This window comes from Megascapheus bottae, chromosome 4 (assembly GCF_031878675.1).
Source record: "Megascapheus bottae isolate mThoBot1 chromosome 4, mThoBot2.hap1, whole genome shotgun sequence".
In the NCBI taxonomy this organism is placed as follows: Eukaryota; Metazoa; Chordata; class Mammalia; order Rodentia; family Geomyidae; genus Megascapheus; species Megascapheus bottae.
Window position 1 is genome coordinate 22,158,317 of NC_143512.1, and position 288,358 is coordinate 22,446,674.

The window sequence follows — 288,358 nt, forward strand, 5'->3', positions numbered from 1 at the left end:
TTCCCAACAAATTTGAACAGAGTATAGGGCAATTGCTAAAATGTATTTGTCACAAATGTTTCTATTAAAAATAATTTTAAATATCCTTTTTAAATTTATAAATCACCGTGGATGAGAGCTGTGTAAGCCCCATTGTCAAGTATTTTGAATGTTTATGCAAGAGACAGAAGAGATAGCTTGGAGAGGTTTGGAAGGGAGGAAATACCCCTGCAAACCTTGCCTCTGAGGCCTTCCTTATTCCAGAAAAGCGGGGTCCAGAGAAGCCACTAAATATATTAAGAAAAACAAAAAGGCAAATTAGCAGCTTGATGTCTGCCCACAGGGAGCCATTGATGCATGTAAGTATAAATTATAGCAAGACAAGTCTAGACAGAGAAAGTCTTAACATTTATGCCAATTTCCCTCTCCATTTTAGTCTCAGAGGGTATGGAGAGGCCCCAAAAAGATTCTCTTCTATAAGGAGAAAAGCGAAGATGCAGTATCATTGAAAGGTGAGTAGATGAGAAGCACATGAGCTTCCCAAAGCAATTGTTGTAATTTGTCAATACTAATTATACCAGTGGAAATAAGAGCACAGAAGAGGTCCAGACCATGCCTTCTCAGCCAATGCATGAATACATGGAAGTATCAAAAGTCAGGGAAAAGTAGAAGAGAAGCTTGAAGCTGATCGAATACATATAGAAGGCACAGTTAATCTGACAGTTATTTTGATCTGGTATTTGTTCTCTGTCATAAAGTATATGTGCTTTGAATACAACATAGATTCATTTCAGCAGAAATTACAAAGCTGAATATGTGATTGATATTATCCATTGTATACCTCTCTAACATTGTACTTTAAATGTCATTAAAATATTAAAACATCTTCTTGTTATTATAGTTGTTTGTGCCAGTCCTAGAGCTTGAATTCAGGACCTGGGCCTGAGTGGTTTTTGTTCAAGGCTAATACTCTGCCACTTCAGCCGAAGCTCCACTTGTGGTCTTTTGGTGGTTAATTGGAGATGGAATCTCACAAACTTTCCTGAACAATATGGCCTCAAAACCTGCTCCTCAGATCGTAGCCTCCTGAGTAGTCTAGGAATACAGAAATGATGTCCTTGTTTGTTACACATTTTTAGTTCATAGGCCAGATATTTGTTGCCCCCAAAAGACTATTTTCCAAATGCTTTTCAAACTGTTCTTGAAATTGTGTACATAGAAGTTGGAATCTAAAAAAACATTATTTGTATATATTAAATGGTATGTATTAAGGTTTTCATCATGATAATGAGTTAAAATTGCATTTAGGCTACCCAAAATAAATGAGACTGACCTGCCGAGAATCTTGAGTCATGTCACATACCATTGGTATTTTTGTAGAACTGAGGCTCTCAGTTAAAGATGGCACATTCATAATCATTTCAGAGTAACATGATCTAGTACATTGCTCAGTATCTTACTTACATAGTGAATCAAACTCAATCAACTGGCACAGAATATATTACACATGTAACACTGAGTTTAAATTCTGGGGTTCCTAGCAAACAATGCAAGTATGAAGCATGTTCTCAAGTGATAAAATCACAATTCATGCTATTATTTCTTAAATGAGTCAGAAATAATCAGCAGCATTTCTCACTTGTCAGTAGGTGGGTCAAAATGCCACCCATATGCAGAAATGCCAAAGGTCCTGTTGTCACCAATTACAAATTGGTTATATATTATTTTGTCTACTGCTTCTAAATGCTATGACAGTTTTCCCTGTTTTAAAGTGTTCCCTTATCACATTTGCAATTGTTTTATTACTCAAAAAGCCATCTGAGTCATTTTTATGTCTAAAAGTTTATTTCATCAAGTGTCCACACTGACTCTGGTAAGTAAACAATGTTCAGTTTTAGTGATATACTGTTATTTTTTTCAAATGATCATGAAAATTTTAAAATAACCCTTGGTATAACTTAGTCAATTACAAATACAGATACATTAGAGAATCTGAACTAAACACAATAAACATATTCCACAGAGAATTAGTAATATTTTTAGAATATTTCTCCCTCACACCACAATGACAAGAAAAAGATTGAAAAAGGAACATTTTTTTTCCTCCAGATCTGGCTTTTTTTGGTGATAAATTGGAGATAAGAATCTCGGGTCTCGTGAACTTTACTGCGTGGGCTGGCTTCAAATCAAGTTCCTCAGATCTCAGCCTCCTGAGTAGCGAGGATTCTAGCTATGAACCACGAGTGACTAGCTGAGAACATGATTTTTTTTTCTTTGTTTGTTTTGTTTGTTGATTTTTGTGGTTCATGGGGCTTGAACTCGGCCTGGGCTCTATCCCTGAGCTCTTCAGCTCCAGGATACCACCCTACCCTTGAGCCAAGCCCCACTTCCCGTTTTCTAGAGGTTAATTAGAGATAAGAATCTCAGGGCCTTTTGTGCCTAGGCTGGCCTTGAGCCTTGATCCTCAGATCTCAGCCTCCTGAGTAACTAGGATTACAGGCGTGAGCCACCACACCGGCAACAAGTTTGTTTTGTTTGTTTGTTTGTTTTTGACAGTTCCACATTTTATTTACACTTTAAGATTACCTTTAATCTCAAAATCACATATCCATACACTTAGATCCTTTTTGTGGATTTAAACATAAATGCATGGTTTATTAAACAAAGACTGTAAACAAATAATTGTCATGTCTTTTATATGTAACACACAGGAACAGCTTTTAACAGAAATTCATCGATCCCCCCAACATCTTTTTATTATAAATACAGGTATCAAAACAATCATGAACATATTTTTGATACTACACTAGTAGTCAGCACCCACACCGTTTCAAAAATTACCACAATTTGTGACAATATTCACTGTACCTGCTACTTTAACCAATTTCAACTGCAGCTTTTTCACTAAGTAAGATGGATAAAGCATGCCACTTCAGTTTTTCCTTCTGGAGGTTTTATGTGTCAGAAGCACAATCATTTTCCACTGTCATCTGACTCTTCTTGACATGCTTTCATCTTGAAAAACTGAGTTCTAATTCGAGTACTCCAGGTTCATGTTTAAATGACAGTGCCTTAAAAAGAGAAATAAAAATTCTGCTTCACTTTTCCTCCTGTTACCTGAAGTATAATGGGTGTACATATATTAAATATATGCTTACAAGTGTCCATGTCATGTTTACTTAACATGTAGGTATTCTGCATTGTGATATTTAATCTAGACATTAATATGAGTAGAATGTTATTGATTTAAGATAAATTTAAGATTCACTAAAATTAATTGTTGTATGTTTGTCCTTCAGGTGGTTGTGGAAGCTTCATATTTTCCTTGGGCATCATTAGACGTCGTAGCTGTTGAAGAACAACTTTGATGCTATATGAATTTTGCTATTTTTGCTAACACTGGTATGCTCCGTGCATCCACCATTCCACTGGAATTGTTTATTCCCTTCATATTAATTTTTGTTACAAATCTAACTGACAGAGGAGCCTCTGGATATTTAGGTCCACATTCTACATTTATGCTATATATTCTGTTTTCGTAATTTGTCCTTGGTGGCCCAATAATCATGCCTGTCCACCTTGTAAGTGTCATATCTTCATCATCTTCAAGACCCCAGCTAAATGTACCATCGCCTACTCCTTTTTGTCCTTCTTCAAGTTCTTCCAATAAGCGAAAATTATGAGGAACTTTAACTCCTGTGGAGACCGCCATCTTCTCCTTCAGCCCAACGCCAACAAGTTTGTTTTTAATATAGGCTCAGCCATAGGTTGTAGGTTTCAACTACAGGCTCGTTAATCTTTAGGAAGGTAAATCTATTTTTTTTCCTTTTTTATTGTAATTAACAGAAGGGTTACATTATATTGACCAGATTAGTATACCATCTATGTGATCTAATTTAGTAATGTAATTCCTATTGGTACAAATAGTCTCTGCACCAGGAATTTAGAAGACTTAAATTTTTCTCCATGAATCCACCCATGAACCCTACTGCACGAGCCATCTGAACTGCCCAGGTTTGCACCTGTGATACATATTCTGATAAAATCTGACAAAATAACAGAACACTCATCTCCCAATGGGAGGAATACCAAAATAGTTTAAAATATTCAATAAGATCATGGCCATAATCAGGGGTCTTTTTATATCATTTATATTTTAAAATATCTCTGTTCCCAAGGGAACCACACAGTTTCATATGGCTAGAACAAAAGGAAATAGTGAAATGCTTTAGCCATCATGATGTTAAATCTTTCATTTTAAGACCTCAGTTTATGAATGTTTTATTTATTAATGCATACTCCAAAGAAGTAATCTACATATGTATTTGTGAATTCATAGCAATATGGTTTATTCTTTTGATCAAAGCAGTCTTGTGCCTTATTTATCAACATTTAAACTCCTATACTGAACAGTAAAGCAATTTATAATGAAAAGTATATTTCTCCAAAACAAGAGATGCATTGGCAGTACTTGACAGCATGTTTATAACCCTTTAGAAAACAACTCAGTTCTGCATACTTTCATTTTTTCTCATTTGCTTCTAATAACAAGGTGTTAAATTTTTATCTCAGTGAAGAGACAATGCTGGATGATCCTAATTCACAAATTATAAAGTGCATGGTAAGGTGTAAAACAATGCCTAATTCCCATTGAGGCTATTACAAAAGGTTCTATAATACAAGTTTCACTCTGGTTGCACAAGATCAAAATTTATTTAGATCTAGCTGATAGAACAAAATAGAAATTATTTATTGGTCATTAGTGAAGTTTAAGACATAAGTGGATAATTGAGTTAAGGAATAAATAAACTTTTGCACTTCAAAAAAAATTAGAGGTCTTAACACCAGGAGATCATTTTCTAAATTCTAAGTCTCATATTTGATCACAAATGTGATCTTCTTCCACAAGTTTCAGATTACCTTTGTCAACAACATATTCACCATAACAACCAGCAAGTTCACCACAACATACTTACTCAAAGTTTTACACAAAATACCCACAAACAAATTCCATCAGGCTTCATCGTGATGTCTCAAAAGTAAAACAATACAATATCCTTCAACTGTGGAGTGAAAGAGGAACAAAGAATGATATGTACAGATGCTAGAATATCATTCTAAATTAATATAATAGATCATGATATATCACAAAATAAAAATGTACCAATTGCATTTCATTAAATGAAAAATTGTGCCTACAAACAAAAGTATAAATAATACAACCTACCATCTAGCAAGAGGTCACCAGGTATGGAATGAGGAAAATTCTCAAATACAAAAATACCCCAAGAAACTATAGAGGGTATTGTAGTTGTTACATACTGATTGTGGTGATAGCTAAAAGATATTGATATATTTTACAATCCACATAACTATAAATCGTGTGATGAATTTTGCTTTATGTAAAGTAAGCCAAAATTTTGAAACAAAAAATAGAAATAAGAGGAAATATAATATGGGAGTTATTATCTCAAAACAATAATCTCAGGGAATCAAATTTAAAAATTCAAAGAAATAAAAATACTAAAGTTTCTTATTCAAAAGACTTTCCTTAAGTAAAAATGGCAAACTATATAGTTTAAAAGCATATGGAAACAAGAGCATCATCTTATGTGACTGTGGTTCCTAATTCACTGTGTTATTTTTCTTCTCTTGTTTTCCCTTATGGTTAATCTTGTATTGTTACTGTATCTGACTTTGTTACCTGGTATATTGTATATTTGAAATAGGAATGGAAAGGAAGTAAAACAAGATGATTGGGAGAAAATAGGGGAGGGAAATGGGGACAAAAACATGAGAAGGGCTATCAGTGTATGCGAAATAATGCACCTACTACCGCATGTAACTGTAATCCATCTATACATAATCCTGACCAAAAAAAAAAAGCATATACCATGTACCTGACAATTAGATCCAGGACTACTATTGCTAAGGTCAATTCTAGTAAAACTATAGTGGACTTTAAAGAAAAAAAATCCTGTTATAATTTTTTTTTTTTGCCAGTCCTGGGCTTGGGCTCAGGGCCTGAGCACTGTCCTTGGACTTTCTCAAGGCTAGCACTCTACCACGTGAGCCTCAGCACCACTTCTGGCTTTTTGCTATGTATGTGGTACCAAGGAATCGAACCCAGGTCTGCGTGCATGCTAGGCAAGCACTCTACCACTAGGCCAAACTCCTGGCCCCAATCCTGTTATAATTTTTTAAGAACTGTCATCACAAGAGAAAGAGGAAATTGGATAATTATCAGATTTTGATATCAACACAACATTCTGAAAAAGAATATAATACTATATCTGACAAATTTCAATGAAAAAATTTGTATATCAAATTTTTATACCAAACTGTATTAATTTGCATATCAAAAAGAATCTTACAGCCAGAAAAAAATGACTTTAGAAATATAAACCCAATATTACTATTACTACTGAAGAAATTAAAAAAAATTGCCAGTCTGAGGCTTGAGCTCTGAGCCTGAGCACTGTTCTTGGAATTTCTCAAGACTAGTGCTCTACCACTTGAGCCATAGCATCATTTCTCTATGTATGTGGTACTCAGGAATCGATCCTGGGTCTTCGATCATGCTAGGGAAGCACTCTACCACTAGGTCAAACTCCTGGCCCCAAGAAATGTTTTACATAAATAATTCTAGCTATGAAGATAATTAATAAAACTATCAACACAAGCACCGACAATGAACACTGTATCTACAGCTATTTTTGGAACTAACACTATATGAGAGTTAAAAATAAAAGCAAAGGATATTGAATTGTTTTGTATGCCTAGATCATATACATAAATTATACTAAAATATGGACAAGGAATAGAGATTTTCTATGCAGAAATCACTGATAATTGTATTCTATAACCATATTGATAATGGTTATATTAGCGTTATTATTCTAAGATCAGTGTATGTGTAACACAAGACAACTAAAGCAAGAACAATTCTAACATTTCAGATGTCTTGAAGAGAGAGTAAAATAAAAAGCCAGGTAGTACTTAAATGGAACTCAAAATATAAGCATAAACTCAAAAAGCATTTTATCTATCTATCTATCTATCTATCTATCTATCTATCTATCTATCTATTTATCTATCTATCTATCTTGATAGGTGTATATATGTGTGCTGTCAGTGCTGTCAGTGTATTCAGATTTACTTTTACGCCTATAAGGAATGTAATATTTTTTTGGTCATGACTACCACTCTAACACTTGAGCCACACATCTACTGCTGGCTCTTTGATGATTATTTTAAGAAAATGTGCTCGCAGACTTTCCGATCCAGACTGGCTGTGATCTCCAGTCTTCAGGTCTCAGCATCTTGAGTAGCTAAGATTACAGGCATGAACCACTAGTGACCAGTTAGATTTTCATATTAACATATATTTTTCCACTGCAAGGAACTGATATTTATTAGATCTCTTTCTAAGACTGAATTTGGAAATATACACAATAAGCTTGGAACATCTTGTCAAACCCGATGGAAAGTATGCAATCAGAAACTACTAAGAACTAAATCCTTTATGAGTCAATGCAAGAATTGAACTGGCCAAAATCTGAGCTCTAGTAACAGAGTATTAGTGGATTAAAAGACACTCATGAGTTCATAAATGTAGGTAAAACAGACAAATTTCCAGAAGATAGCAGTAGATAATTGTCTTGAAATTGAAAACAATTAGGCATTGAAACTGGTTTCCTTATATGTTACATGCTCCAGCAAGCAACTGCATAGTTAATGAAGAAAAGCAACTCTTAATAAAACTTTTCTAATTAATAAATGGAAATAAAATACCATAATTAAAATATCATTTTATAACTACTAATGAATTAATTAACCAAGCCACATTGAATATTGATATTTAAGGCCATTAAGCATTGATTGATACAAGCATTGTTTGTTGTTAACATGAGACATATGGACAGAAAAAGGGAGTAACAAAAATGACACACATTCTTTTTTTTTTGAATTTTTTTATTGTAATTAGTAAAAGGGTTATATGTTATTTGCCAGATACAAGGTGCATTAATTCACATACATTGATACCCTTTCACATGAAAAATGATACACATTCTGAAAAAATTCACCACCACCAAGAGAGGTTTGCCAATAGGATATAATCTTAATCATATCCTTAGCTTTATGTATGTAATATAATAATAAATATAAGTAAGGATATGGTTTAAATCCTATAAATATATATATATATATTACATGAGGTTCAACTTACTAGTTGTTATATGAATGCAATTTTAAAATCAACCCAAATTATAATTATTATCTGCAATTTTTAAATTGGTAATGACTCATGTTTAAGATAGGCATTGTGACATACATCTGTCATTCGAGATGTCTAGGAAAAGTAAAAAATGTTATAAAAATGTGGAAGTCTGCCTTGGAAAACTTGAAACACTATAAGAAAAACTGATTAAGGCAAAAAAAACTAGAAACTCAGTACAAACTCAGTATCTCCAAAAACAATTTAACAAACATCAATTTAAAAATACAACAACTAAAAATATACTTGAAAAAAATCAGATCCTGGAGGGCCAACATTAAAGACATTAAAAATGTAAGAAGAATGACACTGCTATTAATTTTTTTCATAGCATTTAGAGAAAGCAAACATCCTCAGGGAAAGACTAAAGATCACCACAATTAAATAGTGACCTCAATTTAGTGGCTGTACCTAATGGTAAAGCAGATTAGTAAGATGCTGGAAACAGATCATTCAGTAAGTGAATGTTGGAATCAATTTGGTGTTCAGGTAGAAAAATAATTTTCATGTGCTTAACAATATCACACTGTATTATAAAAGACATTGAGACTTCTTACCCAGCTTGCACCAACTTTTCAAGCACAAAATTTTCTCATGATGCTGCAAGTTGTCAAGACCCACAGAGGTTAAAGGAGTTGCTTTTATCAAGTTTATTCAGCTTTAAACTGCTGCTTTTCAAAAAGCAACAGTGATAAGTTCTACATGAGAAGTTTAACATTACTTACCAACAATCACTAACAGTACCTACAAGGACAGTATATTATTACTAAGTATATTAGTAAGTATATGTTAGTAAGAGGATATTTTATTACTATAATATATTATTAACCAGATAAAAGTAACTCAGCCTTCATCACTAAGAATCCTGAAAACTTTACTATGTGCATTTAAAAGAATAGCCACTCTGATTTCGTAGTTGAAGGATATCGTCTTTCCCAACAGCTTAAAAACCCACCTGCCAAGACCAATCTCATCATCCTGAGCTATCCAATCTATTGGCGAAAAAGCAAGTACCAACCTAGTGATATGACATTAATATCTCTTTACAAGAATAATATTGTACCATTTATGAGGAAATAGAAAGATTTGAGCAAATTTATATAAAGTAAGCCCGACCCAAAGAAACATAAATTGCATGGTTTCCGCAATTTGTGATAGCTACAAGGTGTTTATAAATCTACAAGTAAACACACTGACTGGTAACAGGAAAAAAAAAACACTGGGACACAGTAAATCATATATTTCTCTTGGCATTCAGACACAGTGAGACAAAGGGACAATATTCCTCAGGGTTTCCAGCTTCACGAAGAGCTTCAATCAGACATAAGAGTCTCACCAATTTTCCTATCCAAGCTGGCTTCAAATTACAATCTTCAGATCTCAGTCTCTGAGTAGCTAGGATAACAAGTGTGAGCCACCTGGTAGATTTCTATTATAGTTCTATAATTATGACATCAACAACCTCTAGGATAAGAAAACAACCACACATTGGACATCACCTAGTATCTAGTATCTGTATATTAAAGATATACTACATTAAATTATTTATAGAAGTTTTATAAAACATCATATTATGATCTAGTTTCCTAGCAAGATGCCTCTGAACTGTCTGAAAACTTCTGCTACATAATTTTTCCTTCATCTACCACTAAACAGGACGGCTAAATTTGGGAGAGCCACTTGGTGCTATGAGAGCTGAGTACCTCTTCAAAGCTATCCATAATAAGTGGTAACATTGCTTTGTCAAACTTCTCCCACCTGTACTCCCTAGTCTACACACATTCAATTTAGAAATAATATTAATAATGAGTCACAAAATCATTTTCTTTCTATTTTCCCCCTCTCTTTTGCCTTCTTTCCTTAGTGACTGCTTAATATTCTCATTCCTTAGAGAACAATGATCAATTAAATCACCTCCCTGGAGTGCCTCCTGAGCTGCAAAACTACAGTGCTGAGAATAGATAGACACATACAACACAATCTCTATCCTTAAGGAGATTACAGCTTATTAAGGGAGAAAGATAACTGAAGAAATCATATTACTATAATTCAATACATATGGTGTTTAAAGATAAGCTCAGGTGTTATGGAAACAGAGAGGAGAAACAATTAACAACTCTGAGGGTGGGAAACATGGTAATGAAAGGTTACAAGAAGAAATGAAATCTGATCTTGCAGAATGAGTAGGAATTAGCAGGTGAAGAAGTGGTACAGGTGCAAAAGTAATATAAGTAATTGCCTAGAAGCATGATGCCCCAGGTTTTGTTCGGCTTACAAGTTCAGTATTACTGGCACATAAAATGAGCTTCAGCTTTGGACACAGAATGTGCCTGTGGGATGATTAAGTAAAAATCTTTATCGGGAAGCCTGAGGAAAAAGTCAAAACTAAATCTAACGGAGTTACCAATAGTATAATAAGATGAAGAAAAATTAAACCAAGTAAGAAGGAGAGTTAATTAAAATAGATCCATCAGCAGGGGGCATGTGGCTAACATCTACAATCCTTTCTACTCAGGAAGCTGAGAATACAGGTTTGAAACTAGCCTGAGCAGACAAAACCTGGAGATTCATATTTCAATTAACCACCATGCACGCGCGCGCACACACACACACACACACACACACACACACACACACACACACACAAAGGAAGGATGGCTTCAGTGGTAAATTGTCAGCTATGAATGAATAAAGCTAAGCAAGAGCAATAGTGTTAGTCCCCAAGTTTAAGCTTAGTTTAAGCCCTGATCTCATTTCAGCTAAAAACAAAAAATTAGATAAGTTCTGATGGTTCATGTCTGTTATCCTAGCTACTAAGTAGGCTGAGATCTGGAGGATCATCTTTAAGTACATTCTGCTCAGGAGAAGAGTTCCATTGACATTATCTCCAAAATAACAAACAAAATCAAGGCTGCAAGTGGCTTAAGTGGTAGAGTGTTCTAGGAAGAAGAACTAATTACAAAAGTGAGTGTGCTTGGCATTTTGAGTAAAATGGGTCCAGTACTCATGAAGGAATACTAATCAGGAGATGGGAAAGAAGGCATATCAGATCAGTGACTGGGGCCAGATCAAGAAGGGACAAGTGAGCATCCCAGCAACCCGTGGACTACAGTTTTGACTCTGACTAATTTTAGAAGCCATTAGAAATTCACAATGGTATACTAATGTGTGTGTGTTTTATTTAGCAGACATACTCAGTCTAAAATTAGCCAGTTGAATTTCATGATGATTCAGGAGGCTGTATATTAAGGAAACAATGATGGTAAGTTCAAACAGTAATAAGAAATGGCATTCACAGGGCTGTCTATGGTTCAGAATGTAAAAAAGAATGAAAATAAAACTCAAACTGTAGAGTAACATCTCAATCTGTCAAAAAAGGAAAGTGGAAACAGTAAGAATAATATTAAGGTAATATGCATTGTTTAAAGTTTAGAAGGAAGTCATGTTGTGGTATTATCTAAAGTAGCAAAATGGTAGACAGACAGACAGATGATTTTCTGGATTGAACTATTTTACAGTTGTTGTTCTTTGCCAGAGCAGCTTCAGTGGAGCGGTAAGAACAAGTCAAATTGCAAAGGTTGAAAGGGATGAGAGAGCACTATTACTGTTCAAAACTCAGCAAAAGAAAATGAAAAGACTTACACTTGCTAGTTATTTGGATTAAGGAATATATTCAATTATTCATGTGCATGTACTTTTGACTCAAGAAGGAAGTCTTGTAATCTCTTCTAAGATTTTAAAAAAAGTTACTGGAATGGGTCAGTTCCACTTTCAATCATTAAGATTTAAACATGAAATTTACTCATAACCTAGATCCAAAAAAAAAAGAAAAGAGGAAAGTTTTAGGATGATATTTCAAGCATATCCGCTCAAAAGCAAAGTGTTTTCCAACAATTCATTAAGGTAACAATGAAAGCTTTCCATGGGAAGATGATATAGGAATTGAATCTGTGACATTTTTTAAATTGTCATAATATCTAGTTTAATAACCTTACATGATAAAAGCTTCGAGTTTTTCTTTTTCTTTTCTTTTTTTTTCTTTTTCTTCTTTTTTTTTTTTTTGACAGTCTTGAGCTTGGGCTCAGGACCTGAGCACTGTCCTTGGGCTTTCTCAAGGCTAGAGCTCTACCACTTCAGCCATAGCACCACTTGTGGCTTTTTTCTATGTAAGTGGTACCGAGAAATTAAACCCAGGTCTTCGTACATGCTAGACAAGCACTCTACCACTAGGCCAAACTCCTGACCTAAGGTTCAAATTTTTCTAAACCAACAGAAAACTTAAACTCCATAGAATCAAAGTGTGTGCCTTACTTTTGCATATTTTGATAAGGATTTTGACAATACAGTTTTATTAAATTATAGGGTCTCAAGACTATAATATTTTAAACTGTTAACCAAGTCCAAAATGTAGGAAAAGATTGTGCAATTTCCTCCTGTGCTTGAATTTATCGATTAATTTACATTTTAAAAACATCCTTCCACAAACAGTAATAGTTATAACTATTAAACAGAAAGAAATTTAAGAAATATAAAGCTTAACAACTTCAATTATAAATGAAGATACTAGATAGCAAAGCCAGGATGATAGTCAGGCTAAGCTTATATAAATCTTGATAGAAATAAGATGAAAATGTCAAGTTACATATTTCAGAACTTTTCTTTCCATTGACATATTATGTAACTCTTTCACATATTCCCTAAAAACATACCAGGATATTACTGCAAAATTAAATATATATTTTTTTATTTTTATTGGCTATTACCTATATATGTATTCTTTCCTAAGTCTGTAAATGAATGACTTTGCTCAATATTCACAAAAAATCTAATAGAGTAACACATGGATAACCCCACTATACATCATAACGAAGTGAATAACTGACTTTGAGCTAAAGGAGAAAAACTGGAATAGTATACCAAGTTCAAACTTCTCCACTCATTTCTTAGGATAGGCTAATTATTTCTCAACATTCATTTAAAAAAAGGTAATTGAAAAATGTCTATTGGTAACATACTACATTGTCAGTTAAACCAAATGTATACTATATACACATTCAAGACTTATCAAAATTTATATACCTTCACCTGTAATACAGAACAAAATGAATAAAAGTGTGGTTGCTTTGTTTGTTTTGTAAGTAGAAGCACAGAGGAGAAAGCAATTTCAGCTTTGGGGGAAAGTATGGACTTGAAAATTGCCAATTCTATTTTATAGTCTCTTGAGATTTGCTTTGAACCAGTCTGTTACCAGGAAAAAGCCCAGTAGGTACAAAAATAGATCATTTTGATATTATGATATATATTTTCTTCAACTCAGCTTTTTTTTCATAGTGGACTCAATGCAGGTCTTTCCAGATTTACTTAGCACCTAAGTAAGTTTTTAATATCCTTATACAAAGGCTAAAGCGCAATTCAGTATGTGAATCAGGAGTCCCCAAATGATGTTAATATATTAAATCATTTTTACAGAAAGTTATTAGAGGCTTTAAAGGCTCCATAAAGTAATCCATTTGCATTAATTGTCCACTTAAGTGGCAACCTATAAATTCATGAGTTATCTTCTTGCTGATAAATCATATAACTTACTAAGTACTAATCTCTTAAATAACCCTAGTCTTGTAAGTAAAGTCCAAACAAGGGTCAGAGTAAGGAAAACAACTCCTGTGAAATACATCCTGGCTTCTCAAGAATCTTTCTCTCTTCCATACATTATTATGCCACGTTTCTAATATGATTTGCTGAAGATTAGCAAATATGTTTATAATTATCATTTAATGTCTAATATTTTTTACCAGTCTTGGTGCTTGAATTCAGGGCCTGAGCACTGTCCTTGGGCTTTTTCGGGGACTAGTGTTCTACCACTTGAGCCATAGCACCACTTCTAGCATTTTTGTGTTTTCTATGTATGTGGTATCAAGGAAGCAAACCCAGGTCCTTATGCATGCTAGGCAAGAACTCTTACCACTAGGCCAAACTCTAAACCCCTAATGTGTAATATTTTAGCTATTTTGAAATAAACTAAATTTAACCAAATATAGGTTCATTTTTAAATGACCAATTTGTAAAATAAATTGAATTTGTGTCCCAGACACCACTGGCTCAAGCCTATAATCCTAGATCTGAAGATCATGGTTTGAAGCAAGCCTGAGAAAGAAAGTCCATTAGGCTTTTATCACCAATTTACCACCAAAAAGCCAGAAGTATAGCTGGAGCTCGAGCAGTAGAGCTAGCCTTGATCAAAAAGAAACAGCACTCAGTCCCTGAGTTCAAGCACCCCACCACCCCCCAAAAATAAAAAGTGTTTGTGTAAAAGATCATGGGAAAGCCAGTATTTTCTTTTATTTTCTCTATTTTATTACAAGAAAATGTTAGCATATTGAGATAATTTGGAATATCTGATTGATACACAGCATTGCTCTGTATTATTCTAAATTATCTAGGATTTCCTGATTCTAAGCTCTGTTACTTATAATTGATACAGCATAACAACTCAGTGTCACTGCTGTTAGTACAACAGATGTGAAGTGTATGTGTCTACTGTGAAAAAAGCACTAAGCTGCTCTTTCGTTTCAACAGTAGCTCATTTGTATTCACTTCAATGCATTCTAACTAGGCTGCCACTTTAATTTTTTGATTGCTTTCCATGGTGTTAGACAAAGAGAATCTTACATCTCAAACCAGGGATTTAAGTTCTTAATACTAAGAAAGTACAATGGAGAGTTTTTACCATCTACTCCTTAGTGAAACTTCCTCCGTTTTTTTTTTTTTTTCACATATAGAGGGCTTGAACTATCTCTCTATATCACTCTGAGTTAAGCTCCCTTCTTCATTTGCATGCTGCTATCAAGACGTGTATAAAGACCAGACTCTCAAGTATATTTCAGTTTAAATATTATCACTCTTTTAATGTTAATGAATTATCTTTTTAAAAAATCACTTTGCATCACTGTTCTAAAATCTTAAAGTCAGTATCATGTATCATTTAAAAAATACCACATAAATATCTAGCAAGATATTTGCTTGCCAATGTCTGCTTTCCAATAATTAAATAGGGAGATCATCAAGTGTTGGAGAGCTGCTAAATACATATTAGTACCACACTGAATTTTTTTATCTTTAATTCTAATTAGAAAAGAATTGCAATTTCAATTGCGGAGTGGATAATTCGCTTTCCATGTGGCTCAGTGTTACTTAATGCTATTCCTATCTACCTCTAATATCATCTCAAGTACTCTAGGAAGCCAAGTAGCACACTGAGAAGCAGTTTCAAATTACCTAGAATTTCCTAAATCCAAACTCTATTCTTTCTAATGGATGCAGAATAAAAGTTCAGTGTCACTGTAGTTATGTACAATCTTATCTAAGCTCTCTAACACCCCCCCCCCCTTGTTTCATCTCTATTGTGATCTCACAAAGTGTTATTAGCCTGTTTGTCTGGAAACTCTGCTTCCCAAATCTAGCATATACCACTAATCTTCACTTCAGGCCTGATTGCTATCTTTACATAACAAGAAAAATAATAGTAGTAAGACTCACAACGGGAGGCTTATATCACGTAGCTCTTTTTTTTTTTTTAGTGTGGTGCTCCAATCAGTTTTCACAAATAAAAAGATTATGAAAAGTTTTGCCTTCTTTGATGTAATGTCCTGAAAATTAACACTCTAACAAAATATTTTCCCTCTCAGTCCATATTATTAACCATACCAATTGGAAACAAGACTCCTGTTTTCAGTTGTGAAATACCCAAATTACTAATTCTAGCCTCTACACACCCTTACTTTGGATATGATTCACAATTATGGTTAAGCTATAAACGTCCCACATAGTACATTTTCTACTATAGAATATTCAGGCAATTCATACTTCTTTGGAACTAGAGGAAGGGGAGTGTGATCCTGTAAAGAAGTGCTAACAGTCAAATTTAGATATTTTTCACTCTCTTTATTGTTTTCCTCATCTCAATTACCTTTACACTATGTTTAAAAGCCATCAAATTCAATATCACTGACAACTAGAAAACCACAATGTCAACATAAAAATCAGTGTTCGGAGATCATGGTACTATAAGTGCTAGTTCTTTTCACACAACTGATATTTGATATTTCCTATGTAATACAGATAACCAAGGGCAAGGGATGTAGCACAGGGTTAGAGTGTTCACTGAGCATTCATAAAGACCTACATTCAAATCCTAGCACTGAAAAAAAAAGTGTGACATAATTATAGCAAGCAGCTAATAAAAGCAAGCAGCTTATCAGCCATTTTTTTCTGCTTTAAAAACTTTACCATGATTTTCCTGTACACTTAACATGACTCCTCTGATAACTCACCAAATCACTCCAAACATGAAACAAAAGACACAGTCTGATAAATTGCTAACTGTCACATTCCTTATGGCCAAGACTTCAGAGACCTAAAACTCCTCAGCAAGTCACAAAAAAAGCTCTAATGCCCCAGTAACAGGAGTTATCCTAGAGAGCCATTAAACACAGTCACATTGGCAACTGGACTTTACATAACAAAACAAGCCTTTTATATATAAAAAAGTTATTTAAATATATCCTTTTAAATTAGTCACTGCAGCCTGAGTTTCACAGAGGTGATGATTTAAACTGAAAATAAAAGTATTATTATTTGAAATGAATCAAATGTAAACACTTTTAACAAAAACAAAAAGTTTCAAGAAGAAGCAGTTAGATTATACATAAGCTATCCTTGTGGTAAACTTCTACAGAGGCTCATCATATTTATCCAAGTATGTCTTTAAGGTCTTATTTGTGAAAGGCTGTTATAACAATGAAAAGAACTTCAGATTCATTTGGCTTTTGAGATTATCACTCTATTTAACCTTGAAAGCTTTTGCATTTTCCGTGACTTTGTTTGCTTTCAGGAATTTATCTTCACTTTAACTTTAATCCGTTTTATATCTCTTCATTCATCTTTGATCTACAAGGTTCAACTTCTTATTTTTTTTCTAATCCTGAATGTTTACAGTGTAGTAGAGTGGGGGTGGGGAGTGTCTATATGAAAGTGCACTATACTCTGATCAGCTTTAGAAGCTGTGCATTCACACCCACATTGGTGACCACATGTGATGAACTAAGGATCATTTTAGCTTTTTGATTGAAAATCTAGTATCTAAGATACCACATTGTTTCACGCTAAGATTTCAACTGAAATTTTAACACTGATCCTGTCAGTTACAGTATCCTCTGGATGACCACATTTTTGTTCCAAAGGCCTCAACTGTCTGAATATAACATCTACAAAAGTGGAAACACTTTGACAAATGAACCATGAAACTAGGATTGCAGTGGCTGTCTTATTCTTTTGTATACAGTAGTAATGTTTAGGTCAGTTCTACACACTCACTCAGGGATCATTTTTACATCAAGTATTGCAAACAGATACCAAAATCAATGAGCTTTCCAACAGCTTGAAAATAATTGCATATATTAGTGGCTTCAAAATCAAGAAACAAATAAGAAATGTTCAATGTTAAGTATAATTCAACTTACACATAAATAGAATATAATCTAAATATCAAAGGCAAAACAAATTAAGCTATTGAAATAAAATATCTTAACATTGTGCAGCAAAATAAATTTAATATGATAATTCAAATAGTTGCACTAGAATTACAATTTGTTTGACATAATAATGAGAAGGGGTTAACAAAGCATATCCAGAACGTATATTGTGTCTACTAGAAATTTTTATACACATGACAGCAAAACATTAACTACAAACTGTTGAAATTTGGTAAAGCAAGAAAAATATCTTTATAAGGACTAGCTGTAGGCTAGAAATTACTTTCTCGTAGATGTTAAATCATACACAGTAGGATTTTCTAAAAATCTTGCCCAAAGAAAAAAAATGCCAAGGGACTTGAGTTTTATTGTATTAGTCTTGTTTCTGACTCATTTCAGAAAACAACACGGTAGAACAAGTATAATACAAAGTAATTAAAGATGGTTTAAACCATCCTGGCCTTACCATATGTATCATAGTGGTTTTTATTTTTTGTGTGTGTCCATTTGAACTTGGAAAGTTAAATCATGTTGCAGACACACAGAAAATCTGTCCCCATATAGTTTGTGATTTCTTCATGCTAATTGAACAACTCAGAATGTATAAAAATGTTTGTCATGCACATTTTTCTCTCTGAGAGAAATAAAAACAGAGAATTTTCAGCAGAAAGTCATGGGTATATAAGGATCCGATTTATAAACTACCTCATTCTATTACAGTTCCCACACTTTGGTGAAGACCCAATATAAACTAGGGCTTGAAATCAAGCACCTCACTGTTACAAGCTAGCCTGCTTTTTCACAGTAACAATTCCATGGAGAGATGCTGCTCTCACTTCCCAACAGATTTGAGAAACTGAAATGTAACCGCTTCTCTTCAGTAATTTCCTATCAAATGTGTAAGATGCATCTTGACAGTGAGACATAGTTTCTCATTTAGCCCTTCAACAAGACTGAAATTTTCCTTCTCCTTGACAAGATATTTTACTTAAATACAACCAAAGTTACTCTCTGTGACTTCATTTCCTTTTCTAAATATTTCCCCAATGAAAAACAAAATAAGCCATCAACAAAGGAAGACACTGGTTTTTTTTTAACCATATGGGATTTGATAAAGAATGAAGTTTCTTTTTAACTGGCTACCTGTTACCCTGTGAAAGATGTACTGTGGGTCCCACACATGGAGGCTAATTTTCCTGGTAGTCACATACCTAGACATTGGAGAACAAGCTACAAAAAATAGGGAATAATTTAAAACCATGAAGTGACTCTGGATTACTGAAACAATGCATGGGAAGCCTGCCTGAAGGACAGGTTTTCATTGCCCACAGAAGAAATGAAAATAATTTCAGAAAGTTGGAATTACGATGAGAAACGATAACAAGAAGTTTAAAAACTTCACATACCTCTTGTGCCATAAGAACCAGAGAATTCATTCCACTTGCACTGTTAGTAGGAAGTCCAACCCACTGAGTCAGTCAGAAATGGAATCAGAGAAAAACTTCATCCTGAACAGGAATGTGTCTTTGTCACAAAACCAGTGATTCTATTTCTCTTATCTACTAACAGTACTTTACTTCAGTAAAATACTAGGTTAGATAATAAATAATAGCAAAGACATTAATCTTTAAGACTTTTAATAAGCTTGAGTTAGTTATAAGTAATTGCAATGTGGCCTTAAATCTTGCAAAATTTCCCAAGATAATTATTCTAGAATAAAACAAAATATGAGATTCATCAGAGTTTACATGTATAAAAGAAGAATTTAAGTTCATCATGTTTAGGGTAAATTTTACTACTTGGGATTAAGATGTGGCCTCAACTGAAAGAATAAAAGATCATATTCATGATTCTGTTTACTGTTCAGTTTTATTTATAAACGATATCAACACTTTCAAACTGTAAAAGCAAGGGACATGAGAAAAGGCAGCTCATCGTCCCATATTCTTGTCAACTTTTAAATTTTCTTTACCTCAGGTGAAATGGGACAAGATTAAAGGAGATTTCCATTTTAAACCATTTCCAGTAATATTGTGGGTATCTTCAAACTTTATACCCTATTATACATATCCCAAAACATAATAACTTTTTGGGAATTTTCCTTCAGTAAAATATAATAAAAATTTGTTTAGATTTTGGGATAGGGGCCAAGTTTTTTGGGGGGTAGACATTTCCAGAACTCTAGATTTGCTCATTGTTGAATATGTTAAATTATTTTTGTCCACTTATGATAACTATAACCTTTAATACTCAGAGCTGAACTGCAGACATCGGCTTCCATCTATCATGATGTGTTCAGAATCTTCATGGGATGGGATAGTTGTGTTCCGTGTAGAGCAAAGGAAGAATTTTTTGTATAATAAATGCTGCTAGAATTTTCATGACAACTCCTAGATGTATAGTACAAACTTTTCAATGGACTTTATTCTTTCCTCAGGTCTAAAAGATTTTCCATGCCTAGTCAACTGAATGTTTTTAGCCCAGCAAATAGAAATATGTGAAGACAATATTGTTTATTTTGATTGTATGTTTCAAATAGATGTTGTACATGTGAGAAATTGGTTTTGTTTTTAGAGAGATCGTGGTACAATATCAAGAGTAGGATCTGTTGAGTGATTTCTGGACCCTTGTTAAGAGTCAAAGCTGTTTCACATGAACTTCTCCACATTTAACAATGGGAAATGATTTCAGGTCTCTGGCCTCTCTGGACAGCTAGTGATTTCACTGTGGTTTGAAACTGCTTAAAACTTTCAAACTCTTAGACCCTCACCTGTTGCAATGTTTGTCTTTTCTTTTTAAAATCTTCTTTCAATAATTATCATTATTTGCCCATGAGTTCCAAGAAAATAAAACACATTTATATCTTATCTAATCAACTGTGACATTCACCAATATTCTGTCTTTTTTTTCTGAGTTGTTCATCTTTTATAATGGTTTTTTCTGCAACCATCTTACCACCTGAGACCATTTCTGGAAATACAAAGAAACCTGGAAATAATATATATATATATATATATCTCATATCAAGAATTAACCCTCAATTTTGGCCAATTTTAATCAATTTATATTTCTAGTTTATTTTCCCCACTTGCGTACCTATACTTGCCTTTCATTTATGAATCTGTACTTTTATTGGATGTAATATAACTTTCTCATTTTTAATATATCTGGTTGTTTCTCACAGGAGACAAAGTCTTCTATTTTATAACATTTTAAAGACAAAGAGTTTGTACCTTCTTGGTGGAATTCATATTACAATAAATCACACCGTGGAATTTGGGATTTCATATGGTGAGTCTGTATTCTTTTCATTAGCCTTCTATAGCATAATTATAGTAATTGAAATTTCTCATTTAATCTGACTTTTTTACATCCTAATTTTTTTTAAATCTTACCTCTTACTTTTGAGCTTTTTGAGGACAAGAAACATATTTTATTCAGCTGATATCTAACACAGTGCCTCTCAGATATTTTCTTAAGCATTTCCCAGTTAACTGAATTTTAGATAAATGGAATCATAAAAAGTTAATGGCAAGTTTTGATTTCTAATAAATGTGCTTTTCTATATGTTACTAAAGTAATACTACCTTATAAATCTGTTTTATTTCGAATTATCTTGTAACCCACTTAATAATTGCAAACCAGCTGGGAAATATCAAACTTAAACACAAATATATGAAGAAAAGAATAGAAATTTACCTATAAAATGCAAACCAATCTTGATAACATATGTTAGAAATGCCTGAGCAGGATGAAAAGTGAAGAAACATAACTTGTATTTCTTGAAATTGGAATCCCAGCCAACACATGTTGCAGCTTTGATCAAGTACTATACATACAAGTATATAATTAGGAATAAGAATTCAGGAAGTCAAGGTAACCTTACAGATGCTTTATTATAAAAAATAATAAATAGCTCAAGAATACCAACTTATTTAATATGATCAGTGTTCAATTGCCCTTTTAATTTCTTTCAATTCTTCCAGTCTCTCTCTCTCTATATATATATATATCCATTTTGCCAGGAGTTTGGCCTAGCTTTACAAGGATGATAATTTGGCAAAGGTTTAGAGAACAAAGGACAAAATTATGACTTCACTTTGGTCAGAACTTTTCTGTAATGGAAAATGATGATGGAAAACTGGTCAAAGCTCCTTGAAACCCATTTGTTGAAAACTTGACTCATTTTCAGCAGACACCTGAGAAGAAACTAGTTAACAGCTTGACAGATTCCAGGCCATCTATCCTGGCACTATTTTAAATTGCTACAAGGGATGGTGGATTAGTGTAAATAAGGTCGGGAAAAGGGGAAGGGTGGGAATAATAATTGCTTGTTAGAATAATAGTGAGATATGCAATAGATTTTTAAAAAAACTGCTAAAAAAATTGTGGCACTTCCAAAATACACATTAAGATAAATACTGAATTTGTGTATCTAGGAAAACTGTGATTTTTTTTCATTATAAGTGAATAATAAATGCCTAGACATCTATGGTTTGGTTTTGTTAATAAAATTAAGTCTCAGGAATCTATTAAAGAATAGACTAAAACCAGGCACAGTGGCTCTGGCCTATAATCCTAGCTACTCAGGAGGCTTACATCTGAGGGGCATGGTTCAAATCCATCTGGGGCACTGAAGTCTGTGAGACTCTTATCTTCAGTTAACCACCAGAAAACCAGAAATGGTGCTAAGCTCAATGGGTATGGTGGTAACCTTGAGCTGAAGAGCTCATGGACAATGCCCAGGCCCAGAGTTCAAGTCCTACTACCAACCAGAAAAAGAAAAATAGATTAGTCCCAACTTTTACAGTATCACATGGGCTTTAACAGAGCATGAGGACACAGGGAAAAGATTCTGAATGTCAGACTGAGATAAAGTAGTATAGAGTAGATAGGATTGTGGCAGCAGTGCAGTCCTGGGACCACATGTAACCATTATTACACCACCTATCTCAGTCTTCTCAGTAGCCATACAGACTATTCATGGCCACTCACATCTGTCATTGTAATGTGAAGACACCCATCCATGGACAGACACTGTATAATCAGTGGGCATGGCTATGTTTCAATAAAATTTACTTGTAAAAACAAGCAAATTATGTATCATCTGCCATCATGCTGCAGTATATACTAGTATCTTGGTTCAGGAAGAAAGGGACAATTTTTTTTGCATGTTCTTTGTACTTCTAGGAACCATAAAAATCCCTTTTTTCACATCTCATATTAGTCTTCTGCCTTGTTTCCTCTTTTGTCTATTTTCTGGATACCAGGTTTAATTTTCTCAAGGGACTTTGACTTTTGTAAAGCCTCACTGTAAAGGAAAGTGTCAAGAAGCAAGTTTTGCTTTACAGAAAATGTGAAGAAAAGGCTTAATGGGAATAACAACAATAATCTCTTCTGATGAAGTGGGGTGAGAAAAACGCGGAAATTATAGTTCCAGTATGGCAAATGCTTAGGAAGGTTCCTGGCACATAAATTTCAGCTATTGCTAAATTTTGGCTATTACTTTTATATTTATACTGTTTGGCCCACCTTGGACAAGATTAGTAAAACATGGCTTCAGTTTTTATTAAATTTCAAAACCCTGTTCTTGTGTACTAGAAATTTGGTGTATTAGTTTTCACAGGACAGTCTTAACTTCCTTTGTTTTGAAGAAATATACATCATTGAACTCTGACAATATTAACACTTACCAATTTTATATGCAGAAAATACTGATAATTTCAGGCACAGAGGGATAATGCTCATTATATCTTCTAAGATAAGGCTTTTCCTATTTTTTAATTTGTCTGAATTTTTGCTCTTTGTTTTGTGGCTTTACCATAAATATTATATTTACGTTGTATACTAAAGTATCTTTACATATAGTTCATTTACAGAAATTAAAATACATAAACTTAAGAGTAAATTGAGATTATGAGAATTAAATTTTAAATATGACTCTGAACTCAAATTATCTAAACCCAAGAAATAAATTTAACAATTTTCAATGTAAAATAATCTTTAAGCTATAAGGCATATAGAATCTGAACTATTGTAAGGATATATAGAGAGAAGTCTCATATCTTTGTTCTGGGTCAAGGCAACATTAAGAGGTGAAGACAAATAAGAAAAATAAAAAACAAATAAAACTAGAGAGAAGACAGATGGTGTTACAGAAAGAGATCCAGTGGAGTGTGGTATCTTGGGAACTAAGTGAAGAAAGAGTTCTCAAGAAATAGGAATTGTCAACTGTGTAAAACGCTGCTAATAGGTCAGGAACAATGAGGACTGAGAATTGGATTTAGTGCCTCAGGGTTTTTGTTGACCTTGATGAAAGCAACAGTGGCAGGGTGTGGAGTGGCAATAGTCTGAGAAGAGTGAACATAAGAGAGATACGAAGAGAGAAATTGGGGACTGCAAGTGCAGATAACTTTTTTAAGAACTTTGTTGTAAAAAGAAGCAGTGAAACCAGTCTGGAGTAGAAGCAGCCTTAAGAGATAGAATTTTTGAAAGATGGACTGCAGCTAGGCTGTTTGCACAATGTGTTAATAATTAGTTACTTGCAGCTCAAATAAAATTATATTCTTCCTTCATATCTCTTTAGAGACTAAAGATGATGGCACTATTTTTAAATCTATTCTTGAGCAAAAAATATAATTAATTTCGGTTTCCTCTCTGTGGATAATATGAAACATTTATTTAACCTTGATAACAATTTTTACACACATTCTATTCATGAGTGCTTTCTGTCAGTTCACCTTAAAGATGGTGCAATGTTGACCTTGGAAAACGTGAATGGTGCCTTCCTCCTTCTCTGACTTCCTGCCAAAAGAAGACATACCAAATTGAATTGCCAAATTGTTTTTCTCATACAGCCCTCTTGCTTAAAATAGGCCACTCACTACAATAAAAATGTCCATCACTATATTGTCAATACAAATGACAATAAATGTTGGTGAGGCTATAAGGGCAAAAAGGAACCTTATAAACTATTGTTTGTGGGAATGTATGTAGATTAGTGCAACCACTGTGGAAGGCAGTATGAAGACTCTTCAAAAACTAAAAATGGAACTGCTTTTTTATTCAGTAATACCACTTTGGGGCATGTATTCAAAAGATCACATGCTGATACAATAAAGCTATCTACACAACCATGTTCACTATCCAAATTACATATCCAAATTATATAAATAGCCAAGATAAACAAGAGCTTTATCTTGTGTGATTGTTGTTCTTAATGTGCTATGTTATTTCTTTTCTCTTTAATTGCTCTTTGGTTAATCTCATCCATTTGACTTTGTTCTTTTAAAATAGGAAAGGGAAGGGGGAAAACAAGATGATTGAGATGGGGTGAGGGGAGGGAAATGGGCACAAAAATGTAAGAAGGGATACCAATGTGTGAGAATTAATGCACCTACTATCTGGTGAATGTAACTGTAACTTCTCTATACATTACCTTGATAATGAAAAAATTAAAATAAAAAAATTAAATAATAAATAGCCAAGATATCAATTAGAAATAAATAATTATATAGTTATACAATTATGTTGGGTAAAGTCATGCTCAGAGAACAAAGGATGCATATTTTCGTATATAGGGTTAGACCTGAAATGTAAACATACATGAAAACAAATACAAGGCCAGATGCATATATACAGGATCACATTGAAATATAATATACACAGACGTGGGTTCCCATAGCATAATTTTTGAATGCCTTAATACTATGCTCATACAAAGCTGAAAGATGGTGCAATTAAAGGGAAATAAAACATGAATGGTGAAGAGGATTGGTGGATGAATACAATCATAACACTCAATGTACATCTGCGAAAACAAGTTATATAAAATGAGGTTGGAATGAATGGAGGAGGAAGAATAGCAGGAGTAATAGTGACCAAGATTCATTGTACCATCAATTGTCATGGTGAATTGAAAGCTCTTTGTGCAACTATTTGAAGATAATAAAAATACAAATTTTTATAGAAAGAAAGAGATTATGTTAGGTTCTTATTGTTCCACAGTGTAACTTTCTCCTCTGCATGTCCTGTTTTCTCTCCGTTTCCTTCCACAGGTGTGAGCCCAAGAGCAGTGCTCCAGATACTTCTGCATGCTAATCTGCAATGCATAGTTTGTGTCCTTGGGAACCCAATTTGCAACCTCTATCTTTAAACACAGCAGGAATCAGGTGTTCAAATGAGATTGTCAGCAATTTGTCTTTATTTTTCAGCTCTACATTAAACTTATTCTTAGCAAACTTCTCTGTTATTCAAAGAATATTTTTCAGGACATTTCACTAAGCTCTTTTTCTCTACAATCAACTCCATGAAAATAAATTTGACTAATGATACTTTCATTGTAAAGCTTTTGGTAAGCAATTACTAGAAATAAAGTAGCCTGATGTGCCACTTGATGAATTGTCAAGAGCAAAGTCTAAAGGCCTAAAAAAGTAGAGAACACATACTATTAAAACATTATTCAAAAGAAATAAAAAGTCAGGGGCCAGGAGTTTGGCCTAGTGGTTAAAGTGCTTGCCTAGCATGCATGAAGACCCGGGTTCGGGTACCACATACATAGATAAAAGCCAGAAGTGGTGCTGAGGCTCAAGTGGTAGAGCTCTAGCCCTGAGAAAGTCCAAGGACAGTGCTCAGGCCCTGAGCTCAAGCCCAGGACTGGCAAAAAAAAAAAAAAAAAAGAAAGAAATAAAAAGTCACTTGGTTCCTCACAATAAAAAAAAAAAAAAAAAAAAAAAAAAAAAAAAAAAAAAAAACTGGGTATTTTGCCAAGAATGGTGGCTCACACTTGTAATCCTAACTACTCAGGACACCAGTCTAGGCATTAAAGACCATGGGACTCTTATCTCTAATTAATCACTAGAAAACTAGAAGTGGCACTGTGGCTCAAGGGGATGGGCTGTAGCCTTGAGCTGAAGAGCTCAAGTAGAGCTGAAGAGCTCAGGTACAGCGTCCAGGTCCAGAGTCCAAACCCCACAATAAACAAAAAAAAAAAAAACAAAAGAATGGATATTTGAACTTGGAAATAATTCAGTATAATTTCTGACTTAAAAAGGTAAAATAATTCATAGTAATGTTTAAAAAAGTAAGGTGTCCAGAAGCAACTTAATATTCCTGATATATCATATATGATTAATATGTCGTTTGACTTGAGTGAAACAAACCACACAATTTGAGCTGTGGAAACTGGATAAAACAAACAAACAAACATACACACACACACATATATTTATGTATGAAACAAAACTATTTTAAGGTTCAGTTTTTCTAACTGGCTGTAGGAATAAACTAAATTTAAATGCTACATGGGGAATCTTAGTAATATCAAAATTATGACACCAAACATGATATTAAAAGATTCTAAATATTCAGAAATTGAATAAATTTTCTCACAAAAGTTTTCAATTGTTTAGTAATGATGAAATATTGCTTAACTACTCTATATATGTATGTCTATGTATATAACACAAAACATGATATTAAAAGATGTATGAGTATATATATATAAGGCATAAATCACTCTATTTTTTTTAGAATTCACCAGTTAGAATATTGTTTTATTGACTTAGAGGAAGAAAACTAAAATCTGGAATTCATCAACAGCTTTTCAATGCATTCCTCCTAGTACAGTAATTGAATTTTTGTAAACTGTTAAGACAAATATGATCTTGGTAAATTTCAATCTCCCAAATAAAATAGTCACAGCTGATCCTCTAAGTACAGTGAATGGGAAAATAGAGACAGCACAGGCATATTATTTATTAATCTATATAGGAAAAGAAAGAGGAAAAGAATACCAAAAATGTCTTTTCAACCTCTTTTTATGCTACTTATGTGCAGGTGTGTAGATAGTCCGATCGAATTGATTAGATTTTACCAGGGATGTAGCCTTGTGAATAATAAAAAGACTAGATTAAGTAGTGAGGATGTTAGTGGGGAGAAAAATACTGGGAATATCTACAAGGTGATAAGTATGATAAAGACAATGAAATGTAAGTATTGAAAATAGAGGAAAATATTAGATACTATGAGATAATGAAGAAGTGGCATATTCAATGAATCGTATTCAAATATAATCAAATAATTATTAGAGCCTTTTATGTACAAATATAAAATAGATCAAATGGTAGAAAAACTGCATCCCCCGATGTTATACAATATACTTAAAAACATGGCAAAATGTCTTTATAAACAGATTAGGTAAGGTATTTCAATTTTGATTGTAATTGCAGAAGTACAATGAAAATTTGGAGTGTGAAAAGAAGTGATATTGAGGATATTCAAAGTATAAGGTTCACGATCCTAAAACTTTGTTTTATCTGAGATTCCTGGACTTTTGAAGGCAAGTAGACAAAGATATAAAACACATCATTTGTAATGGTATTTTATAAGAAAGGTAAGTAGTTATAATTTTAGGATATTTTTGAAGCTGTCTCTCTTAGAAAGTTAATGATGGATTGTCTAGCCAAAGGCTGTAGTACTCTGCTTCTCGCTTAACTCTTATTTGAAGTAGAAGTCACATAAGAAAACATAGGCTTGAGAAGTTCAGGGAATCCTGGAACTTCTTTGTAGAGTTCAGACTGGCAACGAGGTAAGCCTGTGTGAATGATGCAGAGTTGGTAGAACATTTTTTAAGGTCATGATGATCTGAAGAGTGGCAATGGATATTAATGTTATCATGGAAGGGCTTCCTTGGGTCTTTTGTGCCATTAATTCAAACTTCAAATATCTTGGAAGAAAATACAGTAATCTAATCTTTTTAAAAACACAATATTTATAGGAGAATAGGGGAATATATAGAAAAAAATGCAAAATAGTTTAAGAAAAAATATCTGCAAATGAGAAAGAATATTGAAATGATTTTTTCCTGACACAAGGAAGGACTACTTTTTTGTACATGTCGAAGGGCTGCAACTCAAAGCCTAGGCTCTGTCCCCTGTTCATTTGCTTAAAGGAGAGAGCTCTAACACTTCAGATCCTTGCTGGTGATTAATTTGAGATAATAGTTTCGCATACTTTCCTTCCAAAGCTGGCTTCAAACTAAGATCCTCAGCTCTCAGTCTACTGAGCAGTTAGGGATTACAAGCCTCAGATCCCAGTGCTCTGTGAGAACTACTTTTTTAAGACTTCTGAGAGTTTGGGTAATTTTAAAATTCAAACCTCTGATAGAAAGTGCCTGACACTAGAGATAAAGATAGGTTCATCAAATGTATTCTTAATGTGAATTCTTCTTCATTACAAAATTAAAGCAGTCTTTTAAGTTTGTTTTTTTTTTCCTCAGATAGAATGAGTATATAAGCATTGAGGTTAACATAATATTAGCTAATATTTAAACAAAATCATTTCACTGCTTTATTCCATGTAGTCTGATAAACTATACAGAAATTTTACCCACTTTAGAACAAGAGTATTTAGCATGTCTTTGTAGTGTGTCTCAAACTAGTTAAATTATATGAGAAATTATGTAAGAGATAGATGTTCATTATTATAGGATAAGTCCTTAACATCTCTTAAGTTATGAAAGGTATCTGATCTCCAGAAAAATAAAGAAAACAATACTCCTCTAATTTTCAATGTAAAATAGGTTTATTTACACATTGTATATAATAGAGATATACTATATAAATGTATTTTAAATGCATACAATTGTATTAAAAGAGGGCAATAATTCATGTTATCTGTACTGTGAGTGACTATATTTACATTGTGAATAAAAGGGAAGTTATCACTGAAATACATATTTTCTCAACATTAGTTGAACACCACCTTTTTGCTATGGATTATGAATATTTAGATAAACAAGCCACTTTCAGTCTTCCCTTTATGAGTTCAAAATCTTGGATATGTAAATAGATAAAAGATAAATCAATGTGTCAATACTGTGTATTTGATTCCTATTTTAATAATGGACAGAGCCAGTTTGATGTCCCAGAGGTCACAGACTCCTGTAGATGAAAATGACTTGCTTGAGACTCTCTAAAGCTAAGAGAAAAAAAGATACTAGAATTGTCTGAACTACATGATCAAAAAACAACCATATCAAGTCATATGCAAGATGATTTCCAAAAACAGTAACAGCAATGTTTTTAATAACTTAGTTTTATCAAGTGCTTGTCAAGCGTTGCTATTTGCTAAACTGCTTTCTCAACTGGAATTATGGAAAGTGGGATATATAAGCATTTCGCCTAAATGCTATCAGAGCCTAGGTAGGTCTTCACATGAAAAATGTTGGGAATGTAATCAACAAGACATTAGAGTAGATTCTGAAGATAGAAAGAACAGTAAAAGAGAAAGGGAATGGAGCACATTGTAGCCTATAAAAACTAGTGAAAGGCTTCTACATGGATGCAGCAGTATCAAAAGAGGAGAATGAAATTTAGAAGGGTAGCTATGTTTTTAGAAACACGCATTTGGTTTTTAGTTTCTGACAGTGAGTTTCTACAGCCTTGTAATTCCCTGAGCAACAGATTTCATAAGAGAAAATTTTATCTGATCTATGGTCTTTGGCTCCACATGTTGAAACAAATTGCTCAACTATGATATTTCCTAAATATTAGGAGTATCTGACTCAAGGCCTAATTCTTTTAGAATTTTCATTCTGAAATATCATTTATTCCTATGCAAAGCTCAAGGATAGCTTCAAGATGAGAGGTTGCTACAAAAAAAATGGTTAGAGAACTGGAATTATAGTCCCTTTTTGAAACAAGAGCAGGAAAGAGTCTGAAGGTTGGGCTTATCACCAATACATAATGACATAATCCATGATTATATCTTTGATATTGATATGCATAATAAGGCTACATTAAACAGCCACAAGGACCGAGTTAAGATGTTTTTGACTAGCTAAACACCTGGGGGCATCATGGGAAGCTTAGTTTCTCTCTCTCCCCACATACTTTGATCTATGCATATCTTCATCTTGGCACTCTTCCATGTCTTTTCTGACATGCTCTTTAGTAATAGAATAAAAAAAATGGCTTCCATGAATTTTGTGAGCAACTCTAAAACTTACCACAACTGGAATAAAGGAACCATGGAAATTCTGGTTTACAGCCAATGGATTTGAAGTAGAGATCATAATCTGGGACTTGCAACTGACACATCAGAGCCAGGAAAGTTTTATGGAACTGAGCCCTTAACTTATGAGTTTAGTTGGAATTACTGGACACTCAGTTGGTGTCCTTCAGAGAATTCTCTGGAAAAGAAGAGAATGTGGAAGAATCCATATTATTTGAGTCACAAGTGTTTTTTAGAAAAGTAAATGGATAATTGCCAATTTTGAGGGTTTTTTTACTATACTAGTTTTCCATGACTATACTTAATAGCACTCAAAGGAATTCTTTTTCAGTATTTAACATATCGCCTGAGATAAAAGAATTCAAAGAAAACAGCCTTAGGCTAGATTGAAATACACTTTATTGAATACTTTCAAAAGGTTACTGTGTTCACTGTAGTTAAAAGCAGAGAAGAACCTGTAGATACAGCATTGGTGAGTTGAACCGATCCCAGAATGTAAAATATATGCAATTCATAGGGGAAAAAAAGCTGAGCTTTTTGTTCAACTACTGAAAAACCATTGACAAGTCTTAAGCAGAGAAGTACCATGGTGTTGTCTGCAACATAACTAATGGGTCTAAATATGTTCAGTGGTGAATTCTACTAAACATTTAAGGAAGAATCTATACCAAAAATGTAGGCCTTCCTAAAGAGAAAACAATGGCTAATGGTAACCGTCATCATAGAATGATAAACATAGATATGAGCAGAGGTGCATTATATAAATATGTATTAGAAGAAAGAAAATTTTGTATTTGAAATTTTATTTTATTATAGAGGTGATATAAAGAGGCATTCATTACATAAGTAAGGTAATCAATGCATTTCTTCTCATACATTGTTACTTCCTCCCTCATTTTTCTCCCGTTTTCCCACCTCCCCAGATCCCCTCTCCCCCAACTTGTAAAGTTCATTTCCAACATAGTGTCATGTGAGGATGGCTGTTGCATTGGTTCACCCTTTCTCCTTTGTCTAATCATTTTGTTACTCCCTTCCCCTTCCCCAAATCAGACAGATGTATATACAAGACACAGGATACTGAAACCTTTCAAAAATATATAAACCAGTGACAACAGGAGATAAACCAAAGAGGGGGAAATGAAGGAAAAAAGAAATAACTCCACACTGTACATTAAAAAAAGAAAAACCAAAAAATATTTTGTTTCCATATTGTGGAGTTCATTTCAGTTGGCCTTATTTTATCTGGCCATATATACATGGCTATTGAGCTACTGTAATCTTTTGCTAGGACTATTCCAGGCACGTATTAATTAATACAAATGAAGGAAACCATGGAGCCTATGTTTCTTAGGTTTAGCTTACTTAATATGATTTTTTCCAAGTCAAGAAAGGAAAATTATAAAGCAGTATCTCATAAATAGATTCAAAAATCTTAAATAAATTAACAAATTGATCACAATTACATAAGAAACAAATTGCATATTACCACCAATTAAGATCTCATTATTTTTTACAATTAATATACACTAATAAAGTGACTTTAAAAAGCCTTGTAATTAAAAGATGCAAAGAACTTTAAAACTCAAAACAAAAAATGATATTTAAATTTTTTGAAATAGGCAAAAGGTCCATTCAGTAACACAACAAATAAAGCATAAAATGGTGATAAACTTATCAAATTATTTCAGTATTATATTCCATCAGTTAATAGCATATGAGAAATTTAGATGTGAGTATACATCCATTAAAATAGCATTCAAAAGACAGGCACTATGTGAAACAACAGATCTGTCATAACATGTGAGTGGCAATGCAAAATAGTACAACCAAAATAAAAGAATTTGTAGTTCCTTAAAAAACTAATTTTATTTTTAGCCAAGTACATCATACTTGCCTGTCAGGAGGCTGAGATCTGATGATCAAAGTTTGAAGCCAGCAGGAAAATCTGTGAGACTCATTTCCAGTCAGCAACCAAAAACCTAGAAGTAAGACTTGTGGTTCAAGTGGTAGAGTGCTGGTATAGAGCATATGAGCTCAGGGATAGAACCTAGTTCCTGAGTTCAAACCCCAGAACCGGCACACATAAAAAATACAAATTATTAGCAGAGAATAGAGGAATGACACTCCTTGGTGTTTATCAGCATCGGTTGAAAATATATGTTCACACAGAAAACTGCACAGAATTTTTATAAAATCATTTTTATAATTTCCCAAATTTGAAATCAATCAAGAAGTTGCACTTACCAAGTGAATGGATAAACACTGGGGTCCATTGTTAATAGCAAAACATTCTTCATGAACACATGTCACACAAAAAGACAATGAAAATCAGTCATCTTGTAAGAAAGAGCAGTAAAAAACACATGTGAAATGTTTCTGTACGTGATGTTTTGTAAGAGATAAAAGTTACAAATATAAGATTGTACCTTCCAGTATTCAGAAGGAGATATGAAGAGATGAATACACAGAACACAGTCATATTCTATTATATTAAAACTATTTAATAAGATCCTGTAATAGAGGATATATGCCATTGTACATGTATATTATACCATACGATGATAAGCATGGAATATACCCAGATACCACCTATCAATCTTAATGTAATATATTCATACTCTCTCACCAGCTATAAAAATGTAGTTTACTAATGTGTGAAATTAGGAGCAGAGAAACATGTGTGGCATTAGGGAGGAAAATTGGAATTCTTTATTTTCTCCTCAATTTTACTGGAAATCTGAAATTGCTTTAAAAATAAACCTATTTATTTAAAAATCTGGCTACTCTGAATAAAAGAAAGAAAGAAATGAAAGTGGTCTAGAGTAGGTTAGATATGAATTTAAAAAAAAGAAGAATCACAAGAAGAACTATAGTCGGTCTGTGAATTTTTGTTTATTTACATAAGTATAAGGAGGAAGGGAAACGTGTCTACAAATGTTATTTAGTTTTGAATTGTGTAGGAAACTAGCAAAATTTCAAAGTTCAAATTTTGAAGAAAGGTACTTGGAGAAGCCATAGACTGACTTCACAGCAGCAAAGGATTTATACAATATCTACCTAAGTAGGGTTACGCATGTATATCATTTCAGCTACTCAATAGGTAGAGATCAGGAGGATTGTTAAAGGCCAATACACCAAACATAAAATTATCAAAATAAATAATACATGCATAAATGATTTCAGGGAAAAAAATGCTGTATGCTCAGCATGTACCTGTAATCCCAGCTACATGGGAAAGAAGTCCTGGCAGATGGACATTGAAGGCCAGACCCAGGAAGATCATAATACACTTTCTGAATAATAACCAAAGCAAAAATTATAAGAAAATAAATGAGAGAGAACAGGAGCATCTGTTCAATTATTAAAGCACCTACTACGTAGTAAGCATAAGGCTTTGCGCTCAAAATCCCAATGCTATCTAAAATAAATGCCTACTCAATTACATAATGCATTGCAGAAATTAATATAATAGAGTAATATTTTCACATTTTAGATTTCTTTTTCATTTTCATCCCTAGGCTTAAGCCATAATTTCATCATTTTTAACAAGTTTAACTCCATACAACTTAAAATATAAGATTATACATGCAAAACAACATTCAAATTTTAAAAGCAATGGAGTTGTTTTTACAGAATTAAATGCTTAAAGTTTTTCTTTTAAAGGAAACCCTATATCAATAGATGCTGCATTACATGAAAGCAAGATATCTTCTCACTGTAGGTCACCAATCCCTAAGGAAGGATGCAAGCATATAAAAATGTTTTATTCTCCAATTCTCTCCAATGTAATCAGAAAACTAACAGTAAAAATGCCCTAGAAGTCTGCATTCACAAGGCATCACATTAGGAGAAAATAAAGCAACTAAGAGCCATATAATTTTGGACTTTATAGTTCTGTAACACCTTAAATTTCATCTGGAATAAGAGCATATCACAGAACACTGTTGTAATATCCAGTGGAAACATTATCACAGCTTGATTATGTAGTAATATGATGCATTTCTCATGCTCATTTCATTAAAATAGCATCACATTCTCAAAACTCTTCAATAGACCATCTCCAGAGAGATTAGCCCAAAATGATCGTCATATTCAAATGTAATTCCTTCTTGGGTTGCTTTTTATATATTGTTGTTTTCAAGTTCCCTAATGATGGTTTATGTGGCTGGAAAACACATGGGTCATTCCAGCCTCTTGTTGGGATCAGTTAATTCCTTCACCTCAATCAGCTATCCATCTTTACAGCAAACAGCAGAACAGGACACACATTTCTATAAAATGGTAATTTATGACTCTATGAAGTGTATAACAACAATAGAAATAGTAAAGAATGTATTTGATACAAAGAGGTTTATGTGTTTGTCTGTTCCATGGCTTCCCTACCAATACCAAGATTTGAACTAAGGGCCTCACACTTTTGCTTGATTAACTGGTATTCTGCCAGCCTAGATTTTTGCTGGCACATTTTTTGTAATGGAGTCTTACATACTCTTTTCCTTGGGCTGGCTTTCAACCTCCATCTTCTGAATGTCAATACTCCTGAGCAGTTGAAATTAAAGATGTGAGAAAAGGTCTCACTATTACACAAAGAAGTTAGCCATTATCGATAATTATTTTTCTTTTTCTTTGTTTTACTTTAATTTTATTGTCAGGGTGATGTACAGAGAGAAAGGTTACAGTTACATACATAAAATGCTGAGTACATTGTCGAACATTGTTACGGCTTCTCACGTTTTTTTCTCCCACTTTCCCTCTCCCCCAAACAGCCCCCCCCTTCAAGTTGTATCACTGTTGCATTTATTCACCCTTTGCCTTTGTCTCTCCATTTTGTTGTTCCTCACCCCTTCTCTAATTCAAACAAGCATATATACAATACACCAGATACCAAAATCAAATACAGTGACAACAGGGGATTTATCATTATTCTTTTCTTTTCCCATGATTATATTTCTCTAACTTCCCACCATCCTCCCAGTCTTGAAGACATCACCCTTGAAAAGATTTTGGGCTTGTCCAGCATTATTTAGTTGAATGTAGCTCTTCCTCCTTCTTTACTTGTCACTAAGTCTCAGAGAACTAGAAATAATGACCGTGACATGCCAGAACCAAAGTTTGTATTCATTGACAGGAGTTTGGGAGAAAATGATTGAAGAAAAATAGATATGGCCAAAGGAAAGACAGAATAAAAATTATGGGTTTTTTTAAATTTTATTTTATTGTCTGGGCGATGTATAGAGGAGTACAGTTACATTTGTAGGGCAGTGAGTACATTACTTCTCGAACATTGTTACCCCTTTCCCATGTTTTTCTCCCACCCTCCCTGCTATGATTTATTTTCAAGGAGGGGAAAAAGAGATATTTAAAATTATCCTTAACTTTTCGTTCCTAAATTATATACATATCATCCAGTGAATCTTCATTGTGTTTCATTTAACATTCTTAAGACCATGATTATTTCAGGCAGAATACACAGAAAAGCTAAAACCCTAAAAATCATTTAGCCCCCTCATTTTTAAAGTAATTCATCATAAATATTTTATGTCAAACTAGAATTTTTTCACTTTTGAAAAACCATTTTATTACTTATTAGTTGTAAAAGATGTTCCATTTTGACATGTGCACATGTGGACACATGGGCCCTTTTCAGTGGCCTTTGGCATGCTTCCTCCTTCCCCCTTCCTTTGCCTAAACTAATCTCAATAAGCCTCATTCTATTTTCACAAATGTACATAAAATATCTTGATCACATTTTCCCTCCTTTATCCCCTTTGTTTCCTCTGCACTCCAAATAGTATCCATACTCCAGATAAGACTTATTTTCCATGTGCCTGTCATTTATGTTTGTTCAGTGTATGCCAGTAGTTCAAAATCATACATATGTTACATTATTTTAATCCGTTTGACCACTCATTTACTTTCACCTTTCTTATTCCCACTACCCTATTTTTTTTACCAACTTTTTGAATTTTGTTATCTTCATTTACAGGTGCACTGTATTTCAGTATTACTTCAATCTCTAACATTTCCCCTTCTGATTCCCTCAAAGAGTCCTGTAATTAAAAACATGTATGTGTCTGGTATGTTTACCTTTTAAACCTAGCATGCATATATAACAGAAAGCATGTGACCTTTGTCCTCCCAAAGCTAGCTTACTTCCTGTATAAAATATTCTCCAGTTTCCTTTATTTTCACTATCTCCTTGTACAAATGTATGAGCATCTCTCTACACAATGATAGGTGACAGAGGAAGCTTCTAGATTTTCCTTCTTTTGAGAGGATTACAGCTGGTTAATATTAATCTGATTTTTATAAATGGGAAGGAGCGTTTAGAATGAGTTAACTAACTAAATGAGCTAAAAATCTCTGGTTTTCCCTGCAGCTTTATGGATAAAGGTAAATAGGACTAGTAATATAAAACCAGTTATACACAGTTTAAAAGCAGTTAAACACTATGTTTAAACACAATATGGGGTGTTTTCTCATTTTTTAATGCAGATCTCTTCTATCCTAATATAAATGTCAAAACAGCCCAAAATGTACAATTGAGGTGCAAATTTAATTGATTTACATGGCAAGTATAAGGCAATGTCACATAATGAGTCATATAAGGCCTATACTAAATCAGAAATAACACTACCTCTCATATTTCATTTATACCCAAGTCTGCAGTATCCAGAAACAACAAATGGATATGAGAACAGTTATTAAAAGCATTAAGTTATCTGGTGTCTTCATCTCTTTCAAGTTCCATATACCAAGAACTGATTGGTCTTAAAAAATATGTCTAACACATAGCATCAGAATGTTAAGTAAGTGGGGTCAAGTTACAGTATCTGCTTCAGTTTATTTTAAGATTAGGTGCTAATGTCCTTCCCAATTTGTTTAAGCCTCTCTCTCTCAGGTATGCAATCTGGTTTTGTTTTATTAATTTCAAGTTACCATTGTCTAACTATAATCTCATTAATTTATATGGCGGTATTTATGCAATATTTCTTAATTCAAGAGATCAGTATGAATCCTAGCAGATCTTTCAAATCATAGCCTTACTATAGTGTAAGAGTTCAGCAAAAACATTAATTTTCTTCACTAAACAGCTCTCTCAATTTCTACTAGAAATTGGATGGCCAGATTTGAAACTGGATTGTCGCTAAACCCTGATGGTTATTTGAAACATTCATTATAAACCTATGATGTATTTTGCCACCCAAGAATCTTGTTAATTTTATTAAATTATAGAGTTGTAAACTATAGTATTATAAAGTTTTGCAACGGTATAAATGGAGATATCCCTACTATTAGAATTTTAGGGCTATAATCTAGATATGTACTAGATGAGAGAATTCCATGAAGTTGACTACCTGTTAGATACTAATGCAAAGGACCAGATTACCTGATTTACTCTTTGTTCAACTAATCTAGATGATAATTATGTACAGGGAAAGAAGGTACTGATAAGCTGAAGGGTTCTCTGTAGTTGAGCATCCAGTAGGAGAAAAAAAAAAGATCAGGAATGCCGTGAAAATTACCACATCTCTTACAAGGTAGAAACTTAGAACAAATAAGTTTTGCCCACACTTAACAGGTCATATGTTACTTTACTTCCAAAATTAATTTTGTTTAAAAAAGATAACATTAAGTCACATAAAAGATTGTTTTTGCAGAAATTCTTTCTGAAATTGTCTTAAAACTATTTGAACTACATTCACTGGCTTACTTTACTTTTTACTTATCCCTGAGAGGTCACAGATCACAATCGTACCCTGACTGTATCACTATATAAACAAAAGACACCATCTTCAAAATAAAGGTTTAAAAATTAACAGCACTTATTTATACAATTAAAATCATATGATGAAAAGTTCATAAGAACTGTACTATTGCCAGTGAATTACTCTTTTTTCCATTTTTTGCATTTCTTAAATTATCCCAAAGGCTTTTCCTAGGAATTAATTTCTCTCTTCAATCAAATGTTTTGATATAGAACAAGAGTCAGAATTTAACTTTCTCTAAAATATTAATGAGTTACTAAAAATTTTAAGATTTATTTCAGTGGCAGCAGCTATAATACTGGTTCCAGAGCTTGGATTTGGGCCAAGGTGCTGTATCTGACCTTTTGCCTGAGCCATAGGGCCACTTTCAGCTCTTTTGAGCTGTTGATTGGAGATAAGAGTCTCATGGAGTTTTCTGCCCAGGCTAACATCGAACCACAATCCTCAGAACTTGGCCTTCTGAGTAGCTATTGTTATAGGAATGAGCCACCAACCAGCTCCTGGCTTCATTTTCTTTTTGAGGCAGCTTAGTGGTAGTTTGAAGTTTCTAAGAACAAATCCAGTGACAACTTATCATTCAAAAGAAATCATGTAAGAAAAGCAGAATTAAATGCAGATGAGCACATACTCATCTCATGTTCAAAGAAATGTTCTGCAAGATTTGCTTGTTTTCTTAAATATTAAGCAATTCATGGTCAAAGACCATGCTTCAAAGTTATTTCATTATAATGATCAGTTCTATAATGCCTTTGCCCCCTCTACTGGTGACTTTAGGATTCGCCTTATTGAGAGCAATTTATTCAACTCTATGCAAAGGTTTCATCTTGTAAATTTGAATTTTTATTAGAATATTGACATTTACACACATTACACTTTTAAATCTGTGATTTCATAATCCAAAATATTAATGGAAGCTTATACCTCTTCACACTGCTGAGAAAATAGAAGTATATAGAATTTATTTTACAAGAATAACACTATGTCTGGCAATTATGTCTGACACATTAACAAGTTAATAAGAATTTAAAATTTTTGGCACCAAGCCACAAAACAACTCAAAAGTAAGGCCATCATTAGGCATCACCAATTCTTAACTCCTGATGAAATCAGCTGTTAGTGATCATTTATACAAAGCACAGAAATGAGTCCTAATCTAGGAGTGAAAAATCCACAAAGAATACCAGAAATTGTTTTACTTCATTATGTCAAAACAAAATCAAACACACACACACACACACACACACACACACACACACACACATTTGACATGTCACACATTTGACTTTGATTTTCAGAAATCTGAAATTTCTTTTTTTAATATTTTTATTGTATTTAATAAAAGGGTTACATGATGTTTGCCAGATAGAAGGTGCATTAATTCACATACATTGATACCCTTCCACATGTCTTGGTCCCCATTACCCTCCCCCCAACCCCCCTCTTGGTTTTCCCCCCTTCCCTGTTCAATTTCAAGTAACCAAATACAAATGTATCCAATATATCAGATAACAAAGTGAGATATTGTGACAATATGAGATAACAAAGGAACAGCAAAAGAGATGAGAGATAACATAGCCTCAACTCTTTAAAAAAATCTTGTTTTTGAAAGACTTTATTAACTCTGATGTTTACATCATATTTCAAATGCCATGTTTAACAAACAAGTATTCAAGAAAGAAATCTCTATATGCAATCTAATCTACAAAATCTAATCTACAAAATCTAATGATCAGTCATTACTTTTTTTTAACTATATATCATTTGGTACCAATCATTTAAAAAAAAAGCAAGCAATATTTATTCTTTCCTAATTCAAAACTTCCTTTTTTTCCTACTATTTACAGATTTATTAAAACATTTTAAGAAAAAGTGTGAGTATTTAATGATAAGCTTGGTTTCCACTTCTGGCTGGACAGCGCTAAGCAGAGCTGGCTCCTGCCTATGATAGGCAGGAGCAAAGAGCTGGCCAAACTAACGCAATGGCTGAGTTGCTGCTGTGTCCTGTTTGCATGAGAATCCACCATTTCTACGCAGTTTCCTTCCAGAGTGATTAGACACATTTTAAGGTACTTATATTACATTCATAATTCCGTCAGAAAAAAATAAAACTACTCCAGATTTTATGTAAATAAATAATTTTGCTTTTAATAATACAAATTCTGTTGTTAAGGGCACAAAGAGCAATCAACAGTGCATGAAGTCACCTAGAGCTGGATTGCACTGGAGGAAATGTAATCTCTTCAAGTTGAAAAAAGATATTGTAGAGCATTGCATGCCAAGTGTTGCGCATGTTACAAATCATTTAAAAAGAAAATTTTGTGTGGCCCAGTTGGAACTATAATGACATTTAACAGTAAATAAAATACCACTTAACAAAGACCACTAGCTCTTACAAGGTCTTTACAATTTCCTATCTGAAATCAATCTGGGTACTAGACACAACACCAAATATACAGTCAAGATTTTAAGATTATTAATATCTCCAGAAAACTTGATTTTCCACTATTGTACTTCCAAAAGATTGAAAATTCTAAAAGTAAGCTGTTTAGTGATGCCACAATGTATATTTTAAAGGAAACTCTGGAGCATAATGATGTAAAGCTGCCAAATGAACACTACTGGGATTGTGTGCGTTTTCATTGAACTATCATTGATAACTGAAAACCTTTTGTGCAAATATTGAGTATATTAATGGAATATATTTTGTTAGTGTTCATTGCAAACAGTGACTATGGAAACATATCCTGTGGAATACATCTTCCAGATGTCTGATGTGTGAATATTTCATGGAATATAATTTAAAGAATAACTGTAAAACTATTAAATCTATTGAGAACAGCAATCTTTTAGCAAAGTAATAATGAAGTTGCTTGAAAAAGAGTTCTAAAGCACTTAGCAAAAAATTTCAGGCTCTTCAAAATCAGCCTTACAACAATAGTTTTTATTCCTTCAGTGCTGTATCTTTTCTCATACAGTAATTATACACTTAGCTGCTATTATCAACAATAATTCTCTCCCTACCATTGTCTGGTGGTTTAAGGCTGTTAATCCAGGCAGAAATAGAAAGAAAATTGTGGTTGGAGGCCCAGTCAGACAAAAAAAGCATGCAATGAGAACTTACCTAAAAAAAAAAATGAGCTTATATATCCAGAAACTCAGCTATAAGCAGACATAGGCAGATGACAGCCTCAAGTAAGGTGGGGGGAAGATGAAGCACAATAATCGATCTGAAAAATAACTAAAACCAAAAGGGCTGGAGATACGGTTTGAATGGTGGAATGATTGCCTAGTAAACACAAATTCCTGAATTCAAACCCAGTAACTACCAAATTAAGATAAGCCTTCATCATCATCATCATCATCATCATCATCATCATCAAGTCATGTGAATTCTATATAAGGATTTTTCCTGTGGCGATGTAAATTATTTTCTTTTTTCTTAAGGACACTCAGACATAAAAGAACACGGATTTACGTTTTTTTGTTTCCATTAGTTTAAATTCTGGAGACATACAACATCACACCGATCTTGTGTGCAATGGCCTCAGCAGGAAACTCCCTTGGGAAGTGGGCAGGAACCATGTGAGTTACTTTTCCCCAGATTCCTTGGAGGATTTGGTTTGTTTTCTCAGGTCTGACTCCAAGGGCCACTGCATTATTTTTGCATGGTATACATAAGCACGTCCCTTCGGGCATGAACACCTTCACTTGTAGGGAGGGCCATGTACCGTCTTGGGTTCTGAGGATCCCACTGAGAACAAGCATAAAACATCTCTTGGACCCAGTGCCCATTTTGCCTTTTAGAATGCCTAATCCCAGCACATCTGTACAGGCTCCAAGATGGCGGAGAGAAGTATCTTACTTTTCTTGATTGGATTATTTGCCTAATAAACCTCCAAATTAATTCCTTATATGTCCATGATATTCTTTTTTTTTTTTTTTTTTTTTTTTTTTTTGCCAGTCCTGGGCTTGAGCTCAGGGCCTGAGCACTGTCCTTGGATTTTCTCAAGGCTAGAGCTCTACCACTTGAGCCTCAGCACCACTTCCGGCTTTTTCTATATATGTGGTACCAAGGAATCGAACCTGGGTCTTTGTGCATGCTAGGCAAGCACTTTAACCACTAGGCCAAATTCCAGGCCCCTGTCCATGATATTCTTAACAGGAGGTTCCAATAGCCCCAATCGTTATGTGCACAGGACCATATATAATGAAGCAGATTAACCTGAACTCCAAGAACTGGAAAGAAGAGGCTCTTACTATATCCTATATGCAGTTATTTTTATTCTTTTCTTCTTTCGTTTTCAGTTTCCTGTATCCTTTGTCTTATATATAAATTTATCAGATCTGTGGAAAGGGAATAAGAGAAACAGCAAGACATAGGATGAACGAATGGAACAATGATACTCACTTGACACTATGTGTAAAAAGAACTATACAACTTGTGGGGGAGGGTAAAGAGGAAGAAAATGAGGGAGGGAGAAACAATGTTTAAAAAGAAACCTATTCACAGGATAGCAGCCCCTCAATGGAGAAGAGATGCTCTTGAAACTCCAGCCCTTCAACAGAATGACCTGATTGGAGACCACCCCCTAAAACAATGCCCTGGGGTCAGTAGGAAGTAGCCAATAAGACAACTATCAACACTTTTTCCTTGTCTCCCCTCTTGGTCCAATGTTTTTATGTATCCGAAAGACCCTATCTATAGGATCCGCCTCTTCCCTCTAGGCTCAATCTTTTTATATATCTAAAGATGGAATATGAAGGAGTGAGTCCTGTCTTATTGCCCAAGGTCAAGCAAAGCTCTAGAAGCATGCTCACGTGCTTGTTCCCAGACAACCTTGGTCCCCAGGGGACAATGACCCCCACACCCAAGGTGGAGCATTTCACTGTGGGCCTGGCCAAAGACACCACCCTGGGCCCCCAGGAGACCCATTTTTTACTTTTCTTCCTTGTTAAGCCCTATATAAACTTACCCCCAAATTCGGTCCCTAGCACAACCTCCAATCCGGCGGGAAGGCTTGTACCCCTGGCTGTTCCTCAATAAACAGTCCTTGCCTGTTGAGGATCCAGTCCAGCCTATTCCAGCAGCTGATGAGCAAAAGTGGGTGCAGCATCTCTATGCTCTGGAATCTGAAGTGCCATTATGTATCATTTCTGGATCCACCAAAACCCCATAGGATAGGTATGAGGCATTGAAAGTCATGTAAAATGAAGGTAGCCTCACTAGAATTGGGCCTCCAGCGGTAGGGCACCAAGCGAGCAAATACCAAGCCCGGTTTTCAAATCCCAGTACTATTCACAAAAAAAGAAAAACAAATCAAAACACCAGCCTAGTCCTTGTACTATAGAAGGCACTATATTACACATCCTTACTAAAGGTCAGCTGAATTTATTTTTTATCCAAGTACATTCCATGTGTATATGCACCCAAAATAATTCCATAATTTCCAAAATTCAAATCACTGTCTTATTCCTTTTTATTCTTTGCCATATACAGTAAATCCAACAAAACATAACTATAAAAATAATGGCTGTTATTGTTCATTCAGAAAATTTAAGCATTTGAGGGTGTTGTGCTCCATTTTTTTCCCCAGAAGTGAAATAGTTTAAGTGTCCTCAGAAAGAGACAATAAAGTTCAGGGGATTCAGTTTTATTTTCTCTCATATTTCTCTCCATAAAAGAAAAATATGCTTCAATATTTATCAGGCTAAAAATAATGGATGTGCATATATTGCTTTACATACATTTCTGCTTAAAAAAAAACACTCAGGATTAAGCACTGCAAAACGCCAAGAACATAGACTTAATTATGCAGAAAAAAGATGCTTAAACTGCAGTGCGCATTCAATAGACAAAATCCAAAGAAAGCAGTCCTTCCTGAAACATTTACAAATCAATTCATTATATTGATTTGGAGTGAGTTCTGCTGTAATTTAAAACATAGATTGCCACAGGACAAACGATAAAAATCCTATTTCTAAGGCACTTTCACTCAGCTGTGTACTTGCCTTGAGAATTTTCAAGAAAACATAATTGCCTAACTTTTATAACCACTATTATATGTAAATAATGGGCTTTATTGGAGCAATGATTAAGAATTTAATCATAACTAAATGTCAGAAGTATTCTATAATTTATCTGTTTGAGTTAACTAATAACTACAATAAGCCATTGATATCTTATTAAGAGTAGGCAATGTGTTCCTGTTTAAAAAATGATTTATCCCACATACAATTTCCATCTCATTTCCTAGTTCTAATGTAATCCATGAAAAAAAATGTAAGGCTTCCTTCTATCTTGTTTGTCTTTCAGGGATAGAGCATTCCTATGGGGAATCTGTTTTTATGCCTAAGAGTCTTTGTGTCCTCTTCAACTCTCCTGGTGATTTTCTGGTTTATCTTTATACAATTTAAATAACTATTATTTTTTTACCTACAGTTTCAAAATGTAAAAACAATAATAGCTTCAAATACATAGGATATTTCTTAAAACTGATGAACTCAGAGAGGCTTCAGAAAGACTGACCAAAATTTAATGACATACCAAAGAAATGTAGGCATGAGGTAAACCACTTAGAGAAATAGCTAAAATATATGCTTCTTGGAGAAGCTAGTATATTTGTCAGTCTTCATCATGATAAAATGCAAGTAGAGAATTCAGGAGTCGGATAGGGCTAAGTAAATAAAATAATTGAGACTGAATTGTCCCTATGTCAGAGAAACAGCAAGCAAAATATAGCAAGGTCTGTAATGTCTCCCTTTGAATAAAATCTTTTATACCTCAGTTCTTCACCCCAAGAACAATCTCATGAAGTTATATGATCTCTATATTCTAATTTTAATTGTTCTAAGTTGTCAGTAAACTAAATAATGACACTAATAATAGTAATTACCTAATCTGTTGTTTTTTGTTTTTCTAAATTTTTAATCTGTTATTTGATATCTAGGCAATGTGTTAACATAAGAACAGATGAATATGATGTTTAAAACATATAAACATGTTAATTATACCATATAAAAGCTGTATGTATTCGAACGTGTCCTGCTTTATTGATTTAGAAATTAAAAAGACAGGATTAATGTCTCAGTTTTATGGCATTTTCTAAAAGTATACAAGGAGTAAACTTAGCAAGGTAATTCAGGAGAATATGAAATAAAATGATCCAAACAAAGGCACGTGAAAATAAGGAAAACAGATGAAATGGAGGTAAATAGAAATAACATAATAAGATAATTCAAAAATTCCACAGAGAGTTATTAACATCCAAGTAACAAGAAGCTTATTACCCTAGTACTTCATCTTCAAGTCTTTATGATTTCTAGTAAAAATGATCAAATAAATCATGAAAACAATCAATTGAATACTTACATGAAAATAATACTTACTTTCTTGTGTAAGTTTCTTTAAAATAAAAAAAGAAAATTATAACAATAAGATGGCTTATGAACCCAATTGCAGAAAGAAAACTTTTTTAATTCATTTAAAGTTAAAACACTTCCTAAATTTGTTACCCTATTCAAGCAGTAGAGTTCTGTTTCAAAATACCTTCTCTGAACTTGGCCACATATTTTCAGATTAACTCACTTTCAACAATAGAAATAAATTATTTTGCTGTGATATATTTTCTACAGATTTTAACAGGAAACAAATGACTTAATCTTTCTAATTGGAAATTTTCAGATATATTTATTTCTGGTTATAAAATAAGCAAGAAAAAAATATGGCCAATTTTCTATTCCAGTTATTTGATCCCACATTTAAAACAAAATTTAGTCTCTACATCCATCATGATTCCTAAAGTTTTTTTTTAAAGTAAATTCAGTTAGAGAGAAATACAACTTTTAATCTGAACTTTTCCCATTAATTGCATTGCTCATGTTAGCTATCAAAACACAGCCTTTGCTAACATCGCCACCTGCTGTAGACTCCCATGCATTTTCCAGAATCTAGAACTAGGAAGAAGAAAAAAAAATAGAATAGAATGGGCAAATTGGTCTGGAAAATAAGACTCAACACAGATGTTAAAGACAATTTGTATATAAACCACTGATAAAGATTTTCCTGACAGCAAATAAATTGTACTTTGGTGCACTAGGTGACTAATAAGGCCTTTGGGCCTTTCAGTTATTTATTTACATTTGATTTATATATATTTTCTTTAAAAGAGCCTGGGGTTTGGCCTAGTGGTAGAGTGCTTGCCTAGCACGCACCAAGACCCGGGTTCTATTCTTCGGTGGTACCAGATACAGTGAAAAAAGTCAGAAGTGGTGCTGAGGCTCACACGGTAGAGCTCTAGCTTTGAGAAAGTCCAAGGACAGTGCTCAGGCCCTGAGCCCAAGCCCAGAACTGGCAAAAAAAAAAGTCTAAAAAGCATTAAACAATTTTTTTAGTGATAATAGGCGTTGAACTCAGTCCCTTGCTCCTTGCAAGACAGGTATTCCACTACTAAGCCATGTATTCAGCCCTTTGTTGCACTCATTTTCTTTTTTTCTTTTTTTTAAATTTTGTTGTCTGGATAATGTACAGAAGGGTTACAGTTACATTTGTCACATAGTAGGTACATTACTTCTTGCACATTGATACCCCTTTTCATGTTTTTGTGCCCATTTCTCTCCTTCCACCCACTCCCAATCATCTCATTTCCCCCCTTTCCCTTTCCTATTTCAAATAAACAAATAATCATATATACAAGATGCCAGGTAACAAAGTCAGATATAGTAACAATATGAGATTAACCAAAGGGAAACAACGGAGAAGGGAAATAACATAGTACTTTAAGAACAACAATCACACAAGATAAAGCTCTTCCACAAGTGAGAAAAAGAGAAGACAACATAGTTCTCATTTTGTTTTCTATGCTACTAGTCCTGTGGCTTGAACTTATTGCCTACATGCCGTCCTTGACCTTTTATGCTCAAGACTACTGCTCTACTATTAGAACCATAGTTCCATTTCTGGTGTGTGTGTGTGTGTGTGTGTGTGTGTGTGTGTGTGTGTGTGTGTGTGTGTGTGTGTGTGTGTGATGCTCAAGGCTACTGCTCTACTATTAGAGCCATACTTCCATTTCTGGCTTGTATGTGTGTGCTAATTTGCAGAGAAGAATCCATAGACGTTCCTGTCTGGACTGGCTTCAAACTAAGATCTTCCCACCTCAGCCTCTGGAGTAGGTAGGATTGCAAATGTAAGGCACCAGGCTGGGCTTTGCATTTATTATTGTTTAGAAAGTATCTTCCTCTCCCTGCCTAAACATATGCTTGGCCACACTCTATTTTAGGCTTACTTTTGTAGTCATGGTGATTCACAAAGGCCACCGGTGCCATTGAGATAGAATATATCAGAACTTGGCCTGCGTCTGCTGGCCTGAAATCTCAGTCCATTCACTTGACCTCAGCTTCCCACACAACTGTAGTAACAGGTACATGTGCTTAGCTTGAGAAGGAGTGTTATACATAAGCCAGAGCTTGCAGTCCTCCCAATCTCAGCCACCAATGTAGATTGCAAGTAAGTGGGAACCACCAGCATCTTAATGTATAACTATTTTCTATGTCACAAAAAAGAGTTAGAGCTGCAGTGCAACAAATAAATGAATGAAAAGAACACCAATAAAATTCTCCCACAGGGAATTAAAGGATTCTCTTTTAGTTGAGGAGACTGTGATTGATAAAAGGAAAATATAAACATACATTCAAAGCATTACAAACAAATGTAGGAAAAATGGTTAATCTAGTTGAAGGATGTTTGAAAACCAGTGGTTCTAACCCCTAGACCTTTCTTAGGCTTACAGAAACTTTCAAATAAAACGCTGGAGCCTGTATAATACACAGATTATTTTTACCTGCTATACTAGTACAGCTCAATGACATAGGATTCTAAAGAATATCTCATATTTGAATAAGGTTAATCTGTATTTTTAAAGTGTAAAAAAATAATTGAAATGGGCTGGGAGTCTGGCCTAGTGGTAGAGTGCTGCATAGCACACACAATTCTGCAGTACTACATACATAGGAAAAAGACAGGGCTCTAGCCTTGAGAAAGCCCAAAGACAGTACTCAGGCTCTGAATTCAAGCCCCAGAACTGGCATAAAAAAGAAAATAGAAATTATTTTATGTTTGTTTTTGCTAGTACCACAATTTAAGCTCAGGACCTTGTGCTTGTTTAGCTTGTTGTCTCTGATGGTGTTTTTCCATTTGAGCCAGGCCTCCATTCCTATTTTTGCTGTTTGCAGAGATGGAGTCTTTCAGACTTTTCTTTCTGGATTGACCACAAAACTGTCATTTGACAGATCTCAATCTCCTGAATAGGTGAATAGGTGGGTTTATATGTATAAACCACTGGCATCTGACTTTAAAATGCTTTCATTAAAGAATAAAGCTTTCTAAATAGTGCTACAATGATCATCCTTGTGCTAGTGGATTTAGTATGTCCTTTTTTCTGGACAATTGGGTAAATGCCAAGTAGTAGAATTGCTGGGTCATAGGGGAGCTCTATGTTTAGTCTTTTGAGGGACTGCCATACTGCTTTCCACAGTGGTTGAATGAGTTTGCACTCCCACCAACAGTGTTGTAATGATCCCTCCTGGCCACATCCCCTCCAACATCTGTTACTAGTTTTCTTGATCCTGGCCATTCTAACTGGAGTGAGGTGGAATCTTAGAGTTGTTTCGGTTTGCATTTCTTTTATGGCCAGAGATGTTGAGCATTTCTTCATGTCTCTATAGGCCATTTTTATTTCTTCTTCAGAGAAGACTCTCTTTAAGTCTTTGGCCCATCTTTTAATGGGATGGTTGTTACTTTGGAGATTAGTTTGGAGTGATTCAATTTTTTGAGTTGTTGATATATTTTAGATATGAGGCCTTTGTCCATCGTTTGGTTGGTGAAGATCTTCTACCATTCTGTAGGCTTCCTAATTAATTTACTAGCTATGTCCTTTGCCATACAAAAGCTCTGCAGTTTAATACAGCCCCACTATCCAGCCTTTCTCTGATTTGTTGTGATTCTTGGTCCTTATTAAGAAAGTTTCAACCTGTGCCAAAGAGGCCTAGTATATCTCCTATTCCTTCTTGTAAAGTTTTCAGTGTGTCAGCTTTTACCTCCAGGTCTTTGATCCCTTTGCAGTTAATTCTAGTGCAGAGTGACAAAGAAGAATCCAACTTTAGTTTGCTCCATGTGCTTAACCAGTTGTGCCAGCACCACTTGTTGAAGAGGCTGTCTTTCTTCCATTCTATTTTTTGGCTCCCTTGTCAAAGATTAGGTGGCCATAGGTCTGTGGTTTAATATCTGAGTCCTCAGTTCTATTCCATTGGTCTTCAGGCCTGTTCTTGTGCCACTACCAAGCTGTTTTGATAATTATAGCTCTGTAATAGAGTCTAAAGTTTGGTATTGAAATTCCTTGTGCACTGTTCTTTCTGCTAAGAAGTTTTTTTTTTTTGCTATACGGAGTATTTTATTATTCCATATGAAATTTTGGATTGCCTCTTCTATTTCTGTAAAGAATGACATTGGGATATTGATGGGTATTGCATTGAATTTGTAGATAGCCGTTGGCAAGATTGTCATTTTCATGATGTTGATTCTTCCAATCCAGGAGCATGGGAGGTTTTTTCATTTCCTCAGTTCTGCTTTAATTTCCTTTTTCAGGGTTTTAAAGTTTTCATCAAAAAGGTCCTTTACATTCTTAGTTAAGTTAATTCCTAGGTACTTTATTTTCTTTGAGGCTATTGCAAAAGGAGTTGCTTTCCTGATTGTTGCCTCATTCCTCTCACTGCTGGCATAGAGGAAGGCAGTTGATTTTTGAGGGTTACTTTTATACCCTGCTACCTTTCCAAAACTTTGAATCAGCTCAAGAAACTTGGGAGTAGAGTCTATAGGATTCTTTAAATACAGAATCATGTCACCTGCAAAGAGGGAAAGTTTTACTTCCTCTTTCCCTCTTTGGATCCACTTTATGCTTGCTTCTTGCCTTATTGCACTGGCTAGGAATTCTAATACTATGTTAAAGAGGAGTGGAGAGAGTTGGCATCCTTGTCTTGTTCCTGATTTTAGATAGAATGGCTTTAGCTTTTCACCATTAAGTATAATACTAGCTGTGGGTTTGTCATACTCAGCCTTTATTATACTGAGGAATGTTCCATGGATTCCTAGTTTCTCCAGAACTTTTAGCATAAAGGAGTGTTGGATCTTGTCAAATGCCTTTTCTGCATCTATTGAGACAATCATGTGATTTTTGTCTTTGCTCCTGTTGATGTGTTGAATTATATTAATTGATTTGGGTATGTTGAACCAGGTTTGCCTCCCTGTGGTGAATCCTGTTTGATCATAGTGTACAATTTTTTTTGATGAGTTGTAGTAGATGGTTGGCCAGTATTTTGTTGAGAAGTTTTGCATCGATGTTCATCAAATAAATAGGTCTACAGTTCTCTTTCTTTGCTGAATCTCTGCCCTCAGTTGATGAGTAGATCAACAAGATGTGGTATTTGTACACAATGGAATTATATGAGGCTATCAGAAAGAATGACATCACCCCATTTGTTAGGAAATGGAAAGACTTAGAAAAAATCATAGTAAGTGAAGTAAGCCAGACTCAAAGGAACATAGGCTCAATGGTTTCCCATTTGTCATAATCAGTAGAAACCTTGGGCTCTCCTATCAGAGATTTGCAATAGAACAAAATCTAGATACATAAGGCCATATAGTGTGACGCTAAATGAGAGGACCTCTAGGATATAGAAACAAAAGCCATATAATGAGTGATTGTTGTCCTTAATGTACTATGTTATCTCTCATCTCTTTTGCTGTCCCTTGGTAATCTCATATTGTTCCAATATTTCACTTTGTTATCTGATATATTGGATATATTTGTATTTGGTTATTTGAAATTGGATAGGGAAGGGGGGAAAACAAGATGAGGGGTGGGGGTGAGGGGAAGGGAAATGGGGACCAAGACATGAGAAAGGGTATCAATGTAGGTGAATTAATGCACCGCCTATCTGGCAAATATAATTTAACCCTTCTATTAATCATAATAAAAAATATATGGAAAAAAAGAATAAACCTTTCTCTGCTTCCCTTCATCTTTGAGAACAATGATTTACAGCAACCTTGGATCACATGGAGGTAGTTATTTGTGTACTGGAAACACTGAAATAACACAAGAACATGGATATGAGGGTATGAATATACCCAATTTCCTCCTCTTTTCCAATAAAGTCGTTTCCAAAGTGATATTTTAGTTGCCTCTTAACTTTTATCAAAGTCATTCAGATTCCCCATCAAATAGCAAAAGGACACACAAGAAAAGCATTACTAAGAATTTTAAAAGGGTTTGTGAAAAAATCTTAGGAAGTTTACATTATTATTAAAGAAAATTTCTTTTAAATATCCTTTTTTTTCTTTTTTGGTGGCAATGAGTTTTAGAACTCCAATTCTTGCAATTCACCACTTGAACCGCACTCCAAGCAAACCATTTTCCTTTAGTTAATTTTTCAGAGTCCCAAGGTTTTTCCCAGACTGACTTTCTATCTCTGCCTTTCCAGTAGTGGTGATTATAGGAGTAAGCCATAGCACCTGGTACACAGAGGTCTTTATGTTTCTAATGAGAAGTCCGATGCTTGTGTAATATACTTTTAATACATTCCTATTATATACACATTCCTATTATGTGTGTGTGTGTGTGTGTGTGTGTGTGTGTGTGTGTGTGTATAGAGTTCTTAGTGACTTAGTTTGACTACCTAAGCCAAATAAGCTAGCCTAAGTAACATATGATATTTTGGGAATTTCCACTCCATCTTGCAGACTCATCACAGCTAGAATTGCTTCTTGATCACAAAAGAAAGAACAATGATGTAAAGGGTGCTACACATTAACCTAGACAAACTTGTACCAAAAGAAAGTTTATAGGATTATTACAGAAATCGGGGGTTGGACTGATAGAGGAACTCAAATACATTTTCATTATCAAAATGCTAATTGGTGAGAAAGTAAATATTTCATTAGGAAGTTCATTTACTTATTGCTAATGAGCTTATATTTTCAATAAGCCCTTTCAGTTTTCAAGCAACCATACTGTTAATAACTTAAGGATCTTTACACATAATAATTACTACTTTAAGTTTTTAAGAACTGCCAACATATTTCTCAAAAGACTGACTTCTGAAAGTATATTTCAAAGGCATTATTTAGTAGGAGAACTTCACTAAAACTAGTGTAAGACTTCAAAATAACAACTGAGAAAAAGTTCCTGACAAATTTTAGATTCCCCTTGCACATTTTGAAAAGAACCTCATACCAAGCATTGCACCAAGACCGGGTGTATTGGTTCACAAGTGTAATCCTTGCTCTCAGGGAGTCCAAGATCAGAAAGATAGAAATTCAAGGTCAACCTGGGCAAAAAGTTACTGAGATCCCATCTCAACTGAAAAGTCAAGTGTAGTGACATTCACCTTGTCCCAGATGTGGGGAAGGTTGTAGGTATGATGAACACAGTCTGACATTGGCTCAGACAAAAACACGAGACACAACTTGAAAATTTAACTAAAGGAAAAGTGGACTGGAGGCACAGTTCAAGTGGTAGCGCATCTTCCTAGCAAGGGCAAGGAAAGCCTAATACTGCCAAATAGAAAAGTATTTAATGATAATTACTTACATGCACGTCAACGTCAGACCTCATGGTTCACCAAAAGGTACATATGAATGATGTAGAGTTCAGGGGTACATATGAATGATGTAGAACCATGACCTCTAACTTAAAAAAAGAGGGGGGGCACAAATTCACAGTAGGAGCAGCAGGATGAATAGCTTCATAAAGTTTCCATAAACCTTAGCATGAAGTGAAACTGTTGAAAACCCAGGTCATTTTGAAGAGTATATGAATTCACTGCTCAATAAGAAGGTTCTTTCTCTAAATCCCTTATTCCGTTGCTACAATTTCATATCATCTTTTAAGAATTAAGTTTTGAACCAGGAGTTGCTACACCCACTCCAGTGGAGTCTGTGCAGCATGGAGCAGAAAGAGCTTGAATGGCTGCCAGTCCTGAGGTTCGCACCAATGGTGATCAGGCCTCCTGGAGGTCCCTGGCAGAGACCGGGACATATGTGTGGAATGCTCATAATGCTGGGTGCTGGGATTCTTTTATCACTCTTTTCATTTCTGATAGTTGATGGTATGGCAGTAATATTCTGTGCCAACTACTGGCCTAAACAAGTGATTGAGCGACTAGCTGTTCCAGGAACTAAAAGTGCATGCCCGACTACTTTGGCGCAAGACACACCCACAGCAGCCTTGATGACCTCAATGCATTCTATTAATAATAAGACAGAATTAGAAACTAAAATGGAAAACATGATCTTTGAATTAGTAATAAATGTTAGTTTGCCTGAATATGCCTTTAATGCGTTTGCATTACTTGTGTAAATGTTGCAAGTACATAATGAATCATATGGGAAAGGATTAGAAGGGCTAGAGCACCGTGGTGTGCTCTAACTGAACAGCAACAATGGACTCTTAGGTTTAAGGTTTTACAATTCCTGGCACAGGGTAATAATTACTGACTCAGAAACAAAATCATAGGAAGAACTAGAATGGAACAGATGGTAAACAAAACTAATATTGATTAATGCCAAGGCGGATGACGCCTAACCACAATGTCTGACATATTAACCATAGCTCCTTAGAAGGGAGGGAGAAGTTTCTTTTCTACTCAGAAAAATGTACCCTGTAACCATTCTTAAACATGATTGTAATCTTTTGACCTTATGCCAACTGAAAGAAAATGCTCCTACTTTGACTGTATATAATCTCACATTCAACAAGTAAAGCTTCTCAGCAGACTTCAAACCTCCATTGCGTTTGTGTCTGTCTGTCATCGCCGAATCCATTCCTGACCTGTGAATCCTGCACTTCCGCTGAGTCGGTCTGCGGCAAGGAGTTTGGTCTAGTGGTACAGTGATTGCCTAGCATGAAAAAAGCCATGGGTCCAATTCCTCAGTACCATATACTCAGAAAAAGCCAGAAGTGGTGCTAACTTTTAGAAAGCCCAAGGACAGGGTGCCAAGCCCTGAGTTTAAGCCCCAGTACTGGCAAAAAAAAAAAAAAAAGAATTACCTTATATTTAATTAACAAGTTTGAGAATTTTTATTCTCCAAGTCTTATTTTGTTGTTGATAATGACAATATGCAATTGGAAGAGTTTAGATTATGAACAAATAAATATGCACTCTATCCCTATAAAAATACCTAACACAATAAATCATACATACAACATCTAGAACGATTAACAGCCACACAAGGAATGCATCTTGAATATAGATTTAGCATGTTTCTCTTACACCTTTTGAGAATGAATGTAATGTAACTGCACTGTAGTCCGGGCATAGAGATTGGGTTTAGCATATACAAGGTCCTGGGTTCAATGTCCAGCACACAATTTTTTTTGCCAATCCTGGGCCTTGAACTCCAGGCCTGGGCACTGTCCTTGGGCTTTCTGAAGGCTAGAGCTCTACCACTTGAGCCAGAGCACCATTTCTGGCTTTTTCTATGTTTGTGGTATCGAGGAATTGAACCTGGGTCTTTGTGCATGCTAGGGAAGCACTCTGCCACTAGGCTAAACTTCTAGCCCAGCACACAATTTTTTTAAAAAGGATAAATATGTAGGTTAATATAAGTAACTTTTGTGACATAACATCTATAAAAATATAACAACTTCATGCAAGGACTAATTGCAGGAAGCATATCTTCCACTGAATAATGATGTGTTATTTAAATAAGGGAATTTCACTTCAGCATTTGAAATCATTCATAAGCTGGCAAAAGAAAAATCCAAACTTGAAACTTTCAAGCAAGAATTATAAAATATAATGCAAACAACTGTATTTGAAGCTCTAAATTCAAAGAAGTAAAAGTGAAAATACCCTACCTGTAAATATTAGAGAAAAGTGGCAAAAATCTATTTTTAAGAGAAAAGAGGCATAATTTCCAAGGAGATTATTTGATGCATTAGAACTAACTTGCTGAAATTAAATCAGAATTTAATTGTGGGCTCATTATGAGAAAATACATCTTGAATTTTTATTCCAATTTGAAATAAGAAAATCCAGAAACAGCTGTACATTTTTATATATAATGAGTCTCAAAAACAAGTCATCAGAAGGATGGATATTTGGTTCTATTAATATATCACAAAATATTACTGCAGAGAATTAAAAAGATAAATATCCATTTCTGCAAATTGTCAAAACAAGTTTCCTTCTTCCTGTAAATTATTTTTATAAAACCAATACAATTAAACAATATGTCTACATTTTAATTTTTAAGAGGCTTCTTGATCTTTCTTCCATAATACATCAGTTGCTTTTCTAACAATATCCATAAGCCCATGGGGACATCAATGCAAATTTCCAGGTTTCAATAATAGCTAAAGTATTAAATAACTAATCCAATATGATACTCTTCCAAAGTAGAGTGCCTGGCCAATATACCTCTTCAGAGAGATATTGTAATTGCTTCACTCCACTTTCAATAAGCGATCTATAATGAAAGTTGCTTTTTAGACTTAACCTAGAGCTGTGCCCTGTGGGAAAAGATAGAGTCTTTGTAAAATGTGTTACCGTTTACTAATAAGAATGCAGAAGCTGCACAACTGATGAACCAGCAAATCTGCTCTGACTTATTTAGTCTTTGCTGAATGAATTTGAATATCATCAAAATACATTATCCTTACCCATAACCTGCTTTCTATGATTCACTCTCTCCTCACACTCACTTCAAAAGGAACTTTAAGCACTTCAATATTTTATGTACTTGTGCTGGTGCTATGGCATTACATAAAATAAAATAAAGTCTAAAAAAATGCAGCTTTCAATAAGAAAGGGTTCAAGTGAGGATTTAAAACTCAGAGAACAAAAGAGGAAACTTATATAACAGTTGATGCCAATATATAAAACACAATTTCTCAGTTAGGATTAGTGCAGTTACCTTTCTTAAATATTTTCCAGTTGTCTTAAGAACCATGGACAGTTGAAATGAATTCTTCCTTTTACCAAGAGTTTGGTTATCTCATCTTTAATACCCATGTTAAATGAGCCCTCCCTCTCCTTCCTAAACCACACATTACTTGTGTTGAACATACCTTAAGTATGTGAAAAGGACACAGCTATTTCCCCTGACATTACAAGAAATATTGATTTCAAATATGGTTTTACTGAGATGGGAACACAGGAATTTAGTCTTGAAAATTAAGTAGAAACAACAAGGGATAAACCATAAGGGGGAAAAAAACCCAAAAAGCAAAGAAATAATTTCATCTAGTACAATAAAAACTAGGCACAATGATAAGCCTTTTGTTTTCATATTCTGGAGTTCATTTCACTTAATCTCAACCTGTACAACCATATGTACATAGCTTTTGGAGGGAGAGTGGGAGAAAAGCATGGGAAAGATTTACAAAATTCAAAAACTAATATAGTTACCGCCTTATGAATGTAATTGTAACCCCTCTATTTGTGACCCTAACGATAAAATAAAATTTAAAAAGCAAAAGAAAATTAAGTAGAAAATAAGAAGAGGCTATATATGGGTAGTTGAAAGGAGTGAGCTTTATTTTTTTAACAGAAGTTGTTCACATGTCATAGCCTCTGTAATTATGTCCTTATGGCTCCCTAAAAGCAAGCACACTAAAGAGCCACAGAGTTTTGCACAACGGGGCTCAGGTAACTAAGAGTGTGCAAGACAAATGCATGTCTACAAGAATGATACATTAGGGCCAGGAATTTGGCCTAGTGGTTAAAGTGCTTGCCTAGCATGCACGAAGACCCGGGTTCGATTCTTTGGTACCACATATATAGAAAAAGCTGGAAGTGGTAGAGCTCTAGCCTTGAGAAAGTCCAAGGACAGTGCTCAGGCCCTGAGCTCAAGCCCAGGACTGGCAAAAAAAAAAAAAAAAAAAAAAAAGAATGATACATTAGAACTTTTTAAAATGGTTCTGACTCTTTGCTCGCAGAATCCTATTATTATGCATAATATACAATCTTATCTTTATCTTAGACACTGTGTACGTGTGTAAGGTATAAGTAAATAAGCATATATTATACATGATCAGAACAAATTCAATTTTAATATTTCAATAAAAGAGAAAGAAAAGACCTCATTTTATACTATCCTGAAGTTAGTGCACAATAGTTAGGATTTAGAGAAATGGCTAAGTATTGGATTTTAAAAGCTCATTCTTGATTCTAGGAAGTAAAAAAGAAAAGGATGAAACCTGAGATGGGTAAAGTGGTTATAAATCCCCTGTATTACATAAGGAGAAAAGACACCAAATGAAGAATGTGGTCAACTGGATTGCCAAGGACAATACGAGGCTGTTTATAAGAAGAAAAAGCTATAAACTATAAATCAGGTGTACTTATATTATTCATTGCATGTTGCCCCTATACAATTCTGTAAAGATAACTCCAATTATACAGTCTTCTACTGCTGACATAAAAGTATTTATACTATACAATTATCCTACTTGAGATCATTAAAACTCAACGATTGAATTATGCTTTGATAGCATGACAATTTTTTTTAATTATTACTTTTGTGTAGTTGCTGGAGCTTGGACACAGAGGCTTGGTGCAGTCCCTGACCTGTTAAACTTAAGCCTAGCACGGTGTTGTTTTTCTTTTATCCCTTTTCCTTTTTTGTAGTCAATTGGAGGTAAGAGTCTCATAGACTTTCCTACCTAGGCTAGTTTTACACAAGCTTCCTAAGGAGCTCGGATTACAAACATGAGCCACCTTGCCTGACATGACAATGATTTTAAGACAGATGGGTTATCAATATCCTGGCTAAAGCACTCTAGTTTTTTTTTCTTTTAAATAAAATTACTATTTTGATCATAGGAAATAGAAAAATGGAAGCGAAAGGAAAGGAAGATAAAGGTGAGGACAAAGGTTAGTAGCTAACATAATTCTAAGACCAATGTCAGTTTTACCAAGAACCATGTTGGTGACAGGACAAAGATAGGAATGCTTCTGTTTTCCCTATATATTTTAGATTATACAGGCTAATGATTCTTAAATAAATCTTCACCCAAATGTATAAACTTTCTGTGTTGAGAAACAAGACCAAATAAGACATATAACTTTGTTGAGTTATGCTGTACCCAAGGTAGTTAATAATTGGATTTAACAAACTATCAATGCTTTAGATAACTGAACTCCAGTAACTTTTATCCTTTGGAAATGGGATATATTGGTAATGAAGTTAAGTCACTCCTTCAAGTGCTATTCAGCAAAAACATTTTTAAGACTTCCTTCCCCATTTTTGAATTTATGAATGAATGAGTCATTATCCATAGCTTACTTCACATCAAAGTCTTACTTAAGAAATATCGGATTGGTACTCCTGTTGCCAGAAAAATTCCATGTGCCTGGACAAAATATAATACTATATGAGATATCCCTAGTGGCAGTTTTTAACAGATAACAGTTCCTTACTCTGACATTCCAAGTGTGTGACACAACCTTCAATAACATCACTCCTTTTCTAAATCACTCTAGCCTTCCCACGATTTTGTCAGTTAGATTTATGTTGGAACTGGCTAAACCATGTAATGGCAATAAGTGTATTTTCAAGGATGTTTCTTTCATGAGAATTTAAGATACATAAGGCATTTTAAACCCAACATTAAAAGTCATCACATAATGTTGAAAATTGTGCTTTAACATTAAAAACTGTGTGAATGCTTTTTTGGGGGTGTCAGTGGTATTTCTAATAGTAAAGACGAGATAGTCCTATAACTTTTGGATTGGACAATTCTGTTCAAAGAATTAAAAACAACATTCTGCAGTTTCAAAAGTGTTTACTAATCATTCTAAATTTCATTCCCTATTTTAATGTATTCTGAAAATATCATAGCAATCAGCCATCTATTATTGTTGTAATAGTAGCTAAGGAGGCAATGGAAAACCTCTGAGATACTGAAATTACTCAAGTTGAAGACAGCTTAAACAACACTGGTGGGCACTTTGCTTAGACATAAGAGGTAAGGTGACCTCGGACCACAGTAAAGTGACTCTAGTTTCTTTTTTTATTCCAAATTTTCAGATTTACGTCTGAACTAACCTTCTCTAAGGACAAAAATAGAATATATTCACCTCCTCCAGTAAATTAACTGTCATATGAGCACCTAGCAAGTGGCTTTAAATACAGCATTAAATTACCCTTCCTCCACAGAGAAAGAATAGACTGATTCATAGAACAGGTAACAAACCTAAGGCTCTCAATCATGTCTGAAGGAATTTACGTGCACTGCAGACATTCGCTCTAGGTAGAAGGTCATTGCTTCACAGCCAGGGAAATAATCCCTGCCAGCCTTCTTGCAAAGTGCCTGAGGCATCACTCCTGAGAGGCATAACTTGTCTTCTTTCAAGGCTAGAGGTCAGAGCCATGATCACAGCTCCGTCAAATTTAAAGGAGAAAAGTAGCTAGGGTCAAAAATATCCTAAGGAAAAAAAATAGAATACTAAAACTCAAAAAATGTATTGCATTCCTCTGGGCTTTGGCCTGATGATGGAAAAACCTGTTGCAGAATATTAAATTTAGAATCTTTTTTTTTCATCCGAAAGCTTCAAAATAACTAGACTAAAACTGAATACAGAATCTGATGGATGTCACGCTGCAATCATTTCTGAGGACATTTTCAAATGCTACACATCTATTTAAATGCTCATCAACCTAGACATTCTAAAAAAGAAAAAAAATCAAGTTTAAGTGACTTATACATGAAATGTGAACAGCAGCTCAGTGATTAAATTACCGCATCAATTAACTTGAGTACACAAAAAGAATGCTGTTCTTTCAAGTAATGTTAATTCTGCCTCTGATCAGACAAACTCCTCCTCAGATCATGGTTGTTGCTTCATAAAACCTAACTCACACAGCACAAGGGGAGAGACGATTTGTAAATAAGAATAAAGTGCTGTTTGGGAACTAAATGCATAAACTAAATTGATGTTTGTGTAAAAAATGCAGTGATTTCCATATACTTTCAGGAGTGAAAAATCCTGAAAATTGTTTTTGAAAATTCTAAGACAGATGAAACTACCAATAAAGTCAACAGAAGTGGTTTGTTCCCCATAAAAAGTCATAAATGAGTGCATTTAAATAAGATTAAAGGCATTTCTGGATGTACATATTACAAAGGGTAAAAATGTTTTATTTTGGTCATCTCTGCCAAATGCGATTACATGCTGTCATTTTCAGGAAAGGAGAAATGTATTTGCAAGTGCATACTGAGCACAGCAGGCCTTAAATCAGACAAGTTGGGGACTGCTGACAGAGCGATGTCAGCTCTGGGCCTACCAGGACCCTTGAATATCAAATTTTTATGGTACGTTTTTCTGACATATCTCACACTTACTGCACTTTGTAACACCTCTTTGGAATCAAGAGTAGTAACTTACTTTTTATTTCTAAATTTGTTCCTGCTCTTCCAAGTTCTATTCAGAAAGAAAAGGCCTGTGACAAAAATGTCTTCTTTTGCCCTGTTCTCAACCGTTCAAATCACAATTCAGACGCTGTCTTCTCACTGTTTCCTTTGTTGCTCAGATTGTGTTAGGGTGAGGTGGCAAACTAATCCTGAAATCTTTAGTGGCTTAAACCATAAATATTTGTTGCTCCATTTGAGCAGTGTGTGTGTGTGTGTATGTGTGTGTGTGTGTGTGTGTGTGTATGTGTGTGTGTGTGTGTGTGTGTGTGTGTGTGTGTTGGTTGTACTCACAAGGTCCAGTAAAGATCTAGCAGTGCTCACTGGTGCTCTGCACTCTCTCTGCCAGTCCTGTCTCTTCACCCTTCCAGATTGCCTAGTAAGGATTTCCAGAACTATTTACTATTTATTTACTGAGTTAGCTAAAAAAGAAAACCCACCATTTCTGTTCGCAGGGTAGCAGCTAGATTAATCTAATTACAAATTGGATTCCTTGCCTAACCTAACAATACAGTACTCCTAGACAATCCAGGAGAGAAGAATCCAGAGTTCCTTTTCTGAATGTGTATACAAAGTTCCCACAAATAGGCTTTATCATAATGCAGGAGATTACTTGTCACTTACTTTGCATCATCAGACATAGAGATCTATGAGGGCAACAAACAGATATATGCAAATTCTATATATATGAAATAAAGGAACTCAGATGAATTTTCTTTTTTAATGTTGTTTGAGAAGGTAGGGTAGCGATAGAGAAAAGTATGAGACTTAATATGAGGGAAAAATATCATTTCCTGGACAGCCAATAAGAAACATTGTCTTATTTGTTAAGTGAAATGTTCAGGTTCTGGTAAAACAACATGGGCTCAGTGTAGTTGGCCTTCCTACATAGTAGTGGACATTCTCATTAGAAAATAAATTTTAAAAATAGCAAAGCCAAAAATGATATACCCAGAATAATGGCTCATTCTTGTAATCTTAGGAGGCACAGGTGAAAAGATGATGAGATTCAAGTCAAAACATGAATGAGACTCCTTTTAATAAACCAAGCTGTGTGTGATATCACATGAACATTATTGGGGGGAATAAGAGAAAGATTAAAGTCTAAATAAGAGGATTGTAGTCCAAGATCACTCTCCGAGAAAGCAGAAGTTCCTATCTAAAATGTAAGTAAAACAAAGGATGGAAACATGGCTCAAGTGGTGGAGCATTTGCCTAGTAAGTGCCAATCCCTGAGTTCAAAACCACAGCACCAAAAATTAAAACCCTGAATAAGAAAATAATAGCAGAGGAGTTACAATAAACGGAGTGATCAGGCAAGGTCTCAAAATGACAGTTGAGCAGACACACGAATGTCAAGAAGAAACCCATAATTAGAAAAATCTGGAATATTTCAAAAATAAGAAATACAGCAAAGGTTGTAAGACTGGGGCAAATTCAGTATATTGAAGAATAAAAATATGCATGTAACATAATCAAATTGGAATCTTTCATGTTCATAGTTGCATGTGAACCTATCTCACACCAAACACCACATGCATTGTTCAAGATACCATTAGTTATTTTAAAAATTACCTCTTAGTTGTGTATATTTAATGCATAAATCCTATTACATTTTATTTTGTCATCTGTCAATTTTTATTTGTTGCATTATATATAAAAGTGAATCAATGATTACTATAACGATTACTGTGTTTTAAAAATTTGATTCCTGATATTGAAAAGAATTTAACCCATTATAAACAGAATAAAATACATAAAGTATTAATTTTAAGTCAAAAAGAAGATGCAACAAAAATAAGGGATATGTCCAGATAATGTAAGTATAATTACCAACTAAAATTATCTACAAATATATGCTTTATACATTATACTGAAAGATGTGTTTCTCTCTGGCAGAAAATACTTATCTTTACAAAATTTACAAGCTACAATTGAAATTATTTTATCTTAAGATAGTGCTGTGCAAAAAAAAAAGTTTAGTTTGTAAGTTTAGTTTCTTAAACTTTCCTCTCATACACATGTGGCATCTCTATTTAAAAAATAAACTGTCAGCTGGGTGTGATGGCTCACACCTCTAATTCTAGCTATTCAGGAGACTGAGATCTGAGGATTGAGGTTCAAAGACAGCTGGGGCACTAAAGTCCCTGAGACTCTTATCGCCAATTAATCACCAGAAAACCAGAAGCGGTGCTGTAACTCAAGGGGTAGGGTGGTAGCCTTGAGCTGAAGAACTCAGGGACAACGTCCAGGCCCAAAGTTCAAGTCTCAGGACAAACAAAAAAAATTTTAAATGAACAAATAAGCTGTGATTTATATATCCTTTTTTAAAAAAAGAAATAGTATATGCATCATTTGAAAGACAAGGAGGAAACAGTAACTTTCAAGATCACCCAAATGTAAAACACAGAGATGCATGTGGTGATAGGGGTTTGGAAATACAAAAAAGCCATTTTGTGATCTGATTCCTTGGTCAGAAACATAAAACAACGGTTTATGGTTTGAATTTCACATTATTCTTCTCAAGGGCAATCAATCCAAATGTCATGCATTGATTTGCAATCACATTGTTCTTATAAAATTAACAGAATATATTGTGTTCCAGAATGACTGATAATAGGTATTTATTTATTTGATGAGGGTTAATTATTCTCCCAAACAGTATATAGGAAACTAACTGCTACCTGAGAGGGATTATGAACTGGGAGGAGGGGGAAATTCATTTTGTAGTTGTTTTTCCTAGAATCAATTCCTGAGATAAACATGCATTGCCAATACGTTGTCTAGGAGGAAATGATGGAGAAGTGAAGAAAGGAAGTGATGACAGGTAAGTGAGGGGGGCCGAAATGGATGATAACCAAATATCTACGTTGGATAAGAAAAACTTGACCACATTTGGAAGTTAGTATAAAATAGTTGCCTCTGAAGACAACAGCAGAGAATTCTAGACTCACATGCGAGTTTCATCACTAGTTTCGAGGCTGTATCCAAGCAGCATTAATTATGTGGCTTAGATGATCACCTAAGGAAAGTAAGGTGAGGCAAGGACCTCAGGAATTAAAACAAAAACAAAAATAATTAAGATTTTGGCATTTAGAATACACTACAGTAATAAGTGCATGAGTATATTAGTGGGAAACTGATAATTCTACAGAAATAACGTACATGATCCAATAGGCTTGGGCTCTGGAAAGATGATAGGACTTTGGATTAAGTTTATAAGCAAGTTAGGTCAGTGGGTAGGCCAGTTTAGTTAGATCAGAAAAACAGCTTATACAATAAATTCTTGAAACAAATCACTAAAAATATATGTAGGATCCGTTTAAGAAGAGGATCCCTAGCTAAATCATTTTTTTCTTTTTAGGCCATTATGTTTCTAAATGTGAGAATAAAAAAATGAATAAAGTATTTCTTTTTTATTATACCTGTGGACACCATTGGTTTCATGGAATATAAACTTATTTTCTTTTCCAGATATTTTTATTATAATTAATAAAGGTGTTGCAGTAATATTTGCCACATAGGAGATGCATTTCTTCACACACATAGATAGCCCTTCTCATGTTTTTAGCCCCATTTCCCTCCCTCCACCCCCCTTCCCTTTCCTATTTCAGATAAACAAATAAACATATATACAATATACCTAACAACAAGGTAATATTACTGTAATAATATGAGAACAACCAAAGGACAACAAAAGAGATGAGAAATAACGTAGTACATTAAGAACAACAATCATACATTATATAGCTCATGTTTCCGTATCCTGGAGATCCTTTCATTTAGCCTCATTGTATATGGCCTTATGTATCTAGGTTCTGAGTTAAGAGAGTTGGACTCTCTTCTGGGACACACACACACACACCTTACAGTACATGCAACGTCACCAGGAGAAGGATCTGAATACTGACAACACCTCCTAGCTGTGTGTTCTTCAGACCGCATAACTTTTGTGGACTTTGGAGAGTGAATTCATAGCCAATGAAATAACAGCAACAATCATTGCGCCGTGGGTGCCAACCCTGACCTAAGAACTTTACATACATTAAAAACACTCCCCGAACAAGGAGTTTTGTGTGAGGAGCTGGACACATACTTTTTAAAGGATTATTCTGAAAAAAAAAAAGTAGACAAGATGTCCCGCTCGGTGAATTATAGTAGACACCGCGGTCAGTACCTTGCTTAAAGGTCCCATTCCGCCGCTGTGGCCCAGTCTACATCCCCGGTGTACAGAACCCTACGGAATCACTCTGAAATTTCCACTGCCTTGGATTGGATTGGCTGAGGGGCAAACTGGTTCTGAGTGACAAATACTGACATCCAGAGATGCCTTTCCCGTGGCCTCTACTTGATCTCGAAGGAAGCATACCCCCCTGTTCCTCCCCCCCCCCCAGCAAACCAGGTTAGCCCGTGCGTCACCCCCACCACGCCCCAGCCCAAACCTTCCGTCCCCGAACCTCTGTAAGTTTTTCTAAATCAAACTACATTTCCCATAAAGCCTAGCGAGGACTCCAGCCATTCGCCGGAAGTCAGGGAGGTTATTTCCGGCGCTGGCTGGTTGGGGGAGGGGGGAGAAAGTGACATTTGGATATTGCCAGTCGTTCTACCGTGTCCTGATTGCCTATTCAGCTGTGGTCACTCTTGGGTTAGTAACCATAGCGGCCAGTTCCTCGGTACCCCAGAAGTCGCCTGGAGGTGGTGATCAGGTCCTGGGACCCCCCCCCCCACCTTCGAGGTCCTGCGATGTGGCCGGGTTGGCGGGCGCTGGCTCGGCCGCGTCGGCTCCCGGCCGCTGGGCCTCCGGGCCCGCCTGGACTCTGCGCCTTGGGGTTGGGGCTCTAGAACCGCTGATCGGAGCGGGGATTTCACCTTCCACGAAGGAATCTCCCCGGAGGACCCGAAAACGGAACCACCCGAGGCTCCGGAGCGTTTGGAGAGCCCCTGCCAAGGGTGGTGTTTGAAAATGGATTAAATTGTTGAGTTGCCCGGGAGTGGAATTTCTTCACCGGTCGCTGGTGACTTAAGTGACAGGAGTGATAGGAGTCCATGCGACTCTCCACTAGAGCCATGAGACTTGGGATATAAGTCTTGGGCCCTTGGTTGCTTTTCTTTGGTTCAGTTTAAAAAAAAAAATGTTAAGACCTTTTGAAACCTAAGGGCACGAACTTTTTAGGAAGCCTTATATTATCCTGCTCTAAATCCTTCCATGAGACCTGTCAGAAAAGGACAGTAGTAACTCAAGTAGTAGAGTTGGTTAGAAGAATGTCTCCGTTTTTCTAGAATGAATGACGCTACTATTTCCAGGTTGCTTTTCTAATGAAAAAAGCAAAGGAGGAAAGGGTGAATTTTTTTACTTCCTTCCTTCCTGGAGAATCTGTGTGTGTAACAATGCCTTGTTGGTAGTGAATAACATTTTATTTTTCAAAGACAGTGTTGCAATCACCTGGTGACCTGTGGAGAGGGGAGAAATGAGTAGAACATAGGACAATGCAATGTTACCCAAAGCAAATCTCACTGAAGAAACTGTATAATACAAATCCATGGAAACTAACTTTAGTATAATAATCATTTGGAAGACTGAAGCAGTGCTTCAAAATAAAACCCTGAAAAGTTACAGGTTTTGTTATTAATATTTTAGTGGTATTTAAAAACTAGTGTGAAAGAAAATCTAGAGTAAACTAAGCAAAATAAAAATTGTTTTCTAATATAGAGATAATTTCTAATTTTTAAGCAGATCAGAAATATTCTAAGAAATGTGGAGAAGCACTAAGAAAGTCTGTAGTCTATTTTCCCCCAAAATGTTGTTTGTCCTGTACTCAGAACTCAAAAGATAACAGCAATGAAGAATGGTTTATAACCCTATAAGAAGTATGAATCCATTACTTTCTTTTTCAACTGAAATGTCAGTGACAAGGCAGACAGAGTTAATGATTGAAAAAGCTTTAGTAGTTCAAGGACAAAAAAACAACCAACAAAACCTATGTCCAATAATAGATTAAACAATGCTGCAGTTCAGGGCAACAAGGTTGTAGATGTCAAGAATAGTGCTGAGTCATATGAATTCACAATTGGTATGAAGAAACATCTTGACCTAGCTTACTGCACACTAAGAATAAAAACCAGTACCATGTAGACGGTAGAACTAACTGTATAACACAATATATTAGGTTTTATCTGAAACTTTGAACACTTTTGACTAATTTAAAACTGTAATATAATTTCTTATATCTGATAGTACAGAATCAAAAAATAGCACTTGTCATCTGCTGACAACTCCTACCTTTAATTTTGTCCTCTTTGACCTTCTTCCTATCATATGTCTCCTGAACCCGGTTTATATCGGCTAGCACTCCTCTTTAAAATATTGCTTAGTCTCCTTTCTAGCTTTTTCGTCTATACTACCAAACCTATATACTATGTTGTGCCTGTCTATGGTCATGTAATTTGAATAATAGTTCTCAAGTGATGGTAATTTTAAAAATACAGTTGATCAACTTTTGATCAATTTTTTATTCCAATATCACTACCTTTTGAAGAGTATATGTTTTTATTCCAGTACCACTACTTAGATAATGGTTGGCATTCCTCTGTTGACCCAAAAGAACAACTGTAATATTTTCTTTTTCTAAAAGGAACAAATGTCTTCTGTAAAAAGTAGTCCAAAACAGGAAATAATCTCCCAGCTACACAACTCAGCTGCAGAAGGAGATGTTGGCAAGCTAACAGAAATTCTCCATCGTTCTCCATCTCTTCTCAATGAAACATCAGAAAATGGCTGGACTGCTTTAATGTACGCTGCAAGGAATGGTCACCCAGATGTTGTCCAACTTCTGCTTGAGAAAAGGTAAACATCTTCATATGTTAGGCTTTACCTCATAAAGGATTTGTGGTTTAATTTTCATGTTACCTATTTATTTAATTTTTTTTACTTCTCACTCTTTCTTTTTAGTACTCAATATATCATGCATTCTAGAAAAATGCTTTTATGTTACATAGCCAGTCTTTCAGACAAGTTCTTTCTACTTTTTTTTTTTTTTCCAGAGGCTGGTGTTGAATTCTTGTCTCCACTTTCCAAGTATCTGTTACAAGCATATACCACCATACCTAGCTCAAATCTTTCTTGTAGCTATATTAATGTTATAATTTATAAGTTGATTATACACAGTAAAAGATACCATAATTTCTAGCTAAACACTATTGCTTGCTTGCTTGCTTGCTTGATTTCTTTCTTTCTTTCTTTCTTTCTTTCTTTCTTTCTTTCTTTCTTTCTTTCTTTCTTTCTTTTTTGCCATTTCTCGGGTGTGAATGCTGGTCTGATTGCTGTCCATGAGCTTCTTTGTGGCCAAGGCTAGAGCTCTACCACTTGAGCCATATCTCCACTTTTGCCATTGTCTGAATAGTATATTGGATATGACTTTCCTGCCTGGGCTGACTTTGAATATGATACTCAGATCTCAGCCTCCTCAGGAGGTAGGTTTACAGGTGTGAACCACCAGTGCTGAGACTATTTTTCATTCTGAAGATTGAACTTATGACCTGAAGTGTAGCAAGCAAGGGCTCTATGTGTGAGCTATATGCCTAAGCTTTCTTTATTGAGAATTTAAACATTTATACTTAATTATAAATCAGTTTATGAATAGGTTTAATATTTTTGTCCAAAACTTATAGCTGCCAAGAATTCTATAGAATTTTGATATCTGTTTATGACATATAAAACTACTGATTGGGCTGGGAGCATGAACTAGTGGTAGAATGCTTGCCTAGCATGCATGAAGCCCTAGGTTCGAGTCCTTGGTACTACATACAAAGAGAAAGCCAAAAGTGGTGCCGAGGCTCAAGTGATAGAGGACTAGCTTTGAGAAAGCCCAAGGACAGTGCCCAGACCCTGAGTTCAAGCCCCAGGACAGACAAAATAAATAAATAAATATTTTAAAAAATAAATAAAAACTACTGATTTACATTGTACAAATAACTATCCAGAATTCTTAAATATGTACTATTTCTAATCTTTCTACCCTTTATACCTGTGATTATTATATGATTATTTTAGCCTTAGTAACAAACCATATACTAAACAAAATACAAAGAAGTAACTCTAGAGTGACAGTGGTATTATCTGGAAATACTTTGTTGAAAATAAATTTTGAAAATTGAATTCTTTTTATTTTTCTCTTTGATATTTTCCTCCATCTGTAGGTGTGACAGATCAATTGTCAATAAATCAAGGCAAACTGCACTGGATATCGCTACATTTTGGGGTTATAAGCATATAGCTAACTTACTAGCAAATGCTAAAGGTGGGAAGAAGCCTTGGTTCCTAACCAATGAGGTGGAAGAAGGTGAAAATTATTTTAGCAAAACCTTACTGGACCGGAAAAGTGACAAAAGAAATAATACTGACTGGCTCAGAGCTAAAGAAAGTCATCCAGCCACAGTTTATATCCTTTTCTCAGAATTAAATCCTTTGGTTACTCTAGGTGGCAATAAAGAAAGTTTCCAACAGCCAGAAGTCAGGCTTTGTCAGCTGAATTACACAGATATAAAGGATTACTTGGCCCAGCCTGAGAAGATCACCTTGATTTTTCTTGGAGTAGAACTTGAAATGAAAAAAAAGTTAAATAATTATAATGGAGAAGTCTCAAGAGAAGAGGATGATGGGTTGGTTGCCTGGTTCGCCCTAGATATAGATTCCATGGCTGCTGAAGAATTTAAACAAAGACATGAAAATTGTTATTTTCTTCATCCTCCAATGCCAGCTCTTCTTCAGTTGAAAGAAAAAGAAGCTGGTAAGAAAACCTGTTTTGATAATAATCTGTTTTTTTTTTAAGAACTGATTTGCTATTTGCACTTTCCAGATAACAGGCCTTTCTAGAAAGCAGTGAAGGTAGGCTATGTTTGCTAGGAATGTCCTAAAGTTTTTGTCTAAGAAGGAGCCTCATCAAGGAAGAAGTGGTCAAGCAGGTTGAATTTCAGTAAGATGAAGACTTGGTTTTGATATAATGAAGCTTTTGATAGATTCAACAGAAGGAATATCCGTGGAGGGAAGTACCAGTAGCCAGATCAAGTTTATTGAAGAATTAATGAGAGATTAAGAAGAGGATCACTTAAGCAGTGTGTCTGTCTTTCCTTAGGTCATGATGCCAAGTTCTTCTAGAGACAACTAGGTAGTTCTTTTCCTTATACTCCACATCTATGAAGAAATAACCAAACTTAAAAAAAATTAGGATGAAAAAAATCTTACAGATGAGCTAATTGCATTTTGATCTCTTGTTTCAGTATCAAGGAAACTAAGACCTGCAACCGGCCTACTATATAAATTTATAGGCACTTCTCTGTGCATCAGTTGGCTTCTAGAAAATAAGAATGACAACAGTACTTCCCTTCCTCATGGAATTACTCTGAACATTAAATAAAATAAGTAACTGATAAAGTTTATAGATGATATTTGGCACATACTAAGTAGTTAATGAATATTCATTTTTTTCTAAATGTAATGATCCTGAAATAATGTAAGTAATAGCAGGCAATTATTTAAGACTGTCTGGTTCATTAAATTTCAATGTTATAATTGTTCTTATCAATGTTTTATTTATTTCACTTTGTTTTTGTCATTTATTTTCATTTTGTTTGTTTCATAATTTCATAATCCAAGTAATGTATTTGGCGAGCTCAGAAATTTCAACAATAGTATTCAAATATTTCTAGTTTCATTGCTTACTATATTTCAGTACCAGTGTAAAATGTTATAGCCAAAGTCTATTTTTTCCTAAGATTTATTATATTAGTTATATAAAAAAAAGGCTAACCACGATACAGGAAATGTATCCTCCACTTGAAAACAGGACATGTTCTTCAATGGCATGGACCAAGAGTAGTTTAATGACCAAGATAGACAGGCATCTATAATTTCCCAATCACATATCCTTTAAGATTCGAATCTAAGTTAAGAACACTCTTAACTATATTTATTTCCTACCAGAGTTTGGGATCAAACATAAGATCTCATGTATACAAAGCAGGAGCTCAACCCCTGAACTGCATTTTCAGTCAAACTATAATATATTTTTTTGTAAAACGTACTACGTTAAAGTTGTATTGTAAATGTGCTAGGATATTATATAAGGATCTAAAACAAAAGCTACACCTTAGCCTTGTGTAAAATATATATTAGTCTGTCTTAAAAGAGAATTATATTTTATTCAAATTAAAATTAAACCTGATTTTTATCATCTAAAAGGTGACCAAAGTATACATCATAAAAACAAATCCACAAACCATGGTTTATGCAGTTATTCAGAAAGCAATGTATGGTGTTTATAATAGCTCAAGAACATCATATAAATATTAATTTTCTTTTACAATTTGTCACAGAATGAAAACATTTTATGTTTCTTTCACAAGGAGTTGTAGCTCAAGCGAGATCTGTTCTTGCTTGGCATAGTCGTTACAAGTTCTGCCCCACATGTGGAGGTGCAACTAAGATTGAAGAAGGTGGCTATAAAAGAGTGTGCTTGAAGGAAGACTGTCCTAGTCTCCAAGGCATTCATAATACCTCATACCCAAGAGTTGGTAAGTCATGTATGTGTGAAAGCAGTGACCCAAGGATTCTCTAAGTCAGCAATTTAGACAGAAGTAACTTGTCTGTGCTCCCCAGTGTCTGCATCATTGACTGTAAAAACTTGGTGACTGGGTGCCGAGGCTCAAGGGGTCCCTACTAAGATTTAGCTTTGTCATTTACAGATTGGACACTTTGTGGGAAAGAAGGTAAGGTTGTGTTCTGCTGGAATGATCAACAGGAGTGCTTACATGTGGGCCCTCCAACATGTTGATTTTAGGTATCTGAGAGTTCCCCAGATTAAGTCTCTCAAGAGAACAAGAGAAAGGCTGGCCTTCTCTGTCCTAACCTTAAAAGTCCTAACAAATCACTTCCACTGATTATTTTCATTATATCTGATGTATTGGCATTCCGGATTCAGAGGGGAATGATTCCAATTCTTGATAAGAAGTGGCCGGTTCACACTGGCCATACATAGTGGCTACTCTGGTCCTCTTAGGAATTTACAGAAAAGGGAAACTATACTCATCTTGAGGTTTTGATTCCTTCACACCAAATTCTTATATTCTTCTGCAATCATTTAATTGAGTTATAATTAGAAAACTATTCAACAGAGAGAAGAAAATCCAGCTAATCTGGTTCCTTATGGAGAGAGAGAATGCCTCTATCAATTCAGGGCCTGTTTATGGCTTTACCAAAGAATTATATCCTGGAACTGGCTTCTCATCCCTACCAATAACTGCAAATGCCTTCTTTCATTCTACTTACTGCTTTGTTTATAAGTTTGGATATCAGATATCCATCCCTTTAAAGCCACGAAAAAGAATATCTTGATTCAACAAACCCAAGGAGGCCTCTAGGAAGTGAAATGATGGCCTACTGGCATCTAGCTTTGTTTGCAGGATAATTTTTACATTTGTTTCTTGTTTCTCAATCATAATCTATTCTGGAGAAGTTGCTGGAGTAATAGCTTCTAGAAAAGTGAACTGTAATTTTAAGTTTTACTGCTGTAATGGCCTAAATCGAATCACTAGCTTGTAAAAAATATTTTACTAAGGATTGAAGAGGAGTACAATTGGAATTTACCCCATATCAATGTGTTACCACTCAAGCTTTTTTCTCCCTAAAAAATAAGAATATGGCAGGGTGTGGTGGCTCACACCTGTAATCCTAGCTACTCAGGAGACTGAGATCTGAGTATCACGGTTCAATGCCAGCTTGGGCACCTAAAGTCAGTGAGACTCTTATCTACAATTAATTACTAGAAAACCAGAAGTAGCTCTGCAGTTGCAGGGGTAGGCTAGTAGCCTAGAGATAAAGAGCTCAGGGACAACTCTAACGCCCAGAGTTCAAGCCCCATGACTGACAAAAAATAAATAAAAATAAGAATATGCCTTGCATATCCTAAAATAGAATAAACATTACTAAAATTGCAGGAATGAAGGTGAAAGAATCAGTATTCTGTGTGTTTTCCCTTAGATACTTTATCATCAGCCACTTTGGAACAGAAAGGATCAATCTTTTGCAAAACATTAAGAATCTTGTTCCTAAAAAAGCTATACTTTTTATGTATCCTACAGTTTCTTTGCACAGTGACTCTCAATTATTTCTTCTTGCCATTCATATATCTGATTGTTTTGAACAGATCCAGTAGTTATTATGCAAGTTGTTCATCCAGATGGGACCAAATGTCTTCTAGGCAGGCAGAAAAGATTTCCCCCAGGAATGTTTACTTGTCTTGCTGGATTTATTGAACCTGGTAAGCCTTTTCTGAATAGTTTTTATAAAATTTAAAATGTTTTAAATATCACTTAAAGATGCCCAGATATGTTTTAATTTTCATGCTTTTACTAATAGTGTTCATTAATCAAAAATTCAGTATTTGCTTTGTCATGCAGGTATCTGAATGATTTTGGTCTTCTCTGGACTTACTTGTCAAAGAGATCATATGTAATTGTGCTAGTAGCCCTGTATCCTATATTTACAGTTCTTAGGCCCTACATGACTTTTCCACCAGCACTCAGTGTCACCTAAGATAATTAATTGTTTTGTTTTCTACACTTACCAAAAATCCAGTTTGGTAAAGGTAGTTCATTTCTATGCCCCAAAGCCCTTGTATAATAGAAGCTTAGTATTTATAAAACAAAGAGTGGTCATACATTAATCGATAACTGTTTAATCTCAAGTTTTACTGTTAATCTGAAATGCTACGTAATATCAGTAGTAAACATGCAAAGCCAGTGTATGTTTAGAAGCCCTTACATTTTTTAATTATATGATACTCATGAATTTTAGAATGTAGTTACTATACAACAGTTTTACAGATGAAGACATCAAAGCACAGGTAATAAATAACTTACCAAAAAATAATAGCAAAGAGATTCAGGCTAGATATCATTTTACTTCTGAGTCTGGTCACTATGCTTTTTTTAAAATAGTTTTAGGTTTTTAATTGCTAGGTAATATTCCATGCATCAATATTATACTATTCATTCATATCTTCAGATAATCAGGTTATTTCATGGTTCTCGACTATTACAAAAAGTTCATGCTTCTATTTATATATATATTTGCAAGAGTTATCTAGACTCTATACATAAATATCATGAGTAACACATATGATATAACACATTAACCTTCCCTAGATATTGACTGAGTTTCATTCCCAAGTGTTTCTACCAATTGAAATGTATTGCCAACACTGGGAAATGTTCTATTATTCCACATCACCACCAATTTAGGATCGTCAGACTTTTAAATTTGTTATTTTAGGAGTATCAAGTAGAATACCAATGTAGTTTTCATTATGATTGCTCTACTGATGGAGCACTATTTTGAAATGTGTACTATACACTTAAAATTCCTTTTCTTTGCTAGTTCTTCTCGGGGCTTGAACTCAGGGCCTCGGAACTCTCCTAGGGCTTTGGTGATCAAGGCTAGTACTCTACCACTTGAGCCATAGCTCTATCTGCAGCTTTTTGATAACTAAGTAAAGATAGGAGTCTCAGAGTGTCACAGACTTTCCTGCCAAGGATGGCTTTGGACCATCATCCTTGGATCACAGCTCCTGAACAACTACAATCACAGGCATGAGACACCAGAACCTGGCTGATTTTAGTAGTTTTCAAGTATATGTTATATGCTAATCTTTTAATATATTGATAGTATTTTATGCTTGTGTATATGACCTCAATAAATATTTTCTTGTGATAAGTTTTTAATTTTTTGAGGAACTAGATTAATCTATGTAAAGTAGAACACTATATTAAATACATATTTTGCTAAGGATTCCTATATTTAACAAAATATTTCTAAACATCTAGGTTAATCTTATTTACAATATTTACTTCTAATATAAGAGAATTGCTTAGAAAGAAATCTTTCAGTAACCTGGAAAGTATTCTCTACAGTAATTGTTTGGCAATATAATTTTCAAAAACAAGCTTCAACCAGGCAATGGAAACAATCCAGATGCCCTACTGCAGATGAATGGATACAGAAAATGTGATATATATACATATATATATGTATACACAATTGAATTCTACATAGCCAACAGACAAGATAAAATAATGGCATTTGCAGGGAAGTGGATGAATCTAGAGCGAATCATGTTGAGTGAGACAAGTCAAGACCAAAGGAACAAAAGGCGCATGGTATCCTTAATATGTGGCTATTAGATCCAAACAGTACAAGAGCGAGGACTCACTATTAGCATACCCAAAACTATGGACATGGTATTGGAAATATAAACACAACTACATAGACATAAAAATCTATGACTCTATAGACATAATGTTTTATTATATAGAATAATATGTATCTATGACATACAAACCCTCAGCCTAATTTAAATTATGTTCTAAAATCTAAGTGCCAGTGATTGTATATAGAGATTCCCTTCTTGAATACTCATTTGTTAAATATGTCATGTGAAATATGTTGTAAAAACCAATGTTAATAAATTCTACAATAGAAAAAGCTTCAGTATGCTAATTGGAAAAATATTTGTAAAAATTATGATAATAATTTAACAAGTTATATGGATATGAAATAGTATCTAAAAATTTACATAATATTTGCAGTCAGGGACAGATAGCTTTTTTTGCCAGTCCTGGGCTTGAGCTCAGGGCCTGAGCACTATCCTTGGGCCTTCTCAAAGCTAGAGCTCTATCACTTGAGCCTCAGCACCACTTCTGGCTTTTTTTTTTTTAATGCATGTGGTACCGAGGAATCAAACCCGGGTCTTCGTGCATGCTAGGCAAGCACTCTACCACTAGTCCAAACGCCCGACCTGTGCTGTAGATCTTATAAAAGTATTTTTTTGAAACGTAACAGACCTTTAAAAAAAGGTGGAAAAAGTGAAAGTTTTGTTGGCACGTGTAGTCTGTATACAGTTATGTACTTATAAAAGTGATGATTTTTCATTTGTATTAGGGTTCTTTTTATTTGAGTGTCCTTCCAAAGTGATTTCCAAATTCTTAAACTGTAGCACAAAATATCCCAAGCCTGTTGATCAGCATCTTGTTCTTTCGCTCTGTTTCATTAGGCGAGACAATAGAAGATGGTGTGAGGAGAGAAGTGGAAGAGGAAAGCGGAGTCAAAGTTGGCCATGTTCAGTATGTCTCTTGTCAACCATGGCCAATGCCCTCTTCCTTAATGATCGGTTGTTTAGCTGTTGCAGTATCTACAGAAATTAAAGTTGACAAGAATGAAATAGAGGATGCCCGCTGGTTCACTAGAGAACAGGTAAAGTTCAATTTAATTTCCTTCTTCTATTGATTGTTCCCTGACAGTATTGGTTTGGGCATGTAGCAAGGAAGCATATTTTCAGCAAGTTGGATGAATGGCTACAGCTCCCTCATTATGAATGGTTTACAATGTAATTGATAATGCCATTTAGGGAAAGTGCATGTTCCCTGATGCATCCTATTTTAGCTCATTCTGTGAGATTTTTCTAATAATGATTATTTTATACCATTTTAAGCTTCAGATTCCATTTCTTCAAATTAATGATCATTTAAAGTTAAGAGATAAATATTTATTGTGAGACACTTTATATTTCAGCATTAAACTATCAGTTACAAACGTTGCAGTCTTTATTTTGAACTGTTCCTCAGGACAAGAATGGCATAAATCCATTGCAAACATTCAATCACAAGAACATTTCAGATAGTGTTCCTGGGCCTGGTGTGGTGACTCACACTTGTAGTTACACCTCCTTGGAAGATAGAAATGAAGAAGATAGAATTCATGGCCAGCCTATGGGGAAAAATAAAGAAAACAAAACAAGCTTCCATTTCAACCAGTAAGCCAGGCCTTATGTAGGTAGTAAGGTCAGAGTTTAAGGTCAGCCCAAAGCTCAAACAAGGCCCACTGAAAAATAACTGAGCTCAAGAGGTAAGAGTACTTACTGTGTAACAAGCACAAGGCCCTGAATTTAAACCTTAGTCTTGCAAATAGTAAAATAAAACGCTAAAATAATATAGTGAACAATAAATTATTTTTCATGTTTTACATAATATGATCCAAAGCATTGATATGTATAAGAAATGAATACATGATTATAGCAAAGACCTGAAATCCTGTCTGAGTTTGTCTACATAAAATTACTTTTATTTTATGATAAAACTCCTAAAGGAGTTTTAATACAAAGCTGGTCAATTGTAGTATAGAACTTCAAAAGGAATTTTAATTTAAAATGGAAATGAAATTGTTTCAAAATTTTAGGGAAGGAAATAAACCTGCCTCAAAAATTGACTTTAGTTTGAAGTTGAGTGTGGTAAATAGCATTTTGCCTTTCTGGGGTCCCATTTTCATTGCTTTTCTGGATTTGAAAAAAAAATCAAAACAATAATTTAGTAAAGCTATACTAAATTATAGATGTTACTGATGTCAATTTCTGCTCTTGTTACTTTAAAAATCATCACAAGATGTGATATTTATACACAATGGAATTCTATGTTGCTGTCAGAAAGAATGACATCACCCCATTTGTAAGGAAATGGAAAGACTTAGAAAAAATCTTAATAGTAAGTGAAGTAAGCCAGACTCAAAAGAATGTATGCTCAGTGGTTTCCCCCATTTGTCATAATCAATAAAAACCTTGGGCTCTCCTAGCCGAGATTTACAATAGAACAAAATCTAGATACGTAAGGCCATATAGTATGATACTAAATGAAAGGACCTCCAGGATAGAGAAACAAAAGCCATATAATGAGTGATTATTGTCCTTAATGTACTATGTTACCTCTCCTCTCTTTTGCTGTCCTTGGTTATCTCATATTGTTACAGTATTTCACCTGATTATCAGATATATTGTATATATGTATATTTGGTTATTTGAAGTGGGATAGGGAAGGGAGGAAAACAAGATGAGGGGCGGGAATGTGGGGAGGGAAATGGGGACCAAGACATGACAAAGGGTATCAATGTATGTGAAGTAATGCACCTTTTATCTGGTGAATGTAATATAACCCTTCTATTAATTACAATAAAAACATATGAAAAAAATCATCACATGTTGGATGAATTATATAGTCATGGAGCCAGTTAAATATGATAGTGTTGAGATCCTAATCCATTTTATTTTATTATGATGTATTTTAGGTTGTGGATATTCTTACAAAAGGCAAGCAGCAAAGATTCTTTGTGCCACCAAGCCGAACAATTGCGCACCAGTTAATCAAACACTGGATTGGAATGAATCCTAATCTCTAAATCAAAGAACTAGGCTTTGAGTGTAGTTTACTTTTGAATAACAAGTACTTCTCAAGTAGGACTACAAATAATCAGTGATCTTTACTGTCATAACACAGAATATTGTGAAACAATAGTTTTGAAATATTAAATTTTGATTAGTATTTAACTACTTGATTTTTGTTTATCTTCCCACTTACTATTGTTCTATCAGAGATATTAGATACTAAATGTTGTTACTTGTCTAATCCGTTTTAGCAGTTTACTAGGAAACTTGAAATGACGTACTCATGGAAAGGGAACTAAAATAAGAGGACACTTGTGTCCTTAAACCTAAAACAACTATTGAATGCACTTGTTTATGCATTACTTGCCTTTCATAAGACAAATCAAGATTCTCTACTTTTTCATGGAAATTAAACATATTTGAAAGGAATTCTTTAAGGTCAGACAGTAAACGAATCTGAGTTTGTCAGTTGTTGTCACCCACTCCTATAATCGCTCCTACTCAGGAAACTGAGATCTGCAAAAAGGGATGATCAAGCCAAAAGGAGCACAGGCTCTGAGTTCAAGGTCTAGTACTAAGAGAGAATGAGAATTAAGTTAAGATGTTAAGATTTTAAGTTAAATGTTTTAGTTTTATTTCTTATTGCTGTATTGACAGATTTTATGATAATTACCATCGATGCTTATAATACTTAGAACATCTTAGTTTCTTTTTATTTTTTTGCCAGTCCTGGGGCCTGAACTCAGGGCCTGGACATTGTGCTTGAGCTTTCCTCAAGGTTAGCGCTCTACCACTTGACCTACAGCACCACTTCCTGCTTTTTTCTATGTATGTGGTTCCAAGAAATTAAATCCAGGTCTTCATGCATGCTAGGCAAGCACTCTGCCACTAGGCCACGCTCCTGTCCCAAAACATCTTAGTCTTGACCTTATTTCAGTATGTTCTAAGAAGAACATACTTTATTTTAGAACTGAACTGCTAAGTATAACTTAAAACTGACTTAGTAAAATTCTAGAGACACTAACCGAACACTTTAACATAGAATGTATGTATTAAAATGTTTGGAAATTATTTAAAAGGTAGTTTACAAATAGCTACATTTTTATAATTAGGATTTTTATTATTCTCTATTACAGGTGAATAAAACAGTTGAATTAAAAAAACTGTGTTACAGTTGAATAAAAGGGATAATGTATGTAACTTTCAGACCATTTTTATATGTAGGAAGAAATTCTGAAAAAAAAGTTTAATAAGTTGATGAAGGAAATTATTGTGAAAGGATATACAGTGTAACACAAGATTTTACCTGTAATAGGAAATAGCAGCTATTACCAAAAATATATATACAGTAAATCCAAAGAAGGATTAGTAAGGACTTAGTATACCAAAATTTTAAATTAAAATTTTAGATACAGTCTTGAAAAATTTCTTTAAATTATATAAGGTAACATTCTCAGATAAAATTATTTTACCAGTAGTTTTATAATAAATAATAAAAGCTTGGTAGTATCAAAATTCTAAACCAAATTAATTCTTACACAGGACATTTATGTACATAATAAACTTATAGCTACATTGCTATATTGAAAATTATGTGCCTTCATCATGAAATATAGTGACTTTTGGCTTAATTTTACTCCCAATGTACTTCAATACTTTCAGATACTAATATTGCATTGTAAAATTCCAGACTTCCTTAATGTTAGGATACTAATGTAAAATATAAAGTGCCAGTAAATACAGGTATAAATTTTATTTCAGATATTTAATGCTATTGTACTTGGGAAAAATATCACTAGCTAAATTATTGTTTTGATAATAATTCCTAAATTGCTAACCTCTAAGAGGTGAATAACTAAATATAATTGAAAAACCATTTTTTAAATGGTAAAGGTATAAGTGACAAGAATGTATTCTAATCAAATTATGTAACAACACAATAAATTATCTATTTTCTGATTTGTGTGTTTTGTATTTTGTAATGGTTTGACAAATTTCTTTTTACAAATAAAAAGTAAAATTAGGTCATTATCTTCCATTTAACTTTGATGTATTTTTTTCTTTTTTTATTGTGATTAATAGAAGGGTTACATTACATTCACCAGATAAAAGGTGCATAACTTCACAAACATTGATACCCTTTCTCATGACATGATCCCCATTTCCCTCCCACCCTCCCCCTGCTCATCTTGATTTTTCCCCCTTCCCTGTCTCCTTTTGTAGTTAGAAAACTTTGAAGTTTGAACAGGAATATGACTCAGGGCTATACAGAAGAACCTAGATTTGACTACTACTACTGCAACAAAACTTACTTAAATTTTAAATTTGTATTTTGAGATAAAATACACATATACAGCACATGCACGTATGGTCACATATACATGGATAATCAGGCATTTTAATCTTTTGGTTTAAAGTTACATATCTAGAATAATGCTAGATGTTTTATGTAATTGGCTCATATTACACGTCTATACATTTTGAAATGTTTACTGTTCATATAATTAAAAGCCCACATATTTCAGTTATTTGCAGAAGGGAGTTAGTCTATCAGAAATCCAGTGAAGAAGTAGAGTGAAAATGGGAAAGATTGGGGCAGTAGAGCATGGGACTCAGCTAGAAGGAGAAAGCACACATTTTCATGGTACCAGGGTGGATGAGATAGGCTGTATTTTGAGAAAGCAGGCATAGTCGGGATGCTAAATGCCCACCTGTTCTAGAAAGTCATTGAGTAGGTGCTACTCAATTGGTCTGAAATCTAATACTGAAAACAGTCTTTCTTTTCCTACACTATTTTTTCCTTTGTCCTCAGTTTCAGGCCCTTCAAGGTAGAAGTCAAAACAGCTTCTAAAATAGAGAGTTTGTCATCATATGTAATAGATTTTTAAATGACTCAGTATATTTTCTTATGGTGGAAATGGCCAAAGGAAGGTCATTCAAGTAATAAAGATGGTATTGGAAAAATATGAGTGATAAGCACACTGAAATGATCTACTTGCTTGGAATTTTTTTCCCGTCATTGAAAGTAAGCATAAATAACAGAGATACAGGATAGATTTCTCATTCCATTTTTACTGAAGAATACCTGCTCCTTAGTAGCAGTTTTCATTTTTCTTTATTCCCTTTAGAATGCTGCTTTTCACTTTTTTATTGCTAAGCAGACAAACCATAGCATCAGCCAATGGTTTCCAGAGTAATAAGGATAGCTGTACAATTTTTAATTTTAAAAGATCCTTTTGGCTATTGGAAACACTTCTTTCTACCTAGAATTCTGATAGAAAAAAACTGCAGCATGAAGAATGAAAATATGTCCTTGCTTTCCCTTCCAGAACTCAAGGGAACTATCAGTCCACCTCCCTGTTTTACCCCAGATAGACTAAGAGCAATCTTCTTACTACTTGTCTGTGAGATGGCTTCATATTTAGTAATGAGGATATTCTGCCAAGGAGTAGGAATTCAAAATGGCTCTCTTCCCTATTTAAGAATACAGACAAATTGATGTTATTTCGCTTACTTGCAATTTAACCCATTTCATTATAGTCTCAGATTATAGTCCATTGGAACATTGTGCTATTATGAACACCTCAGCAGAACACCTATTATTATTAGTGATGGTAAAGTAGTTTTCAGAGTAGCCAGAAGTTTTATTGCAATTATTTTTGCTTTGTTTTTACTAATTGTGTTTATGAAACAAGTTTAAATATTACCAAGCAGATGGAGATGCCAAAGAAAAGATGCCCTTGTATTGTGAACAAATTGAAGACTCTGAGACTATTGGTATGACATCCACTCTGCATCATGGTATAAAAATCACTGATGTGACTAGAGTGTACCCATAAATAGAAAGCCAGTAGGAATCTGTGATATGTGGCATGGGAAGGAAAAAGTGGGTGTTTGTGTTTGCGTACCTCAAAAGTTTTCATGACTCTGGTAGTAGAATCCTAATTTATTTTGTTTAACTGTCTAGGTTTTCCATACTAATTTCCTACTGTCATTCCCAGTCATTTCATACATGCTTCCAAATACTAAACATGTTTTCTTATCTTATGATGGTAAATTTATCAACTATACCTTTGAGGATTACACAGTAAAACAATGTCTACATTCTGTCTTTGTGCTGTATCTAAATATCAACTCGTAGATTGTAAAAAAAGTATTTTATGTGTATTTCCAATATATCTAAAAATATTTATGGCAATATTTACACGCCCCCTAGGAAACAAATCTGGTTGGTGTGTTCTCGTGATAAGCTGTGCACAGTAGTTTATATAAACAATGTGGAACATCATTTGATCCTTAACACTGTAAACTACACAATTTACAGTTGTGTAGGAGAGGGAGGACCTTCCTCAAGGGCACATGTTTATATAAATAGTACAAAAGTTTGAAAGTAAGTATTTCACTCCAAATCCTTTCCTCTTTTCACTTAACTATCTGCAAGAAGTGTTTGTGTTCACTTCTTGGCATTTCTTTTTTTTTGTACTTTTGGTACTGAAGTTCCCATTTAAGGCTCAGTGCTTTCTCGGCAAAGCAATTGACTCTGAAGCCACAGTTTTCTCCCTCTTGCTTCAGGTTATTTTTCTAATATTATCTCACTTCTCTTTTTAAATATTTATTTATTTATTTTTGCCGGCCCTGGGATTTGAATTCAGGGCGTTGGCACTGTCCCTGAGCTTTTTCACTCAAGGCTAGTGCTCTGCCATTTGAGTCACAGCTCCACTTCTGGCATCTGAAGTGATTAGTTGGAGAGAGAGTCTCATTGACTTTCCTGCCCAAGCTGACTTTGAATTATGATGTTCAGGTCTCCGACTCCAGAGTAGCTAGGATTAAGATCTCACTTTTTGTCCGTCCTCACACTCGCTTGCTTCCTATGCTTTCTCACACAGCTGCCATGACAAGACATAGACCACTATGCTCTACTTGTTTTGTTGGAATGAGGTCTCACTTTCTGCCCAGGCTAACCTCAGTGATTTTCCAGAGTTCTCCCTCCCAAGTAGCTGAGATCAGAGTGAAAGAAGTTTCTTAACACTGAATAAAGCACTTTCAATCCCAGTTTCCTCTTTCAGACATACATTTGGTCATTTTTTTCATCTCGGCACACTTTACACATTTCTACTGAATCCTCCACTTACTATTCGGTTTACAAATTTCTATCTCCCAGTTATCCATTAGACATACCTACTTGGATATCTCTAAGCATCCCAAATAATGCACATCTAAAATTACCTTTCGCCCACCTCCAAAGTATTTCTCTGCTTCTAAAGCCATATATTAATAGTCTGGCTCAGCAAGGCAGTTTGAGCATTATCTTTAACTTGCCTATTTTATTTCTCAAATCACCCAAGGATAGGACCTAGTTTTATCTCTTTCATTGATTTAAATGCTCCTGGGATTTGAATGAAGGATGTCATCCTTCCTAAGCAGGCATCTTCTCGCGTAGTGCACACATTCACATGTATTTTGCATTTGTCTATTTTTTTCCATATAAGACCTTCCAAATTTTGCCTGTAGCTTTGGCTTTTGTCTGCCTCCCGAGTAACTGAGGTTAAAGGTGTGAGCAACTGAGCTAGATGGCTTTCCTTCTTTTACTTTGGGGTATTTGAAATCTCTGTACTTCACTCACCTGCCCTCCTTCTCCGTCTTCTCCCTTCCCTCCCTTCACTGCCCTTATCCTACCATTCATCTGGTTTCTATATCTTCTTTCATTTTCCTCTCATGTCATTTTTTTACTCTCCATCTATTCCTCACAATGCAGCCAAGGATATCTTACTGAGGAAAATTTTATCTAGTATTTTCCTTATCTAAAATACCAAAAAGACATCTCTGAAAAAAAAAAAAAAACTTCCACTGCGGCATAGCAGCCAACCTTTTCAATTTTCCCATTCTTACTTGTCACTTCCATTTATCTCAATCCCATATATACATGTAGCAAAATCTATGTTCTTGCAGAAAACCATAGAAAATCTATATTTTCATTGTGAATTCACTAACAACATCCCCTAAAGGTAACCTGGAGAAATGTGGTTATTGGTTTATGCCTGTAAGCCCAGTACTTGTGGACTGAGACTGGAGAATTTAGTTTGAGAACAGAAGGCTGTCTTTTAAAACATATATAATGTGGCAACCTGAATAATAACTAAGATCATATGTTACTAGTATAAATAAAAATATCATTTTGCTTATTTAAAGATTCTAAACTGTAGTTTTAAACCATAATTTTGAATTATATTTTCACTTACATTTTTTCTACAAGTTCAAAAGCCTGAATGAGAGCCTATCATATCTAACCCAGCTTACAAATGAGCTCACTGAATTTAAAGGTCATCATGGGTTATGAAAACAGAACCAAAGTCTTCCTAATTAAAGTCATCATTAAGTGTCTACTATGTCATATACTATACTCCTTCCCTGTCTGCCACACAAATGAAATATATTTGACCCAATCCATATAGACAGCCAAACTAGATTATAAGAATTTTTGTTTTGTTGGGGTTACTTTTGCTTTCTTTGTGCCTTGTAAAATTCATATGTAACTCTATCGAAGTTTATAAACCACAAAACACACTAATGTATCATCAGTCACTAAAACTCCTTTGAAAAATAAGTTTATTTTTAGTAATAACTAAGACAGTTAATAATAGAATGATTAAAGGATGATTGACCATTCCTGACACTGCATTAGACTAATACACTAATTAGATTTTGTATTAGAGAGCCCAAATAAATACAAAGTAGAACAAGACAAGGAGCTCAAATTTTGCTTCATTTTCTTACCTTTCTAATAGATACTTGCATTCTTCCTGTTTCCTTCAGATCTGAGAAATTTATGAAGGCCTCGCCCAGGTGAGTTGATTGTGTGTGTGTGTGTGTGTGTGTGTGTGTGTGTGTGTGTGTGTGTATGTGTGTGCATTACTTCACCCTTTTAGAGACATATTCTGCATTTTATACTTCATTCTCCTAAATTAATTGCTTGGCAAAGAACAAAGACCAAAGGGGAAAGTATTTGAATTCTGTATATGAAGACAATTTAGCAATGAATTTCCTTCCAATCACAAACTTTCCAGCTGTGTTACTTACTGTGTTAACAAATAATATAGAGACATCCAAAAAATATTGTAAATACCCAATGTGTTCAGGCTTCTTTTATTTACACTAAGAAAGACATCATATGCTCATTTGAATAGCCATTATCCGTATCCTAATTTGGTTGTTTCAGATAAATTGTGCATTTGGAAAGCAAGGAAAATGCAATTGACAAGCGAGGCTCCTAAGCATAATTGAAATTCATTCTGAATGCAAGAAGGGTCAGCTTCATTTCTGAGCAGTAGACTTTGTTTTGAATTCCGATACTCCACTTGGTTTCCAGTGCAGTGTCTAATCACCAAAGTAATTTCTTCATCTACTTTCATTGAATTTGCCTTCATTTTGTACTTAATATTAAGTAAATGTTTACATTTAATTTTTGAATTATATTAGTTACCAAAACATTGTTAACTAAGGTAAAGAAAAAAAGATATGGACATTAATATTGTTTTTTTTATTACAATTCCAATTACTCTGTGATTTAGATCAATTTCATAAGCAAAATGTCCTGGCCAATTTCTGAATATAATAATCCCCAATCAAATATTTTAAAATAATTTTGGTTTGCTTCATTATTGTCTTCATACATTTCCTTATAATGTATTTCAATCATATCCCACCACATCACCTCCTTTGTGTGTCATCCTTCCTAATAGGTCTACTGTCCAAACATTTACCCTTTTATAATGATGCCACCTCTCACCCCCAGGTCTACATATTGTGTGAGAGAGAAAAAAACAGGGTGCAGCTCAGTTGTAGATCACTTACCTAGGCCATGCAAGGTCCCATATTGGCAAAGAAAAAGAATGTATTCGATTTAAAGATTACAGCTTTAAATTCTGTTATAAAGATACTAATTCAGGACTAGGAGTGTTGTCTAGTGGTCAAGTGCTCAGCTAGCAGGCATGAATCCCTGGGTTCGATTCCTCAGTACCACATACACAAAAAAGCCAGAAGTGGTGTGGTAGCTCCAATGATAGAGCAGTATCCTTGAGAAAGCTCAAAGACAGTGCTCAGACAATGAGTTCAATCCCAAGGACTGGCAAAAAAAAGAATTTAGAAACGATACTAATTTACACCAAGCACAGAGGACTCACGCCAGTAATCCTAGCTACTCAGAAGGTTGAGATCTAAGGATTGGCCTTTGAAGCCAGGCTGAAAAAAAAGTCTGTGAGACTCTTATTTTCAATTAATAGCAAAAAGCTGATAATGGAACTGAGGCTCAAATGCAAAAACTCCATCACGGAGTGAAAAATAAGCAAGAAAACCAGGCCCTCATTTCAAGCCTCAGAGCCAGCACATAAAAAAAAGATTAAAATGTCTATCATTTTAATAACAGATATGTAGCTTAAAATCCTGTATTTGAAAGAAATAGGAAAGTCTCTACTATCTAGTTTTGTTTTAAAATAATCTATTCCTAGCGATGTTTTAAGTTGAATTTTAGTGAAGTCATGTATTTTTTTCAAAAATTTAAATACCTGTGACAAAATTACACTGAGGATGTTCATAAATCTTTGTTTTCTATACTATTTATTATTACTATTAATTATTATCTAAGTAGTTACACAAAGGAGTTGTCATCAATAAGACAGCCTTGAGAGTATTCTGTTGAGGGGAAATATTGTCTAGTGCCCAAGGTTTCAAGTGAACCGTTAACACACAGGAATTTAACTACAATAGAGCAGATTTCTCAAATCTTTGGTCTAATATGGTAGCTCCTTTCATGGTCATGTTCCTCAATATTTTTTCTTTTTTTTTTTGCCAGTCCTGGGTTTGAGCTCAGGGCCTGAGTACTGTCCTTGGACTTTCTCAAGGCTAGAGCTCTACCTCTTGAGCCTCAGCACCATTTCCAGCTTTTTTCTATGTATGTGGTACCGAGGATTCGAACCCGGGTCTTCATGCATACTAGGCAAGCACTCTACCACTAGGCCAAACTCCCGGCCTCCTCAATATTTTTTCAAAGTGCAAAATAAAACCTCTAAATGTGATGCAATTTGTGAATATTTGTATGTACTGAATAAAAAACACTGACATATTATTTCTCTCTCTTCAGGCTGCCCAGACCTTAGAGTATTTAAGATGGAATGAAACGTTAGCACTGATTGCATGTTCAATATAAACCTAATCATAAAGTGATTAAGTTAACCTGGAAGATTATTTCTAAATATAATTGCTCATTCCCTTTTCATTGGCTATAATTGTCCAATCCTTCATCATTGGCTACATTGCAATTTGCAAACTTTTTTTTAAGGCAGTAGTCAAAAAAAAATCAAGCTCAAGCTACATAAAAAAAGGTCAGCAGAAACAATCAGGCACATACATTTTTAAATAAACGCCTTTTGCTGAATTAAAAATTGACTAATTTGAGTAACCAACCAAAATTAAATGAGCAAAATGAATTAGAAAATGCTTAAAAGTGGGGATGGTAAAAGAATTTGAGATTTTATTTAACTCTTTTGATAGAAGCCTTTTTGGAGTTTTATGTCTTGTTTGAGTTCATTTTTTTGGATTTTTTTCATATATTTTTATTGTAATTAATAGAAGGGTTATATTATATTTGCCAGATAGAAGGTGCATTAATTCACATACATTGATACCCTTTCTCCTGTCTTGGTCCCCATTTCCCTCCACCCCACCCCCACCCCTCATCTTGTTTTCACCCTTCCCTATCCAATTTCAAATAACCAAGTACAAATATATCTAATATATCAGATAATAAAGTGAGACACTATAACAATATGAGATAACCAAGGTATAGCAAAAGAGATGAGAAATAACATAGTACATTCAGGACAACAATCACTCATTATATGAGCTGTTGATATATTTTAGATATGAGGCCTTTGGTTGGTTGGTGAAGATCTTCTCCCATTCTGTAGGCTTCCTAATTAATTTCCTAGCTATGTCCTTTGCCATACAAAAGAATAATAAAAGACCCTGTATAGCAAAAACACTTCTTAGAAGAAAGAACAGCACAGGAGGAATTTCAATACCAAACTTTAGACTCTATTACAGAGCTATAATTATCAAAACAGCTTGGGTCTGGCACAAGAACAGGCCTGAAGACCAATGGAATAGAACTGAGGACCCAGATATTAAACCACAGACCTACAGCCACCTAATCTTTGACAAGGGAGCCAAAAAAATAGAATGGAAGAAAGACAGCCTCTTCAACAAGTGGTGCCTGCAGACCTGGTTAAGCACCTGCAGAAAGCTAAAAATTGGATCCTTCTTTGTCACCCTGCACTAGAATTAACTCCAAATGGATCAAAGACCTGTAGGTAAAAGCTGACACACTGAAAACTTTACAAGAAGGAGTAGGAGATACACTAGGCCTCCTTGGCACAGGTTGAAGCTTTTTTAATAAGGACCAAGAATCACAACAAATCAGAGAAAGGCTGGATAAGTGGGACTGCATTAAACTGCAGAGCTTTTGCATTCATATTTTTATCAGATCTTTTATTCAAAAATGACACAAATAAATGGAAGGTTATTTATGTTTCTTAGAATTATTAGGTATGATATTGTCCAAAGTACACAAAATAATTGTCTGGATAAGTAGCTACTGCATTGCTTTGCCACTAAAATTGTGTGTGTGTTTGGGGGGGAGGGGGCTATAGGTGTGTGTTTTAGCAAGTTGAACTCAAAAAAGCTTTGCACTTTCTGGGCAGTGGCTCTACTATTTAGCTCTTCTTTACTTTAGTTACTTTTACTTTGTTGCTTTTTTTCCCCCAACCCTGAGGCTTGGACTGAAGGCCTGAGCATTGTCCTTGGGCTTTCTCAAGACTAGAGCTCTAGAACTTGAGCCACAGCACCACTTCCAGCTTTTTCTGTGTATATGGTACCAAGGAATCAAATCTGAGTCTTCCTGACTCAGTCAAGAACTCTACCACTGGCCAAACTCCTGTGCTCTTTACTCATGGCCAACCTCTAGCCCTCCTCCTATACTTTTCTCCCTGTATCCTCCTAACTTAGACTCCTCCATAGATGGGGATACAGGTGTGCACTACTCCATCCAGAATTTTTTTCATACATTTTTATTTTAATTAACAGAAGGGTTACATTATATTCACCAGATAGAAGGTTCATTACTTCACATACATTGATACCGTCTTGGTCCCCATTTCCCTCTCCTATCCCCCATCCATCCAGAACAAAATTTTTTGTTGTAATCATTGAGATGGGGTTCTCTCTGACTTTTAGGGACAGGGCTTTACTAACTTTGAACAAAAATTCTCCCCAGTATCTGTAAAATATTCTAAGACATTCATTTACTCTACTTTCTTCTGAAAATTTGAAGGTGTGGAAATAACCTACATTTCTTAGGCCAAAATGAGCAACACATAGCCTTGATTAGGGAACAAAAATATTGAACATTTACAAAGGTTTCCTTGATATTTTTAGGACTCTTTAAAATTTAGCAATGTCATTATACTTCAGTTTCCTTGATCTAGAAGGAAATGGAGATTTTATAAGGGTTCTGCTTGGAGCAATCGAAAGTTCTTAGGGACTACAGAATTCTAGAGCTGTCCCTCCTGAGCACTGATATAACCTCATTAGAAATAGTCACAGGGGGCTAGGAGTTTGGCTTAGTGGTAGAGTGCCTGCCTAGCATGCACAAAAGACCTGGGTTCAATTCCTCATTACCACATACATAGCAAAAGCCAGAAATGGTACTATGGCTCAAGTGGTAGAGCTCTATCCTTGAGAAAATCCAAGGACAGTGCTCAGGCCCTGAGCTCTAATCCCTAGGACTGGCAAAAAAAAGAAAAGATATAGTCATAGGGGCTTTATGTTTTGAAACAAATACAAAAGTTTCTATATGGAGTGGGAAGCCCAGATATTCAAATACTACTTCTGTAATTTAGGACTGAATATTTCAAAATTGAGATTATTGTTTAAACCAGCAAGAGTTGATAATTCATCAATTATTATGCCTTGTCAAGGCAAGTATAAATTTTCTGTCATGTAGTTACTGAAGTAGTATGACTCCACTTCAATAAAAGAAAGAAGACAATGTGAAAAAAGCATTCTTTATTTATAATAACTAGATAAATTCTTTAACAGGAAAAACAAAACTAGTCTCTGAGATGTATTCAGCTAGCTTTTTGTATCAATTCCTGCTAACATTTACAAGGTATCTAATGAGACAGACAGATGAGAGAGGGAGAGGGAGAGGGAGAAGGAGAGGGAGAGAGAGAGAGAGAGAGAGAGAGAGAGAGAGAGAGAGAGAGAGAGAGAGAGAGAGAGAGAGAGAGAGAAAGAGGGAGGAGGGGAAAGACTAGAGAGAGACATATCAGTGTTTTTACCCTTATTTTAATTATGTAAATATTGAAATCTAATTACCTTATCCCATAGATGCTAGAAATAGTAGTAGAAAATGATGTAAAAATGTACATAGAACTGAGTATAGTAAATTTTAGGAATGCTTTCTCAAGATGTTTTCAGAAAGTCCTTTTACTGGTCAAGACCAGGATAGGAGAAAACCGTAATTACAGATTTATCCCATGCAGTAATTCAGAAAACTCTTTAAAGTAGCTACCACCTAGCTATAATCATAGAGTAATTCCTCCTTAGTGCAGTATTATTTAATTCTCACATCCTTCTGCATGTGAGATTAGCTAATTTGTACTATACTAGCTACTCTGGTGCCAGAGAGGAAATGAAGCAGAGCAAAGAACAATTTCTGAGATGTTTGGTTTAATAATGGCATGATGATCTAGTATTGAATAACAGCTAATACATAGACTATGACTCCATTTTCCAAATAGAGAGATGTACTCTGAAGTCAGTATGCAAAATGAGTTTGAGTGCTATAAGGTATTTCCTTTTATGATTGTTTTTGTTTAATATATATATATTATATATGACCCAGAATAACAAATTTCCTGACAAAACCAAAGTAAAATATTTAATGAACTGGAAAACTACCTATCAAGGGATAGGGCATCATTCCCCCAGATGGAATGAAAACTTATCTAAATAAAAAGTGAACAAGGTTTCTAGCAGAGATTTGCAATAGAGCAAAACCTAGATAAATAAGGCCATATAGTATGACATTAAGTGAAAGGACCTTTAGGATATAGAAACAAAAGCCATATAATGAGCGATTGTTGTCCTTAATGTACTATGTTATCTCTCATCTCTTTTGCTGTCCCTTGGTTATCTCATATTGTTACAGTATCTCACTTTGTTATCTGATATATTGGATATATTTGTATTTGGTTATTTGAAATAGGATAGGGAAGGGGGGAAAACAAGATGATGAGTGGTGGGGATGGGGGGAGGGAAATGGGGACAAAGACATGAGAAAGGGTATCAATGTATGTGAAGTAATGCACCTTCTATCTGGTGAATATAATGTAATCCTTATATTAATTACAATAAAAAATATATGAAAAAAATAAAAAGTGAACAAGATCTTAGCATTTGTGGATGCTCTACATTAGCATGTAATTCTAGTAAATTCATTGAAAGGTGGGAATAACCTAAGGGTGTCTACACACAGGTGTTTACTTTGCCAGATCCCAAAGTATTTTCCCATCGAATCCTAATGGGTTCAAATCAACTGTGAGCACTCATGGATCTGGTTCAGTGCTAGTGAGATATTCTTGGAGGTGTTTTCTAAAGAACATGGGCAGACAGATGTTTCATCTTTAATAGAAAAGTCAAAGTTGTATTACCTCATTTGTCCTTTTACCTATATATTCTATTTCAAAATCCTTCCTCTGTACTGTAACTTGTAAAAATTTCAGCTCTCCCATTCAACTAAAACCAACATACAGGAGTGTTTTGAATCTGAATAGCTCAGTATCAACAGAAGCCATTAAAATTTTTTTTTTCCGCCAGCAAGCCTGGTATGCTAATTTGATTTGTGGGGATTTTTTTATTTTTTTATTTTATTTTTTTATTGTAATTAGTAAAAGGGTTACATGATATTTGCCCGATAGAAGGTGCATTAATTCACATACATTGATACCCTTTCACATGTCTTGGTACCCATTTCCCTCCCCCCCCCAATCACTAGTTATGGTAATGAAGAGCTGAATGGGCACTGCAGAGCTAACACCTAAGATTAAAACATTCTTTTTACATGGGGCAGTGGAAAAAAATAAAACGTGAATAGTCACTAAGCTTTTTTTCCTTGAAGCTGGCTTATATAGAAAGAATTTGTTCTTAAACCAAACAAAATGCAAACTTTAGTGTAAAACAATTGGGCAAAGAGAATAGGAAAACAAGGTAAAATTGACTGAAATTGAATTTATAGCATATTTCCTACACATCAGATTGTGTCTTTAGTAACAATTTACACTTTTTTGTCACTGCGGAAGCTTGAACTCAGAATTTTCCATTCTTGCTTAGCATTCTTTTCCATTCAACTTTGACTCACTATCACCTAAGCCACACCTTCTGCTCCTCTTCAGTGATATGTTTTAATCAAAATCACTTGGCAAATGTGTAAAGTATGAAAAAGTAGATGCATATTAAAATATATGTACCTGGAGTCTGAATATTTAGGATGAGGCTTTGTATCTACATTTTTAACATATGGCTAAAATTTGGAGGCACACTCAAATTTGACAATTCATGAATTGAACTGTAAAATCCTTGAAATTTATGTTAAGTGTACATTTTTCATCAGACCCATTTGTCATGATAATTTCACTTCAGTGTTTTTCAGTTAAGGGCAGGAGGTAATATAAAGGACAACTTTCAATTAACACTGAAGCATCCTAAAATAATGTTACTAAGGTTGCATAGTTTAAGTTACTAGAAAGTTGTTTGCCAAAAATGACTTCCCAGTCCTTAAATTTGAAATATTTCATTCTTGCAACCCCATACAGGTTAAATTACAAATCTTAAGTGATATATGGGTAACACTGAAACACTTATTTTCTTGCATAAACTCTTCTTATGCACAAAAGTAATGGTTTTTAAGAACAGAAGAATATAGTTTTAATTCCATGCTATTCCAGTTAGGAATGAGAGTAGGAGACGTAGTTTTATGCATCAAACATGCTTTCAAAAGTAAGTGAAAATTTTAGAATTTCTTAAAAAAATTTAAGCTTAAAGTTTCCTTTTTTAAATTTCCTTAAATTTTAGTACAGTGGACCTGTACTAAACCTGTGTTGCAATCAAGAAAACAAAATAAGAAAAACACTGATTTCTTTCAGATTCTGTAGAAAATTGAAGCCACCTGTACTATAAAAAAACATTAGGTGAGATGCTACCTAGGAAGTTAAGCATTTAAACATGTGCATTTATTTAATAGTCTTCTGAACGTTTAGTAAGAATCATTTTTCCCCTTCGTGCATCTTTCTCCTTTGTTGTAATAGAAGCTTATCTTTCAATATTTCAAGGAAGGTATTTCAGTTCAACCATACAATAGAGGATTTTTTTTTAGGCAATTTGTCAAAAACATGGCATTAGTAAAAAAGTTTTTAACAAGCCCTTTCATAAAATCTTTTACTCCCCAACAGTTTTCTCAGGGAAAAAAATGATACCACTGTGTAATGCTTCAGTAGAAAGATATTGTTAGTGCTTCCTATTTATTTTCCTTATTAATTCTTCTCTGAATAATAGTAATGAATCAAAGCCCACTTGGTAAAATCCAAGACAAAGCATCAGATGTGATAGTATTTGAGTGATTTATATTAGCAATCATGGTAACTTTCCTGAGCTTTATTGCCTATTTTACACTGAACAAATAAACATTTATTAAAAATATAAATTCAGGAAATCTGTGCATCCCTTAATGTATATCTAAAATCTGATATATTTTGTTTGTGGTTAAAATTAAATCTTAAGTATATTTATAATTTTTAGAATCTTTGGAAGTAAAATAAGAAGCTCTTTGAAGAGCTTTAAAGAAGAAAGGTGACATCACTTAACTTTTAGAAATTACTCCAACTACTACATAAATTCTTATATAATATTGATGTAGAAAAAACAGGTAAAGTTATTGTGGTAGTCCACATTTAAAATTTTGTTAAAATGTTGAGGGCGGGATGGGTAGAGGGGAGACTTGGATTAGAGAAGTGATGGTAAAGATAAAATACATTTACGTATTTATGACAAATGTTCAGAAACTGATCATGGTAAATTTGCTGATGACTTGGATGAGGAAAGTTAAAGGGAAGATATGGATGATATCTGTGATGGTATCTCATTGCTTGATTTGAATTGTTTGAATTGTTCCTGATTAAAACCGGTAAGATGCAGAGGAGAAAAGAAGTACAAAAAGCAAAGGTCAGAAACTCCCAACTGAAAACACGTAACTATGAGATTCCTATAAGATTTAAAAGAAGATATATTTATCTGCTGGGTATTTCATCCTGGAATTTGGAGTTTATAAAATTATGAGTATCAAGAATGGAATTTTGAATCTGAGTCATTTTTGTAAGTCTTTTTTATAGCCATGAACACATTTCTTATGAAGAGAGTTGACGAAGAAGTGAAAGGAACCCTGCAGATAGCAAAGATTAGAGACCTGCTATGAGAAAATACATCGAGAATGGCTAATGGTGCCTGGTGCTGGTGGTAAAGAGAGTAGAAAGATAAAGAGGGATGCAGAGATCTCTTTCCCTTTAAGAAAAGTAAACACCAATGGTAAAATCAAGTGGACATGGTTTATATATTCTTTTAAAATAATACTAGTTCAGCTCTGTGCCTGTGCCTCCATATTCAAGAGGCTGAGATCTGAGGATTGTGTTTGTAAATCAGCCCAGGCGGCAAAATCTGTGAGACTCTTGCCTCCTAATAACCACATAAAGCTAGAAGTAAAGCTGAGGCTGAAGTGGTAGGGAGAGACATGAGCACAAGAGTTCAGGGGCAGTGCCACGGCCTAGAATTAATGCCCCAGAACTGGCACAAAGCAACAACAAAAGGCTAATGGATTAGGACAAGGACCAGGATAGTGTGGCTTCATGGAAGGAACAGATACAGCGTAGATTGAGTGGTTATTTTGTGTAAAAACTCAAATAAGATAAAAATAAATGAAAATAAAGAGATTCGAATTAGAATTAGCAATCTGGAGTTAGTGGTCCCTAGGACAAAACATCTCTCAGTGGACAGGGTTCATAGCCTGCTTAGAGTGGTTCCTGAAAAAGATACAAGAAAGATGGCTTTGAAAACATAGATAAATCCTTTAACTTGAGTTATTATCACAGTGAACAGAAACATGTGACCATAGATGCATTGACAGATCAGAAAACAAAAACTGGTATTTCATTAAAGAAGAGAAACTAGCAAGTATTAGTAAGAGAGAGGGTTATTTTATAATTCCATATAGGCATATACTGCACTTTGAATATGTTCGCTGCTTCCTTCATATTTCTATTCTCCTTCCCTCCCTCTTTCCTGCACTTTTCCAACAGTGGTGAGATTCATTATGTTCATATACATATACACATTTTAAGCATATTTCAAGCATTTGTACAGTTATCCATAAATATGATACTCTTTGGTGTGAGTTTTGGATTTTCTTGTTCTTTTCTTTTTTCTGGTTGTGGAGATTAAACTTGAGGCCTAGGCACTGTTTCTGAGTTCTTTTCCTCATAGCTCTCTACCACTTGGAGCCAAAAGGCCACGTTTTTTTTTTTTTTTTTTTTTTTTTTCTTGTAGATAATTGGAGATAAGAGTTGTCTCACAGCGACATTTCTTTTCTGGCCTGTTTTGAACTATGATCTCAGCCTCCCGAGTAGCCAGGATTAGAGACGTGAGCCGCTGGTGCTCATTCCTGCAAATCAATTCCCCAAAAATCATGCTCTTTTTACATTCATGCCCCGTTTTAATGATTACTATTTTTTTAATTGTCACGGTAATGTATAGAGGGGTTATAGTTACATTTGTCAGGTAGTAGGTACATTACTTCTCACACATTGATACCCTTATGTTTTTGTCTCCATATCCTCTACCCCCACCCCCTCACAATCATCTTGTTTTCCCCCTTCTCTTTCCTACTTCAAATAAACAAATACATGTATACACATTATACCAGGTAATAAAGTCTGATACAGTAAAAATATGCGATTTAATCAAAGGGCAAAAAAGAGAAGAGACATAACATAATACATTAAGAAAAGCAATCACACAAGATCCTAGCCATTTTAATTATTATTGTTATCATCACCTTTTAATTTACTAGTCTGCAAATTTGATATTAGATTTAGGTCAACTCCATAAAAAATTAACCATTTCTATAAAAATAAGAAAAAAATGACATAAAATCAAATTAAATTATATGATATTTACACCTTCTAACCTAAATATCATATGTACTTTTGGCATGCATATAAGAATGCACTGAATAATTGACATATAAATGAACAGGAAAGGAAAATATAATTATGACACTAAATTATTTGAAAAAATTACAGTGAGGAAATCAGAGAAAGCAACTATGCTGACAAGATAGTAAACGCGATCATTAGTAGTTTGGCCACACTTAAATTCTGTGTATGTTTCAATTTTATACTTTCCAAGGTCAGTCAGAATTGAAGATTCATCACTCCCCAAAATGAGAAGGAAGAGAAGAAAAGCATGTAGAAAATGGAAAATGCTGAATGCCACCGCATGTAAGTCCACTTATGTGCCTTCAGAAGTACAAATGGAGTGGGCTAACATCTTATGTACCTTGTTCTTTATCCTATGAAAATTAGAAGATAAACATATTAAGTGTCTTGAACTTTGACCTGTTGTTGCTACATATACACGTTCTTCATTAATTATTGGCATTATGAATAAAAATAAGTATAAATATTTACACATTTAGACATAGGCTCACTATTTGAAGAGTCTGCGGTTTTTTGTTGTTTTTTGCCAGTCGTGGGGCTTGGACTCAGGGGCTAAGCACTGTTCTTGGACTTTTCACAAGGCTAGAGCTCTACCACTTGAGCCAGAGCAACACTTCCAGCTTTGTTCAATAAATCATCTGATGAGTACATTTCTTTTTGAGCAGTGTCACTTCTTCCTAATTTTCTCTAATTTTCCCTCCTAACTCTCACCCCCACAAATTACATAATTTACTTTCAACATAGTGTCTAGTGTGCAGCACTGTTGCATTTGTTCCCCCTTTTTCGGTGCTCTCCCTTGCCCTCCCCCAAACAAATATACTTACATACAAGACAAAAGATACACAGACCAAAAATATGTTTATTAGTTTATTTGAAATAGGAAAGGGAAGGGCGGAAAACAAGGTGATTGGGAGGGGTGGTGGAAGGAAATGGGGACAAAAACATGAAAAGGGGTATCAATGTGTGAGAAGTAATGCTCCTACTACCTGGTAGATGTAACTGTAAGCCCTCTATACATTACTGTGACAATAAAAAAAAGATGAAAGCTTAAAAAAATGAGAAAGGAGAAAACAAAAACAAAGAGCACATTTCTTGGAGTTCATTTCAATAAACATTATTTTATATAATATGCACATACCTGTAGAGCCTTTGTGATTCTCTCCTCAAAATATCCTCCTTTGATTAAATCTAAATGAATCAAAGCCCTCTAGGTAAAAGCCGACACACTGAAAACTTTACAAGAAGGAATAGGCGATACACTAGGCCTCCTTGGCACAGGTTGAAACTTTCTTAATAAGGACCAAGAATCACAACAAATCAGAGAAAGGCTGGATAAGTGGGACTGCATTAAACTGCAGAGCTTTTGTATGGAAAAGGACATAGCTAGTAAATTAATTAGAAGCCTACAGAATGGGAGAAGATCTTCACCAACCAAACAACGGACAAAGGCCTCATATCTAAAATATATCAACACTAAAAAAATTGAATCACTCCAAAACTAATCTCCAAAGTAACAACCATCCCATTAAAAAATGGGCCAAAGACTTAAAGAGAGTCTTCTCTGAAGAAGAAATAAAAATGGTCTATAGAGACATGAAGAAATGCTCAACATCTCTGACCATAAAAGAAATGCAAATCAAAACAACTCTAAGATTCCACCTCACTCCAGTTAGAATGGCCAGGATCAAGAAAACTAATGACAACAGATGCTGGAGGGGATGTGGCCAGGAGGGATCACTACTACACTGTTGGCGGGAGTGCAAACTCATTCAACCACTATGAGCAGTATGGCAGTTCCTCAAAAAACTAAACATAGAGCTCCCCTATGACCCAGCAATTCCACTACTAGGCATTTACCCAATTGTCCAGAAAAAAGGACATACTAAATCCACTAGCACAATAATGTTCATTGCAGCACTATTTACCATAGCAAAGATATGGAACCAACCTAGATGTCCCTCTGTTGATGAGTGGATCAACAAGATGTGGTATTTGTACACAATGGAATTCTATGTTGCTGTCAGAAAGAATGACATTGCCCCATTTGTTAGGAAATGGAAAGATTTAGAAAAAATCATATTAAGTGAAGTAAGCCAGACTCAAAGGAACATAGGCTCAATGGTTTCCCTCATTCGTCATAATCAGTAGAAACCTTGGGTTCGCCTAGCAGAGATTTGCAATAGAACAAAACCTAGATATATAAGGCCAATAGAATGACACTAAATGAAAGGACCTCTAAGATATAGAAACAAAAGCCATATAATGAGTGATTGTTGTCCTTAATGTACTATATTATCTCTCATCTCTTTTGCTGTACCTTGGTTATCTCATATTGTTACTGTATTTCACTTTATTATCTGATATATTGGATATATTTGTATTTAGTTATTTGAAATTGGATAGGGAAGGGGGGAAAACAAGATAAGGGGTGGGTGTGGGGGGGAGGGAAATGGGGACCAAGACATGAGAAAGGGTATCAATGTATGTGAATTAATGCACCCTCTATCTGGTGAATATAATGTAACCCTTCTATTAATTACAATAAAAATATTAAAAAAAGAGTTACAACCAAAAAAATCCTCCTTTGGTGTCACTGTGTGAGTGTATAGAATCTTGTTTAATTAATTATATTCAAGTGTAATTTTTTTGTCCTTTACCGTCCAGTGTTTTTACCTTAAATGTATAGTCACTTGTTTCCTACTACAGATGAGGGAAACCATGCAGGCTGTCTTTCTTTTGGTCTGATTTACTTCACTTAATAGACACATGGAGAAATGTTCAACATCTCTGGCCATAAAAGAAATGCAAATGAAAATAATATTGAGATTCCATCTTACCCCAGGTAGAAATAATAACAGATACTGGTGGGGATGTGGCCAAAGGGTAATGCTACTACACTGTTGGTGGGAAGATAAATCGATTCGAACTCTTTGGAAAGTAATACGGAGGTTCCTTAAAAACCTAAATCTGAGCTTCCCTATGACCCAGCAATTTCATCCCTGGGCATTTATCCAATAGATCACATATAAGGACACATTAAATCTACCAGCACAATGACATTCCTTGCAATGTTATTTACTATAGCCAAGACATGGAATCAACCCTAAAACCACTTAGTGGATGAATGGATCAAGAAAATGTGGTACATATTCACAATGATTCCATCAGAAATAATGATATTTCATCATTCCTAAGGAAATTAAAAGACTATATAATTGAAAAAATTGAAAAACGTATATCAAATGAAGTTGCATTTTTTGCAGATATTTAAGTGTAGTCAGTGGCAAAGTGCTATAAAATATAAAATTATAAAATCGAAAGAGGCTATAACTGAATAGCTCTTGGTATGAAAGTGTTATTTTAAGAACGAATGGTAATCTCCTGTCATGGAAGAAAGCCCATTATTACATAAACTAATATCATGGCAGGCCTCTGTTGCAAATGGGATTTAAAGAGGTAGATTTCTATGCTTTTCCTCTTTGACGAACAAATTATAGCTCTCAAATTATTAAAAAAAAAATGACTCACTGGAGACTGTTCCAGTGCCTGCCAGAGAGGAGGCCCTTCCTTCAGGCTGAAAGAGAGTATTTTCCTCCTGTTAAGCCAAGTGTATTTACTCTCTACATAGTAAGTATGTACTGTAAATGTTCTATACTATAGATACATATATCTATCATATTTAAATTCATTAAATTTAAAAAAATTGGTAACATTATTTCATTTATTGATTTGTATGACATCATAATTTTTCACAATTCCCTTTTCTTTAACCAATAACCCTCAGATGTAGATTAATCTAGAAAAGTATTTCTTTATCTTTTGTTCTTTCATCTTCATTACTCATTTCTTTATTATTGAGGTAGCCTGTAAAATGTTGTACTATAACTCTACAATCTAACACTCAGCTAGTCTTAATAGTCTTGCTTTTTACCAAGAACTTGCATTTAAAATGTTGCATACTTTTCTTTAAAATTTTAATTTCTCTTATATCATTTTATGTAATTTAATTTAATTTTTATTTTTTAAGTTATTAGATGACATGATATTCTGTGCTCTTAGAGACTATATTGAAAATGAGCAATAAACATGCATGGAAATTAATGTGACATAGTAGAAATTAATTAAAACTATTACTCCCCCCCAGATTCTTACAAAAGATATTCATTGCATTCCAACATAGGATTTGGAGCATCTGTTATTTAATTGGGTAATAGAAGCTGTTCTTTTTTTTTTTCTTCCTCTTTAGGTATTTCTCAGCCATTTGGTCCAGCAGGCCAAGCAAACAGCAAAGACCTTGAAGTCAAGGGAAATACTTTGGAGGCTGTGTTTCATCAGGCTGGGACATTAGGGAAATCTAAGGGAAGTGGCAATGTGCCTACATCTGCTTCTATGAATGGAAAGCAGAATTCCTCTTTTCTCCCTGAAGATAAGACACAATCTCCATCTGACAGCAAAAGCCACAACAGGAAGGAAAATGATGAGCCTTCTTTGGCTGTCTCCCATCAGCCAGAGAACGTCTTACCAGTGGTCATGTTTAATGACTCTGAAAAATCGTTATCAGGAAAAATTATTCTACGGGATTGCCCAAGCACAGTAGAGGCTTTTAAACCTGAGAAAGGAAAATTTATTACAGAAGTCAACTGTGGGGCTTTCAATGTGCAAGTAGAAATCAATAAAAGCATTTTCTGTAAAACAGCTGCACAATTCCCAACAAAAAAGAGATGTCCAACATGTCAGCAGCCCTACTCTGTCAGGCGCATTAGGAGATACTGCACATGTAAGCGTGGCTTTCCGAAATACAAGAATGTATCCGAAGAAGTTTTAAAACCTGACATGCTGTTTGAAAATGAACAAAAACTTGCCAGAACTGAGACCCCTTCTCTGAAAGTAAGCATTGTAGGAAAAGAAATAAAGGTCAAATATATGAGTAAGAAACAGAACATATTGATTAATATAACTCATCCCCAAAGAAGGAGGAAAATAACAAAATCCGTATACATGTCCTCCAATCATACCATTAGAGAAACTTCCCGATCCTCTCCCCAGACTTGTATTAACCACCCTGAAAACCAACAGCTCGAAAATAAGCACCAATATGAGAGTTCTCATTACTCCCTTCCCCTTGTGTTTGCTCTCCAGAAGGGGAATTCACTCAAGGCTGTTGCTGCTCAAACCTCATCTCCCAAGAGAGAGAGAAATAAGCCCAAAGCACATTCTTCTGTCTCAGACCATATGCAGGCAAAATCTGCCATATCTCAGCAGAAGGTCTTTAAAAGTAATCAGGACACTCCAAAAAATAAGCATTCCTCTGTAGCTGGCACTATTCTGGAAAATATTCTTTCTAGCTCCTGTGACATCCTAAGGACTACAAGTTTAAGTAGGACAGATTTAAAGAAGATGCCTTTTGAGGACCCTAAGGATGTGCATATGGAGAAAAGCAGCAGCTCTAATGGCCAAGAAATCATCACATCAGACTTGAATGTACAGCCAAGCACAGAAGGAATGGGTCATTTACCAAATTCTGTTACCATCAATAGTGTTCCCATGCAAGATGACTCATATTCTGATTTGTGTTCTCTATCTTTTCTGAGCAAGCAGCTCATAGGAGAAAATGCAGCCAGAATCTATTGGAAAGACACTCAAACTCCACCTACAGAAGACTGTGAGAAGGCAAATTCTCTGTCTGTCCCTTTTAGTCAAGATGATGTACAGTGTTTTACCTCATTCAGTCCATCTCACTGGATCACTAGACATGTAGAACCTATGGAGACCTCTGGTAAAACATTTTCCTGTACCCAGTATCCTGAATTTATGATAGACTTTGAGAAAAGTCATGGGGACAAGGCAGCCAAAGACATTACAAGCAAAACCTTTATACATAGTGACTCTTACGAAAATGCACAGCAGCCTTTGGAAAGGAAAAATACTCAGAGCTCAACTGTCAGGCCTGCATCCTGCAGCAGCCATGGCAGCCCAGGGCAACACATTAGCCAGAACACTGTGGAATGGAAGCAAACAGACATCCAGGTAAATCATCTGGAGATGGAAACCCCCAGAATGACAGAAGTACCAGTCACAGCCTGCGTAACTGATGAGGTAGAGCAAAGATTAATTACACAGAGTGATAAAGAAGGCACAAATGACTATAATTGCCCCATGGGAATGAGAAACCATACAGAGGCAGCCCATTTTCTAAAACAGTTTGAACAGGCATGCCAAATATTACCAGAGGTAAAGAATGAATGCCACAGGGAATCTGAAGAAACAACCAGGAAAAACCATCGTGAAGACACTGCTGAGTCCAGCTGTGTAGAGTGTGTTAGACAAAAGCTCTTTCTGATTGAGAAATCACTAACCAGTGGTACAGACCTGTCTGAGAATCAAAATGAAACAGGCCTCGCATTAACTAGTTCTCAACCAGAGCTGGCAGAATGCCACAGGACTTCATCACTAAGACCCAATTCTGAAGACAATGACAATGATTCAAAGGAAATTTTCTATCATCCCATTGACACATTGCTTTCACCTCAGAAGCAAAAGGCTTTGAAAGGTATTGTAGGCTCTACAGAATCTTTGGCTTTCATTATTTGTACATGTTTCAGCTTTGGAAAGTCTTCACGTGAAGCTTTTTATATTGCTTGGATTTTTTCCTTATTGCCAGATATATTGAGTATTAGAGAATTAGATGAATATGAACAAGCATCTGTCTTTACATTATCACCCACTCTCGCCATAAATAGTGCATAGCAAAATCACCCAGGCTGCAGTTTAATATAAATTAAAAAAAAATCAATTTCTCTTTACAACATTGATGTATTGCCAAATCAATTTTGTAGGAAATGTTAGCCTTTTGCCTTTAAATAACCCACCATTTCTTTCCTTTTTACAGAATAAGCATGTTTGTCATAAAATGTGCATTTAAGCTTTGTGCAAGATTGCAGAAGAATAGTTATATATGTCTCAGAAGCCATGTGGAATAATAACTAAAGCAAAGGACAAAAAACAGAAATAATCACACCTAATCCTGACTGAATCGTCCATGGGGCTTTGACCTCTAGCAACCCTGAGACCTCACTTGTGATGGGTTAGCCCCATTCAAGTACTGATAGAACACAGAAGCTTTCCAGACACAATGGAGGGCTACACTGGAGGTTCTTTCCTACATATGTAAATGCTGTCTACCTGCTTTCAGTTGTTCTCCCTGTAAATTTTTAATGAAAAGAATATGTCAGTGAGAGCCAAGATTGTACAAAATATTTTTAAATGTAAGAGTAGAAGAAAAATTTAAAATCAATCTCTCTTATGTAAATACTGACATAAAAGAAAAAAATTGTTTTATAAAAAGATAAATGTCATGGTGGCATTGCACAGTTTCAGTGACTACATATCAGAATACCATATTAAAAACTGAAAATTGGGCTTTCATTGTCCTAGCCCAGGTGAATTTTATCCCTTCTTTTATGTTTTGCTTTTGCATAAAGCACTTTCCTCTTCTAAAATATTGCATATCTTACTATGTTTACATTATGTCTTTTTTTTCACTAGAATGTTACCATCATGAGGGTCTGTACAGTTTTCATTTCAGTTATTATTATATATACAGTACATAATGCCTATCACATAGTATATGTACACATTCAATACTTATTGAATAATTACAGTGAGCTCACATCACATTTTTGTGTCACAAACTTTTCACATGCCAACATATAAAAAATCAACAGTAAAACAGGTTGGCAATCAAGATTTATTTGGAAATTGCATTCAAGTATATAAACTTATAAATATTAGGACAGGATGACTCTCCTAAGGGTATATTTGTACACTTTGTTTAACACTATTTTTTGTATGCTATAGACACTCCAAGCAAGGACTTCATGAATTTTTTAAGGGTACAAACTACTTCATCCCTTGGAGACCTTTAGGCTATTTTACAAGAACCCATAAATTTCATACAGGCGACAAATTAGTGTGCCATGAGGATGAAGTGAAAAGCCTTACGTCTGGTAAGGCTGAGGAGGTGGCTCAGTGACAGAGCGTTTATTTAAGACCCTAGGTTCCATCCTAGCATGATGAACAAACAAGCAAATAAATAAAAAGCTGTGGTATGTGTATAGACTGTGATATTTATATAGTACCTTCTGTCATGGGTGTCCATTTTGGAGTTAGCTCTATCATAAGTCACAACCTGGACTGTTTAAAGGAGACAAACCGACATGAAAATAAGTAAAACAGGCATGGTGTGTTTGTTGGCATGGTGATCATCCTGAGAAAATAAGTATGTGGTCTAGTATTGCCAGGCATTTTGAGTTTGTAAGATAACTAGAAATATAATCAGTTTTACATTTACATATATATGAATCTCTAGATTATAAAGTTAGAAATCATATTGCAGAGTAAAAAAATATATGCCGTAAGAACAAAATTAAAAAGTAAAGAAGATAAGATGAGAAATGGGACAGGAGGTTACAAAGTCGGTATGGTATAAAGGAAAGTCTGAACCCTTAAGAATTAAACACTAAGTTCTTTCTATTCCAGGTAAGGATATACTCTTCTGTAAAGATATGTTTACTCAAAGATTTCATTTACAAATGAACTAATACATGTGTACAAGATCTGTGTCAAAGAACCAGAACTTCTGTTTGACACCAAAATTTTTAATGAGAAAACCCAGGCTACCCTGAGAAAACAACAGATAAAGAGAAGCATTAAGTGATATTTTATGGGGCATAAACATACTCATATTTAAATGATTTTATGTTATATGACACAAAACTTACATGAAGGAGATAACTTATTTCCCTGTGCTTCAGGGGAGAAAAAGAATATCAAATCCCAAGAGTGCGTGCCTCAGCAGAAAGGTAGAAAATATTACAAATCAGAAACATGTAATAGATCTCAAGCTCTCTATCCAAACACTATGAATAAAAAATAAAGAAATAATCTAAAATGATTTATTTCAGGAAATGGCATCTGTTCAGATAACTTCAAACACATTGACTTATTGTGAAACTGGGAACTTCAACACAAGACTAGATTCATTATCTTTGTATAGTTGTATGAAGGAATTGCCATTTTACAAAGCAGCCTATGAATACAATGCTTCCCAACATTCTTTCTCACCCATTCCAACTGCCCTTCCCTCATTTATCTTAATTTTGTAGGATACACTGAATTCTTGATTGTGTTCTCCCTCTTCTCTTTATTCATCTGACCCCTTCCCCATGACCCCACAAAGGATCTAGTGTTCATTTCCTAGTGTTCATTTTCATGAAATGCGGCTTCACTCATTATGATGTTTCTTCGTCCCTATACAAACCCGGTGTCCCAGGCCCACCTGCAATGCCTGTGCTTTCATCCAGCGGGAAACCTCCCAGTAATGCAAATTCTGTCTCTGCATCCCACTAGCATTCTGTCCTTGCACTGGCTTTCAAGTTGGTAGTAGCTTTCCACTTTTCATGCCATACTTGCTGTCTCAGTCCAATCATGCTGTTATAGTTTAGTTACAGATGCATGTTTTACAACTCTAGAATAGGATAACATTAGGATCAAGGGACCAACATTTGGTGTCTATTGTCTTCCTGCTGCCAGGATTCCACTTGGTTTGGTGTATCCTACCAAGGTGAAAGGCAGAACATAGAAGGAGCAAACTAGTAGTCACTGACAGTATTGCTAAAGAACATCATCTCATTGATGAGAACAAGATTCACAAGGCTGAGTCACCTCTGAAAATCTCCACCCTTTCCAATGGTCACATTCGATTGTATGTTCTAACACTAGGAGAAGCACATTCAAATCATATCATTTGGTGAAATCTTTGTGATTAATAAAATACACAAACAGAAAATGCTAAGATTTTGATTCAAGTAATGGGTTCAAAATAAAACAGTAGTGATTACTAGATATAGCAAGATACATATTGTTTTGCTTACATTTCTTATTTCCAAAGTAAAAGATAAGGGTCAAAGCAGAGTTAAGGAAAATTATGGCAGTGGGGTAGTGATTCCTCTCACTCTATCCGTTTAGCCTAAAAATTAAAATTATTATATAAATATATATAATATATATACTATATGTATAGTATATATAAGTATATATAAATATATACTTATACATAATATAAAATACTATTTTTCAAGATGGCTCTGTTTGTTGCTTATATAGTTCTGTGAATATTTTCATATTGAATAATTAGACTTTTATATAAAATTTAATTTTTAAATGCCACTTTCATTTAGGAGTCGAAAAAAACCAAAGATGAACAGTTGACCCGTAATTAAAACTATGTTTGTTTCATTTTGTATAGAATCAAACACTAAAACCTTAATCAATTCTAGATACTATGTTTACTCTCATTTGAGTAATATTTTATCTACTTTTTCAGGTATTTTGAAGGTCTAATTGTGTTATCATGTATTTGTAATTCTCTTCTATTTTTTCAGTCAGTGCTAATATAAAGTGTTCCATGTTGTAATTGAAAGTGTGCATTTTTGCAATATTTTCTTTTTTCATTTGGAACAATCAAAGCCTTATAAAATTGTCTATTTATAATTAATATAATTCAAACAACAGATACTAGAATTCAAATCCTGAGGGGTTTTACGAGGTGGAGAGGATTGATTTTTGTTTTGTTTTGTTTTGTTGGTCATGGGGCTTGACCTCTGGGCCTGGGCATTGTCCCTGAGCTATTCAGCTCAAGCCTACTGGCCTGGAGCCACAGGCCACTTCTGGTTTTCTAGTAGGTAATTGGAGATAAGAGTCTCATGGACTTTAGTGCCCCAGCTGGCTTTGAACCTTGACCCTCAGATCTGTTTCCTGAATAGCTAGAAGTAGAAGCGTGAGCCACCATGCCCAGTTTTTAGATCCTTAGTTTTAATTAAACTAGTCCAGAATCATATCTTCTGAATGACACTTTAGTGTATATATCAAATAATTTTCTTTGACTTTAACCCCTCTACAGAAATGCATTCAGATGGTATGCAAAGAATACAAGATTAGCTGGATCTACTTAAGGCATTATTTCTCTGTTTAACATAAATATCTGTCTGATAGTTATTTTTCCTGTTGTCTCTGTTTCTTGGCCACTCTCTGTGTTCTGTGCCTCTCTGGCTCTGGCCCTGTCTCTGTCCCTCAGTCTCTTGTCTCTGTCTGTGTCTGCCTCTTTCTCTCTGTCTCTCTCTCTGTCTCTGTCTGTCTGTCTGTCTTCTCTCTCTCTCTCTCTCTCTCTCTCTCTCTCTCTCTCTCTCTCTCTCTCTCTCTCTCTCTCTCTCTCTCTCCTCTCTCTCCCTCTCCCTCCTCTCTCCCTCTCTCTCTCTCTCTCTCTCTCTCTCTCTCTCTCTCTCTCTCTCTCTCTCTCTCTCTCTCTCTCTCTCTCTCTCTCTCTCTCTCTCTCTCTCTCTGTCTCAAAGGAACTAAATGCATTTCTAAACTGTGTCTATTTCAAAGACTGAATATTTCATGCTCTAATTTGAAATGTTTTCTCACATTTCCATTTAATGTGTTCTGTGTTCTAATCTAGATCAAAACTTAGAAATCAATAGCCTCCGAAAATTATCACAGGAATTGGCTCTGAAAAGTGGAAGAGGAAGTGATGGTTCTCAGGAAGAAGCAATAGACCAGTGGGCCAGGAGAAGGCAACAATTCAAGGATGGCAAGAGATGCAATTCAACAGGAGGCAGTTCATTTGCCAGCAATATCACCAAAGGATCTCGTGAGTAGACTACCATCTTTCTTAAACCACAGCAGAAGCAGCACTTTACTGAATCTTCACCGAGTTCCCTCCCTTTGATCTTCAGAACCTAAGATGCTGTTGTTTGGACATGGTGATATATACAGATGATGATGATGTATGGTTTCATATTTTTAGAATAATCAACTTTGTTTTAATCCATTACAGGGAATCTTACTTGGTAAATTACAGTCTTCATGAACCACATCTTGTTAAGGGTCTTCTTCTCTTCAGATACTAAAATAACTATCTCTAAATCTCTGCACTGGATTAAATGCATGTTCATGAAAGGGTTTGCGTGTTTTACAAAAATATAGATGTAAAAGAATATCATGCATGGTATCGATGAGAACAATAAGAAATTTTCTTTTTATTTTAACATTTCTGGAAACTCTTAAAAATGTGTATTTTAGTAAGATAGTAAATTTCTTGCTAAAAGACTTTTAGTAAAGTAGCATTATTACACCATAGTCCCACACTCAGTGGCAACTGAAAATAGACAAGTAAGTTATCATTGAAGACATTCAACAAAAGTAAAAATACAAATTAAGCATTATTGGGGAAAGTTGAAGCAATGGTTCCAGCCTCTAATCACTCTAGGTTTCAGAGGTGCCTGCGCTGTGTTGCAGTCATATAAGGAGTACCTTTACAGCATTGCTTTCCTCTCAACACCCCTATTCATAGCTTTGTTCCCTGCTGTCTTTTTTCTTGAACCATGAAATTCTGTTTTATATCATAGAGAAACTCAACTGCAAGTCACACCTCTGAAAGAAGAATTACCAAGGCAGTCAGCCGACAAAAACACAATTCTGCCTATCTTTAACAGTAAGAGTAAAGAAACTGATGGATGAACAATCTGACTCTAGATATGAAAAACAGAAACAAAACTTTACATGTAGGAATAAAACATGATTAGATATAGGAATAACTTCCCATTATTGCCTGAAAATATCTATTAAATTTAATTTAATGAAAACATAAAGAGCATACATGTTTGTAAGGCACCGTGTATACATGAATACACAGTGTGACATATAAATCAGGGTAGATATATAAAACTCTTTAAATATTTATTACGTGTTTATGGCAAAAATATTCAAAAATCTTTTCTAACTTTAAACATATATATATATTATTTATTTATAATCCATAATCACCCCTCTCTGGAAAAAGCATACCAGATGTTCTTACATTTAACAAAAACAAGAAATCTGGTTGAATGGAAACAGTTTAATTTGATTACAGATGACCATCATCTGCCATGGAGATTGAGACCAGCACTTTCTATTTCACTGTGTCCCCCAGGTCTCTAGACTCTCAGTAAAAAAATGGAAAAATCCCTAACTACCAGTAGTCTTACTTATCATGTCTGGTGTGCCTTTCTTGGGGGAAAAAATGGTAGATGTACTAGGCAGATCCAGAGTTCACAAAAACCAACTTGTACATTTTTCTAAAACTATGTTTTATTTTCTTTTTGGAGAGTTCATTTACCTTTATTCTGCCTGAAATAACAAGGGAATCAGCTGTACAATTTATAAAAATTAAAATCTTATGCCACAATAATGTCAGTGATTTAATTAAGTAATGATTTCATTTTCGTTTGACTGAATTTTTTAATGAAAACTTTTGATTTTTTTTCACATTAGACACTGGAGGATTGAACTGTCTATCATTTCTAATTTTCAGTTTATCCAAGCTGCAGACATTCTTAACAGCATGTTATATATCTTTGGAAACTTTTTGGTAGAGACTGCAATTCACCAAGAGCTGCTGGGGCTATTATTGTTTAAGGTGTAGTTTAAATTTTAACTCATTTATAGAGTCAGGATATTCTAGTAATCCCTGACTTAAAACCTGACAGCTTTATCGAACACCATTATAGCTGGTGTTTTTCACTCTGTTAATCTCACTTGTCTCTGACTTCCTACATAATATCTGGAAAAAACATTAGGAATGACATGTTTATGAGTTTGGCCACAGCTGATCACTCCATCCAGGCTGTGAGGATTGCTGACTAAAGCACACAGGTAAATAACTTGAAGGCTATAAATGAAAGTAGGAAGAGCCTACAAAATGGACCTCTTGAGTTTTATAATCTCAAACAGCTCCTGCATCACAAACAAAGGTGACAGAAAGTGGGTCTAATCATGTTTGAATACTTGATAGCATTTCTCTGACTTCATTCAGCTATTAAAATTACTATAGAAGTGTATTTCCCAACTACTAGTTGCTATGTAAAAGGAAGAGAGATAAGAAAAGAAAGAGGGGGAAAAGGGGGGAGGGAGGAAGGAAAGGGAGCAAAAAAAAAATATCAATTCCAAAAAACAAGAAGTAACATTTGTGGTGGTATGTTTATTTTGTACCAGGTACCACTACTATCCAAGATATAAAGTCAGTTCTCCCAGTATGATTATGGGTTAAGTAGTGTATTTTCACCCGCACTTCACTAAATAAATTATGAATCATGCAATGGATAAGGTCAAGTGTTAAAGGCCACTCAACTGTAATTAGTGGTGGGCTATGTTTCAAACTCATACACCCTAAATGTAGTTCACTGAATCTGAAAAAACATTTGAAGCTAGTCACAGACTCCATCTGGTAAAGTCCAAACAAGGGTCTTGTTGAATTCCATACAACTTTCTCAGTTATCTTCTAATTACCTCTCTTATCACAGTGGTCTCCTTCCTATGTTTAAATGGTCCCTTTTCTACATTTTTTTTGCCAGTCCTGGAAGCTCGAACTCAGGACCTGGGCAACCTCCTTGAGATTCCTCGAGGCTAGAACTCTGTTATGGAGCCACAGCACCATGGGCAGCTTCTTCTTTGGTACATGGTACCAAAGAATCCAACCCAGGGCTTTGTGCATGCTAGGCAGGCACTCTACCACTAACTAGGCCATGCTCCTGGTCCCTGGTTTCTACTTCTCAGTCTCCCTTTTGTAAATTTGGTTGTCACAAATGAGGAAAAAATATGGCATTTGGTTTTCTGAGAGGCTGGTTTTGTTTAACATGAGGATCTCATGCAAATGACCTAATTAATTTTTTTTTCTTTTGGACAGAATGAAACTCTACCCTGTATATAGAATACATTTTGTTTACCCTTTTTTCGTTGTCCCAGACTGGGACTCAAACTCAGTACCTGATGCTTTTGCTCATTATCTAGCACTTTACCAACCAAGCTACACCTCCAACACTTTCTTTATCCATTTATTTGTTGATGACACTTAGGCTGATTCCACAAATTGTCTATTTTGAAAAGTGCTTCAATGAACATAGATTTTCCTGTATCTGTATTGCATGCATTCCTTTGGTTATTTGCCAGAAAATGGTACAGCTAGATCAGGTGGTAATTCTATTTTTAACTTTTTGAGGACTTTCATGTTAATTACCATAGTGGCTAGACTAATTAATATTGTTACCAAAAGTGTGTAGGGGTGTCTTTCCCCACACTCTACATCCTCACTCACCCCATGTTTGTTGCTGATTGTTTTCTTTATGATGGCCTGTCTGCATTCTGGCTGGATAACATGCAGTCTCAATGCTATTTTGTTTTGCATTTCTTAATTGCTAGAGATGTTGAACATTTTCCATGCATTTATTGGCTATTTGTAATTTTTTAAGGGCTGTCTGTCCATCTGCCCAATTCAATGCCCACTTGGATGAATTATTTATTTTCTCTTTAATTTTTTATTTCTTCATGTATTCTGGAAAGATTTGCTCAAATATTTTGGACTTGACTAATTTTCCAGGCTGTTTCTTTTACATTGTAAACTTGATGAGATCTCATTTTTCTTTTTCTTTCTCTCCTTCCTTCCTCCCTCCCTCCCTCCCTCCCTTCCTTCCTTTCTTCCCTCCCTCACTCCCTGTCTCTTTTTCTTTCTTTTTTCTGTCCTGGGTACTGTCTCTGAGTCTCTTTGAGCTCAAGGCTAGCAGTCTACCACTTGAACCACAATAGAACTTCTGGCTTTTTTCTGCAAAGTTTACTGGAGATAAGAATCTTACAGACATTTTTGTCTGGACTGGTTTCAAACCACCATCCTCAGATCTCAGCTTCCTGAGTAAGCTAGGTGTGAACTACAAGTACCTGGCTCCCATTTGTTAATTCTTAAGTTACAATTATTAAGTAAGCAGTTCATCTGGTGAATCTAATTTTACCAAAAAAAAAAATTGTGACAGATCCACTTGGGCCTTTTTTTCCGCTTTGGCTCAAGATTCCACAGGGACAGATGCTGAGAAATCAACTACAATTTTACAGCTGATGTGTGGTTTGTTGCTTCCATAGATTTTAACACACATTTTATGTCTCATTTTATATAACAGTGTGTTGATTAGCTGTGTCTTGGTAACCAAATGCATAAGGAAGTACTCATCCACATAATCAAATCTCTTGGTAAATAAATGCCCTGAGTTAACAGCCTCATGTATGCCAATGAAAACAAAGTTCACTACAATTTTACAGATCCAACTTGGACATCTATTTCTGAGGGAATAAATTAGTAAAGATAAGCCAATGGGTGAAGAAATCTATGTAAAATCAACTGAATTTTAAAGGCAAAGCATACAGAAAATAGATCCAACAGGCAGATAATTTAGCGTTTGAAAACTATCACTGCTGTAACTTTAGCAAGAACTATTGTTGCAAAAATATTTTTTTAGCCATAAGTCTCAGAACAATGAGTGAATAAATTGTTATAAATTTCTGTTTTAATTTTCCTATCATTTAAAATCAAATGTTATACATGAACAGACTTACCCAGAATACAAAAGTTTTTAATTCTTAAAGGATTTTGAAATATGATATGCAAAAGTAGACAGCCTAATTTGAAGTATTCTCTTCCAAACTTTTTGTCATTTTAACTCAAATAAGCAATATGCACCAAAAAATTCTCATATCATTTTTTGCCAGCCCTGGGCTTGAACTAGGGCCTGGGCACTGTTCTTGGACATTTTTTGCTCAAGGCTGGTGCTCTGCCACTTGAGCCATAGCCCCACTTGTGTCTTTTTCTATGTATGTGGTACCAAGGAATCGAACCTAGGTCTTCATGCATGCTAAGCAAACACTCTACCACTAGGCCAAACTCCTAGCCCCAATTTACATATCATTTACATTACAACTTTATAATTCTTTAGTATTTCCATGTTTGCTTCCTTTATGTTCATATACAATGCAACATACTTAAAAACGTTTAAATTTAAAAGAAAATTGTGAGAATATCGCAATTAAATCAATTTAATTCAATGGATGAATAAATTGTACTTGAAACAGCTAAGCCACAAAAGGACTAGGATGATTTCACTTGGAGTAAAATTTAAATATGTAAGGTCGGGCATTGAAGGTATTTGGGAACTGAAAATCATGACATTTGTTGTGCATTTGAGTGTAAGACACTAGGTTCTTGTATACTTTGTCAAAATATCACCCCTGATAATTACCACACAAGTGAAACTTATGCATGATTTGGAATCTATTGTCCAAGTTATCCATCGTCCAACATCCAAAAATCCATTGTCCAAATGTTAGTTATTGGGGAAACAACTAACATTCTCTTTGTTAGACTCCTATTAAGAAAACTAAATGGAAATATAGGGCAAGAATGGGAGTGAGTAGAAATGGTTCTCCAAAGAAAGAAAACTCAGTGGGAGCAGACCAGTGCTTCCCCAGGGAAGGAGAAGGCCCACTGGGCACTAAGGGCCAAAGGACAAAAGTAGTTTTACATAACATTTTTCTAAGGAAGGCACAATAGCAACTTGTATATATAATATGTATGTGAAGAGAAACTGAAAGGGAAGAAAATAAGAAGATATTTCAATATTTCTAAAGAAATACTGTGGTTATCAATCCCACACTTTTCATAGTATTTAAGAAATTCATGTGATGCTGGGTGGCAATGGCTATTGCTTGCCTGGGATCCTAGCTACTCAGGTGGCTGATATCTGAGGATCACAGTTCAAAGCCAGCCTGGGCAGGAAAGTCCATGGGAGTCTTTTTCCATTATCCACCAGAAAACTGGAAATGGAGCTGTGGCTCAAAGTGCTAGAGCACCAGCCTTGAGCAAACAAGCTCAAGGACAGTGTCCATGCCCTGAGTTCAAGCCCCACAACAGAGAAAGAAAGAAAGAAAGAAAGAAAGAAAGAAAGAAAGAAAGAAAGAAAGAAAGAAAGAAAGAAAGAAAGAAAGAAAAGTTCATGCTTTAGCTTTTCTTTATATTGTTGTGCTGCTTGATTCTTTTCTGTTTTTTCTTTTTCTTTTTTTGAATACTTGTTTTTGCATTTTATTGTTAGAATAATATATAGAGAGGGATTACAGTTACATTTGTTAGGTAGTGGGTACATTACTTCTTGAACATAGATACCCCTTCTCATGTTTTTGTCCCATTTTTCTTCTCCCCACCCCTCCCGGTCATCTTGTTTTTCCCCTATCCTTACCTACTTCAATTAAACATAGATACAATATGCCAGATAACAAAGTCAGGTACAGTAACAACATGAGATTAAACCATAAGGGAAAAAAAGAGAAAATAAATAAATTTACATAGTACATTAAAAACAACAATCACAAAGATAAACCTCTTGTTTCCGTATCCTAGAGTTCATTTCATTTAGGCTCATCCTGTATGATTGTATGTACATAGCTTTTGCCCTATTGTAATCCTCTGCTAGGAGAGTCCTAGATGTGTACTCATTATTACAAATGAGGGAACATTGGAGCCTATGTTCATCTGGATCTGGCTTACTTCACTTAATATGATTTTTCCAAGTCTTTCCATTTCCGTACAAATGAGGCAATGTCATTCTTTCTGATGCAGCATAGAATTCCATTGTGTATAAGTACCACATCTTCTTGATCCATTCCTCTACTGAGGGGCATCTGGGTTTGCTCCATATCGTAGCTATGAATGCTGCAATGAACATCATTGTGGTAGTAGCTTAGAGCATGACATTACTTAATTTTACATGGCACAAAATTAACGAATGCAGTCTTCTTCAACTGTTACGGTTTCCACACTATTAAAAACATTCCAAAATAGAAATCCTGAATTTCTAAACATTAAAAAGCAATAACAACAACAAAATAAAATAAGAAGAACAGTTGAATCAAAATTTACATGACTCCTTGATATTTTCTGCTTTTATCTACTTTGTTACTTGTCTACTTTTGTGAAAAACCATGGTGAGCTTTCTACGAAATGTTTCTGCAGTATCTTTAGCACAAAGGCAAAGATGGATTTCCTATTTTAATTCCCCTATTTTACACTTAGTCATTTTTCTTATGCTTGTTTTTTTTTAAATGTAACAGCTAGGGCCGGGAGTTTGGCCTAGTGGTTGATTGTTTGCCTCGCATGCACAAAGACCGGGGTTTGATTCCTCAGTACCACATACATAGAAAAAATCCAGAAGTGGTGCTGAGGCTCAAGTGGTAGAGCTCTAGCCTTGAGAAAGTCCAAGGACAGGGCTCAGGCCCTGAGCTCAAGCCCAGGACTGGCAAAAAAAAAATGTAACAGCTAATTCTTAGTTTCCAATTGTTTTCTATTTACTCCTAAATACTAATGCATAGATCTTTTTTCATATATTTTTATTATAATTAATAGAAGGGTTACATGATATTTGCCAGATAGATGGTGCATTAATTCCCATACATTGATACCCTTTTACATGTCTTGCTCCCCATTTCCCTTCCCCCACCCCCACCACTCATCTTGTTTTCCCCCGTTCCCTATCCAAGATCCTTTTTAAAAATGTATTTTTCCACATGATTCCTTGACTAAAGCATTTATCACGTTGCCTCTTTATGGTACACAAACTCCCATGCCTTAGGCTTATCAGAATATTAACTTGGGTTTTACTCGTGTCCTTCCCAAGAGAAATATTCAAAAATTCAGATACTGAGTTGTGAGGTTACCACTCTACATTAACACCATCTCATTAGCTGCTCTCTTACTTTCCTCATTGGTTGCTGGATCTTCTTTCTGACTCATGCATGATTTGCACTTTCATGTTTTCTACTTCTCAGTCACATCAGATGATGGCCATTCTATGGATTTTGGTTCTCGAGTTGATATTCAAGACAAAGGATTCTATACAGAGAATTTTCATTCAGCAGCATGGGTTTTCCGAGGGGATGATGGGACTCCAGAAGAGAGTCCCAGATGTCTTAGTAAAAAAACACGGCCAACAGCTGGTAAGGATGCTACAGTTACTGTAAAATAAATATGCAAGTCTCTGAAACTGTTTAACTCTACTGTGTGTGTGTGTGTGTGTGTGTAAATACACATATAATGTATTTCTCTCTTTTGTTTGAAATACTGAGATTTGAAATTCAGGCCTGGTGCTTTCTAGGCAGGTACTATACCACTTGGGCCATGATCCCAGCCTCATAAAGTATATTTTTTACTACCATGAAGAAATATGAAATCATTCAAATGAAAACTCTTAAAAATATTCCAACAGAATAATAATACCAAAGTTGGAAAATGATTGATATAACTAGAATGAAGAGAGATTTTCATCCTACCAGTAAAAAGTACTTACTAATTAAAAAAATTACACCAATGTGTAAGGAAGAAACAAATGTACCACATTGTTCTGTCTGCTCTAAAAAAAACTATTTTATTATTTATGCATCATCTTTTTATTATTCATACTTCGAATTTTACTTTTATATATAAAATATGTATATGATATATATATATTGGTTTTGATGTATGTAATTTTATATGATTTGAGATATGTAACTTTGTATGCATCTGATATATATATATATACATATATATATATATATTGATTTTGGTTACTTGAAAATGATTTCCAGGTTTTATTTGTTTATTCTTTTTTTTTTTTTTGCCAATCCTGGGGCTTGAACTCAGGACCCAGCACTACCCTTGAGTTTTCCCAAGACTAGTCACAATGCCACTTCCAGCTTTTTCTGTGTATGTGGTAACTAGGAATCAAACCCAGGTCATTGTACATGCTAGACAAGCACTCTACCACTAGGCCATACTCCTAGCACATACATACACACACACACACACACACACACACACACACACACATATACATACCATCTTATAATAACATACCTTTACTTAGTAATGTAATTATAGTATCTGAAGACTTTATTAGCATTTTAAAGTTAATGGTCCATTTAAGTAAGGTCCATTTAAGTAAGCTAAAAATAAATTACATATGACTTAAAAATTATAAGAATAGGGCTGGGAGTTTGGCCTAGTGGTAGAGTGCTTGCCTAGCATGCACAAAGATCCAGGTTCCATTCCTCGGTACCACATACATAGAAAAAAAAAACAGAAGTGGTGCTGAGGCTCAAGTGGTAGAGCTCCAGACTTGAGAAAGTCCAAGGAAAAGGTTCATGCCCTGAGCTCAAGCCCAGGAGTGGCAAAAATATTATAAGAATATCAATTCTAGCATGTACAAATTTATATTAGTATTAAACCAGGTGCCAGACTCAGCTGGACTCACACACAATCTTAGCTATTCAGGAGGCTGACATATGAGGATCCAAGCAGTTCAAGCAGTCAAATCAAAAAGACTCTTTCCACAATCTTAACCAGCAAAAAGCTGGGACTGGAGGTGTGGCTTAATTGTAGAGCATTATCCATGAAAAAATAGTTAAGCAAGAATCCAAGGCCCTGAGTTTAAGCCCTACAACCAACAAACACACAGAGTATTTGGTTTCAGTCTTTGCTATATAATTTAATGAATATAGCTTTTGTGAGTTTTTGACTTATTGGTACAAATAATCTTGATAAACAATTTTCACTCAACATATCCATGCTCACTGTGGTCAAAGTATGAAAAGGTAGTTGCTAAGGTTAGACAGAAGTGCTCAGTTTTCGACTATGACAAGTTCAATAAAGATGCATGATAGAGTTTAAGAATATTGAATATAAGCATCATATATGCTCAGTTTTATCTTATCTCCAATTACATAGAAAAATGCAATTATTGCAATATATGCCAATTGTTTTATCCATAGAGTAAACTAGAACCTTTCTTAGTTGTTCTTATAAATACTATGAAATCTAAAAATGGAATGTTTTAATGAGGAAATATGATAAGTCTAAGCGATTTCTATGCATAAGAAACCATAGTTTTATATTTACATATTTAGAATATTTATTTATATTTTTATCATAATATACACAAATTAAGTTTAACTAGTCATCAATAAATAATGACAGCATTATACTCCCAATCTTAAAACCTTGAGAGTAGAGCTTTTTTGACAATGAACAGAACCTGTAAGCCTTAAAGTTTCAGGTAAACAAGATAAATAAGCTGGAAAGATATGCTATTTCTATTGCCAACAATTTTTGTTTTTGCAATAGTAATCTCATATCATATTATTAGACTAAAACTTGCTTATTTAAAAAATAGCAATAAAATATAAATGATGAAGATATAGAAGTAGCCTTGATAAATTTTCTGTATTTAAATTTTGAATAGTGAAATAGAGTAAGATTCTAAAATGGAAGGATATGTCCTTTGCCATACAAAAGCTCTGCAGTTTAATGCAGTCCCACTTATCCAGCCTTTCTCTGATTTGTTGTGATTCTTGGTCCTTATTAAGAAAGTTTCAACCTGTGCCAAAGAGGTCTAGTATATTCCTTCTTGTAAAGTTAGAGCTCCCCTATGACCCAGCAATTCCACTACTTGGCATTTACCCAATCATCCAGAAACAGAGACATACTAAATCCACCAGGACAACAATGTTCATTGCAGCACTATTTACCATAGCAAAGATATGGAACCAACCTAGATGTCCCTCAGTTGATGAGTGGATCAACAAGATGTGGTATTTGTACACAATGGAATTCTATGCTGCTGTCAGAAAGAATGACATTGCCCCATTTGTTAAGAAATGGAAAGACTTAGAAAAGATCATATTAAGTGAAGTAAGCCAGACTCAAAGGAACTTAGGCTCAGTGGTTTCCCTCATTTGTCATAATCAGTAGAAACCTTGGGCTCTCCTAGCAGAGATTTGCAATAGAGCAAAACCTTGATACAAAAGGCCATATAGTAGGACGCTAAATGAAAGGATCTCTAGGATATAGAAACATAAGCCATATAATGAATGATTGTTGTTCTTAAGGTACTATGTTATCTCTCATCTCTTTTGCTGTCCCTTGGTTATCTTATATTGTTATACTATCTCACTTTGTTACCTGATATATCAGATATATTTGTATTTGGTTATTTGAAATTGGATAGGGAAGGGGGAAAAACAAGATGAGGGGTGGGGGTGGGGTGGAGGGAAGTGGGGACCAAGACACGTGAAAGGGTATCAATGTATGTGAATTAATGCACCATCTATCTGGCAAATATCATGTAACCCTTCTATTAATTACAATAAAAATATATTGAAAAAAAGAAAAAAATTAAATGGAAGAATATTTTTAGGGTCAGGAACTCTAGAATAGTACCTGTTTCATCATAAGAAATAATACTTAATTGTTGAACAGATGAATGATTACAATATAATAAGGATTACTGAATAAATTACTAGCTGTTATTCTCCATCTTGACATATCATATCATAAATAATGAAAACATAAAGGGCTATTTCTGCACATCCTGACAAATTCGGTCTCCCACAATTACTTTTCTTAATTTTTATAAGAACTTTGGTTAATGTCAATTAACATATATACAAACATTCAAATACATGATATATATAGTCATACATAATTACTTGGTAATTATATACAATATGCATTATACATTTACCAACTCAATAAGAATTAAATATGTCTTCTATAGAAATTTAAGAACATGAAGATTAGTAAAATATAATTCTTGTCACATTAAGCCAAAATCTGGAATACAATATCTATAAAAATAAAATTGAAATTTCTAATATTTGTTAATAGTAAAAAAAAAGACCAAAGATTTTACCTAATTTACTATCATTTACCCTGGGGGAAAAAAACAGAGTTGTTTCCTTTTGTGTGTATAAGTGTATTTGCCTAAATAGTGGATATACATATATTCATGTATTTGTACATAAGTGTATCTATGTGAAAATGTAATTTAGCAAATGAATTTCATGATACTATTAGTTCAGTATTCAGTTCAAAACTGCGATCCATGTCCTTTCAAATTCCTTTGAAGACTTCAGTAGTATTATATATTATTACATACAGCCAAGGTATACATTCATTTCTTTTTTCCAGGCCTGGGCTTGAACTCACGGCCCCATCACTGTACTTTCTCAAGGCTAGAGCTCTACCACTTGAGACACAGAACCACTTTCGGCTTTTTTCTATGTGTGTGGTACCGAGGAATCCGACCCGGGGCCATTGTGTATGCTAGGCAATCACTCTACCACTAGGCCAAACTCCCTGCTCCAACACATACATTCTTGACTGTGGTATGAAAAACAACAAGTCCAGAAAAAAAAAAGCAAAAAGAAAGAAATTTGGAGGAAAATTAAGCTAAAGAATATGGACACTTTATTTATTTATTTATTTATTTTTACCAGTCCTGGGTCTTGAACTGAGGGCCTGAGCATTGTCCTTGGGCTTTCTCAAGGCCAGTGCTCAACCACTTGAGCCACAGCACCACTTCCAGCTTTTTTTCTATGTATTTGATACTGAGGAATGGAACCCAGGTCTTCAGTGCATGCTAGGCAAGCACTCTACCACTAGGCCAAACTCTTAGCCCAAAATGGACACTTTTTAAACTAAAAAACTTTATTTTTTTTAACAGTTCATGTGAAGATTTTTATTTATTTATTTATTTGGGTTTTTTTTGCTGGTCATAGGGCTTGAACTCAGGGCCTGAGCACTGTCCTTGGGCTTTTTTTTTTTTTTTAATCTTTGCCCTTTATTTTTTTTTATTTTTTTTTATTTTTTTATTTTTTTATTGTAATTAGTAAAAGGGTTACATGATATTTGCCAGATAGAAGGTGCATTAATTCACATACATTGATACCCTTTCACATGTCTTGGTACCCGTTTCCCTCCCCCCCCCACACCCCCCACCCGTCTTGGTTTTCCCCCCTTCCCTATCAAATTTCAAATATCCAAATACAAATAAATTCAATATATCAGATAACAAAGTGAGATACTATACCAATATGAGATAACCAAGGGACAGCAAAGGAGATGAGAGACAACATAGTACATTAAGGACAACAATCATTCATTATATGGCTTTTGTTTCACTATCCTGGAGGTCCTTTCAATTAGCTTCACATTATATGTCCTTATGTATCAAGATTTTGCTCTATTGCAAATCTCTGCTAGTAGAGCCCAAGGTTTCTACTGATTATGACGCTATTACAGAGCTATAATTCTCAAAACAGCTTGGTACTGGCACAGGAACAGGCCTGAAGACCAATGGAATAGAACTGAGGACCCAGATATTAAACCACAGACCTATGGCCACCTAATCTTTGACAAGGGAGCCAAAAAAATAGAATGGAAGAAAGACAGCCTCTTCAACAAGTTGTGCTGGCAGAACTGGTTAAGCACCTGCAGAAAACTAAAGCTGGATCCTTCTTTGTCACCTTGCACTAGAATTAACTCCAAATGGATCAAAGACCTGGAGGTAAAAGCTGACACACTGAAAACTCTACAGGAAGGAATAGGAGATACACTAGGCCTCCTTGGCACAGGTCGAAACTTTCTTAATAAGGATCAAGAATCACAACAAATCAGAGAAAGGCTGGATAAGTGGGACTGCATTAAACTGCAGAGCTTTTGTATGGCAAAGGACATAGCTAGTAAACTAATCAGGAAGCCTACAGAGTGGGAGAAGATCTTCACCAACCAAACAACGGACAAAGGCCTCATATCTAAAATATATCAACAACTCAAAAAATTGAATCTTTATTAACTGAATAACCGACACTAGTATCTGCTAGCATGAATTTTGTGAAGATAAAATTTGGCATTTGATAAAGAAAAATTCCAATACTTGATTTCCTAAGAAATCTCTTGAGTTGGGGAAATAAGCAAATGAAGACTCTAGCACCACAAAGGTATATGAGTTATATGATGTTTGTGGAAAGAATTCCTCTTCATTTGAATTTTTACAGCCAACAATATGATTCTAAAGAAGTGTCATCTGGGGGGATAAATTACTTAATGTGATACCCTACAGCCTGAAACAACAGTAGTATTCATTTCTGGCTTTTAAGCAGCTGTGTAGCACTTATAGATTATCCACTAGAGAATGTCAAAGGGAACAAAACTATCAATCCTTAAAAACTGAGAAAATTGTGTTGAGAATGGGAGGGGAACATGCTGCAAACATTGTGATTGTGTGTCTCCCACAGGAGAGATCTACAGTTGAACACACCAGTAAAAGACTTTATTGAATTGCTTATTCTTCATAACGTTCTTGACATTCAATTTGTCTGATTGAAAAAACAAAACCAAAGAAACACAACCTTGAAAACAATAGCTATCTTAGCAGTCCCATGCAATAAAAAAAACCAAAATAACAAATATGATTTTATTTGAATCAAAACAGTAAAACAGTCTGATAAACAAATATCTGTTGGGTAATCAATCTGTCAAAACCAGAAGATAATATCAAGGGAAACCTAGAGGGAACAAGAAGTCTTGACAAGTAGAGATATTAGAAATTACTTTTGCAGCAATCAGAAATGGGATTTCTGCTTTCTTTATTTCCTGATTAGCTGCCAGCCTATAGCAAACTGCTGAAATATTAATTCTGAAGTCTTTAAATTTCCCTGTCTGTCCCGTAAATTCTGAGATCCAATAAGTGGCAGGTCAGTCATACCAAAAGAGATTGTATTAACAAACTGGAGAAATTCTCCAAAGGAATAGAAAGAGGAGGACACAGATTTTACAGTTGGAATACATCATACCTTCTCAACAACTTTGTGGGTGTTTTTCTAATAATAACAAAACAATGTAATAAAATATTAAGGCAAACATTCTTTCAGGAATCCACAGGAAGAAACTTTATCCCTCCTTTCAATCACCTGCCAAATTTGCAACCAATGTCTACTGCATTAAATCCAGGAGAAAATGATCTCTTGTCTGTGTATTTTTAAATATATATATATATATATATATATATATATAGTCTTTCTGTGTGGGAAAGAACTGGGAACATATTAAGTACCAAATAAATGCTTGTGAATGCATGACTTCTGCTATCAGACTGAAAATGACCCTTAATGCTGATTAATACCTGTTTTGTCAGAATTTTTTTGTTTATAGCATAGGGAGTTGACTTGCATCTGAAAATGATTGAGTAGATAAATTCACCTGTATAATTTTTGTTATTCTTAATAGAACATTTATTTTGAAAAGTATTGATTTACCCTGTAACATCTTGGAGAAATGTTAGTAAAATAAATGACAAATGAGCTTGCAAATGTATCTGTTTTAATGTAAGGCAAAATGAGAAGGATGGGAGATAAAAAGGAAAATGGAGGAGGAATTATTTCTCCAGGTATCAGACACATAGTCACCTAGATTCACAGGTCAGATGATCAGGGATTCTGCATCAAGTTGTTCTTTCCTATGCTTATAGATATCCATCGCTTGTTTACATTCCTGACTTTTCTTTGATCTCTTAAATTAGTTTAGTTGTTTTATATTTTGCCTAGGCAAAGGCATTTTACAGCAGCCTTTGCATATCGACTTACAGAAACAACCCCTGCAGTGGAGGAATGCTTTTGCTTTTCAATGTGGAGGGCAAAGCAATATCTCTGAGAAATAAAAAGTCATAAGATATAAAAGGAGGATTGAAAAGAAATCACCAAATATATATTACTAACAAATTCTCACATATTTGTATTTCAGGGAACTGTATTAGATTTTATTTTAAGGTATTTATTTCTCTTTCCATTTTTAATATACATTCTTATCTTATCACTAATTTTCTGACTTCTTCCCAGAGACCTAATACTATACTTACTATTAAAAATCTACTTCTGGATATTGGGAAGGTAATCATTATACTTTATTATTATATTTGCATTAATTTAAATATTCATCATAGAAGAAAAAGATTCACCAATAATGTATATCAATCCAATTGCTGGATAAAGATTATTTCTCTCAGCATTGTGTTAGCACTTTTTTCCAGTGGACTTGTCCTTAAATTTCACAAAATGTACATAATTTTGGAGCATTGGCATAGCTTTTCACTGCACATACTTTTAGTACTTAAAAGTAAATCTTGTGAGATCAATTACATTCTTCAGGTGTTTTGTTTTAGTCTTGTACCATGGTATAGATTGGGTTTATACTTTTTCTAAATAAGAATTGAAATGTAATTATATTTTATAATTTACATTTTATAAAAGTTATAGTTTATTTTGTCAGTCATGAGACTTGAACTCCAGGCCTGGGCACTGTCCCTGAGCTCTTCAGCTCAAGGCTAGAGCACTACCACTTTGAGCCACGATGCCTCTTCCAGATTTCTGGTGGTTAATTGGAGACAAGAGTCTCTCAGACTTTCCTTCCCCCAGGCTGGCTTTGAACTGCCATCTTTAGATATCAGCCTCCTGAGTAGCTAGGATTACAGGCATGGGCCACCAGCGCCCTGCTAGAGATTTTTTGTTTTAAATCTGTGAGGCTTTCTCCTTCTAGGATTCAAACTGGGAGACTGTATTTAGGAGTAGTTCCACAGATGTTAAAACATCTCCACATAGAGGAAAGTCGAGAGGAGTCACTAATGAGCTGAAGTTATGAATACACTAAACCCACTGACAAGCACAAGCTATGAGAAATCAGTTATATCACCACGCCTCCTTTACACGCATGTGCATACCCCTATACCCACATGCATAGGGAATTAGGGAGCAAGAAGAAAACAGATGGGGCCATAACTGAGCCACATTAATGAAAGATTGATAGCCTAGTGCAAAAATCTCTGAATGCCTTCTGTGAAGTTCTTGGGACTCTATGCCGTCAGTGGTACAGTTAGAGTTTCTGTAAGGCCAAATCACTCTTGTTTCCTTCTGAGAAAACCAGAACTCCAATTTTCCTTAGGTTATTCTGAGATCTGAATGTATGGATGAGGATTCAGTTTTCCCACTTCCATGTATAAATTTTGACTAAAGTGATTCTGATTTGTAAGATTTGGATGCTTTCAGGTAGCTATGACAGACTGGTTAGGAGAGAAGCCTCAATGCCTTGTAGTCAAAGAATAGTAAGTACTATTTCTTAATCAACTTGTGACACAGGCAAGTGTTTAACCTCTGTGACTTAGTTTCCTTCCCATCATAGGAAAAAAAAAATAAGTCAAGCAGGGTGCAGTGGCTCTTGCCTGTAATCCTAGCTACTCAGGAGGCTGAGATCTGAGGATCAAAGTTCAAAGCCAGCCTGGGCACTAAAGAATGTGAGACACTTATCTTCAATTAACCACTGATAAAACAGAAGTGGAGCTGTTGCTCAAGGGTTAGGGTGGTAGCCTTGAGCTGAAGAGCTCAGGGACAGTGCCAGGCCCATAGTTCAAGCCCCCTGACCCACAGTAAATAAATAAATAAATAAATAAATAAATAAATAAATAGTCATTGTGAATATAAATTAGATGATATTGCTTTCATATTAGATCTGGCATGTAATACATAAGCAAATGAGTATTAACTACATGATAATGAAGCTAACTTGCATTACCTAAAAGTTAAAGCAATGCTCTCTTTGCTTTCTTTTCAGTTCGTGAGCGAACTGTGAGACTATTCAAAGGAACTGGAGATTATCCTTGGGGATTCCGTATTCAATTCTCCAAACCAATTGTGGTAACTGAAGTAGATACCAGTAAGTGGCCTCACAATAAAAGATATAATTCACATCAAAACGATCATCTCAACCTTAGAAAAATATGCAAACTAGTCTTCATTTTCATAATCCTGTAAAGCATACATATACAATAGTTGCATCCTCTAAACATCAGTGTACCAATAATTCACGGTGATTGAGAACTGCTCATATCCCGACAACTGATCTTTTAAGCTTTCCTGGTGAAATGTACATCTGTAAAACATGAGCATTAGTTAATCTTCCTATTATGAGTTCTATCTGTACCCTTAGAACTGAGGTTCAGTTCTGGAGAAAACAAGGACCTCATAAGTAGGCATCTGCCCATTTGTCAGTAGTTCAGAGTTTCTGGGAGAAGTCATATTCTCCCTAAATTGTTTTCCCTTATGACTTCTCAAGAATGTTTACTTTCTAATATGAGAATTAGAAATGCATAGGCATGTGATACAATGTTCTTTTTTGCTAATATGCAAATTTGAATTCATGAAAGGATTTTTGTCCTTCTGATTTCTTATATGAGAATAATTTGAGATCAATGCTTTAAAAAAAACCCATAGCAAGAACAGTAAGATTGATAAAAGTTAAAGGTAAATATCCATAGCCAGTGTGATTCACTGGGGTGGATTAAGAATTACATTATGGTAATACTCATCAGTATACCAACCGCATTCTTTAATGAAATAAAGGAAACAATCTAAAAACTCATACGGAACAAGAAAAGACCCAGATAGCAAAAGCAATCTGTAGCAGAAAGAATAGCACTGGAGGCATATCAATGCCAAACTTAAGACTCTATTAGAGAACTACAGTAATCAAAACAGCTTGTCACTGGCATGAAAACAGACCTGAGGACCAATGAAATAGAACTGAAGACCCAGAAATTAACCGACAGACCTATGGCCACCCAATCTTTGATAAGGAGCCAAAAAATAGTATGGAAGACAGACAGCCTCTTCAACAATTGGTGCTGGCAGAATTGGTTAAGCATTTGTAGAAAACTAAAGTTGGATCTTTCTATGTCATCCTGCACCAGAATAAATTCCAAATGGATCAAAGACCTTGAAATCTTTTCTTATTTTTATTAGAAAGACAGACATAAAAAGTGTATATATGTTTGTGATAGTTTATATTTATCGTATATTTTATATACTCATTGTATATATGAATATTTGTGCATTTATATGTACATATTTATAACTATGTATGTATATTTTTATTTATAAAATATTTTTAGGAACTAAGGAAGGGATAAATATAGTCTTTATTCACCATTGTTGGAATTCAGGCCTCAAGCAGTAAACCACAAACAAATGAGGACTGAGAGCTGCCGAGGGACTTAGTGACAGGGCTCAGACGATAAAAGATAAAATTGCAAATATTTTCTGGGGTCAGCTTGTCCCCTGTATGCCCTTCAAATAAGCAGGAATACTAAATAATTGTGCATTATTTTGCTTATGTTTTATTCACATTAAGATAGCTAACTTTTTAGCTTAATGTGGCTTCAGCATGCTTTCCTATGATTTTAAAGAAATTGTCTTAAAAAACTGAATGTTTATTCATGAAGCAAGTATTAGTACACCTTTGACAGCTTCAATCCCACTTTCTACATCCTCTTTCTTCTCTTTTCTTTCCATTACCCAGCATTTACCCCTCATTTCACTCTCTAACTTGACTAGGTTAGCCTTCAAAGAATTACAGGTATTTTTAAGTAATATAGTATTACACCTTAAAAACCAAACAGGTTTGTTGTGTGACTTTATAAGTTTAGTAAATTTTTTTTGCCAGTCCTGGGTTTAGGCTCAGGGCCTGAGCACTGTCCTTGGACTTTCTCAAGGCCAGAGCTCTACCACTTGAGCCTCAGCACCAGTTCCGGCTTTTTTCTGTGTATGTGGTACCGAGGAATCGAACCCAGGTCTTCATGCATGCTAGGCAGGCACTCTACCACTAGGCCAAACTCCCAGCCCCAAGTTCAGTAATTTTTAATGAAATATCACAGACCTATATGCACTTTTTATGCCTGTCTAGAAAAAGTAAGTAAATTTAATTTAATAAAATGTGTGACCTAGTTTCTTCTCCTTTATATTAATTGTTCAGCTGAGGTACTCATATCTCATTCAAAGGTGAGAAAAATAATAATGGAAATTCTTGTTTAATTGGAAGGTCTTGAGGTTTGTTCACTAAGAAAAGCTGAACACATCTTTACTCTAGCAGAAATGGGAGTAATACATGAGGTTTCATTCAGCATAATAACATGCAGCCCTGACAAAGACTCACATAACTGCTGAAATTACTTCTCTTCCTTAAATGTATTTCTCAATGCTGAAGAGCATCCCCTGAAACCCATTTTCTACTCAAATCTACTAAATGAGGGGTTGAGGGCTGTAAAAATTATACATATTTTCAACCCTTCTGAGGATCTTATTCACACTATAAAACATTGTTCAGGATGCAGTAGAGAGGCTTAATTACACACTGAAGATAAAAGATAAAGCGAGGAGACCTGTAGGTGGGATGGAAATGATGAGATGCAAGTATACAGAGACTGAGCTTGCTGTGAGCTTACATAACTAATTGCCCACACCCAGCTGGCATTTGCGTGAACGTTTTCTATGAAAGCCTAAATGCTTGTGAGATCTGTTGGCACAAACAAAAGAAACAGATGTTTCAACTTTGATACCAAGCAAACTTGAAAAGAAAACTATACATATAAGGAGAGACAAACCATAGAGGAAATTATAACTATGGCTTTTCTTTGTAGAAGTCCTAGAATTTAAAATTCTCCTCATAATGCTATTTTTTTTAAATAGAAAGTACCAGCTCATTTAGTCAATCATATGGTTTTCAGATTTTTCATTATATGCAAATAGCATGAAAAGATGAAGTAACTCAGCATTTAGATCTTTATAGTAAACTTAGACCTGTACAGTCAAATACTTTCTGTGGAGAAATGTAAATTCACAAAATCATTGTTTTTTATTCCTCCCAACACATGCATTCCTGAATACTTCTGTCTACTTCCAAAGCCAGTATCAAAGAGAACAAAATCTATTTGTTATGTTATGTTATAGAATTACCTTGAAACACTTCCTCAAAGTGTTTCAAAGTTGTACTATAATTCATAGGCAAAAGAAAATTTTGTGAATTGCCCTACAAAATAAAGTAATATAAACAACTTTATCTACAGAGATACAAATCAGTTCTATTCAGAAGAGTTACATTTCAGGAACAATTTTATTCTCATAACTCAATAACACAAATATACCACAATTATAAGATGAACTGAATACTTGAGTATGTATTTTTTTCTGAAGGATATATATACAGATACCCAATAAAAAAAATGAACAATATTCAACATCAGCAGTCATAAGGAATGTAAATCAAAACCACAGAATTGCCACTTTCATAACCACTGAAATGTCTATAATAAATGGCCAGATAATAACAAATTCTTGCAAGAATGAGGAGAAATCCAGAACACTTGTGTTATTCTGATGAGACCATAAGATTCTATAAACATTTTGGAAAATAGCCTAACTGTTCCTTGAAAAGTTATTTCTAGTGTTACCATTTGATACAGTAATTCTGCTTCTAGATACATTCCCAAGAGAAATGAAAATATGTGTCCACAAAATTGCATCCAAACTTTCATAGATATATTACTTATAAAAAGCCAAGATATAAAAAGAAGGTAAGTGTCCATTAACTGATGAATGGAAAGAAAGATTATGCAATATTTATACATGAATATATTGTTCATAAATTAAAAGATAATATAGCAGAGATGACAACATAGAAATATGAAAACCATTATGTGGAATAAATAGAACCAAATACAATTGACAGCGTATTTTATTATTCCATTTGTAAGAAAGGTTCAGAATAAGCAAGACTAGAGAGAAAAAAGGCAGACTACTAACTGCTTGGTGCAGAGTACATGGAGGGGATTAGGGAGTGAACATGACTAATTATGGACTTTATTTCTGGAATGAATGACAAAATATGTTCTAAACTTAGATGGGGTGATGATTGCATAGCTCCACAAATAAACTAAAAATACTAAATTGTAGTGCTTAATGGGTGTTTCGTATGGAATGTAAATTCTATAAAATTTGATAAAACTTTTGTAAAGAAACACTTCCCTATTTGTAGTTCGTTTAAGGAAAAAATATACTGTTTAAAAGGAAATTTTATAAGGAAGAGGAAACTAGACATATGCAATTGTTCAGCACAATTGTACACATTGTCTTGGATTAAAAATGTGTTATTGCTGGGAGTTTGGTAGAGTGTTTGCCTAGAATGCACAAAGGCTGGGGTTCAATTCCTCCATACCACATGCACAGAAAAAAGCGAAAGTGGTGCTGTGGCTCAAGTGTTACAGTGATAGCCTTGATTCAATTTTTTTTTTTTGCCAGTCCTGGACTTGAGCTCAGGGCTTGAGCACTGTCCTTGGACTTTCTCAAGGCTAGCACTCTACCACTTGAGGCTCAGCACCACTTCCGGCTTTTTGCTATGTATGTGGGGTACCGAGGAATCGAACCCGGGTCTTCGTGCATGCTAGGCAAGCACTCTACCACTGGGCCAAACTCCCGGACCCCGTGTGATAGCCTTGAGAAAACCCACAGACAGGACTCAGGCCTTGAGTTCATGCACCAGGACTGGCAAAAAAAAAAAAATGCTATTGTTACCATTACTTTGATGACCCCTGTAAAGTTGATATCCTCTTTTATCTTGAAATTCTGACTTTATACTCTTGAATCTATTATCTCCATGATCCATCTGTTTTTTTCCCTTTCCAGCTTACCCTTTCTTCTTTATAAAGATAATTATTCCTCAGCATTTTATCTTTAGTACGCTCCATTTCTCTCCTTACTCTCATGTTCACTTCCATGGTTATTTCTGTATACATATATTCAACCAACTTCCAAACAATCTCCTACTATACCTCAGAAATTATGCTAGCTACATACAGGACATTCTAAAATAAAAAATGAACTTGTGTTTGTCTATGAAGTGCTTACAGTTCATGAAGACAATAAAATATTTCAGGTCCTATAACTGATGCCTGTGCCTTTTCATCACTTCTAGTTTCCATTTTCATGTCATACTACCATTCCATATTAGTACTTATAGCAACATCAGTGTTGTTCTACTTATATCTCTCCCTATTTTAAACCCCATGGCCTTTGTATTTCTCCTCATAATCATTAATGGCTGTCTACTGTTGATGAAACAAGAATAAAATCTGCCTTTATGCCTTCATATCTCATATTTCTGCCACTTTCCCTACTTATCATAAATGCCAACCTTATTTACACACAACCTCTGTTCTGGTTGAACTAAATCTCTGACTTTTTGACACTCTATTCATACCTTTGCTTTGAATATTTTTCTTGCTGGACTTGTGGATTGTTTTTTTCTAACTTGATAACAAAACGATATTGAGGATTTAAGACCAACAACTAAGTTATTAATAATTCAATATGGACGTTCCTGGTTGGTGTATGTTTTCCTCATATTTTTCATTACTTAGTTTTTTTCTTCATTTGTGAAGTAGTGGTCCTTGATTTGTTTTAATGGAGCATGCCTGGAAGAGGCACACTTCACTTTTAGTTACACTCCAGTGACTAGCAAGCATTCATAAGCGTCTGAAAATTACTGACTGTGAGCCTGCATAGAAGAGCCTTTTGTGGCCATTGCAAGTGGTAGTAAGAATTGCCTTTCCAGATATTTCAGCATGCCTATTGTCTTTGTTGCTTACTTTGCACTTGTCATTCACTCACAGACAAATACATTTTTCTTTGAGACTTATGGACAACTTTTCCTTCTAAATGGGATTTAAAGTTTTCTGAAACCATTCTCTGCATATATGTTGTTACTGTAGAATTTGATCCAGAGGGCATTGTCATAGCCAAGTTCTTCATATCCTTTAAAACTATGGAGAAATACATTCAAATATTCATGAGACTTTAATTTATTAAAAGCATGCTATTAGGTATACTAGTGAAAATATCATATATTACCCTTCATTTACCTATATTGATGGAACATTGCCTTTTCTCCTGTTGTAAACAGGCTCCAACTAATTATAGTCATTACATAAAATATTCCATGTCATGTTACCTCATCAGTTGTATAATGCTTAAAACTAACACTTTTAGTTTTAATTTCTAAAACTTCTTTGAAGTTTACAATATTCTAGAAAATGAAAGCTTCCAATTGCCACATATTACTTTGTAAGCCAATGAACACTGGGCTGGCATTCAACATAACTATATAAGGCAGAAAAAAAAGAAAGAAAATGTAGATTTAACTTGTTGCAAGAATATCAGTCAAGTGTCTAGAAGTTCTTAATAAAAATGAATGCACATTCAAATGGCTTATTATGCTTCTTTTTAATCCCTAGAGAATATTAGATGTGTTTCAGGAAATCAGTGCAGATGCTACAAATCCAAGGGATAAAGTAAATAAGCTCTGGGAAAGTCCTGCTCATCATCCACAGCCCGGTCCTCAGATTTAAGCTATTTTTGGTTTCCTTTCTCAAAAGGCTCAGGAAGGACTCTAAACAATAAGAGTAAAAGCAGCTCTTTATTTCTTTTTTTTTCCATCTGACCACTCGAAGATCTGTTTTTGCCACAACTTCATAAGTATTTCAATTACTGGTTCCCCCGACAATCCTGCAAAGCAGCTCTGCCCCACCTTCTTCTCCCAGATGAAGATATTGAGGTTAAGTGATTTTCTCAGGGTTACAAAGAGCCCTAGCAGCAATGAGAGAATGAGAACTAGCAGTTCAACTCAATAGATTGAGTTTCGGAGCAGCTTGACTATTATATTGCAAAGGGGCCATTGCAGAGGCCTAGTTGAATGTGTGAGTCCTGGGGATGAAAGGGAGGCTGAGAGGAAAGCATTTTCCTTCTTATAAATGACACAGGCAATTGTCTAGAGTTGGAAAGAAAGGCCCCTTAGAGAAAGAGCCTTTTTGAAAGAGTACAAACAGCAGGACACTCCGTTTGGGCCCCTCCTTCAATGAGACCATTGTCTATGTACTTGCAGACAGTGCTGCAGAAGAAGCCGGACTCCAGATTGGAGATGTGGTGTTGTCGGTCAATGGCACGGAGGTCACCAGTGCAGAACACGCCGAAGCCGTGCACCTTGCAAGGAAAGGTAAGTGGGATGCCAGCAACAGAGTCCATGCAGGAATTTCACATGTGAGAGCAGCACAGGACAGAAAAACTCCAAATGTCCTTCTCTCCCCTAGTATCCCTTTAATGCATTGTGATCAACAAAATTTGCAGAGGAATTAAATCACATTCCCATCCTGAATACCTGGTTCCCATGGTCAGCCACAATAATGAAAACAAAACACAGACTGTGATCAAAACAGTTGTTTAAACTCCTTATGCAAAATATTCTCATTTTAAGAACGTATTTATTTTGTCTCTCCTTTTCTTCTTATATTCACTCCTTCCGTCCCTTCATTTTTTTTTCATCTTCTTTCTTTCCATAAGTGTTTCCATGTAGAGTTTAGAGCCTCAAGCTTTAATGTGAAAGAGTGAAGGGGAGAGGGAGAGTACAAGAAAGGCAGGATAGTGGATAGAGAGAAAATACTAAGGTATGAGCTTAAAGCTTTTATAGATTCTCTTACATCAACTCAAATCTTCCCCTTAAAGCAATTTTGATGCATTTCTTGCCACCATGAGAGCAAACAGTAATGTATAGCGCTGCATGCTTGCATCTACTGGCAGTAAACTTTGGAAAGATTAATTCTATTTTCTTCTCTGGAAAATAACTTACTCTCTTTGTCACAATGTCACAAATCTTTATCTCCCTACAGACCTCAAAATATACAGCTGGTAAACACTGTGCTCTATCATAGGATTATTTGATATGGAATCCACCTATCCTTGACTTCCTGAAGGCTGAATGCATATTGCAGTAAACTGAAATATATTATTGAACAATGACCTTTTAAAGACTGGGCCTTTGGGACGGGCCACCTGTGCCAAACAGTAACTATAACTGTCTGAACTGTAAGTTATCATTTACATTTTCTCATGCTTAGTGGTTAGCAACCTGGGAGTTCTTCTCTCATGAAGACTTGCAGTAGAAAATCACTAAGAAATGGTGTGCCTTGGTAAATTTTTCTGAATCTTTTTTTTTGTCCACTGGGACTTGAACACAGGGCCTGAGCACTGTCCTTGGGCTTTCTCAGTGCTAGAGCTCTACCACTTGAGCCACTGCACCAATTCCAGCTTTTTTCTTCGTATGTGGTACTGAGGAATTGAACCCAGGTCTTTGTGCATGTGAGGCAAACACTCTACCACTAGGCCAAACTCCCAGCTTCTGAATCTCCTTTGAAGGATCTGAGCTGATATTTTGCTGCTATACAAGATCTGGAAGAGGGATACAAATATTTAAGACATTGTCAATCATTATGTGTAACAACTGCTTATAAGTCTTACACAAACAATTATGCTTTTGTACAATATGACTCACAAATAGAGGTCATATTGTAATGATTATAGTAATGAATTGGTTGTATTTCCTATAATAGCAGAATTTTACCCTTTCAGACTTAGGTATTCCAACATAATTATTTTACTATTGCTTTTTAGCTAAATAGATTTAAAATGATTTTTTTTTGGTCTTAAGACTTTCATTTTTCTTCAAGAATCTTAGTGTTCTTTGAAGCCAGAAAACATCTCTAAAAGTTGAATAGAAAACTCTGGCTTCTGATAAAATGGTAAAATAATAAATATTAGGAAGTTACTAGATTCAGCATCCTAACTTGTGCTGCTTCTGGGCACTACTTAGGATGAGTTTTCTTTGCTGCTATAATCTGAGTTCAACCAGATTATACCAGATTTTGTACCAGAGGAGTCCATGACCCTCTATCTATAAAAATTCTTATCCCAACACTGAAGATGCCTCAGAAGCAGAAACTGATTTCTAGAAATGAGACACTAAAGCATAAAGACTTTTGTCATGTCATACTTCTGTTTGTTGAGAAGGGCAGAAACTGCAGCCAATAGAAGAATGATGAATACCCCATGTAAGAAATAAATAAGGAACTTGTTTTCATCATGTTCATCACACACATGACCATGACCACCAAATTCTTCACCCCAATACCACTGAAAGCTAGAAAAATGGCAGCATGTATTATAAATAGTTTATGCAAATGAACCCAGTTGGATTAAAGAGCCAATCATTCATTACTCAAATAGTCTTCTATGAATCCCTAGGACTGATTGAGTATAGCAAAGCTTTGGATAGAGAAACAGAAGAGCCTAGGGAAAAAAACAGACTCCCTGAAATTCAGAGTCACCAAGTAAAAAGGTAAACAAAGCAAAAATATCAGTAATGGCATTTTAAACCTTCACCTTCGCACAGTATGTATTTTCTGAGATCAAAATGCAAATTCCACACCTGTAATCCTAGCTACTTAGGAGGCTGAGATCTGAGGATCAAGCTTCAGAGCCAGACCAATCACTAAAATCCATAAATTCTTTTCTCCAATTAATCACTAGAAAACCAGAAGTGGTGCTGTAGCTCAGAGGGTAGGGTTGTAGCCTTGAGCTGAAGAGCTCAGGGACAGCACCCAGGTCCAGAGTTCAAGCCCCACAATCTATTAAAAAGGAAGCAAATTCTAATGTAATAGAATTTATCTAGTGAAAACAAGACGTCTGAGAAATATTATTGCAAGGAAAAAAAGGACATTCTATGGAACAATTTATAATAAAGCAAATGACTGAAGAGATCAGAGAGAACAATATTTGAAATAAAATCAACAAGTGACATAAAAATGGTGAGGGTGGACCATTTATAGAATATTTGCTATGGAACAAAAAAGCTCATGTAAAGAGGAACAAATGGTCAGTGTGAGGTATGAAGGAGATTTTTGAAATAAAAAAAAATGCTAGCTAAGCTGACTAACAAAGGAAATACAGTGGGAAGAAATGTAAATTATGGAATTATTTGCTATACAAATTCACACTTAGATACTGATGGCTTACATCTGTAATATTACATACTTAGAAAGCTAAGATTGGGATAATCAAGATTTGAGACTAGCTTGGGCAGAAAAGTTTTAGAGACATTCGCCCATGCCTTCCTAAAAGCATCTACCTGTTATCCTATCTATAATGGTAGAAAACAACCCTATAACAGGGGTATACCTTGGCAGAAAGTGAGAACCTGTCTCAAAAATAACCAGCACTAAATAGAGTGCCAGGAAAGTGGCTCAGTAGCAGAGTGCCTGTCTTGCAAGTAAGGCCCTAGTTACAAATCCTAGTACTAAAAAAGAAAAGACACCACTAACGGGTACAGATAATAAAATTCAAAGAACATGGTAACTGGTTAATCAAGTAACTTAGAAATAGAGAATCAAATAATAAAATAAAGATACTTTAAATGAGTTTTCTAGAATTAATGTAAGAAGAGAAAAATTTTTTTAAAAATTCACTGATTACCAAATGGATGGTAGCACAGCCCTCAAGTTGGCATACTGCAGTAAAATGTAAGAATATCAAAGATAAATGGAATTTTTATATTTCAGGCAAGAAAAACCAGATAGCATCTAGAGAAAATAAAACCTAATAGACATCAGCTACAGACATTGCTAACAGCTACAACAGGTGCTATGATGTAATGAAGGTAATAGTTCCAAAATCAACACAATCACTCAAATGTAATATACCTCAAAATTTTTACTTAGAGTGCCCAATAAAGATCAGTTTCATTTATATCTTTAGAAAAAAGATTATCTGGGCTGGGAGTTTGGCCTAGTGGTAGAGTTCTTCTTGACTAGCATGCACGAAGACCCGGTTCAATTCCTCGGTACCACATACATGGAAAAAAGCCGGAAGTGGTGCTGAGGCTCAAGTGGTAGAGCTCTAGCCTTGAGAAAGTCCAAGACAGGGTCCATGCCCTGAGCTCAAGCCCAGGACTGGCAAAAAAAAAAAGATTATCTTATCATATCAGATAAATTGTATCGATAAGGACATAAATCCAAAATGAGATTTTTTTTAAATCATAAACAATAAAGATGTGGGGGAAAAAACTACCATCAAGTTTTTCTGTTGTCTTCATGAGTCTCTCCCCAAATCAAAAATTTAACTCAGAATTTACCAATCTTACCAAGTAGTTTAAGAAAAATGAATGGGATGTTAAAAAAAATAGAATCAATACAGAGCAATATCAGCAAGATCATAGAGTAAGAAGATCTGAATCATTCTCTCCCTTCCCCCCCAACATAAAAGTTAGCAAAAGTTCATGATTAAGTTTCTTTAGTGTAAAATGCAGAAAGTAACAGAAAGGCTACACATCCTGTACAAATAATAGAGTAGATTTATTGAAGCTACAATCCCTAGAGCACCATGCAACCAAGAGAAAACCCATATCTACCGCCTTCTGTATGAGGAGGAAAGGAGCTGAGGCACAAATCCAACATCCCAAATTCTCTATTGGAGTCTCCAGAGGATTAACACTGAAGAATTTCCAGTCTATCAGTTCTAATACAGAACAGAGATGATGGGAGTTGGGGATGTTAAATGTCATGATTTCCTCATACTCAGAATATCATAAAAAGATCAAAAGGAAAACAAAACAGTATACAAAAATCACTATGCAGGGGACAGGAGTTTGGCCTTGTGGTAGAGTGCTTGCCTAGCATGCATGAAAGCCCGGGTTCAATTCCTTGGTACCACGTACATAGAAAAAAGCCAGAAGTGGTACTGTGGATCAAGTGGTAGAGCTCTAGCTTTGAGAAAACCTAAGGACAGTGCTCAGGCCCGAGCTCAAGCCCAGGATTGGGCTTGCAATTTTTTTCTTGCACTTCAACACTCTAGCTATCGAAAAAAAGAGTTCAGGAGAATAATCTCACTTCTAACAGCAACAAGAGAAGCAAATACCTGGGCAAAGGAAGTGAAAAACTTGCATACCAAAAACTAAGAAATGTAGATGAAAGAAATTAAGAAGACACCGTGGAAAAATACCTCATGCTCATATGTCAGAAAATATATTACTAAAGTATTCATAGTAACCAAAGCAATCCATAGACTCAATATTGTACCTAATTAAATCCCAGTAACACTTTAACATATATGGAAAAATGATTCTAAAATTCACATAGAACCACAAAAGACAAAAGACAGAAAAGACTATATCAGTCTTGGGGAAGAAGAGCCAAAGTGGTAGAACCACACTTCTTTGTTTCAAAATGCATTATAAAACTATAATAAACAGAATAACATGGCTCTGGGCTTAAGGCAGAGAAATAGACCAATGGAACAAAATAGCCAGATAAATGAGAGCACATTGGACCAATTCTTCTATAGGATACCGAAACTCACAATGGGTAGGAGACAATTTTCTCAAAGATGGTATTGAAAAAATTGCATTTCCACACACAAAAGCATGTGGTTGAATCTGACACCCTACACAAAAATGAACCTAACTTAACATCATTAAAACTGTAAGCCAAACTCAGAAAACAGAGTAATTTTCGCAGTAATTATTGGATATGGAAGAAAACCTTTGTTAACAAAAACAGAAACAAATAGATGATGGAAGAAAACCACTGTTAACAAAAACAGAAACTAATAGATGATGTCAAACTAAACCACTTGTAATAAGGAATTTGTCTCTAAAATATATTCAGAACTCCTACAATTCAAAAGCATAAAACTTAACCCTCTTGAAAAATGGGCTAAGGAATACTCGTGTCTCTAAAGAGTGCACAGAAATAGCTAACAGATAAATTTAAAATGCTCAGTGTCACTAATTATTCAGGAAAGCAAAAAAAGGTACAAGATCACTTCAAATTTATCAACATGGCAATTATCAAATGGTAGACAAGTTGACAAGGAAGTAGAGAAATCGGTAATTCTCGCACACCATTGTGGGAAGTGAAATGTATACTTGCCATGGGGAAAATAAAACCCTCAAAAAAACTTAAAAGGAGAAGTTCTGTATGACCTAATCACTTGTTGGTATTCATCCCAAAGGACTGAATTCAGGATTACAAACAGCTATCGGTGCTGCCATGTTCACTCAAACGCTGTTCATGATATACAAAGGTAGGGACAACCTTTGACAGATAAATTAAGAAAATGTGGTGAATATAAAGGACCAAGTTCAAAGTCTTAAAAAGAAGAAATAATAAGATTTAGTGGGAAAATGATAGAAATATTTCTTTTGAAAATAAGATGAAGCTAGGCACAGTGGCTCACACCTAGCTACTCAGGAGGCAGAGATCTGAGGATCAAAGTTCAAAATCAGCCCAGGCACAAAAGGACCTGAGACTCTTATCTCCAGTTAACCTCTACAAAATGGTAAGTGAGGCTTGGCTCAAGGTTAAGGTGGTAGCTTGGAGCTGAAGAGCTCAGGGACAGCCCACAGGCAAAGTTCAAGCCCCAAGACTCACAAAAATAAATAAATAAATAAGTAAATAATAAGATGAACAATGCTGATTAAATAACGCTGTTTGTTGTGATGTCAAGGTCTCTACTAAGTCAATAACACAAGTAAGAAAATCAAAGGACGCCTTCTGTTAGGGAAGAGACAAATCCATTGTTATTTGAAGATTGTATGACTGTAACAGATTCAGCTAACCAATGCCTAGGTCTAGCAAAAAGGCTTGCCAAAACAAGTTCTCCCCATTAAACAAAAACAAAACAACAGGAGATTTAAAATCTCCCAATTTTATATATGTAGGATTTGTTTGTACCAGTAAGAAACTACACATAATAACAGAAACCATAAGGCAGTTAAGAACCAGTCCAAAAAAATGCAAAAGTATGTTTTGGGAAAAATATTTGTAACTCCATCGTTACATAAAAAACTACTTGAAGTCTACTCTCCTCTAATAAATCTAAAATCTAACTTACCAATGAAATTGCCTAAAAATGTTTATTCACAATGTTTACTGCAAATAAAAATACGAATATTGTTATAAATGAATAACTATACTTATGACCAACAATGGCAAAAGAACTATTAAGCCATATTATAGAAGCATAACAATATATTGGTAACAAAATGCGATTGTCTCCATAAGTACAGATAATATACCAGTGAATAGGAATAATCTAGAAAATCAGAAACATATTCAAACATTATTATATTTTCTATATGCCAAAGTTAGAGCCACAAGACAATATTTATTTCCTTTATTTTTATAAACCACTGGGATGCCTTCTACTTTATATGACATACAAAGGCAACTTCAACATTAAAAGCAACATCAAGAAGAGAAAATGGAAAGTAACTGTGTATGTAGTTACCAAAGAAATTCAAATTATAAACAAGATGATAGTTTAGATCCATTATTTTAGGGGAAAATATCAGATAATAGATAGCTTTGACAAGCATATAATGATAAGGAAATGAGAATCTTCATATTCTCTTATTGGGATGTAGGCATTTCTGAGAGCAATATGACAGGTCTAGGAAAGTACCAATAAATCTTTCATCCTAGCAGTGGCACTTCAGAGCAGATAAGCCCAGAAACTTCTGAAGTGACATATACAAGGGCAGTTGTGACAATCATCTATGTGATGGCAAGGAATTAAAAGTGGTATGGGTGACCATTACTAGCAAAATGGAAAACCAAATCAAAATAGATGCATACCCTGCACTTGTATGCCCCATTTAGAAACTACATATATATATATTAGAAACCACATATATACCTATATCTATATATATATGTATATATATTTATATATATATATATATATATAGAGAGAGAGAGAGAGAGAGAGAGAGAGAGAGAGAGAGTGAGAGCGCACCATAGATAGAATTTCAAAATTGTTTAGAGTTGAAAAAGAAAGGATGAGGAGATACAAGGGCAGAGAGATAAGAGAGAAAAAGAATTAAATCTTAGCATAAGAGCATGCATGCAAAATAAGGCATATAAAACAGTGTAGTAACAGCACTATACCAAACACATTTTGTGAGTTTACTAGAGGTTGGAGAATGCACAAGGAAAAATAAAAGAAAATAAAACAAAATGAAAGAAGGCAATCATGTGCCAAGATCCACACGTCATGAGCTGCTTCCTACACCTGTGTTTAAGAGCCTCCAAACAGAATCAAGCATGTATAACTTTAACTCCATCTCCACTCAAAAATGCAGAGGAAGAAATGGTGACAGGAGAATGGAATAAAACAGGACTCCAAAGAAAAGAATATGAGTAAGCATGAAACTGATTTAGATTCATAAATGTCAAATCACTTTTCATAGGATATTGAATCATATCTAACTGTGTGACAGAATCACCAGAATGTTCTTTAAAACATGAAATTTGTAGTGGTAGCCTGCACATTTGTAATTTTCATCAACTCTCCCTGGTGATTCTTTCACAACCAGCCCAGTGTCAGCACTTGGCCCTAAGATCAGAAGTCTGATTTGTATGCCTCCAACATCAGTATTGTCTATCACCAGACTAGCATTAAGAAGTCAATCATGACGCTAAATGTAAGGACCTCCAGGATATAGAAACAAAAGCCATATAATGAGTGATTGTTGTTGTCCTTAATGTACTATGTTATCTCTCATCTCTTTTGCCATCTCTTGGTTATCTCATATTGTTACAATATTTCACCTTGTTATCTGATATATTTTCTATATGCTTAATTGGTTATTTGAAATAGGATAGGGAAGGGGGAAATCAAGATGAGCGGGAGCGGGGAGGGAAATGGGGACCATGACATGAGAAAGGGTATCAATGTATGTGAAGTAATGTACCTTCTCTCTGGTGAATATAATGTAACCCTTCTATTAATTATAACAAAAAATATGTGAAAAAAAGAAGTCAGTCATGAGTCAATGGTACTCATGTAAGTACTATTACTGTTCAATAATAATCACACACCGCTGTGCAAATTATCTTTATTCTATTGATGGGAAAGCCAAGACACATTTTCTTAAAGCATTCACTCTTAAGAATGACAACATGTAAGGCTTTGGGGATGGAAGAGGGTTTTTGATGGCAGTTTTGTTGTTTAAAGGGTGAGTGTGTGTGTGTGTGTGTGTGTGTGTGTGTGTGTGTGTGTGTGTGTGTGTGTGTGTGTGTGTGTGGTGTGTTTCTTGAGACAGCTGAAGCTGTCCTGGAACTTTCAATCCTCCCAACTGTTTCCCAAGTGCTGGGATTCAAGATGTATGCTACTACAACCAGCCAAATCTGTTTTAATGAAGACTCCATCATAGTGTGGTTTTGGGGTTTGTAAGACTGGATATTTGGAAACATAAAGAGAAGTGTTAATTCCTAGTGGAAAGAGTAAATGGGGATAGTACGGTTTAATCAGCGTAGAAGTCTTCTGCTCTGTTAGAATGACTTTTCTTCACTAAATGCAAGCTTTACTCAAATCAAGGAGCCCGGTGCCTCTGGAGGGCCTGCTTGCCTCTGCTGAACGCAACACATGCCCTCTGGGATAAACATGTCTTGCACATTTCTTGGTCATATTTGTGAGGGTGGCAGAGTTTGTCTGACAGCAGAGGTGTGACTCTGAGACAGTTTAAGATTGGTAGCATAGGAAGAAAGCAGTGAGCCAAGGAAAGAGTGTGAATTAGAAAAAGAAATTATTTTTCTCTTTCCTGTAGCTGTAAATAGACTCACCAGAACTCCTTACTTCCAAACCTCCAGGCCAAAGTATTTAGGAAGAAATGTTTACGGGCTTCTTTTTGTTTTGAGGGATGTTATCACCAAAGAATTAAGTTAAACGTGTAGGTCTTCAAACTCCTGCATCACATGAAATGCACCTCTGGCAGTAGATGTCCATCTTTCTGTTTCCTGCATTTCATCTATCCTCAAAAGCAAGCAACATGTCCAGTAGAGGAAGGCGGTGTTTATGTATTTCCTTCCTCCCAGGTGGGAAGATAAAATTAAGTCATATATGAGAAGGAGAGGGGCAATCATTTTATTGTCAAGAAATGTTGGGGTAAAAATATATAAAGCCAAGAGAAACTAGGTCATAGTCAAAGAAAGAAATATCATAGTTAAAGGCAAAGACTGCCCTAAGTAATGCAGATGCTAGAAAAATGAGAGAGGCTTAAGGACTTGGAACTCTTAATTTCAACCCAACATCACCTGAAAGATTGCATCAAATATAGATGTGCAGACCTCGTGCCAGACCCACTGAATGAGGATGCACAGTTCAACAGACTCCGCCATTTGCATTCCTATTTAGATGGAGACAAACTGAGCTAAGACTCTTCATAATTTGGGATCCCAGTAAACTCACAAGTGATCACAACAATCAAGTTTTATCAAGTTCATACTTGTCAAGTTCATTTATCCAACAAATGCATAGAAAAACAATAGTGACTACACTTTTTGAAGATTTCTCCAACATTATAAATAAATCTCAAACATGAGCCACTGTGTCTAATAAGTCCAAACCCTCTGGCCCCTGGTAGGACTTTGTAAAATGTAAGCTATCACCACTGCCCAGCAGCTGTTTAGAATCCAGCAAGTCCTAGGGTAACAGGCATATTATGTCTTAACTCTGAATGTGAAAAACTTTCATCTAATAAGATAGATGACACCAGCGAGCTAGAGCTGAGCCATCTCTGTCCTCAAGAGCTTCTTTTGGTGTTTTTTTGTTTTTGCTTTTTTTTTTTCCTGGTGCACCAAGTTATGTGTATGGCCATGCTGAAACACAAGCTTTTGCCTGATCAGTATCAGAGAAGCCCACATGCAGTCTGTGTAAGCAAGAGGGGAATGACCCTTTGGGGCATCCCACTGCAGCAGTACATAAATTAATTGGCAGATGTGTCAACTATGTATATTAGTCCAGGAGTGCAGTTCTTTGGGGAGTGAAGTCCAAAGACAAAGACATCTGTGGGTTGCTGGTCAATCTGGAGTAGTTCTTCTAATTTTTCTGGATGTGTTTTGACAGGAGCTTAAGGGCAGTTCAATAAATTAAAATGTATTTACATGGCAATGAAGAATTATCTTGACACACAGAGAGTTATTTAATTATCAAGGTGCGTTGCGTGCTGTTAAAGTTAAGGCTGTGTCAGCCTTTTTTGGGACGAGTCTTTATTTTCAGAGCCCTGTGGCTCAGCCAGGAGTGATCCCTTGGGCTGGGGCTTGTCATTTTTAGAAGAAGAGTCTCCACCCTGACCCCCATTTCCATAGACAGCTCTAAACAGATCGGTAATCTCAATGTCAGACATCACGATGAAGTCAGGCGCTGCCAAGTCAGGCCAAATGTCGCCCTTCAGAGATGTGGCCTCCCTCTCCAAGGAATTGTAAATGAAGTCATACCCCATTTGCAGTTTTCAAAGCGTGTCAGCCTTGCTGTCCATCTGAGTGACATTGAGACACTTGTTTTAAGCCATCAGAAGGTAGATATGTGATTTAAAAAAATAAAAAAAAAAACTGGCAGCATCCGAGCCCAAGTGGGAGAATAGTGACCTCGTATTAACAGGATCAGGGACAAATTCCAGACCTCAGGGAAAGGGGAAACCACTTAGGTCCAGGGCATTCTCACATGGAAAGGAGAGGAATCTGGAAGCCCAGTGTTGAACTCTCAGTCTATGTCAGAGACACAGAAGAAAACAAGTGTCTGGGCACTCCTTCTAACTTCACGAGCAGGCAATTGACTTTGATGGGGGCAGTACTGAGCAAAGATGGATAGTGACTTAGATCATGCCTTGGCCAAAGAGGCTAATTATTTTACGCTAAAGTGATGTAGAAAAGGCAAGCATTGCCCGCCCATCTTTTGTTTTAGGAAGTAAGTCACAATGTGTTTAAAGTTCAGCTGGATATTTTCAGACCCAATGAAAATGAACATACTTTACCTGAAACCACAAAGCTGTACTGTCAGAGACAACAGACCAGGAAACCTTTCAGACCCTTATAACGTTCTCTCTCTAGCTTCCTATTTTTTTATAAACTCAAGGGTTTGAATTACTAAGGAATTGGATTTGGTCAGTATGAGGATTCTATTTTATCCCCTTTCTAAAACCTGTAAGGATTTCTTCACTCATTCAGTCTAAATAGTGACTATTCTTGCAGTTGATTCTAAGATTTTTCTGAGTCACTGAACTAGCTGAAATCCACACCTCTAGGTCCAGACGTCTTGACCCTGGTGGTGGGATCTGACATCAGTCGCTGTCCCAACAAGCCCTGGCCTGCCTGCCGTGGCTACCTGCATAAGAGAACTCAGTCTGGCTTCCTGAAGGGCTGGAGGAAGAGATGGTTTGTGCTGAAACATGATGGCTGCCTCCACTACTACAAGCATAAAAAGGTAAACTGAGGGAGGGGAAGGTTGCAGGATGTAATAATAAACCTGAGAAACACAGTTCCATAGATGACTCCATATCCCAAATATTGTCTGATATGGTACCGTGTTGAAAATTCTGGAATCATGCCTCCTCTCTCTCTCTCTCTCTCTCTCTCTCTCTCTCTCTCTCTCTCTCTCTCTCTCTCTCTCTCTCTCTCTCTCTCTCTCTTTCTCTCTCTTTCCCTGTCTGTCTGTCTCTCCCCTCTCCTCTCCTCCTCTCCTCTCCTCTCCTCTCTCTCCCTCTCTCTTTCCCCCCCCCCTTCCCCATAACATCTCAGGAACTTTAGAAGCTCGGAGGATTTGAATTTCTTTTCTCTTCTACTATCAGAATCAAGACTGGTATCAGTTTCCATCGCCTTTCTTTCTATTTTTCAGTTCCTCTATGAAATCTCTCTTACCAAAGCCAAGAAAGTAAGACCCAAGGTGAATTCCTGGTACTAAGAGAAATCAAGGTGGGCCATTCAGCAGGACTCCAGTTCCTGCCTATGATTTCCTAGGTGGCTGGATTCAGATATGTTTTTCTTAGGCACAGTACCAAAAACAACTTGGAATACTTTGCTGCATTGCCCAGATTTTTTTTTCTTTGAGAATAATGATCTAACAATAAGTGAAGGTTGCAAGCTGGCAGTTTCCTAAGAGTCCTATGAGATTTTGTCAACATATACAGTGAGTACTCTCCCCAGAAGTGAAGCCCAGGCCTGTGCAATTGGGGAAAACTCTTCATGTGATATGCAGCTAACACCTCCACAGCATGTGCAATCCAGTATTATTTCATTCATCTGATGCAAACATGATTGACACAGAGATTTCTCAGAGAAGACTCAATTTCCAAACTCTCTTCAAAATTCTGTAGCAACAATTGCCAAGAGTTGAATAGAATCCTCTCCCAAGGAACACATGTATCTGCTGTCTAACCTGGGACCCACTCTGTCCCACCGATTTCTCTGCCCTGTGCTCACTGTGAGCGCACCTATGACCTCTTATCAAGGTTCAAAGCACAAGCTTTCAGTCATTGACTTCATTCATGACACAATCTTATTTTCCGGCCTTCATGTTACATCTCCCTAAGTTTCTTAATTTTAACCTTAATATATATGTATGTATGCAGGCATATAAATAACCTCAATCTCTTTCTGGAACAAGTCAATAAAGAAATCAATACACTAAAAAAGGAGGAATGATTTTGCATGAGTTATTGTGAAGAATTTCTGCTCCTAGATTATAGAACACTTACTTGTGACACAGACCATGGAATGCTGTCTTTTATAGCGATGGAGCTGGAGAGCTACTTGGAAAAACTCTGTCTCCCCCCAGTGCAGGAAAATAGGATTCTCTCTAAACAGAATAAGAAATCATAGTTTGTCCATGATTTCCCGTTCTGGGAATTTAAGTGGAACAGACCTGAATGTATAAACTAGATTTATTCCAAAAGAGCCAGAGCAGTTTCCCAGAGCACACCTGCAAACCATCTCCTTTGCTTTACCTCCTGAATCTCCAGCAGTGTGGTCCCAAAAATAATGTGCTCGGCTTTAAACTTTCAGGATAATTCTGATTTGTAACCTAATGAATTCCCATCTAGTCAAGAGACAAAAATCAAACATAACTAAGGTAAACTAGCTCTTTCTTAAGACTGGTGTCCTGAGATTATGTCCATCCTGCCTTTTACTGGAAATTGTTTTTAACCTCTGTAAAACAATGATAATAGTAGATGATAGCTGTATTGTTCTTCAGTAAAAATAAATAACAACTTTTAAGTCAAGCACATTTTGTTTTAAGATTGATGGTCCCTCGTTGAAATTTAGAATGGTTTTTGAAGCTAGTATTTTAGGTGTGGGTTTTCCAGGCAGATGGCATTCAGAGAACTGGTACTGCCTGCAGATGTTATATTTGGCTTACATGGTGTTTCCATAATTTTTAATTAAATGCATGCAGGTAAAGCATGCACAGCACAATTTTCCATAATCTCCACCATTCTTCATTTTCTTTTACTGAGCACAGTCATTTAAATTACCCAGCAGGCCTGTTAAGTGAAATTTATGTGAAAAACTAGAACTATAGTAGTAATCCTAGTTAGGTTTAAAATATTTTGAGAAATATCGGTCTTAAGATTTCTGCACAGCTATGAAAAAACTATTCTAAGTAACTGCCATTATCACCAGGATTGTTATAATAGATGTTAATATGGAGATGATAGAATTTTTTTAAATAGCTTTATTTTGTTTGCAAAGTGCCAAAATCAGATCCGTGTAGTGCTACAAATTGCAGAATATATTATGTCTGATCTTTGGAGTAGATAGCAATGAAGAACAGTTAATGAGCCACAAGAAGAACATAACAGAATAAATTAGCAGAAAATGAACTCAGACATACAGTAACCACTCATGCAATAATACTTATTGAATACACTTTTATAAGCCAGACACTCAGTAAATTCTGGAATGGTGGCAAAACAAACATGATGCCTGCCCTGTTTGTGTTTACAGTCCTTGGAAGGATGGAAACAAGTAAGTGAATTCACAGAAAAATACGGAATTGTGATTCCAAAGATGGAGAAGGAGAGCAGTCTGGTTGAATTGAGAGATGGAATCACGTCGTGTTTTCAACAATTTGATAGAAACTGTTGTTAAAGTATTAAAAGAAAAAAAGAGTTACTTTGTGCTTAGAAAACTCTATGGTATTAGGACAGTATATAGTGACTGAGAAGTCAGACTTCTCTCTAAGTCCAGAAATTCAGTTCTTATCAGAGGTTAATTTAATCCAGTGCAGAAGCACAGTTAATCCGTGGTCATAGCACAAACTGGAAGTGGGACTTTGGGGTTTCTTGGGGCAGGAAAATATCAGCTGTTGGCTGAAACGTAGTTAGGCAATGGGAATGAAGACACTGAGATGGAAGGAAGCCTTGAATAAGAGACATTCAAAGGGCCTGATAAAAGATGGGATATAGAAAGGACTAGAAGAAAAGAGGAAAGAAAAGAGAGAATCAGGGTCTTTGGACCTGCAATTTGGGATGCCCATTTGGAAAGAGTCACAGAAAGATGCTTTCCAAGCCATGCTTTTGTAGGGCTGCAAAGGCTGAAGGGAAAAACATGATCTAGGTACATGCCTAGGTCAAAGCACCTCCTGATGGTCGCAGACTCCCCACCTCCACCAACCCTCCCTGTAGCACTTACAAAGTGGAGGAATCTTTCTACCCACTGCAGTGTAAAGAGCTCCCTCTACTGAGAAATCTCAGCGCCATGATTGCTGTAAAGGTGGAGGACAAGACTTCTGTTTCTACAAATGATTATGTATGCTTATGTGTATGCTTAGAGGCAAATTCAGAACTGAGAGATATGATGAGAGCAATAGGTTGCTAACTGGAACAAGAAAAACTTTAAGATGAGGAAGGTTATGTAATGAATCCCTTTTCAAGGAAGTAATATTTTAACAGAGACCAGAGGATTGAATTAGAGTTTGGCAGACAGAGCATTATCTAAGGAAAAGAAACAGCATGTGAGAAACCTCTGTGCTGTGTGTCACATTTGTAGGAAATCACAACTGTCCACTAAGGCTAAAGCAAGAGTGATAGGGGGAAAGCAGAAGGAAGGAGTTTAGGCCTAGAACTGAACAAGAGGACAGCCATTCTAACAATAAGGGACTGTGAGAGTGTTCTTACCACAGGAGAGAGCTAAACCTCTAAATGTTTAGGTAAGAGAATCTCCCAAAGTTCATGTTAATTGTTACATTAAAATAAGTGAGAGGGTGATGAGAGGAGAATGGGAATCCCACAGGCAGTGCTGGGCCCACAGTCTGGCAAAATAAGGATATAGTCCTAATATACATGAGAGAGGTAAGCTAGTGCACTCAACTCCAGGTATGTTTACACACCGGAATCAATAGATCTTGTAGCAGATAGAAGCTAATAAAATGGTAGCTTGTAGGGCTGCTATAACCAGATACCATAAACTACATTATAAGACATGGATACATGTTTCCCACATCTCTGAAGAGAGGAAAATCCAAGAGCAAAGACCCAGGATATTCAATGTCTGGAAAGGACACATTTTCTGGTTCACAAACAACCATACTGAGTTATTAAACTGAGTTGTCACACAGTAGAAGCAACAAGATAGTATTGGAAGTCTCTTTTATGGAGATCTTATGCCTTCACAATTGCTTTACTTTCCTGAGCACATCTCCAAAATTCATACCTCCAACTGTATTTATATTGGCTACTATATTTCCACATGTGAATACTGGGGAGCATAAACATCCAGCCTATAGCATAGAGGAAGGATAGTAATGAGAACTCTGAACTTTCTGGCGAAAGTGACTGGTTGCTTAAGTAATCATTCACAGAAATAGGAACAGATAATAATACAATAGCATGAGGAGAGATAACCCATAATGTCTGAACTAACATGAAATTATGGTTGTAATTTCTCTGTAAACATCAAATTTGGAGCTATGGAGAAAAATGGAAAATTGATATTAAATAATTGTTTGTTTCATATATGTATTCTCCTTTCCTATTTCTTGCTTTCCTTCATTCCCTCCTTCCTTTCTTTTCCTTTTTTTCTCTTTCTTTCTTTCTTTCTTTCTTTCTTTCTTTCTTTCTTTCTTTCTTTCTTTCTTTCTTTCATCTTTTTGTGAGTCATGGGGCTTGAACTCAGCCTGGGCACTGTTCCTGAGCTCTTCAGCTCAAGGCTACCACCCTACCTTTGAGCCAAGCCCCATTTCCCATTTTCCAGAGGTTAATTGGAGATAAGAGTCTCAGGTCCCTTGGTGCCCTGTGCCCAAGCTGGCTTTGAACCTTGATCCTCAGATCTCAGCCTTCTAAGTAGCTAGGATTATAGGTGTGAGCCACTACACCGGCCTTCTGTTTTTCTTTCTTTCCTTCTATCTCCTTTTCTTTTTCTCTTTTCCTTCTCTCTGTCTCTCTCTCTCTCTCTGTCTCTCTCTCTCTCTCTCTCTCTGTCTCTCTCTCTCTCTCTCTCTCTCTCTCTCTCTCTCTCTCTCTCTCTCTCTCTCTCTCTGCTTTTTTTTTAATCAGTACTGGAAAATCAAACCTTTTTCATGCTAGTGAAATGCTCTGTGTTTGAGCTATATCTATGGATGCTTTTTAGTATTACATACCATAAATCTTTAAAGCTACAGAAATTGATAAAATTGCCAAGGAACAAATATAAGGGGAGATGAAGACAGCTTTTAACTAAAGCTCTGAGAATATAGAAGAGCAGTTGAGAAATGTGACTATGTGGTTGACTAGAGAAGTATAAAAAGAAAATAAGAAAAATGTATCAAAAAGACATAACAAAAGTAAAATATTTTAGAACAGAGGGGTGAGATGTGGGTATGGCTGAGGTGGTCATAAGTGTAAGTTTCCGAATCCCTATGCTACCAGTTTAAAATGTTTCATAAAGGATAGAGGTTAATTTCCCAGTGCTTCTGAGCATCTATACTATGATGAATGTGACAAAGACCCTTTCAGTTTTGCATTGAAAATTCAGGTTATGTAGAATAACTTTAAAAAGAGACAACACATCAATATGAGTTGAAATTTAAAAATAGTATCCAATCTTTTGGAGAAACTTGATAATTTTTTTTAACATTTTTTTTTTGGCCAGTCCTGGGCTTGAGCTCAGGGCCTGAGCACTGTCCTTGGATTTTCTCAGAGCTAGAGCTCTACCACTTGAGCCTCAGCACCACTTCCAGCTTTTTTCTATGTATGTGGTACCGAGGAATCGAACCCGGGTCTTCATGCATGCTAGGCAAGCACTTTAACCACTAGGCCAAACTTCCGGCCGAAACTTGATAATTTTTTTAAGAAACCAGAAAAAGAAACTGAAAACATATAGTCCATTTATAATTAATATAACTACAAGTACCATCAAGTCTAAAAATAATTACATTTTACTTTTAATGTATTCCTCTGATTTATTTTTATTTATTTATTTACTTATTTATTTATTTTGCCAGTCCTGGGCTTGGGCTCAGGGTCTGAGCACTGTCCTTAGACTTTCTCAAGGCTAGCACTCCTCCACTTGAGCCTCGGCACCACTTCCCTGTTTTTCTATGTATATGGTACCGAGGAATCAAACCTGGGTCTTCGTGCATACTAGGCAAGCACTCTACTACTAGGCCAAACTCCTGGGCCCCCTCTGATTTATTTTTATATATTACTTTTATTCTTTCAACATATAAAATTCATTCTTTATGTTATTGGTTAGCTAAAAGATTATATATGCCTTTAGATTAGAGTTTCATACGAAATACTATTTGTACTATGCTATTGAAATTATAGAACCTAAACTACGTGTGACACTCATGTATTTCCAGCTTTATAAAGCTATGAGATATTATTACTATTCTTTTATACATTTGAAATCCATCTGTATTTGCACACATATTTGTCCTAGTCTACTAATATTCTTTTCTTTCTGCATCTTGAAACATTTTAATGTTGAACAACTTTTCTCCAACCAGAATATTATTATTCGACTGCTTGATGGTGCTAACTGTTCAGTTACCGGGACAAGTATCTGTGTCCCTCCTTGACATTTGAGAAATTTAATTAGCTAGAGCATTCAAGACTTGTTTGATGCTTTATTTCAGAATTTTAAACGAGTCTTTCCATTTTCTTCTACTTTTCATTGTCAAAGGAAAACCCTCGATGAAAATCAGAACCCACTCCTTGTCTCCCACGTGTTACATATCTTGTAATGTACTTCCGACTGCACAGATAATAGCGAATTTCATGTACAAAGTGGGTAGTTTTGATACATTTTTTTTACTTCTAGTTTCCATTGAGTTCTGGTTAATAGTATCTTCCTGATGTTGACACTGCCCATTTCTTTGAGCATGTTAATCATAGTCAAGATAAACTCCCATAGGACTGATTCCTTTATTTGTATCTCCTATAGATGCAGATAATCTTCAACTTCTGCGGCTTTTCTCATGTTAGATAAAGTGTGGGGATTCAAGGTCATTTTAGTGTTGTCAGTGCTATAATAATGACATCCATCTGCAGTCCCTGTGAGAATGACTCTGCCCCATCCACCCTCCTTCAGGATTCCAACCAGAGTCTGATACAGCAGAACCATTTCTTTCATTTGTTTGGCTTTTTTTCTTTAATTGTAAAGGGGATTTACAAAGGGGTTACAGTTACTGATGTAGATCAGTTAATTTTTGGGGACAGTGTCACCAATATTTTTCCTCCTGGGCTCTTCAGACCCAAGTTAAATTGCTTTTTTCTTTGATAGACTCTTGTAGATAGAAGGGGCCACATGCTGAGCTCTTTTTTTTTTTTTAGCTAAATTTTAGACTCAATAGTCTTCCATTGTCTTTCCAGCTTGGTGAAATATGCCAAGACACATTTGTATACTTAACACTTTCGATGTTGAAGGAATAGTTGTTTTTGTCAGAGATTTTTAAGATGTGAGGTAGAAGTATGAGGGTGAATGCTTAGGGAAGACTGAATCAAACAAAGATAGGAATCAAAGGAAGAATAGCTATGTTTTCATGTGTCAGCAGTTTGGTTTTGTTTAGGCAGTCAATGCCTGCAGCCGACTGAACTTTAGGAAAGTACAAGCAGGTTAAAAACAAAAAGCGGCATTCTGTGTATATTGTAACAGAACAAATCAGTTTTTGTTCTGTTCTATGAACCTTTGTATACAAGAACTGCATTGTAGGCGTGGGTGTGGGAGTGAGAGCTACTTCACACACTGGGCTGTACATATGCTCAAAGAAAAAGGCAGTGTTCTGCTCAGAATACTTGCTTCTATTTCAAAAGTTGTTATGTTTACTCTGCTGTGAAGCGGGAGTTTAAAGAATGTCACGGCACACAGCAAAGTGAGAAGACTTCACTTTAAACACAGTAAAATTTGGAATCATAAGACTGTAGATTTATTTCAGTTTCATATCTTTATGTATAACTTTTATATAACTCTTCTTATATAACTATGACCTGTTCATCTGATTATCTGTTATCTTAGAAAAATGAGGAATCGCCTCTTTGAAAATTGTAGAGGCTAATAATTCACATATGTTTTTTGGTACAAAGATAAAACAGAGTACCTTGAAACTCCTAGACAGGTGCTTTGCCACTGAGTCTCAACCTAGGCTACAGTTTACTTTTTTTTTTTTTGCCAGTCCTGGGTTTGAGCTCAGGGACTGAGCACTGTCCTTGGACTTTCTCAAGGCTAGAGCTCTACTACTTGAGCCTCAGCACCACTTTCAGCTTTTTTCTATGTATGTGGTACCGAGGAATCGAACCCGGGTCTACGTGCATGCTAGGCAAGCACTTTAACCACTAGACCAAACTCCCAGCCCCATACAGTTCACTTTTAAAGCTATGAAATTCTATAACTAATTAGAGTCAGAATGAAGAAATGCCATAGAGCGTGGCCTCTAAAGGTCAATCTGGCTCTACTGCCCAAATCTTAGAATAAAGTTTTATGCCACATCTTTACTTAAATAAAAGTTACTAGAAAAGTGTGCATGATTCTTGGGACATATGGTGGAAGTCATCCAAGAGGAGGTGGAAAACCAGTTCCAAAGAAGGAGCTTGAATAGAAAGTAGAAGACATCATTGTAGTTGATGTCTGAGTGTATCCTTGCTTGTTGCCCTAATTAGCCTATTAAATATGAAAATGATATTGTAAAGACAATGCTGGAGCTCTGGGGAGAGACAACTCTGCTCCAAAATTCAGGTGTATCTGTCATTTCAATATACAGATGGTCTTTTAGACAATAAAAACGTAAGTTACAAGAGAAAAGAGCTGAAGATCAGCTCTTGAGTAGGGAACCGGAGCAGTGAGAAGTACGGTTCATCGCTGAGGGTTCAGCAGGAGATTCTGAATAGAAAGAGCTAATGGAGCAAGGGGTAAACAAGGAAAAATTATGTGTTTGCTCCCAGAGCTCAGAGAAAATTGTGCTTCAGAAGATGACCATGATCCATAGAGTGAAAGTTCCATGTGAAGTGAATGTCCACTAAACAAATGTCTACCAATTTGAAAGTTGACTTAATCTTTCTGTTATTAGGCTATTCCTAGATTTATTTACATTTTATTTCTCCTTTTCTTAACCTAAAAACATATTTGTTCTTGCATTCCAGGGGATGGGATTGTCAGGAAAGCTCCTTGAACCCACAGGTCTTGTAACTAACTTTCCATCTCTCTTTTTCCTTTATGGTACAAAAATTTTGAAAGGTACACCTCAGAGGAACTTTCTTATCTGCTGTGATCTGGTGTCTAATTAAGCAATCAATGCAGGTGATGGTTGATATTACAAGTATACCCAGGTTATTCAGGAAAAGTATGTAGGATGAAAAATAAAGCAATGCTCACCAATATTTAGATTAGATCTAAATTAGATCACAAAATTAGACCTACCTGTTAAAACTTTATTTTGATATTAGATAAAGTATAAGTCTATCATAATAATTTCCTGTACAAAACTAGATTCTATCTCATTTCTCTATATTACCCCATTGTTAGCAAACAGTTTCTGGTCAGGTAGCCTTTCTCTGGCTACTGAACACACCTGTTCTCATGTTCTAAGGCCAGGAGTTTGGCCTAGCGGTAGAGTGCTTACCTAGCATGCACAAAGACCAGGGTTCAATTCCTCAGTACCACATACATAGAAAAAGCCAGAAATGGCGCTGTGGCTCAAACGGCAGAGCTCTAGCCTTGAGAAATAGCCCAAGGACATCACTCAGGTCCTGAGTTCAAGCCCCAGGACGGGTAAAAATTATTCCAGGGAGACAAATATTAATTTTTAAAAAGCCAATGGGCAAACCTACTTTGTATTTAGTTCACAAGAATAAGCCAAAGAAATATTTGATCAGCATTTAAGGTCCAAATTTCCTTGGAAATTTTCTTGTAATTTAAGGACTAGCCAGTAGGTGGAGCCACATACTCATAGTTTTTCACAGCTCCCACTTGTTTGAATCAAGTTAAGGTTAATGTTAGAAGATGCGTGAAAAATAATTTCTAAGCTAGAAAAGAATGAACTAAATAGTCTATCATTTTTATTACATGATGCAGCACTTTTAGCCGGGATACTTTGATGATTTCTTCTAAAATAAGCCTCCAACTTTGGATAACTTCCCTATCCACGTCCATGCAATGTCTGTGAGAATGAGAATGGTTTTTGTGTTATTGTCCTGTTTCTTAGGACACTGCTCTCTTGTACGCTCTTACACAATGTTAAGTATGTTTCCTCTCAAATAGATGTTCAAAAATGGGATTCAGCCTTTCCGTGTGTTTTTTTTTTCTTTTACCTACCCCCTTGAGTTTTCTCTGTAACCAAGTTTCCCTGGCAAATATATGTCCACGGAGTAAATTAACAGCAGGGTAATTATCCAAATCAATTCCCAGGTTCCCTAACCCTTCTGTTTGTGTCTCCTTTTCCTAATTTGACAAGGGTGGACAATGGAGTCTATTCTCATGGCACAAGTACATGTTAGAGGACTAGAGGAGAAAGAAGCTCACTAATAACTGAGGACCTCAACTACAAACTATAGCTACTTAAAAGTAGCTCTTTAAACAGCTTTCAGAAATAACCTACCTTTCTCTAGCTCTTTATCTTAGTGTTTCTTAAAATACTGCTTAGGATAGCTGGGTGTCAGTGGCTCATGCCTGTAATCTTAGCTACTCAGGAAGCTGAGATCTGAGAATCACAATCGAAAGCTACCCCAGAGAGGAAAGTCCATGAGACATTTATCAGAAAAAGCCGAAAGTCGAGCTGTGGCTCAAGTGGTAGAGCACTAGTCTTGAGAGAATAAAAATCTCAGTGACCACACCCAGGCCCAGCATTCCAAGCCTCAAGACTGACCCACCCAATCAAAATTAAACAACATATATTTATATATATATATGATATACATATGTATGATTATACCCATACACACACACACACACACACACACACACACACACACACATATATATATATACTGCTTAAGATACAAATTAGAACAACCAAGCATCATATCATATCCATCATATCTGACTAGGGGATCCAGTGGGTTAATGTTTTTACCTGTGCTTCAGCTCTTCAAACATTGGATTCTTTCTCCTTTTGTAGTTCAATTCTTAAAACAGAGAGAAGTTCAAACAGTTATGAGAGAAAGATAACTCTTATACGTGCCCCAATTTTACAAAATCCTAGGGTTGTTCAGAAATTCTTAATATTTCTCTATGTAGAAAAAGGCCAGGTCTTTCACAGTGTGTGTGTATGAGTGGTGTGTGAAATCTATTAAGAGGCACTTTTCTTTTTTTCATATATTTTTTATTTAATTAATAGAAGGGTTACATTATATTCACCAGATAGAAGGTGCATTACTTCACAAACATTGATCCCCTTTCTCATGTCTTGGTCCCCATTTCCCTACGCCCACCCCCGCCTCTCATCTTGTTTTCCCCCTTTCCCTATCCAATTTCAAATGACAAAATATGCATATATACAACATATCAGATACCAAGGTGAAATACTGTGACAATATGAGATAACCAAGGGACAGCAAAAGAGATGAGAGAAAACAGTACATTACGTTAAGGACAACAGTCACTCGTTATATGGCTTTTGTTTCTATACCCTGGAGCTCCTTTCATTTAGTGTTGTACTATATTTTCTTTTTGGATTTGCAATGGGAGGACATTACACCTTCTTCAAGGGATAGTATCTTTTCTCTTAGAGGTAGTATAGTTTGGGGATGGGAGCAGTAATGTGCTCTTCCTAATTGTGAAGAGCACTGAGCACTGAGTCCTCATTTTAGCCTGTCATGGTGAGGAGGAGGTTTCACTGGAGAAATCATGGGTGGTAAGACTACAACAGACACCAGTGGTGACATGGTAAATGCACTTGGAAAAATGAACTATAATACATTACTCTGGATAGTGTTAACTTTTGTTTGACTTTGAAAACTATCCTCAAGAAAGCTGAAGTAGGTATGGACTCCTTGCCTGCTTCTCAGGCTTAATTAAGCATTGGAGTACTTACTAATTTTTCACTAACAACTGTCCATAATCAAAAGATCGGGATCATTCATGTGTCTGGTTTCAGACAAATAAACAGAATGTTCCTCTCTCTCCCTCTATCTCTCTGTCTCTGTCTGTCTGTCTGTCTGTCTGTCTGTCTGTCTGTCTCTCTCTTTCTCTCTCTCACTCCCTCTCTCTCTCTTCCTTTCTATTCCTCTCTTTTCTCTCTCTTTCTCTGTCCTCTATGAACATAAAGAAAAGCCATATGACTTCTTTCTTGCAAAGAAGTATCTAGTCTGCCTAACATTAGGAGCAGAAATTATAGCAGCAGATCCTTTACAAAATATGTTCAGGAGCTGGCTACCTTTCCTCAGATTCTGTTAAAGCACTAGTCATACTTTTGCAAAGGCCTAAGCCAAAATGTCATCAGGATAGAAATTATTTTATGGCTCTGCGGTACATTATTTTTTGCAGGGAATAGGCTTATTTTAAGTAGAATAACTGCTACATCAGCAAAAGGAGAATCAGTCTATTAAAGTGTATATATATCTTTGTTCTTCACCAGAAATTTGAGGGGACAAGTTCAAGAATGCACAATTGAGCTATATTATTCATGAGGTACAAATATCCTTCTCCTTTTTGTCTTTGGGATGAGGTTGTTATCATTGCTTCCGTGAAGGCCATTTACTTGTACATCTTCCCTTTTACTTCAGAATTAAGATAATGTTTTTATTTGAATGGAGCCCTCCTTGTCCTAAGTATGGCTTAATGGCTCAATCTGCCATCTCTTGTTTGCTTTGGCCAATACAATGGCGAGGAATTCTAAGCTGTGGTTTCTGAGCCCCTTTGCAGCCACTTTGTGTGGTGGTCAGATGCATTTGTTCTATTGCAAGAAATTAGAATTCCTGAAAGAATTACATAAAAATCCAGCTCAACAAATCTTAAAGAAATAGAGTGACTTTCCTGGCTATGAAAGAATGTGTTCTGAAAGCCCAGAAAGAATATTTGTAACATGATACTTTCCATCAGAAACTGAGAGCTCAAGGTCAGTTTAATATGAATCCCCTCCCAAGTTCTTTCATCTAACAGATACCAAGTTGCATGGGAATCTGGCAAAGAGATACCAATTTAGGTCAGTTTAGCCTTAAAAGGACAAATTTCTACAGTAATATTCTGCCTCCATCTATTTGGTAGTATTCTTAGGTTATTTTAAGGTGCAAATGATCAAAACTTGGCCTTTCATAGAAAGAAAAACTCATTTCTGCTAAGTTGAAATTGCTTTTGAATAATTTATAGGGAATGGTGAATTGATCAGATCTGATATCATCAGCAACCATGAGATTGCATTGTTCTATAATGGGTGCTATGGGAACTGGGCGGCTAGAGAAACTTCATGGTAGACATGAGAATTTCAATTCTGAATCTCATGTAGTTCACAGGCAGGTGCTGTTTAAGAAAAGAAGATCCTGAAAAAAATCCATGTAGCAGTAATCATTTTAATAATACTCTCATTGTAAAAGATTTTCTGGGACTTCCCACCCTGGTTTGATATTCCTTCCAACTTTGTGGAATTGGTTAGAGCCAATCCTGAGGCTTGAACTCAGGACCTGCGCACTGTCCCTTAGCTTCTTTTACTAAAGGCTAGCACTGTACCATTTGAACAACAGTGCTACTTTCAGGTTTTTCTGTATATGTGGTACTGAGGAATCAAACAGGGCTTCACAAATGCTAGGCAAGCACTCTACCCCTATGCCACATTCCCAGTCTGGTTTTATTTAATTTTTAAAATTTAAAAGTATTGTTATCAGTGTTGCTTTTGTTATGTTACATATGGATAGTCAAATCTTTTCTAAATTTTGAGCATTGGTTGTTCCAATACAGATTTTATTAAACTGAATATATTTAAGTAATTGGGCTGTGTGTGTGTGTGTGTGTGTGTGTGTGTGTGTGTGTGTGTGTGTGTGTAGTATGGATATTTCAATGCATCAAGAACATATTAAATACTATGGACCTTTAAGAAATTACTTTGAAGTGTATGAAAATGTAGCTTATTGACAGACAGAGCCCTTGCATAGCATACACAAAGCTCTGGGTTTAATCCCCAATACCTCAAAAAATTATTTCTTAGGCCAAGTGATAGCACCTCATGCCTGTAATCCTAGCTACTCAAGAGCCTTAGATCTGAGGACCATAGTTCAAAGCCAACCTGGTCAGACAAGTCCCTGTGAGAGTCTTATCTCTGGTTAGTATTATTAGCTTTTACTCTCTTGTTATATTCTCTCTATTAGGTAGAGAGATAATAATGATTGGAACAAGATAAAGAAACAACACTAAGTCAAGTAAAAATACACTAATCCAAATAAAATAAGAGGAATTTCTGTGTCATGACCAATCAATCTTGCCTGCTTCCTTATTTCTTCTGTTCAAACACTCTGAATTCTTTCTCCTACACTTTTAGACATACTGATGAAAAATATGAAAGATACTATCTTTAATCACATTCTCCATCCTCCAGAACCTGATCAGGAGACTTCATGTATAATTAGAATCTTCTTGTTCATTAATTTTGAAATGTTCTTTTTAGCCATCTTTTCAAGTTAAGACAAAATTATTAAGTTTAACAATAGGTGTTGATTGACCCTAAATGGTATTTAACACTAATATGACTCCCATATGTAACCTGGAAAGGAGAATTCCAGCTAGAAGTAACAGGCTGAGGTAAAGCAAGAAACATTGTGCTGGGACCCAGTGAGGCATTCATAAATGGACAAATTTGATTGTATATTATATAAGGCATACTATAGAAGGAGGAAACTAATAAAGACTTGGACTATAAAAATGAATTACATCCCTTTGGGGTGTCCTTGAAGAATCACTGAGTGGTTTTGAACTCCAGAGCATAAATGAATTTATTCTTTAAGATTATAAAGTATTTCTGGGATCTTGGGTTTTAGGAGGCTTGTCCATTTCAAGGAACCAATTCAGATAATACATTAGTGAAGAAACAAATGCTACCATATCACAATTAAAAAATATTTTGAGTCAGGTGTGGTGGCTCACACCTGTAAGCCTAGCTACTCAGGAGGCTGAGATCTGAGGATCAAGGTTCAAAGCCAGCCCAGGCAATACAAAGCCAAGAAACTTTTATCTCCAATTAATCACTAGAAATGGGAAATGGGACTGTGGCTCAAGGGTAGGGCTGTAGCCTTGAGCTGAAATGCTCAGGAACAGTGCCCAGGCCAGAGTTCACACCTCATGATGCCCCCCCCAAAATTTTGATAGTGATATTTCAATGCATTTGGTTTGCTCGCGTGTTTCCTTTCATATGGAGAATATAAAGTTAAAAATGATTTTAAGCTGAGTCCTGGTGGCTCACACCTGTAATCCAAGCTACTCAGGAGGCTGAGATCTGAGGACTGTGATTCAAGGCCAGCCCAGGCACAAAAGTTTGTGAGACTCTTATCTCCAGTTAACCACCAGAAAACCAGAAATGGCACTGTCTCAAGCAGTAGGGGTGTAGCCTTGAGCTGAAGAGCTCAGGGACAGTGCCCAGGCCCAGAGTTCAAGTCCCATAACACACAAAAAAAAATGATGACATGAATACAAAAGGGGATGGTTTGGGAGCAAACAAGATGATTGGAAGGGGCTGAGGGGAAGGAAAAGTGGGAAAAAACACATGAGAAGGGGTGTCAATGTTCAAGAATTAATGTTTCCACTACCTGATGAATGTAACTGTAACCCCTCTAAAATACAATGTAAAAAAAACAACTAGCAGATGGTGGGACTAAAAGGAGATGATCAAGGAGTAATGACTATGACTAGGCTACATTACATGGATGTGGGAAAATGAACCCCACTGAAATGTGAACAAAAATGGATGAGAGATGAAAACAAGTAATCAAAAGGGTCATATGATCAAGGAACATTATATTCACACACAGAAGTGTCACCATGAATCATTTATGGACAATTGTAAATACAGCATTAAAATTAATAAAAATAAAATAATGGGTATCTAAAAGTTTTTCTCAAGTAGTATTTTGAAATTTCCAAACTGGACCTTATGTAGAATCCTGTGAACATTCAGGTCATTGCTTACATTCATAGCTAATGATCTCCAAGATCTACTTTTATACTCACGAGAAAACATTCCCTTACTCACTTTCTGAACACGGTCTTGCCTTTCAATCACCTTCAGATGAATAACAACTCGTTCCTCATCTCATTCTGTCTCCTCCTCCTTCCTTCCTTCCTTTTTTTCTATTTTATGAGATTCTTTGAAACACTTTGCTTACATTTCTTTGGTTATTAAGCCCTGTACCCATATCCATGTGGTTCTAATTTTATTTCAGTGTTAGAGAAGATAACATGCTCTCTAGTCTTCTTAGACCTAAGACGATTTATTGCTACTGCATAGCAGAAGCTGACCACTTTCACAGGTGATTGCCAAGTGTCTATTGATCCAGTTCCTCACAGGCAGGAGCAAGAGGCAAAAGCAATATTTCTTGATGGGAACCTCTAATGCTTTATAAGGCACCTTGACAAGCCTGTTATTTATCCGGTGATATGTAGAAAGAGGATGGAAAGAAATGTGTTAACAAAATGTAATGAGGTTATTTTTGGAGATTAAAGGTTTACCTCAGACTTCATCTAGGATTGACCTTGAGGGCTCCCATTGAACGATCAAATGTGCTGAGAATCTTGGACTCTGTGCACTAACTGATAGATTCTGTTACATAACTTTGCAAAGGCCACAAGCTTAGGTCAGAAATGCTGAAAATAGAGGAACAAGAAATATCCTTTGTTGTCAAGGTCAGCTAAACAAACTGCAACAGGTTTTGTTCTCATGAAACTCCTTCCAATTTACTTCATTTCCTATGTATATGAAATAGCACTGATGAAAGAATACACATACTGTAGAACTTAATGGAGAACTTAATGGAGATTCCACTGTTATTTCATTTCCATTAGTTCACCTTTTTTTCTTTTAAACTAGGCATCAAATGATAAATGGAGATGTAATTGGATAACAATTTTACACAAGATTTTGAGGATATTTTCTTCCATTATTGGAAGTGTATAAGTTAGTGATATTTTTAGTGCTTGTTTCTGAAACACAGTAATGAAGTAATCAAGAAAATGAAGTACCATACATTGGGGGAGGTGATAAAATGGTTGCATAATGAAGTTTCATTTTTCACCTCTTTCATTGGATGGTACTTTATTTAGTCACTGCATAGGTATGCTCTGGCAATATTAAGAGATGTTAGTAAGATGACATCAAACATTCTTAAAAGTATAAAAAGAAACATTAAAACTTAGTTTATTTATTGAAAGTTTCAAACCCCTGGTTTACTATCAACTTGAAAATAGTGAACCACTTAATTAATTCTCAGTATTTTTTAAATCTTGTTTTAACTCTTTATATGAAAGGAATTCCAAGGTCTACTATAGAATTCAGTTTATTTTCTATATCATTTTTATACCTGTCATAAACTAAAGTCCAAGACTTCACACAAGTAACAGAGATTTGTACTTCAGTGGCTGTATTTCCTCATAGTACTAATTTTACAATTTCATTCACCAATTATATAAATTTTTTCCTTTAAATTTGGCTACTAAATTTCCATCTATTCAGGTGTCAGTCATTCACCCATGCAAATGAACTGGGTAGTCAAGCATTTTACTGTTTCAACAAATGGATGGAGATCATGTTACATGATAGATATGAGAACTCCAGATTCCTTTCCTTTGCAGATATGATTTTTATACTTAAAACCCACTATTTATGACAACAGAATCGGTGATGATAGAAAAATTTTCTCCCACTTTCTCTCCTCTTAGCTCCCCCTCTCTTCACAAGCTGTAAAGTTCATTTGAAGCATATTGTCTTGAGAGTATTGCCATCACATTGGTTTGCCCTTTGATCTCACCATTTTCTTATTCCCCTTTCCTTCCCTAATTCAAAAAAAAATGTTTATACAACACACCAGGTATCAAAATCAAATAAAGTGACAACAGGAAATAAACCACAATGGGGGAGAACAAAAGAAATAATTTCATATGGTACACATATGTCTAGGATTTTCCTAGCAGAGGATCACAATAGAGTATACATTTTAAAAACAAAAATAATTGGATGCCAGTAGATCATACCCATAATCCAACTACTCAGGAGCTGAAACCTGAAGGATCATAGTGCAAATCTAGCATGGCCAGGCTAGACTTCACTTCACAATTAAACTGCAAAATGCTGGACCGGAGAACCGACTCAAATGGTAGAATACCACCAGCCATGAGCCAACAATACTAACAAGTGCTCAGGCACAGAATTCAGGCCCAGGAACAACACAAAAATGAACAGGAAGAAATCATGGGGAAAATATTACCTAGACATCATTTTCTGAAATATAAAGCCATATGAGATGAAAATAAATCCATGTTCCTACATGGAGCTCAGTATGTAACAAAATGAAATGTCTAACTAGGCCATATAAATTAATCCCCTAAAAATATTGCCAGCAAATCTAAATTTTATTTTCATGTGTGCAAAAAAACATATTCTCTCATTGTATGCTTTTTAATTTTAAAACTATCACACTATCTAATATATTTGCTATTATAAAACATTTTCCAAATATCTGGATTCTCATTATTCTTGGTAAATTACATAAAGTCCTATTGTAAGCCATGAGCTAATGATCACTATACCATTGTTCCTTCTCATTCTTGCTAACATATATAAAGTCACTGTGAACCCTGAATTAGTCAATATTGTATTTCCTACCAGTCACATTTTATTAACCAATCATATGCAACCTGTTTTCTAAGTGTTTATGTTTAAGGCCCCCTACCTCATTTAAATGCACCTGATTAATTCTATTGAACTCACAGCCTACAGCACCACAACACATGGCTGAATCAATGTTGTCTAATGTGAGTATTTTCTGCATGAAGAGACGTGTGGCCTTCTTGCACTTACGAACACTAGACACAATGTTATTATTATACTAGGAGCGTTTTTTTAAAGTAAATCTTTACTGGTAACAGCAATAATGAAAAATTAAAAGTCAAATAAGAAAAAGACATTTCTTGTATGAAAGGTGAAATAAGAGGGCCTTGCTCAAGCTCACCAGGTAACATGGGTGGTGAGGAACTCAATATTTCTGCTATCTGCACTTGTTCACGCATGGCAATAAAAACACTGTGAGCACCGAATTATGGAGTTACAGATAAGTTTTAGTAAATTCCATTTATGAATATGGACTCCACACCTGCTGATCATCACCTGACCCTTATAAAATGGAAATATTAAATAAACTAAAAAGAAAGTGAAATTCAAGAGAGAATTATTCTTTCATAACCAGGTTCAGTTAAAATAGGAGGAAGGTATGGTGATAAAACCAGCAAATATATATTCAGTTTATAGGATAATGTGAAGCACTTAACAACTTTTAATTTCAACAACCACTGAAATTCTTATCACTATTATCCCTATTTACAAATTAGAAAGAAAAGTATATTCAGATCACTCAGCTCCTAGACAGCTAAACCAGAACTCAATCTAGATTCTAAAGCCAGTGCTTCTGTAACCTATTGTAATGTGGCTTAAATCTGAGGTTCTGATTTATAAATCAATTGGTAAAAATACATGTAATTTGTGGCAAGAACTCAGATGCATTTTTAATAGCATAGCCTTTTTGGGAGTTCTTAAAAGTATTCCATTTAAATTTTTAGTTGTCATGAGCTGTCATGACAATTCTTGTAAACTCTGAAACATGAAAGAACAAAATATAGCCTTACAGATAGAATAATATTTTCTTCTTATGTTTGTTTAGGAACACACTTTTGAATTTACAGTCTTTTCTCAGAAAGAAATTAGGAAATGGGTTGTTTTAGGAACACAGATAAGAAATACTTGTAACTTAGAAATGTGCTTGGTTCTTCTCTGTATTTTCTTTTTATATATAAAGGGAGTCCTATCTTCAGGTCACGTGAATTTCTTCATTCTTCTGTACGCCCCTGTCCCTAAGAGAATAGTAGATATATGATAAGTGTTACTTGAACTAAAAGGAGTTATGAATATCTGAGAGTTATGCATGTCACCTGGGATTGTGAAACAGAGTTATCTCTTCTGACCCTGGTTTAAAAATGATTGAACTTTCTACAGGGTATTTGGCAATTCATCTGTAAATTAGTACATTAACTACAGTTTTCAAAAGTGTTTTTCCCTCTAGCATTCTCTAATCTATACCATCCTACCTGCTTGTAAAAATATTTATTATCCGCAAAGTCAGTCAATCCAAATCTTTGGTGCAATGTTTCCCTTTTAGTACAATATTTGGCACAAAAATTCTCTTCCAATCTATTATGGTGTTTTAACATTCACTTGTGGTATTCTTGGGAATGTGAAAGTGTGATTAGCTCCATCTACATGAAATGGATAATGTTTGGAGATGGTCATAATGGGAAAGAGTATCAAGAAATGTAGCTCTCGTGCTAGACTGGAATGGGTTGGACAGTTTGAGCTTTATTCTGGAAGTCTGAGCTTTATTCTGGAAGCTTTAATCAGATGTGGCAAACTCATATTTACATTTGTAAAGATGTGTCTTTTAAACATGGCACCATAAATCTTTGGCTAGGAAAGATTACTGGCAGAGAAACCTGAACTATATGCATTATTCAGTCTCCTGAGTTGTTAGAGAATGTATAGCTTTCTGGAAATCTTCCACTAGGAAAAAAATATTATGAAGATGGAAATCCATTTACCTTTACCCACCTGGAAAACTCCACCACTTCCATTTTCCTCTCCCAGTGTCTCAAATGAGCTATTTCCCAGAAGAATGTTTCAGCACTAACAAATTTTGTCTCTTTCCCGACAGTTGTGAATGAGTTATGAAATATTACTGATGAGGAAACTTGTTTCAGTAAATTCAAGGTTCAAACCTCTCATGATAGGAAGAAGCAGTGATGAAACTCTGACACTCTATTGACCAAGGATGTTTATTGTAAGTGTCCTGCTCACACGTCTTAATTTCACTTCATCTTATAAAGAAGTGAAAATGCCTCTCTTCTTGAGTAGCAGCTTTTTGTTACTACTTTAGGTCTATCACAGGGTAAGCATATACTGGGTATGCAAGATATCTAGAATATCTTATTTCATTTACTCTGCCGAACAATAGTATGAGATATGGGGTCTAAGTTTTAAAGACTGAGAAACTAAGTCTAGGCCATATAAATACTGAGTGCCATGGTCAGATCCACAGACTTAGGGATTTTCTCCAAGCCATATTACCTCATGAGCAAGTACATACAACCATATCAGTACTGAATAGAGCTGTCAGACAACCTACATTCAGATATTCTTGTAAATATTGCAAGATATTTTGAACATAGGCCTTGGTTTCTTCTGTTAAATAGCAACTACGATGTTTGACTCCCAGACCTACTGGAGGATTAAGTTATAAATGGTCAGAGGTCAATTGCCCGTAAATAACTGGCATAAAATTCTACCCTTCAATAAATATGATATTTCATAACTGGAAACATCTCTGCTTTACACCTGCCAATCTGGCACAGAGATGGTTTCTGTAAGCCGAGTCTAAACAGAGAAAACAATGGCATGCAAAGGTGAGATGCTTCAGAAAACCATCCTGAGATCCCTCACACTATCTATGCCAATGAGCAGATATTTGTGGGATGACAAATTTTTACCAGACACCAGAGTAGCACTGAGTTGACCATTGACAAAAGGGCACCTCAACTCACTGAGCTTACATTTAAGTGAACTCCATAACAACTATAAAATTTTACCACAGAGTACAGCGTGAGCTGTGAAGTGCTGTGATATGTACTGGAAACAGAACACAAGGCTTCTTCAATAGTCATCTTCTGCCCTCAGTTCTTTATTTATGCTATTAGCTTGTTTCTCTTGTCCTGGCTTTTGCCTAGACTAGCTTCAAGCTACGATCCTCCCATCTCTGATCCAATGTAGCTAGGGTTTCAGGTAATTGGATATCACACCCAGCCTGGTGGTTGCTTCTTCCAGAGAAGCAGTGTCTGGTACAGCAGGAAAAGGAAGACTTATTTAAGAAAAGACTGGAAAAAGTAGACAAAATCTTTCAAGACATGGAATGTGGAGTTGTTCTTCCACACCATAGGAAGTCTCTAACGGGTCATAAACTATGCATGGCTTGATGCCCGTAACAAGTGAATAACAATTCCCATTCCCATAATCATGTCCACAGTTTACTTCTTAGAGCCTTACATAGCAAAAAGAATTGTGCAAGTAAGATCAATTATTTATAGGTGTTGAGATTGAGATATTGTCCTAGATTATCACTGTATTACATTGTGAACAAAGGAGTGTGGGAATCAGAGAAGTATGTGACTAGGGAGGCAGAAAGGAAGTGGTCAGGGCTGTAAGCTGAGCCTGGGAATCAAGCACTCTCTAGACTTACATATGGCATAGAAGTCAGTTCTCCCTTCAAGCCTAAAGAAGAGCTATGCCTCTACCAATACATTGATTGTAGCCTACTCAGATGAATGTCAGATTTCTAATCGCAGAACTGTTAGAGAACTAATTGTTGCTTTTTTGAGCCGGTAGATCTCTGGCATAGATGGTATAGCAGCCATGGGACACTGATACAATGCCTGTGGCTGCTTAGCAGAAAATAGTTTAAAGGAGTTGGGGGTGAAACTAAGAGCTAGGGAAGATGAAATTACGGTAGTCCAAAATTAGTTTTTGTAAACATAACAGTAGTGACAGAGATGTGAGATAAGGAGACATACTGGAGTTGTATTTTGGAGGCAAGTCTAATTGGACGTGCCAGATTCCCTTAGGTCTTAAACCACTCTTTGTTTTGGCAGGAATTGGAGCCCCTGGGTACTATTTGGCATGCCAGAGCCATCGCTCTTAACAAGTGCTGCTTTACTGGGTGACTGGCTTGATAAATAATTACCAACTAGAAACATCCAGCCAACCAGAAACTGTAGCTTATAGCTCAGAATGAGCCAGTATAAAGTCAAATATTGTAGTAGAGCAAGACCAGAGGTGGCAGCTGATATAAAAGTAGGTGCACTGGGGATGAGGGGATGTGCTCTAGGGCAGAGAATAACTCTAGACTACACAGAATTTCCTCTTTATATAAAGTGAGAACGATATTTCTCATAGTAGGAAATGGAGAAATATATTAACTTCCTTCCTCATCATCATCTGTCTACCCTCTGTGAATACCATTTCAGCCTGCCTCCACTGTGCAGGCCAGGGCCCCACCTGGCTTGCTGCAATAAAGCATTCCTCTGTGCAAGATTTCAGGGTATGGCCTCTGCCTAGCCTTCAGATTGCAGCCCACCACAGCTGTCTACAAGGACAGCTGGAAGACGGAAGTGAAACAGATCTGTAAGAAAAGAGGAGAGCCTGCAGGAGACCATCAAGGCAGCCTCTGCCACATAATGGGCCTTTCTTTCCCAGAGACATAGCACATAAGCTTCTCACAACAAAGACTACAGGAATTGCTGAAATCACCCTTCCCTGCTCTCCCCTGCAACCGCTGTCCAACACCAGACATTCCTCATCTTTCTCCAACACCAGACATTCCTCATCTTTCTCCATCATCAAGGACAGCCAGCCCACATAGGCTTCCTGAAGAAATGGCTGACAAGCAAATATGTCTTGAGGACCACAGCATGGTCTTATCTTTGCCAGAGTGTTGTGCTTTTAGGTATATGTCACACACTTCACCCTCAAAACCTTCTCTGAACCCATTCACACTCCTCCTAAAGAAATGCCTGGAGTCTCATCACTGAGGCTTCTTCTCCCCATAAGGGCTCTGCATGGTTGAAGGAAGAGAAAAAGCTATCTGCATTTCTAGCAAGAGCAATATAAGTCCCTGTGGGGAGCGATGAGGATTGGGGTTCACTGGTGAGAAATTAAGCCAGTCAAATGAGTTTCAGAGTACTCTTATTCCCCTCCTGTGCCTGAACTCCAAATGTCTGAGTCTTGCATACAGCCACTGTGAATCTTACTTCCTTGAGGTCCTGCTGCAGCCCAGGCTCCATCACAGAGCAAAAGGTGCTGCAGGTCTGTGCTCAGCTGAGCAGAGCTGATCAGTGGGTGTCATGTGTTCCTTGCCTGGGACAACGAAGACAGAGTTTTCTTGTTTCTTTGTTTCGTGTGTGTGTGTGTGTGTGTGTGTGTGTGTGTGTGTGTGTGTGTGTACATATGTATGTATGTATGTATATATATTTGATTTAATGATCCTGTGTTGCTCCCTGGATCCATATATATTGCCTTATCATCTTCACAACCTTTACATCTCCCAAATGATGTATAATGCAGTACTTTTTGTGTCCATAATGAAAAACAAAGCGCTTGGCTAAAAGACCAGCAGAGATGCCCAGAGTTCATAAAGAAGGCATCCTCTCACTCTCATCACTCTCATCAGAACTCAATCTTATCCCTAATCTTTATTTGGGGAAACTTTTCATCCCACAAGCTACACAGGCAACAGATTTCCAGGAGAGCTTGACACAGTGCTGAGCACAGTCACGGAGGCTCGCACAGGCTCTTAGTTGATTACACACTTTCCCCAGGCCATTCTTGCTGCAGACACACTGAATGCTAAAGGGCATGTGCTTCTTGTTCTGGCAATTAGTTCTGGTCTCTCTAACCTAATGCTGTATCTAGTTGTTCTGTGAAAGAAAAGAAAAGAAATGCTCAGCCTCAGTGCCAATTGTTTATATATATATATATATATATATTCAAGAAGACCTATGGTAACTGAATATATATATATCCAATTACATAATATATATTATACATAAGATATAAATATATGTAATGGAGGTTTGAATATATATAACATATATATACATATATATTTATATATAAATATATATAATCTAAGGGTGAAGATTAATTATTCCTCACCCTCAAGGAGTTAGCAGGAGAGAAAAGAGAGAAGGAACGTGAGCAAAACATGACACACACAGCAGTGCTCAGAAGAGAAAAGGTTCTTTTTTATTTTTTTAATGTTGAAAACTAGCCATAATTTGAGGACCAAGGACACAAAGGTGAAGAACACAAAATATCTTCCTGTTTTGGTAGGAAACCCCATCAATATACCAGTAAAACTTTATATATAATTTTCCTTTGTTTTTAAAAAGTAGCAAACACAATTAAGAGCACAGAGATGGGATGGGATAGAGGTTGGCAGTAGACATCTTGGAAGAAGTGAACTCTGAATGATAAGACAGCGCTACCTGTTCAAGTCCTAGTGAGACTGCAGCCCAAGCAGAGGAAGCGAGTGTAAAGGACAGGAGGAGGCTCAGGGTAGGAACTCCAGGAGACAAGGCAACTTTCAAGAATGGTTACAAACAGCATAGGAAACAGCCCAGAACTGGGAAAATGTGAATTACATGGATTCGAATCAAAGCCTGGTGAAACCTGAAAGTCATGTTATTTATGGTGATCCCCTAAGGGCAACTTCAGTAGAGACTGTGTTCTATAAGCAAGGGGCATTGCAGTTTACAGTAATGGATGAGAACATGCTGGAGGAAGATTTCTCTGGCATTCGTGGGAACTGCTTTCATCTCTGACAAACAAATATTTCTCCTGAGCTTCCAGTGAGGTTTCTTATTTCCTGAGAAATATTTATCTTCATGACTACATTTCTAGTAAAAGGGTGGGCTATAAAATAGTTTTTAATAGGCCTGGCAAGACACAGTTTGTAGCCCAAGGCAAATGGAAAAGTGTGGAGTTCTCATTTAATATGCAGGTTAAAAGCATTTTGCCTTCTCCTACCCACCCTCTCTGTCTTCACTTGTCATGTGTTCTGTATTTGTTTATTTTATGATGTGATTTCTGGGGCAGGAGGTTGTCAGCTGGCAACAGCATACCTTCACAAGCACCCATTGCCTCTCTCTACCTTACACCTCTGCATCACAACCAGCATCCTGCCAGGGATGGAGGGCTTCATGCCACTAGGCAAGGGCCAAGAAGCAATCAGCCAAGACAGGCCCAGGGAGGCAGAGAGAACACTGGGAAATTTGAAGCACATAACTGAGACTACAAGTATGCCGCATCACAATGAATTGCTATTAAAACAAAGTCAAAACACAATAATTAAAATGTCAACAGAAAGATCATTGCATTCTATTTGAAGAATCGTGTACTATGCTAACTGCTGGCACCCCCAACACCTGCCCATATTTTATGTCATAGGACAAAATAACTGCATGTCCGGGTAGACTTTTTTTCCCCTAGGCTTCTCAACTCAGTGAGCTACTACTGTCTTTCAAAAATGCATATGCCATTGTAGCTGTATGAAAGGTTATGACTGGGAAGGGAATGAAGAGTTCACAAAACCCCTGTCTATTACACTCAGCCATCTGTACCTTTGGATGCAATTATCTGAAAAAGAGAAAAAAAAAACATTGTATGAAAGAAGTTGAATCTGTGGTAATATAGTGTAGTGACCGCATGCACTGCATTTAGATTTTACTAGGTAGTATGAGTAAACTAGAAGTGGTATAAAGTTCATGTCAGAGTTCGCATAGGTGTATACACATATTACGTCATTTGCAGAAGAGACTTTATCATCCTCACCTTTTGATAGCCACAGAGGATTCTGGAATTGACCTGGACAGATAGGAAAAACAAGGGTTTTTGTTTGTTTGTTTCCCTCCAATGACCCTAAAACCATTTGGAATCATTTTTTTTTAATGTTTACTTCCAGGCATGTTATGCTCCATGAGAGAAAGAATGAAAGGGAAAGGTGAGAAAAAAGAGAGGGAAGTAGAGAGGAAGAGAGGAAAAGAAGGAAATAGGAAGGGAAGGAAAGACTTGATACTTAAATTAATGCCTCTTATTGATATACAGCTGGACCTAGAAAGTCATTTGAGGCTTCATCTGGAAATGAGAACCTCAGCCATGAATTAAAAAGGGCTAAAAGGAGAGTAGAAGTTTTCACATTCCCAAACTAGAAAACTTACCAGCTTCTTTCTGACCACACTTTCTGTTTTACCACATCCAGATCTACCAAATAATCATTTACCTGTTACTCAGCACACAGAAGGAACGCACTGCCCTATGCTTTCTGGGTTTATAATAAAATAACTGCATTGGCTATAAAAACAAATTCCCAAATTCTAAGAGAACTCATGATTCACTTTGACAAATAATAGCAGGTACTTCAATTATCAGCTAAGGGAGTGATAAAAAAAACAATTGAGTAAGGGAATTTCTCACATTGCATTTGTTTCTATATTCCTGTTGATTTTCATCACTGAATTTTTATTTCATTTGTGAATACTTATCTCATCACTTACATTTTGCTTAGTGTTAAAATAACACATGATACTATTCAAAATTTACATAAAAATTGAATACACTGATTATAAAGGAATATTGTTGGGAATATGTAAACTAGCATATGTAAACAGCCCACACAGACCTTGAAACATATACAGAACATGAAAGGTAGCCATTGTCGTTGCTGTTATATTCTATAATTTTTTTCAATAAATCATGGTCTCCTATCCTAAAACAATTATTGTCTCTTAGCTACAAAACCAGGGCAGGATCTCTGGAGTAAAATAAAAGCATTAAAACATGTTGAACCTTTGAACTTCAACATATTTTCTACTGAAGAGAAAACATGTCAGTATTTTCTGCAGGACAAAATAACAAATTACACCAAGCCTTCATCCCAAGTGTTGGTTTAGTCAGTCACTAGAATACCTTTCTTTAACCACTATGATCAAGTCTCCTTTAGGCTTGGTCCTCCAATGGCATTCTGTCCTGTATATCAAGTCCCACAGAGCCCAGGCATTTAGTGGGTCACCGAGGAAGTCAAAACCAATAGATGGCCTTCACCCATAGAAATCACTGGAAACAAAATCAAGAAGATTTACTTTTATACTAACTAATGAACATATTATCTATTAACCACCACCATCAACAAAAAAACACCACAAGTGGGACAAGGTGGCTCACTCCTGTAATCCTAGCTACTCATGAGGTTGAGATTTGAGGATCACAGTTCAAAGTCAGCGCAGGCTCTAAAGACCGTAAGACTCTTATCTCCAATTAACCACTAGAAAACTGGAAGTGGAGCTGTGGCTCAAGTGGTAGGATGGTAGCCTTGAGCTCAGGGACAGCGCCCAGGCCTAGAGTTCAAGTCCTACAACCAACAAAAACAACAACAAAAACCATCAGACATCAAAAACTTAGCTCATAAGAAATCTTCATGAAGGACACCAAGAGTTTGGGCCCCTTCATGGTTGTCAGCCTAATTACTGTGTGCTTAACAGATCATGTCCTCAAGTCCCAACTCTTCTCCGCTATCTGGATCTGGGAAGGGAAAGACATAGTCCTTCTCAGAAGGTGCTTATGTCTATAGGGTCTGTCAGACCCAGATGAAATAGCCATTGATTAAAAGTACTAGCCCTGGGTGGCAAAGACTAAAATCCATATCCTAGCCATGCTTCTGATTCCCTAAGTCAAGCTGAGCACTTCAAGGAGTATCTTGGAGATTTTCCTCACCATTGTAATGGTGATAATATTGTTGCTGGCCACAAGGGCCAATGTAAATGCATCTGTCTTTTATCAAACAATCCTCATTTCAGGGCCGGGAGTTTGGCCTAGTGGTTAAAGTGCTTGCCTAGCATGCATGAAGACCCGGGCTCAATTCCTTGGTACCACATATATAGAAAAGCCGGAAGTGGTGCTGAGGCTCAAGTGGTAGAGCTCTAGCCTTGAGAAAGTCCAAGGACAGGGCTCAGGTCCTGAGCTCAAGCCCAGGACTGGCAAAAAAATAAAAAAACAAAAAAACAATCCTCATTTCAGAGTCGTAGTCAGATGTGGCTATGTAACCCTTGGTTCATACCCTGATTTTATCACCTATTTCTTATCCTCCCCCCAACCCCCTTGGTGTTTTCTTGGTCAAATTATTTTCACTTATTTCCATTTTCTGGTTTGTAAGATATTTATAATGTAACCCTAAGAATAGGTGGTTTCATAATTTTGCCAGGATAATGGTAGAATTAAAGCACACCTTTCAGAATATAAAGAAGAATCAAGACCCAAAGAATTATTTGGCTTTTGTGCCAGTCTTCACTAGAGACAAAGCCAAATAGAATTCAAAAGTCATTACTGCATAGGAAATATTTCCTTGTTCTCAAATATTTGAGCCATTCAGAAGATTTCTTGAGATTAGTCAAAAAGACATTGGTTAGAAATGCCCTGAAAGTTCTTTGGGCATGACAAAGCAACTACTATAAAGACAGGTGTGTACTGCTCTTTCTTTTACTCTCTGGAGTTTTACAGGTTGCTAGCCTCTCTCATTTTAGGCAGGTTGGATGGGGAGGGATCTACCATTTAATGGAAATACCAAACTAATAAACAATTATACAATTTTATATTTACAAAGAAATCTACGGAACCTAGGGTATTTACAAAGAAATCTTATAGGAATTTAGCTCATATCCTTTTTTCTATCTATTCTTGTTTACATACCTATTTTTGATGGGAAGAGAGTAACATGAGCTTTCTTGTCTCTCTTAAGAACAATAAGCAATACCCTAGTTTTCTAACCTCATTTGGCTCCTCCAAGAAACAAATAAGTCAAGGATGTGGTGACTGTTAGGTGAGTATGTGTACCCATACATAAAGTGTTTTATGGAAAAAAATTCCAGAAAAGGTAACTAAATTAAAAGAATTACTTAAACACTATGCTTTAAATATTCCCTCTATGAATGTAATAGGTGAGATAATACATGTTAATTAACTTGAATTACCCATTCTATAATTCATATATATTTTAAATAATGAGAACATAAATAATAGTTACTTGTTTAGTAACAATAAATTTTAAAAGCCACATGAATAAAAACTGAGCAAAGGAACTGAGTAGAAATTCTGTAAAGAAGATGTATAATATTGCTGATAAGCACATGAAAAGATATTCAAGTGTCACTTATCATTAGGGAGATGAAAATCAATGCCACAAAGATATAAATTCACATCCAGTAGAATAACTGTTACTATTCTGGAAATATTAGAAAGAATGAGGAAAAACTGGGATCTGATGTTTGGAACAGACAATGGTACAGTCTCTGTGAAATGAAGGATAACAGTTCTTCTTAAAAATCCAGCATAAAATTACTATACAATAACAGTATGGATTTGACAAAATGAAAACAGGGACTTGAAAAGTTTTTTGTGCACCCATATTCATTGTAGTATTGTTCATAATAGCCAAAAGATGGGACTAAACTAAATGTTAATTGACAGAGAAGTAACGAAAGATTATATATGAACATTATGTACATAGCCATACATATATATGGTTTTATATATATATACACATACATGTGTATGGGTGAATATCATTAGTCTTAAAAGGAAGAAAATTCCAGCACAATGTGCAACATAGAATATCTATAGATATTCCTAGAAAGTGTTATGCCAGTGAACTAAGCTAGCTACAAGAGTATAAATACTGTATGAGTCCACTGGATCAGAAGCTTACACACTCAAATGTATAGAGATGGAAAGCAGAATGGTGGTGTCCAGGGCCTGGAGCTGAGGAATGGTGAGTTATTTATGAGTACAGAGTTTTCACCTCCAGAAAGGGAAGTGGGTTCTAAGGGTAGATGAGAGTGATGGCTGCCCCTAAAACGTTAAACTTGGTAAATTCTATATAGCAGGCATTTTTTACAAGTGTTAATTTAAAAACTAAAATTAAACATTCATATAGGCTCTCACTCCACTGGTCCTTTCATTTCACAAACATTTCTGGGAACAATACCCATGATCTAGTAAAAAAAATGAAAAGAAAGGAGATCTTGGGGTGATTCTGAGTTGAATTCTTGCTCGACCCTAAACTGTGCTAATCGCACAATATAGATAAAATACACTGTCCCAGTTTCCTCATCTAGAAAATATGGAGTGCACTTTATATTTCAAAATCCTGAAAATAATGTAACACTAAAATATCTGTCAGGTAACTGGCACTCAAAAAACAAATTATCCTTAGCATCATCACTCATCATATATCCTATTCAGAAGCCAACTTGAGAAGTAGTGCATAGCACCATGCCTGCTGTACAATTAAGTATTCAATTTAAAAAATCTTACTAAGAAGATGCATACAAGGCACTGTAATTCAGCAACTGAGTCTGTAGGTACAGGCAGACTTTGTAAGAAGACAGAGGCTGTGATGGGAATAGAGAAATCTAGAAGGCAACCTTGAAGGTTGGTTAAGATGTGAATGAAGGAGAAGACATAGCAACATTAATTATAAGAGGGTTTTGAGCTGAAAAGACAAACTATATCTCTGTCATCCTGAAAGAATGAAAAGTATTCATGAGATTTGATAGGCATATTATAAAAGGGATTGGGAAACAAAAAGTATTGATTTGGGATATTTTCTCCATTCGACTCTCTGTTCTGTTCTCCATTCTATACATTCTCCATTTTATTCAGAAGACAGAATAGCAGTATGGGTCTTTGGTGTGGCTCAGTGGCAGAACCATTGTCTAGCATGCACGGATTCTAGGTTCTACATGGAATATCACAAGAAAACAACTAACACAATGATTAGTGTATCAGAAGTGTGATGTGTGCATTGTGGTGTGTGTGTATTTGGTATTGTGAAATATGTGTGTGTGCATGCACACATGTGTGAGCCCTTGCATGCATGCATGAGTAGAAACAGAGGGAGACATTTTAAGGGTACACAGTCTGGGGAAACCCAGAGAAGAGGTGGCACTGAAGCTCAAGGCTGAGTTCCTAGAGGGAGCCTGAGGGCATAATTTTTTCTTTTAGAGATCTCAATCTTTTTTAAATTTAAATGTTATTGTGAAGATGATGTAGAGAGGGGTTACGGTTACATGAGTAAAGTGATTAAATTTCTTTTTTGTTCTTTATTGAGACTAAGTGGTTACACTTTATAGAGCTGTCACATAGTTATACTTAGCTAATATAGCAATCATATTTTTATTCTTCTAGTCTACAAAACATATAAATGTTACATAGAATCAAAGTTTTAACTCTTTGAATATTGAGAATGAAACCATTTCTTATGGATCAGGCATTGTGTACATTTCCTCCCTGTGCTAGGGAATTCGTTGTTGCCTTTTTCTCATTCGTTCTTTCTGTCCTCTCATTACCCTTGCATTGTTTAGATCTAACACCCTTGGATCAGAGAGACCTTGCAGCCTTTGCCTCTTTGGTCTTGGCTTATCTCCTTCAACATGATTTGTTCTAGTTCCATCCATTTCCTAGCAAATGTCATCATTTTATCTTGTGTGGTAGTCACTATATATTGGTACCACATTTTTTTTTGATCCATTCATCTGTAATGGTGCATCTAGGTTGTTTCCATCTCTCAGATATTATAAATAGTGCATCTGTGAACATGGGTGTGCAGGTATCTTTATCATATTCCTGGGTCATCTTTTTCAGGGTAGTTGCCTAGGAATAGTATGGCTGGGTGATAGGGAAGGTCTTTGTTTAGTTTTATGAGGTATCTCCAGACTGCTTTCCAGAGTGGTTATACCATTTTACACTCCCACCGGCAGTGCAGTCGGGATTCTCTTTTTCCACATCCTTGTCACCACTTACTGTTGTCTGAATTCAGAATCTTGGCCATTCTGATAGGGGTAAGGTGGTATCATAGGGTTGTTTTTATTTGCATAGGCTTTATGGCCATGGATGATGAGCATTTTCTCATATGTTTCTTTGCCATTTTTACCTCTTCCTCTGAGAAGTCTCCCTTTAGTTCTCTTGCCCATTTAGTGATTCGCTTGTTGGATTTGGGGAGGGATTAGTTTCTTAAATACCCTGTATATATTGGATATTAAGTCTTTGTCTGATGTATTGCTGGTAAATATCTTTTCCCAGTTGGTTGGCTGCCTTTGTGTTTTAGTAGCTATGTCTTTGTCTGTGCAGAAGCTTTTTTATTTTTAGGTAGTCCCATTTGTCGAGTCTCTCTCCAATCAGTTGTGATCCTGGGACTCTGTTTAAGAAGTTTTTGCCTGTGTCTATGAGTTCCAGTGTCTCCCCTACTTTGTCTTGTAGTAGTTTCAGAGTTCAAGTCTGACACTGAGGTCTTTGATCCATTTTGAGTTAAAGTTCATGCATGGTGACAAGCTGGGATCCATCTTTAGTTTTCTCCTTGTGGCTGCCAAGTTATCTCCAGCACCAATAATTGAAGAGGCTTTGTTCCATCCACAGTGTATCTTTGGCTCTTTTGTCAAATATCAGCTTACTGTAAATAAGTATGTGGCTTTATTTCTAGATCTCTTCTATTGTGTTCTATTGATTTTCAGGTCTGTTTTTTGTGCCAAGACCATGCTGTTTTTGTTATTATGGCTCTATAGCAGAGTTTAAAATCTGGGATACCACCTTCATTGTTTTTTTTTTTTTTTGCCTAGAACTGCTTTTGCTATTCTAGGTTTTTGTTGTTCCATATGAAGTTTTAGATTGGTTCTTGTATTTCAGTAAAGAATATCCTTGGGATTTTGATGGGTATTTCATTGAAATTCTAGATCAGTTTTGGAGATGTGAGCATTTTTACAATGTTAATTCTCCCTATCCATGAGCATTGGAGGTCTTTCCATTTCCTAGTATCCTCTTTAATGTCTTTCTTCAGGCTTTTATAGTTTTCTTTAAATAATTCCTTTATGTGTTTGATTAGGTTAATTCCTAAGTATTTTATTCTTTTGAGGGCTATTGCAAAGGAGATCATTTTCTTGATTTTTCCTGCTTGTGCACACTCTTTTTTTAAGGCCTTTAATTGACTAGGTGAAATCCATCTGAACTGGGAAGCTAATTTCCTGGTCTACCTACTTAAATATTAATCATGTCTAAAACATACCTCTACAGCAAAATTTAGAATAATTGTGAACTAATAGTAGGTGCCACAGACAGTTAAATGTCACACAAAATAATTTAAACAGAACTGGGCACAGTGGTTCACACCTGTAATCCTAGCTACTCAGGAGGCACTAGTCTGTGAGACTCTTATCTCCAATTAAGCACTAGAAAACCAGAGGAGGCACTGTGGCTCAACAGCAGGGAAGTAGCCTTGAACTGAAGAGCTCACAGGCTGCACCCAATCCAAGGGGTAGGGCAGTAGCCTTGAGCTGAAAAGCTCAGGGACAGCATCCAGACCCAGAGTTCAAGCCCCACTACTGGCAAATAATAATAGTAATATAATAATAATAATAATAATAATAATTTAAGCAGAGGAAATTTAATACAAGGAATTACTAACCAATGATGAAAGACTATGATGAAAAATATAAAAAGTAAAATCTAAAAGATACCTCAAGGCAGAAAATTAGTATCTAAGAAAGAACAAATTTGGAACTGTGGGCACAGATCTCATTGGAGAAGTTTGGCTAAGCTTACTGGGACATAAGCATGAGATACAAAGGGCTTTGGGGGAATGTACTATGAGAGAAATATATGATGAGGCTGTTCAAAAAAAAGACACAATTTTCCTTTTTCAGACTATCAACGTACTTCACAAGGTGAAAACAGTGGTAAGATAAGAAAAGAGAGAAGCATCTTTTTTTTTTTCTGTTCTGAGATAGTGAGTAGTAATTAAAGCATCAACTGTACAGGCAGACATCCACCCCATAGGAGCTGGAAAACTCCCTCACAAAAGACCCGGTCACTTCATTCATTATAAGGGACACAATAACAGACAACTTTAAGGAACTAAGAACATCATCAGGAAAGGGAGCTGATACGTACTTGGAAGCTCAGTGGCAGAGCATTTGCATATTGTATGTAAGAAATTGGTTCAATCCCCAACAACAAGAAAAATTTTTAAGCAGTGAGAAGATGAGAAAGTCTTCACTAGGGTATCAGCCAAAGACCAAAGGCCAGGTAGAACTGGAGTGCCCCATAACTCTCTGACACACAATAGAGACACTGTCAATAAAGGGAGCAAATGGAAAGATACCTACTAAAGCCCATCTTGCTCCAGTCCAGGCATAGGGGTAGGAGGAGTGGAGATAGCGCTTTCAAGAGATGGGAAAGACAACCTAAACTCTCAGCTTAGGAAGGGAGAGATGGAAGTAAAGGCCTGGTAAGAAAAAATCTACAAGTTTTCAGACACGTGCTGAACCTTCCATATTTCCTTCATGTAGAGGAGGGCTCTGTTACTTGAATTACAGAAATCCAGGTATAGAAATTGACCACTCAGGTCTTTACATCTCCTTTCCAAGATAGAAAAGTCAAATTGCCAGCCTCTATTCTTGCCCCCCTCTCCCTCCATCTCACTCTCACTTTAGTCTGGCCATAGCACAGTTTCACTCCCAATCTAACTGTGCCTGGCTCTAGAGGAGGATATTTTCTGACACAGCTTCTCTGGCTCTCAGTGCAATTGTGGTGATGCTTAATTTACACTTAAACTGATAGGGAAAGAAACTGCCTTCTCTGAAAAGCTGTTGTGTGCCAAACACTTGACCTACATGGCTCATCCATTTTCAGGAAGGAAGATGTTGTTACCTTTCTTTGTTTTACAAATTAAGGCACTGAAATTCAGAAATTAAGCTTGTTCACACAATCTTTAATTCTTAGAGGGAAAAAAACAGCTATAATGAACTTACTTTAAATAGTCTCCCTACTACTTATATTAAATATTCTTGGTTAATTGCTTTCCTAGATTCTCACTCTTCACTTTCATCAGATTCTCTGTAAAAATAGAAGCCAGGGTTTAAATATCACTTATGAAGTGTTAGATGGTGTTCTGAACATTTTATGTAATCCTTATAGCAATGCCATTTTATAATAAGAAAACTGAGGCATAGTAGAAATAAGATTCACATTCAACTAACCTATCTCTGCCTACAGGTAAATAGCACAATAGCCCCCTTCTTACTCAGTTTCACTTTCTGGGATTTCAGTGCTTCATTTCCCCATAGCCAGCTGGGTTCCAAAAACATTAAATGGGAAATCTCAAAGATGATTTACAATCTTTATTTTATGTCCTTCTTAGTGATATGACAGAATCTTACAGCATCCAGCTTTATTCCAGTCAGGTTGTGAATGACTCCTCTGTGCAGCACATCCCCTCTGTATTTCTCACCTGCTCATTGGTCACTTGGTTACCAGATTGATTTTCATGATATCACAGTACTTCTTGTTTATATTTTTGGTTAATTATGGCCATGAAGTGTAAAGTTGGTGATGCAATTGAGGCTTCCCGACACAAAACATGGAGGGATGGATTAGCGCTGATACTGTGTGAACCCTGAAGGCATAGAGATCAACTGTTGGTAAATGGTTCAGGACAATCTGCCTCAGACATTCACTGGGCTTCTTCAAAGATGTCCTCTGAATACAAGAGAGAACTACTGCTCCTGATTTCAGAGAGAAACCTCTCAGGACCTCACTTAAAACAGATTAAAGATGCAGAACGTTGTGAGAGTCAACAAGGTCGTGATTGTGTCTCCATTCCGCAGTCTTTTTTTAGGATAAAAGTGCTAGGAGGTAGGAGTTATCTTCTAAGGGGTAGTTATGGAGCCAAGCAAAAATGGTGACAAATGAGCCATGTGATGGAGACCAAAAATTTTTCTTCAGAGATGTAGATCTCAGGTAGTCCAAGCTTTAATACCACTGGTAGCCCCTTCCCTTGGCTCACATTCCAGTGGAAGCCTGTCTCTGGCTGCTCGCAGCATCCTGGTTGGTCCAGTGCAGACAAACTCCTTTGGTTTGAGAGCTGCCAATGTTTCCTGGAACCCAGAGTCACTTGGTGCCAGGAAACAACATGGTTCGGCCAGCATGTATTTATCACTTCTGAAAAATGATTTCCCACACAAGTTGAAAAAAAGACATATGAAATTCCATGTTTGCAGCCAGTTACCCTGTTGATGCCACTAATTCAAACCAGGCATATTTTTTCATATATTTTTAAATTGTAATTAATAGAAGGATTACATTATATTCACCAGATAGAAGGGGCATTACTTCACAAACATTGATACACTTTCTCATGTCTTGGTCCCCATTTCCCTCCCTCCACCCCACCCCTCATCTTGTTTTCCCCCCTTCCCTATCTGATTTCAAATAACCAAATAAGCATATATACACTATATCAGATAACAAAGTAAAATACTGTAGCAATATGAGATAACTAAGGCACAACAAAATAGATGAGAGATAGCACATTACATTAAGGACAACAACCACTCATTATATGGCTTTTGTTTCTATATCCTAGAGGTCCTTTCATTTAGCATCATACTATATGGCCTTATGTATCTAGGTTTTGTTCTATTGTAAATCTCTGTCAGTAGAGCCCAAGGTTTCTACTGATTATGACAAATGAGGGAAACCATTGAGCCTATGTTCCTTTGAGTCTGGCTTACTTCACAATATGATTTTTTCTAAGGCTTTCCATTTCCTTAAAAATATGGTGATGTCGTTTTTTCTGACAGCAGCATAGAATTCCATTGTGTATAAATACCACATCTTGTTGATCCAATCATCAACTGAGGGGCATCTGGGTTGGTTCCATATCTTTGCTATGGTAAATATTGCTGCAATGAACATCATTGTGCTAGTGGATTTAGTATGTCCTTGATTCTGGACTATTGGGTAAATACCAAGTAGTGGAATTGCTGGTTCATAGGGGGGTTCTATTTGTAGTCTTTTGAGAAACTGCCATACTGCTTTCCATAATGGTAGAACCAGTTTGCACTCCCACCAACAATGTAGTAGTGATCCCTCCTGGCCACATCCCCTCCAGCATCTGTTGTTATTAGTTTTCTTGATCTTGGCCATTCTAACTGGAGTGAGGTGGAATCTTAGAGTTGTTTTGATTTGCATTTCTTTTATGGCCAGAGATGTTGAGTATTTCTTTATGTGTCTATAGGCCATTCTTATTTCTTCTTCAGAGAAGACTCTCTTTAAGTCTTTGGCCCATCTTTTAATGGGATGTTTGTTTCTTCGGAGATTAGTTTGGGAGTGATTCAATTTTTTTTAGCTATTGAGATGTTTTAGATATGAGACCTTTGTCTGTTGTATGGAAACCAGGCATCTTTCTGATGTGCCATACCCTATGTAAATAGGGAATACTTTATTTGTATTCTTCTATTCGAATTAGAAATTTGTTGCGACTTTAGGGGCAATACATTTTTGTCCATCTTAAATTTTCTTTCTTTGATTACAAAGGAAAAATGAAACAGAATTTTCAAACTCATGGATCCTTGACAAGGAATCCACTGTTGGTCATGAACAAGAAACTGATTCTCACATCCCTTATTTGCCTCCCGAAAGTGGAGATAAAGAAAGTATGTATAAAAAAAGTAAATAAATAAGTGCAGGAATATATACATGCATGCATAAATAAACCTAAGTAAGTGATGCTGTGAGAGGCTTGTAAAGACCAAATTTTTGTTTAGTCACAGGACAAAGATAGCAAAGGTCACTCCAGTGAAAGTGCTCTTGCTTCTTTCCTTCTTTCTTAGTTATGCAAGTTTTCATCTCCCCTGGTCCCATCATCTGTGATGTGGTCAGAAACCATTGACTAATGGAGAAGGAGGGATACAAGTCCCCATGATAAATGGTTCCTGATTCATTAATAAGGCTATATGGGACAGTAATTCACCAATTTTGCTACAACTTTATATAAAAAATCCTCTTTAGTTATGTTTCATGTTCCCTTTATTTGGTGTTTTGCTTTAGGGCATTTTCCCCCCTCCGAGTTATCTTGACTCTATTTTATTTTCATTGAGAATTAGCTCTTTCTGGACTCCTGAGTGTGTGGATATTCATGGCTACATCCCCAGGTAAAATTAAATTTAGCGCTATGGTGTTCCAGCCTCTTCCCTTTTCCTAGACTATGAAGCTAGCAACCACACACACACACACACACACACACACACACACACACACACACACAAATAGCATGACCAACTCAAATTTGGGCTAAAGCAAATAGTTAAAAAGTATCTGTAGGTAATTTATTTTAGTGAGAAGAATGTTGTAGAAAGACAAAACTGTCCTTGTTTATCTTTTCTTCTGTAGAAATTATTTATTTTAGAAGTGTTTTCACTCTGAGCTGATTATTGTTGTTTAATATTTCCTTTTTCTGAGAAGTCTGACCTTTGCAAATATGTCTGTAGAAATACTATTTCCAATCTGATAAACAATATTAACATTATTCAAGGCATAAAAAGCTCAAATTTCTTTATTCTCAACCTATAGCTTGTGGACATCACTAAACAATTCCTTGTTAAATTTCTTTTGTATCCCTGCTATTTTAATCAATCCTGAACACATGAAACAGCTGAACCTATGAATTAGCTCAGAATAGAAAATGCAGTTAGAGATTTCTTTTTGTGCCTTGTAAAGAAGAATATACAGTTGTGGGGAAACCAGAATTCATTGTTCTCAGCACTGATATAGAGGAGTTTTTGGCAGAACTGTACAGAGGGAACCAAACAGAAAAAATTTAAGGATCATTGCCAAACTAAGGGATTGAATTTTGCTTACAGCAGTAGTTTAAAAAAATAGTAAATGACAGTAGAACAGAATTTCTTGTTCCTTTATCTCCAGAAAACATGTGGAACCATAGTGGCTACAGTAGTAAATGTAGTACAAATGAAAACTCTTTTCCCACCCCTGGATCTCAACATGGAATTAAAAAGGATTTGGACTAGTGAATCTTAGGAAACAGTAAGATGAGTAAGCACAGAAGCAAGAATGCCCACACCTGCTGCACAAGCTCTGTGACCAAGGCTTTCTGCAGCTGTTTCCAAGGCCACATCAGGTTCACGAGCAAAGACAGTAGTAATATTACTGAAAAATGGAATCTGGGCCATAATGAAAACCAAAAACCAGACGTCATTTGTTCTCACATGCATGTAACTTAAGGAGAGGTGAAAGAGCCTACTAAGTTATTTCAGGTACAATTCTTGGTTGTATGATAGTAGTCATGTGAGTAAACTTTGAATTTTGCTACAACACATGAAGTAATATTAAACCACACTGAGATTCCACCTCACCTCAGTTAGAATGATCATTATCAAGAAAATTAACAATCACAGTTACTTGGCATGTACACCGTTGGCAGGAATGTAACCTTGCTCAAACTCTCGGGAAAGCAATTCAGAGACTCTTCAAACACTAAACATAGGGCTATACTATGATCAGCAAGCAATTCTACTCCTAAGACTTTATCCAACCGAAAACAAAGAAGGCTACAATAAAACTACCAGCACAGCCATATTCATTGCAGTATTATTTACCATAGCCAAGATATGGAATTAACCAGATACCTCTTAACAGAAGAATAGATTGAGAAAATATGATATACACACACACAGACACACAGACACACAGACACACACACACACACACACACACACACACACACACAATGGATTTCTCATCCATCAGAAAGAATGTTATTGTACCATTCATGATGAATCAGAAGACTTGAAGATTTCATATTAGCCCAAATAACTCAGACTGAGAGAAACACAGGTTGTAAGGAGTCCTTCTTTTGTGATAGCTAAAGTATGCTGATCAGTCTACAAGTAATCACACTGATAGTAAGCAAGGAGTTACAAATGAATTCACAGAAGTGTAAAAGACTATGGAGGGTGCAAATAGAATAATTCTTTAAAAAGACGAAATCAAAGCCCAACAACATAATTACTGGGAAATGGTTATTTGCAAGAATGGAGGTGGGGCCAAAAGCAGAGGGATAGAAGAATGAAGGGGGCCAGGAGTTTGGCCTAGCGGTAGAGTGCTTACCTAGCATGCACGAAGACCCAGGTTTGATTCCTCGGTAGCACATATACATAGTATAAGCCAGAAATTGTGTTGTGATTCAGTGGTAGAGCTCTAGCCTTGAGAAAGCCAAAGGAGAGTGCTCTGGTCCTGAGTTCAAGGCCCAGGAATGGCAAAAAAAAAGAAGAATGAAGGGAATGGGTGTGGAATGCAAGCAATAATTCATTGACTATACCACAAAACTGAGAAATGTAAAGGAATGGAGCAAGTGGGGAAGGGAAGATATTCAAGTGGTGATACAGATCAAGATGCATGGTACACATAAACTGCTTTATTGAATTGCAAATTATTCAAGACATAAGCTAAAATAGAGATTAGTAAGGGGAGGGGTAGGTGAGAACATTGAAAGCAGTGACATTGATCAAAACGCAGTTTTCATAAACTATTTTAGAGAACAACTCCTTTCTATTGAAAGCTAATAAACATACACACATATATATATATATATGTTAAAAATATGGGAGAATACTAGCAGTTATATAGTGAGTTAATATCAAGGATACTGAGACCAACATATCTTATCTAGTTAATAGCCCTTCTATATGACATCATTTGCACATAGCAAATAAGTACAACTGTCACCACATCAGAATAAAAACTCCATCATTATTTATTATACTATTATTTAACATCATTCAAAAAGTTCCTGGGGAACTATATAAATAATTAGTCCCTCTGTGTAAGTATGTGATATCTTTATTTATTTAATGATTTATTTATTTATTGCTATTTTTTTTGTGGGGGTCATGGGACTTGAACTCAGCCTGGGCACTCTCCCTGGGCTCTTCAGCCCAAGGCTACTGCCCTACCCTTGAGCAAATCCCCATTTCCAGTTTTCTACTGGTTAATTATAGATACAAGTCTCAGGTTCTTTTGTGCCCGGGCTGGCTTTGAACCTTGATCCTCAAATCTCAGCCTCCTGAGTAGCTAGGATTACAGGCATGAGCCACCATGCCCAGCTTTCATATCTTTATTTTTATGAAAACAGTTAAAGAGCTATTATTCTTCTGATTTTTAGTATCTTATTATCAGCTATACATAATTATTGTGAGATTCAATACCTCTCTGATGTTTATTAAAACAGACTGAAGTTCCTAATCTCTGTGTTAATTCCAGGAAAGCAAATGGTATCAGGAGGTACTGTGTTTCCTGAATGTTGAATATCACAGCTGCCAACTGCTGGTATCAAAAGACAGCAGTCACACAAATTCCAGTGACTCAAGAACCCAGGCATTTATACATGTGCTGTGGGAAGACAGAGCTGGAAGATCAGGCTTAAGTTTTCCATTTGTCTCTGCATGTACATTTCCTTGAACTTCATTGTCTTCTTTTAGAAAATGTTTACATTGTTAACATTACAGAAGGTAATGCCTATGAGAATGCCATAAAACTATGACAGAATTTTTAGTTGAAGGATATCTTCTCTGTTCATAAGGTATTTTTTGCCTTGTGCCTGAGTACATGCAAGCATAAGCCTATGTATATTTTGGGGAACAGTTGCTCATTGGTATCTTGAAGGAATTCAGTAAGTAAAATTAAAATCTCTAATCTAAAGACATCAGTTAATGAAAAACATATGCACAAATGTACACCATATGTGACATCAGGCAAATAATTGAGCCCATTAAATTCAAAAGGCCAAAACTAAAGATTCTGAAATTTTTCAAAATTCAAATAAAGCCATGTTATCCAATAGGAACTTTTTACAGGCCATATTATATGCACAGTACAAAGATTATTTTTTTGTAATTTTTCACTTATTATTTGGTTTCTGAAATATTTTTTTCATGGTGTAAATATCTGATAGAAGTTCTCCAAGGAGACATTTCACAAAGAATACATTTCAATAGTGAATAAGCTACATGACACTACTCATTAGCTACTACTAGAAAAATACAAATGAAAAACCATAATGAGATACCACTATACACATACTAGTATGGCCATTTCCAAATAAAACAACATTCCCACTTTCAAATGTGAGGGTATGGAAACTCTGGAAAACTCAGATTGTAAATTGGTAGTGCCATTTTGGAAAGCAGTTCAGCAGTTACTTCTAAAGTTGAAAATAAACTTACCATATGACCCAGGAATTTCCATCTTAGCAATCTACAAGAAATCAGAGTATATATCAAAGACATGTACACAAATGTCCACACAACCATTATTCCAAATGGTCCAAAGCTAAGGAAAAAATACCCACCATCTTCTTCACAGATAAACACAGTGTGAAATATCCATAGAACAGAATACAATTCAGTCTTGAAAATAATGAAGCACTGATAAGTACTAAATTATACAAGAAACGTGAAGATATTGCATGAAGTCAAAGAATTCAGTCACATAAAAACTACATAGGATTTGACTGCATTTATATGAATTGTGGAGGAATTAGAAATGGATAAAGACACAAAATATAATCATTGGTTGTCTGTGATGGGGAACACGATATCAAAGCACTGCATATTGACTGAAAGGAATTTTTTGTAGTTAATGTAAAAATTCTGTAACTGAATTACAATAAGTATTTTCTAATCCTAGGAATTTACCACATGCACAGCAAATGGCTTTGTGGTACACAAATTTTCTCAGATGATTTACAGAAAAGATAAGCCCATCTTTGTGATTGTTGTTCTTAATGTACTATGCTATTTCTTTTCTCTTTATTCTTCTCATGTGGTTACTGTGTCTGGCTTTGTTAGCTGGTATATTGTATATATGTTTATTTGTTTATTTGAAATAGGAAAGGGAAGGGGGAAAACAAGATGATTGGGAGAGGGTGGGGGGGGAAATGGAGACCAAAACATGAGAAGGGGTATCGGTGTGCAAGAAGTAATGCACTCACTACCTAATGAGTGTATCTGTAAACCCTGACAATAAAATAAAATTAAGAAAAAAAAGATAAACAATTGAGGGATAACTTTTAGAAATAAGTGTAAAGTAAATGATAGAGAAATGTTTTGCCTATTCAATTAGTTTTATTTTATATGGTATGCACAACTACAGTGCTTTTCAGAAAGTGTATTTGCTCAAGCTATCTTTTTCTGATGTATAAAATGGAAATGATAAAGATAATGGTACGTTGTAAGCTTTGGTGAAAATAAGTTCATTAGCAGATGCAAAGAATTTAGAAGAAGCACAAAAACCCAGTAAATATGGAATTACCTACATGTAACTGTAGATATGATTAGAAAGATTATATCACTAACAATAATGTATATTTCATAGTATCAATTTCTTTTGGTGCTCTTTTTATTATGGAAAACTGGGGGAAAAATCATTGCAAATATTTCAGGTAGCCGGGCTCAGTGGCTCACACCTGCAATCCTAGCTACTCAAGAAGCTGAGATCTGAGGATCTCTCTTAAAGCCAACCCAGACACTAAAGAGCCTGAGACTCTTATCTCTAATTAATCATTAAAAAATGGGAAGTGGGGCTGTGGCTTAGGAGTAGGGAAGTAGCCTTGAGCTGAAGAGCTCAGAGACAGCGAGCACCCAAGCCCAGAGTTCAAGCCCCATGACCCACCAAAAACAAAAATTCAGGTTAACATAAATAAAACATATTAGTAAAGGCTATCCAAAAGTGGTGTGAGAAAATAATATAGTATGGTTGGGAACTTTGGAGTTACATGGATTAGATCAAGGATAACATAATCTACAAAAATTCTTTTTAGCAACCAAATCACTAGCAATTGAAAACAGTAATTGTAGGAATTTTCTTCTCTGATTTTCTCTTTTATCTGGTTAGTTTTGATGCAAGACTGAACATCTCCCTTATTAATTACAGGATGAAGGAAAATGGCCACCTCTAGAAGCAGTAAAATTAGAAGGAGCAGAAGTTAGCATTGATAACAGCTTGGGAAAGCCATTTGTGTTTAACTGTGTTCCTCAGTCTGGAAGTAGAATGTTTTGCCTCTGTGCAACCTCAAACCAAGAAATGAAAAGGTAATTAATTCCTCTTTTTCCTTGCCAGTTTTGCTTTCAGGAGTGGGGAATGTTTGTCCATAGCAACTCTAATAGATTCTTGAAATTTGAAGTAGGAAACGGTACAACAATCTGTAACCTAAATCCATGAATTACTTGTCTGTCCTTCAGGAGAAGTTTATGTCTTCATTATTCTTTCAGTATTGTTTTGTTTCCAAAACAATCTTTATCTTTTCTTTTTTTTGATATTTTTATTGTAATTAATAAAAGGGTTATTTGCCAGATAGAAGGTGCATTGATTCACATACATTGATACCCTTTCACATGTCTTGGTCCCCATTCCCCTCCCCCCCCACTCCCCATCTTGTTTTCCCCCCTTCCCTATCCAATTTCAAATAACCAAATACAAATATATCCGATATATCAGATAACAAAGTGAGATACTGTAACAATATGAGATAACCAAGGGACAGCAAATTTATTTTTCAAAATTTAAACACTGTGGGCCGGGAGTCTGGCCTAGTGGTTAAAGTGCTTGCCTAGCGTGCATGAAGACCTGGGTTCGATTCCTCGATACCACATACATAGAAAAAAGCCGGAAGTGGTGCTGAGGCTCAAGTGGTAGAGCTCTAGCCTTGAGAAAGTCCAAGGACAGTGCTCAGGCCCTGAGCTCAGGCCCAGGACTGGAAAAAAAAATTTAAACACTGCTACACTTCATATCTGGCATTCCCTAAAGTTGCTACACACACACACACACACACACACACACACACACACACACACAATGTGTATGAATTAATCCAGTTGTTTTGTGAGCATGTAACCCAAATGAAGGAAGAAAATACCCTATAATCTTTGATCATTAGCCTCCATAATCTGTCCTCATTAATTTCTAAGGAAATGGGATCGTGGGCCAACTCAATGAATCAATTGAAAACTGAAGTTAAAGAACTGCTAAATTAAAATCTATGTGCATATAGCCATCTAGGATGAGGCTAAGTGAAATGAACTCCTGGATATGGTGTAACAAGAACAAGCCCCTCAAAGTGACGCCTTCTCCAATCTTCTTTTCCTCCTCCTTTCACTTTTTTTTTTTCAGGTGGCTTGAGGCAATGGACAAAGCATCCCATCCCATCCGCCAGGTAAGCTCTTCCTGGTGCTTTTCCTGCCTTCATTTTGTGCAGGACCACATTACATGTCATTCGGTCCACTCTAGTACATTTTAGATCTATTCTAAAAGCTGAGAAAAATGATTTTAAGTCAATAGGGGTTTTCCTCAGATCCTATAGGGAAGCTTCCTTCCTGCTGTTCCTTTTTATTGTCTGGGGTTTGAATGCCATAACCCCCAGAAAAACACCATAGGGAGTCACAACTTGGGTGGAGATTCTGCTACACACAGAGCAGTCCAGTGACTCCCAAAGAACATGCCAATAATGCTGGGTTTGAGTCCTATACATAAGATCTGCATCTCAGCTATCCTGACCTGGTGCTGTTCGCCAAGCCATTTATTAGAAAATGAATCTTCTGTACTCATATTCATATACTCATGTCCTTATGTTCATATGCATGTTGTATGGAGACATTCTCACCAATGCTGTCCCTTCCAAATGATAGCTCTGAACCATTTATTTTGCATACATTAGGGAAAATTCATGTTGCCTGAGCAGGAATGCACGTTGCTTCATAACTGCCCTTTCAGAACAATCACCAGCATCACCACATGACAACCAGCAAGACTTGCTTCATTTTTCCTAGAACATATCACTCAATGCACTCATCCATCTTTCCAGTGCATCACCCTAATGAACCTGGGTATTTTTAAGAAGGTATCTATTTGACAAATGTACTCAGAATGTCTGCAACAATGGTAAAAAGTTTAAAAAAAAAGAATGAACACCAAACTCCCAGCAGGCTTCTAGTTCACAGCAAATAATAGTAATAATGATAAATAATAATAATGATAATAATAATGATACAGAAAGCTTTGCATTCTGGAAAGCTTTTGCACTGTCATATTAAGATGCAAAAACAACAACAACAACAAAATAAAAGTGAAGGAAGAAGAATAACTGGCCAGCACAAGCAGAGTGCTCTGATGAAGAGATAAAGCAGTGTCCCCAGACTCAGGTCAGAGTTCTCAGAAAAAGCCTCTCTCCCAGGCTTTTGGACTGAGGGCTGCCCTCCGGGTTACAGGATCTCCATCTATCATCAGTCTTCCACATCACTGACCTTGAGAGCCTCAGGCGTGAGCGGGTCTGGTGCGTTTAACTTATTCCTTTACCCAAGTGGGAGTTCCTGATAAAGAAAAGCATGAACCAAGGGTTGCTATTAGTCACGGTGGACATACCAGGACCAGACCAAGGAGGACAATCTCTGTGGTGAATGAAAGAGCATTTCAGGCCAGCATTTCTATAAATGGGGGCATTAAAAATAGGCTACTGAGCAGCCTATTTCCATTTCATTTCTATACCTCATCTCCTCTTCTTGGGCTGATGTTCTTTTGATTTGTTTTCAGAGTATAATAGAAGTCAAAAAGAAGGGATGTAGATAGACATCAAAAGGGATGAGGGTTTTGTATGGATGATGGATAGATTTGAGTTTTCTGGTTACTCAGTCACAGCTTTGCCATAAATTATCCAAGAAATAAAACCGTGATGGCAATGACCTCCCTAAAGACAAGCAGTGTGAGTGTCCCTGGCTCTGGGAATGGAGGCATTTGGTTCAGGGTGATCACTCAGGTGGTCTCTCTGTGTTCCACCTGCAGAACCATGTCTGGGAAGATGTCACTACTCACAACAGCAACCTCCCACCCTTGGCAATCAAAAATCCAGAGTGTCTGGGCCTTCTGCACCAACTGGACAGAAGCACAGAGGAATGGGTCCAACACTATTGCATTCTTAAGGATGGCTGCTTGTATTTCTATGCCAGCATTCGTTCCACCCAGGCCTCAGGTAAGGAAAGGCTTTGTTTGAAATTACAGAAGACAGCACCAATAGGAATGCCCTTTTAGCTTGACTGAGCGTTCCCTGGAAACTGTGTGTTTTCCCTAAATTAGCTTATGAGTTCTCTGAAGAAACGATCCTATTAATACTCCCCAGATACAAATTAGAAAGCTGTTTACAGAGCTGGGAGTGGTGGCTCTAGTTTGTGATCTTATTTACTTGGGAGTGGGAGATTAGGAAATCACACTTCAAAGTCAATCTGGGCATAAAATGTAGCAAAAATTCCATCTCAACCAATGGTTGAGGATGGTAGCTTGCACCCATTATCTCAGCTCTGGGATGCAATAGCACATGTTTGTCATCCTGAGAAATATGGGAAAGCTCAAGTAGGACAATGACAGCCCAGACTTATTTGTGCATAAAAGCAATATCCTACCTGGAAAATAAGACCAGAAGAGGATGGAAACATGGTTCAAGTGGTAGAGTGCTTGCCTCACAATCACGGGGCCCTACAAACAAAGCTGGCTGCAAAGTCTGAACATGACATATAGTAAGCAATAAAGTAAGCGAGAAAACTAAGATTTGATTCTCAAAGGGAGCCTTACCCTTCACTCCTGCTGCCTAGCAATAAAAAATAAATTCTTTCATCTCTTTGGTCATGGGTGCCATTCAAAGTCAATGCCAATCATATTCTAAAGTACTAATTCTATTACTCTCTCATAGAATCTCTACCGGGACAGACAAGTGAATAACAAAAGAATAACATTTGCTATTTCTAGCTTTCTAAAATTTACTTTTTTCTTTTATAAAATCAAAATACCATCTATCTATTTTACAGAATTGTTGTGAAGATTTACTGAGTCATTGCTGTTAAAATGCCTGTAGTTCTAAACATAATGTTTATGAATAAAAATAACTCAGGTATTTGTTTATATTTATCATATATTATGCATATTCACCAAGTTGTATGTAGTTCCTATGTATCTATTTTATTAAATTCCACAAAACACATTTACTTTCTTATAATTCTTTACTGATAAATTACTGTTGTTGTCTTCATTACAACTGAATTTTCTAGTCTTGGGTGTTTTTTTTGTTTGTTTTTGTCTTTTTTGGGGGGGATGGTTTGGAAATACTGAACTTTGAACTCAGGGCCCCATGCTTATTTTTTCATTGTTGTTCCATACATTGAGCCACCCTTCCAGCATTGCATTTTGCTGGTGATTATGGAGACAGAATCTCACAGACTATTCTCTAAGGCTCAACTCTAGGATTTGTTGAGACTCAGCCTCCTGAGTACAGGCATGAAACACTAATACCAGATTTAACTTTGAATTTTTGGCTATATGAATGATCTTTAATCACAATAGTAATCATCCTGAAATATGACCCACCTAATTTCTATTTTAGTTATTAATGCTTATATTCCATTGACCTAGGCAGACATGAAAGGTAGGAAGCCAAAAGACAATTGGACTTTCAGAAGTTCACTGGAGATAAAAAACTAGAGTCATTTAAGGGTCCATTTCTTTTTGCTCAGCATGAGCAATCAATTACTATCCCTTATTCAACCATGCTTTCATTCTAAAATGTGACCCAGATTATCATACAACTAGGAAAAGTAAGACATTATCCCCAAGCACTTAGAGAACAAGCTGTTCCTACACATCTTACATCACCGATGAAAGCCAACTGCTGTCAGGATAAAAATCAAGACACATATTTTAACCTCCAAAGTTGCCATTGACTAGGACTCTTTTTTTTAATTTTATATTTTTTATTGTAATTAATAAAAGGGTTACATGATATTTGCCAGATAGAAGGTGCATTAATTCACATATATTGATACCCTTTCACATGTCTTGGTCCCCATTACCCTTCCCTCCACCTGTCCCCGTCTTGGTTTTCCCCCCTTCCCTATCCAATTTCAAATAAGCAAATACAAATAAATCCAATATATCAGATAACAAAGTGAGATACTATAACAATATGAGATAACCAAGGGACAGCAAAAGAGATGAGAGATAACCTAGTACATTAAGCACAACAATCATTCATTATATGGCTTTTGTTTCAATATCCTGGAGGTCTTTTCAATTAGCTTCATACTATATGGCCTTATGTACCAAGGTTTTGCTCTATTGCAGATTTCTGCTAGTAGAGCCCATGGTTTCTACTGATTATGACAAATGAGGGAAACCATTGAGCCTAATTTCCTTTGAGTCTGGTTTATTTCACTTAATATGATTTTTTTCTAAGACTTTCCATTTCCTAACAAATGGGGCGATGTCGTTTTTTCTGACAGCAGCATAGAATTCCATTGTGTACAAATAGCACAACTTGTTGATCCACTCATCAACTGAGGGATGTCTAGGTTGGTTCCATATTTTTGCTATGGTGAATAATGCTGCAATGAACATTGTTGTGGTAGTGGATTTAGTATGCCCTAGTTTTGGGATGGTTGGGTAAATGCCAAGTAGTGGAATTGCTGGGTCATAGTTGTGCTGGCAGAACTGTTAAGCACCTGCAGAAAACTAAAGTTGGATCCTTCTTTGTCACCCTGCACTAGAATTAACTCCAAATGTATCAAAGACCTGGAGGTAAAAGCTGACACACTGAAAACTTTGCAAGAAGGAATAGGAGATACACTAAGCCTTCTTGCCACAGGTCGAAACTTTCTTAATAAGGACCAAGAATCACAGCAAATAAGAGAAAGGCTGGATAAGTGGGACTGCATTAAACTGCGGAGCTTTTGTATGGCAAACGACATAGCTAGTAAATTAATTAGGAAGCCTACAGAGTGGGAGAAGATCTTCACCAACCAAAAAACAGACCAAGGCCTCATATCTAAAATATATCAACAGCTCAAAAAATTGAATCACTCCAAAACTAATCTCCAAAGTAACAACCTTCACATTAAAAAATGGGCCAAAGACTTAAAGAGAGTCTTCTCTGAAGAAGAAACAAAAATGGCCTATAGACACCTGAAGAAATGCTCAACATCTCTGGTCATAAAAGAAATGCAAATCAAAACAACTCTAAGATTCCACCTCACTCCAGTTAGAATGGCCAGGATCAGGAAAAGGAATAACAACAGATGCTGGAGGGGATGTGGCCAGGAGGGATCACTACTACACTGTTGGTGGGAGTGCAAACTCGTTCAACCACTATGGAAAGCAGTATGCCAGTGCTTCAGATGACTAGGACTCTTATTATAGAGTATCATTACAAAAATCTGATCTCTTAATTGTTAGATCAATTAAGCTGAATCTCAAGATACTCTTTCCATAGATAGAAAGGAGATGTTTAAGACTGAATTCACAGATTTCTCTGAACAGAAATGTTAATAAAGTACTTCCAAACCCCTAGGGTTCAGAGACTGCTTCTGATTCCAAGAGTTAAAAATAGTAATGATTAGATGGCTTCTCTCATTCCTAAAGGTCAAGTGAGGCTCTATTTGGTAGGGACGGCCTACTTACAGAGCTGTCTGTAGATTGCTATGATTAAACAGCCTGGAAATATGAGTGAATAAAGCATCCACTAGTCATTTATTGAAAAAGGCTTTTGTATGGTTGGTTACTCTGCTGCGTGTTTTACTTGCAGGTGCTTTTCATTTTTAAAAGAACCCCAAAGGTAAGTTATTTAGAAGCAGCTTCTTTGTGCAATGAAATAATCGACCTTCTGGTTTATTCATGGTGAAAACAGAATTTAAATCTGAAATACAAAAAGAAATGATTGACAAGTAAGGGGGAAGGAAACAACTCTTTCTCACTGAAAACCTCTTCCTAGAACCTTACATGGTTGCTTCCGAACTAATCTTAGGAGATACATGATCTCTGCCCAACAGCTCCAAAACCTGTCTTTAATTTCTTCAGCTAGGTGAAAGCATCCTGCACTCCACACACACAATGGATAATCTATTGTCTTAGCAAAGCCAACTATTGAACCACTTCCTGTATCTTTGTCTGTGTTACTGTTCTCAAAATTTTGCATACCTACTAAACTTTCAGTACAAGTTGCCTCCAATGTCTATCTAGGTATCCCCTCTCCAAGATAGTCCCATATAAACAGACCACTCTGTTCCGCACTGTTAAATTATCACTTTGTATTTTATCTCACAATGGCTATCTTTGACTTTTCTAAGGAATCATTTGTATCAGAAACAGCTTATTCTAATGGGAACTACATGAAATGACTGATGAATGCTGCAATAAATATTTGAACATTCAGATGATCTGCTTTGCTTACTTCATGCATATATTATGAGTAGTTTCTCATTCTGAACCTAGACCTAAATATGAGAGGATTGCACAGCAACAGTAAGCAAATCTAGAACTCCTCCATTTACCTCATGGATTGCTAGAAAGTTTGTCACATCCCTTTCAACTATAAGAAAATATCTAATTTCAATTTCGTTAACATTCTTTCCAGATAGATAGATAGATAGATAGATAGATAGATAGATAGATAGATAGATGAGCATACTGTAATTAATAGCAACAATATTCCATACCTGTCTTTCCCAAGTTTACTTCTTGAATATTCCTGCCTCCATATAGTTTCAGTTTTACTGAAACTACAGTTTTTCAGGAACACAGTATATGTTAAATCTTTTAATCAACATAGATCAGATTAGTTTGCAGAAATTCCAACAGCAATTTTATATGTACACCATGTTCTACAATTAAGTCCTGTGTTTTTGTGATTCTTCCTATGTGGTTTTTACTTTCCTCTGAATACTATTTACCTGCTCTGGCAACTTCTTCCAGAAAGTAAATTTCACTGCACTTGCTTTCCCACCTATTGATCACTGTGGAGTCCAGAGGAGAGATCTGGAGGGGCTAATAGCTGAACCTTAATTCAAAACTGAGATGGCTTTATAGGAGCCATAGAGGTGAATTTTAATCGAGGATTTCTATTCTTCCTCCAAGAGTCTAACTCAGTCCTTTATGCATCTTAACCTGAATCATAGCCTGGTATTCACAGACAGTGATTCTGAGTAATGAAACCAAGAGAGAGTGAAGGCATATCCATTCTCTACCCTCTCACTAAAAGCCACTGCCTGCTGAGGCACTCTCATATCCAGGGGGTTACAATGTATGAATTTCAACTTTCTGAATTCAGAGTTTTTTATATGCTTAAAAGGGAAATGCAGGGGAAAATTCCATGTATATTGAAAGCTTGCTATGTGTACAAGTAGTATCATAAACACTTAGTGCTTCTGTCATAAATCCAATTTTTACAAAATTTTATTATTGTTCATCATCATGGAAAACAAAAAAGAGCATAGAGAAGTTAATTAACATGGCAATAGTCATCCAGGAATTAAGTGGTTAGAGACATCATGAAAAGAAATGATATTTCGATTTGGGGCTATGTATAGTGTATCTTGACAGACACTTCTTTTTTTCTGATAATGAAGTTTGAACCCAAGGCCTTAGAATTATTTTCCTTGCCAGCTCAGGTAATGGTCAACCACTCAAGCCATGCCTTCATCTCAACATTTTTTTGGATATTGTGGAAATGGAGTCTCATGAACTTTTCTGCCTGGGCTGACCTTAAACTATGATCTTCTGAGTTTTAGCTTCCTGAGTAGTTGGGGTTATAAGAAGGAGGCATTGAGTTCTGGCTAAAATTTCTCTTCTTAAAGGAGTACTAGTAATACTGTGTGTCTACTCACTCCACTCCAGACATCAGCACACTGAATTATCCAGGGTCCACCCTGTCCTCTATCATACAAATCATAGAAATCATAGAGCAGCAGTAGATTTGTTGAAGATGGCTGAGCCTATACTATAGGCATGGCTGTTATGGACTCTCAGATGCTCAATATAAATTAACATTTTAATATGCATGAGATGCAAACTCTTATTACATTCATAAGGATTATACCGAGTTCCAATACGCTTCTTGATTCTTCTAGTTAATGATATGTAAATGACTTTTAAATGGTTCTAACCTATAGCTGTTCCATTAGTTGTATAAAATTTGCCTGGCTTTTCCCCATTCCACCCACCATGTTCTGGTTCTTTATTTTCCCATCTGTGAAGTCATGACCTTGAAGCAGGTCTTGCTTACCATTTTTTTTTTGCCAGTCATAGGGCTTAAACTCAGGGCCTGAGCACTGTCCTTGGACTTTTCTCAAGGTTAGAGCTCTACCAATTGAGCCATTGCACCACTTCCACCTTTTTTCTATGTATGTGGTATGGAGGAATCCAACCCAGGCCTTCGTGCATGCTAGGCAAACAATCTACCACTAGGCCAAACTCACGGCCCTTTGCTTGCCATTTGCACTAATACTTTTCAAAATGTACCATGTGATGCAGTCAGTTAGAATTAATATTTTAAAGCATATAATTTAATTGAACAAAAATCATCAAAGTACATCAGGCTATTTCACAAAAGGTTTTTAGCAATAACATGAAAATGAAAGGAGTTCTACAATTGTTACATTTTTGGGTTATAGCTGAAATTTATAAAAGGACTCAAATATAAATGCTTACTCCTTGTAGAAGTACTTATATTGTATTTATCAGTTTTGTGTTCAGAATCTCAGAAACAACATATATAAAAGTGGTGCCTCCTTTCTAAACTTTTTGTGTAATGCTTAAAACTCTCTGCTTTGTTCTTGAAAGCCAGGCTTTCTGATGTCACTAGTTCACCTGGTCTTCTGTCCGAAGCATCCTAATTGCTTTGCTAATTTAAGTGATTTTTAAAATATTGTTTTATTCCATTACGTTATGTTCCGATTGGAGACAGGGAAAAGTACATATATTTCCTATTTCTGAAGGGCTCGGTAGTATGATTGGTCTGACATATTTTTAAACTGTCACCTACAATGCTAAGAAGATACCAAGGGCAGCGAAGGAAGGTCAAGGAAACGGTAACAGCAATGTGAAGAAAGACAGCCCAACCCTGGGATCCTGAAAGAGCCAGTAGACATCAATCCTACTTTGTACTTTCAGATACAGAAATATACTCTGGCATGTAATATGGGAAGTGGAGAAATCACCTCCTCCATTCCCCCGAAGGCTTTCTCGCTGTCACAAGAAGTGTTAGCACTTTCACAGTATGCATGGCGTGCTCCCATGTGCCTGTTCACATTAAAAAGCCACTGAGCATTTCAGAAGGGCCTCAGTCAAGTGCCTTTCTGTGAGCCTGAAGTCCTTTGTCATTCACCACACATTTGAGGACAACCTCTCCCTTCTCCCCTCCCTTTATCTCTCTTAGCAAAAGCTGGGAGTCACAAATTATGACTGTTGACTATTGTTTCTGAACAAACCACATCAAGGTCTGTCTGTACTTCTCAGAAAGACATGTTTTACAATATTGCAATAAATAGGACACATAATGCTTACATATTCTCGCAGCTTTCATCTTTTCTTTTTCTATTATATCTTTCCCTTCATGTGTGGGGAGCAGGGGATATGTGCCAATATTAGGGCTTGGATTCAGGACTTGGTTCTTCAGGGTTCAAATTCTTTTGCTATGCCACTTGAGCAACAGTTCTATTTGCAGCTTTTTGGTGGTTAATTGAAATTAAGAGTCTCACTCTCATAGACATTTCTGCTGGGACTGAATTTGAACCAAGATCCTCAGATTACAGCCTCCTAAGTAGCTTGTAGGTGTCCAACACTGACGCTGGGTTGTGCTGGCTTTCTAACATTTGTTCCCAATCCAATAAGAGAGAGGTCAGACCAGTCAAAACGACCTTAGATTAAGTATTGGAGTTAGTTATAGCTGGATGTTTTTATCAGCCATCACCTATACCACTGATCAGAAAATAGATCAAAAAACTTGGTTGTGTATAGAAGATTTTCTTAGGTGAAACCTTCTATCTATTCTCAACAATAATAAGTAGAAGGGGATGATCATACCTGTTCTGACATATTGAAAAAGAAGTATAGGGGAGAGTGCTTGTCTAGCATGCATCAAAACCCAGATTCTATTCCTCCGTATCACATACCTATAAAAAACCGAAAGTGCTGCTGTGGCTCAAGTGGTAGAGCTCTAGCTTTAAGAAAATCCAAGGCAAGTTCTGCTTGGGTCCCCAAGCTTAAGCCCGAGGACTGGAAAAAAAAGTATAGGAAAGGTCTACAAATCAATGCAACATCTTGCAGGTGCTTGTGCTATTGTTTTGGCAAAGAAGTTAGGTAGCAGAGTAACTATGGCACTTGTTTAACAGGCGATTGTTGTCTAGTACCAGGAATCACACCAGACAGGGAAAGGAAAGTGGGAGAAAAACTTGGGAAGGGGTAAAAAAATGTTCAAGAAATAATGTGCCCACTACCTTACTGATGTAACTATAACCCCTCTATATCTCACTATGATAATTTCAAAAAGAAAGAAAATTCACATCTTCCTGACCGTGCACATTGGTACTGAGTGTAATCCGAAAATAAATATAGTCAGTCATTTTCAAAGGGGACAACTTACAGATCAGCTATTGGCAGAGGGAGAAAAACTCAAGTGATTTTAGATTTTGGTAATACTAGGGTATTAATGATGAGTGCTTCACATGCTAGGCAGGTGCGCTACTCCTTGAACTACCCCTTCAGCCCTTTTTATCCTTGGTTTTTGTTTTGTTCTGCTTTGTTCCCAGAGTGCCAGTCTCTGTTATCAATTCTCTTAACCATTAATCCTCTTAACTCTAGCTTCTTGTACACTGGGGTTACTGGTCTTATTAATTAATGTGAAATCTTGTTAACTTTTTTCCTTGGGCTAGCTTTGAATTAAGATCGTGTGGATCCCAGCCTTTGAAGTATCTGGGAGGATAAGCACGGGTCACTGCACGTGTTTGTGTTTTGCTTGTTTGTTTTGGTTATTCTGGTACACTCCACTGGTTTCCAGAAGTAATTAAGAAATGAGAGTAAGAGTGGACAGGGACAAAAATCTTTAAAGACCTGGGCATCACCTGGTAGGGGTACAGACCCTTTGTTCTGCCAAGGGCCATTGGGTATGTGTAACTTTCAGCTGCCATGAAAAAGAATCAATACAGACATTGATAGGCAGCCAATAAGAAGCATGTGTGTCTGCCCTATCATGTACCAGATAATTTTGTGTTTTTTCTTCCATGATTGAGAAGCTCAACACTATAAGACACACATGGCATGGATATCTCAGAGCCTTGTGCTGTACTGAGATTCTTCTGGCCCTAGAATAAAAGGAAACAAAATTCAAGCCAATTTAAATACATTATAACCACCAACATAGAGTCACAGAGCTACTGGAAAGCAATTATCATTTTCTAAATATATCACCTAGTCTCGTTGTTAGTTATAGTTGTCTTTCTTACCATCCTATGGGTTCCTATTTTAATTGCATTTTGCATATGCACAAAAAAAGCTGGATATGTTTTGGCTTTAGAAACTGGAAGCAACCTCCATCATTCTTTAGAAATAGTGATTTAGTAATTCTCCCCAGAAAATACAACTTAATTTTATACAACTTAATTTTAATAATATGTATCATTCTTTGATACTGAAATTGTTGTATATTATAAGATGTATCCCCTGGGCAAAATGCTCATCATCAAAAGCAAAATTTTGATCCTGCAGTAAGAAGATTATACAAGTGAAAGTCAATGCCAGCCTTGCTGTTAATTACTAGTTAGCCTAAGACTTCATGTTCCTCTTTTGAAGTCTCAGTTTCCTCACCTGTGAAACGAGGTTACTGAACCATGCACTGGGGATTCCATTACATTCAAAATTTCCTTGTCACCCTTGAAACTTCTGCTTCTGACATTTTCCTTCTTCTTGTTTTCTTTTTTCATTATTTCTTTTCATCCTTTAGGTGGCCTATATCTTCATGGATATAGGGTAAGTGAACAAACCCATGGCTTCAAACAGGCAATAATTGAACTCAAACCTTCATCAGAAGAGTTCAGGACTTTTCATTTCTGTGCAGAAAATGAAACTGAAAACCAGCGGTAAGGCAAAGTTCTTCCGATTTCTTTTTTATCCATCATAATAAGGCTTCCTTGGCAATCCTTTATCCTTATAATCCAGTTCCACATCTTCCCTTCAGCCCCCCTTTCCTCTGCAGTCTCCATTGGTGATATGCTCTGGAGTTCCTTTGATTTTAGTGCTTTCTCTGATGATGCTTTTACAGGTACTTTAAAAAAAAATAGGAAAGTAATCCTCAATTCTTTCTATGAATTGGTAGGTAAGATTCCAGCTAGCATATCAGAAAAAAAGGATCAATGAAACAGTAAATTCCATTCCCAAAATTCTCAGGGAGATATAACTGTTAAGTTTCACTGTTAAATTCACAGATGTTTTTATTAGCAAGAAACCATATTGAATTGTTTGATAAATATTTCAAAGACTAACAGGAAAGTACCACAGTGCATGGAACTCTGGATCCAAGAGACACTTACATTTATTCCCTAAATTAACTTCTTAATCAGAGAATAAAGCATAAACCTTAGTATTTCTAAGACATCCTGCTGGAAATATTCCTGGTTTAAATCATTTGGCCATTGTTAGTGGTGGGCATTTTTGTTGTTTTGTTTTTTGTGCAGGCCCTGGGACTTGAACAGGGATTGGGCACAGTCCCTGAGATTTTTTTTGCTCAAGGTACTTTACCACTTGAGTCACAGTTCCACTTTCAGCTTTTGGATGGTTGATCGTAGATAAGAGTTTGACAGACATGCATGCCCCTAGTGGCTTCAAATTATAGCTGAATAGCCAGGATTACAGGCATGAGCCAACAATGCCCAGCTAGTGTTTTTTTTTTTTTATGAGATTTCCCTTTGTAATCAATGTTCTTCAGATATATTTTAGAAAACATTATTCAAGAAAATAAAAGATTCTCCTTAAGTGGAGAATTTGCTGTGGTTTCCAGAATTTAACCCAGAAATATTTTGCCCATATGGAAATATTTGGTTCCTATAAATGTGATCAACTAAACCTTAATGTGAAGCAGAAACAATAAAATGCTAATAATTTTAAAGCCTTATAACTCTATTAATCTCTACAAGCATCATAGTAATATCTGATCCTGTTATTTACATGAACAAATGTAGTCATTACCATTAGGAATTCAATCTATGGTATTTTACCTTTTCATGCAATATAAAATCCAAGGAGCATGGTTTATATTATTAATTTCAAACAAATAACTAAGAGAATCTATTAGAAAAGAAATGAAAGGTTTTTGCCGCATTGACATCTCCAGATTCTACCATGTTTAATGACTTGTTCTGTGCAATATGGTCTTTTTTTATTGCAGCTGGATTACAGCTCTAAAGGCATCTATCAAAAAATGGCTTCCTTTGCATGAGGCTATTCAAGACTTCATGAATCGACCTCTAGAGGAGACCAGAATGTGAAAGAGAAAGACTTCTTGAGTTTACCACAACCTGTAAGAAGAAACAAAATGTTTCTATTCAATGTCATAAGATAAAGTTTTTCTGAAGGAATATCTCTTCACTGTTACAACTTTGTGATAGGATTGTAATTTTTGAATCAGGGTAACAATATGTAATATAATCATCAAGTATTTCACTTCCCATATTTCTCCCTCAGACCACATATGTTTAGCACCTAAATACAGTGAGTGTTCTACTCCTATCTTCTAAAGTGTAAATACAGTGAAACCTTGCTTATTTTGTTGTACTTTTCATATTCTTTAGAAAATGTTCTGATCTAGATTTCTAAAATGCTTGGAATATAGGATTTTGAGAAATTCTAGATAGTGGAAATGAAATGGCTGCTGTGATGAGTAGTAATATTTCAGCCAAACCTAGTCTTCTACCTTGGGCCATTTTCCATTAAACATGGAGAAGTGCCTCCCGGAATTCTTCAGATGAAGGAAAGTAATAAAAATTATTGTTAGAAGAAAATTAAGATGAGGAATTGTGTTGAATTTAGTAGAGAAGACTGGGACAGGAGATCTCACTCCCTGAGTTTTGTTACACCGAAAACACAAAATAAATTAAGATTGCACTTCTCTTGAACTTTGCACTTTTCATTTCTCAATGGAACGGTCTGGATGTCAAACCCAAGAGTGATGCGCTTGGAACATGGATCACAGACTTCAAGGGATCCAGTCACAGGATTCCAGAACTCCAGAAAAACTCACATAAGATGAGGAGATCTTGTCTTTTCATAAAATAATAGTGTTACAGAACTCACGAGGACCCTAGAGTTCAATTTTTCTTTTTGACAAGGCTCGGAAAGGTAATAGCCTGTTAGAAATGACCAGGTTATTGAAGGCATAACTAGAACTGAACTCTGGTTTTTGTTTCTTTAGCTAGTGTTTTCTTGTTCTTTGTGCCCAGAAAAATCTAGACTAGTTTTCCCCAAAACAATGGTACCATCCATGACCCAGCTAAGAGCTGGGTCAATAAATGATGCTTATCTTTCTATTAGCTCATAAAATATTTTGCAATTGTTTAGATTATATTCTTTTCCAGACTGTTTCAAATATGAAAAAAGTATCAAAATTCTTGCCACTTTTTAAAAAATATTCCTTAATTTTTTGCCAAAATGCATGTTATGCTCTCAAAAAATGGTGAGAGCTTGTCTCTGTTATTCACCATAACTCAGATAAAGGAGAATGTGTGCCTCCATTTATGTATTTAGAGAAAGCTGCCTATATGTACTCAGGCCAAAAAGACATGCTGCAACACACTGACCAACTTAATACCATAACCAGAAAATATTCAATTAGCACCAACAGAAAGACCTCTGTTCTAAAAAAAAAAAATGATCCCTCTGTTCTCCCAGTATCTGTGATGTTAATAATGAAGTCTTTCAACATTAGAAGCAGTAATGTTCATGTCAGAACCAGGGGGTCCTCATGCATCTACTGCCTAGCAATGTTCTCTGCTTTTCTGGAGCCTCGCCATGGAATGCACAAACTGTGCTATTTCCAAGGATCCAGTGAATGACTACTGCCAACTGTAACACTGGCACAGAGCTCTCTCCTAAAGGAGAAAACAAGAGAATACCTCCATAAAATGTGAATGTGGTTTCTCCAGGGTCAAACACTCCTATAAACTGGTTAATTCTGAATGTTGTCAACTCTTAACTTTAGAGGCACTGCCCAAAAATTACAATTGTTATGTCTGGAAGTGTCAGGAGATCTTAACAATCTTGGATATTATGCAAAAACTGTTTGTGGGAGAACATTTTTATGTGAAGAATGTTCTTAACGTTTGTGTGACCCCCAAAGAAATATGAGTCAAAAAATAATAGCAATGTTCTAAGACCCAGAATATTTTCCAAGATCCACCAAGTTTGCATACCTAATAGATGTAAGGAGGATTGTACGTCTGCACATTTTAGGGTTAGCCTTTTGACAATCTAGAAGACTTCCACTGGGAGAGAACAAGGGAAGGGATAACACTGTGCAAAAAGAAATGTACTCTATACTTCACGTATGTTTGTAAGCCCTTTTACATAGCCTTTATATTAACGGTGTTTTTAAAAGAGCTCCCGACATCCAGCGATCACTGGATAAACATTGCGTGTTCATTTTGTACCTATTGTGAGCCACACTTGATAGTTGCTACAAGCCTACTGACATGAAGGGAAGGCAGACAAAACTATGAAATCACCTATCTGCAGAAGTGAGTCTGAGTTCAAATTTCATTTCAGTTACTGTTTGCTGATGACCTTTAGTGGCTTACTTGAACAATCTTTGCTTTAGTTTATTTGTAATACCTGCTTTCTGCCTTTATGAAATTTCAACGAGCTGGGTACCAATGCTCCTGCTCAGGAGACTGAGATTTGAGGCTCATGGCTTAAAGTCAGCCAGGCCAGAAAAGTATATGAGACTCTCATCTTCATTAAACACAGAAAAAGCTGAAAGTGGCACTGAGCCTCAAGTGGTAGAGCCCTCTCCTTGAGCAGAAAGGAGCTCAGGGACAAGGCACAAGCCCAGAATTTGAGCCCTAGAACCAGCAAAAATATTTTTAAAAGTGGAATTGTGGCTCAAATGGTAGAGCACTAACCTTTGAACAAAAAGCTCAGGGAGAGCTCATGGGTCCTGAGTTCAAACTCCAGGATCAGTACCAACAAAATATTCGACAGGAAAAATAAGAAAAGGAATGAATGAGCCAGACACAGTGGCTCATGCCTGTAATTCTAGCTACTCAGGAGGCTGAGATCTGAGGGTCACAGTTCAAAGCCAGACCAGGCACCAAAGAACCCAAGATTCTTTTTTTTTTTTGCCAGTCTTGGGATTAAGTTCAGGGCTTGAGCACTGTCCTTGAGCTTTCTCAAGGCTATAGCTCTACCACTTGAGCCTCAGCACCAGTTCCAGCTTTTTCTATGCATGTGGTACCAAGGAATCGAACCTGGGCCTTAGTGCATGCTAGGCAAGCCCTCTACCACTAGGCCAAACTCCCAGCCCAGAACACAAGATTCTTATCTCCAGTTAATCACTAGAAAATGGAAACTGGGGCCATGACTCATTGTAGAGCAGTAGCCTTGAGCTGAAGAGCTCAAGGACAAGGCCCAGGCCCAGAATTCAAGCCCTACGACCCACTAAAAAAAGCAAAAAGAAAAAAGAAATGAATGTTAAGGAGTACAAAGAGCTGAACACTGTGGTCTCAGTGAACCCACACCTGAAAAAAAAATATATATCATTAGCTCACCAACAGACTTGACTTTACATCTCTATGAACAGATGCAGAGAAAAAGTCCATCTTATCTTCTTCACCTCACTCCCTGCAGGTGGAAAGGATGGAAGATAGATATGTCAGGAGAGCTAAGAAGAGTTTTTGGCTTTCTGAGTCATACATTTCAAAACCACTTAGAACTCCAGAGATTATCCAGTCAACAGATTGCCAAGTTTTGTTTGCCCAGCTCTTTAATAAACTCCAAAGATTTCCATCAGTGTTCCTACAAGCCCTGACCTGAGGCCAAAATGTTCTCAGGAGCCCTGTAGAACCTAGCAGTGTTGGCCTCTTTGTACTTCCTGTTTTGCTTCATTTCTTCACACTGAGCAGAGTAACAGGAAAATCCCTTGACCATTCTGCACATGGATTTTCTGGTAGAATTATGATCCTTGAAGATAAATTAATAAATGTTTTAAATAGTTAAAGCATCTACAAATATTAAAGACATCTAAAAATATTTAAAGCATAATAACTTTCTCTTAGAAAGAGGATACTAAAAGCGCTCAATTTTCTTATTTTAAAAGTTCTTTAGTGGGCCAGGAGTTTGGGCTAGTGGTAGAGAGCTTTGCCTAGCATGCACGAAGGCCCGGGTTCCATTTCTCGTTACCACATACATAGAAAAAAAGCCAGAAGTGGTGCTGAGGCTCAGGTGGTAGAACTCTAGCCTTGAGAAAGCCCATGGACAGTGCTCAGGCCCTGAGGTCAAGCCCAGGACTGGCAAAAAAAAGATCCTCAGTAACTTCCTTGCCTCTAAACAACCTTTCATGTCTCTTTTTTTCATGAACTCTACAAAAACATTTGGCAAACAAAGTAGATTTATGATTTCCAGCCATGTTCACCCAAGTACGTGAAACTCTTTTTGGATGACATGTCCATTACAGGATGTAAAACTTAAGGAACATATACTACAGTGTTTTTAGAAGTGACTCTTCTTTCTAGTAAATTTACATCAGGTACATATACTACATATACACATACATAATCCATATACACATCCACACATACATCAAATATTTACATGTGCATATACTACATTAAATGAATATCCTTACACATGTCTCTAAGTTTGGTTTTTTAAGAATGGAATCCATTCTTAAGCTGAGATTTTTTTGTATCCATGACTCTCCAGGCTATTAGCTCAGAGCATATAAATACCCAGGCTGTGTAAAAAACAGGTCTTGGGTCTTCAACTCACTTATATAATCAACCATTTGAAGCAATGTGAGAGGATCTTCTATGTGCGATTATTCATTTGACCACTCAGGGCAAATGGAAAATATCTATTCTACCTAATGTATACCCTGAAGTCTGCACAATATCCAGCTTACATTCAATATTTGCCTAGGACAAATATAAATGAATTCTATTCTCTGATCTGATCACAAATGAAATATGAATTGAATGATTTTGAGTCTAGGCTCTAGGTTGAATTAGGACTTTGAGGACTGAAAAGTTTATAGCATTTTTGGGGAGTATTTAAGCATCAGTCACCTAAGCAGCTAAGATTTTAGGTGTAAGCCATCAACACCAGGCTCAAAGAATCTTCTTTTGTGTTCCAGTCTCCTTTGTTCATTTGCTTTGTTTTCTTCTTTCTTCCTGGAAATGGATGTAAGCAATCATAGAGCATGAGTTAAGAGCAATCCCACTGATAGTTCTGGTGTCTTATCAACACTCAAACATAAATATTGATTAGTTTACATACTCACAAGGTACATGGACAAGGAATAGGAAAACAGAGTGTTTTTACAACCATCTTGTAATCACTATGTTAGATTAGCTACTCTGCCAGCAACCATAATCAGAAGGGTATATATATAACAATACATTCAAGAGACTAAGCTCTAGAAAGTGAGGTGCCTCCCTTTCAAAAATGAAAGGAACGTTTATAATTCAAAGTCAATTGCTTCTTCATGAGAATATACTCTATATCTCCCTTAGACCAAATACTTGAAAGGTAAGCCTTGACTTGAACACTGGGACCTACAATCATATCTAAAGAGCTCAAGTTAAGCTGCTCTTATTTCTCATCAAGGGCCTGAAGTGCTAGGGCAACACATAACTTCCAAATCAGACACTTTTATGGAAAGATACAATTAATAATTATATAGAGACAATAAATATAAACAGGGAATGCTCTAGGGAAAGAGAGATCTACATCACTTTATGAATGATGCAGAAATTGGTATTATTTCTTTCCCCTTCCATACACAGCAATAAATCATTTGATGAAGGTCTTGAGTCTCTACATTCCCAGCTCTATATCCCCATAGGATAAAACGTTCTCTCTTTCAATCTCAAGGGCAACAAATGAAGAAAGCAATTACACATGAGAAGAAGGTAGGAAGAGGTCACGATATTTTTAACGATTAGATTTGGAAGCTCTGTAGTCTTTGCTCTATATTATTCAGTCTCTGGGAAATTTGCTGTTGAGATTTTATCCTACTTACGTATATTAGTGGTATAAAGGAAAGTTTCACACCAAACAATTCTCATCAGAGTAACCACAGTTTGGGCTGGGAACATGGTTAAGTGGTAGAACACCTGCCTAGCAAGAACAAAAATCTAAGCTCAAACCTTAGTACTTCAAAAATAAAATGACTTATTTTTAATGAATTTTTTTGTCAGTGACTTTCCTGTTCGATGGATGGCTGAAGATGATACCAGACTTTTGTTTCAGAGACAAAAGGCTTTATCACCCTGAGTGAAAGCAGCCTGATACACTGATGTTTATGATACCATTTCTAGCTTTGACATCAATTTGTCACATTGCCTGAACAAAGTCATCTGATAGTTAGATATTTAATTTCACCAGTTTCACTTTTATACAAAGTAGACCCAACTAATTAAGAGATTTCAAAATTAGTTTCCTAAAGCAAGACCTTTTGAAAAAATGTTGCTTTCTCTAAGCTCTTGAGATAAGTACAATTATTATATTATACATCCCTTTTTATTTATATAATACATTTAAAAGGCTACTATCATGTCATTGAAGATTATGAGGAAAGTGCAATTATTTCTAATTAAAAATTGTAAGACAAGATAAGGTAGACATAGTTCAAATAACACAGAATTGAGAACATGACCCTTAATAGAACTAGGTTACAATGTTGAATTGGCAGCAAAGCAATGAAGTGTTATATTGTGAATGTGAGTTTGAAATGGAAGCCTTCTTGGATAAATGTCAGTGAAACACACCAAGGCCTTGACTTTGCTAAAATCGCCTTCTCTGACTCTCCAACTGATTATACATGCTTATCCTCATGCTTCACTGCTTTTCTCAACCTGTAGATATAAATAAATTATTTTCCCCAGTGAGACTATTCAATTGTTGTCACTATGATTATGACTTTGTTTCCAAATGATCCATGCTGTAAAATGAATTAGAATTTTACAACTAGAAATTTCTACTCAGGACTCAGCAAAAATATGTGACAAACATGGCCCAAAAGGTTTCTACTACTCTCACATAAACTTTTCATTCTGACTTCTTTCCTCTTTCTCTGGCGGATTAATTGAAATAATACATAGGAAATCTTATATCTATTGAACCAATAAAGTTTTATAAAACATTACTTCTTCCAGAGTTATATGCCATGATTTAACTATTGAAAGATTTCGCCCTAGATGTACTGGCTGTTTTGTTTTCAGGTTATCCTTATTCTAATGAGAATACCTTCCTGATCTTTCACAGAAATATATATCTATGTTGTTTTTTCTTTCAGGAAAAAAAATCTTATAAATTTATAAGGCTTGAAGTAACACAGATATTTACATTTTTATGATCACTATAATTGAACGAAAATGTCATTGCAAGGTCTGCTACATACCTGAAAAGAGAAGTATCACTAAAAAAAAAAGAAAAACAAAAGAAAATTTCCATTTCCTCTTATATCAACCTTTTGCCCATTCATATCTGTTATGATTTTCATTTGGGAACTTTTTCAATTTGATTTTATTTTCAGGGTGAAGTACAGAGGGGCCATAGTTACACACATAGGGTAGTGAGCCCATTTCTTCTTCTTTCCCACATTTTTCTCCCACTTTCCTTCATATTCAATCTCCCCTCCCCCCATGACAAGTTGTAAAGTTTATTTCCAATATATTGTCTTGGGAGTATCACTGTTACTTTGGTTTACCCTTTGTCCTTTGTCTCACCATTTCATTATTCTCCTTCCCTTCCACATTTCAAATAAATGTATATTCATTAAAACAGGTACCAAAATCAGATACAGTGACAACAAAACGTGGTGGGAGGGAACAAAAGAAAAAGGAAATAACTTCATACAGTACATTAAAACCAACAACCACAAAGAAAAACCTTGTTTCCATATCCTGGAGTTCATTATTTAGCATCATCCTATATGGTCATATGTACATAGCTATTGAGTTATTGTGATCCACTCTATGAAAACCCTAGACATATACTAAATATTACAAATGAGGGAATTAATTATCCATATGCTTAAACTTATGTGTGTATCAGTTCTACTAAGGAAGATTGTAGGTAGCAATCAGTACATTGCTAGAAAGCTGAGATTTTCCACATTTCACTGAGAAAGAACAAACAAGTCATGTGAAATAAGATCATCACTCCATTACATCTTGCTTCAAAAATCTAAATGTTTGAGAAATTACATAAAATGAATGAAGACAAACTTATGTGGAATTTACCTTTTCTTACACATATTGGTAAAAATATGAATAAGCCATTACCCAATGGTTACATAATAAGCTTATTAGATAAATATTAGGTTATAGCAACAATATATTTTGCCAAAAGATGATTATTTTCTAAAATCAATTCAACTTTTAGTCTCTATCATGATTCACTCATTTACTCATTCCCAGCACACAGGAGAATATTAGTCTTGTAAACAAAATTTCCATACTCATTGAGGAGCTGATCTAGTGAGGAAGTCAAGCAGTAAATCATCTATACAATAATGAAATGAAGTAAGTATAAAAAGTGATGAAAAAGGGAAGAAAATAACCAGGTTATTAGAGAAATCATAATAGTATTATGTAAGATGGGCAGGAAAAGTCCATCTATTAAACTATGAAAATAAGAAAAACTCTTTTAGAATAGCCAGATTTCTGTTGAAGCAAAGAAAACAAGTGAATAACTGAAGAGTTTACAGATGAAAATGAGTTTGTAGATCAGAATAGTAAGAACACCGGGAAACCAGGGATAAATGGAAAATGAGTTAGACTGACTAATATACTGAAATCAGGAATGAAAATATGGGTAGCAGTGAAGATAACTAGAAATCTTGGGCCTCATGACATCATAGAGGTGAACAAAGATGACAGGCATGACTGAACTCAATGTGCAACAACCACACAAGAAGTACACATTAGTCTAGTTTTGAGATCTTAATATTTTGGCTAAGACGGTGCAATTTCTAAATGAAATGACTGTTAAAATATTGTTGCTCAGATAAAGAGAAAGCCCACAGGGTAGGAGAGGATCTTGTCAAGAGATAAGGGCCTCATGTCTAAAATATGTCTACCCCTCAACAAATTGAATCTCTCAAAAACAAACGTACTCATACATAATGAATGTGACTATAACCCCTCTATATGTTAACCAGACAATAAAATACAATTTTTAAAAAATCTTTAGAGAAACAACCTTACCTTTAAGAAGTGGAATAAAGACTTAAGGAGAGACATCTCTGAAGAAGTAAGAATGGCCAAATCTCCACATCTCTAAAAGAAATGCAAATCAAAACAACTTTGATGTTCTATCTCATCTAAGTTCTAATAGCCATTATCAAGAAATCTAATGCTGGCAGGGATGGGGCCAGAAGGGATCACTACTACAATGTTGGTGGGAGTGTAAACTTGTTCAACCACTCTGAAAAAGCAGTATGGTGATTCCATAAAAGACTAAACATAGAGCTCCCCTATGACCATCAATCCCACTCTTGGCCATTTACCAAATGTCCAGATACAAGGCTGTATTAAACCTACCAGCACAACCATGTTCATTGCAGCATTATTTATCACTGCTAAGATATGGAACCAACTCAGATGCCCCTCAGTAGATGCTTGGATAAAGAAGATGTGGTATTTATACACAATGGAATTCTCTGCTGCTATCAGAAAGAATGACAATGACCCATTTGTAAGGAAATGGAAAGACTTAGAAAAAACATATTAAGTGAAGTAAGCCAGACTCAAAGGAACATAGGCTCAATGGTTTCCCTCATTTGTAATAATTAGTACAAATCTAGGACTCTCCTAGCAGAGGATTACAATAGCTCAAAACCTAGATACATAAGGCCATCTAGGATGAGGCTAAATTAATAGACCTCCAGGACATAGAAACAAGAGCTTAATTATGAGTGACTGTTGTTCTTAATGTACTATTTTCTTCTCTTCTCTTTTGTTGCCCTTTGGTTAATCTCATATTGTTAATGTATCTGACTTTACTATCTGGTATATTTGGTTTTTTTAAGTTTATTTTTTAAATTTTTTCTTCTTTCATATATTTTCATTGTAATTAATAGAAGGATTACATTATATTCACCAGTTAGAAGGTGCATTACTTCACATACATTGATACCCTTTCTCATATCTTGGTCCCCATTTCCCTCCCATCACCTCTGCCCCTCATCTTGTTTTCCCCCCTTCCCTATCTGATTTCAAATAACCAAATAGGCATATATAAAATATATAAAATAACCAGGTGAAATACTACAAGAATATGAGATAGCCAAGGGACAGCAAAAGAGATGGGAGATAACATAGTACATTAAGGACAACTATCACTCATTATATGGCTTTTGTTTCTATATTCTGGAGGTCCTTTCTTTTAGTGTCATATTATATGGCCTTATGTATCTAGGTTTTGTTCTATTGTAAATCTCTGCTAGGAGAGCCCAAGGTTTCTACTGATTATGACAAATGAGGGAAACCATTGCTATCTGGTATATTGTATATATGTTTATTTGTTTATTTGAAATAGGAAAGGGAAGGGGGGAAAGATGAGAGGAGAGGGTGAGAGGAGGGAAAAGAGGACAAAAACATGAGAAGTGGTATCAATGTGTGAGAAGTAATGTACCTTCTAACTATAACTGTATCCCCTATATACATTAAAATAAAAGAATGTATAAATGTTTAAGAAGTGGAAGATTTAGAGAGGAAAGAACTGATGGGGATGCAGAGAAAGTCATAAGATTCCTTCTTCTCTTTCAAAGTTCTGAGACAGAGCTACCTTCATAGACTGAAAACTAAAGAACTCTGAGGACTCTAAAAAACTAATGATTAGTCCACCACAAAAGTTAAGATATGGGAATGTCCCTATTACTTCACATGGTAAGGGATCCAAAAATATAACTTTTCTGAAAACTCCATAGGTTGCTTTGCTGACTGTTGTGTTGAGTTTACAGGGTGACACTAAGAACAGAAAATGAAAACATAACATTGGAGTAGACACAATCTCCTGGCCCCAGATGTTGCTTGTTTAAGGCACAATTAACAGGAGATTTTACAGTTTCAGACAGCACAGCTGGAGAAAATAATAAATAATAAATGTCTAGCTCCAGTGAACAATGAACTTCTATTCAATGAAAGAGGAACAAAAAGAACAGGAATAACTCTGTTAAAAACAAAGAGACATTCTAGACTTGTGCAACCAAGGATCTGAAAGTTTAAACAGTTCAACTTTAAAAAGTACATCTTCTAGGAAAAAATTCAGTTTGCATACATGGCTTACAACCTGTTTCTTTTGTATAGTGTTAAAGTAAAAGTTCTATGTGGTACTAAGAAAAAATAGAAATGGAGATATGATTCCGTCTTCAGGAAGACTTGGCTAGAAATCAAGCACTGCTACGCAACCTTTATGTCATGAAAAAGGTGAGAGATTAAAGGCTCTACTTTTCTTATGAATAAAAAAAAAGCTAGAACATAGGGGCTATAAATAGAGTCACCTTCTTACAAATAACAAAACAAAAAGTAAACCAACAAGACATTCTTTGCCACTCAGCTCTCAGGTTAGTAGAAAATGTTGAAGTTTGGATCCAGTTATTATCTAAGATTTCATTACCAAACTCATCTACAAAGGACATCATTAATTAATCCTATAAATGGCCATCTGAGTGCCAAGCTCTGGGCCAGACACTGAGAATGGAATGTTGGAGAACACTGTAGTTAATTAGTGACGGATGACAGGAATGGAAATGAGAAGAGTAACATCTGAGTGATAAAGTATCAATCTTGGGAGATGGTTCTCTGGGTGAGTTGCAGTCAGTGGAAAATTTTTTCTGTAAGTTTTCATACCTCCATCTTTTACTTCCCTTTAGCTTTCTCCTATATTCCTCTTGTTTAGGGGAGGAACAATAATCAATCTAAAATCAATGCTACCAGTGATTGGCAAAACTTAGATAAACAATTGTATTAAAAAAGAAAAAGAAAAAGAGCAATCAATATCTTGTAAACTTAGACTATTAAAAATATTAAGAAATTAATTAGGGGCCGGGAGTTTGGCCTAGTGGTTAAAGTGCTTGCCTAGCATGCATGAAGACCCGGGTTCGATTCCTCGGCACCACATACATAGAAAAAAGCTGGAAGTGGTGCTGAGGCTCAAGTGGTAGAGCTCTAGCCTTGAGAAAGTCCAAGGACAGTGTTCAGCCCTTGAGCTCAAGCCTAGGACTGGTTAAAAAAAAAGAAATTAATTAATAAAACAAACTACCTTAAATTCATAGGAAACGATATACAGCACAAAGGAATTTATTTCTGAACTATTTGAAGATATGTTGTTAACCTAATGCACCAAAATGCACACTCAAATACTTTAATGTATATTTCCTAGAAGCAAGGATATTACACTTCACACCCAAAATACAACTACTGAAATCACAAAGCCATCGTACACAAATAGTAACTACTCTTCAGCTTCTATTTACCAGTTTTCCTAGTAATATCTTTTATTTAGGATCTACTTGCAAATCATATGATGCATTTATTTATCCATGCCTACTCCATTTTTCTTCTAGAAAAGTTCATTTATATTCATAAACTAGACAATTTTGAGTATTGCAGGACAGTTAATTTTAGTTACTCTGATATTTACTTACACTTAAATTAACAATATCACAAAAGTATAATTGTATTCTCTATGCATGCTATCAAATAACTAATGATCTGAATTTGCATCATTGTAACTAACATTTGGGTGGTGTCTTCTAAGCTTATTCATATGAGCTTATTCTTTATCTTCTTTTATCTTCTTTATACTTAATTTATGCAAAGATACTTGTAAATGTTACAAAGATCTCTTTAATCATCTGATTTTCAATTTATTCTTTCTTTGCATAAGTACAAATTGTGTTTTGTGTAAGTGTAAATTTGTGATTTTATTCAGTAGAATAAAATCCATTATTATTATTACTTAGTTTGGTGCTGAAGTTATTTTAAGTGTCTATGGGGTTTTATATGTCTGCCTATCTCCATTACTTTCTGACACATAAAGGTGCTGCACACCTATTGTACTTCCAACTCCAGCCTTGAATAATGACACTTTACTAATAAGTCATCTGCAAGGTCACCATTCAAGGTCAACCTGGGAGAAAAAAAAATAGCAATACTCTATCTCAAAAACAGGCGGACATGGTGGCCCATAACTGTCATCCAGAAAAACTTGATTCCATTCAAAGCAACAAAAATTAGAAAAATATCAAACTTTTCTATAATCTGGATTTCTATCACCAGTGAAATACTAATCAAAGGTAAAGGCTGAATAAGTATGTTTTCAGTTTGGATTACTTAAAATGTATTTCCCATGAGCACTTTTGCATAAGTCAAAAATTCTCAATTGCTTAATACAACTAAAGTTTACATCTTACACATCCAGAATTTGTATGACACAAGGAAATTCTCCAAGTAATGTTCCTTCCATGAACAGTTAGCAATTCAGGATGGATTTTGATCTTCTCATAACAAAGGAATGGAAAGGAATTACTTCGATTTATAATAGGCATGTGTTATTGACTAGAGTCAATGACTCTGAAACAAGAAGATAGAATGGAAGGAGGAAGAAGCATCACTCTCCATTTGTCCACAATGAGAGGAAGAATGGTTATGTAGGGGGAACTACAAATGTCTACCTCATTTCTCTTTGAGAAATATACTCATGTAAAATAAGTGAATTAATTAATACCAAGTGACAATGAGATTCAGAAAGCAAGGATTTCTCGTTATTGACCTGGATAGGATTCAGGCCAGCTAAAAGAACCAGAATCCAGAGCTAGAGATAAAAAAGCAATGTTACAGATTATGTATAGATTTAAGGGAGAAAATCATATAATGGGTAAAGCCAGAACAAGCACTTAGAAAAACAATGTAACTGAAAACATGATCATTTGTATAAATAAATAAATAAATGTATATTACATAAAAAGAAATTATAATTACATTTTTATTGCTAAGACACATAATTTATGTACTGATAATAGTACAAACCTTGGCTATCACTTAAAACAAAAAAATGGTATATACTTAGGAATATACTTAACCAAAGACATAAAGGAATTATTCAATGAAAACTATAAAAGCCTAACGAAAGAAATTAAAGAGGACACTAGGAAATGGAAAAACATCCCATGCTCATGGCTAGGGAGAACCAACATAGTGAAAATGGCTATACTGCCAAAATTGATATACAAATTCAATGCAATCCCCATCAAAAGCCCAAAGACATTGTTTACAGAAATAGAAGATATAATCCAAAGATTCATATGGAACAAGAAAAGACCTAGAATAGCCCAAACAATTCTAGGCAAAAAGAGTAATGCTGGAGATATTACAATACCCGACTTCAAACTCTACTATAGAGCCATAATAACAAAAACTGCTTGGTATTGGCACAAAAACAGACCAGAAGATCAGTTGAACAGAATAGAAGACCCAGAAATAGAACCACATACCTATAGGCAACTTGTATTTGACAAAGGAGCCAATGATATACAGTGGAACAAACACAGTCTATTCAATTATTGGTGCTGGCAAAACTGGGCAGCCACATGCAGAAAACTAAAAATTGACCCTAGCCTTTCGCCATGCACAAGCATTAACTCAAAGTGGATCAAAGACCTCAACATCAGACCGGAAACCGTGAAACTGCTACATGATAAAGTAGGAGAGACACTGGAACTCACAGGCACAGGCAAAAGATTCCTGAACAGAACCCCAGAGTCACAACAGATTGGAGAGAGACACGATAAAAGGGACTACCTAAAAATAAAAAGTTCTGTACAGATAAAAACATAGTTGCAAAAGTAGAGAGACAGCCAATCAACTGGGAAAAGATATTCACCAACAATACATCTGACAAATGCTTAATATCCAGTATCTACAGGGAACTCAAGAAACTAATCCCCCCAAACCCAGTAAACCATTCACTAAATGGGCAAGGGAACTAAAGAGAGACTTATCAGAAGAAGAGATTAAAATGGCAGAAAAGCATATGAGAAAATGTTCATCATCTATGGTCATAAAGGAAATGCAAATAAAAACAACCCTAAGATACCACCTTACCCCAACAAGAATGGCCAAGATTTTGAACTCAATGACAGTTGCTGGCGGGGTTGTGGAGAAAAAGAAACCCTACTACACTGCTGGTGGGAATGTAGATTAGTTCAGCCACTCTGGAAAGCAGTGTGGAGGTTTCTTAAAAAACTGAAAATAGGGCGATGTCATTCTTTCTGACAGCAGCATAGAATTCCACTGTGTACAAATACCACAACTTGTTGATCCACTCATCAACTGAGGGACATCTAGGTTGGTTCCATATCTTTGCTATGGTGAATAGTGCTGCAATGAACATCGTTGTGCTAGTGGGTTTAGTACGTCCTTGTTTCTGGGTGGTTGGGTAAATGCCAAGTAGTGGAATTGCTGGGTCATAGGGGAGTTCTATGTTTAGCCTTTTGAGGCACTGCCACACTGCTTTCCATAGTGGTTGAACGAGTTTGCACTCCCACCAACAGTGTAGTAGTGATCCCTCCTGGCCACATCCCCTCCAGCATCTGTTGTCATTCGTTTTCCTGATCTTGGCCATTCTAGCTGGAGTGAGGTGGAATCTTAGAGTTGTTTTGATTTGCATTTCTTTTATGACCAGAGATGTTGAGCATTTCTTCAGGTGTCTATAGGCCATTTTTGTTTCTTCTTCAGAGAAGACTTTCTTTAAGTCTTTGGCCCATCTTTTAATGGGATGGTTGTTACTTTGGAGGTTAGTTTTGGAGTGATTCAATTTTTTGAGTTGTTGATATATTTTAGATATGAGGCCTTTGTCTGTTGTTTGGTTGGTGAAGATCTTCTCCCACTCTGTAGGCTTCCTGATTAGTTTACTAGCTATGTCCTTTGCCATACAAAAGCTCTGCAGTTTAATGCAGTCCCACTTATCCAGCCTTTCTGTGATTTGTTGTGATTCTTGGTCTTTATTAAGAAAGTTTCGACCTGTGCCAAGGAGGCCTAGTGTATCTCCTATTCTTTCCTGTAGAGTTTTCAGTGTGTCAGCTTTTACCTATGCTGCTGTCAGAAAGAATGACATCGCCCCATTTGTTAGGAAATGGAAAGACTTAGAAAAAATCATATTAAGTGAAGTAAGCCAGACTCAAAGGAACTTAGGCTCAATGGTTTCCCTCATTCGTCATAATCAGTAGAAACCTTGGGCTCTACTAGCAGAGATTTGCAATAGAGCAAAATCTTGATACATAAGGACATATAATGTGAAGCTAATTGAAAGGACCTCCAGGATAGTGAAACAAAAGCCATATAATGAATGATTGTTGTCCTTAATGTACTATGTTGTCTCTCATCTCCTTTGCTGTCCCTTGGTTATCTCATATTGGTATAGTATCTCACTTTGTTATCTGATATATTGAACTTATTTGTATTTGGATATTTGAAATTTGATAGGGAAGGGGGGAAAACCAAGAGGGGTGGGGGATTTGGGGGGGGAGGGAAACGGGTACCAAGACATGTGAAAGGGTATCAATGTATGTGAATTAATGCACCTTCTATCTGGCAAATATCATGTAACCCTTTTACTAATTACAATAAAAAAAATTAAAAAAAAAAAGAACTGAAAATAGACCTTCCCTACGATCCCGCCATGCCACTTCTGGGCATCTATCCTGAACATCATGACCCAGGATATTACAAGGACACCTGCTCAGCTATGTTCATCTCTGCACTATTCACAATAGCCAGCCAATGGAAACAATCCAGATGCCCTACTGCAGATGAATGGATACAGAAAATGTGGCATATATACACAATGGAATTCTACATAGCCAAAAGACAAGATAAAATAATAGCATTCGCAGGGAAGTGGATGAATCTAGAACGAATCATGTTGAGTGGGACAAGTCAAGACCTAAGGAACAAAAGGCACATGGTATTCTTAATATGTGCCTATTAAATCCAAAGAGTACCAGAGAGAGGACTCAATGACTGCATACCCAAAGCTATGGACAAGGTAATGGAAATATAAACATAACTATATAGACGTAAAATCCTATGACTCTATAGACATAATGTTTTATTTCATTAATTAATATGTTTCTTTTTTTTTGCCAGTCCTGGGCTTGAGCTCAGGGCCTGAGCACTGTCCTTGGACTTTCTCAAGGCTAGAGCTCTACCACTTGAGCCTCAGCACCACTTCCGGCTTTTTTCTATATGTGGTACCGAGGAATTGAACCCGGGTCTTCATGCATGCTAGGCAAGCACTTTAACCACTAGGCCAAACTCCCGGCCCCTAATTAATATGTTTCTATGACATACAAACCCTTAGCCTAATTTTGATTAAGTTCTAAATACTAAGTCCCAGTGATTGTAAATAGAGATTCCCCCCTTGAACATTTGATTGTTAAACTTGTCATTTAAAATATGATGTAAAAATCAATGTTAATAAATTCTTTAATAAAAATGGTATATAAGTCCAGTGGAGTAAGAATGAAAGAACAGAAGTTGTAACCGTTATTTCACATCCAAGGCTTCCACACACATGAAATCAATTGTGTGGATCAACATTATTCAAAAGCTCAGCTGTTAAACATCGACAGATGTTTTTTCTTGACATTCCCTCAATAATATTCTATTAAAACTATTTACATAACATGCATTTAATATTAAGTATTACAAGTAATCTAGAGAAAACTCCTCTACATCAAAAAAAATCAGTAAAACCTTTTACTCTAGATTCCTTTATGTATGTATGTATGTATGTATGTGTATATATACATATATAAAAACATATAGAGAGAGAAATATCCCACTGTACATATCCCTCTTCTTTGTCATTCATCACCAACGTTTGGAGCTTCTGCTGTTGATTCGTATAAATGTAGGGAACTAGAACACATACATTTGGCAAACAATCCCTGGATTTCTAAGTATGTAGCACTGGTCATTAAATGCATAGGGATACAAAGATGTCCATAGGCTAGATGCAAATACGATGTCATTTTATATAAGGGATTTGAGCATTTGTGAATTTCATAACTGATTGATTTTCTAGAACTTGTCTTCCACAGATATTAACGGTTAATTGCTTCCATTGGGTCATTCAAAAAAGTCAGCATTTGCACTTCATTCACTTGGTAACTAATGGCAGAGATGTATGAATATTATGTATTTCCTCACATTACCTCTATAGTTCTTTTGCTGAAGATGCTGTGTACACTGCAGCCTGAGGCTGGACCCATCCATCTACCAAGCTTCCCAAAGAGCAGGAAGAAAGATGAGATTTCGATCCTGCATGGCCCAGCGGCCTGATCCCACCACCTCTCCCCCTGGAGAGGTCAATGGAATGCGACACCACATGGAATGAAACAAGTGATCCTTGATGCAAACCCAGTAGGGAACTAGGTGTCCTGATTTTCCAATGCGGAATGCCTTCCCTGTGGTGTGTCAACGATGAACTGAGGGGAAAGAAGACAAAGGAAGACCACTCTTACTTTTATCTGTGGGTTGTGATGGGCATCACAACCTGTGTGGAAAAGTCTACGTGTGAAGGTAGCCTGATGCCAGGCACCTGTTGTAATGCTTTGTCACTGCCATTTATCCTTGGTCTTGTCACTTTCCTTTATCCTTGGCCTCCCCTCCCTTAAGTTGATCAAATAACATATCATGTATCAATGCTAGGATTAATTCATTTTAGATGATATTCACTCAGACAGAATATTATTTTTTTAATAAAGAGAGATATAAACTTGAAGACAGGGGGACCAGAGTGTAGGGAGGATGAGGAGTAATAATTCTCTTAGCAAGTCTTATGGTTTAAAATGATCCTTAGGCATTCATTGCTCTCATAAAATAAAATTTAATTTACAAAGTGAATACATGGTAAGTCACATGTGTTTTAGATTGCTTGTATCTTTTATACAATTTCCCTGAAGAATAGATAAAAGGCAAATGAATTTTATTAATATTATAAGAATATATACCTCCTGACATATACCTCCTACTCATACACATTGTAAAGGCTTTTCTACAAAGGAAAACAAAAAAAACCCCACTCTCCTTTTATGAAAAATGAAGGAAGATGTCACCTTAAGATCGATACCTCCTTGAATCCTGCTTAAAGTGCTATCCTAAAATATCAGCAAGTGCACTGTGGCAGAGTAGCCATAAGGCAATCTATAGACTCATTTTAATGAATTATGAAGGAAAGAAAACCGTCTAAAATAAGAAACCTTTTCATTTTTACATTGAGTATCTTTTGAAAAATGAAACTAAGGGTGGAATTAATGATTTAATTAAACCACTTAATGTTTTATTAAAATCAATAGAGTCTAGAGTTCCTGCACTACATCAGCTTATCAATAAAACCTCATATTTGTTTTTGCCAAAGAACTCATATATATTATTAGATGTGTCTATATTGCAGAGCCTCTAATTGTTTTCAGGAAATCACATACAGCGTTGTGTTCCAAACCATTTCTGCTAGAACACAAAATTCTACTGAAAGGAAAAGTAGGTCAGGTTCTGAAACTGTGATTTATTCAGTGTGGTTTCTACTCTCCACAAGGAGTTCTGTTTTTGCTCTGTTCCACTTTAATAGCTGCTCATCAGTACAAAACCCATTTCGTATGGTAGCTATGTGCCCTGAAACACCAATGATAATTTCTCACTAGCTCTTGTTAGTTCCTTCCCTTGCTTTAGAGTGTCTACTTTCTTACCCCAAGTTCTCCCAATTCTGTATCCAACAAAACTTAATTATTTCTTGGAAGCAAAGCTCCAGTTAAGGGAAAAGGAAAGTGGGTGGGCAGGACCTTCAAAATAATTTATACAGGCAGACTCATCTATTTTCATTTGAAGCACTAAGATTAGATGGGAACAGCCCTCGCACAGAAAAGAAGAGCACAGAAACACAAAACCAGAAGTCCAATGTGATCTAACAAATACATGTGATCTCTGCCCTGCCCCCTTCTTGCCTTTTCTATGGCCTCTCTTCTGTGGCTTTTGCTCATAATAGCTAGGACAGCATGAGACTCTAAACCAAGACCAGCTACAGAAACTGGGACTTTGTGCCCTCGCTAGTCCTATTAATATTTTGTCTTTAGTCTATGTATTGCTAGAGGGTAACTTTTCAGACAAAAGCGGACTTTTAAACCAGAAAGGAATATCTGTTCTTGTATTGCTGGTGTTTGCACAGCACAGCCTCTGTTAGCAGGTCATGTTCCCATACTCTCTGAGTGTCTTCCTTGCACACTCATTTAACAGAAAACACACACAGAAAGGCATTCAGCTAAATCGATTACACAAATGCTAAAGATCAAGCCAAATCACAAATTCCTTTTCTCTACAGTTTTGTGCAATGAATTTGAATAACATGTATTTGCTTTATATTAAAAATGTTTAATTTGGCAGGCTTCAACTTACTTGCTTTGCAAGATAACTGACTTGAAAGATACTGGCTCGATTGACTTCATCAGATAGTTGGCTTCCGTTGGGATATGAAATATGCTGTTGACTGTCCATATTACTCTCATATCAGATTTCCCTGTATCATTTGTCACTTCTCTGTTTAATTCATCAGCTTTAACCATCTGTTCCAACTTTTTCCATATTCTTTCTCTTGCCCTCATCAATCAACTAGTAATTTGCTGTTTTTCTTCTTCTGATCTTCACCTATTCTCTTTCAAGGAATACCTAGCAGACTTATAGATCAGTGGTTATCATAATACCAAATTCAAAAATAGTGACCATTAAGATATATGTAGATATATATAAAAAGAAACATATTTATGTATACACATACATACAGATAGATAGACAGATTCACTTAGTTCTTTCTCCGATATATATATATATGTATATATATATATATATATTTAAGCAAAACGTTACAAGCAATTCGTCTTTGCATTCTTTAAGAAAGGAAGAGACGAAGGGAGGAAATAATAAGGAAAAATAAGCCAAGATTTGAAGTTTTCTTCAACAACTTGCAACCTCACTTCTCAATTCTCTTTATTCTCTGTCTCTCAGGCAACACCCCCTTAAAAGGCAATCAGTAACATAAAACATTTTTTCAGATTTTTCATTCTCATATAAGCATCCAAAAATGCTACTTGCTATTTTATTCAATATGAAGAATTTGAGGTATGTCCCTGATGATTTATACCTAGGGAATTATAACCCATAATTTTGGTTAAAATTCTTCCAATCCTTGTTATGGTCTGTTTGCTATTTACTTGGTATTTTTCTTTATATAGAAACTAGTTCACTCCTCTTTATTCAACTAGTACCTTCATAAATAAATTTACTAAGAAAGAGATTTGTTTTAGAAAATTCATAAAAGACAACCTTACAGTTATTTACAGATTTAAATAAAGTCATAATTAAAGAAAAAACATTTCTTTGGAAGGTTTAAATAATGTTATGCTTACAAAGAGCATTTCTCCAGCTAGCTAAATTAAGGCATTATGAAAGATCAATCCAAGAATATTCCTTGGCTTTGAATCAGTCTCCTTTATTATGGTTAGAAATCATATACTTTTTTCTGGAAAAGCTCTTGCCATTGTACATTTTCTTTCTTTTTTTCTAAGATAGTTAAATAAACATCAATATGCAGGTCAGCTGCCTTAATAACATTTCCTTCCCTCATATGACCTATTTTGAGTGAAGCTTTGCCTGTGGAGACACTCATTGCTCTTGACACATTTCTAGAAAATTTAAAAATAAGGTTCCTATCCTTCTAAAGTCATTTACTCCACTCGTGTTTAATAGGTAAGACTTCTCCCTGTTGCCCCAAAGCTTCACTCTCTCTTGATTCTGATGCTTTCAGAAGGAGGAAAATGCTTTGAAATATTCTTTCCTTTCATCCCTCACCTTCATCCCACCACTGACTGCTTTGGGTGTCATTTTCAGATAGTACCTACCTAGTTTCTTCTTTTTTGATTATTTAAGCGCTCACACAAATATCATCCCACCTAGAATTAGAGTGAGACCTCATAGGAAGGTCTCACTTCCACACAACAACAAGTGTGGAGGGGGGAGACAGGGAGCAGGGATGGGGAGATGCAGTCTCCTGATACTCACCTGAGTCCATATTACATTCAGCATTTGCCAACCAATCATTTCCTCTGCTGTTGTGGATGGAACTTCTCACTGCCACACACAAATGACCTCTTTTCTCTGTGCTCCTACTTTCCTCCCACAGGGTTAATCACAAAATAAATAATTCTGTTTATAAATGCATGCAAGTTCACAGCATGCTATGATTTTGGGAACCAGGAAACCTGTCTATAACATCTCAGTAGAAAGTAATGTTACCTTTAAGTATTGACAGCATACAAATAGTCATTTCCTGATGAGGAAAAAAAAAAGAGGCAGAGTAAATAAAATAGAGAATCCACCAAATATCCTAAAGCACATCTTCCTGTGTAGCTACAAACTCTGGCTGATGCAATTTTTGCCCAAATATTCATTGTGGTTTTGTGCAGTCTATTCCTACCTTGATAGACTTTTCTCAATTCCTTCTACAATGTGAATTTCAGTGCTCTGATATGTCCATATTGAAAGAAGAATTTCTAGTCATGCAATCACTAAGCCAGCTCACATCAGATACTTTGTGAAATTCAAAACAAGAAACGGAAACTTTTTGGTTTGTGGATGTTACTTGCCTTGGTGTTTTTTTTCTAGTTTTCAGGGACAAATTGGTAAAAATATATGACAGTTGAGGCAATACCTGTAAAGACTCACTTCATGACATAGGATGACACAACTTTATTTCCACCATCTATCCAATAAAAATGAAATTTTCACCTCCTTAATTATTACTATAGAAACACATACATCTTCTGATCCTATAAAATTGCTATTTAAGCTAATATGATTCAGAAAGAAATTTCTCAGTCGGGAACTGCCTCATTTTAAGGGAATACAGAGTTTTAGCCTACATAAAACACACATGGTAGAAGGTAAGCTTATAGCTTAGTATATTGCCTACTGCATAAAAGGTTGTTTTTCATCACCTGTACTTTTACTGCCATGTTTGGGTAAATCATATTGCTAAAAATGAATGATGTCAGTATCACTCATGAAAACATCTGGATGCACTTGGGTATGGATGCACTCATACATATATGGTCATCCTGTGTATAACTTTTCATGTAGGGTAAGATGTAGTCACGATATAGAATATATTCAATGTCTAGTTTGTCACTTGTCAATCACTATATTTCAGATGGCCACCATCTAGCCATCTAGCCATCGCCCACATATTTGCCAATCAATTGAACAATTTAGTCTCAATTCTTTAATTGTCACTAATGTTATTCTCACTGTTCCCACCAGTGTCCTCATCCAGTCACTTGGAGCTTGCTTTTCTGTTAGGCTCATGTATGGTCATGTTAGTCCAAGCCAATAAGCTGTTGAGAAATCTCCCACTTAGAACCTTGTGCATTAATCTTGCTGCACTTTCTTTCCCCAGGGGCCATTGCTGGGGAATGAGGCCAGATGATGAGACAAGTTATATTCAATGAGAAAAAAAAGATAGTCTACTTATATAATTATGACTACAGGTCTTGAAACATGGAGATGACCTGGAATATCTTGAAAGGACCAGTTTAGTCACAGGCGCCCAAACTCCCAGGAAGCATACTAATCCAATATCACCCATTTCCCCTCTGCTTATAAACACAGGTTGAAATTACAATTGATTTGGGGGGAGGAGTGGTACTGAGGGATTCAACTCACACTTGCTCACCGTACACTAGAGCCATGCCTACAACTCAACTGTATGTCTATATGTGCAAGTACTGAGGCTTGATCTCAGGGCCTTGAATTCTCATTCACTTTCTCAATTATGCTTGGTGCTCTACCACTTGAGCTCCATCTCTGCTTTCTAGGCTTTTGATGTCTGCCAGCACAGACTAAGATTTGTACATAGAGATTGCATTCTTTAGAGAAAGGAGCACCCATCTAATAATTGGAGGCCCTGAGGCCAAACCCTAATATTGCCCAAAATAAACCCATAAGAATAATTGGAAATAAGAGGATATAGCTGATGTCAATGGTGACACCAATTCACAATCTTAAATTCATGTATTAGTGCAAAATGGAAGATCATTGAGATAAACCATGCAACTCATATAGAAGTTCATGTAAAATTGAAAATCAAGCTCCCCCCCAAAAATATAAAATTACATAATAAGAATAAAGAGGAGGTAAATGGGCTAATTGGCATTTTAGATGGGATGGTAATAATTGGATTCTCCAAGGAAATGACATTGAGATAGAAATATGCAAGAAAAAAATTGAGCCATAGATATTTTTAAAACTCTGACAGCATACATGTTTTGCTTTCTGTTCTGCCCAAGGAGGGAAGTAATTGTCTCAGCAGCTTTAAGAGCAGGTATATCTACGGAGTGGAAAAAATTGGGCATCCTTTGGCTCATGCATCTTCCCTAAGGGATAAAGTCATAGATGCTGCAAATGTTGTGAGAATTGGTCTCTTGGGGAAGGGTGATGACAGAGGGTGTCAGAGGAGCTCATTCTCTGAAAAAACAGAGACTCTCCCTCTGTCACCTCATTGCAGGTGAAAATCAGCATCTGTACTTAGTATCCTGGCCAATACAACATTGCACCTTGTAAAGAAAAGCCTCAACCTGGCTTCCTACCAAATGGGAGTTCCCCTTCATTCACTGACTGAGATGCCCATCAGTTCTATTCCAGGCTTGTGCTCCCATTCCTAAGGTTTCTTTTCCTTATCTTCTCTGCCCTTTATACCTTGTTGGTCACCTACCAGATAAACTATGCAATTCTCCAGGGGCTGACTGACCCCTCAGTTACAGCACTGTCTCCAATGCAGGTCACCCACTTTCACTCCTCACTACGATTGTTTAGCTCTACTAATTGTATCCAACTTTCAACAGACCACCCTCCAGAAATTCCATCCACACATCTTGTCACATCATATCATGCCATTTTTGTAAATAGCACTTGGCCATTTATTTGATTTTATTTGTTCAATTCTATGTGGCCTCCATTTTGTAAATATAGAATTTCCATGACAGTAGGGAATTTCTAAATCTTGTTCACAACAATATGTCCAAGATTACTGTCTGATTTCACCTTATGAATTGCTTTATCTGACTACCTGTGGATACTGTATTGCTTCTTTTAATGAAACATTAATATAAGCAAAGGCTTTATCTGAGTTCTGCAATCTACTCACAAAAATGAATACAATCTGGTTGAATGTCTCAGGAATCCTCAATTTATAGCGAGCTCGTTAGCAGTACAGATCATAGCCAGAGAACTGGAACTGGCATGTGGTGTGGGGGCATTCTTGTGGTAATCCTGGTGATCCGCCTCTTACCACTGAAGAATTGCTTGCTTCAATGTGAAAAAATACACCTAAGCATCTGACATTAGAATTATAGTGTTTCATGTTGTGTGACCAATAGGATAAGACAGTGTTTTGTTTCTCCTCCCATCCTGCTATCATGAACTAAGGCTCATTTCCCATTTCAATTCACCTCCCCACATAACCACACACACTTATTTTATCCATATTCTGTTATAGACAGTATGCTCAGCTCTAGGAACATATCAGGGAAGCAAGATATGACCATCGTCTTTAAGGAACTTTTACTGAGGAAAAAAATAAGTTCAAGAAAATTAGCAAAGCTCAATGAAGTCATCAGTAACAACAAAGGCAACAAAAGGAAAAGAGACTTTAACTTGAAAAAGCCAGCAATTATTCTTTCTAAAAGAATAAAAAATGTGAATTAGATCAGAAAAATCATCAGGATAACCCACAAGAGATCACTGTGACAGCTGCTAGGGTGCGACAGTTTTGCCTGCTCAAATCCAATCTTCAACAATCTCTACCAATTTCTTATTAAGTGTTATAATCTGTTTTCTGTCATTGTTTGAATATTTGGTGAGGAAATTATTGGTTGAGTAAGATAATTTTCCATTTTATTACCATCATCTCTTGTGTATCATTTTTTTTTTACAATTTTGACTGTACATTCACCTTTGGTAGAAAACCAAAATAATGTGAATAAAATGACAGGAGGTTTGCTAATTGTTGAACTTTCAGGTAGCTTTGAAAAAAATCAAATGTCAAAGAGAAAAAAAAAACCCTCAAGGAGGCAGCATATAATTAGTGGATGCAAACGGCTTTCTTGCTGCAAGGGTGGATTTTTTAGCTTGGCCTCCATTGGGATTTGAGCAACAAGCAGACCTGGCTGTTGATGTCATGTTCCCGGATGCCCAGGTGCAATCTCCCGTGGTGCGGTCTCAGATGGAGCCCATTTAGCATCACTCACCACCGAGAGCAGCTTAAACTTGCATATGAGGTGTCACTTTCTGCCTACTGTGGGAAATTCTTCCCAAATGGTCTTTGGTTGGCATCTTGCCCTGCTAAAATCGATGTCGTACAGTCCGCTGAATCTGGGCATGAGGCCAGCTTAGCGGGAGCGTAATTCTCATGTGTCAGAGAAAGATGGACACGGGGGAGCTGCATAACATTATCTCTACAGTCGCTTACTTATAAACTCTAAAATGGCAAAATTATACTAAAGTATGAACATTAATATTAACGGTGTTCCCTCTTGCTATTACCTAGAGAGAAGATTTGGAGGGGGGGATTTATGGAGAAATTCATTAATTGCTAAATTAATCTTTTAAAATGTATTTAAATTCCCACAATGGATAGATGTATGATAATAGAGAGGTAGGTGGGTAGATAGATAGATAATAACTAGATAGATAAAAGTAGTATAAAGAATGATGCATAGAGATCTATAATCATAGACACAAGTATATGAGAGAAGATATACTGGAGGAATCAGATCACAAGGTTATGGAGAATAAAAATGTCCCATGTAAACTGGAGACTCAAGGAGCCTAGTAGCATAGTTCAATCCAAAGTGAAAGTAAACAGGATCTCTAATGATTAACTCTCAGAGGCTAAAGACCTAAGAATTTGAGTCATTGCTAGTTCAAAAGTCCTGAAAGTGTGGGGATATTTTCAGTAGTTCAAGTTTGGGAGAAAAGAGATATCCCAGTGCCAGGAAGGAAACAAGACAGATGAGGAGATAAAGAGTTCTCAGTTAATTACATGCCATTCTCATCCACCGCATATCAAGGGCAGATGGTTCCTATTAGATCATAAACTTGAATGCTAATCACCTATGGAATTATCCTTACAGACACACTAAGGAAGAATATAATTCTAGCTTTCTAGCTTAATCCACTCCAACTGACACCTAAAATAAGCCATCACAATAAGATGCTACTTGTATAAGGCATGTATAAGACCACTGAGGGCCAAATGGGTTGTCCAAAACAAGCAATATAACAGAGGAAACATTTATTTCCTCTTCCACTCAAGAATGGAGGCACTACTGAATATATAGATCTATGTTGTGGCCTTGGAAAACACCTCGTTGGTACTATTAATCTTCTGTGTATTTTCCAATGCATATATCCTTAAGATATATACATATATTATCCTTAAGAAGTTAATGACATTTATTCAATTTGCAGGATTCTGAGAGAAATGACTGAGTGCATCAGGAAGAATCAACAGACATTCAAGAATATTAACCCAGTTTGGTGTCTCATATCCTGTCCCCATGCTATTTCAACTGGGTCTACATTGAACTATTTCAGCCATCCAGTTAGTGCAATAATTATATTTACTTTATAACCTGCCTGCCTTCAAAGAGAACTTGAATTGGCTATAAAGTAGGGACTTACATGCAAACTAACAATGAATAAATGCACAAAATCCTTGTAACAAGAAGATAGAAATGAGGAGGAGCTACCTGTCATAATTGAACAAAAATCTTAAGCTAATAAAATTTCTAGAAACAGAGGGAAAATGATACCTAATGATTGTTGCAACCTTTATTTTTTAAATCTTGAAATGCTTAAAAATCTGGAATAAAAAAAATCTGTATCCTAAACTACATAATAGGTTTTCCTCTTTAATTTTTTTGTAAAGGCCAGGCAAAAGGGCAATTGTCTATGGTCCAAGTTTCTCTAGGAGGAATAGATAAAAAATATTTTTAAACCCCAAAGTTCAAGACCAGTCCTGGAAATACAATAAGAATCAAATAAAAGAAATAGAAAACAAAATTTTAAAAATCATACAGTTGTGCCCTGGACCACCAATAACTAACTAGACACATCGAAAGTGGATTCATAGAATACAATGGTGTAAAATGTCACTGTTTCCTAGTAATGCACTCATCATTCCTTTGCTGTTTATTTTCATAACTTGGCTTTATATAGGTTATGTTTATCAGTATATATGGCTGATACAAGGAATTGTTATATATTCTCTAATAAGCCATTTTAATGGGGGGTGGGGCTTTAGCTCAGCCTGGGTGCTGTCCCTGATCTTTTCAGCTCAAGGCTACCCCGACCCTTGAGACAATCCCCACTTCCTGTTTTCTAGAGGTTAATTGGAGATAAGAGTCTCAGGTCCCTTTGTGCCTGGGCTGGCTTTGAACCTTGATCCTCAGATCTCAGCCTCCTGAGTAGCTAGGACTCCAGGCATGAGCCACTGCGCTTGGCTGTGGTGCTCCTTTTGTAAATAAACCAACTTCACTGTCAGCTATATAAATAACATATATGATCATACACAATATGCAACCATAATGACAATAAATGCCTATGATGTTAGTTTATTATGCATTATACTACACCTTTTACCATTCTTATTTTCTTTAATTGGAGGGGAAGAATCAAATCCAGGGCTTTTACACATGATCAGAAAACAGTGTACCCACTCCGGCCCCTATTAAACCATATATTCCTATTTGCTCCATATAACTACTTTAAGACACTATCTCATGTCCATGCTACTCTAGCATGAGCCTCATACATCTCATGACATGAAAAGATCATATCAAGATTGGCCTACACCACCTAGATTTGTAATTTCTCTATGATATCCACAGAATGGTAAAAAAAAAAAAACCTAAAATCCCCTTTCTCAGAATGGATCTCCAGCTTAAGCAACATACAATTGTGTTTCCTAAATGAGGTCTTTCATAAATTTTATATTAACTTTCAGAAAGATATGTTATAATTACGGCTATTGTTCCACAAAAATCAAATTTGTTCCACAAAAACATTTCCAGGTGATGTTGATAGTAATTTAAAGAAATGTTAAATTGTTTATGGTTTCAATATTAAAATGGATATAATCTCATTTACATTAATACAATTTATAGATTCTCATTTTTCGTTGATATTAAGCCTAATCAGACTAGGTAATGCTTACATGTTTCTTTAATCTCTCCAGCAAAAGTTGCTTCAGGAACTATTCCTCTTATGTTGTGTATTACCACATATTATCAATAACATGCACTGCATCGTGGTAGGTACCTAAACCAGTCTAGACTAATGTACCTCAGACTCTCAAGAATTTGAATTTGAAAAAGCACAGAGAGCTAAAAGATGTCACGGATGAATTAGCTACATGGCCTTACTATCCTTCCTCCCTCTCTCCCTCTCTCACTTGCTCTAGCTCTCTCTCTACCCACATGAATTATAACTTAGGTGAGAAAACTGGCATGCTTTGTTCATACATTTTAACAAGCCTTAACAGAAAGAAGTGGCTACTTTATATGTCTTTATACACTTTGAATATATTCAGGAAATAAATATAAGGGAGACAATCTTTGGGGATCCTTGTATCTTGAAAATCCTATATTAGTGGCTCTCTATAATTTTGTGTTTATGTGCATGAAGCATCATGAAGAGTGATATAAACAAATCTACCTATTTTTTAGGTTGTTCCAGTCAGCTAAGTTTTAGTTTAGAATCCCACTGGAGTAGGCTATGTTATGGATATATATATATATATATATATATATATATATATATATACTGACTGGAACAACCTTAAAAGTATAAAAAAAACTACAAAGATTTTGGAAGAAGTTAAAAAGTTTGAGAAATGAGTAATAGTAGATTGTGAAGTGCACTGAATATGTCCACCATCATTTTTCCATGTCTTTTTATTGCAATTAATAAAAGGGTTACATTATATTCACCAGGTAGAAAGTGAGTAACTTCACATACATTGATAGCCTTTCTCATGTCTTGGTCCCCATTGCCCTCCCCCCACCCCCACCCCTCATCTTGTTTCCCCCCCTTCCCTATCCTATTTCAAATAACCAAATACACATATATACAATATATCAGATAACCAGGTGAAATACTATAACAATATGAGATAACCAAGGAACAGCAAAAGAGATGAGAGATAACATAGTACATTAAGGACAACAATCACTCATTATATGGCTTTTGTTTCTATATCCTGGAGGTCCTTTCTTTTAGTGTCATACTATATGGCCTTATGTATCTAGGTTTTGTTCTATTGTAAATCTCTGCTAGGAGAGCCCAAGGTTTCTACTGATTATGTGAATATGTCCACCTTCTGATCATAGATTTAATGGTTAGAGATCTTGGCAGGAGTTTTTTTAAGTCCAGAATTAACTCCAGCTATAGCTTCACTACTTGTTTTAGGGATGAGAGAACACTGTTCACATCTTGCATGTTCTCTGCTTCTGAGAAGTAAGAACAACTATAAGAATTCTGACTTTGTAGAATGTGTTCCTATAATTCTAATCATGACATCTGAGTGGAAAACACTGAGATATTATCTTACCTTTTATATCTGTCAGCAGATATGCAGCTACGTGAGAAGTAGAAATCAAGAAGATTCTGGATTTAGACCAGGCAGGCAAAGGTGGAGATACTGATGTCTCAACCGATAAGCTGAAAATTATGGCACTCCTTTATGAAAGGAATAGGTAGAAGATATAGGAGTCAGAATTAATCTGAAACAAAAAACAAGTTAAAAATTTAAGCATGGCTCAAGCAGCAGCATGCCTGCTTAGCATGAAATTAAATGATCATGAGTTCAAGTCCCAAGAGCATCAAAAATATTACTAACTTACCTAATTCATTAATTAAAATTAAAACTAAAATTATTTGGAATTCAAGAGAAACACGGGTGAATAAAAAGTCTATAATGACTGATGATCTCTGTGAACAAACACTTCATAATAAACTTAGTCTTAGTGCTTCGATCTATTTTTAATATCATTTGGAAACTAAATAGTAAAGCCAAAAAATGTTAGGAAAGTCTGTGCCCTTGGTCATTTTTGGTTGCTTTAGACACAACATTAAATACATTAAATATTATGGATATGAATCACAGGACAACTACATATAAACAAGCCTTATAAACCTGAGTGTGCAAAGTTAGTGTAGACATTGCAATGTTTGGTAGATACCATTCTGTTTATGGTAGTTTTTTTACAAAGATAGAGACATCTTAGGTCTTAAGCGTATGTAATAGGCAAGGACATTTTGGGGAACAGAATGAATTGAAATCAAATCAGATGGGGAATACAAAACCTACCCTCATTCTCTAATGAACATTACTGCCCCCTTTGAAATACTAGCAGTGCCTTTCAAAATACTGGGGGAGGAGAACTAATTTTATTGTAGTACAGAGCTAGAAAAACTCTGGCTTTTTCAAGCATCCTAACATAAAGTGAGCAAACATCACAGATCCTGCAAATATATTCTGTCACAGCACGTACCTAACTCTGATTTCACATTTGCAATTCTCTCACTACATTTCGAACACCTTATTTCTGCAAGAAGGTTCATTCCAAGTCTAGGAATTAGTGATGGTGAGTAAAATAGGCAACATTTGAAAACTTCACATGTCTAATCTAAGCACTATATTTTAAACAAACTTGGCTTAAAACAAAGATCCTAAATATATCTTGAACTGAATTTATCTGCAGTGGTGACAAAAAAGCAATTGAATTCTCTTCCTTCCCCCGCCCCACCATGTCTCCATCAAAATACTCAAACCTCTAGTAAGTATACCAGTGAGGCAGTAATATTGGGCATGCTGTGAATATGTAACTTTAAAAGAGCTCCAACATTCTCTTCAACACTGACGTCATCCCTGATAAACAACCTGGAACATTCTGTTTTCATCTGCTATGAAAACATAATTTCAAAACCAACTCTTATAGCCAGGCACTAAAGGCTCACACTTTTAACTCCAGGTACTAGGGAGGCTGCAATTACAAAGAGTATAGCAATTCAGAATCACCTAAGTAGAGATATCTTTTAGACACTCATCTCTAATTAAATAGCAAAATTCTGGGCTGGAGACATGATTTCTATAGTAGAATACCATTCAAACAAAAGCCCAAATTCCTGAGTTCAATATCTGATATCAGAAAAAAATAAAACAACCATTGATATTCTCAACTAAAGGATTATTTTAAGCCTATTCACATGGGCATTCTTTGTACCTTTTAATTTTCTAACCATCAGATAATATGCAAACATGTATTGCGATCATATCCACAAATGTTACATAATATAATAACCAGAAATAACTAAAACAGCCCTATAAACATACTTAGTTGAAAATATATTTTTTGATTTTAGTATAAGTAATTTATTCCTCATTATTATTGTATGGAATAATCTAAGAAACTCTGAACTTTTCAGAACAGTTATTTAAATTAAATCACACTAACACAGGATATGGGTTTCAAACCAATCTGGTCAGGTAAACTTTCTAGCCAATAAACCATGGGTTCTATTCTATTGCAGAACATACAATAAAGGTCTTGGCTGTTTGGGATCTTATGCCATCTCCAATACCCAATGGAGATTAAACTTTATTTCTTTATCTAAATTATCAAATGAGAAGCCTCCAGTTCAGAGCTGTTTCTTGGCTTCCAAAGGTCATGGTTACAAAGCAATGCATGACATGAAAAAGAGAGGTTGAAGATTACTAATATATGTTGCTACTAATGTAGAAATCTCTTTTTCCTTTTTTCCCTTCTTCCTCCATCCTTCATCTCTCTCACTCTCCCTTCTCCCCACCGAGATTTATGGAGAATCCTAGGATAGAGTGACTAATGTGAGGCACACATTGTTACAAAACCACTTGGAGGATTGGCTTGAAAACTTCCTTTGAAATGAGATTACTAAACCTAATAAGAAATGAAAAAGGCCCAAGTAAAAACGAGCAAGATCAAATGCAAGGCAGACATGTAGAATTATCTAAGGATAAACTTCAGCAAATAATGATGTAACATTCAGCTAAGAACAGGTCTAGAGGTTGTGTGGAAAAGCAGAGAAAACCTTGCATTCAGAGCCATAAGTTGCCATATGGCTGCTTAATTCATTCTTGTCAGTGAGTTTCAGATATTGAATTAGAAGAGGGAAGGTAAAAAGCAATCTTTTTTTCTGTAATCAAGAATACACATGTAGTCTAACTCATAATGCACAAGCTGAAGGGCTGTCTGGGTTTGAAAAAGCTAAAAACTTAGTTGCATCCATAATTGTTTCAAGGAATACTAGCTCCTAGAGTCAAACTTGTTCATAATTGAGGAAGTAATCATTGCGTCTGCCAGGTCAAAATGAAAGTGAGGGCAAGGTAAGCTAGTCAGCTACACAAGTCCCAGGTCAGGTACCCTCCTTTCCAAAGCCACTTACCAACAGAGTGAAGGAACTGTCCTAGGAAAGGTTGTTTATGTCCTGTTTCTGCCTGCCTTGTGAGACAACCCACCAGAGAAGTAATTACCTAACATTTGAAGAAAGTAAGCAGCCTGAGGACAAGATTAAATTGAACCAATGTTTCTTGGGAAGGGGTGGGGGGGTAGTTGAGGGGATAGAGAGTAAGCAAGCTGCACCAGTTTCATTCCTCAAAGCTAAAACTTTAATAGCAAAAAGGAAGAATACCTGGCTCCTCTTATGCACACATGTGTACACTTACACACATGTATACTCACACATGCACACCCACGTACACCACACTCATGTGCACACTCGCATACTCAAGGGCATACACACTCAACATTGCCCAACACAGTCACAGGGTTGCTGTAAACAAATTGTGTCTGAAGTTAGTATTCTTCCACCTCATCAGCCTGCCAGTAGCTTTTCACCCAGGAGTTTAATTTTAACTCTGTACTAATTACATATCACAGTTACACACACACAAAGGCACACAGACACAAACTGTAATAATGCTCTTCTGGTGAACTCTACCTGGAGCTTATTTGGGTCACCCAGACCTTATGGGTTCTGACATTGTTTACTTTCTGGGTGTTCAGACTTTATTTTCTCTAGAAAAGGCTGCCTAGAGCCATGCTCCTTCGACAATGGGTTTTCTTTACCCTCAGAAGGCAGAGAGCAGAGAGATTTCCATCAGATGCCACTTGGTGCCCGAAATCAAACCTATCTAACCATACATCTCTGCTTAGTGTGACTGAAGGTAGATGGATAATCGTATATGTGGCAACCCATTTCAGAAATGTGGTTTGTGAAGTCTTTTCTCATCCTCACTGCAGTTGCAGCGATTCCAAGATGGGCTGGAGAACAAAGGCTCAGCAGAAATATCTGTACACTTCCCTCAAACCCAGCTGTGTGCCCTTGATATCTTGAAACTGGCACTTCAATGAGCTCTCAGAGCGATGCATGAAATGTAAGACCAGAAGCATCTATTTATTAAGCTTGGTCACTAAATTAATCCTTCCCTCTGGCCAGCTCTGAAGTGGAGTTAATGAGGATGAAACAGAAGCTGAGTCGGGACATATTTAGCCACAGGCTGAACCTCAAGCCGCCATACCCTGGCAAAAGAATCAGGACAGCTCCCTCCTGCCATCAAAAGGGCAAGAAGAGAGCTACTAGCAAAGACGACACCCTCCTTCCACCCTCTCCATTGGGTAGATTACACGCAGAAAACCCAGCTATGAGATTGCTCCAGCTCAGTGCTTGCCTTCCAGGCTTGCAGCCTCCTCACAATGGTTGGACTTCCTTTGTAAGTCAGCCAGCCACCTATTTATTGAGGCCCTCTCTTCCATGCCATGGGCTGATGATACAGCAGTAAGCAAAGCAAAGTCCCTTCTCTCAGAGAACCCCCAAGTGCAAGGGAATTAAACAGACTCCCACTCCAGCTAAACCCTGACAAACCCCAGGGTGACATGATTCACAAATCCTGCCAAAAATCAGAAGGAAGAAAGATACCCAGAGGTTAAACAAAACCCTGATAATCTCCCTAATAACTTAAAGTGAAAGATTTCTTTGAGGGGACAGAGGATGCTATGGGATTCATATTATGTGGGTGCTGAGATGCAAGAGCCGCCAAATAACAAAGAAACACACTCAAATTCACATCATACCAATGACTTAACATCTATAAATCTTGGTGCTTTCTCCCTAGGAAAACAAATGGGTTGATGTAAAGATTCCATTACAGAGCCTATTCCAATTACCCAGTGAATCCTGGCTCAGGGAGTGATCATCAGAGGTATAACAAATAAATGTATGAGCCAGAAAGTTGACCCCCTTGCACAGGTTTTCAAATTTTATTTTCCCAATGAGAAAGACACTATTGTTACCACTATTTTAATGAAACTAAAGGGACCTAAGGAAATAGTTCCATTTGTGCAACTGGTAAGGACATGAGTTGGTACTCATTCTAGGTTTGACTCCAAAGTCAAGCAATTAAGTCATATTAATTAACACACACACACACACACACACACACACACACACACACACACACACACACACACACACACCAGGGTGGGGGTAGAGTTTCTAATTATAAGCCATGTTCCACCTCCTTAGGTAGAAAGTCACAACCTTAACCTGTCAGTATTATTTCATTTTGCTTTGAGAGGGTCACAAAAAAGCCCCATTCCATTTTGACCTTTTTTTACTGGTTTCTTCACAACAAATAGGATGCAATCTGAAAGATTTATTAAGAAAAGATTGGCTAGAGGGAGCATAGTTGGGGTGAGATTCCTTTTACTCTGTGCAGTAAGTGGTTTATCACACACAAACACACTGTGACGAATTGAGTCTCGTGATAGGAATGGCCTCTGAGCTGCATCACACCTTGTCACTTATCTCCAGAGAAAAGCTGTCTCCAGAAAGATGATGAAAACTTTGACAAGTCAGCAAAGTGCAAAGTAAGAGAAGTTCAATAAGATTGTAAAAATAAGAAAATTCTTGAAAGTATTATATACTCTATTCATGTAAGGAATTCGAATTTAAAAGGAAAATTATATGTAATAGCTACATGTAAATTAGTCAGGTACATATATAGTAAAGGGAAATATACCAAGAATTAAATATTAAGCATTTTGTAAGTATTAGTGATTATTGTGTGCATGATTTTGCTGGTTTGACTCTTACTTAAGTGTAAACATATGAAGCTTGCTTCTTTATTGGTTATATGTTAAGTAAATCTTAGGCCTTCAGAGAAGTAAGAGAAGGGAGAAATGAGGAACAATTAAGGTGAAGGCTACAGGCTTTCAGGTGAGGTTGTGAGGTGAGAGTAGGGAGGATTTCTTACAGGTTTACCTACTGAAAACACATACATACACACACACACACACACACACACAGTACTGAAAAGGTAATTTCACTATTATCATTCTATTAAACCTGCTACTGTGATTTTTTAAATGACATAATACATTTCAAAGTCAGATAGAAATAATGTGTATAGTCTGAATTACTGCTCCTTCCATTAGCATGGATAAACAAGAGTTTACTGTGTGTATTCAATCAAAGCCAGCCCAAGTGAGTCCTAAGATACAGTATTTGCAGGGTTTCCTCCCAGTCCTGTATGAATAATGGATCCTGATGGAGAAAGGGTGTTGGAAGGCTGCTGTGTAATGCTTACTGTAGGGGTACAACTAAAAAGGTGCAGCACTTATGATAGGGAGGAGAAGGAGTGTGGCCACCCAGAGAGCACTCAGGAAGAAGAGTATGGAGGAAAGAAGATGAGGCCAGAGCAAGGAAATGAGACCTGTGTCATGATTCTTTACTTCTAAAAAGAGGATTCCAGAGGATTGAGACAATAGTTCCTTTCAAAACAGTACTTAGACAAATCAGGCTTCTGAGGCTACTTTGCAATAAAAAGGTGCCAAATGAGAGGCAGACAGACAGACAGAGGCAGGCTGTGAGGACTGTCAGAACACTGTAGAAGGAAGGGCACCATTATGCTTGCAGTTTCTGAAGTGGTCCTCCTCTTATTCTTATTTCAAAAGAAAGCCCCTCTGTTCACCTTCTCATTAAAATAACCTCTCCAGAATAGAAAAAAAAATATGCTGAGACCACACAAAGCAGAACATTCATCACTAGGGCAACCCGTGTTCTCAATGAAAGCTGACTAGCACAAAAGGTTCGCTTAAGGCTTTGCAGGGAAGCTGGCTCTCTGTGGCTGCCTTGCTGTATTTCAGATTTAACATTAGACATCGATGGGAAACATGTTTCAGATTTGGCCTGCTTACACTAGAAATATTTATGAAGAATGAAATCATCTTTAAATTGAAAGTTACCTTTAAAATTAGATAAATTCTTGGGTGAGTAGCTTTTAGCATCTCATTTTTACTCAATAATATACTACCATCAGCTACATTCCATTCTGAATTTTGCCATCAAGTTTACAAAAAATGAATAAACTCAATGTGCTTAATTTTTTTCAAGATAGCCTGGACACTAAATCTGCCAAGACTATTCAGAAAACTCTATTTAACTTTGCCCCTACCTTCTTCACCCTACACCCAGCCACTGTCTTCTATCATCTTTCCTGTGCAGGCTCACACGCATCTTCTCAGTGCCAATAGTAGCCTATTGAACAATAGTGCCAAGAGGTTGTGTGAGGACGTCAAAATCCGGCTACAGCACTATTCACACAGATAGTCGAATTCATTGCAAGTCATTTCTTTGGGCTTTCAATTATTAGATTGAAAGGAGAAAGGGAGAGACAGAGAGGTAGAGGCAGAGAGAGACAGAACCAGAGACAAAGACAGAGAGACACAAAGGCAAGAAGGAAGAAATGGAGGACGGGACAAAGGAAAGCCCGTTTCTAGTCTGTGGAGTGAAAGGACAAAGTTATCACACCACAACTTGCAGCTGTTGCACTGTGGCAGCTCCACTTCCCTCCTGACCATTCTTACAAGTCTTCCTTTTCCTGTGGAGGAACAGAACCACTGTACATGCTTACCATAATAATATTGGACTTCAGCTTTATTGTAAGAGGCTCATTACAAAGCTTGAGAAATCGTTTTTGCCATGTAAGAATCTCCAGCAGACACTCCACAGTATACACCCGGGGCAGTGTTCTCAGACATAGAACAGATTTCATCCGGAGTGTGAAATTGGATCCTTTCTTTTTGATTTGTTTGTTTGTTTATTTATTGCCTTTTTTATGTATTCTGACTAATGATTTGAATTGGTTTTATACCTCTCATAACCTATTTTTTATGTTAAATCTCCATAAAACTCAATGAAACCTAAAAGGATACCTAGCTGGAAATTTAATTCTTTTCTAGTTATTAAAATAATTAGAAAGATCAGTAATCTTTTGTAGTTAATAATGGCTCCCATCATCTGAATCTTGAATTTCTCACAAAAGCCTACAAGTCAAAGGCATTATCCCTTGGGTGGCCCTTCTGTGAAGAGCAAGGGACATTTATGCAGAGAGGGGCCATATGGAAGCTCCTTAGATCACTGATGTGATCTTGAAGAGTATTGTGATATTTTGATCTCCTTTTTTCTCCTGAGATAAGCTATTTGTTCTTCCCCATACTATCTAGTGCACTCATCAGAGGCCTGAAGAAATGGAAATGCCAGTGTTAGACTGGGCCTCCAAACTGGCTATCGTGTTATAAATTGATCATTTAAGAGACTTCATTATAATAACACAAAGCTGACTAACAGTGACCAAGAATCATTATCAAGTTCTATGTCAAATACCAGGAGATTACAATGACCTAACTTCTAGTCTTGTCATGTTCACTCTTAGGTGAAAGCAAATTAAGTCAGAATATTTATTCATCTGGAAAAAGAAGTTGAAATACATTACAGAAACAAGATACCTTGGTTATCAATACTTTTTCCTTTGAGTTGGAGATCCACTGAGGTTGCTCTTATTTTAGAAGATTGACTGGAAATGAGGAAATAAAAATATTGACTTAAGGAAACACTAAGAAGTTGAGTTATAAAAAGAAAAATGAATTGATGTGGTTAGAAAAAAGAATGCTGAGGTAGAGCGCGCTCTCTCTCTTTATAGTATTAAGATATCAATTTAGAGCATTGCACTTACTAGGCAGGTATTGGCTTCAGATATTTTTTGTTGTTGTTCTCATGCTTGTTTTTTTATAATTTTGTTATTGTGATTAATAGAAGGGTTACATTACATTCACCAGATAGAAGGTGCATAACTTCACAAACATTGATACCCTTTCTCATGACATGGTTCCTATTTCCCTCCCACCCTCCCCCTGCTTATCTTGATTTCCCCCCTTCCCTATCCAATTTCAAATAACCAATTAAGTACATATAAATATATCAGATAACAAGGTGAAATATTGTAACAATATGAGATAATCAAGGGATTATCACTCTTAGATTTTTTTTAACTAGGGTTTCACATTTACATTCAGACCAGCACATATTGTTTTTTCAGTTCTTTTCTTTTTCAGCATAGATTTTTGTCTAGCTATTTAGGCTACCTGTTCAGCTAGGATTACAAGCATGTAGCAACATGCAGATGTTGTATTACTGTTGTTGCTCTCGTTATTATTTGAGATGATATCACATGAACTTTTTGTTCAAGCTGGCTTCATACCACAATTTGTGTGTGTGTGTGTGTGTGTGTGTTGGACCAGGACCTTGAATTCAAGGCCTAGATGCTGACCATGAGCTTTTGTTCTCAAGGCTAGTACTCTATTGTTTTAAACCACAGCTCCATTTCTGGGTTTTTCATAGTTAATTGGAGATGAGTCTCATAGACTTTGCTGCCTAGGTAAGCTGTGAATAGTGATCCTCAGATCCCAGCCTCTTGAGTAGCTAGGGTTACAGGCATAAACCACTGATACCTGGGAGTTCTCTCAATTTTTGATTCTCAAATTATAGGCATGACCCACCCCGACCCGTCAACATCTCTCTTCTTAATATATCTAATCTTTAGACAATATTTTGGTTTAAGTTTGTTTAAATATTATTGTCAAAGAGAGAGAGGAAAAGATAAAGTAAGAGAGAGGGGAAAATATGTTCATACCATCAGAAGGATGAAGGCAAATTAAGGAGTTAAAAATCTTTCAGAGGGGGCCGGGAGTTTGGCCTAGTGGTTAAAGTGCTTGCCTAGCATGCACAAAGACCCGGGTTCGATTCCATGGTACCACATACATAGAAAAAAGCCAGAAGTGGTGCTGAGGCTCAAGTGGTAGAGCTCTAGCCTTGAGAAAGTCCAAGGACAGTGCTCAAGCCCTGAGCTCAAGCCCAAGACTGGCAAAAAAAAAAAATCTTTCAGAGGAAGATTAGTCTTAGATTGTAGTAGGTATGTGCCTATTATTATGACAATAGAAAAGTAGAAAGATGGGGATAGTGGGGATAGTCAGGTACTGAGAAAGTTTAGTTTTGTAGCAGGAAGTTGAGAAAGTTCTCATGGTTTCTACGAGCTTCTTGTGAGAAGGGTGTGGGAACTGGAAGAAGAGCAGGAGGTTGATTTCATCAAGAAACCATGTCTTCCAGATGCCAGTGGCTCAAGCATGCAATTCTAGCTCCTTAGGATACTAAAATTGGAGGATCATAGTTCAAATCCAACCCAGGCAGGAAAGCTCATGAGACTCTTATCTCTAGTTAACCACAGAAAAAGCCAGAAACGGTGCTGTAGCTCAAGTGGTTGAATACTACCCTTGAGAAAAAGGAGCTTAGGAACAAACACCCAATCCCAGAATTCAAAACTCAGAACTGTGCCTTCAGCATCAAAGCTCAGAGACACACCAACACCCTGAATTCAAACTCCAAGACTAACACAAAATTTAAAAAAAAAAAAAAAAAAAGAAGCTAACAGGGGCAGGGAGTTTGGCCTAGTGGTTAAAGTGCTTGCCTAGCATGCACGAAGACCTGGGTTAGATTCCTCGGTACCCCACATACATAGCAAAACGCCGGAAGTGGTGCTGAGGCTCAAGTGGTAGAGTGCTAGCCTTGAGAAAGTCCAAGGACAGTGCTCAAGCCCTGAGTCCAAGCCCAGGACTGGCAAAAAGAAAAAAAAGAAGAAGAAGCTAACAGACTAGCTATGGAAAAAAAGATTATAGCCACAAATATCTTTGACTCCCCAAGGCAATGATGGATAGGACGTTACGATCAAAAAGAGTTATATCTAGTTACGTGATTTCCAAGATGGAAATCAGATAGAACTAGGGAGCTATGGATCACTGGTTTTAGTTCCTTCAAAAGATGATGAGATTAGTCAAGGTGACTCAGAGCTAAAAGTGCAACAAAAGACAAGAGGCAAGCCTGGAGTCTCGTGAGCAAATGGAACTGATTATTACAAAGAAGGACACATGCCAAGTGACATTTGCCTGAAGATGGAAGGATAATTTGAATGAAGGAGAGAGAATAATATTATATATATATATATAGAGAGAGAGAGAGAGAGAGGGAGAGAGAGAGAGAGAGAGAGAGAGAGAGAGAGAGAGAGAGAGAGAGAGAGAGAGAGAAAGAGAGAGGGAGAGAGAGAGAGAGAGAGATGCAGATGTTATCCAGTTCTGAAGAATGTGAAAGTAAGAGAATTATAATGAATCTGACTTGAAGAAAAAGAAAACTGGACTTCTAAATATGAAATGGTTTTCAGTTTTATCTCTGTGAATTTAAAAAAGAATGTTACATTTGAGACCTTCTCTGCCCCAGGGTTCCAATCAAACTTAAGAAGGGGTTTTAGGAAATGTCAGGCCTCTAACATCAAAGCATTTACAAATGGTCCAGGCAAGTGTTGTGATAAATCTGGCATAGAGTATGAGATATGTTAAGCATCATGAACAACAAGTAGAAGTCCTCAAAGAATTTTCATCAAGAAGACACAAAGAACATGAAATCAGCATCAGAAACCACATAAAATTATAAGAAAGCAAGAACTTGGAGATTTGATGACAATAACATAACAGAATTAGACTTAATAACTTCATATTTTATAGTGCATATCATAAAATAGACATGACAAAATATTCCCTCCAGGAATCCTAATACACATTCTTTTTTCCTCCTCCTCCTCCTCCTCCTCTTGCTCCTCCTCCTCCTCCTCCTCCTCCTTCCCTCCTCTTCCTGGTTGTGAGGCTTGAACTCTGGGCCTGAGCACTGTCTCTGAGATCTTAAGTTCAAGGCTAGCACTCTATCACTATAAATCACCCCACCATTTCCAGGTTTCTGGTGGTAAATTGGAGATAAGCATCTCATGGACTTTTGTGCCAGGACTGGCTTTGGACTGTGATTCTCAGATCTTGAGACAAACAGAACCTGGAAATATAATGTAGCAAGTCTTATAGGATAAAAGGCAGATCTAAGAACTAATTTTATAACAATAAATGCCCTCGTGTAGAAAAAAGAATGAGCTCAAACAACCTAATTTCACAACTCAAGGAGCTAGAAAATGAAATATAACTGAATTGAGGGTAGTAGAAGAAAGAATATAAAAAATATTAGAGTAAAAGTAAATTTAAAATGAAAAACAAGATCAAGATGCACTATATTTATAAACTACTTTGTTAAATGGAAACCCCCATGTCACTATTTACCATAGCAGGAAGAGGACTTGGGTTTCCCTTGAAGAAAGAAGATTAAACTTAGCCCACACTAACCATGCACAGATCTGAGATTATTCATGTGACTTTATGCTTTTTCTGATTTAACCCACAGGCAAGTTCGCTGGACATTACTCTGGTCAGAGAGTATTGAAAGATCCTAATTTTGTCTCCTGCTGCAGGGCCATCAGTAAGTATGCTGCAGGTTGAGCCTTAATCCTCCAGGTCTTCCAGAGCCAAGCAAGGAGGAATTACACTCTCCAGAATCAAACTTAAATGGGCCAGCACACAGTTGCTTTGATGATGATTCTTGCAATAAAGTCTGATTGAAGTCCAGACACAAGCCAAGTATTATACTAGCCACTAATGATAATGTTCTCACCTAATTCTAAAAATCTCAGTAATTTTGTAATAGGTGTTTTAAATTACTGAATTCATATAAATTGGTTCTCTATTTGCATTAACTTTGTTAAAAAGAAATTGTTTTGCTAGTGGACCTAAGTACACCATTAAATTTTGTTCATGACTCATAGTTTGGCTAATCTGCTTTCCCCCAGCCCCCCAGACCTCATCTTGCCCCATCCAATGGTCAAAGAAAATAAGGTCCAAAGGTGAAAGAGGGGCCTGTCATTTTCACAGTAATTACCAGTATTGCATTCAATAAGCAAGCAGAGCGGCTGGGAGTTTGTCCTGGCGGTAGAGTGCTTGCCTTGCATGCACAAAGACCCGGATTTGAGTCCTCGGTACCACATACATAGAAAAAAGCCGGAAGTGATGCTGAGGCTCAAGTGGTAGAACTCTAGCCTTGAGAAAGTCCAAGGAGAGTGCTCAGGCCCTGAGCTCAAGTCCAGGACTGGCAAAAAAAAAAAAAAAAAAAAAAGAAGCAAGCAGACCAAGTCAGGGGGACATGCCTCACATTTGGAATCCTAAGGAGGCTGAGACCTGACCATCATGGTTCAAAGCCAGCCCAGGTAGGAAAGTCTGTGACACTCTTATCTCCAATAGACGTAGAGCACTAGCCTTCAGTACAAAAGATCAGAGACAGTACCAAGGCCCTGAACTGAAATTCAAGGACACAAAATTAAAAAAAAAATGCTAACAGACAACCTATGGAAAAAAGATTATAGCTACAAATATCTGTGATTCCCCCAAACAGTAGTTTTTATCTCTAAGAACCCAACTTTGAATACTGTGTGAGATGAACAAGTGAGGAAAAGGGGAAAAAGTGTTTCTGAGGACATCCTGTCATGTTAATGCTCAAAATGAGGGCAATTACACAACATGGATCTCTAACAAAACTGCATTGGGCTCTAGAGGCAGAACAAAACAATACACCCTAGCCAGCATGCTCAAGCAAGCTCCCCAGAAGTTTAGATTAGCATTAACCATTGTTTCTAATTGTTGTCAGTTAACTCGCCCAGTACCCTCCAAGTCAAGACATTATCCCATGAAACAGGTTGTCTTTCCGCAAAATGCCAATTTCTGTCTTGCCAGTAACAGAATCTTGGCTTCTGGTGTTCTTTTACAGACACGTTGATCTAATTACCATAAGACCCGTTTTCTATGTTGTGGGTTATGGGCAGAATTCCAGGATCAAACACTGAACATGATTCCCAGTAGAATACCTTACGTTTTCAACACGTTGTCAGAATAGATGTTTCTCACTCATTTTAAAGTTCACCATTCATTAAGATACAATACACTTGACATCTTGTCTTCTAGCCTCTAGACTACCTGGGGATAGGAAACTGCATTTTCCAAAACAATTTCAATAAAGACCCTTTACTGCTACAGCATCTAGTGCTATCCATTAGAAATATAGTCAGAACAAGTTTCTCTTAACTTAGTCCCTGTAGGCTCCTTTCCTAACACTCCAAACCTATGATTTCCATTCCATTTAATCCATTCACCTAAAGAATGGCTCCCCTCACTGTCCTTTAAGTTATCAGTTTTGGGGGGACTCATGTACTTTCTTTCTGCCTAGAGTATTTCAATATTTTGCAACATTTTTTGATGTTTTCTTACTAATGACATCTAGTAAAGCCATCACTTAGCATTGTGAATAGGTTAAATATCGTGACAATCATGTAGGTTGTTCTACTAATATTACAGTTACAGAATCTGACCTTTACCATGGAAGTCATTTCTTCATGATCAGCATGTCTGACTAGAATTCGTTTTTATTCTATTGGTTTCTCCACTGCTCAAAGAAAGAATTGGATCTTTCTTTGTCTTATGAATCAAAAATTTTCATAATTTTTCTTATAAACATTGCTTATTGCATGTTTTTCCTAAATCTTTACGGACATATACATGTAGTATAGGATTGACAGTAGCTGCCAACTAAATATTCATTATGTTGTTGACTTCCATTTGACCTTGAAGTGTCAGTGTTACTTAATGTGAAGATATCAGGATGATAGCACAGCAGATGCTGCCAAAATGAGAAATTTGCTGCAATGAGCTTCCTATGAAATATTGAGGCTGAGCAGAGAAGCACTTCCTCTGACAAAAATACTTTCAGTACCTCCCTGCACTAAATCACATTGTAGAAGCTGCTGGCACTCCGGGCTTTCCATTGCCGTCATTGATACCGTGATTGTGCTTAGGCAGAAAGCATCCAAGTTCAAGACAATAAGATCATCTTCATTCCCCTCTGTTTCAACCAGAACAGAGGTTTTATTTTGTGAGGATTTTTTAAACCTCACATGGTCCTCAAGGATCTCACTGGTATTAATGTACTCTGTGCTATAGAGGAAATGGCATACACTCTCACCAACACCGCATGTTGCATTCTCTCTTCTCTTTTGTATTTGTATTCAGCCCCCATCATTTTCTGAGGAGGAAATTCTCACATCATACACTATACAGGAAAATCTTTTATTGCTTAATTGACTATTTGGACATTCTAGTCAGAGGCCTTAATTGAGACCACGTTAGCTTAAGTTCAGACAGAGTACAGAATGACACCACTAGAGATGCTACAAGTCGAAAGGCCAGGTTATGCTGTGCAAATGAAGCGTGGTGGTAAAACCCATCAGAGCACTCTCCAGCTCTCATTCTGTCACCTGCCGGGATGCTGTGCATCTCTGATGACACTTACTGAACAGCCAGAAGAGATCAGAGGGAAAAAAAGCCATGATTCTACTGAGCCACTCCATGAGCCAGCAGCTTTCCATAGGGAGTGACTAGAGCGACAGGAGATAGTATATTGTGCATTTCTACATGGATTCAGAAAGCCAACCTCTTCTCCATCAGTGGCTTGTAGCAGTGTCTAGGGTGGAATGAGACATATGTCCCAGCCACAGTTGAAGAATACTCCCTGACGACGCCATGGTAACCTTCATTCCACTGACTGAAATGGACCCACTGTTCTATTCCTGGCATGATTCTCAGGGCTGGCTCGGATTCATTTCTCCTGATTCAGTTCAAGTTGTAACACATAATAAAATGCACAGTGACAAGATTTCCTGGGGCTTTTGGGTGCACCCAACCTGGCAGGCTTTGGGTTGCTACATTTCTAGGTCCAGTGGTTAAATGAAGGCACCTTTTCTTTCAGAATCTTGTCAGAAACCAAACAGATTCTGACAACAGTCATTGGGGAGATAGTTAAGGAGCATTTAATTCATCTACACAACAACAAAATAACTTTAAAGTACCAAGTATGTGCCAGGCATTATTCACTGTCATGCTTGGTACAAATATAGGCAAGATATCACCTGGAGAAGCTGTTCAGTGTTCAACCTGTTCAGTGTTGTTAGGAATGAATGCAGTATCTGCACAGCAGGAGCATCTAGCCATTCTAAGTGTACAGGAAGACTTTCTCAAAGAATTTACATCTGGGATAAGAAAAGGGGGGAGGGGAAGAGAGTGTTTCAAGCAAAAATGAAAAAGAAAAGCAAAGGTCAAGGAGCATGAAAGTCAAATATTGTGTGTGTAGCTTATTATGGCTAGAAGATAAAATACATCTGTGTGGCAAGAGTAACATCTGGCCCATTAGGGAAGGGGGCTAGAGGGCGGGACAAGGAAGAATTTAGGAGCACTTTATGTTCTATGCTAAGGTGCCTTATTCTACAGACACTGGGAACGTTGAAACTTCTATGCAAGGGGGAATCATAACCACTTTCTTCATCACAGCTCTCAGCAATGCAACTGAGCACTGTGAAAGAGAGTGTCTTTCTGTGCTAGAGACTGTGCTAGGTCCTAGCCACTGTGGCCTTTCTTTTGTTGATGGTAGAAACCTTTCTTGTTTTCTACCTTGATTAGAAAAGCAAACAAAAATAAAAAGACAGCTGCCTGGTTTTATTCCTGTACACTTTCTATTCTCATCTTCCTTCCCAGCTTTCCCTGCTATGGAATCTCTGCATTGCTTTCTAGACAGCAGCAATGAGGGGGTGGTGCCTAAAAACAGGCAGCCTGTGCCTTCCACTTCTTCAGTGTCCCAGGGCATTGCAGCTGCTTGTTCACTGCATACTTTTCTGCTCCCCCAACTGGATTAGAAACTCCTTAAAGAGCCTCCAATGTTTCCCCATTGTCCTTAATCCTAGAAGAGTATCTAGAAGACTGCAGCTTCTTTTAGCTGAATCAACACAGTCCTCGTCTCCAGTTACATGAGCAGATGACCATTTGGTTAGGCTTCCAACAGACTCAAGCATTCTTGAGAACCATAAGCTGAAACACCTATGACACACAAGCTGCATGGGTACTGAACCTGAAGACAAAGGTTTTAAGGCAATGTATTTGTTTCCAGAAGAGTTGAGATCTTGGACAAATATCTCCTAATCAGAGGTGCTTTAAAAATAATTTTAGGGTGGAACTTAGTGGTAGGATCTTAGCTACTGTGGTTTGGACTGCGTATATAACTCAAATGCTGGAGGACTTGTATAGAGAGCACAAGGCCCTGAATTCAAATGCCAATTCCACAAAAAATAGAGGGAGAAACAAAGAATGACATGACAGGCTTGACATGAGACTTAGCATTTGGGATGGGATCAGGCAGAGAACTGTCTCAGGTATGGATAATCAGACACAAGGATTCCAGAGGCACAGTTTACTTTAGTCATTAATTAAGCAACAACTGGTTTCAACCCCCAGATAATGTAAGGGTGGTTAGCCTCTGACTTGCTCCCAGTGAAACTACAGGAAATTGCTTTTTTAAAAACAGCCTTTTTAAGGTCTTAGAAAATGGTTGTAGGGACAAGTTGTACATGAATAAATACAGACCCAAAGGAACATAGGCTCAATGGTTTCCCTCATTTGTAATAATTAGTACACATCTAGGACTCTCCTAGCAGAGGATTACAATAGCTCAAAACCTAGGTACTTAAGGTCATACAGGATGAGACTAAATGAAAGGATCTCTAGGATATGGAACAAGAGCTTTAACTTGTGAGATTGTTGTTCTTAATAAACTATTTTATTTCTCTTCTCTTTTATTGCCCTTTGGTTAATCTCATATTGTTACTGTATCTGACTTAGTTACCTGGTACATTGCCTATACATTTATTTGTTTATTTGAAATAGGAAAGGGAAGGGGGAAAATCAAGATGATTGAGAGAGGATGGAGGGAGGAAATGGGGACAAACATGAGAAGGGGTATCAATGTGTGAGAAGTAATGCACCTACTACCTGGTGAATGTAACTGTGATCCCTCTATACATTACCCTGAAAATAAAAAATAAAACACAATAAAAAAGAAAATCAATGAAAGTTCAGCAAGAAAAGTGGAAACCTGTAGAATATGACCAAGAGCATTTCCTGGTTCCCTTCCTCCTTTGCTCAGCTCTGCAAGGTTGAGACTCTACTCCAGGCTGTCAAATACAATGTGGATTTTCCTCCCTCTCTCAGGTTTCTATTCAGGAAGAGCAGGAGTTCAGCATTTCCCATCCAGTAAAGCTAGGTAAGAGCAGTTAACGGAAGGGAGCATCCTTCTTTTTGGAGCTCATCTTTATGAAATGAATAAAAAATCCAAGAACACTGGGCTCTCCCATGGATAGTGGGGAAAGAGTTTCACTCCAGATTGTCATCCCCAGTTCCTACAAAGTCCTAAACTTGTAGAGCAGGGTTGTTACACAGCCAGGTGTGTTATTGCCCCCAGACAGTTCTGAAGACCTACATCAGGGATTATGCCTGAGGGGGTGAAATAGGTTTTAAAAACAATTCATCTCTTCCCACAGGCGCTAACTTCATTGCAATGGACTGTGGAGGAATTCAAGCCTTAGGACTCTCAAGAACACCAAAAGTTACGGCAAAAGGCATCTAGGAAGATACTTGTAGCTTGAATACAAGTGGTCTTGGGAAATGAGAAATTCAGACTTGAGGGAAGTGGGAAGAAAATGAGGTTTGTGCATAAGTTCTCCAGACTTTCTGGGCCTAGAGGATGAAGGGAATGCTGGTGAAGACTTAACCCTAAATCAGAGGAGGACAAAGAAAAAGCTAGTGACATAGACTCAGTGAAAGCATGCAGACTTTAGTGTGAATGACTATTACCTAGAGGACTTGTTCAAGGGCAGATTCCTAGGCTAGACCCAGAGTTTTCATCCAGTACATCCTGAGTGAGGCTCTCAAGAATTGGTATTTCTAATGCATTCTCAGGAAATATTGATGATGCTTGTTCAGGATTGCAATTGTGCTGACACAGACTGACTGCCTGATTATGAGAAGTCCATGGTAGACACATGAAATTAAACCAATTGAGGATCTAGGTCATCGCCTTCAGCACAAACAACTCCTACATGAAAGGACATGGGAATAAGCAGCATTTTAAGGAATAGCCAGTTGTTTTGCTTCTTGAATCATTTTTTTTTACTTTACTTATTACACTATTTCACTAGGACCCACCAAAGCATATGTTCTGATGCTTTGGGGGGGGATTGAATAATCTGTCTCAGTCTAATTTAGCTCAAGCTAATCAGAACATCACATTTTTCTTGTCATGGTGATTGATTTCAAGAATAATACCTAAAGCTATATAAAGAGATTCTTTCTGAGACATTTGATACAGATGGAGAGGAAGAGTGAAAATGTTAGATTTGAACTTAAAGAGACTTAGATTTTGGAGCTATTTTCTTGCCACCATGAGGAGGCTAAAACTAAAGCCAATTCTGAGGCAAGCCATAAATATGAGGACCAGCAGATCCTGGTGATATCATTTAGTGCTGGAAAAACTGCCTTGCCTTGTGACCCAATTAAACTCCATTTAAAAAAAAAAATCAACCACTTGCAAATGTTTTTTTTCTGAAAAATGATATTCAGAACATGATGAATGATAATATGCATTTCCATGAGCTAAATATATGCACAGAGTCAAGAAGGAAGACATTACAGGAGCTGAGAGGGCAAAGGCTTTTAAGGCCCTCAGGTCTAAATTGTCAGAATGTAGATTATATGCCTACCTTAGTGTTAATATAGGAGTCTAGATACAAGGATTAGGTCAAATCCAGTATAAAGAGTAGTGTGGGAGGCAAATAAGGAAACCGAAACTGGAATTCAACTGGGATCTAGCAGCATCACCTAGAAAGAGCAGAGAGGGGAAGCAGATTGGATGTAAAGCATAGTAACTCACAGGGCACAAAGAACACATCCGCTGTCTCTCCCTTTGCTTATTGCTGACTCGCTGACCTTATGACTTACTAGTCTTTCCTTATTGATGACCCACTTTTCTTCCCATGTCTGAACTATGGACTCACCTTTGCGAACGGCTTCCTATTTCTGGAAAGCACTTGCCTCAGGTACTTACTTGGCATATCCTTTCTGGGTGTCTGCTCAAACATAAGAGGCCTTCCTAAACAGCTGTACACAAATAGCAATCCTGCAACACTATCCTGGCTTATTGTAAACATGCTTTTCCTGCTTTCTTGTTTTTCATATTGCTTGTTATTCTCTGACCTACTAAGGGTGTCCTTGTCTGTTTGTCACTTACTTGTCTCTTCTTAACTGAATGCAAAATTTGTAAGGCCATTAGTTCATTAAGATTTTTTTTTTATTTTTTAATGCTCTATATTCTTAATGCATTAGTCTCGGCAGTTTAGGGTCAATAATACATTGTGCCTGTTCATCACCTTCACAATAAAGATAATTAAAAAACACATTGTGAAATGAATGAATGAATCGGCATTCAGTAACTACAAGTGGACCAACACCACCTAAGTCCATGTTTTCCAATTCTTCTCCCGAACTGACACCTACCTTCAACTTCTCCACCCCGGTCCAGCCACTCCATTTCCTCTCAACGTGCATTGCTTCTAGACTGCTGACATCAATTAATTATATAATTAAGCTGATGATTAAAGGTATAACACATTTTAGATATCCACTATGTCTTTACTTGTATTTAATAAGAATTTTCTGAGTGCCTAGAGCATATAGTTATATTAATATTCTGGTAGGAAAGGTTTGAGCTAGGATGTTAGAATACTGTGGATGATGACTGATGAGATTTACAACCTCATTTACAGGGTTAGAAGTGACAATTGAGATTATAAAACCCTTCATCAGTCAATTAAACATAACTATAATCAACTCAGCAGTGGTGAAGGCTATTTCTGGTGAAAAGGGATCTTATCTCCATTCTTGGTAGTAAACTAGAGTTTACTTAAACTATCCAATGGAAGTCAACTGGTTTTTGTTTTCAGGAATTTTGAAAGCTAGTTTTAAACATAGCCATTATGAAAATTTAAATTATTCAGACTCCAGGTAATAATTTATCATTAAGACAAGGTAGTGAAATCCAAGTTCTTCACATACATATATAACTGATGTTACATGTTACTGTTGTTTTTGCTTTTCTACATCTGCCAAGGTGAGGGGAATGCTACACAATGGTAGGATCTGGCTGTCTTGTCAGCCTCACACTTAGGGAATCCTATTCGATACCTGAAGTCAGCTATAGATGGAGGATTCACACCAATAAAATCATCAAATGCTGAAAGTCAAGCTAGAAATATTTTTCTGTTGATGTGGAGCCAAGAAAATAGTGGAGGAAATGTTAGAATGCTGATTGAAATTCTTGTGCCATTTCTCTAACTCTTACAATTATGAAAACCTAAAATGTTCTTCCAGTATTTGGAAACTATGACTTGCAACAGTGTAAATGATACTCATAACCTTGAGAAACAAAGGAGACTGCAAAATGCATTTTGTTGTCTCACTGAATTAAAATAACAAATGATACATCATCACTATAACTGTTCATTAATCACAATCATAGTTTGACAAAGGATGCATTCAAATTGTGATAAAAATCAATGAAACCATTTTACATATGGGGGATTCATCAATAAAAGGGTTGTGCATTTTATTTCATTAAGATATGCCATGCATTCTTTATTTCAGTTAATGTTGGCAATAAACTATGTATACTATGCCTTTGCATATTTTCAGTGAAGCATTTTTAATTGTGCAAAATAATTGGATTCATTATGACATTCAAATTTCAGGCTATGTACCTCAATCATATTTACCCTTCTCTCTTCACCCTCCCACTGTCTGATGCCCTTTTCCTGATTTCATATCTCTAATTATAATCTAGTTTTTATATAAGAGAAACATACAGTTGTATTTCTGAATCGTGTTTATTTCACTTAACATGATGATCTAAAGTTCCACCCATTTTTCTTACAAATAACAAAGTTTGATCATCTTTATAGCTGAATAATACTCTATTGTATATACATTTACTTGTTAATGGGCACCTAAGCTGTTTTCATGATTTGGCTATCATTAATAGTATTGCAATAAACTTGGGTGAGGGAGACTATTTCAGTTGTAGTCCTCAATATTTCTAGCTTACTATTCCTCATCCTTTTCCCTTCATCTACATGATGTCATGTCATGATCTACCCTGATCTTACACAAAATTTTGAGGTGAAAGACTTGATGATCTACATCTATTAGCCTACACAGAATTTCATAAAGAATTATCCATAAAGCAAAGTAAGTGAGGAGCTGGGAGAGACATTTTCTCCCTGGTGAACATATGTAGGGCAGTGGTATAGACTTTTCTTTGATAAACCTCAAAAATAATATAATAGTTGATAGTATTACAGCTCTGATTTTTACATTCCTGTATTTGAGTTTTGCACTGCATCGTAAGCACCACTTGGGTCAATATGTAAATCAAGAAGTGAATTTCCAATAATAATAATTATCATAAAACAGATTTTGTAAACTACTAAAAGCTAAGCATGTCAATTCAGGTCTGCAACATAAGCAACTCAGGAGATGGAGATTAGGAGAATTGCAAAAAATCCAAAATACTTCCATCTTTTTTTGTGTATGTGTGGGAGTCATGGGGCTTGAACTCAGCCTGGGAGCTTTTCCTGAGCTCTTCAGCTCAAGGCTCCTGCCCTACCCTTGAGCCAAGCCCCATTTTCTGTTTTCTAGAGATTAATTGGAGATAAGAGTCTCAGGTCCTTTTGTGCCTGGGTTGACTTTGAACCTTGATTCTCAAATCTCAATCTCCTGGGTAGCTAGGATTGCAGATGTGAGCCACTGTGCCGAGCTCACAAGACTCCCATCTAAACCAATGGAAAATATTTGGCACAATGATTTATGCTTGCCATCCAAGCTACACAAGAAGTACAGATAGGAGGATCACAATCTAGGCTGCCTCAGATAAAAAGAAAAACTCTATTCCAAAAATAGTGAAAGCAAGTCAGGTACTGGTGGCTCATACTTAAAATTGTAGCCATTCAGAAGTTGAGATTCAGAGGATCCCAGTTTGAAGCCATCCTGGGCTGAAAAGTCAATAAGACTCTATCTCCTAATAACCAGCAAAATAAGGGCTAATAGTGTTGCTCAAATAGCAGAGCATCACCTGAGCATGCAAATTGGGTGAGGAGAAGGTCCAGGGTTCGTATCACAGCACAACCAAAAATAGGTAAAAATAAATAAATAAAAAGTAATAATAATCAAAAACATTGGACGGCAACTACTTTGTGCCCTCCAAGCAAGCACATTATTCTGATTTAGTTTTTCCAAAATCCCTCATGAATGATTTGAGGTTGCTTTATTGATACATCTGCCTCCATGACCAACATTCTATAGACATAGTCATTCTAGAAGCTTCTAGAAAGAACACTTGGTAGTAACTGGTTCTCCTTTGTATCCCACACTGCTTTACCTACCTTCTGTGGCTCAGCGGTTACACATTAAGTCAGTCAGGTCAATCACTAGTTAGTAAGAGTGATCAATTCACTTATCAATTCAGTTCCAACTATTGACTGGCTTGTGCATTCATAGGTGGCCTCATGAGCTCTCTTAATGAAAATTTTGCAATTAGATGTTTTAAATTGAAGAGTTTTCCTGGAAAGCATTGTATGTCTGGAGTTTATTTTATCCAGTATTTGAACAAATCCTGTGTCTACTAGACTTCTGGCATCAAAAACCTAGTATCTTTCCAGGCTTTTTGTATCTGCCCAATATGTTTCAGGGATGAAGTTGGATCTGAAATAGCTCCTCATATGTGTCTTCATGATGCTGACTAGCTGAAAGCGGGAAAATGAGTCCATCAGCTGATTGTTTTATTTAAACAACCCCAACAGTCTGTGCAGACTTGTTCCTCCAGGCTTTGGCTGTCTATTGAGAGGCGATTTCCCTTATTTAGGAAAAGGGAGACTGAAGGTTAGAGAAGTGATAAGCTTTAATATGAGTGTGAGACTAGTTAAATTTGACCCGTACATTACAAATGGCATATACAATAGCACCATAATTATTACGAAAAGCATTTTAACAATAGCCTGGAAGAGTAATGAACAGTTGGGTTTCTATCTTTTTTAAAACACCTGATTTTACCCATTTTTTATGGTTTCAATTTGACGGTTAAGATGTGAATTTACTTCTTTAAAGAATGACATTGGGATGTTGATGGGTATTGCATTGAATTTGTAGATAGCTCTTGGCAAGATTGTCATTTTCACAATGTTGATTCTTCCAATCCAGGAGCATGGGAGGTTTTTCCATTTCCTTAGTTCTGCTTTAATTTCCTTTTTTAGGGTTTTAAAGTTTTCGTCAAAAAGGTCCTTTACATTCTTAGTTAAGCTAATTCCTAGGTACTTTATTTTCTTTGAGGCTATTGTGAAAGGAGTTTTTTTCCTGATTATTGCCTCGTTCCTCTCACTGTTGGCATAAAGGAAGGCAGTTGATTTTTGAGGTTGATTTTATAGCCTGCTACACTTCCAAAGCTTTGGATCAGCTCAAGGAGCTTGGGAGTAGAGTCTATAGGATTCTTTAAATACAGAATCATGTCATCTGCAAAGAGGGATAGTTTTATTTCCTCTTTCCCTACTTGGATCCCCTTTATGCTTGCTTCTTGCCTTATTGCACTGGCTAGGAATTCTAGTACTATGTTAAAGAGTAGTGGAGAGAGTGGGCATCCTTGTCTCATTCCTGATTTTAGAGGGAATGGCTTTAGATTTTCACCATTAAGTGTAATACTAGCAGTAAAGAAATAGAAAAGGCAATCCAAAATTTCATATGGAATAATAAAAGACCCCGTATAGCAAAAACACTTCTTAGCAGAAAGAACAGCGCTGGAGCAATTTCAATTCCAAACTTTAGACTCTATTACAGAGCTCTAATTCTCAAAACAGCTTGGTACTGGCACAGGAACAGGCCTGAAGACCAATGGAATAGAACTGAGGACCCAGATATTAAACCACAGACCTATGGCCACCTAATCTTTGACAAGGAAGCCAAAAAAATAGAATGGAAGAAAGACAGCCTCCTCAACAAGTTGTGCTGGCAGAACTGGTTAAGCACCTGCAGAAAACTAAAGCTGGATCCTTCTTTGTCACCTTGCACTAGAATTAACTCCAAATGGATCAGAGACCTGGAGGTAAAAGCTGACACTCTGAAAACATTACAGAAGGAATAGGAGATACACTAGGCCTCCTTGGCACAGGTCGAAACTTTCTTAATAAGGACCAAGAATCACAACAAATCAGAGAAAGGCTGGATAAGTGGGACTGCATTAAATGGCAGAGCTTTTGTATGGCAAAGGACATAGCTAGTAAACTAATCAGGAAGCCTACAGAGTGGGAGAAGATCTTCACCAACCAAACAACAGACAAAGGCCTCATATCTAAAATATATCAACAACTCAAAAAATTGAAACACTCCAAAACTAACCTCCAAAGTAACAACCATCTCATTAAAAAATGGGCCAAAGACTTAAAGAGAGTCTTCTCTGAAGAAGAAACAAAAATGGCCTATAGACACATGAAGACATGCTCAACATCTCTGGTCATAAAAGAAATGCAAATCAAAACAACTCTAAGATTCCACCTCACTCCAGCTAGAATGGCCAGGATCAGGAAAAGGAATGACAACAGATGCTGGAGGGGATGTGGCCAGGAGGGATCACTACTACACTGTTGGTGGGAGTGCAAACTCGTTCAACCACTATGGAAAGCAGTGTGGCAGTGCCTCAAAAGGCTAAACATAGAACTCCCCTATGACCCAGCAATTCCACTACTTGGCATTTACCCAACCACCCAGAAACAAGGACATACTAAACCCACTAGCACAACAATGTTCATTGCAGCACTATTCACCATAGCAAAGATATGGAACCAACCTAGATGTCCCTCAGTTGATGAGTGGATCAACAAGTTGTGGTATTTGTACACAATGGAATTCTATGCTGCTGTCAGAAAGAATGACATTGCCCCATTTGTTAGGAAATGGAAAGACTTAGAAAAAAATCATATTAAGTGAAGTAAGCCAGACTCAAAGGAACTTAGGCTCAATGGTTTCCCTCATTTGTCATAATCAGTAGAAACCTTGGGCTCTACTAGCAGAGATTTGCAATAGAGCAAAATCTTGATACATAAGGACATATAATGTGAAGCTAATTGAAAGGACCTCCAGGATAGTGAAACAAAAGCCATGTAATGAATGATTGTTTTCCTTAATGTACTATGTTGTCTCTCATCTCCTTTGCTGTCCCTTGGTTATCTCATATTGGTATAGTATCTCACTTTGTTATCTGATATATTGAATTTATTTGTATTTGGATATTTGAAATTTGATAGGGAAGGGGGGAAAACCAAGACAGGTGGGGGGTGGGGGGGGAGGGAAACGGGTACCAAGACATGTGAAAGGGTATCAATGTATGTGAATTAATGCACCTTCTATCTGGCAAATATCATGTAACCCTTTTACTAATTACAATAAAAAAAAAGAAAAAAAAAGATGTGAATTTACTAAGAGACTACTAACTTCATCAGCTCCTCCTAGGCACCAAAATCTTTCTGGACTTATAGTCACCAAATAGGCAATACTTCCTTGCTAATCTAGAAGATACTTTTAATGTTCTTAGAAAATAATCTTTCGCTGAGAAAAAAACTTCACTGAGGAACAAGAAAACCTTTACTACTCTCTATATCTGATGATGATGGTGTTAATGATATGATGTTAATGATAGTCGTATTTATCAACTCATTAGCAATTGAGCTTCCTGAGTATTTAATCAAATATTATAAGAGTAGTTCTGGCAAGGATAATTTTGGATAAAATTAATGTCTAAATGTATAGACATCATAAAGCACATAGCCCTCCAAAAGGCTGACAGCCTTTTTCCAATCTGCTGGAGGTCTGAAAAGAAGAGAGGCTGACCTTCCTCCACTTAGCAGAAAATTCTCTTACCTGATTCACTCACTTCTTGGTTCTCAACCTCTATATTATAGCTTTGTCAAGCTCCATAAGGACATAAGCCCATTTTTCTCTAATAAATAAATGTAATATTCTGATTATAGAGTTTACATTTCTCTAGACAGCTCTGACTAACCAAACTGCTATACTGATTTGAGCACCTCTGTGCCTCGTCCTGGGCTATTGTAATTCCTTTCATTAGCTCCTTTAATAGTCACAACACCCTTTCCTCATGGTGCCCATTTTATGCACAATTAAAATCATTCAGATCTACACATTTCATCACTTCATTCACTGAGTTAGTTCATGATAGACTAAAAGAACTGAAAACATGTACATTGTTCGCGGTGTTTTATTTTTACGGATTTTTAATTACACAATTTCTATTGTGCTTACCACAATAGAAATGATTAGTGCTCACCAAAGACCTATATGTTCTTGTGTATGTAGGCACTTTGCTTGCAGTTCAGCTGGCCTAGTGACTCCTGCTACCTAAGGAGAGCATGCGACTTGTGGCCATGTAGACCAAGGCAATAGGTAGCCAAAGTGATCGATGTAACAGATTTGAATTTACTCATGCAAACAGTGAGCATATATGAAGATACATCTACTATTTTCCAATTCTCATGACTTTCTTCCAGACAGAATATTGGCCTCAAGCCAAAGACTGGCTGGAAGCTCTTAGGTTGAAAATGTGGCTGTTATCAATACTGATGAGTTTCAACTCACCAATCAATACTTTCCCATTACTAGTTTTGCCTGCAGCCATTCTATCTGAAACACTAAAAACTTCACCCCCATTGTATGATCCCTCTTCCCAATATTGATCATTTCTGTCTGTCCCAAGGCAGCTAATGCAGGGTAAAAGGACAGCTGTTTCCCAAAGGAAGTGCTCTGCCTGGAGCTTAAGAGGAAATTCATAGTGAAAATATTCAGTCATCTACTTTGTCCTAATTCTAAATAGAGACATACTCTATTTCAATGGTAAGAAACATAATAAGGAACTTCATATAAATATGCTTAAAAACATTTACTAAAAGCTCTTTGGTAAAGATAACCAACATAAAATCGTACCTTTTGCATCCAGTTGGCTTGCTCATTGTTCTGTGTATGTTTGTTTTAAATTACTAAAAAGAAAAAAATGAAAGGGGATAGATAATTTTCTGATCAAAAAACACAGACAACTTAGTAGAAATGGAACGTTTCAAAACTACTTAAAATTAAACACTAAAACTACTTAAGTCCAAAACTACTTAAAATTAAGTAGTTTTAACACTGACACTGAGAGCTACAATAAACTCTGAAGTTCAGAGACACAAGATGATATAGAAAAAATATTTCTGAACATAAAAGTCATGAATCTAAAATATTTATCCAGTAAGTCTTTATTTTACCTGGAGCAAGGATTTATATTTTTATTTACTTGTTGGCACTTACTTGAAGTCAGTCAAGCAGTTACAAAATCTTTGAGGCAATAAAATAATGTAACAGAAAGAAAGCACAGAAAAATACTTTAAATACAGGGAAATATGTAACAACTATGCCATAGCCCACTAGCCATAGATGAAATTTTAAAAAGCTACCACAGATGTGCGGCAGAAATTTCTACTTGTGCTAATCTGAGCTGACAGCTGTTCTTATGGCTGACTCTGTAATACTTCTGTCACCACTTCTAAAAATCAGCTTTTCAAAAGTAGAAAGGGGAACTAGAAAATAGGAGAGGGAAACTTCAAGAATATAAATTTGGCTGTGATCAGTCCTGAAGTTCATCACCTTTTGAACCCACAATCAAGAGTTTTCCATGATTGAGTTGGGCACTAGATGTTTTTGTATGAAAGCATTGAAAACATCTCTCAAGCGTGTTATCCTCTTCATACTGTTGCATACATTTCTGAAGAAATTCAGCTTTGAATTACCAAATGAGTCCACCAAGGTGGTAAATTGCACCAGCAAACAGAGCTGGCTAGATCTCTTGGTGAATTTGGAAAAGCAATTTTTTCAGACTTCTACTTCTCACAAAAAGGGAAGAGTGACTGTATGCACACACTTTGAGTATATTATACTAAACATTACACATACTCGTGTGCACATCTGTGAATATATACATGTATGTACATCTGTATGTGTATATGGAAAGCTCAGAACCATGCCAAGCACACTACACATTTCTTAAGTGTCAGATGCTTCATTGCTGTTAAGATATTATTAATATAATTACAAAACTATCATCACAGTATAGATTGCCCATTAGACTGTGATGCTCACTAACCCCAAATTTATATCTTTGTACTATTTAGCTCATGGGAATAGTTTAACTACACATATTCCTTTATTTTTCTACTGAACATTATATTAAGGCAGCCCAATTTACTGAACAGGCTGCTTGTTTGGTATTGCATCTACATGTGAAAATTTGACTATGACGATGAGTCATCTCAAAGCCATTTTATCAAATCCATTTCTCAATCATGAATCACAGAACATCACAGATTCCCACAATTCCACATTCAATTTGTAGCAATAAATGGAATGGAGTTGGGTTAATTATTTTGATGATGTATTTCAATATGTACTTGTGCAGTACTCAAGTGTAAGATAGGATTTTGTGCTTCTTTCTTTGGTAAGGCCAAGTTGTTCTATCTATGAGTCGACATGGTGTGAGTGTGTGTGCATACACATTCTTGTGTGCATGCATGTGCATGTGACTTCTAGTACAGATTTCAAGATCCCAAAAGGCAGAGATTATCTTTTTAACCATTTTTAAAACAAAGTGCTATATTCTTTTAGCACTATTACTTTATTTTTTCATTAAGAAATATAAGTTATATGAGAAGTAAGAATAGGTACAGAAACATTCTTTTTTCTCTGCTCAAAACAAACAAACCAACAAACAAAAAAACCTCTCTGGCACCCTCCTTAAAAGAGTTCTATTTTTTTTTTCATTTGTTAACCATGGATTTTTCTTAGCATTTAGTGGAATTAAAATTAAGGGATTCACATTGTATTTTTTTTGCCAGTCCTGGGCTTGAGCTCAGGGCCTGCGCGCTGTCCTTGGACTTTCTCAAGACTAGATTTCTACCACTTGAACCTCAGCACCACTTCCAGCTTTTTTTTTAGGAATGTGATACCAAGGAATCGAACCAGGGTCTTCTTGCATGCTAGGCAAGCACTCTACCACTAGGCCAAACTCCCAGCCCTTCACATTTTATTTTTTAAAAATATATGCTTTCAGGTCTTTATTTTCATAAACTATATTGTCAGATATGAACATTTCCAATTAAGTAATTTCTAGCCTGGATAGAATTAGGGTATCTTCTTCTAAATTATCTCTTCCTAAGTCCATACAGGAGAGACTTAGTATAAGCTTTATAAAGACTATAACTGGGACCAGGAGTGTAGCCAAGTAGTAGAGTGCTTATTTAGCATGCACAAAGTCCTGGATTTGATTCCTCGGTGCCACATACACAGCCAAAGCTGGACGTGACACTGGCTCAAATGGCAGAGCACTAGCCTTGATTGAGAAAAAAAAAAGAAAGAAAGAAGGCAAGAAAGAAAGAAGGAAAGAGAAAGAGAAAGAAAGGAAAGAAAGAAAGAAAGAAAGAAAGAAAGAAAGAAAGAAAGAAAGAAAGAAAGAACACGATAACTGTGAGAAATCTGGTGTTTCTTTTTACATTTTCACAGAAACTCATCTGTAAATTTTCCAACTAACTATATGAAAGCAGAAAAGCTGTAGCTGATAAAATCCTAACACTGGCTCCTTATTTGCCTTGTCATCTTAGGTATCTCAAAAATTCATTGCATTTTCTTGATTAATAGGAAAAGCATCTGAAATGTGTTAGGTAATAGAATAATAAAAGAACCCACAGCATTTTTCCCTGCCAGATAAACATGTCTCACAGAAAACTTAGCTGTCACAAACCTACAGTTTCAGCTGTTTGAGAGTGTTTTGATAATGGCATGAATGTCAAGATTCAGCTGCCAACACTAAGCTGTCAGCTTTCAAAATGCACTATGGAGTGCTTGTCCCTTAGGGGATAAATTCCAAGGATCGATGGCTGCCCTACAACATGACAGCTTATCCTAGTCTTGGGAGAGGCTCACCCTTATGTGAACCCTAAAAATGTAACTACAGGCCTAAGATGAGGAGCTGAGTTTGAGACACAGGCTCTCAGAAAGCAGCACAGAGCACTAGGTATTCAAGTGGCTTTTGAGGCCTTTGGAAACAAGGCAAGGCTTGACTGCACCGTGTTCATAGTTGAGCAGCAAACATTTGCATGTTGTTTCAACCAAGATGCTCCGAGTAGAAAATTCTATCTTGGGAGCAACTTGTCTCTCCACTGGTGAAATTCCCCCAATTATGACTGTAATTTCTCATCAAGCATTATACAGCTTATATCATTTCATCTTCCTAAAATAAATATTCATGTCATTCTGGAAATTTATCTGAAAGCTACAGGTCAAATGCCCCATTTACTGCTAAATTACTAGTAAGAGTTTTCTTTTCTTTTTTTGTCTAATTTTTAGATGTTTAGCTAAGATATTGCTTGGATAAAACATACTTTCTTCAGTGCAATTTTTTCTGTGAAAAAAAAATCGAGATTATCTTCTTTTGATAGCCCAAGGTCATGATAAGGATTATCACTGGCTCTGATAAAAGGAAAGTGCTCTCCTCCAAAAAAAAATAATCATGATCCTCAAAAATATTTCTCAACTGATTGTATCTCTCCACCAAGGCTTGGTGATATGAAATGGCTACTTTGTGAAGACAGTGTATGTAGTGTCAAAGACAGGGTCCTTTCAATGAACTTAGTTTCCTAGTAAATATATTTTGTAGACGTCTGATGACAGACAAATTACTTCCTCCCCAGAGCACAACTGGCTTCATTTCCAACATGAACATATTGTTAACAGTACCAATTGTATGGACTAGTATAAAAATTACCTCAAATTATACCCAGAGATAATTTAAGCCAGTGTTAGTCATTGAATTGATGTTTCTTATATATGTTTACATGAAAACAAAAGTTATATATCCTGATTTACCTTTTGTTGTATGTTTTGTGGTACTAGAGTGTGAACTCAGGACCTTGTACTTGCTAAGAAATGAAGTGTTCCACCATTTGAGTCAAACCGTCAGTCCTATTAGCCTTGAAGTTATTTTTTATATATTTTTATTGTAATTAATAGATACACGGACTGGATTTGGGGTTAGAGCCAGGCTGGAAAGACAATCCTATCCCGTGTGGAGCTAGGATACCAAACACAAAACACAACAGGTGGAGAAAGGGCCTCCTTGATTTTTTGACTGGGTTGGCCTTGAATAGCAATCCTATGATTAATCTAACCCGGCAGTGAAGTTTGGATAAACTAGATGTCCTAGTTTATGCAAATGCCTAGGAAAGGGGAAAGTTGTCAGCTTACAAAGAAAGATATCAAAAGCATTTCCACACAATGCTGAGTTCCCATTGACTATTAATTACGTTTTCTACCTAATTGCACTAAGGTTTTGTCCCAATGGTCATATTGCAAAAAGCTCTTGCTATGTCATTGCACATATATCTGAAATAACTTCAAGATCTTATTATATTGATATCCATACCTCTCTATATATCATTCACTTTTTCATCCTCAAAGTGTATGGAGAAATTTTCCTACTTTCAGCTCATTTCTGGGCACCTGGCACAGATGGGCAACACTCTCCTTAAGTCTGTGGGAAACACCCATGCACATGTATGTGGAGTCTAGTAAAGGCACAGACCTGATCACAGTAACCAGGACTGTGGCCCTTGTCAACTTTCATTTTCAAACTCACATGTGTGAACTACCAATGAAAAGTGGAAGGTTGGTTTAAAACAAGAATTTCAGAACCTATTAGTCTATGAGACATCATCTGATGTTTAAACTTGGATTTTTATTTTTAATAAATTAAAGTCAAAAGAATAAAATTAGCCTGTTAAATTTGAGAAATCTCTAAAAACATACTGTCCAGTTGAAGGTATTTGATGACTCTTTGGATTCCAGTGATGCCTTGTATTTTCTGTCTACCACAGGCTGGCCTCTTTACATCTGAAACTTAGAGACAGTACAAATAGTAAATCATCTTTGCCTTTGGATTCAGACAAAAATATTTCATGATAACTATAACAAGCCAAAATGAGATTTAATGTGCTGATCTGCACAGAGCATTTTCACATTAAGTCGGGATGTATTCCATTGCCCAGCAATGCTATGTGTTGAAACTGCTGATGAATTTGTTGTTTTTCTTTGTAAAAAAAACAAATCTAGATATCACTAAAAGTCTCATTTTCCATGTGGAGTTGGCTAAGATTCCTCGGTGGTACTCGGTTCAAGATCACAAATCAGTTCTCTTCCTTGTTCACTCTCTTGGTGAGAATGGATTGGTCAGAGATAAAGTCACCCACTCATGGCCTCTCCACAGTCGGGATCCCAGTAATTAGCTTCTTAAGGGAGGGCTCAGGGTTGTTTTGTTTTTGTATTTTCTTTGTGATGGTACTGAACTCAGAAAGCCTGTACCTGAGCACTCTCCCTTAGATTTTTTTCTTTAAACCCAAACTGATACTCTACCACTTAAGTCACAACTTTACACTGATTAATTGGAAATAAGATTCTCGTGGATTTTCTCCTACCCAAGCTGCCTTCAAACTGAAATCCAGAGAGCTCAGACTCTTGAATAACTAGGATTGTGTAGGGGTGAACTGGCACTAGTGCCTTGCTGCTCAAGGCTTTGATAAGGACAACTTCAAGAAACATGAAGTGGAAGTCTCCAAGTAGAACCCAAAGAAACCTTACTTCACAGAAATTCTCCCAAGTCTGAAGGAAGGGACCATTCCACCCCTCAGTGGAAACAATGTCAAATGACTTTGTGGCTATCCTTACGCTTTCATATAATCATTCCATGGTTTTTAAAAAAATGACAAACGAAGCTGGGCACTGGTGGCTCACACCTGTATGCCTAGCTATTCAAGAGGCTGAGATCTCAGGATCATGGTTCAAAGCCAGCCCTGGCAAGGAAGACCATGAGAACCTTATCTCAATTAACCACCAGAAAATCAAAAGTGGTGCTGTGAGGTAGAGTGGTAGCCTTAAGCTGAAGATCTCAGGAACAGTACCCATGGCCAGAGTTCAAGCCCCACAACCAACCAAAATAAATAAATAACAACTGAATGCATCCACTGATGAATCAGCAAATGTCCTTTCTTTTGCTTACATAGTTATATAATCTAACTACTAATCAAAATTTGCCCTTGATAAAATGAACTCATTTTTGAAACAAAATTGAGTGGAAACATGATATAAAAGAAGTCATTACAGGTCAGTATCGAGAAATAAAGGAAGAGGTTATGTTGATCTTTATGGTTGAATTATGCTTCTCCACCCAAGTTTATACACTGAAGTCCTAACCTATAGCACCTCATTATGTAACTGCACGTATATATAGGATATTTGAGGAGGTAATTAAGTTAAAATTATAACACAAGTTTGAGCTTTAACCCAATATGACTAGTGTCTTTACAGAAGGAAATAACTGAGACCAGGAGAGAGGACTCAGCAGTAATCAAATCTATTGGCACTTTATTCTAGATTTCTTTTATGAAGAGATAAACTTCACAATGGTCAGATCAGCCACAGAAATTAATTACTGATATGTATAGTGAGGTTTGGCTTCAGTAAATGCAGCAGATTAGTAAGTTTCATTACTGAATTTCTGTTTTGTGATGTTTCAGCTACAGATACTGGTTGACCCATTTTAAGAACATTAAGTAGCTTTCCATTAATTTTAATTTTGGATGCAGGATATGAATTTTCAAAACCAAAGGTTATTAAAAATTTCTACTTCAGAAACACTTGTATATATTTTTTCCAGAAGAAAAACTAGAAACTTAAGATATCTGACTAAATTTACAGAATTAATTTTTTACTTCACCTTATACTAACAAATCACATATTAGTTTTCATGGGTCATTTTAAAGTTTCTTAGTGGAGTTTTATTCATTTTCATTAATTTGGTAGGAATAAAAAATTACCACCTCTATTTAATCCTTACCATTTGATGTCTAGCTGTGAGCAGACGTCTAGTTTGTAGGCAGAAATTTTTTCTCTCTCTCTTTCTTTTCTCCTGTTTTCTCCCCTCCTTTTTTGCCCTCAGGTCCTGCTTTTTCCCAATTTTTTTCTTGCTTTTTTAGTTGTTTATTTTTAGAAAGTTGTATTCACATACTCTTTTCAAATGATCATCTTTTAAAAGTCAGTATGCTTGTCAGATGCCAATGGATCCTGCCCACAATCTTAGTTATTCAGAAACATGAGATCTAGAGGATTACCACTCAATACCAATCTGGGCAGACAAATCCCCAAAACCTCACTTCAATTTAGCCAGGAAAATGAGAAATTAGAGGTCTAGCTCTAGTAGTCAAGCACCAGCTGAGAGAAACAAAGCTGAATAAAAGCAGGTTCAAGCTCTGGTACTGGCACTCACACACCAAAAATAGAAAAACCAGTGTGTTTCATGAATTGGTGATGGTTATCCTTTCTTTTTCCTTTATACATATTCCCTAGATGAACTCAGATGTACTCAAAGTTTTATATATTCTCTTTGTGCTAAAAATCCAAATATGTAGTTACAGCCTTTCTATTTACCTGTTTTCTAGTTCCATATACTTAAACATGCCTGGAATCTCTAGTGTTCCACTAGATCTTCTAAATCAAGAAGGACCAATTTGAAGGGTGAGTCCTACACAGACAGACAGACACACACACACACACACACACACACACACACACATCATCATCATCATCATCATCATTATCATCATCATCGCCGTCATCATCATCAAACAGAAAGACAATGAGAGAGAGAGAGACAGAGGGAGAAACAGAGAGACGGTGTCTTACATGTAGTTCTTGAGTTATAGGGTTTTCATTTTATCATCTAAATTACTTTAACTATTTCTGAATGAACATGCTTTCCTGTTTTGCACTTTTCCTAATTTATCCTCATCATTGTCACCAGTGTACTTATTCTAAAAGGGAAACTAAATCAACCCTCTTTCCTATTAAAATCTGTTAGAAACAAGATGAGGGGTAGGAGGAGGGAAATGGGCACAAAAACATGAGAGGGCATTGCAATGATTGTGACATAATGTACCTTCTATCTGGTGAATATAATGTAACCCTTCTATTAATTACAATAGAAATATTAAAAAAAAACCTGTTAGTAGTGCTATATGGAACCACTCAGGTCTGGGTAAAGTTCAAATTCCCCTATGTTCAAGGAAGATCAATATTTGATCACTGTCTTCTCGTCTTTTGAATAATTCCTCTTCTTCAAAATATGATTTAGAGATCAGCTCAGTCAGTCAATCATCATATGCACTTTACTCTGAGTGCACAAATCTCCTCATTTTTATTTCTATATAGGCCTTGTGGCCATCTCCAGGATTTTGCTCTATACTCCTCTACAATCCTGATACATACATCTCTTACTGAGGACTGCACAGAGACCAGATATCAGACTGTATGTAGTATATGAAGCATATGGCTTCCATCAACAGTATTTTCTAAATGAATTAATAAATATAGTTTATCATATGTCTTTATAGTTCCACTGGGAAACTTCACTGAGTTTTAAGAGAAAGCAGTAATGTGCCTCAGTGCCCCAGCAAGCCTTTCCTAATGTAAGTCTACACAGTTCCATACAAACTAGTAGATCCACTCTATTGGAAAGCAGTCCTCAAGGTCCCACTTACCTGCTGACATTTGAAGAAAACCTGTCCAGAAGATGACAGGCGACGAGTCATTTAAAGGGCCATTACCTGTGCACAGCAATGGAAACACTTCTGGCTGTTGGGAAGGGGAACCAGAAGGATGCTCTTTAAAGGAAGACTCTGGGCTGGCAGTAAACCATCCAACACTTGTGAGGACAATTAACTCCTGGGATCATAGCTCTAATTCTCAGTGCACCAATCAAGTGCAGCAGGGTGTACTTTATAAACTTAAATGTTCAAGTGGAAAAAATCCTATTTGATTATAAAACAGTCTGTTCTCACTGAACTATCTATTCTTGTTTAACTTTTGAATACCTATTTATCTGCCCTTACTAGAAAATACTGGGACCTCCCTAAAGCAAGTGCACATTCCCAGACCCTGAGTTCAAATCTTAGGACAGGCACACACCAAAAAGAAAGAGATATACTTTCTCTGGCTTGTCCTCTTCTCTCTGATCCTTGATTTTTCTTCAACCCCTTCAAAACAGCACCAGCTTAGCTCATTACCTGCTCAAGCAGAATCCCGTTACAATAAATGATACTACTTTGAGCCACAAAACCATTTAGAGAATCACAGCATAGGACAAATCTTCCCCTTCTTGCAATCAAAATTTGACTGTCACTAAACTGATGCTGTTCTTTTCTCAGAAGAACAATTTTGTTTTCCTATTTCACAGACTACCTCTGATTATTATGATACTCTTTGATCTTTTATTTAATTAAATACTATTTGCAAATTTTTATTGTAATTTTTAAGAAGTATTACAAAAGAGTTGCAATTTTATATCAGGCTGGGAGAACACGGCTTCTTGTATATTTCTAACTCTTCCTTCTCTTTCCACCATTTTTCTGCTTCCATTCCTACCCACCAGTTACGTAGTTCCTTTTTAACATATTTTTACCATATTGAATACAATGATTGCATTTGCTCACCCTTTTCCCCATCATTTCTGTGTGCCTCCTTTAACCATCCTCACCAAAAGAAAAACACGACCAAGAAGAAAAGCAATGACAAAAGTAGGTTTCCATTTCTCAGAATTTATTTTGATAAAAACTACTTTAGATGTTCTTTGGAGTTATATCTTTGGGTTCCTTCTTTGTAGATACACCCCTTTAGTCAGTGTGTTTGTGTGTAAACACGTAAAGCCCAGTACAAGTCATCATTTTTAGTTGTATTTTAGATCTAGCTGCTGGAAGAAAGGACAGTAGATCTGGCCTCCAGCATCTGATGAATACAATTTTTAGAAACCTTGGGCTCTCCTAGCAAAGATTCACAATAGAACAAAATCTAGATATATAAGGCTATATAGTATGACGCTAAATGTAAGGACCTCCAGGATATAGAAACAAGAGCCATATAATGAGTGTTTGTTGTCCTTAATGTACCATGTTATTTCTCATTTCTCTTGCTGTCCCTTGGTTATCACATATTGTTACAATATTTTACCTTGTTATCTGATACATTTTATATATGCTTAATTGATTCTTTGAAATAGGAGAGGGAAGGGGGGAAATCAAGTTGTGCGGGGGGGGGTGAAATGGGGACCATGACATGAGAAAGGGTATCAATATTTGTGAAGTAATGTACCTTCTATCTGATGAATATAATGTAACCCTTCTATTAATTACAATAAAAATATATGAAAAAAGTTCCACATTTGATGATTCTTCCTTGGCTCAATATAGACGAGTCCTCCAAATGAATTAGTGTACCGTTAGCCATTCTCATGATCCCGCAGCTTGGTGGTGTCATCCTTCTAGTTTTGCCTACACTCGCACATTAGATTGCATCTCCACAGAGGAGCAGCAAACTGGAAGATCTTCAATGTTTTTCCTCATATGTCAGGAGTGGGTGCTGTTCATCAGCTAGGGTGCCTCAAGTCTCCTCATTAAGGGTCTCCTGTCCTGTTAACCAGTTGGACTTTCCACCATCGATAGTGGCCTTAGTGTAAAGACAAAAAATGAAACTTGTAAAAAATCCTGGTACACAATTTGAAAACGGTCACTCTTTTCACCCAAGAGAATCACAAAAGTGTCTCCATGGGTGTAGCTATGGTTCACCTAGAATCCTATAAGCCGAAAGAAAACTATTAGAAGCCATTCAATATTTCAGGGGGTGGAGAAATAGTTTCTCCTCTTAATGGTTGGCGTGTGCACAGCAGGATGAAAAGAATTCCCTTTGCATGTGGACTTGCTTATTACAATGTTTGCAAATTCTACACTACATGTCCAGCAAAACAAAGACCCTGAAATTGATCTGGAAGTACTTCTCTAAAGAAGAATTTAAGAAAGCCTATTGGCTACCTTCTATATGCCACTATGGTTCCTCTTTGTCATACTTGTCTGTGGTTTCAGCTGCAGCACCTACCATCAATTTTGCCAGATCCCAACCTTCTTCCCTGAGACAGGGCTCTTCCTATGACATGAGAAGTCCTGGAGAAATATGTTGCAGCTCCTAATTAAATAAACAATGTGATCCACCAAGATCAGCGTGGCAACATTATTCTGGAATTCCAATCTCATAGCATCTCACAAAAGAAACACTGCTCCATCTCCCCATGACCTTCCTACGCCCTGAGGCACCCCATATTCAGGTCACATCCCTTTGACCCACCTCTGGAGTGAACAACTGCATAGCAGCACAGTTTCCCACTAACATCTAAAAATCTCCCCATTTTTCAACTAGGAGTCTCCTCTGAAACCCTAGATGTCCATGTGGAAAGGAAATACACATGTAAGTATTTCTCAGAAAAGGAAGAAAGTAATGGCCTCCAGGGAAAAGTTTTAATTGGTAGAGGATAAGAGACAATGGTCAAAATACTCAGTCTCTGATTCTTTAGATGGGCAATTTTGAGAAGTGGTCTGTGCCATTCTCACACTTCCTTATTGAATAGAATAGCCATTGCTCACTGAAAGAACTTCACTAATGCACATGCACATTATCTTTGTCTTTTTCAACTCCCTCTCTCCTGTTTGGATCTCCTTTTGGATCACAGCCATTCAGTAAATGATCTATACCCAAGAACTTTCTCTCTAGTCTCTGCTTTCAGGGGAACTCAGGCTAAAACAACATGATACTCACTTTCGGCTGACACATGTACAATGCAGAAGTGTAAGAAGAATGAAAAAGGAAACTAAACCATGACTGAGATTTTGATGCATGAGAGAGATCACAGATAAAGACATTCTCACACATACCCCATCCGAAACAAAAGACTTATGAAAAGGAGTTGGCCTCTTTATAACACTCTTAAAATTGAATAATCAATTGGGCTTAATTCCACTCAGAGGCCAGTTTCATAACATGCATTTATGTTAGTTCTTTGTGTTTATGGCTTCCCTTTGTGTTTCTTCCTTTTGCCCAATGGGACTGCTTTATTCTGCTTTATGGAGATCCCAAGCTATGACACTACATAGAGTTAGTTAATTTCAACTGCCAATAACTGGAAAAATGGCTAAAAGTTTGGGTCAACCCGAAGTTTCTAGTCCAGGAAGTAAGGAGAATAGAAATTACAATTCCATCCCACCAATACTGAAAAAAATCAAAAACTCTTCTAGATATTTGAAAGAAGTGAAGTCACAAAGCAACCCACTGATCCCTATATGAGAGAGACTGGCAGAAGGAGCGAAGCATGGATTCTCGGTGCTGAAGCCTCTGTAGGAACCAGGACCAGCGTTGAAAAACCTGAATTGTAACTAACAAATCACTGGAGGTTTAACTCTGCTTCCTATCTCAACTAGTGCTTTACGCTACTCTTCTCACCTGGTTTTTAGCTGGCTATTTAGCTACATTTCACTGACTTTTCTACTCAGGGTGGCCTTTCAAACCACCATCCTCAGTATCTCAGCCTCCTGAGTAGTTACCATTCAAGGCATGAACCACTGATATCTCCTAATGTTTCTTTCACAATGAGAAATGTGATTTGAACAGAAGCTAGAAATCCTTGGTGGGTGAATTCCATTATAATATGTTGCAAAAGCAAACAAATAAAAAATACCTTAGGCACCATGACCAATTTAAAGACTTGTATCAGATATCTGTAACCTCTGCAGAGCTCAAATCCTGACATTAGTCAGCTTTATAGCTTTGGTGAACATCACAAACAAGAAGCCTCTAATTGCTTCATTAATACTATATTAAATGCTGGTTTGGCTTAGCCCTTACTTTGAGAATTCTATGCTGTATTGATCTTAGCTTGAAAATGAAATAACTACCTTGGGGAAGAGAAAGCACACAGAGCTATGTGATTTAAGCTTAGCTTCAAGATTTATGACTGCAGGATATGGAATGCTAAATGGACAAGGATGTTCAGAAATATATTCTCATCAAAAAGAAATGGAGAAAAAAACTCCTTAGCAACCATACTGGAAATATGATCAGCAAAAGACAGGGTAGAGGTTTTCCTATAATTTAAAATACAGACACAATTGGCCCAAAGCTCACAGTAAGCTTGACTCTAGATGACTGTAATTGACTCAAAGCTCACCAGCATGCAAACATAATAACACTTTTAACAATCACAAAATCTTTCTTTGTGAGGGTGAATGTATCCTGAGATTCTGACTTTGGTATATGGAATAATTTTAAGCACAACACAGCAGAAATCTTATTAAAGGACTTTGCAAAACTCTATAAGTAACCCAGTTTTAGCTAAAGAATTGACATCAAAACTTCTCAAACAGCCAGTTATAGGCATGAACCATAGCTAATTGAGAGGTTCGAAAGCAAAAGATCAAGATTAAGCTAGGTAGCAAATTCTATGACTATCTCCAAATTAACCAGCCAAGGGCTAGGCTGGAGGTATGGCTCAAGTAGAGAAAAATATGAGATAAGAATCACATGGACTTTTTTGCTTAAGCTAAATTCAAAGCCAAATCCTCAGATTTCAACGTCCAAAGTTAGCTATAATTATAGACATGAACCACTAGTGCTCAGCACAAAATTTGACTTCTTTTTTTTTTTTTTTGCCAGTCCTGGGCTTGAGCTCAGGGTTTGAGCACTGTCCTTGGACTTTCTCAAGGCTAGCACTCTACCACTTGAGCCTCAGCACCACTTCCAGCTTTTTGCTATGTATGTGGGGTACCGAGGAATCGAACCCGGGTCTTCGTGCATGCTAGGCAAGCACTCTACCACTAGGCCAAACTCCCGGCCCCCCAAATTTGACTTCTTCACAAGAATCTGTTGATACAATACATACAATACTGATGCAATAAGTAAATACAAAGAGTCTCTAAGTTGTCAAGGTAATATTATAGAAAACTAGAAAATATCAGCTTCAACATGCTACCTTTGGAGGGAATACTTGGTAAGGGAGAAGACTGAGTTAAAAAATGTGTATTTCATTGCTTGCTTGGTTGTACCGCTTAATTTCTTCACTAAATCCAGGTGAAATTACTATGTGTATGTACTAATATTACTTATTAATGAACATTTAGAAAAAAGCTTAGATATAATAGTACATAACTTCAAAAGAAAACACAATGTTTTTCATCATACATAATAACTCCCCTTTGTTCTGAAAAGAGCAGTATTTGTGACCTTATTTGACATTTTCCTGAGGAAGTAGGTCCATGACAGAAAGCATCTTTTATCTTTTTTTTTACTTTATTGTAGGGGTAATCTAGAGAGAGGCTACAGTTACATCATCATTGCTGCTAAGCCTATCTTCCATCTTGATCAACTGAGGATACCGTTGTGAGAAGCAGTAGACTGTGTGAATTGCTCAGTACAAAGATCACTGCCTCATGTTTCTGAAGGATGGAAGATCAAGATCTGACTGTCAGCAGAACTAGGTCCTGGGGAGAACTCTCTTCCTGGCTTGCAGTTGTTTGTTTTGCCTTTCCTTTCCTTGCCATGATGGTAAGAGGTGGGAGGAAATAGAAAGATAGGTAGGTAGGCAGGCAGACAGATAGACAGACAGACATGGATGGGTACAATATAAACGGTATGAGATTGAAGCAGATAAAGATAAAGAGATAGGGATACAGATCTTCCTCTTTTTAAAAGGCCTCTAATCCTAGTTCCCCACTCTAAGGACTTCTTTTAACCTAATTGCCTTCTGAAAGGTTATTGGATTCCAAATACTACCATTTTGGCAGTCAGGACTTCATCATAGGAATCTGGAACCGAAACAAGTTAGTCCATAACTTGTCTTTCTTTTCTGTTACTTTCTTTTATTTGTTTCCTTCCTTTCTTCCTTCTTTCTTTTGTTGGTATTGGTGCATCACTCAGGGCTTGCAGGAGCCAGGCAGGCCAAGGGCTCTACCACTTGAGCCTCTACAGCAACTCCTCCATAGCATTTTTCATAAAATGACTGAAAAGCCTTATACAACTCTCATCTGTGCCAGCATGACAAACTTGTCCCTGCATTTCAGTGTTTTAGTTTGAAGGAAATAGTACTTTGGTCAAAGAAAAACATCAAGTGTGTGTGGTAATACATGACTATAACCAAGCTACCTGAGAAGTGAAAGAAAGAAGATCATGACTTGAAAGCTAATTCAGTCGAGATTAATTCAGGCTCAAATAATTAAGCAAATTTTAAAAAAGAAAGGTGCTGGTACATAGTTCAAGTAAGAGAATGCTTACTTGCCTATGTAAGGATCTGGGTTTCCTTTTCAGAACTGGAAAAAGGGAACGAAGAAGAAGAAGAAGAAGAAGAAGAAGAAGAAGAAGAAGAAGAAGGAGAAGGAGAAGGAGAAGGAGAAGGAGAAGGAGAAGGAGAAGGAGAAGGAGAAGGAGAAGGAGAAGGAGAAGGAGAAGGAGAAGGAGAAGGAGAAGGAGGAGAGGGAGAGGGAGGAAGAGGAGGAGGAGGAGAAGGAGAAGGAGGAGAAGGAGGAGAAGGAGAAGAAAAGAAGAAGGAGAAGGAGAAGAGGAATTTTTTTAACTAGAGTTCATTAACTATAGATGACTTGGAAGACTGAGTGATGATTGACATATGATACATTTCACACTTTCTCTACATTAAATTTTAAGTTCAAAGACACAAATAAAAGAGTGCCAAGCTATCTTTAGTGCATTTATCACCATGTTGCTCTAATCCGTCTGTTTGGAAAAAAATCAGTGATGATCTAGACGAAAACTCGTGAAAGCCAGTGAATTTCTAGAAAGAGGCTTATTTTTGGTTGTGCCCTTCCTTTGTAGTGCCATTTCACAAAACAATATTCCAAGCCTTCCTTCTAAATTGACAAAACAAAACAATGCAATTACTGACAGGGTGAGGTAAGGGTTGTACTTTTCAGTCCAGAGCTAAGAAAAGAGTTTTTTTTCACTACAGTCAAAAATTATATGGCGCTACTGAAATTCAGAAATAAGGAGCTAAGGATGGGAAAGCCGGTTTAAAATTAAAATGTTACTTAATTACAACATGTCAACAAATGGAAAGTAACCTACAAAACACATGATGTTCTGGACAATTAAAAAACAAATGTAAGACAGAAGCATTCACACTAGAGAAAATAAAAGATTTTTAGAGGCAGATGGTTAAACACAGATTTTTATGACTTCATCGCACAGATCATATGGAAGAAGACAGTGATGTTACCCAATAAAACCTCTCCCCCATACATCCACCCACTTATAGTCACTGTCCTCTGTGGCTACAATACTGATGTCTGTATGTATGCATGTATTTGTACTCAAAATAAATATAGTACAATTATATATGTGTATATAATAAATCTCTCTGTGTGTCTCTCTCTCGGTGCAACTCTGTGTCTCTTTTCCTTCTACCTATCTATACATGCCTTTCTACTCTCAGAGACATTCTCCTTCTCTATATTCTCTCTTAATTTAAGGCTACAATCACTATTTTTGACACACAGAAAATGAGGACATTCTTTGTTTTTCCTTCTCTCTGAAGTAGATATTCCCTCTTCCTCATTCTCCATATAGCCACTCAAAGTCAATCACACCAAAGTTTAGGTGAAATAGCATATTCTTGGATACAGAATAGCTTATATATTTTATTGACTGATGTATACTGGGTTGGCTTAGAATTTTTGTTTGTTTTCCTGAAGTTATATTCAACTTGAGTAATAGGGTGTTATTAAATCAAGCATGTCTTCAATATAAATTTAAAATCAAAAGGGCCATATTAGCCTCTATGGGCAGGAGGCTGTGGCATCCAGCAAACATTAGTAGGGTAACATTTATGTCATCATTTATGATGATCAGGAGCCATAGTATACTATTTTATTTAATTGTGGTAAATGACATATGACATGATACGGGAGGAGTAACCACTGTCAAGTAAAGGGCTAAATAGCATTACATATTGGTGCAATCAAGTCACTTTTACCTATCTAATGAGAGTTGGATCACTCTTAAAGAATTAGAGACATTCCATAAACTCTGGCTTTAGGATGCTATATTCCTGTCTAAATTATCCATACCTGCCATGTAAGTACTGTCTCAAGGATATACCAGCAATAACTTGGCAACAGTTCCTAGTACTGAAGGCAGAACTTCAAAATCACAGCAACTGGAGAGTATTTTCATCCCATAGTTTAAGTGCATCAAATTATAACAGTGAAGTCAAAACATCCATGGGCTTTACAGCAACAGGCAGTATGCCCTAGGTCTGGCTTGGATTGTCCAATTGACTCTTACACTGGATAATTTCAGGGCATTTAATTTAGGAAAACCACAGAGATCAAAATTATCAAAGTGATTATGACCTAAACAATAGGTCTCACAAAATGTCTGTTTAATTAAACAATGTATCTCACATCTTAATCCTAAAGAATAGTCACCTAGTTTCTCTGGTATGATGAATAACAAAAAATATAGGAGCTTTGAAATATAGCCACAATATCTAAATTCTGAGGGTTGACCAGCTCATTGCATTAATTTTTAAATTGTTTTAGTTCATGGAGCCAGTCAATATCTACCCAAAATACAAAACTTTGTAGTACATTTATAAATGGCTTGGATCTCTTTGATATCTTCTTTGCTTTCCTTTGAAAGTATGCACGGGAGTGATATTTCTGGGTCAGTTCAATTTTTAATTTTCCTGAGGAATCTCCACAATTGGTTCAAAGTAGAGGAAGAAATAGTGAATTATATTCCCACCACAACTTTACCCCCACTTATTCTCTATTATCATGTTAAAACTGCAATCTCATTGGGATTTTGAGGAGATACATGATGCTTTAGTCTATACTTGAGTGGTCCACTTACTTACATGTCTTCTTTGGAAAAATGTCTAGACCCTTTTGCATATCTTTACCAGGTTATGGATCTTTTGCCACAGAGTTGTATCAGTTAGTGTCAAAATTTTAAACTAATGGATCAGCATGGTTGGTTTCCATCTCACACAAGAAGCAATGCACTTTAAAACAAAAATGAGCCATTTTAAGTGCTTACTTAGGATATGCAATTTCTACTGTGCTTTTACTGTTGTTTTCCCCATGAGGTAAACACAGCTTGACATTCTGGGAAAGTCAGAAATCCTCAGCATATAGAAGGCTAAGTAGTTGTTGGTGGCTATGAATGTGACTCCAGAAACAGAAAGCAAAAACCACCATTTCTCACCACAAATGCCTTATCCTAAAACATAGGAGCTGTGTGTGTTGACAAATCCTGAAGTACCAATTACTAACTATTTAAAGGCCATGCCAACTACAGAATGGAATACATTTCACAATGATGAAGAAGTTGGTTTTCTTGCAGGAGTCAAGCATTCCCTCCCTTTGTCCTCTCTCAAGCTTTTAGATTCTGTATTAATCACACACTTCTTTGAGGATTTCCTATCTGGGGATGAGTCTAAACTACTAATTATGCCACTGCATATGTGTGCTAAAGTTGTCTGCTACTTGTTTATAATACATGGTTGTCTACTGGTGTGAATGAGGAGAATGGGTTGCAGATGCACAACCTGCCTACTTCCAGAGAACCTCGACTGGAGGAACCAGTGCCTTGCTGTGGGCTCAATTGTGTCCCTTTCATGTTAATTCCTATATTAACCAGCATTTTATTACTCTCTAACAAAACATCCAAGACATCTACTTATGAAGAAAGAGGGTACATTTAGTTTACAGCTCTGGAAGCTGACTGCCTACATTACATGGGTAGGCTCTTGGAAAGGTTCTCTGTCACCTGCATCACCTCGTGGTAGATTGCAATGGAAAAGCAGGAAAACTTTAAATGGGCTTCTCTGTCATTCCAAGGGGCTTCCAAGAAGGCCCCATTTCTGAAAGATGCCTTTGTGTCCCCATACCATCACCTTTAAAATCTGTATGTCTTCTGTGTGACAGACAAACCATGTCCAAACCTCAGCAAGACCTACTCCATGGTATCTCAGAAGCCAACATCTTTAGTGAGGTAATAAATTGACATGATACCATTACAATGGAGCCTAAATGAACCTGATTGTTGTACTCCTCTAGGAAGAAGATGTGTGTACACACAAAGGTACTCTGGGTATTTGTAAAACACAAACAAGGGGCACGAGAAAGCACAGTAAGGTGATCTTGAGCAAGACAAGGATGCAAGTCAGGGAAGACACCAAGTCTACCAACACCTTGATCTTGGACTTCCAACCTGGAGAACTGTGGTAGAATTAATTAGTATAGAGCCAATGGTATTTTGCTATAGTACCCCTAGAAAACATAATACATGGCTCCATAGATGTTTTAAAACTAGAGCTCCTAATATCTTTTCTTACAGTATTCACTGTATATGAACCCAACTTACTTTGCTTTTCATACTGGATGGGGAGAGAAACCTCAAGGAAAATGTTTTTTTGAAAAACCTAAAGTTGTTGCATTGCAAGACCTTCATTGCCCTCTAGATAGGACAGAGATGAGCAGTATCTGCCTCCATTATAGGAGAGATACACACCCCAGACAGATACTCATGCTCTCTCTTGTCAGCTACCTAATTTCTCTTCCCACTTCTTCATTTCCAACATCTATCTGTCTGACCTCTGTAGGCATTTGAAGTTGAGAGCCTCTAAAAATGGTCTGCTGAGAAGCAGGCTGCTGAAGTCCCCGCACTTCTGTGGCACCTGCACCCACATTGATCAAACATCCCAGAGACCTTTGGCAAGAGCAGGCCTACTTAAAAAACAATTCCTCTACAGCCAGTTGACAATGATTTTTTTCTTAGGACAAAAGAGAGTCATAAAATCAAGTAATAATTCTTCTCAATGCCACTATTGACACAGAGTCACCCTGTATATTCACCAAGCAACAAATTGTGAGGATATAGAGATATTTTCACCCTTTTGCTTGCTTGCTTGCTTATCAAATTATGTGAGCTGAAGAAAAGGAAGGTTGTCGTGTGTTCAAAATGAGATATTGTGGTTGAACATACATCAGAACCATTTAGTTCAACCACTTTAATCCTCAGCACATTTGAAGGAATGGTAATTGGTCAGAGAAGCACCTCCAATGTATTTACTGTTAGCCCCTGCTCATATGATCAAGTAGAATCTAACAGGATAGAAGTGACGATTATCTGAACTACCCAAGAATTAAGTGCAAATGGTGTCTTTCTCATTTTTTGCCTCTCTTTGATGCTTTCTTCCTTTCTCTCTCACTCTCTCATCCTCACTCTACAATGATTTTTCCAGTCATTTTCTTCTAAAGCAAGTTGAAAAGAGTTTTACTTGGCAGCAAAAACCATTTTCTAAACTATTAAAATTTGAGTGTGGTTGCTTTGGAGCAGACTTAGGACAGGTAGAATTTCTGTGGAACAGGCATTGATGGTTAAGAGATTAAAGCAAAAAAATAGCATCTTCTCCCAGATTTGTGTTTCCTCATAAGCTAGGGATACAAAAAAGTTACACAGGAAGATGGCAAATGTTAATATGTGAACTGCTGAGATAAAAGCTAAGCCATACTTCACATAATACATACCCACAAACACGCCCAAAATATAGCCCATCTCACTCGATACACAGCCAATCACCACACACATATGCACACCCCACCACTACCAACAGCTACTATTTCTTCACACACCCAGTTGTAACAACCATACACAAAACCAACCACTATTCACTCCTCACATATTGTCTTAGATAGGTCAAGTATCTATAACAAAATACCATAGACTCAGTGGCTTAAAACAATAGAAATTCATTATCATTGTCCTGGAAGATGAAAAACCCTATCATGCAGATACATGCCAAAACCCACAACTGATGAGAACTCTCTCCCTTGTGTACAAATGCAGAAACAAAGTGCTAAGACAGGCAGGGACAGTGGAAGCCAGAACAACTCCAGTTATTTTTTTCTCTCCTTAGAAGAACAGTAATTCAATGATAACAGTCCTACCATCAACCTACCTTCCAACCTCCCAAAGACCTCACTCCCTACCTAACACCACATGTGGAAGAGGGGTGAATCAGTACTTCAGCATACTAATTTTTAAGGGATACAAACACACAGAACATAGCACATACCAACAACAAATACCACCCCATGTGGCACTCTGTCACACCATTCTTGAATAGGCATATTATAAAAATCCATTACAAAACCGTAGCTCTTATTTAATGTGCTGGAAGTAATGTGAAAGATACCAATGAAATTATCTTTATTCTAACATCTCAAATTTTATCATTTGCGATTTACAAATAGTCCAGATTAAAGAAATGTGTGCCACATTTGAGAATGGTTATCTGCATGGTTTCATGCCCTCTAAGGATAAGCCAATTTAGATGAGATGGTCTTAGTCGAATTCTTATACTCAAGAATCAGTAATAACTACAGTTTGTGATACTATCAGACTATATTATCTCCTCTTTTCAAGTTCTTGCCCTAAGGCAAAAAATACTTTCTTACTATGAAAAATTACCTGTGTGATCATTAGACAGCTTGCATATTATGGGCCTTGAAGGGTTTTGTTTAGTTTTATCCCAAGTAAAATTTGGCCATAACATCCTCATCTAATTTTGGAAAGAGATTATCCAAAGCCGTCTTATTTCACTTTTCTTAGCTCAGTACAAGAAATGCTCAACAAACAACTTAGCAAATGACTGTGTAAAAGCCATGATCAGCACCCCATTTTTTTCTAAGCTCTGATTCATCCATGCAGAAATTCTAGAATCTTCTCTGGTATGTTTTAGCATAAAAGAGAATTGTACTTGAATGATAAGTATTACTTTATAATTTCATAATTTCACATATAGATCATTCTCACTCATAAAGTTCATATGACATAAAGTTTCTAAATTTTTGAGTTTTATTAACTTATCTACCATAGACCATTGGCCACTTTGATAGATGATTTTGAGTTGTACATATGAGGTTTTCCACTTGCTCAAGATGAGTTCCTCAAATTGTCTGAGAATGATTCATAGTTAACAATGTAATCAACCCAATTAATTAATAGGGCATAATACAATTAAAGGGAATTTTCATTTATGTATTTCTTTGTTATATATAATAATCAGTTGGGTAATATTACTTTTTTTGTCGGTCTTGGAATTTGAACTCTGGGTCTGAGCTTTGTCCCTGAGCTCAAGGATACCACCCTACACCTTGAGCCACAGTGCCACTTCTGATTTTTCTGGTGGTTAATTGGAGATAAGCTTTTCATGGACTTTTTGTGCCTGGGCTGGCTTTGAACCGTGATTCTCAGATCTCAGTCTCCTGAGTAGCTAGGATTATAGGCGTGAGCTACCACGCCCTGCTATGTGATATTGCTTAAAATGTACAAATATAAAACATTTTAATTTATCACTATAGCATTTCCTGAGGTTATGTTGATTGTTTCAATCTTTTTGATTGTTTTTTTATCTGTATTGAAATACTTTGGAAATCCTCTCAAGTTTGGCCAAGCATGTTGACTCTATTTACCCTGTAGTTTTTTTTAATCAAAATGTTAGTATTTTGCTTTAGATTGTAATGCCACTATGTCATGAGTAATTGTGGATTTTGGTATTAAGATTCCACTCTAATTATCATGAAAAAGACTACTTTTTGTCTAAAAATAGTAGAAATCAAAATTCATAATAGGATATACAATTACATGTACATGTTATTTTTCTAAGACTATGTTCTAATTCCATTGATTCTAACTTACAATTGAGATAGAGAAATTTGAAAGTTTTAAACTAATTGATTCACTACTAATGAATCATGTACTAGGTCTGTCTCTAAAGTCAGAATTTTATTCTCTCATAATCATGTGTATGAAAAGCAGAGTGATTAATCAGTGGTTTAATATCCACTGCTCAATTCATTAAGAAATTATATTAATGACAGATCAAACAAATTTATCAAATAATAAAAACTAAAATTTATATGTAGTATGTAGGATACCATTAACAACATCTCAAAGTCAAGAAAGAAAGTTGAACTGCTTCTGAGTTTCAGATGCTTTTACATAAATTTCAAGTATTTTGTATGGATTATCTCAAAAAAAACCTCCAACAGCCAATGTTGTGAAAGTGAGACATACAGAGAAAAATAGCATGTTCAATGTCACAGAGTTAGTTAAATGGGAGGCTGAAAACTGGGTCTAAACTGAATCATTCTTACTTGAGAGTCCCTATTCCAAGCTGGTTGTTACAAAGCCTAAATCGAGGTTATTACTCGTAGCTCTGTATAGCCATATCTGAAACTGTGTTTAATCAGTTTCCTAAGAACACATTCCTATAATGTCATTAAGTGGTTCTTTCCCAAATTCTTCAATATTCAATAAGCACAAGGAAGAGTTACCCATGGTAGCACATGCCTGTGTTTCTAGTACTTGGGAGTTGGGGCTAGAAAGCCACTTGACACCAGGTGTAAAATTCACACCTTGGCATATAATAGTTCTTACAACTAATCTAATTGACTAACATTAATTACAAGCAAAAGCATACATGGTGCACTGGCTTATGGCACAATATTTTCTTTCCTAAGAATAATGAATCTTCATTTGAATTTTCATATGAATCTGCTAATAACTGCTAAGTCACTTCCTTCAACTTCTTTATGTCTGAGTAGAAATGTAAATGTGGAAGAAATTCAAAATGCACTTATTTTCTTTTTTTCTTTTTCCTTTGTCAGTCCTGGGGCTTGAACTCAGGGTCTAGGCACTGTCCTAGGACACATTTTGCTCAAGGCTAGTGCTCTGTCCATGAGCCACAGTGCCACTTCCGGCTTTTTCTTTGTATTGTGATATCGAGGAATTGAACGAAAGGTTTCATGCGTGCTAGGTGAGCACTCTATCACTAGGCTACACTCCCAACTCCAGTTATTTTCTTCTTATCCCACAAAGACAGCCCTAAGGAAGATTTCTATGTCACTATATTCATCTGTAGAAACTCAGGAACATTTCCCTCCTATTCTCAACAGATAACCTGATCTTGAAAGCAGGGCTGGCTGGAATAAGGTCCAGAGAAAGTTTGAATATCCTATATGGTAAAAAGCAATCTTGCCACTTGTAACTACTAAGGAGATGCATTTAATGAATGATTTAATGACCCCCAGGAAGCAGTGACTGTCTATCACCGGGGAAGAGAGATTGTAGATGGCAGTGGGAAACATTCCTTTTATTACAGTGGGAAAGGAAGGGTGGCATCAGAAGAAGAAAAACAACACAAGCAAGGCTTCTAAGACGTTGCCACACACATCACATTCCAAGACTATGATGAGGTCTTTATGGAGCCAGATCCTTCTGTGAATGATAGATAGGGTAGGGATAGGACTGGGGAAGGTGTGGGTTATGACAGTAAGAACCGTCAAATTCTTCCTTCAGAGATACGTTTTGGTCTTGGAGCTGCTCCTTACCTTTTACACAGTGAAATATGTGGGAAGCTTTTATGCTGCTGTTTTCATTTAAGAGTTTATCTAGTCCCTGGTGAAGACAAAGGAAATGAATAGGAAAAACAAAACGAAACGAAACTGGAAGCCAGAAAAGCTAGTTGGGACCTGACTTTAAGGGAATGGTGGGAGAATGGAAATAAATGGATGGAATGCAGAAATAAAGAAGGGGTAAAATCACCAGACTTGAATGTAGGTGATTCAGAGGACTGAACAGTCACACAAGTATGACATAAAAGTTTCCACTTGGTTAATCAAGGTGTAAAATAAAATAATCACCTTATAGAGACCAAAAGCAAGTTGGGAATTAAAGTTTGCTAGTTCTGTTACAGTCTGGAAAATGAAACAAACTGAAGACATACTGCTGGATAATCTTATTGTTCCCAGGTGATGACTCATTTCACCTGGCCCTTCCCTCAGGCATACCTGAGCACATTTCAACCTATGCATCATGTTCTACCCCACACTCAACAGTTTTCCAAACTAAACCAAGAACTTGCAACACACATCTCCCTCAAGATCACCATGCCATTATTTGTTTCTGATTTTAGGATTACTAAAATATAATTTTCCTCAAAAAAACCCTCATTCAAAATTTAAAACTGAAAAACTATATCTCAGCTCATTTAACATGGACATTGGAGTTGAACAACCACAAATTATAACACTTCATATCCACTTATATCATCCTCAACTGCATACCTCCCCAGTATTTTGTGTGTGTATGTGTGTTGTAAATTCTCTGACTTCAGAGAATTTGCATATGAGCCAACAACATTCAAAAGTACACCTGTATTTAGTAACTTTACACAATACGAGTGTTTATGTTTGGAATGGGAGGTGATCTTCAACTTTTTATTACTGTAACAAATGTTTCAGGGCTGGGTTGTTGTTCAGCATCAAGCACTTGCTTGCCATGCACAAGAACCTGAGTTTAATCCCAACCACCACAAAGACAAAAAGAATCTCTCATGATACAAATATTTGACATCTTTGGTCAAGAGGCACAGAGACAAATAAATTGAACCTATTGGATAGTTTCAAAAACTACTTCATCATGTTTTTGAAATTGGCTATATAACCAAGCTAATGTTTGTTTGCTAATGTGAACATTAACATCGTGTTTACACACACATATTTTTTACACTCAATTTCAGGAACAACACATCCTCAAGGTATGCTCATTAACTTTGGACAGAGTAGTAAACTGATTGGCAATGTGAAAAGTTTTAATAATAGCACCAGTTAAACACATTGGGGCTTTTTCATTTCATTGCCATTCAAGTAGTCATTGTTATTTAATA

General features: G+C 36.2%; 2 protein-coding genes and 1 pseudogene across 2 annotated transcripts; 2 read left to right on the plus strand and 1 right to left on the minus strand.

Annotated features, from left to right (window-relative positions):
• Window positions 1-3,252: 3,252 nt before the first annotated feature.
• Window positions 3,253-3,697, minus strand: LOC150064144 (ubiquitin-conjugating enzyme E2 variant 2 pseudogene; annotated as a pseudogene).
• Window positions 3,698-65,604: 61,907 nt separating this feature from the next.
• On the plus strand, window positions 65,605-80,227 carry Nudt12 (nudix hydrolase 12). The gene is made up of 7 exons (XM_090331546.1): window positions 65,605-65,681; window positions 67,669-67,880; window positions 69,233-69,822; window positions 71,438-71,605; window positions 73,237-73,350; window positions 76,141-76,340; window positions 78,201-80,227. Exons 2-7 carry the CDS (start codon window positions 67,675-67,677, stop codon window positions 78,309-78,311), a joined length of 1,389 nt encoding a protein of 462 aa, XP_090187672.1. The 5' UTR covers window positions 65,605-65,681; window positions 67,669-67,674; the 3' UTR covers window positions 78,312-80,227.
• Window positions 80,228-96,898: 16,671 nt separating this feature from the next.
• LOC150064146 (uncharacterized) lies at window positions 96,899-204,433 on the plus strand. The gene is made up of 12 exons (XM_090331106.1): window positions 96,899-96,956; window positions 100,921-103,224; window positions 108,193-108,384; window positions 116,412-116,579; window positions 126,061-126,162; window positions 133,216-133,326; window positions 145,243-145,421; window positions 190,023-190,180; window positions 191,259-191,301; window positions 192,924-193,110; window positions 202,894-203,029; window positions 204,334-204,433. Exons 1-12 carry the CDS (start codon window positions 96,899-96,901, stop codon window positions 204,431-204,433), a joined length of 3,738 nt encoding a protein of 1,245 aa, XP_090187232.1.
• Window positions 204,434-288,358: the final 83,925 nt, after the last annotated feature.

What these genes read in the sequence shown, in the direction of transcription:
- Nudt12 (XM_090331546.1), top strand. Translation starts at nt 67,675, where the DNA reads ATGTCTTCTGTAAAAAGTAGTCCAAAACAGGAAATAATCTCCCAGCTA. An exon ending in CAACTTCTGCTTGAGAAAAG is followed by an intron (nt 67,881 to 69,232) that starts GTAAACATCTTC and finishes CTCCATCTGTAG; the next exon opens with GTGTGACAGATCAATTGTCA. An exon ending in GTTGAAAGAAAAAGAAGCTG is followed by an intron (nt 69,823 to 71,437) that starts GTAAGAAAACCT and finishes TTCTTTCACAAG; the next exon opens with GAGTTGTAGCTCAAGCGAGA.
- LOC150064146 (XM_090331106.1), top strand. Translation starts at nt 96,899, where the DNA reads ATGAGAAGGAAGAGAAGAAAAGCATGTAGAAAATGGAAAATGCTGAAT. An exon ending in GAAGCAAAAGGCTTTGAAAG is followed by an intron (nt 103,225 to 108,192) that starts GTATTGTAGGCT and finishes GTTCTAATCTAG; the next exon opens with ATCAAAACTTAGAAATCAAT. An exon ending in TCAAACCAAGAAATGAAAAG is followed by an intron (nt 190,181 to 191,258) that starts GTAATTAATTCC and finishes TTTTTTTTTCAG; the next exon opens with GTGGCTTGAGGCAATGGACA.